This window comes from Podarcis cretensis, assembly GCF_951804945.1.
Source record: "Podarcis cretensis genome assembly, chromosome: 7".
Classification (NCBI taxonomy): Eukaryota; Metazoa; Chordata; class Lepidosauria; order Squamata; family Lacertidae; genus Podarcis; species Podarcis cretensis.
Genome location: NC_137176.1, coordinates 24,034,089 through 24,277,881, shown reverse-complemented (window position 1 = coordinate 24,277,881; position 243,793 = coordinate 24,034,089). Strand labels below are relative to the sequence as shown.

General features: G+C 43.6%; 1 protein-coding gene and 2 long non-coding RNA genes across 6 annotated transcripts; 2 read left to right on the top strand and 1 right to left on the bottom strand.

Moving 5' to 3' along the window:
- Window positions 1-767: 767 nt before the first annotated feature.
- On the top strand, window positions 768-92,000 carry LOC307220960. 2 transcript variants are annotated; one of them, XR_013841223.1, is made up of 6 exons: window positions 768-1,222; window positions 8,144-8,257; window positions 80,135-80,208; window positions 82,688-82,783; window positions 83,200-83,370; window positions 91,862-92,000. It is a non-coding gene; the product is annotated as an uncharacterized lncRNA (long non-coding RNA). The 2 variants fall into 2 exon arrangements; XR_013841224.1 differs by lacking the exons at window positions 768-1,222; window positions 82,688-82,783; window positions 83,200-83,370 and adding an exon at window positions 6,577-6,848 and having other exon boundaries at window positions 91,862-91,962.
- CDH20 (cadherin 20) lies at window positions 77,765-233,898 on the bottom strand. Of its 3 annotated transcripts, none has more exons than XM_079984945.1 (12): window positions 233,823-233,898; window positions 121,223-121,599; window positions 108,907-109,201; window positions 106,235-106,354; window positions 103,339-103,506; window positions 99,911-100,098; window positions 96,664-96,917; window positions 91,858-91,994; window positions 89,470-89,591; window positions 87,108-87,225; window positions 79,187-79,438; window positions 77,765-78,406 (listed from the first exon to the last, which is right to left on the bottom strand). In XM_079984945.1, the coding sequence occupies exons 2-12, from the start codon at window positions 121,475-121,477 to the stop codon at window positions 77,907-77,909; spliced, it is 2,409 nt and encodes an 802-aa protein (XP_079841071.1). In that variant the 5' UTR covers window positions 121,478-121,599; window positions 233,823-233,898; the 3' UTR covers window positions 77,765-77,906. The 3 variants fall into 3 exon arrangements, with proteins under 3 accessions (XP_079841071.1, XP_079841069.1, XP_079841070.1); XM_079984943.1 differs by lacking the exon at window positions 233,823-233,898 and adding an exon at window positions 231,853-232,117; XM_079984944.1 differs by lacking the exon at window positions 233,823-233,898 and adding an exon at window positions 231,529-231,661.
- Window positions 157,434-157,909, top strand: LOC307219891. The gene is made up of 2 exons (XR_013840645.1): window positions 157,434-157,623; window positions 157,783-157,909. It is a non-coding gene; the product is annotated as an uncharacterized lncRNA (long non-coding RNA).
- Window positions 233,899-243,793: the final 9,895 nt, after the last annotated feature.

Genomic DNA, 243,793 nt, shown 5'->3' with positions numbered 1-243,793 from the left:
GGGAAATCCCATCTGTGCTATAAAGTGGTATCATACCACTTTAAATAGCCACAGCTCCCCACAAAGAAACATAGAGTAGTTAGGGTGCTGAGAATTCTTGAGAGACACCATCTTCCCCTCTCAGAGCTGCAATTCCCAGAGTGGTTTCACAATCACTCCTTCTCCCAAGGGAACTCTGGGAATTGGAGCTCTGTGGGGGGAAGAGATGTCTCCAAACAACTCTCAGAATGCAAGGAGGCAATCTTTAGCTTTTATTTTTTTATTTTGACAAAGTAATAATAATGTTGTTGTTGTTTAGTCGGTTAGTCGTGTCTGACTCTTCGTGACCCCATGGACCAGAGCACGCCAGGCACTCCTGTCTTCCACTGCTTCCCGCAGTTTGGTCAAACTCATGTTGGTAGCTTCAAGGATACTGTCCAGCCATCTCGTCCTCTGTCGTCCCCTTCTCCTTGTGCCCTCCATCTTTCCCAACATCAGGGAAAGATAATAATAAATAATAATAATAATAGTAATAAAGACTAAAAATGTGCACCCACCCCCAAGACCATTCCATTGTACATGATAACTTATCATTAATAGCTGTATACCCCACAGCCTTTAGCTCTTGGCGAAGGCTTCTTTCTGGTGTACCTCGGCGCCATCTATTCAGAGAGTTTAGTGCAAAGTTTGCTGCCGCTCAACGATTTTGTCTACTGAAATAACCACGGGGTGAATCCTGCTGAAGTGAAGGCCTTCTAAGCGAAAGCGCATGGAGGTTATTTCTTTGGTTTGCTTTTTCCAGATTTAGCTCTATGTATGTGAAGCTCCTGTCTGTAGCTGGCTCTCTCTCTCTTCTTGATTAATGTGAGCTCCTCTCTTGCCGCAGTGCTCTTGGCCCTTCTCTCCTGAGCCTGTCCAAAAGACTGCTGCTTTAGTAATTTTCCTCTTCTACTCCCCTGACGGTCACTTCTCTTCTGGTGGCCTTCTTTTTTTTTTGTTTTTTATCCTTGAGACAATAAAGCTCCTCTTCCACCCGCTGTGCAAAACGTTTCCCTCACAGTGATGGATGCCCTTTCCTCGGAAAGATACTTGGTATATTTTCTCCATCTTAAGAGTCAAAAATAGCCCTTAACAGACACCTGACCAAGTCAAAGGAGCCTGATAACATCCCTCTCATGGATTCGGCCACACCTGCCAAATTGTTGCGTACATTTATGGACCCAACATAAATATAGGACCTGAGGTAAACCACAATCATTTTCCTCATGAGACATATATTCTCAAAAAAGAATGAGAACATTGTCCTGGGTAAAATCAGAGCATCTAAACCAGGCATGTCCAAAGTCCTTTTCAGTATACAGTTGTACCTCTGGTTACGAACTTAATTTGTTCCAGAGGTCCGTTCTTAACCTGAGGTGCCACTTTAGCTAATGGGGCCTCCCGCTGCTGCCACGCTGCAATTTCTGTTCTCATCCTGAGGTAAAGTTCTTAACCTGAGGTACTACTTCCGGGTTAGCAGAGTCTGTAACCCGAAGTGTATGTAACCTGAGGTACCATTGTATGTCTTGGGGTAAAATCCTAAGAAAAGCTCAACAACGTTGATCGGCCCTCATGCATGTTCACTTCATCAAATCTGGCCCTCTTTGAAAAAAGTTTGGGCACCCCTAATCTAAATCAAGGTTCTCCAGCTGTGGTCAGCAGGCCATGGGCGTTCTGTGAGCTTCATTCAGGTGGTCCATGGTTTTGTGCTTGAATATGAAGGTGGCACATCTGTGGGATTAAATGTTTATATATTTTTATAGCTATTGCCTCTTTTATTTTTCTGTATTGTAATTTGAATTCCAATTGTCATGCAATACGGAAGAAGAAAAAGAAGCATGAAAAATACAATTAAAAACCAAAAACATCTAGCACAGTGCATTACGGTTGCTATAGATGGCTGAAAAGCCATTGGGGGGGTCTTCCAAGACCCCCAGCATTCTCAAGTGGTCCATGGGGGAAGAAAAGTTGGGGGATCGCTGACCTGAATGAATTTTAGTAGGCTGTGCTTCCTGAATAAAATAGGGACCAGATGAAAGCTTCAGAATTGGGTATAGCTGAAGACTTAAATAAAATAGCCTCTCCTCACCCTGCCAAATGCAGCAAATCTCATGTGTTTAGTGTTTATTTCCTCTTCGGTTTGGGGTAGGTCTGAACTCGTCCTGCGATGTGCCCCTTGTAGAACAGCAAATACTCTGGGCCATTTTGCAGGTAGCACCCATAGAACAGAAGTGAGGAATTGTTGCTGACAGTGAATGACAAATGAATGTTAAAAAAAGGGGGAATGTAAATAAGATTTGTGAAATGATGCTTGTAGAGGCCACTTTGCTCATGTGGAAACCTTGGTGAACTACCACTTTGTCATTGTCATTAAGGAACTTTTGATCTCCGAAGCTGTTTCTGTTCTTATTGTCTTTTTAGGCTCAGCGCTTCTGTTCTGGGCTCCTGAAGCCCATCTCTCTGTTACAACCCTATGCTGGTTTCACTATTGTGGCTCCTTTCAAAGAAACCTTGGGATTTTACTTTTGTGATAGCAATGTACAAGCTTAGTCAGGCTCAGATTGCATTTTTGTTGTTGTTTAGTTGTTTAGTTGTGTCTGACTCTTCGTGACCCCATGGACCAGAGTACGCCAGGCTCTCCTGTCTTCCACTGCCTCCCGCAGTTTGGTCAAACTCATGCTGGTAGCTTCGAGAACACTGTCCAACCATCTCATCCTCTGTCGTCCCCTTCTCCTTGTGCCCTCCATCTTTCCCAGCATCAGGGTCTTTTCCAGGGAGTCTTCTCTTCTCTCTCTTTTTTTTAAAAAATAATATTTATTAACATTTTAAAGACTGCGAAAGAAAGACAAAGAATTAAACAAAACAATACAATACAATACAAAAACATAAACACCACACAACACCAACCCCCAAACATTAAATTAACAAAACCAAACAAACACAATTTAAAACACATCTAATAAGTTCAGTATCTTAACTTTCATTTACTTGTTTCAACGACCTCCTCACACCTCCCTTTTTGTATTCCACTTTAATTAAGAAGAAGAAGAAGAAGAAGAAGAGTTTGGGTTTGATATCCCGCTTTAACACTACCCAAAGGAGTCTCAAAGCAGCTAACATTCTCCTTTCCCTTCCTCCCCCACAACAAACACTCTGTGAGGTGAGTGGGGCTGAGAGACTTCAAAGAAGTGTGACTAGCCCAAGGTCACCCAGCAGCTGCATGTGGAGGAGCGGAGACGCGAACCCGGTTCACCAGATTACGAGTCTCCTGCTCTTAACCACTACACCACACTGGCTTCAGCACTGTTTCAGCAATTCCTTTCCATCTTCCTCTGTTTTCTGTCCTGTAATTTATCTTAACATATTCTAACTTTTTTCCCCCTTTAATATATAATTGTCTTAACATATTTTAACTTTATTTTCCCTTTAATACTCTAATAATCTATTTGTACTTAATTCCTTGTAACATTTCTACTAAAGCCATATAGCTCCTTTCCAACATTTTTCTAACACTCATTAATTTTACAATATTTTTATAAATAGTCTTTAAACTTTTTCCAATCTTCTTCCACCGACTCTTCTCCCTGGTCCCGGATTCTGCCAGTCATATTCGCCAATTTCCTATAGTCCATCAACCTGGTGATCTTCTGTCCGATGCTCTTAACTCTTTTCCAAGTCCCTTCTGCGAGTCTTCTTCATATTTATACATGAACTTTACTTTGTCTTCCACTGATCTTATTTTCATTTTCCTTCCTTTGAGGCTAAAGAGTAGATCTCGGGGGAACTCCCACCTAAAGATGATTTTATTCCTTCTCGACAGGGCAACCAAATCTCTGTAGTTAAATCTAAGATCCGAAAGGTATTTCAGGATGTCTTTCAAAATTTCCACTCTTGACTGTTGTTCTTCTAAGTTCCTCTGGTATTTCCAACAGTCTCTTATTTTGTTCTTCTCTTTTTTCCCTCCTCTTCCAAGTCCGAGAGCCCTCACAGTTTTAATCTCTTCTTGACCCAAGTCCCGGTCCCAAAAGTCATCAAATTCCTGTGTAAGGAAATCTATCAAACTTTCCTTCTCCAGTTCAGATAGGACTCTGATCCTCGAAATCTGATTTTCTTTAAATTCAATCATAGCAGGCATCAACTTTTGGTCATCAAATTGCATCTGTAAGGCTGGGACTCTCTCTCTCTCCAATTGTGTTACTTTAGGTTCAACAGCAATAACTTTCTCCCTAGCCTTCTCCGCAGTTTGCCATGTCAAAGTAGATTCCTGTGTCAGTTTCTGAATAGTTTCTATATTGGTGTTCACTTTTTGTCCCAAATTGTCAATTTTGGTGGTTACCACATCCACCTTTTTGTGAAGCTGTTCCAGTGAGTCACTTATCTTACATAATACAACCACTAAGGCCTCTTCTGTCAACATTCTTAACCGATTCAAGGTCCCCAGAATCTCACAGGTTTTTATCTTGCAGCTGGAAATTCCCCCAGCTCAACTCTTGTGACAGTTTCAAAAGTTTATTCTAGAGGGAAACAGTTCCTCTAGAGGAAAACAGTTTCTATTTGTATTAGTCCTTTTAAACTCAATTCAAACAATAAAGTTAGTTTCAATTTTCTGTTACTTTTACTCCTTTTTAAACACAGATAGAGACCATGGAAACAATGTATTCCTCTTATTTAACTGTCAGTGAACGCTCTAATCATGGTCAGTCCTGTTGGCAGCCCGTTTCCAGGATCGGAGCAGTGGTATATTAACTCTGTTCGCTCTCTCCTGCAGGTATACTCAGTCCAAAACTTTCTCCCTCTTCTCCTGCCACCAAGGGGGGTTTAGTATTTTTTACTGATGGAAATTTAGTCCTTTACAATAGGCTTTCCGAGACTTCAGCTTGCATCCTCATTGCTTCAATCTATTTACAAAAGGGGAAGGTGGACTTCCTGTTTTAGACCTCCCCGTTTCGGCACCAAATTAAGACGTTTAAAAATCCAATTCTCCGCTCTACTCACGGGTAGTTGCTTTAAGATCAAATTGTCCACAGGAAAAAGTCAGCGCTCTCCGGCAACAGCTATGCGGCTTCGCTCCATGGAAGAAGCAGTCAATTCAAAGCACCGTGCCGCTCACCCCACGTCGCTCCGGATCCCCGAAACCGGGTTTCCCCGCGAGTAGGGGAGGCGCAAAAGGTGCGAGCCGAATCCCACGTTCACAGGCTTCACCCGCCTGTGATTTCTAGTGGGCCTCCGCCTCAGGGAGTCTTCTCTTCTCATGAGGTGGCCAAAGTATTGGAGCCTCAGCTTCAGGATCTGTCCTTCCAGTGAGCACTTAGGGCTGCTTTCCTTAAGAATGGATAGGTTTGATCTTCTTGCAGTTCATGGGACTCTCAAGAATCTCCTCCAGCACCATAATTCAAAAGCATCAATTCTCTGGCAATCAGCCTTCTTTATGGTCCAGCTCTCACTTCCATACATCACTACTGGGCAGATTGCATTTAGTTTGCATTAAGTCAAACTATTTCCTAAAAAAGAAGAGAATGGGGGGGGGGGAAGATAAGAACCAGGAAATATATTGGCTTAATCTGAGCCGACCCTACCTATCCTACATTTGAAGTACTCTTATTCCACTTTAGAATCATAGAATTGTAGTGTTGGAAGGGATCCTAAGACACATCTAGTCCAACCCCCAGCAGTGCGGGAATAATAATTCCTCCCCCAAAAATCCTGAAGCTTGTAAAAGATACTGAGTTTGTAAAGGACACCGAGAACCTTAACAAACTACAGTTCCCATGATTCTTGGGGGACAGCCATAATGGTTAAAGGTAAAGGTAAAGGGACCCCTGACCGTTAGGTCCAGTCGTGGCCGATTCTGGGGTTGCGGCGCTCATCTCGCTTTACTGGCCAAGGGAGCCAGCGTACAGCTTCCGGGTCATGTGGCCAGCATGACTAAGCTGCTTCTGGCGAACCACAGCAGTGCATGGAAACACCTTTTCCCTTTCCACTGGAGTGGTACCTATTTATCTACTTGCACTTTGACGTGCTTTCAAACTGCTAGGTTGGCAGGAGCTGGGACCGAGCAATGGGAGCTCACCCAGTCGCAGGGATTCAAACCACTGACCTGATTACCAGCCCTCTGTGGTTTAGACCACAGCGCCACCCAGGTTAAAGGGTGGTTAAAGGGTGCTTTAAATGATTGGTGTGGGTGTTGCTCCATATCAATTTGGATTTCTTCCCATTTGATCCCATCCATCCTTCCTTCCTCCAAACCGTGGCCTTGCTATCCATGCATCCACTCAAGATCTTTTGAACCACTTTCATTCCCTCTCGCTCACTTTCCTTCCTGCCACCACTGCCTTGGCTGTTTCTCTTGCCCATTTCCTGGGACGTTGCTACACTCTTTGTACTTTTCAGATTAATTTTACTGGATCCAGCTGTCGTACTTTGACTCAGATCCCTTAGAAAAGCAAAGTGAGCTTTCATGTTTGTTTTGTCACTTTATGCCTGGGGATGGGAAGACAAGTGAACAAAGTACCGGTGACCCACGGCACTGACTCAGAACTCCAAATGTGCCCATGGAGCCGAAAAGGTTGCCAGCTCCTCTTCTGCATAATCACTGGCAACATAAATGCGAAGAAGACAAGCAGAAAACCGAACTATGAAGCATTCTGCTCTCTACAACTTTTGCTTGCTTTCCAGTGAGACTAAGAACAAAGCCCTTTGTCTGAATCTGACAGGAGTATCAAGATTTATTGATCTGAGAGAGAAATCTTTCTCAGAGATAATGTTTCACCTTGAGAAGTAATACAGTATAGCATTTCACCAACAGAAGAAGCTGTTGCATATACTGTTACGTAAGTTCAGGATTATATCCATTAGAGCAAATTAGGCTGGCACATTAGTTAATGGGAAACCAGGCTAGCTCTTAAAAACAATGTTCACAGGGGTTGTTTATGTGATCAGGGACTATTTGGAGGTTGTTTAAATAAATTTATGACCTTCCAAGTTGGCTAATAATTTGTTATCCTGTTGTGATTTCCTTGCGTGTGTTTTTTTGGAATTAGGTTTTCCAAATTGCTTATATTTTGGGATAAAGCAACGAAAGCAGTGCAGCACCAGAGAATGGAACTTTGTTGGAAATAAAATATGATGCTATACCATAATAGTTTAGAGTCAACAATAAATGTGTTACATACAGGAGGCTCGATGTGTTTGCATCGTTTTTAATGCATTTAATCAACAGTAATCAAAACTGTATGTAAAACTTTATAGGATTAATACTTTGCCATCAATACTGTCCAACTTTATTGCACCCTTCTAAGGTTGGTCATTATTAACGCCATTTTACATTTGATAAGAGAGGAAAGGTCCGGAGACACTTCCGGGTCACGTGGCCAGCGTGACATCGCTGCTCTGGCGAGCCAGAGCCGCACACGGAAACGCCGTTTACCTTCCCGCTGGTAAGCGGTCCCTATTTATCTACTTGCACCCGGAGGTGCTTTCGAACTGCTAGGTTGGCAGGCGCTGGGACCGAGCAGCGGGAGCGCACCCCGCCGCAGGGATTCGAACCGCCGACCTTTCGATCGGCAAGTCCTAGGCGCTGAGGCTTTAACCCACAGCGCCACCTGCGTCCCATTTCATTGAGGGGTAATCAACACAAATAACTTCTGGGAAATGTTCAGGTGCAGATCTCCAACAGGTGGACCCAATAGTGTGAGGTTGAACCCCAGAAATTTGTCTCTACATGCTTTGTCATGTTGCATGAATGAGACCGTCAAAAGTAAAATCTGTAAAATCTTGCTTATTGTGGTTGGCCCTCAGTGCTGATGTATTAAGGTATGTAGGGCCTTATAACCCAACTGTATGCACATTTACTCGGAAGGAAGCCCCACGTGTTTTATTGAGCCTTTGTCTCAAGTAAGTGTGTTTAGGATTACCGCCTGAGCTAGTTACAGCTTTAGAGGTTAACACTAAGACTGTGACAAATGTTTGCCTGTTTCAGTTTTCAGGTTGAAAAGAGCGCTTTGGGAGGGTGAGGATATTTTCTGACACCACCATTAATGCTAACTTTGTCTCCCAAAATGGTTCACTGTCCTTCCCCTACTCTTTGCACATAATTATTTGCTTCTTTCTGTTTTATTTCTATTAGGACTTCATCCAGTCACGGGATTTCACCCAATCACAGTCGTGGTTCATATTATGAACATGATGATGTCCATGATGCTAAGCAGCTAATCACACTGGGCTTGTGCTGATGTTGCAGGTAGAGAGATTCTTCCTGGACTAGTCATATGGGCAAACCTAGCCAACCAGGGTCAGGAAGGGCAACAAAGATCTATTTAGCTGGAGGGCAGTGCTTCGTGAGCAGCCAACCTCTCTCCTTTTCAGTGCTAATGAAAGCATTCCCCAAAATTGCCCTTTTGCCCAGCCATGCCCTTGCTAAAACCAACACCTTGAATTGCTGCCACTGCATTTTGGGAGAGCTGTAAAAAGGATGGCCCTTTGGCTGGTTCATGACCTTAAGTTTATGAAGGCATATATATGCAGGACCTAAAACTGTCCGCTATTCCCACTAGCAACAGTCCGAATCGTAAAACCCAGGAAGACGGATTTCAAGTATAGTTTATTTGCGCTGTCTGTAACTTCAGTAGCGATCATGTCAAACCAGTGAAATATTCTTCTTATAGGTGCGAATGGTGCCACAATGCCATCATCCCTGTCACATTGACACAAGCTGTATGTTTAGGAACGCTTAATGAATTGCATTCTTTCCCCCTCCTTCCCTGACTGACACATCTTATTGTCACTTACCATTTCAGGAAGTCCCATAACCTTGGGCCCTCTACTTGAAATGTCACTGTCTTATGATTAATGAACATAATGTGGCAATTTCTGTTATGGAATATGTTCTGCGAGAGCCAGCCCTTACTCCCATAACAGTGGAACAAAAGTGCGTCACTCAATACGTATCTATGAACTGTATTATGACTGATTTTAGTTACCAGCCAGGATTCTTAAATGGCAGTGATTTTTGAAGATTAGCATTTTAGGGTTGCCATCGTTGGTTTTACTAACACCGGATATCTGGGTATGGCTCAGGATCAGACCCAGTACAGACAAAAACAGCTGGGTCAGGGGCAGGGCCAAGGCAAAACCTTGTGGATAAGGGAAAGAGCCAGGGCAGGATTTTGGGTGTCAAGGTCAGAGAGCAGCAAAGTCAGAGAGCAAGTATTTTCAGAAGCAGAACCTGGATTATCCTATTTCTACACATCCCGGTAACAGTTAGATGACAGAAGATGGTTTTACAGATTAGACTAGCAAAATACTGGTTGGTTGACAATCCTTTTTTTTTTTTTTTTTTTTGCAAGTCATTCCCAATGGCTTCATTCCAAAACTGAAAAAGAATTACAAACATCAAATTCAAAATCCGTATTCGTTTTGTAACATAAGCCTATTACATAGTTGACTAGATTAAAATATAGACTTCCCTTTGCTATATATAAATGCAACACAATTAGAAATATTGTATTAGAAAATTTTATAATTCCCCTATACCCTCCACTCCCCTTCACCCATGTGTGATCTCAATATTTTTTTTTACTTCTTCCATCTTGTTGTGTTGTTGTAGTTTAATAATTATTCAAATGATTCTTTTATTATTTCCTTGCTTACCCCTGCATGTTTTACACATTATCTATCAATATTCCAGTTCCAGAACCATATTTTTGGTTGGTTAGCAATCCTATGAGCATGTTGCTTTAGCAAGGATGATCTATACAGATCTCTGTGAATGGCTTGGCTTGATGGATCGGGTCCTGCATTTGCAAAAGGGTGAACACACCCACATCCATCACTCTCAGTAGTGACTGAAGTCTGGTTGATGACTATGTCTATAGCCCATATAAATTGGGCATTGCCAAAATTGACCATGTGCCTAGGGATGGGCGCTGTATCAGGACCTCTTCCAACAGATGGTTTGTGCTGTCAGAGCTGGCTGCACTGCCAATATATTTAGCTGAACCATGTACGCTTGTGTGTGAGAGGATCTGTGGATCTTTTTCTTACTAAGTTATGGACTTCATTGCAGCAAACTGGTCACAACCGATGTTGGCATACATGACTTTGAAGGGGAATTAGGCAGCTACATGGAGAATAGGGCCACCATTGGCTATTGGGAGCACTAGAACCTCCAGATTCAGAGACATTACTAATTGGTGCTCAGGAGGAGCATCAAGAGCTGACTATTGTCTTCTAACCTCTAGGTTAGATTACTGCAATGCATTATACATAGGGCTGCCTCTGAAGATGGTTCAGAAACTTCAGCTGGTGCAGAATTAGGTAGCCAGGTTGCTCATCGACGCAAGATGGTTTGAGCACGTAATGCCAATACATTGGTTTCCAGGCCCAATTCAGAGTGCTGGTTTTTACCTATAAAGCCCAGTGGCGTAGCGTGGGTTGTCAGCACCCTGGGCAAGGCAAGTAATTTGTGCCCCCTAACCCGTGGATTTGCGCCCCCTAACCCTAACCCCCAGATGTTGTGCCCGGTGCGGCCGGCCCCCCTGCACCCCCCACGCTATGCCACTGATAAAACTTTAAATGGCTCAGGACTGCAGTATCTCAAGACCCGCCTCTCCTCATATGAACAGACCCTGACCTTACAATCATTATCTGAGGCGCTTCCTCGTGTTCCTGCTCCATGCAGGTGGCAACTCAAGAAGGGGCCTTTTCTGGAGTGGTTCCCCGTCTGTGGAATGCTTTCCCCAGAGAGGCCCATCTGGTACCTTCATTGCATATGTTTAGGCAGCAGGCAAAAAACATTCCTCTTCTTCCCAGGCCTTTGGCTAATTAAAAAACCGATAGCCGTTTAAACCGAGAGGGTATTGTTTTTGTTTGGTACTCTGTTAAGCAGTTTTGTATTTTTATATTGTGAACCACCCTGCGGTCCTTGGATGAGTATAGAAATTTAATAAACAAATGAAAAAGAAATAAATATCAAAATTCACACGCTGCTTGTGGATTTCCCAGAGCCACCTTGGGTGGCCATGGTTAGAAGCAAATTAAACATAACTTTCAGTAGATCCAGCAGAGCTCTTCTAATGTCCTTACGATCAATGCCGTAATGTTTTGCCCATTTAAAACAAACACTTTCTTTTTTACACCAACGGTGCTCCGTGATTGACGAGTGGCTATTTAGCTTCCTAGTGAAGCATTGAAATCTAAATGTGTGCCAAGTAACCAGCAACCCCCCCTCCCAAATCTCCTGCTACTCCTGAAAGAAGCAATTCTCACAGCATACAGACAATCTTGTTTTACAACGCTGGCCTGCTTGGCGTTAAATGGTTACGACCTTGAACAATTTTAATTGGGTTGTTTGGGGGTCAGTTCACATGGGAAGGAGAGGAATTCATGCAAAATTATTATGATGTAGTAAAACTTCTTCATTAAGACTGTAAGCAACATTCCAATGTAAACCTAACAATCACTTCTCCAGTTTTGATAAAAAAAGACCCTTTCTGTACAAAGTCCTCACTGGTATTCCACAAGTTGATTCTTCTTATGCCACAAATGTAAACAACACACAAAATTTGAAATTTGATTATAGTTTGGAGACTATCTGTTCCATTGACTTCTAGCTTGAATTTTGGAAGTTCTGTTCTTTCAAAAACATGGGGGGAAATGCATAGTCAGAATGATTATTCATTTCTTAGTGTAGGGGCACAATTCAGTTTTTATACTTATCACACTTAGTACCTGGCACAAAATAATGCAGTTTATTTTATTCGGCTCAGATCGGTGGCATGGTCGAAGGACCAATATTTATATATGTACACGCAAGTGAATGAGTGAGCTCTCTCACAATGCCAACTTATCCATTGCGCTTCACGGACATTATGCAGTAAATCCAACCCTGTCAACATATAAGGCCAATCAGAACACCAAACCCCTGCGCACTGAAATTTTTTGAAGTGAATAAACATTGTTCCAATTGCTACTAGTGCACTAGAAAGATTGCTGTGGGGGAAACCAGGGGTATGCTCACATTTGTGGCTTGAAACGTTGTGAGTTTGTTCCTTCATTTGCATTTTCAAGTTGCTTTTTCCTGCCAAATTTCATACTGAAACGGGGTCAGGAAAGTCGTCTTGGTTTGCCATATGCCCTCTTTTTCCCGGACACATCCTCTTTCTAAGGATTAAAATTTATTTGCGGGCAGATTTTTAAAATTTGACAAAATGTCCAGGTTTTTTTTGTTTGGTTTTTTTGTTTACAGTAACCCAAGAAACAAATTCTAGTGCATTAGACTCAGATCTAAGGCACCCAGCTAAGCTAGTATGCAACAGAGAATCACAACAGTGCAGCATCTTAAACTAGCTACATACTATAGAAATCCCTTCTGTGGCTGAACTAAAAGGACGCTGACTCGGCTACAAGATCTTGGAGAAGGAGTCTGGGAGGACAAGAGTTAACACTGCCCCCCCCCCCAGCAATGTGAACGTGAGCCCAAATGCTTTCATGTGGCAAGGGAGGGAGCAATATGCATTTTTATTATTTTGCTGTTGAAAGTTAAGAGCATTGCTGCTACCAATATATCACAGCTTTGATAGCCTACATATAGTAGGGGTATTTAAAATGAGTGTCATCACAGCGATCTGTAGTTAGAAGTAAAGTAAAGGTAAAGGGACCCCTGACCATTAGGTCCAGTCGTGACTGACTCTGGGGTTGTGGTGCTCATCTTGCTTTACTGGCTGAGGGAGCCGGCGTACAGCTTCCAGGTTATGTGGCCAGCATGACTAAGCCGCTTCTGGCGAACCAGAGCAGCACACAGAAACGCCGTTTACCTTCCTGCCGGAGTGGTACCTATTTATCTACTTGCACTTTGACGTGCTTTTGAACTGCTAGGTTGGCAGGAGCAGGGACCGAGCAATGGGAGCTCACCCATTCAAACCACTGACCTTCTGATCGGCAAGTCCCAGGTTCTGTGGTTTAACCCACAGTGCCACCTGCGTCCCTCAGTAGTGTTACCGGAAAAATCCGAGGGCTCCCTTGGACAAAACAAAGACACCAACCAGGATAACTTGGAGCAAAACAGCAGCCTGTAGGCTTGGCCTTTATTGAACTGTTGCAACAGGGTATTCCCCTCACGTGCAGGAGAGAGGAAAGACCCAGAAGAATAGTGTGCAAGGTCTTATAAAAACTTTTGAAATTCCCCTCCTCTAGGTCTAGCCCACCCCCAGAAACATCATGCATACATTACAGAAAGGAGGAGTTGAGGGAGGAGTTGGTGGTAACTTGAGTGTCTTGTCACCTGGCTGGTTCCTCCTTTCCCCCCTCCCCCTGGGTCACTTCCAGGAACTTCCAGGAGACAAAGGGGAGTTTGCAGTTTCCTGCCCCCTGAGGGAAGATCTGATCAGTGTCCTTTGTTTCAGTCCATGTTGAATCCACTCCCATATGCAAGTTCTTTGTGATCTTGATTGTCTTCTGTCTGGGATCATCAGGGTTGGCATGGGCAGGGCTCCTGTGTATGTGCTGAGACAGTGAAGGGATTATGGCTGACCAGGACTAAGTCACCCCCCTTTGTTAGTTCTTGTCATATGGAGTAAAAATAAAATGAAACAGTGCAAATCCGATGTATGATTGATTTTCTATTTTTCTATGAATTTATAACAGAAATGTGGCGTGTGTGTGTGTGTGTGAAGTTTATACAAACAGAATGATTGGGGTGGGGGGGTTCCTGCAACAGTTCCCCCCTTCGGAGATAAGATTGCAAAGGTGGCTACTTTGCAATCCTTTTCTCCGCACAATTTAAAGTGGTAAATATTAACCTGCTATTCTCCCTCCCAGATGCGTGTGTCCATGTGAACCTGAAAGGGACTTGGATGTCACATTTCTCAAGGATATTTGCATAGAAATGTAACATTGTAACAGTGCTCATAGTTAGACATAGGATATCACGTAAAATTAATATTTTGTTGCTCAGTTACTTGTGGTATTTTAGCACCTTGGAATAAATATTTTCTCAATAGTGGCGTATGCTTTACATTTAGCAGGAAGGTCCACCAATGACTGAAAAATGCAGTTTGCTTTGTCCCCCGCCATTTTTGTGTTCTCAGGTGTCAAAGTAGCTCTTCTGTGGTCTCACATCGGCATCGTGTCACAGTAGTAGCAATCCCTGGTGAATCCACTTAGGGCTTTCATATTAACCATGTTGCCTGGCACTCACCACAGCTGGCACAGGTTTGGACACGTCCTGAGAGAAATGTCTTTACCGTGGCCTTTCTATGGGGTTTTATTATTATAGGCTCTGGTCTTGCAGTCATGGGAAGTTGCTCACTTGCACATTAAGGACCAAAAAGCTAATTGCAGCCTGGATACACTTGCCCAATTCAAACTGAGTCCAATTTGAATTTATCTTGCCCCATGGTTCAACTTTTCAAACCAATCTGTTAAAAGAAACTCATTCTAAAAAGGGCACTTGTCCAAATAAGTCAATTTAACTCTATAAGGGATTATTCCGGCTAAACCAAAGCATACACACCTTCCTGAAGCTTCTCCTTGGTAAAGTGAGTTTTAGCACATTTTTAAAATGGGTAGGGAAGTTGGCAGAGTGCCAGGTGAAACAACTAAATGTGGTTATAAATTTATCTAATTCTAAACATTGGACTACATAATAGCCTGATCTGTAAAAAGCATAAAATGTATGAGAATCCTCCACTGGGGTGTAAGGAATAAGACATTAAACATAAAAACAATTACACACAAAAATAGCCACAAAAATAGCCCCAATTCCCCCCATTTGTGGAAATAACACACTGTCAGACACATTTCAACATTCCTACATAATAACACATAATACAAAACAAACTAATAGTATCAGTTGCATATCTTGAGACAATTGTGATATTTTTACGCATGTATCTTGAGGTTCAAAAGTGAGAAAATGTCCTTGCAATTCAACTCCTCCCCCCTTTGTCAGCCCCACTCCCCCGGCGGTCTATATCCTTTGAAAGAGATAGCTGTGGCCACTTTGAAAACTTTGGTGTCTGTTGCTGCAGGTGGTGGCGAAGCTTTTTTCATCATAGGTCTGTAGTAACACATCTGTAGAAGTGACATCCTGTAAGGGGCAGGGTTTTGGAGACTTAAAAAGATAGGAGTTAGTAAGGGGAAGGGGCAAAAGGGAAAAAGGATGTCCTTCAATTTACGTGGGAAGCTGCAAATAATAAAAATCTTAGCGGATTAAGCATTTCATTCATTCCAATATTATTATCACATTTCCATATAATTACTGTTATTATCTGCTAAGTTGGTTTGCTTTCCTTCACTTTGGAGAGAAAGAGGGGGGAACTGTAAAAAAATACAAGGTTAAAATAATAATAAAACACACACACGCACACACAATGACCTATGAGGAACAAAAATAAATAAATGCTAAGACACACAATTTCAAGAAATCTGAAGTAACAATGAAAATAAAAGAGTGTTTCTTGATGTGACAACATTGGCTAGAATGTTAATAGCAAAATACTGGGAAATGACTTAATACCAAGGAAAAAATGAATGGCAATTTAAAGTTGTGCAAGTACCTTGAACTAGCCAAAATGACAGAATTAATAAGAAATGCTCAGGCAAAAGGTAAACAAATACCATTCCACAAACAATGCTTGGTTGTGCTTCGATTAATTTCATGAAAAAACTGATTAAATAAATGAAAGGAGATTATTTGTAACTTTAAAAGTGTCAAAGCCACAAAGAGATGGAAGTCACTACTACAGCAGGGATTTCACAGAACAGAAAGAAAGTTGTTGTGGGAGGAAAAAGGGACAAACACTTTGTTATCGGGGTTCACATATCCTGTTAAAAGGGAAAAATTATTTCATGCGAGAGGCCTGTCAGGAAATGCTGTTCCTAAAATGCACACAAAGCCTGTTATAAAAGTTAAATCTCATTGGGGGGAGGACTATTCAAGAGTGGAACTCGCAGTGGGAGCGCTTTGATATTTACCTGTGAAAAGAATTTGTCATGTTAAGATTTGGAACCTGGAAGACTCTTGACTTTTGATGGGCTAGTTTTTTTTTTTTTTTTTTTTAATCCTTTTGTCTTACGAAGCCCCTGGAGGAAAGGACACATTAAGGGTGATTTCCCTCAGTGGCTCCAAGTTTTACATAAGGAAATTTGGATAAATTTCCCCCTTCAGCCCAAGCTCCTCTCACTCCCTACAGTTCCCCCTTCTTTGCTGATCTAGCCTCTGTGCATGTGCAGAGTTCATGTCTCTTTTATACTATTGAAAATGTTGAAACCTTTGGCTAAATTACCATTTGAATAAAGGGAATGAAGGGTAAGGAGTAGATTTTAAAAATAGGGTTAGATTTTAAAACAAAAAAGAGAAACTCAGCAATTTAAGTATTCACAAGAGCTAGCAATTGCAGCCCAAGCAAAAGGGATTGCTTCCTTTATGTACAGGAAAGGGCTAATATCCCTCTGGCAATTCGCGGAACAATGCCACGCCCTTATATATGGGAAAAAATGGCCAGAGAGTCAGAATTTATAGATTTTTTTTTTTTTTTTTTTAACATTCTCAGTCATTTCAGCCTTACCATTTGCAGACAAATTTTGCTGCCCTTTATTTACAGGATAAATGGTCAAGACTCATATGTATTTTATGTGCTTAAACTTTGAATTGACTTAGAAGTTTGATTTATTTATTTTTTAATAGTAGAGAAAATGATAAACACTGTAATCACTCAAATGCTTGAAATTACCAGTTCTGCTTCAAAACATCACGGATTTTTTTACCTCTCACCTTTTTTAAAGAAAAAACAAAGAGCAAAGTTGGGCTGAATTTCAACTCATCACATGCTTGCAGACACATGGCCCTCCACACAGCCACAAATTGGGAGAGCTGAAAGGGACCCTTGGGTCATCTAGTCCAACCCTAAATACAGTGTTCATAGCAAGATTTCAAAGCAAGATTTGCAGTACCAAAAGGACATATACATTTAAGTACAGATTTTTAACTGGGAAAGGAAACATCTATGCTCGTATCATGTACTAAGGAAGAGAAAAAGCAAAGTAGCCAACTTTACACAGAGCCGTTTTAGCAGATCTTGAGATAGTTTGAGTGAGTTTGCTTCCTTCAAGTTCCTAGAGAAATTATCTTTAAAGGAAGATTGAAGTGAACATTTTTCCTAAGAGGGAGAGGATCTCTTATAAAACATAGTTAAAACAGCCATAGATTTGATTTAAAAGGAATACAAAAGTGAGTTTTTCCTGAACTTGCATAGGAATAGTAAGCCTAATCTATGCCCCCCCCCCTTGCAGTTTCCTTTAAAGGAAGCTTACTTGGGAGTAAATTTACCTAGCACAGAAGTAAGAAGGAGAAGTGGGGGGGGAAAACATGAAAGAGACAGAATGAAACAAGGTGGGCATTTTCTAAGAAAAGAGGCCAGGAAGTCTTATAGAGACTGATATCAGGACTGGACTCAGATAGACAATTTTGCTGGCTATGGAAGCCTCTACATTTAAAACCAATTTTTAATACCAATTTTTTCTTAGAAAGAACACATTTTCATAGGCAGATGCTTAATGAAATACATACACTGCATTTTAGCTTGAGAGAGCAGTTGGCTCTACTAGGCTTTTGCAGCAGAAACATTAGTTTTTTTCACAGCACATTTCAAAATACTGGAAAGAAATACTGGAACACGGATATAAACTCATAAACTCAAACGTTGCAACATAACATTATCTACCATCAACTTAAAATCATACTCCTCACTCAAGCTACTCGGAGGAAGACTCCTTGGAGCCTCTCTCAAAGAACAAACATTTGCACACTTCATTCTAATGATTTATTTATTTATTTATTGGTCCTGTTTAAGACTGATGAGGCCCAACATGGCTTCCTTAGATTTAAAATTTCGAAGCATGCTTGCAATTTAAAAACTATGTGCATTTAAGAACAGTCTGTGGATGCCGGAGTCAATGTAAACACAAACCCTTTAAATATTTCCAAATCTTTGAGTACATCTCTTATCTTTTTTTTTTTTTTTTGAGAAACTAAGATCTCAAATGCATGGGCTCCCAGGCTGGGCTATTATATCTACTGCCTTCTGAGCACCATTAAATTTACGGTTTCATGTTCTAGCTTTAGGTTCTAGTTTAACAACCCAAATTTGATGTGTTCAGCTCTCCCTAAGGGTTCAAACCCTGATTTTGTTAAAGGATCCCTGGGGTGGCCACTGTGCCCTGGGTGGTGGGCCTAAGCCACCCACTAAAAGTTACAATGGTCTCGTACTTTGTACTTGGAGAGACCATTTTGCCCCTTTATTTTTTTTATTTTATTTTTCCCAATTGGAGATGACAAGCTGGAGGGGCATATTAGAATCCTCTCTGGGGCAAAAAGGCTTCAAGGAAGCTTTGTTGCCAGGAGGAGTCCAGTTAGGGTGTTTAGTGAGCTCCCATTCTCTCATATGTTATTATTAGGCTTTTTTCTTCTTTTTTTTTCGTTAACGAAGTACGCTAAAGACAGAAAGAGTGGACGCACACACACAAGGGAAGAGGGGCAATGGGAAAGAAAGGGGGGACAGATAAAAGATCCTTTCAGTACTCAAAGTACCCTTGACTAACACAATTCCTACTTATCTATAAACCACGAATTAATTTCTGGAAATCTCAAACCTGAACCTGAAACTCAAACCACGGGTCTCTCTCTGCCCGGAAACTCAAACCACGGGTCTCTGCCCGGAAACTAAACCACGGGTCTCTCTGCCCGGAATTCCTTACCTCAGCGCTGTTTACAAGACAATTTCCCCCTCTACCCTCCACGACAGCCTCCTGCCTAGCCTTTGAGACTAAGTTCGGAACCCCTACTGGACGCTTGCACAGTGCAATGCCAGATTAAGGCCCGAGAAAATGAAGGTTTGGAAAGGAAACAAACAACCTTGCGTTCTCACGTACCCGGGTCATCCCTAACAAAGGTCGCCAGGCAGGAGGGGCAGCTTTGTTTGCATAATTAGAGGAGAGAGAGAGAGAGAGAGAGAGAGAGAGAGAGAGAGTGCTTTGAAGGATGCCTCTGGACGACTCCGAGAGAGGGACATCAGAGAAAAACAGTAAAGAGCCACGCTTTCCCGGACTCAATTCCAAGACGGAAAACGGGGGAGAAAAGGGATAGAGAGATTAAGACGTTCCTGGACGACCCCGAGTGGGAACATCGGAAAACAGTAAAAGTACCACAATTTCCCCGGACACGTTCCGCGTAAGAAATTGGGGGGAGAGAAAGGGAAAGGTTTTGGCGTTCCTGGACGACCCCGAGAGGGAACGTCAGACAGTAAAGTTCCGCGACCTCCCTGGCCACTTTCCGAAAGGGGAGGATCGGGGGAGAAAAGGGGAGAGTTTAAGAGACGTTCCTGGACGACCCCGGGAGGGAACGTCAGAAATGAAAGAAAGGAAAGTCTGGCTGTCGTGGGGACGCTGCTTCTCCACCCCCCTCCCAATGTATTTACTTCAAACCATACTCACGTTTGAAGATGTCCCCCGCGGATCCCGGGATCCTTTCCCCTTAGCCGGCTTGACCTCGCCTTTGCTCCCCCCGGTTGGGCTTTTGGTGACGATTGATTACCGCCCGCAAAGAGGAGGCAGGGAGAGGAAGAAGGATCCCTGGGCTAAGGTTGCCCAGTGGCGCCCGATCCCCTCTATCTCCCCTCTCACCTTTGCAGGAGAACCAAGTGTCCCTGAGCATGGTCGCCAAACTGTTACCGGAAAAATCCGAGGGCTCCCTTGGACAAAACAAAGACACCAACCAGGATAACTTGGAGCAAAACAGCAGCCTGTAGGCTTGGCCTTTATTGAGCTGTTGCAACAGGGTATTCCCCTCACGTGCAGGAGAGAGGAAAGACCCAGAAGAATAGTGTGCAAGGTCTTATAAAAACTTTTGAAATTCCCCTCCTCTAGGTCTAGCCCACCCCCAGAAACATCATGCATACATTACAGAAAGGAGGAGTTGAGGGAGGAGTTGGTGGTAACTTGAGTGTCTTGTCACCTGGCTGGTTCCTCCTTTCCCCCCTCCCCCTGGGTCACTTCCAGGAACTTCCAGGAGACAAAGGGGAGTTTGCAGTTTCCTGCCCCCTGGGGGAAGATCTGATCAGTGTCCTTTGTTTCAGTCCATGTTGAATCCACTCCCATATGCAAGTTCTTTGTGATCTTGATTGTCTTCTGTCTGGGATCATCAGGGTTGGCATGGGCAGGGCTCCTGTGTATGTGCTGAGACAGTGAAGGGATTATGGCTGACCAGGACTAAGTCACCCCCCTTTGTTAGTTCTTGTCATATGGAGTAAAAATAAAATGAAACAGTGCAAATCCGATGTATGATTGATTTTCTATTTTTCTATGAATTTATAACAGAAATGTGGCGTGTGTGTGTGTGTGTGAAGTTTATACAAACAGAATGATTGGGGTGGGGGGGTTCCTGCAACAGTAGTAAAAGTAGAAGTCGGCAAATGTGTCCTCTTTTTTGCTCTTCAAAATATGGCGACCCTAAATTGTCTTCACTTGATGATTTCCTTCCCTGGGATGAACTCCATTTCTCTGCATGCCCCAAAGCTGCCTGACCTGTTCACCCCACAGTGTAACTGCAGCTTCTGTTTTGAATTTCCATGGAAACTGGTTTGATAGCAAGTACATTGAAGAGGGGTATTTCTCTAAAAGCTACAGGACTTTAATGCTCATCTGCCCCATTCAGTAGAAGGGTGATGAGCAGGGGCAGCAGCCCTGTGTGTGTCTATGTATTCAAAATGTTTTTACCAAGAAAAGCTGAGATGAAGGCAATCTTTCTAGAAGTGACTCATTTTTGTAAACGAATGTAAGTCTGCAGGGTATTAGCCGGAGAGTTTTCAAAGCAAAGAAAAAGGTTGGTTTTGCAGATACCAAGACCTAAATATTAATCGAAACTTAGCTGCGATTCTGCTGACACACATAATGAAGTTTTCCAGCTGTCACTCACTTTCGCTCCTGACAGTTCTAATGAAATGCTGCTGGCATAAAGGGTGCTCCTCAAGGGCCTGAAAAACTGAAACAGGTTTCTGGCCTTTAAAAAAAGATAAATTGCCGGCTATCTGCCCATTTTCTTCCCGTCTAGAAACTCCGAACGCTTTGTGCGTGCACTGGGCCAAGAAACAAAGATTGGAGGCTTTGTAATCCAAGATGAGTTTGAGAAACCACACATGCCTCCCTCGGTTTCTGCTCCTTCAGAAGTCCTTATGGAGGGCATCGGGAATAAACTTGACTGCGAGTGCGGTATTTAGGGCACAAGTCTAATTAAGGAAAGTCATTTTTGTTTCCTTTTTGAGAAGATGGAAATGTCACAGATAATAGCCATTAGTTAAACATTGGCAGCTGGTGGTAATAACACACCAGCCGCAAGGAAATATTGTCTGGGAAAAGGTTGCTCTGTAACCGAACTGCGTTAGGAGCAAAGCGTCGGTTGCCTTGAAACTCTTAGCAATGGGGTATAAAGAAGGGCAGGTACACATATAAGCAGCTGTGACAATCAATCCGGTCCTAGGATTGCACAGAACGAAGCAGCTGCTTTAGGAGGTGATTTTGGATTTCATGATCAGATTGCTGGATACTTAGTTTATTACTGTTGTGGTTTTACTACCAGGGAGTGGAGAAGAGGCATTTCTGGTGGTGGTTGAGGTGCGGAGGTTGTCTTATGACTTTCTTCTTCTTTGGCAATCACTCGTAGCCGGGTAAGATTGTCTTCTATAAACACAGTTTTAACCGTGGTTCTGTAAGTGACTGTGGAGGCCAATTCTGGATCCACACGTCCTTCCACAGTGGGGACATTGGTTTCCGGGCAGGAGTTGATCACGGTGAGGGATAGCCAAGCCAACTGTGCCTTCCTCTTAGCACGTTTCTCCTTTTTGCCCTGAGTTTGAGCGTCTTCAAAGCCCACGACACCTTTGGTAAAGGCTGTTCTCCAATTGGAGCGCTCGTAGGCCAGTGTTTCCGAACTGTCAGTGTTTATACTACATTTTTAAAGATTTGCCTTGAGAGAATCTTTGAACCTCTTTTGTTGACCACCAACATTACGCTTACCATTTTAAAGTTCAGAATAGAGTAGTTGCTTTGGAAGATGATCATCAGGCATCTGCACAACATGACCAGTCCAAAGAAGTTGATGTTGAAGAATCATTGCTTCGACACTGGTGATCTTTGGTTCTTCAAGTACACTGATACCCATGACTGAACTTGCAGTGGAGGCATCCTAGGGTGCTTCCAGACTGTCACTATTGTTGGGATTCAATCACATACTGGCAAATTCAGGTCATGCAGTTATAGATGATTGGGAGGCCTTGTGCCAGCAAACCTGCTTCCCCAAAAGTACGGGGTAACATTTGCTCTGATACAATGTCATCTAGTCTTCCGCTGCAAACAAATCAGAACGAAAGCTCATTCAATAGCAACATCGTCTAATTCTTTTGCAAGATCGATAAACAGATAATCTGGAAGCTCCCATATTCAGCATTTAATAGCTTTTAATGTTTGGTCTGACCAATAGCATCATCCCAGTAACTGTCCTGGACTGGTTGGATGCAGAGGAGTGCTAAGAGGAACCAGCTGGGGAGCCCCAATGGAAGAAGGGTCAGAGCCCATGGATTAGTGGTGGGACGATGGTGAGAGGGAGAAGACTGGGAGGAGGGAGTGTCGAAAGCTGAAATGGTGGCAGGCTTTAGTGAGCAGGAAGAGGCTGTGGCAGAGAGCAGTCCAGAACAAGAGGCAGAAGCAGAGGCTGGAGAAGATGGAGGCCAAGAGGCTGAGATGAGTAAGGCTGGTGAAAAAGCACAGGTATCTCCTGCTTCTACCACAACAAGCTCCCCTCCCGCTGGTCTCCTAAGACCAGGAGAGACATGAAGTGGGAGCAGCAAAGGCAGGCACACCTGCGTAGTCTGATTCCTTGGGGGAAACCCTGGAGAAGTGGAGACTTAGGCAGCTGAGGGAACGTTTAGTCTCTGCAACTGCCTTGTAAGGGGCAAGACGTACTGAGAAAAGTTGCTGTGCTCATTAGGCTTGGCACCCCTGAGCAGGCCTTGTTTCTTCTCAGAAAGTGTTAACTCCACCTACTCTGTGTGATTTACTGCGGGTTCGCTTCTGACAGCAGCAATCAATTAAGCTAGATTGTTATAACCTGACTTGTAGCATCACATCTGGGGTATCTGACATCACCTACAGCTGCATTACACACTGCGATTGCCGTGGCAAGCCTTTATGCATCAAATATGTAAAGGCTGAAGTTAAAAACACAGAGAAATGCACCCCCCCCCTCAACAGTCTGGGCCAATCAGCTTTCCCAGCCATGAGTACATGGGTGTTTAAAGATGTTCATACACAGGCTTTTACTAATACACTTGACATGTTTGTTGTCGAAAAACACCGGGGTCTGCAAATGGCTGCAACAATGATTAGAAACAAAATGAACGGTGCATTTGGAAGTTGAGCATAGCTTTTCCATTCTCAGCTGGAATATCTGGGCGGCACAGCCTCTCTTCTACAAAATGAAAAAGTTATTAATTTTTAAAGTGTATTAACATATAATGAAGTGCATACATAATTCAGCTCTGTAAGCTCTGCTGTCCATGCCTCTTAGTAGTTATAAAGTACCTATTTAAATATACTTGGTTTTACATTTGGAGGCTGAACACATTCCTGCAGATGTCACAGTTCTGTTTGTGTTGTTAAGGCTCATGCAGAACTGGAAATATTGGTAGATATAATGTGATTCCCAGGGTCCTGGTTCATTTGTTTATTCAGTAAAAATAAACACAGAGGTTCTGGTTTTTACAACGACCTTCATACATGGAATGTAAGTTCTCCCACCTCTTCTAATGTGGCTGTCATTCCTGCTCAAAGGTAGTAAACATCTAAGGGTGTCTAGGGAGTCTATTTCCTAGAGCAGGGGAAACCAATCAGATGTATTACAAATAGAGATATTGGAGAATTCCAACGGGAACAGAAACGGCTGTGGAAATTGCCAGAATTCCAATGATCATCCAAGGTGTGGAACACAAGCAAATACAGTTGTACCTTGGTTGTTGAACATGGTTCAGCTCCTGAACGTTTGAAAAGCAGAAGTGAGTGTTCCAGTTTTCGAATGATTTTCTGAAGCCGAACGTCTGCCTTGGTTTCCAAACAGTTCTGGGAGTCGAATGGACTCCCAGAACACATTCTGTTCGAGAACCAAGGTACGACTGTATGACTGATATTCGCTATCAGTTTTTATAATCCTTGAATGATACATAATTATGTTTTCTGCATTTTTTGACATTTCCCTTTCATTCAGATGCACTGAAGTTAATGACGTAATTAGTTACCTCATTAATTACATAGGTTTTGGGTAAGAGTGGATAGTGAGATGAATGATAAACGTTTTAGTGGAAGCTGAACTGCAGCAGAACAGGAACAGCACTGATTGCAAGGGACTCGGGAAGGGCTAGAAATCACTACCGCCTCACATTCCTAATTACAAGGCAATTGGCCAGATTGTATGCATTATGAGGTTTGCCTGACCCATGTCATCATAGTTAGAATTTAGGGAATTTAGTTAGAATTTAGTTAGAATTTAGGGAATTCTAACTCGCCAGACAAAAATAGCTGCTCTTTGCTGGCAAAGGAGTGTGTGTTTGTCAGGGATTGGATAGCTCAGTCAGTACAGCATGAGACTCTGAATCTCATGGGTTTGAGACCCTCATTGGACAAAAAGATTCCTGCATGGTAGGGGGTTGGACTAGATGACCCTTGTGGTCCCTTCCAACTCTGCGATTCCTGTCACGGCTAAAAATTGGCCACTGTTTCTTTAATGCTAAAAGAGCTAAGTCAGCATGAGTCAGCGACCTACAATGACTCATGAAACCTTTCACCAAATTGTACCTGTATATATAGAGTGGTCAATGTTCGTGTTGGGTGTGGGTTGGTTGGATGGTAGAAAGCCGGTTGCGTTTGGTGTGTGTAAAAGCTGTCGGTCGTGGTTGGAGAAGAAGACTTTTTAAGAACAAAAGCAGCAATACTCTGCAAGAATACTCTTTCTCAAAGACTCTTGTGTGCCAACTAAGGTCTGAGGACTAGGCAAAGGAGTAAAAAGGAGGTCGGAACCTTTTCTTTTTCAAACACTGACAATTCCAAAGCTATTTTTCTAGCACGAACGCCTCCCTTGTTCTTCTATGAGGGTAATGGTGCCTCCCTCAGAGGTGCCAGAACTGAGTTCCAGTGAGTTTTGGCTGAAAAAAAGCCCTGTGTGATTCTATATTTTGGATCCAATAGGAAAGGATGGATCCATTAAAGTCCAGTCTGTATCATTTCTGCATGGAGACTGGACTAAGTCCATCCTGTCCTGTTTACACACAGATTTTTAGCAGAACATCTAAAATCTGCAAGGAAACACATTTTTTAAAAGGCACTTGTGCTCTGAGGGCCTCTGCTCTTGTCAAATACATGTGCCATGCTCCTCACCCCCTCCCTTGGGAATATTTCCTGAGCTGAAAACTGGACCATAAAGAAGGCTGATCACCAAAGAATTGATGCTTTTGAATTGTGGTGCTGGAGGAGACTCTTGAGAGTCCCATGGACTGCAAGAAGATCAAACCTATCCATTCTGAAGGAAATCAGCCTTGAGTGCTCACTGGAAGGACAGATCCTGAAGCTGAGGCTCCAATACTTTGGCCACCTCACGAGAAGAGAAGACTCCCTGCAAAAGACCCTGATGTTGGGAAAGATGGAGGGCACAAGGAGAAGGGGATGACGGAGGACGAGATGGTTGGACAGTGTTCTCGAAGCTAAAAGCATGAGTTTGACCAAACTGCAGGAGGCAGTGGAAGACAGAAGTGCCTGGCGTGCTTTGGTCCATGGGGTCACGAAGAGTCGGACATGACTAGACGACTAAACTCAACAACAAAAAATATCATGGAGCTTGCATGCAGATGTTGCATAAAACATCCTTGGATCTAGATGACCCTCAGGGTCCCTTCCAACTCTACATTTCTACAGTTCTATGACCCCCACCCCATTTTAGCGGCAGCTGAGGCCTGCCGCATTTGTGTTCCATTTCTAACTGCATTCCAGAAGAAAGTTTCTCCTGCCCAACTTGAGTGAGGTGCTTGTCTAGTTTAGCCTCGTTTAGTACGGCTCCATTTGCATTATTTTGTAGCAATCGTCACGATAAGGAAGGAAAATGGAAAATATAATACAGCACTGGCTTTTTTTCTAATTACTCTGCTCTAACATTTGTTTTGCCATGGGCTATTTCCAGCTGTACCGAAGTTCGGCAGCGCACTATCGCATTATCTAAATTTAGAATTCTGCTAAGATAACAGAGTGCTTAAGCACTTTTAATTGGACATATGTCTCCCTGTGTCTACTTGTACTGATAGCACACTCTGAAATTTCCCTTTTTGCAAGGAATCAGAGGAAAGTGGTATGACCTGCCTTGCTGCTTTCAATTTAATGAACAACTTCTTTAGGAAAAAAAAAAGGGGGGAGAGAGATTTTTGTGTCATTTCAGTAATGTTTAAATCATATTTCATCTAGGCCAATAAATGAAGAATCCTCGGGTCAAACACAAAGGGAGTAATTCGTTGCAAGATTATTGCATTGCATGGTAATGTAATATAATGTAATGTAATGTAATATAAACCACAGATGATGATGTTCCTTTCTATTAAGAAATAGTAATTATGTCAGAATTTCCCTAACTACATATAATATATGTGGTCCTTTGAAATAATATATGTAGAAGCTTTGAAATAGGCCAGACAGGAGCTGACATTGCCTGCATATACAAGTTTGACAGCAGTTTGAATCCCCTCAACAGGGTGGGATCCCATTGCTCTGTCCCAGCTCCTGCCAACCTTGCAGTTCAAAAGCACACCAGTGTAAGTAAATACAGTGGCGGGAGCGTAAATAGTGTTTCTGTGAGCTCTAGTTTCTGTCATGATTGTCCCAGAAGTGGTTTAGTCATGCTGGTCACATGACCCGGAAAAGCTGTCTGCGGACAAACGCTGGCTCCCTTGACCTGAAAGTGGAGATGATCGCTGCACCCCATAGTCAAATTTGACTGGACTTAATCGTCCAGGGGTCCTTTACCCCTTTCCCTTTAAAAGTTTGTGTAGAAGTAAGTCCTATTTGGGACGTGGGTGGCGCTGTGGTCTAAACCACAGAGCTTAGGGCTTGCTGATCAGAAGGTTGGCGGTTCGAATCCCTATGACGGGGTGAGCTTCCGGTGTTCTATCCCAGCACCTGCCCACCTAGCAGTTCGAAAGCACGTCAAAGTGCAAGTAGATAAATAGGTACCGCTCCGGCGGGAAGGTAAACAGCGTTTCCGTGCACTGCTCTGGTTCGCCAGAAGCAGCTTAGTCATGCTGACCGCATGACCCGGAAGCTGTCTGCGGACAAACGCCAGCTCCCTCGGTCTATAGAGCGAGATGAGTGCCGCAATGGCCTTTTTCTAAGGTGAGTGGTTTTGCTCTGTAGGTGGCTTGACTGTGTCCACCCAATGAGTTCATGTCTCTGTTGAGATTTAAATCAAGTTTGTTCAGGACTTGTTATCTTAATGATAATGTTACACTATGGCACTAAACCACAATTAGCTCAGCACCATTTGTTTACAAATCTACTTCAACCCATGGCTTGCAATTCTGGTTTGCTGGCTGATCATGAGCTATGGTAACTTTAGCCAGTTCAGGCACCACCCCTCTCTTCCTTGTTCAGCATGTTGTCTCAGATAAGCCACAGTCTTGCAAGGTGCTCTGATTTTGAATTAGTAATTTGTTCTTCTGAATTTTCTCTATTCACTTGTAGATGTGCAGGTTTTTTTTTTAATTGAGAAAAACAAGTGACAGAGAAAATGAAAAAGCACTGAGTTACCACACTGGCCTCAATATTGTTGATCACTCAAGGGCAAAGCTGGTTAGTATGTGCTTAACTCCAGGCTGGATAGTGAGATAATTAAAAGCACTGAATTAATTCATGTAAGTGAAAAAGAAGGTTTCAAAAAAGAGCCTTGGACAATACATTTTATGTTCTGTGACTTATTGCGGTTATGTTTTTTTGTTTTTTTTTTACACCAGTAGTAGATTTGAGCAAGGGAAGAAAGAGAAAGAAAAGAAAATATTTTTGGATGGTTCTTTCTGCTTTGTCCTGGTTCTGCCATGTGCAACAAAACAAACTCATTTGTTACTCTCACAGCAAGGGATGTATTTGTAAGGCGTGACACCGAGAGTACATTGCTGCTGCTCCCTTCTAGTCCAGCAGTTTGGTGTTCTTCCATCTCTCTCCAGAAAGCAAAGGCAGCCTGGGTAAAATTAATAGAAGAAAACAAACCTATTAGGGTTTTGCTTGTGTCCTTCTGAAGGGCGGAAAACAGAACTCAATGGCCTTGTTGACATTAACCTCAAAGGCTTGGCTGGCTTTTGTTCAATTCACGCTTCAATCAGTTCAAAAGGAGGGTCAGTCTCCTGCTAGGGTAAAACCATGCACATCTCCTGCTAGGGTAAAACCATGCAAGACCCTTGTCTGGGCTTTGCTTGGGAAATTAGAAAGACAAACAAGTCTTGAGAAACTGTCTTGAAATTTTGCTTCTCCTAAAAGCTAATGAGCACACAGTGTTGACTGGCATGGCAAGTTTATTAGTTTAGAGACAGTACGTGGCTTCAAAATTCAGCAGCACTGATGAATAATATTAAGCAAGGCATTTCATCACCAGCTGATGACATGGCTCCCCAAATCTCTTTTCTGATGAGAGCAGCTTTTGCATCTCATTTGGAAACCAAGGACCCAGAGTCTGGAGGAGGAATAGGGAGGCACACAATGCCAGATGCTTGAAGTCCAGTGTGAAGTTTCCACAGTCTGTGTTGATTTGGGGAGCCATGTCATCAGCTGGTGTTGGTCCACTGTGCTTCATTAAGTCCAGGGTCAACACAGCCATCTACCAGGAGATTTTGGAGCACTTCATGCTTCCTTCCTCAGACGAGCTTTTTTGGGATGCTGACTTCATTTTCCAGCAGGACCTGGCACCTGCCCACACTGCCAAAAGTACCAAAACCTGGTCAATGCCCATGGGATTACTGTGCTTGATTGGCCAGCAAACTCGCCTGACCTGAACCCCATAGAAAATCTGTGGGGCATTGCCAAGAGAAAGATGAGAGACATGAGATCGAGCAATGCAGAAGAGCTGAAGGCTGCTATTGAAGCATTCTGGTCTTCCATAACAACTCAGCAGTGCCACAGGCTGATATCATCCATGCCACGTCGCATTGAGGCAGTAATTGATGCAAAAGGGGCCCAAACCAAGTACTGAGTACATATGCATGCTTCTACTTCTCAGAAGTCCAATATTGCTCTATTTGCAATCCTTGTTTTGCTGATTTCATTTAATATTCTAATTTTCTGAGATTGTTAATTTGGTGTTTTCATCAGCTGTACGCCATAATCATCACAATTATAACAAATAAAGGCTTGACATATCTTGCTTTGCATGTCATGAGTCTATCTCATATATTAGTTTCACCTTTTCAGTTGAATTACTGAAATAAATGAGCTTTTCCATGATATTCTAATTTTCCAAGTTTCACCTGTATATTTCTACAACAGATAGTTTGTTCTTCCCACAGTTCCTGTTTCCACTGGCTCAGTCTTTCCTACACTGGCTTCCTACAAAGGTGAAATGACCACATTTCACTGGATATCAGAATTAGACACCCACTCAACCCTTCTGGTCTGAACAGAGGAGAGGTGTAAAACACTCCTCTCCATGAGCAAGTGTGGTAGGTATTTATCTAGGTACCTTTGGCTATATACACACTAACCCATATGTAGCACAAAAAAATGCACCATATACAGTGGTACCTAGGTTTAAGTACAGGCCTGTTTACAAACGATTTGGTTTATGAACTCAGCAAAACCGGAAGTAGTGTTCTGGTTTGCAAACTTAACCTTCGTCTACTATGGAAGGGCACCGGTGGCGGGAGGCCTCATTAGGGAAAGTGCGCCTCAGTTTAAGAATGGATTCGGCTTAAGGATGGACTTCAGGAATGAATTAAGTTCGTAAACCGAGGTACCACTGTACTTCAAATAGCAGCTGTTCTCCATAGTCTCTGGTGAATGAGCACCCCCATCCCCACTTCCACGCATCTTTTAAACAGGAAATCCTAAGGACTGAGTTATCTTCAGCATGCAAAATAAGTTCTCTGTCCAGTGAGATACCAACCCTCCCCCTGAAAACTGAAATGCTTTATTGTCACTTGTACAACTTTTATACAGTGAGATTACACGAGCACCCCCCGCTCAGCTCTCTTAGTCTTAATTTCCCTCGTTTACTGACACACACACCCCAAACCCGAAAGTCAGTTGCCCTGTTGTTATCTTTTCATTCAGCAGCCTAACAGCCCACGGATAGAAGCTGTTCTTTACCCTGTTGGTGCGACTAATCATGCTTCTATACCTTCTGCCTAAAGGCAGGAGATCAAGAAAGTGCCACCCAGGGTGTGAATCATCCCTGAGAATTTTCCTCACTCTCCTGAGGCAACGTTCTTCCACTATTTCATTCAGCGGATTCATGGGACAGCCCATAATATCTTGTGCTGTATTCACCACCCTCTGTAGGCACTTCCTATCAGATGATGTCAAACCAGCATACCACACCGCGATGCAGTATGAAAGGACACTTTTTATTGTTGACCGGTAGAAGGAGACCATCAAATGTTGATTGACATCATTCTTCCACAATACTCTGAGGAGATGGAGTCTCTGTTGGGCTTTCTTAACCACCTGGGTTGTATTTATTTTCCAAGTAAGGTTTTCACTGAGATAAACTCCTAGGAATTTAAAGGAAGAGACTCTCTCCACACAGCCCTCCCCGATGTACAGCAGGGCTAGTTCTCCTCTCTTCCTCCGAAAGTCCAACACCATCTCCTTTGTCTTGCTGATATTAAGGTGCAAGTTGTTCCCTAGGCAACATGTAGATATTTTTTGGGCCTCCCCTCTATATGCCGATTCGTCTCCACCTGTTATTAAACCCATTATGGTGGTGTCATCTGCAAATTTAATAATTGCAGTAGACGGGTCAGATGATACACAATTGTATGTATACAATGAATACAGGTAGGGACTTAGCATACATCCCTGTACTGTGCCAGTGCTGATTTTTAAGGAATTAGATGTTACATGTCCAGTCCTCACTGTTTGAACATACCTGCTCAAAATTCTTCCATCTGGATATAATTCCTCAAAGGAGGCCAAAGCTCCATCTCCAGATCAGCTAGCTTTCTTTGGTTCTACCCTTCCTGGTGTGAGTGACACTCCTGGTATGCAGGCTTCCATGTCTGATGCAGTTTGCCAAAGGATGTCCCAGAACATCTTTGGAAGCATCGCAGGTTGTATTTGTTTGAGCTGGCTTAGGTAGGTCAGGGTCCAGCCTGCAGAGAGCTAAGGGCTTTTGATGGTATTGTAATTTGATTGGATCTTTTTCTGCTAGAGTAGGATTTTAGTATTTAAAAAAATGATCTGCCCTCAACCTTCAGGCTGGGAGCGAATGATAGCTTTCAGAAAATCAACATTTTAAAAAGTAACACTTGAAGTTGATGTAATTGCTGCCCTAAGCCTTATCTGGGCCATCTTTGTGTGCTCAGCTAAGGCTTTTTTTTTTTTTTTTGCACATTCTCATCTAGCAGATCATTGCCTTGATTGCTGCAATATGAAATTGCATCCCTTGAATCTCAGTTGACTCCCCACACCTGCCTTCAATGAAGACTAAAAATCCCGGAAAAATGACAGTGGTTGCGTCAGGATTTGGGGAGCCCTTGGGCAATATTTTCCCCAATGGCTTGCCTTCCCTGGATGGGACTGTTATTCTAAAGCAGCAATGCTGCAGCAAGCAAAGGCTCCAGCAGCTCAGTCAGCTGCTTGTGGCTGCAAAGCCAGACAGGATGTTTGTGACTGTTGCCATGGAAACAAAGGGGCAGTCCATTCTGTACTGAGCACCGGATGTTAGCTCAGTGTGTGTGTCATATGACCTGTACAGGATGTACATGGGTGGAGTTTGGAGTTTCTCTCTGTTTGTTGAAGAGAGCGGACATCTTTCACTGTATGACTGCTAAAGACAGGAATAAAAGCATGTAAGATACATTTCTGTCTGAGTCTGATTCCCCTCCCTGGGGATATGCAGGGAACAGGGAGGAGGAGAAGCAGTTGGTGTGTTTTTCTCACAGCCTGAGGAAAATCGCCGGAACGGACCTCGTGTGTTTTTCCTGCCGGGAGTCGCCGGAGGGAGGTCAAAAGAATTCAGCCGGTGCCTGGAGAGATAGGCACATACCTCTGACCGAGCCTGAATTCTAACACTCTTTGCCATGCCTGCCATTGCCCAACTTGCCATCACCTTTGAGGAGATGGAGAATACTGTTCCAGGCAAACTCAAGATCACTGGATGGAACAGTGTGACGCGGCAGCTAAAAAAGCCAATGCAATTCTGGGCTGCATCAATAGGAATATAGCATCTAGATCAAGGGAAGTAATAGTGCCACTGTATTCTGCTCTGGTCAGACCTCACCTGGAGTACTGTGTCCAGTTCTGGGCACCACAGTTCAAGAAGGACACTAACAAACTGGAACGTGTCCAGAGGAGGGCAACCAAAATGGTCAAAGGCCTGGAAACGATGCCTTATGAGGAACGGCTAAGGGAGTTGAGCATGTTTAGCCTGGAGAAGAGGAGGTTAAGGGGTGATATGATAGCCATGTTCAAATATATAAAAGGATGTCACATAGAGGAGGGAGAAAGGTTGTTTTCTGCTGCTCCAGAGAAGCGGACACGGAGCAATGGTTCCAAACTACAAGAAAGAAGATTCCACCTAAACATTAGGAAGAACTTCCTGACAGTAAGAGCTGTTTGACAGTGGAATTTGCTGCCAAGGAGTGTGGTGGAGTCTCCTTCGTTGGAGGTCTTTAAGCAGAGGCTTGACAACCATATGTCAGGAGTGCTCTGATGGTGTTTCCTGCCTGGCAGGGGGTTGGACTCGATGGCCCTTGTGGTTTCTTCCAACTCTATGCTTCTATGATTCTATATGTTTAACTGTAGCTGCTATAGATGTTTTTAACTGTATATATTTGTTTGGAAGCATTTTAATCTTTTTTTTGAATTCTTTTTGGTTTTGCTTTTAAGTCGTATATCTGTTTGCCGCCCCGAGCTCTTTGCCTCTTCCAGGAGTCAGCAAAACAGCCCTTTAAGTGGGAGACAATATTTAACGCAGGTTTTATACCATATACAATCATAAATAACTTTTCAAGCCTTTTAGGCTCCAGTCTTCATGGAAACAGATATACAGATACAGATGAGAAGAGATCTGTAGCAAGAAGCTTGTAAGCATTAGCTTGGTACCATTAATCAATAATACCATATATTGAGGGTATGTTTAGATTAAATCATTTTGGAAAGCGTAATATTAAAGTGGGGCTGAAGCCGTAGACGGAGAGGAAGGGAGTGGGGGGGGGGAGATAAAGTTAATCTTACAGGCATGGAAGCCCTTTAATGGAAAAACCTCACTCTAGTAGGGTGAGATTGTCCTGAAATAACCACCAGGGACTGGAATACAAGAAGGCTAGGTTAGAGACATTGAAAGCTGTAAATAACAAAAAGACTAGAGTCCTAAGCCAGGGAAAATAATGAAAAGGGTTTCACATTCTCTTCAAATATTTCATTCCACAGAGATATAAAAATAGCCAATTTTTCTATGAAGTTATTGCGTGGCCAGGCTGTGACAGCCCCAGCCCCCAGGGATCATAAGGAAGGAATAAAGACTCTGACAACGTTATATGGAATTAAAATTAGGCCACAACTTTATTAAACTTCCGAATGTAGGAAGACCTTGGCTTAGGCATGTATCCCTCCCAGCCCCCCAGCTGGGGGGAACTGGGGCTCTCAGGGTAAATGGGATTTGGGGGTCATCTGTGAGACATAAGTGTAGCAGGCAGCCAAGCCCATATCCCCGCACGCAGGGTAGTTCACTGACGACCTTTCAGTGTATGGTCAGTGACACCCATATATATAACCCCTTTAAGAGGGGGACCCTGGAATTGCTGCCGCAGGGGGGTGAGTCACCACTTCATGCGCCCCCCCCCAATAGGGAAGAAAAGACTAAAGGATTCCACCCAAGGCCATAACCGCCAAAGTTGTGACAAATTGCTACGGGGAAGACAAAACCTGCCAATGCAGGAAAATTTCTTCCCGGTCCTTCAACAGCAACCAGTCAAAGAACATAGCAGCACCCGCTAAGCAGGAAGAAAAAGTGAACCTGCAAACAAGAAACATTAAACAAAGGGAGCGTAGGGAGGGTGAATCTCCAGAGCCAATTTCCTGGCTATTGTCAGCTCCACCCCCTATTTATAAATGTGGCTGGCCCCATCTCCCAGCAAGAAACTTGATTACTGAGGCTGGGCGTGAACCTCCAAAAATTAACACTGAGAGGCAAGCCAGCCCCTGTTTGCCAGTAACCTCCCTGGGAACTGTAGCACCAGACGCAATCCTGCAAAAGGCACCCACAATGTAAAGTGTGAGTACTCACTCTCATATATTGCATGGAAATACAGTGGTACCTTGGGTTAAGTACTTAATTCATTCCGGAGGTCTGTTCTTAACCTGAAACTGTTCTTAACCTGAAGCACCACTCTAAAGTGGTGGTGTATGGGTGCTGAAGTGTATGTAACCTGAAGCGTATGTAACCTGAGGTACCACTGTAATAAGCAAATTTATACAAATGGGTGTATGGGTGCTGAAGTGTATGTAACCTGAAGCGTATGTAACCTGAGTTACCACTGTAATAAGCAAATTTATACAAAACTGCAGCGATAGTAATTCTACTCTCCCCCCCCCCCATACTTAGCTATTGTCATTTTTTGCTGAGATAAAGAGAACAAAAAGCATTTCATAGCCACAGTTTTGACATATCCTTCCAAATAATTTAAAAGTATATTTATCGGATCTACGGGTAATTCATAATTTGTCCCCACTCAGTCATGAAGTTCTCCTTGGGTCAATCGCTGTGTCTCAGCCTGACCTTACCTCACAGGGATTTGAACCCTGGTTCTATATTGTAGTGGCTCTCAAAATGGAATATTAAGGAAATGACAGATTATGAATTTCATCCATGCCAGTGTGCTCAGTGTGACACAACAGTGAACGTCAGTGGACACCTCGCCGCCATTTATGCATGCCTCTGTCCCCCCCCATAAATCCCCTATGAAAACGGTAGGGAAATTGAGTCCTGGTGCTGAAATCCACTCTGAATGTCAAGCAGGTATGGTTTGAGATTTTAGACTGATAGCTGCACGGTAGCTCAGTCAACGTACAATCAATCTTTAGTACAACCAGGAGGTTGGTAGGTTAAACCGACGTTCTGATTGTTGAGACTATTATGAATTGCTGTGTCAAGTGTTTATTGAATGACATTCTCATAGAGGAATCTGAAATGCAAATTATAGTTCCAAGCTGTTCATATTTACACCCTGCTGGTGGGCTTTCGCTCAATTAGTGCTGTGGATTTCTCTCAGTGTAGTGTGTTTCGGAGAGGACAGTGGCCTTTCTTTGCTGCTTGGGACAGATAAACAAGCCTCCTCCGCCAAGGAGAGCAGTGTTTATTACATAGAAATGCCCCTCTTAGAAGCCTGTTTTGCACCAACGTGAGTGTAAGCTTCATAATTCACTGAAGTCTTGTGTGCGTTTGGCTTGACGCAGCCTTAGCTGAGAAGATGCATCTCTGAAAAACACCCAGAGCAGTTTGCTAAATCATTGAGGCCCATTCTGCTGAAGCCTTCAGTTATGCCTGGCCTTTTCAGTTATGCTACCCTTGGTATTTAATTAGCATGGTACACGAATGGCCTGGATTCTATTGTGTCTTTGCTGAGTTGGAACCTTGTTGCCTGCTCATCCTCTGCAAAACACCCCAAACCTGGAAATACGTGTCCCAGTGCCAGAAAGTGAGTGGCACCACAGTCATTGTAATATTGCTAAATTGTGGTAGTCCTTTATTGTCTTGATATGTGACCTCTTTGGTGTGTGAACATGGTAGTGACCAGGAAGTGTCAAGAACTCAAGATCAATCCCTGGTTTTGACCAATTTTGATATAAGGTCTAGCCACCTTGATGGGTAGAGTACTGCACCAAGGAAGCTAACTGTCATACGTCAAGGATTTTCCTGGACATTACTGGGATTTCCAAAGTGGAAGTGATGTCCGGGGAGAATTTCTGAAAGGTAGCAGTTTGTCCTGGATCTTTTGCAAGTGAACTGAGAAATCAACTCAGCAACTTTAGGGTTTTCCTATAGAAAGCTCAACAAGTTTGGGGGTGTCCTGGTTTCGACTTTCTGAAATATGGGAATCCTACGTGTGGCGACACATGATATTCTGTGGAACAAATGCAATTCAGGCAGGACTACAAAGTTTGAGGGTGTGTGAGGTGATTCAAACCTTCCAAGCACTGGCGCCAAATATAGGGGACCCTGGGGGCCCGGGCATCCACCCAAAAAATTGTCGCTGCTCGGCCCCCCTACCGCAGGGCCTCCAATGTGACTTCCAAGGCCTTGGATGTGATTTCCGGGGCTTCCAGGTGCCGCTGCGGCCCCTGCAGCATAACATGACACATTATGTCACCCGTGCCCCTGCTTCCAAGACCTACTGTTATGACTGTTGAGATTTCCATTCCACCTTAAGGAGCAGACATGTGGAACTGTTGCGTATCACATGTCTGTTTACATTCCAGCACAGCTTGCTGGGAACTTCCGTAGTGTGTATAGCTTTTGCTTTTCTCTGTCTCTCTGAGAAGACGAAGAGAGAGAGACGACATGTTTCTTTGTCCTGATTTATGATGAATAAATCTGTAGTTGCAGTATGCTTTCACAAGCCTCATGCCTATTCTGTGCACACAGTTCGATCTGCTGATAGTGTGCCCTGGCTTTGAAGCCTGGGTTGCTGATTTACGTCGGAGCAGAGGCCGATGGGTCTTTGCAGCGGGACGGCTGGAAGGAGACGGCCCAGCTGGGGCTAGCCAGCTGGCCTTGCGGCCCTCTGCATATCGACAATGACAGCGCATCCCTCTCTCTGTGTGTGTATGTAATATTATTGCACTTAGTTTACCTTTCTATGCCTCACTAGGCTGGAGATGAAAATGTACATTAGAGGGTTTTTTTTAAAAAAAAAATGAATGGCTTCCCCCCGCCCCATTGCTTTCTCTCTTGAATTAAGGCAAAGAGTTGGTTCACACGACTCGGTAATTCAAATTATCACTAGATGATGACTTAGTGAGACTGCACCAATGTGTGGGCTGTAGGAGAGAAACTCACAGCCGCTTTGCCCCTCTCCATTCCTTTTTCGCTGAGCTGAGCCAAGCCAAGCCAAGTCAAGGTTTGGCTTAGTGTGCCATCTGAACTCTCACGGTTGATCTCTCTTCTCACTAACCATGGGCTGTAGCCAAAACTCAAACCTTGGTTTAGCACAGGGTAGTGTGGGAGGAAACAAAAAGGACCAGAGAGGAACAAAGTAGTTGTGTTGCAGCCTTGGTGAGCCAGAGTTTGGGGTACTGTTTCATTTGAATCAGGTCTGTAAGCAACACACATATATGATTAGCATCACTTTTAAAAAGTATGCCTTATATCCGGGGCTTTTTTCCCCAGCCAGAACTCGCTGGAACTCAGTCAAGGGCATAATTTCCATTATAAGAGAATGAGGGAGATGTTTGTGGTGAGTTCTGGCACCTCTTTTTCTAGAAAAATAACACTGCTTATATCGACAAATTCCTTAGCCTTAGAAGACACCTAAAAGAAGCCCCCCCAATTGTCTTTGTTTTCTGGAGGAATAGTCACAGAAGGGATGTTTCCTTTCAGCCTCTGGAGGGTCCTTCCGTAGCGCTTTTGTATAGTGCTCCTCCATCCCAATTTGCAGTGGAGATGAATGAGGAACTGACTCACGTTGTGTGCTTGTCCTTCTGTTGCTGGCTAAGCCTTCACATTTCCCCTGCAATTCCAAGGGATCCTTCTGTCTCCAAGTAGCAATTACTCCTGGACAGCAGGCAAAAGCACAGCGTGTGCCACCCATGTATGCCATGTATGCATCTTGCTTCCGTGACCTATTTACGGCACTAACCACATGCCATATGTTTTCCTTAGGATAGATTAGGAGAAGGGGACATATTAAAGAGTCAGGAAGGCCATAGTGTATCTTAGATGCCTTTTTTCCTGCCACAATCCACCTTCTCTTTGTGTACTGAGCAATGCTTAATGAAAAATTTCTGCTTTGTAAATACACTATAGTTATATTTATTTTATTTATTGCACAGGGAAGATAAAGGAGTGGTTCAGACACAACTGTGAGCCTTCTTTTTTTGGGGGGTGGATTACGGACACACACACACACACACACACACACACACGCGCACACTTACTTCCTGCCATACGGACATGTGCAGTACATGTCTACGTTCATTTAGTTATTATTTGCCCTCACAAGACAGTTTACAAAACAAAATACTAAAAAATAATACTGTATTGTTGATATTGTTAAATAATGCTGTTATCCATGAAAGTGCACCAGATTATTTTTTTTAATAGTGAACCAGACACAGAACCTTCCTTCCTTCTTTCCTTCCTTATTTTTAAAAAGGCTTGATGGGAGGAAAGAAAGTTTCCAGGATCCATCTAAAAACTGCCAAACAGAGGGCTAAACAAACTTCTCAGAGGAAGAATTCCAGAGATCGAGGGGCCACCACTGAAAAGGCCTTGCCTCTGATATTTCCTTAATGGCAGGCAGGGATGTTGGAGAATTCTGATGGAACTGGGAGCAGAAAATGTTGACGTTTGCTTATTCACCCCATGTCTCAATTGTACTTCAAAGGGGAATGTGTAATATGCCTACTTTCATGGCAAGGCCATAAACCCCTCAAACTGCTGTAGCTGCACATAACCTATCTTGATCTGCACCAGTGTGAAAGTAAGGACATGGGGCTTCTTCTGATGGTGAAAAGCTATCCCTCAAAGTGTTGTACCAGCAGATGACTCTCTCCCAGAAAGTGACAAAGTCACAGCAACTATGGGTTAGTGTTCATGCAAGGAACATCCTGCCCCCCCCCAAACACCTGCTTTTTCTCTGCTGGGACTAAGTGGTGCTGGAGAACAGGAACAGCTCAGTCAGGCCCCTCAAGCACAGCAATACCCTTGTGGAAATGGGGTTTGGGCAGGAGAGGTTTAGTGGAGCCAGACGTATGGCTAGAGAGAGACACCCTTAACAGAAGTTGCCGGGCAAGTTTGTCTGTTAAGAGAAATTACACGTAAGTGGCTTGGGAAGGCTAAGAGATGGTTGAGGAAGATAACTCATCCTTACCATTCCCACTCTTACCAGATAGAGGGAAGCAGCGAGTTAGGAGTGTGAGCATCTGTCAAAGGAAACAAAGAGAGACAGAGTGCAGAGTTGGGTGGTGGGCTCTGTAAGTTAACATTGCCAGGGGGTGCCACTCTATGGACATCTGATATGGGGCAATGGGCTCTTCACTGGAGTTTTAAAATTGGCTGTCGTCATCTACGCTCAGTCTTTTTGTTTGCAAATGAATTCAGAGGGAGGAACTCAGTGCCGCAGCAGCACAAGTATTTTTGCTGAACTCTCTCTGCTGTCCTCCCCCAGCACTGTTCTCCAAATTCCCAGAGCCAATTTGAGAGGTGGGGAGCACAAAAATTATAGTAAAGGCAATGATTACTATAATCATTGCGTATTCTAATTTTTCTGAAGAAACAGCAAGTCTAATGTCATGTTAAACTTTCTGTGCACCAAGGCATTTATGGATCTGCAGAGACACAAAATCGGCTTCCAATGACACACTTGGCTGACAGGCATGGACCAGGAAGTGTGTCAAGTGTGCTAAGAGTGTAAAAAAAGAAAGAACAAGGGAGATACAATTAGAAAGTTATGGACTTCTGTCCGTATGCTATAGCTAACCAGTGTAAGCTAGAAAATGCAAACTCAGACCATTGTTGATTATACTGTACAGTATTTGTTTTCCTGTTTACATATTTGAGGTTTTCCCCTTACTTCTCCTCCTCTCTTGTTGTTTAGTTGTTTAGTCATGTCCGACTCTTCTTGACCCCATGGACCAGAGCATACCAGGCACTCTTGTCTTCCACTGCCTCCCACAATTTGGTCAAACTCATGCTGGTAGCTTCGAGAACACTGCCCAACCATCTCATCCTCCATCGTCCCCTTCTCCTTGTGCCCTCCATCTTTCCCAACATCAGGGTCTTTTCCAGGGAGTCTTCTCTTCTCATGAGGTGGCCAAAGTCTTGGAGCCTCAGCTTCCGGATCTGTCCTTCCAGTGAGCACTCAGGGCTGATTTCCTTCAGAATGGAGAGGTTTGATCTTCTTGCAGTCCATGGGACTCTCAAGAGTCTCCTCCAGCACCATAATTCAAAAGCATCAATTCTTCGGCGATCAGCCTCCTTTATAGTCCAGCTCTAGTCTTCTCCTCTCTTGACAGCCTTAATCACACTGTGATTCCCAGTTCAAAGACTTTCTATAATGCCACCTGCAGCCGAGGGGACTTGGAGTATTGCTTCCTGGGAAATTAAGTTGATCCAACTCAGAAATGCCAGGCATTTTTGTTGATTCTGAAACTCGTTGGTAATCCCACTGCTGTATGGGAATTCTGAGAACAGCTCCCCTTCCCTCCCGGCGGCATTTGCTACAGAAGCACAAGTTGCTGTTGGTAATCAGTATGTAACTACGCCATCATTTGTACTTAGGAGCAATTGTTTTACACAGCTACATAATGGCTATTGGGAGAAGCAAAGCATGCAATTGGCCTTTAAATGAGAGAGATATGCTTGGCTGGTTTTTTTTAACATGTTGCCTTTGCTTGTAGTAAATTCAAGGTACGGGTAAAGAAAGAGACAGATCCTAGCTTGTGGTCTGGATAATCCAGGCAAAATCTCATTTGGCAATGCCTTATTTCTCATATGAAACCTATTCATCAACAGGTAAATCTTGTCTTTTGAGAGTCCTTCATTGATTTTGGCACTGTATATTTTCCACGGAAAACAGGAAGTAACTCAGGAAGTTGGGTGCTCGTTCCCATATTACCAAACCATGGTGTTATAAGAAAATATTGCTTCTTTTCCCTTATGGGGTATCCAAGAGCCCGTATAGAGTCCTTAAGTAGGTCCCCTATTGGAAGGAGAAAATAACAGAGGCCAACCAGAGAATATTGAGAAGCAAAGCAGCTAGTAAGCCTGATCTCTTGCAACATGGTCCTCACTCATCACATGCAGGAGGGAGGAGGAACCCAGAACAATGGTGCGCAATATAACCCACCCTGTAGCTCAAGACCACCCCCCAAAACATCATACATACATCACAGAAGGAGGCGGGCTACAGCAGAAATATATCACAGGGGGCAGTCTACAACAAAAATCCTGTCTGGCAGGATACTGATAATGTTCGCTTGATTGCTTTACCTGGGCAGTCTGGCCATTCCTTTTGAGATGTTAAATACTTAGTTCCTGAATCCAGGTCCCAGGCTCACCCTACTCATACACAAATATGCCCTAAAGACAGGACTGCCCTAAAGACAGTGGGAAGGCTTTCCTCATTTCCTTCCTTACTGCAGAGGAATATTTGAGGTCACTGGGGGAGTCAAAATGGTTCAGGATTGCTCTCCTGTACTATTTCAGACACAGGGTTTATATACTTATGTATGTGTTTGCCTTGTAAATTTATGATATATATGAATGAGGGACCTTAGAATTCCTATAACAATGGTTCAGTGTTGAATTTAAATTGTCAACAACCAAGCAGTTTTTATGTGTTCTCTTAGGATCTGTTTCCTGTTTAGATTGGAAGATGAAATGTAGGGGCATGCTATAAAAAAAAAAATTCTAATTGGCGTGTTTCACCCTGCCCAGTATGTAAAAATTTTCATGGACGAGTGAGTGTTCATCTCTTTCTCTTACTTAGAACAGTGTAAGTTAATGTTTAAGATTATTAAATGTTCATTAAACAATCAACAGCTTCCTGGAATGGCTGTTTGTGGATGGAAGGTGCCCCCAGTGGTTGGAGCAACCCAGTCAGATGGGTGGGGTACAAATATAATAATAATAATAATAATAATAATAATAATAATAATAATAATAATTAATACAGTTGTACCTTGGATCTCGAATGCTTTGGCTCCCGAACAAATTGGCTCCCAAATGATAGAAATCTGGAAGTGAGTTTCGAACAATTTTCAGAAGCCGAACGTCTGTCACAGCTTCTGATTGACTGCAGGACACTCCTGCAGCTAATCAGAAGCTGCGCTTTGGTTTCTGAATGTTTTGGAAGTAGAACAGACTTCTGCAATGGATTCCGTTTGACTTCCAAGATATGACTGTAACAATACTGTAACAACAACAATAATATAATAGCCTTCCAGAAGACCATCTTCAGAGCACTGAAGAACTCAGTTTGATATTTTTTTTTTAAACAGAGCAGCATAATATTTTATTAAAAATTAAATGAAGCTTTTCACTAAAAAAAAATTAAAAAAATTAATCCAAATAAATACAGTGGTGCCTCGCAAGACGAAAAGAATCCGTTCTGCGATTCTTCGTCTAGCGGTTTTTTCGTCTTGCGAAGCAAGCCCATTGACGGTTTAGCGGATTAGCGCTATTAGCGGCTTAGCGGCTTTTAGCGGCTTTTAGTGGCTTATCGGCTTAGCGGATAAGCGGATAAGCGGTTTAGCGGCTTAGAAAAAGGGGGGGGGGAAAGGAAAAAAAAAAACCACAGGAACTCGCAAGACATTTTCGTCTTGCGAAGCAAGCCCATAGGAAATTCGTTTTGCGAAGCACCTCCAAAACGGAAAACTCTTTCGTCTAGCGAGTTTTCCGTCTTGCGAGGCGTTCATCTTGCGGGGCACCACTGTAAATAAATCCTGGTTACCCAGAAGGTTACCCATGTGAAAATGTTGTCCTTGGGCTGATAAAGCATCCCTTTCTATAGAAAATAAGTGAGTTTAGACTGCCATCTCAAGACATGATCCAAATAGCTCCAGCCCTCCAGGGCCTTCATATTGTCTCCTGCCCAAAGAAATGCACCGTCTGTTCCAGAAGATAAGTGCAGAAACAAAAGAAGCTGGCCTATATCAAGACAGAGCCTTGATCTGCCTAGCTCAGTGTTCTCTACTCTCTGGGGTTCCAGCTCTCTGGGGTTCCAGCTCCCTGGAGATGCCCAGGGATTGCACCCGAGTCCTTCTGCATGCCAAGCACCTTCTCTGCCTTCCCCAGCACAGTCCTCTGCTCACAGAATCTATGCCTGCCTTAAGCTCATCCTCTCCCAACATTTCTCTGGCGAAAATAGGGACGTCCCAAAAGCTTTCAGTGGTGTATTAGACAGCTGAATCACGGCATTAAGCTGTGATAGAGTGGGCGGAAGATTAAGAGTCTTTAAATATTTGAATTAAGTTTTCAAATACTGCTCTATGGCGAGCGATAGATACACATGGCAGACAATGACAACACATTCTTGCAGATCGTTCTGACGCAGGGAGAAAAGCTGCTCCCGGATTCACAAAGAGAGTTCCCATGCTTTTTTTGTTTAGCTTGTCTTCATCTTAGTCATGCTACAGGTTTATCAGGACTCGATAATATTTCTGCGGTCTTTTTTTTTTACTATCTTTGTAATTACTATGTAAATTACAGACTACGCTTGAATGTTTGAAGGGAGGCATTACAGATAATTTCTGGGATGCAGGTCCAGTTTCTATGGCAATCTGAATAATTATGAATTAATTGCTGGCTGCTGTCACGGCGCTTGGCGGTAATTCCAAGTTGATAATATTGTTAACCTACAAGGTTATGCTTTATTCATGTCTTCGGTACCTGTCAGCATGCTCTCTAGGATTCTTCGGGAATCTTTTAAGACTCCTAACTGGGATGTTTAAAATAAGATAGTGAAATTATCCCAAAAAAGCAACAAGCTGCCATGTTGTTTTCTCTAGGCCAGATGTAAGTTTGCTGAAGGCATGTGAAGCCTTTCTGGAGTAACAGAGGCTACATTCACACATTTAAAAACCCTCCAAATGTCCCTATTTTCGAGGGACAGTCCCGGATTTCCAAAAGCAGCCCCGGTTTTTCATTTGTACCTGGAATGTCCTGCTTTTTTCCTTAGGGAGGTCCCTATTTTCATTGGAGAAATGTATGGAGTTATGCGACCCCCGAGCCAAGGAGATCAGTAACTATGCAACTTTTATAAGACATCTGAACAGTGGCGTAGCGTGGGGGGTGCAGGGGGGGCCGGCCGCACCGGGTGCAACATCTGGGGGTTAGGGAAATCCACGGGTTAGGGGGCGCAAATCCATGGGTTAGGGGGCGCAAATCCATGCGTTAGGGGGCGCAAATTACTTGCCTTGCCCCGGGTGCTGATAACCCACGCTACGCCACTGGATCTGAAGGCAGCCCTGTATAAGGAAGTTTTTCAATGTTTAATGTTTTATTATGTTTTTATATACAGTGGTACCTCGGGTTAAGAACTTAATTTGTTCCAGAAGTCCGTTCGTAACCTGAAACAGTTCTTAACCTGAGGCGAGCTTTTGCTAATGGGGCCTCCTGTTGCTGCTGCGCTGCTGGCATGTGATTTCCGTTCTTATCCTGGGGCAAAGTTCTTAACCTGGAGCAACCACTTCCTGGTTAGTGGAGTTTGTAACCTGAAGCATCCGTAACCTGAGGTACCACTGTACGCTGGAAGTCACCCAGAGTGGCTGGGGCAACCCAGTCATATGGCAAGGGTATAAATAATACAATCATCATTATAATAGTTATAATTATGTAATAAAGGTAAAGGACCCCTGGGGACACGGGTGGCGCTGTGGGTTAAACCACAGAGCCTAGGACTTGCCGATCAGAAGGTCGGCGGTTTGAATCCCCGCAACAGGGTGAGCTCCCGTTGGCTTGGTCCTTGCTCCTGCCAACCTAGCAGTTCAAAAGCAGTTTCCGTGCGCTGCTCTTGTTCGCCAGAAGCGGCTTAGTCATACTGGCCACATGACCCGGAAGCTGTACGCCAGCTCCCTCGGCCAATAAAGCGAGATGAGCACCGCAGAGACCTCTGGGAAGAGCCATTGCTCTTGAGATTGATACAGACATAGACTTTTAGGGGTGTGCAGATAATTGACTTTTAGGGGTGATATTTTAGAATTGGTGGAGTTGTTCCTTCCCACTCTGCAACAGCAAATCCACAAGGGACCCCCTGTCATGATCTAGAATCCTTTCATGAAGCGAACCTCCTAGGAAAATTTATGGTCCAGACGTGCATCTTAATCCAGGAGAGACATAATAGAAAATATTACTATCCATAATTGACAGAGCATTTAGCATGCAATGTGTGTTTGTTCTTATCTTCACAGGATTCCTATGTGACAGGTTACCGTAATTTCTCCCTCTATTGTACAAATAAGGAACTGGGGCTGTGAGCTCAGGCCTTAAGCCTGTAGTTTAGCTGGAATCTGAACTCAGATTTTGGAGATTAAAACTGTCTGTTTACATGCAGCAGGCTCATATGGCGCAGGTTTTCTTACCATTCAGAATGCAGATGATTGTGGTTCCCTCCCCCCCATATTTAAATATTTCTCTTGACACCTACCGTATTTTTAGCACCATAACACTCACTTTTTTCCTCCTAGAAAGTAAGGGGAAATGTCTGTGCGTGTTATGGAGCGAATGCCTATGGGTGGCGGGGGGGGGGGGGGATCTGCTGCAATCGTGAGCAGAGGATCCATGGTTCCCCTTCCTTCCCTCCTCCGCGGCTCGCTTTGAAAAAGCGGGAGAAGAGCCGCTGAGTGGGGAGGAGAGAGGGACAGAGAGCCTGCTTGCTTTAAAGGAGCAAAGTGGGAGAGGAGAGGAGCCGCTTACAGCATCCTTCTCCACACACCCCACGCGTGCTTCTTCTCCCCTTAAACCCCTCTCCTGCATTATTAGCAGCATCCTTCTTCACACACCCCATGCGTGCTCCTTGTCCCTTGTTTGCTTTTCCTTCCCTCTCCACTTAAAACGTGGTTACAAAGCACGGATCCACATGTATCCTCAGGATTTTTGCACTGGGTCACCCCAAATTCACCATCAGATCACATAGCATGTCCATGGCTACATCTTGCACCCAAAAAATCACGCACCCACTGTTGCCTGGGGCCGCAGTGGTGCAAAAAAGTGGTTACAAAGCATGGATCCACATGGATCCTCAGGATTTTTGCATTGAGCTACTCCAAACTCACTGTCAGATCACATGTCTGTGGCCACAGCATGAACCACAAAAATCATACATCCACTGTTTCATTTAGAATATTTTTTTTCTTGTTTTCCTCCTCTAAAAACTACGTATGTGTTATGGTCTGGTGCGTGTTATAGAGCGAAAAATACGGTATCTCTGCATACGGAAAATGAATTCACCCGAGAGGTTAAGCTAGAGTCTACACAAAGGGTATTTGGGGGGAAAGGGTTTTTTTTAAAAAAAGATGGGGTCTCCCTTGTGATTTTGGTTTTTGTGTAGATTGCAGACTGCAATTGGCCCCTGTTGACTAGTCATGCCACTCTAAGAAACTGAAAATTAAATTTGGGTGCTTGTATTGGTCTTTCACAGGATCTTCTGAGCCTGCCATTTTTGGTTAGCCCAGAGTGGCTTTTCCTTGCACTGCTGTGGGCTCATAATGTCATATTTTGGATTCACAGCTGTCCATGGAGGCGCAGGTTAATTCTGTGTCCAGGGCAGCTGTCTACCAGCTCCATCTGGTACTCAGGCTGAGACCCTACGTACCTGCAGACTGTCTCGCCAGAGTGGTGCATGCTCTAGTTATCTCCTGCTTAGACTACTGCAATGCGCTCTACTTGGGGCTACCTTTGAAGGTGACCTGGAAACTACAGCTAATCCGGAATGTGGCAGCTAGACTGGTGACTGGGACTGGCCGCCAAGACCATATAACACCGGTCCTGAAAGATCTTCATTGGCTCCCAGTACGTTTCCGAGCACAATTCAAAGTGTTGCTGCTGACCTTTAAAGCCCTAAACTGCCTCGGTCCTGTATACCTGAAGGAGCGTCTCCACCCCCATCATCCAGCCCGGATACTAAGGCCCAGCACTGAGGTCCTTCTGGCGGTTCCCTCCCTGTGAGAAGTGAGTTTACAGGGAACCAGGCAGACGGCCTTCTTGGTAGTGGTGCCTGCCCTGTGGAACGCCCTCCCAGCAGATGTCAAGGCAATAAACAACTATTTTACTTTTAAAAGACAACTGAATGCGGCCGTGTTTAGGGAACTTTTTAATGTCTGATACTATATTATTTTTAATATTCAGTTGGAAGCCGCCCAGAGTGGCTGGGGAAACCCAGCCAGATGGGCAGGGTATAAATAATATATTATTATTTGTTATTTGTTATTTGTTATTTGTTATTTGTTATTATATCTAAGAGACTACCTCCTTTTCAGGTGTTAAGATAAACAGAGGGGTCTGTCTCTTGGTAGTTCCACCCTCAGAAGTTTGTTTTTTGGGGGGTGGGGTGGGGAGAGGGTGCTGGCCCTGGAGAAGGGACTCTGTGGCAGCCCTTAAACTCTAGAATTCCCTCCTCTCAGAGATGTGTCTGGCTTCTTCGGTACAGTTACAGCTTTCTTCGAATGGAAACAAAAAATAGAATGGGAAGGGACCACAGGGGTCATCTAGTCCAACCCCCTGCAATGCCGGAGTCTTTTCCCCAATGTGGGACTTGAACTCACAACCCTGAGATTAAGGGTCTCATGCTCTATTGGCTGAACTATCCCAGAGTTCCCGAAGATGCAGCTCTTTACCTTGGACACCTGAGACATGTGTTTTCAGGACCAACCCTATCTCCGTGACTGTAATCTGTTTTAGCTGCTTTTAGTTCCGAGTGTTAAATCACAGTAAGCTGCCCCAGGGACATGCTGGTGAAAGGCGGGCGATAAATTACATACAACTCTTGTACCTAAGTGCTGTTTCTGGCTTTGCACTGAGCAGCTGCTTTTCTGAGTTCAAGAAATGTGGTTATTATTGATTCGACAGAGGTGTTTTTATGACTGTGGCAGTGCAGGGCGAAGTTAACCAAAAGTTAACCCAGCAGTACATTGGACAGCTCCCTGTTTGAAAGGTTGTTCTACCCAAGTCCACTTTATAGACAGAGGACCATAAGAAGACAAAGAAGACCCTTGAACTGACTATTAACACTTTGCACTTGAGCAGGAACACCAGACACCTGGTCACCAGGTCTTCCCTGCTACGAGAAGAAGGAGGATAATACTAATTTTATTATTTATGCCCCAGTCATCTGGCTGGGTTGCCCCAGCCACTCTCGGTGGCTTACAGTACATATAAAACATATTAAAACATCAGACATTAAAAACCTCCTGATACAGAGCTGCCTTCAGGTGTCAAGGGAGGGGAGGAAAAGGCCATCTGCTTCTATTCAGTTTGTGCTGTGTTAAAGTAGTAGTGCTGCTAATAATAATAATAATAATAATAATAATAATAAATTAGGAAGCTCTGCTCTTCTAGGTAACCTTTGTTGGGGTCTGTCTGTCTCTATTCAAATTACAGCTGCAATTTGGAGGTTTCTGTCACATTTTGGTCTGGCGTGCATAAAAGCAAGTTGCGAAACTTATCAAATGCCAAAAAGTTAACAAGTGTCATAATCTGAGGCCCCCTTTGAGCCTGAGGCATTATTACTGCTTCTGGCAGTAATAATAATTAAATAATTAAATAATTAAATAAATAATTTGTATACACCCCTATACCCACAGGTCTCAGGGCGGTTCACAACATAAAATCACAATATAAAAACACAAAATACATAATATAAACATGTCAATCAGCCCAAGGCTTGGTTAAAGAGGAATGTTTTTGCCTGGCGCCTAACGGTGTATTATATTTAGGTAATTTGCATCTTGCATATCCAATCCTGGTTCTTTTATGCCTCATTCTTAGGTTTTTTTTTATTATTTTGTATTGATATTATTGTTTTGCTATGGCTGATGTGATGGCCAAACAGTTTCTTAGTTAAATTTTAAAATTCTCTCTGTGCTCTGAGGTAAAAAGCGTCAGGCAGACCAACATAAGTTTCCAAATAAAAGCAGTCATGATTACTGGGTATGGCAGCCATTCTCTCTCCTTCTATTCAGCGATTATATTCTATGTGTTGTAAGTTTTCTCTTCCTTTCTGTTGGAATTGCTATATAGATACCACCCCCATTTCATTTTTATTAAAGGTTGTTGTTGCCTTTTTAATGGCAAATGGGGGCACAGCTGGGTGCTGCTGCCCTACTTGCCAAGTATAGGATAGTACTTTAGCTGCTGTAGCACAAAACACACACACTGATTTTGCTTGTTTGTTTGCTACAGCAGTACAAATTGATAAATAGCATGAGGTTGTTAGTGGATATTTATTTCTCTTTCACTCTTGCCATTAGAAATGAGTTTATTGTATAAAAACATTGCAGAGCTTGGAAAGTTCATTCTGAAAAGGAACTAGTTCTAGTTCAACTTCGACACATCCCAAAAGGAACTAAACCAAGTTCAGATTTGTCCCTTTGCAAAATGAACTAGTTTGCTTCAGGTTCAGCTCACAGTTCATTTCAAGTTCATCCAAAGGATCCTGGGTTCAATTTCCTTCACAGGATTTAGAATATTACCAGCAGCTGTGCTGAAGTATAAAACATACTTGATAAGACTAAGAAAACACACTGTGGGGTGTGAATTGTTTAATTTGTTTTCCGCAACCTTTATGATATTTAAGCTTAAAGACCCTTATTGTTTAAAGCCTTGAAATGTAACATGTAAGAAAATAGCCCTGAAGAATAGCTAGAAGTTGTTCAAATTTCTACAGCAAAACCAGCTTGATTCATGTTCAGTTCAATTATGGGAACTTCTTTCCGGTGTAGTTCAGAGATTTTTGAACTTCTTCAGTGAACTTTGTTTGAACCAAGCTAGTTCTTTCCAAGCACTGAGGGAATTGACATTATTCTACCTTTTAGGTGGCTTTGTGCCACATCCTTTATTAGAATTTGCATGATGAAAAAGAATGTCTGAAAGGTTGTAGCAACGTGTCCCCCCCCCCCAAAAAAAAGCCAATGTGAAGAGGCCTAAAGAGAAGAACACATTTGTTTGCTTTTTTTGGTCACTGTTGTGTACCTTTTAACACCCTTCTTCTCACACTGCATGCTATGTTAAATACATATAAGTCACACACAAGGTGTGGGAAACTCATTTGATTTTGAAGGAACAGCAACTCGAACTAGATCAGGCTCCTAATGCCAATTTCTTGCTGAAAATAGCTTTCCCCTCCATTGCCTGGCTTCTGTTTACCCCAAACAGCCTTTTTTTCTTGCAAACAGCATTTTTGAGGGCAAAATAAATAACAAGAGGCAGGCCAGGGGAAGGTTTCTTGACAGAAAACCTGGTCTAGAAGGAGAAAGAGACACAGAGGCCTCAACTGCCTTCTCTCCACTAATGAATAATGCTTTCTACAGCCATAGCACCCTCTGCCACATGCTACTTTTATTGGGCCTCCTCGCTAGGGCTGGGTGATATATTGATTTATCGTCCAAAACCGGTTTGAAATCAATATCATGATATTGGTTGCATAAATTTTGACCTGGCAATATATCACAAATCATAGTGTGTATGTGTGCTATGCAAAAATCACAACGTGGAGAAAAATCGTGAAGCTAGCCCTAACCCATCCTTATTTCAGACATCGTGATATGTCGGAATATCGCGATTTTTAGCTGGTCATCTATATTGCAACGTTGAAAACCAGATATCGCCCAGCCCTGCTGCTCGCCTCTACATAGCTCCATCTTTACTTCAGACGTTGTAATACATCAATGTATCACGATATTAAGCTTGTGATGTTGTAAAATCTTCAATCTAAGGCTCCCTCCAGTTTGGTTTTTATTGTTAGAGGTGTATTCTGCAACATATCATTGACTCAAAAATAATGCATTGGTGGGGGACACATTCTGCTTTAATTGTTGTTATGCACTACTTCCCCTGCATAACTGCATTCTTGTTGTTGGTCTCAGGGTGCTTCACAACATAAAATCACAATATAAAAACACAAAATACATAATATAAACATGTGAGTCAGCCCAAGGCCTGGTTAACCCACACCCACCCACAGTGTGGAACATTTGTGGTATGAAATTTTCAACTGGGAACAAAGCAAATCTGTCCAGTTTTGCAGGCGGAAACAGTATCGAAAGCATGATCATGTATAACTGCCCTGAGATCACGAGGAGCACAAATCATGATAAAGGCACAATAAAACGAATGTCCGGAGGGACCCTAAAACCACTTCCGTAGCTACACGACCAACCCACCTGCCAAGTAACACTGATCAAGAACAAAAAGGGACCCTTAAGGCTACTGGAGGGGTGGTCTTGCCAGAAGCCATCACAATTTCCAAGTTAGCATTGCTGTTAAGCCCTTGGCCCAAGGAAACTGACGCAAGCTGATGTAAGCAGGAGACAGCTAGCAGGAAATTGCTGTGTCAAACCTGGTCCCCTCTAGGAGGCCAGACTCCCGTGGAGAAGGAAGCACAGGTGTAAGGCAGGCAAGCAGCAGATGGCCCAGCATGCACTGGGCAGGTGGTCTGACGGTCTCCATCTCTGACTTGAGCGTGTGTGTTCTGGATACTCTCTTACTCCATTCAAAGCCTCTTCGCTCAGAATTCATTTGGAGTACTGCCTGCCTGCGTGTGCATGTGTGTAAATACATACAATATATAAAGCAATAGTATTCTCCTCTCTCATCTCCAAGGGATACAGGCATTAGTGAGAATGGGAATCAGCTGGACAAGACACTAAATTAAGTCAGACTTTTCTTTTTTTAATAAAATAATAATAGATATCAGGGGTTGTGCTTAACCCTTCCCACTCCAGCCTTAGTCTTGACACCTAATGCTGCTATTACCATATTGGCCGGAATATGAGCCGCACTTTTTCCCCCCTTCCAAATTCTAACTGTGAAAAGTTAAAGTGCAGTTTAAACTCGTGACCTTACAAAAATGGGGTTTTACGATATCGCTGCTGAAACAGACATACGGTAAAACAGAACGGGTGTGAGTGCCTGTGGAATTTTAAGGGAGCGGCTTATATTTGGGTATCGGCATTCCCCCCCCCCCTTGAATTTTAAAGGTGCGGCTTATATTTGGGCCAATACGATAGCTTTAAGTGGGCGAGGGGGGGGGACTACCATCAAAGCCAGTGGAACCACTTTTCCTAATTCCTAATTCCATTATTCACACGATTTTCATAAAGATCAGCATTGTGAATAGAAAGGATAACTTTCCCCCTTCCCAGTTGTTGAAAATCAACCACCTTTATCTCCCTGGTTTATTTTCTAATGTTGCATATAGTGTCAAATGCATAGCTGTCAACGTTTCCCCTTTTTAAAGGGAAATTCCCCTATTCTGAATAGGATTCCTTGCAAGAAAAGGGAAAAGTTGACAGCTGTGGTCAGATGGTGTTTAGCCCCTGGGACAGAGGCAGACTTTGGTCTTTCAAATTTCAGGGACGCCCTGTGCGAGCCCAAAATTTGGCACCCCTCCCTCTCATTTTCCATTCTGCTCAGTTCACTATATCTTCATTGCAACATCCTGTGACACCCCCTAGGCTTGGTGCCCAGTGTGGCAGAACCAGTTGCGCTGCCCTAAATCTGCCTCTGCCTGGGACATTAGGCATTTTCTTCCCTTTTATTATTTGCATTCAATTGAACTTCATACGAAAGGTCAGACTCTTGCTGCTTTAATCTGAAAGGAAGAGATTGATATAGAAGATTGAATTGTACCTCTAATTTGACCTGTGATCTTTCAAGCTAAATGCTTTCTTTGAAGAGCTTTATCCACAAATGAAGTTACGGTGTAAAACAGAAACATTGAAAAGAATGTGGATGGTGATTAACAATCTTAGAAAGATAAATTGATGCGCCAATTAACCGGCAGAGAATCTGAGAGTGTTTACTGTCTGGCATGTTTTCTGGGAGCTTTCGTAATGTCAGGGGAAAACCAGATATGGTGACTTAGGGATAGATTTAACTTCTCTTTATTCAAACAGATTACCTCGCATAATGAGATTCTAGTGTTTACGGACTGCAGCGCACCACTATAGTTGAACTCTAACCTCTATCACTGAAACAATCCATGACTGATATTGAGGCAACCCTTTTGGAGTGTTTGCCAAGATTTTGAAAGGATTGAGATCAAAATTGTATATTATAGTTAGGGGAAAGAATTTCTGAACCTTCAAAGCCACACATCCCATTTGGGTTTGTGAGTGAGCAAAATCCCTCACCCTCATTTGGGGAAGTAGAGGGTTAGAACAGTATACTCTCCCCCCCCCCAATAATATTTATTCAACTTTTAAAAGATTACATAAAAGAACACAGTATACAAAAACAAAACATTATCCAAGATAAAAAAGAGAAAAAAAAAATAGAAAAATAGAAATAGTTCAGACCCCTGGCTCTCACTTGTGGGGTGCCTCAGGGTTCTGCCCTCTCCCCCATGCTTTTCAACATTTACATGCAGCCGCTGGGAGAGATCATCAGGGGGTTTGGGCTGGGTGTTCATCAGTATGCGGATGATACCCAGCTCTACCTCTCTTTCAAATCAGAACCAGTGAAGGCGGTGAAGGTCCTGTGTGAGTGTCTGGAGGCGGTTGGAGGATGGATGGCGGCTAACAGATTGAGATTGAATCCTGACAAGACAGAAGTACTGTTTCTGGGGGACAGGAGGCGGGCAGGTGTGGAGGACTCCCTGGTCCTGAATGGGGTAACTGTGCCCCTGAAGGACCAGGTGCGCAGCCTGGGAGTCATTTTGGACTCACAGCTGTCCATGGAGGCTAAATCCGTGTCCAGGGCAGCTGTGTACCAGCTCCATCTGGTACGCAGGCTGAGACCCTATCTGCCTGTGGACTGCCTCGCCAGAGTGGTGCATGCTCTGGTTATCTCCCGCTTGGATTACTGCAATGCACTCTACGTGGGGCTACCTTTGAAGGTGACCCGGAAACTACAACTAATCCAGAACGCAGCAGCCAGACTGGTGACAGGGAGCGGCCACCGAGACCATATAACACCGGTCTTGAAAGACCTACATTGGCTCCCAGTACGTTTCCGAGCACAATTCAAAGTGTTGGTGCTGACCTTTAAAGCCCTAAACGGCCTCGGTCCAGTATACCTGAAGGAGCGTCTCCACCCCCATCGTTCTACCCGGACACTGAGGTCCAGCACCAAGGGCCTTCTGGCGGTTCCCTCACTGCGAGAAGCCAAGTTACAGGGAACCAGGCAGAGGGCCTTTTCGGTAGTGGCGCCCTCCTTGTGGAATGCCCTCCCACCAAATGTCAAAGAGAACAACAACTACCAGACTTTTAGAAGACATCTGAAGGCAGCCCTGTTCAGGGATGCTTTTAATGTTTGATGTATCATAGTATTTTAATATTCTTTTGGAAGCCGCCCAGAGTGGCTGGGGAGGCCCAGCCAGATGGGCGGGGTATAAATAATAAATTATTATTATTATTATTATTATTATTATTATTATTATTGCAAAAGCAAAAACAGCTAAAAAAGAAAAAAAATACAATCCAAAAGAAAAATCAAGAGAACAAGTTAAACCTTAATAAAACTCCCTTTCTTAACTTATCTCCTTGACCTCCTCACACCTCCCCTCTTTGTATTCTAATTCATATGGATATTTCAGCAAACCCTTCATCTTATTTTTATCCTAATATCTTATCTTAATATACTGTAATTTTCCATTCTTTCTTTCACCAATTAACCATCCACTTTTACTTTATTTAATCTTATTTCGCATTAAAACTTATATATCTGAACTTATTCTTAAGACGTTTCCCCTAGGGTCAAAAAAAGATTCCATTCCACGATTTTCCCATCTCTCATTAAAAGAAAAAAAACAAAACAAATTATATTATATACACTTTAAATTCCCAATTTTCTTTCACCAGCTCCCCTCCCCGGTTTTGGCCCCTAGGAATAGTTCCAACAATCTCAGAAAACCATCAACCCGGAGATCTTAAGTCCGAGGCTCTTAAGTCTCTTTCATGTCTCCTCTGCTGGTCTTTTTGGTAGTCTTTGGTATTAAAAACCAAATCTCGGGGATGCTCCAACCCAGCAGTAATCATATTCCTTCCTGCCAAACTTCCAGAGTTAAAAGTAGGGCCTATAGGATATTCCAAATCTTGTTTCACACTCCTTTCAAATCCAGAGGCCCCCAAAGCTCCAACCTCCACCTGGCTCAGATTTGTATCCCAAAGGTCATTTGATCTCCACATAGGGTGATCTCTCCATCTTTCATTTCCCAAACCAAGCCAGGCTTCCATCTCCAAAAATTTGCTTCTCCTAGTTGCCATCATGTAAGGCCTCAAGTTGTAGTCCACCATTTGCCTCTGTAGGGTTACGGCTCCCCCTTTCATCACTTTAATCAGAACAAGTTTCTCCTTCTCAAATTCTTCAATTTGTTCAATTTGTTCAGTTGGAAGAGGTTCCTGTGCTGAGTTCTTGTCAGCTTCTTTACTAATGCCCACTTTTGTTCCCAGGATTACAACATTAGTAGCCATAACATTTATCTGGTCGTGCAGCTTTCCCAACAGATAAAAAGTCCTGTTCAATTCACACTCAACTTCCTTCCCGACCACCATTCTTAAACAATCCAAGGTCAAAAACTAGTTTCTCAGAGCAATTTCCCAGCTGCGTCCTTACGACAATATCCCAAAGCTCCCTCTAGAGGGATTCAAGTTCCTTTTCACTCCTTCCAGCACAGTCCCAAAGGTCCCATACGTTAAATTGTAACAGTTCCTTCCTTCTTTTTAAACGTAAGGTTGTAACAGAAACGGACAGTAGAAACAAAGTCCTTCTTTTGTATCTTGACTCGGTTTACGAACTTAGTCTGTTCTGGAAGTCCGTTCTTAGACCAAAGCGTTCTTAAACCGAGGCACACTTTCCCTAACGAGGCCTCCCGCCACCGATGCCCTTCCACTGTTCAGCTTTGAGGAGTTCGCTAACCGGAAAACCTACTCCTGGTTTTGTGGAGTTTGTTGCCTGAATAGTTCGTTAACAGGACTGTTCGTAGGCTGAGGTACCACTGTACTATTTATTTATTTATTTTATTATTATACCCCACCCATCTGATTAGGTTGCCTCAGCCACTCTGGGCAGCTTCCAGCATATGTAAAAATGTAATGAAATGTTTGAAAACTTCCCTACACAGGGCTTGCCTTCAGATGTCTTTGAAAGGTTGTATAGTGGTACCTTGGGTTAAGTACTTAATTCGTTCCGGAGGTCCGTTCTTAACCTGAAACTGTTCTTAACCTGAAACACTACTTTAGCTAATGAGGCCTCCTGCTGCCGCCGCGCCGCCGGAGCACGATTTCTGTTCTCATCCTGAAGCAAAGTTCTTAACCCGAGGTAATATGTCTGGGTTAGCGGAATGTGTAACCTGAAACATATGTAACCTGAAGCATATGTAACCTGAGGTACCACTGTATAGTTACTTATCTCCTTGGCTCAGGGTTGCATAACTCCATTTCTCCAGTGAAAACAGGGACATCCTAAGGAAAAGTGGGACATTCTGGGATCAAATCAGAAACTGGAATGGCTTCCGTAAATCCAGGACTATCACTGGAAAATAGGGACACTGGAGGGTTTGCTTGCTCAACCTGTTGGACAACAAACTTCCATTAGCATAGCTGTTGCACTGAATTTTATTTTGAGCAATGCGATTCTTACCCGTACAACTAATGTAACAGACCTTGCTAGTCAAGAGAACACCGAATCTGGACTCAGGGGCTTACATTAAACCACTTATGGGCATGCACCTACAAAGTGAAGTGATTTCGGGCCTCCCAGTCTGCCAATGACCTTAAAGATGCACATACAGAATCTCACTTTACAGTCTAAGCAGAAGAACAACTTATTGGTGGGTGAGGGTACATCTGACTTGTACATCTGAGCAAGACAAATTTCTGTACTGTATCGGGTAATTACGAGCTGCAGCAACATTGGTACATGTAATTAGAAGAGCAGTAATGGAGGCATCTGAGCTCCACTCCAACAGGTACCGTCGGAGGGGCCCTGTTTTCTAACTCAGTAAGCACTAGGTTCTTGAAATGTGGAGTGGGCCCCATTAGTGTGGAGCACAGGATGTCACGGTGGGGTGGGATTTTGAGGGTTGGAGAGGATCCTGAGGCAGGAAGAAGTGGCGTAGCAAGGTTAGATGGTACCTGGTGCGGAAAATTTCTTGTCATTCCCCCCCCCCCCCGTTGAATTTTTTTTTCTTTGCCTGCAAAACTTGTTTGACTTTATTTCAATATTTTCTCACAAAGGAATGTGGATTCTGGGCCTCTGATAACAAGTAGGTGACTGTGGATAGATACTTAAATCTACCTCAGGTTACATACACTTCAGGTTACATACACTTCAGGTTACAGACTCCGCTAACCCAGAAATAGTGCTTCAGGTTAAGAACTTTGCTTCAGGATGAGAACAGAAATCATGCTCCGGTGGCACGGCAGCAGCGGGAGGCCCCATTAGCTAAAGTGGTGCTTCAGGTTAAGAACAGTTTCAGGTTAAGAACGGACCTCCAGAACGAATTAAGTACTTAACCCGAGGTACCACTGTACAGGATGTTTTGGCTTGTGTTATTTTATTTATAGCAGGCATGTCCCAAGAGACTGCGATCTACTCCCACTATAAAAAAAACTGGCAGTGATCAACCCACTGGATTCACCAAAGTTGTTGAGCTTTTTCGGGGGAGATTGTGTGCCTTGCGGTGAGGAGTCTGCCTGCCGCCCTACAGCTGAGGGGGACCATTTTGGCAGCGGGAATCCTGCGTGTGCCAAACCCACAGCGTTTTACAGATGTTGAGTGCCGCACAGCATTTTGTCACCCCCCCCCCGGGGTGACACCCAGAGAGAACCACCCCCACTGCCCCCAAGTTCCCCTGGCAGGAAGAATAAAAAGGTAAAGGGACCCCTGACCATTAGGTCCAGTCGTGACCGACTCTGGGGTTGCGGCGCTCATCTCACTTTATTGGCCGAGGGAGCCAGCGTACAGCTTCCGGGTCATGTGGCCAGCATGACTAAGCCGCTTCTGGCGAACCAAACAGCACACGGAAACGCCGTTTACCTTCCTGCCGGAGCAGTGCCTATTTGTCTACTTGCACTTTGATGTGCTTTTGAACTGCTAGGTTGGCAGGAGCAGGGACCGAGCAACGGGAGCTCATCCCATCACGGGGATTCGAACCACTGACCTTCTGATTGGCAAGTCCTAGGCTCTGTGGTTTAACCCACAGCGCCACCCGTGTCCCTCTAAATATTTGCTTTAAATATGGCACATTGATTCAGAATAAATAAAGCCTAATTGGGGAGCAGAGGACGGATATACTTGGTATACTTACTGGATCATTTATTTTTTGCATTAGAGCAGGATGCTATGTGGCAGCCTCTTTCATGTAGACATTGACCGCACCCGTAATCCTTCAGATTACAACAATGTGGTGCAGCCATCGAAAAGAACAGGAATTTTGCATCAGTCCTATTGCCCTGGTATGTACCTGCAATGTTCTGAAGTACTACCATCTAGTGGCAGCACTGAGCTTCTTGGTTTGGAACATTATCAAACTGAGAATCACATGCCCAGATTTCATTCCTATTTTTATCATCTTCAGCATTGTTACGCAAAAAATTATAAGGGAATCAGAGAATTATGTATCAGTACTGAACGTGTAAAGGTAAAGGTAAAGGTACCCCTGCCCGTACGGGCCAGTCTTGACAGACTCTGGGGTTGTGCGCCCATCTCACTTAAGAGGCCAGGGGCCAGCGCTGTCCGGAGACACTTCCGGGTCACGTGGCCAGTGTGACATCGCTGCTCTGGCCAGAGCCAGAGCCAGAGCCGCACACGGAAACGCCGTTTACCTTCCCGCTGGTAAAGGTAAAGGTAAAGGTACCCCTGCCCATACGGGCCAGTCTTGACAGACTCTGGGGTTGTGCGCCCATCTCACTTAAGAGGCCAGGGGCCAGCGCTGTCCGGAGACACTTCCGGGTCACATGGCCAGCGTGACATCGCTGCTCTGGCGAGCCAGAGCCGCACACGGAAACGCCGTTTACCTTCCCGCTGGTAAGCGGTCCCTATTTATCTACTTGCACCCGGAGGTGCTTTCGAACTGCTAGGTTGGCAGGCGCTGGGACCGAGCAGCGGGAGCGCACCCCGCCGCAGGGATTCGAACCGCCGACCTTTCGATCGGCAAGCCCTAGGCGCTGAGGCTTTAACCCACAGCGCCACCTGCGTCCCTATACTGAACGTGTAGAGTGATTTAATTCTGCTATGTATTAATTGTTTTTTTAGAGCAACTGAGTTCAGAGAAGATTAGTCTCTGAAGATTTCTAGAATCAGGTTCACACTCCCTTTTAAAAACACCAGGGGACACCCCTGCCCATGTTAATGTTTATTATTTTCTTTGTTGAGCATATCACACAATTTCCAATTTACTATGTAAGAGGCCCAGTTTGCCTAACAAAGTACAGAAGGTGATAACTGTTTGTAGGTTATTAAGGGATGCTGGGAATTTGTAACTCTGTGAGGGATAAACGACAGCACCTAGAGTTCTTTGAGGGACAGAAGGTGCTTCAAATGAGCTTTGAAGTGCGTGCACAGCCAAAGTTGGATATTACTCTGTAATATGGAACTATTAATTTACATGAAAATGAATACAAAATTAGTCAAAACCTCACCGCATCAAAAACAAACCAAGATGCATTGGGAAATGTTTTCTTTGTTATGTTGCATACAGAAATGAGTGTCATAGGATAAAATACATGCCAAAAGTGATTATTTTATGTTAAAACATGTACAAGAACTTGTGAGTTTTTTGCATGCAATTCAAATAAATTCACAGATGGATGCAGAAACTTGGTAGGCAATGGACATAAGAATGAAACAGAAATAAATGTACTAGAATGAGCACATGCAAAACTGATGGGGACCAGAACAGTGATGAAAGGACAGTAAATAGTAAAGTATTTATTATTTGTTTTATGTTGCCAAGGAGGGGAGATTTTCTGTCTCAAGTGCCAAAATAACTTGGCCAGTTTTGGGTGATATGCACTTTGATTTGTGGGTTGCGGGGTCGTTAGATGCTCCACCCCAGGCAGCAAAATGTCCCAGGCCAGCCCTCGCAAGAACTTCATTTACTTCAGCTGAGCGGGCAGCTCAGTGTTCAGAAAGGGATTCACGTGAGGAGCTGCCCCTCTACTGAAGTGAATGGGGACACTGATGCACAGAATGGGAGAGATCATCAAGGGGTTTGGGCTGGGTGTCCATCAATATGTGGATGATATCCAGCTCTAACTCTCTTTTAAATCAGAGGCAGTGAAGGTAGTGAAGGTCCTGTGTGAGTGCCTGGAGGCGGTTGGAGGCTGGATGGCAGCTAATGGAATGAGGCTGAATCCTGACAAGACAGAAGTACTATTCTTGGGGGATAGGGGGTGGGCTGGTGTGGAGGACTCCCTGGTCCTGAATGGGGTAACTGCCCCTGAAGTACCAGGTGCACGCTTGGCAAACCCTCACTCCCGCCTGGAAATCTATGTCCCCACTGTGGAAGGACTTGTGGATCCAGAACTGGCCTCCACAGTCACTTATGGACTCACTGCTAAGACTGTGTTCATGGAAGACCATCTTACTCGGCCACGAGTGATCACCAAAGAGAGAAGAAGAGTAGTAAAAGGCATAGAGCTGAGCCAGATTCAAAGTCAGAATCAAGGTTAGAGATTGGGATTCTCTGCCATGAAGTAATGTTACTGTGCAGATCGTAGAAAGGGGAAAGAGTCACTCACAGTTTTCCTGAGATTTTCAGGCAATCCTTTTTCATTTGTCTGACAGTGACACCCGTGTCATTGCTCAAAATTTTGACGGCAAAGCTTGGCACAGGAACAAAATGACGTATTGGATTCTCCCACACCACCGAAAAAAAGAGATCGCTCCGTCAACCCACTTAGCACCTTATTAACCTTTACCTTCAAGCTGTCCATATGCTGCACACATTTTGCCATATGGTGCATGTGAAATGAACATTTCTCAACTGTAAATTATATATATGCCAAAATACTCTCCTGCTCTGGAGGGTAGGATTCAAACCAATGGATTCAAGCTACAAGAAAGGAGATTCCGACTAAGCATCAGATAAATAGGTACCGCTCTGGTGGGAAGGTAAATCAGTCAGAGCTGTTTGACAGTGGAACGGTCTCCCTTGTGAGATTGTGGACCTCTCCTTCCTTGGAAATTTTTTTAAGCAGAGGTTGGGTGGCGACCTGTCCTGGATGCTTTAGCTGAGATTCCTGCATTGCAGGGGTTGGACTAGATGACCCTCAGGGTCCCTTCCAACTCTACAGTTCTTTGGTTCTACTTTTTAGAATCATACGGCTGTACAGCAAATTCCCCCTTTGCCAATGAGGAATGGAGAATGAGAGGCACATTTATTCACAGCATTTCAGTGAATGCATGGCTGAGTCCAACAGGGAGCCTGGGGGACATGGGTACTCTACATCTACTTATGCACACCTGGACATGCAGCTCAGTCTAAAATAAATATAATAATAATAATAATAATAATAATAATAATAATAATAATAATAATTTATTTGTACCCCACCCATCTGGCTGGGTTTCCCCAGCCACTCTGGGCAGCTTCCAACAAAAGATTAAAAACACATTAAAATGTCAGACATTAAAAACTTCCCTAGAACTGCTAGAAGGCCATCGGAGCTGGACCTCAGTGTCTGGGCTGAATGATGGGGGGGGGGGGAGATGCTCCTTCAGGTACCCTCAAGTGCCCTTCCCAGGAATAAATGTATAAAAATCGTAAAATAAAATAAAAAAATAAAATAAACATGTATTTTGAGAGAGTACGTCCAGAAAAGTGTATTTTGAGTAAAAATAATTACAATTTTGAGTTTAGACAGATAACACGTTTATCTAGATGTTAATAATAATAATAATTTTTTTAAAAAAATATCCCGCCCTCCCCAGCAGAAGCCGGGCTCAGGGTGGCTAACAATAATAAAATAAGACATTTTAAAATCATTTCATTAAAAAATTACTTCAAATCAAATTGAACCCTTTCATGCACACATGTGTGAGTCAGTAACTGTATATTACAACACTCTGTTCACTATCAAGACTGTATGGGCGGTTGGGGAATGTGCTTTCATGCTCTTCCACATGTGCAATTTACACTAAGAAATTACTCAGCTTAGGGAGTGTAAATGGAGTGTGTTATAATTTGTATATGCATGAATGAAGGTATGCAGGAATGTCTATATGAGCGTTGGCGCCACTTATATTCCCAAGCCAGATGCGCATACATATGCCATTTTATTTCTACCTACATTTAAATGCTCTTTCTTCTTTTAATCCTTTGTATGAGATAATCCGTTGTATCCCCTGGGCACTTATTCATCAAAGCAACTTTAAACTTCTTCTTCAAGATCAAATGGGCTCTTTAATCCATCTGCCCACAGCTCAGTGTGCTATAGAAATTAATCAAAAGTATCAGTTAACATCTGCAGCATGCTTCTTCCTCTGAAGCACTGTAACATTGTTGTCGTCAGTAATTCTACAAAGTATAGGGAAAAGAAGAAGAAAAGGGGTGGGTGGGTAAGGCTTCTGATGCCTTTGGCGACCTTTAGCATAATTGGTCAACTCCTTCTGAACTATTTATAGCTAGCTAATTCTTGATGTTTACTTCTCTTTTGAGTAGGGGAATCAATTGAGTGGGTTGTGTGTGAAAGAATCAGTTGACTGTTGAAATATTAAATCAAATGTTGGCTCCTAAACTACTTCCAGATTTGTGTAGATTTTACTCCTTAGGCTTTTCTTGTCCTGAAGGTGCCCCACAAGGCAGCGGGTAAAAATGTTTATTAGTGTAGATATAAATCAGATAATTGCACCCTCTGTGCAAAAAGCAATGAAAATTGAAATAAAATTAAACACCTCCTTTGATTTAGTTTGCTCGGATGATGTCAGATAATAGCCAGGTATTGAAAGCGTTATTTATTGGAACAATATAAGCACCAGAGATAATTTTTCTAACTGCAGTAGCTGTAGCCTTCTAGAAGCTAGAGCAGGGGTCAGCAAACTTACTGCGCCTTGGGCTGGTGTTTCCAGCGCCGATTGCATGGCGGTCCGGAGGGTAGGGGAGCGCGTGCCCATACGTGTGCACACACGCTATTTCTGGCACACTTCCAGTTCAGAGGAGCACTGGAAATAGCTTGTGCGCATGTTGCACAGGCCTCCTCCGACCTGGATGTGCACCAGAAATAACGCTTGCACATGCGCACAAGCTATTTCCGGTGCTTCTCTGACCCGGAAGTGGGCAGCCGTGCAGCACAGCGCTGGTAAGAGCAGGTGGGGGCAGCAGGTGGCGGCAGTTCTGCAGGCTGGATAATGAGTCCCTTGGGCCCTATCCGGCCCACGGACCTTAGTTTGGGGACCCCTGATCTAGAGGATCCAGTCCCATTCAGAAGATGTACAAAGCCACATGGGACTCTTCTCCCCACACAGCTACAATGGGCTGAATGGTAGTCTTGGCATTCTGAGCATGTGCAACCTGTGGCATGCCACATTTTGTTTACAAACTTTCTGGCCCCATGAAAGAGTGTCAGGACATAAGGGTGAAATGTACATGCAGAGTATTTATGTCCCTTTGTGACGGTGATGTTTTTCTTGCGTTTATCGTGATCTGGTGTCCTGTGCTCTTGTAGAAGCTACACTCCTTCAGAGGTGGGCTGGAAGGAGATTGTTGCCACAACCGTCACTGACCCTGCCGTACACTCTCCCCAAGTGCTTTTGCCTTGATGGACTGTGCCCTTGAATTATGATCATGCTTATCGTTTGTCTGGATGGAGGATGAAGTAATGTGAAGCAGAGTGGGACGTTCGTGTGTAGAAAACTTGTGACTTTTATGAGGCTAGAACGTAGCCTGTCTGTACAAAGGGAGGAGTCACAACTGTTGCTCCTCCCACTTGGCTTTCTGGCCCCTCCCACTATTGGGAATAAGCCTCCAGATACTTGTCCACAAAGGGATATGGGCTTTGGTGTCAAAAAGGGTCCCCCACCCCTGATTTATCATCTTGGAGGCACACCCATGTGTTGTTCTTCCCATTCGCAGCTGTTCACCTTAATCAAGCTGCCACCAGCTTAACCGAATGGTTAGACTTGATTTAAAGCAACACCCAGCGATGCTGCAACTGCAGCTTTTAGATGGAACATAATGAGAACGAGCCATAATGAGCAAATATTTATGTCAATCATGTGGCGCCTCAAAACAATTTCACAATATCCACTTCACTTCCAATTACTTATACAGCCGAGATGTAACGACAATTGAGTAGGTTCTTGTTATAGGGTAATGATCTGCCGATGTCAAAATAGCATTCGCGGAAATTACTTGTGTTGCGCCAAGTGATTAATGAGATAGGCATAGCCCGTTTCCTCCACTGAATGTTAATGGGTGCATGAGAATTTTCCCACAGTGCCGTTATTGGAAAGCTGGATTCTGATGGGCTTTTGTGTACGGGTCATTTTGCATCACAGCCAATCCGATGCCAAGTCTGTTCATTAGGACACTGTAGCCGTCTGCTGCTTAAGTTTTCTTTCCTCAGCCTGCAAAGACATAAAGTCTGGATAAAATGCTTCTTAAACCTTGTGTCCGCCAATAAGTCATTCGGCACAATCAGGCTGTGTTTTGCAGAAGTGCTGATCCAAGACTGGCGAAGTCAAGATAAGAGAATGCGACCCAGAATGAGAAATAAGCAAGCAAGTTAATGACACCTGCTAAACAGTCCCAGGTGTTCCTTAAAGCAATGCTAGTAAAAGTGCTTTTGAAAGGTTCATGCCATTATTATTATTATTATTATTATTATTATTATTATTATTAATTGTGCCCCACCCATCTGACTGGGTTGCCCCAGCCACTCTGGGTGGCTTCCAACATATATAAAACATAATAAAAGGTTACACATTAAGAAAGAGGAGAGTGCAAAATATGGTCTGAAGCTCAACATCAAAAAACTGAAGATCATGGCCACTGGTCCCACCACCTCCTGGCAAATAAAGGGAAAGAAAGAATGGAGGCAGTGAGAGATTTTACTTTCTTGGGCTCCATGATCACTGCAGATGGTGACAGCAGTCATGAAATTAAAAGATGCCTGCTTCTTGGGAGGAAAGCAATGACAAACCTAGACAGCATCTTAAAAAGCAGAGACATCACCTTGCCAACAAAGGTCCGTATAGTTAAAGCTATGATTTTCCCAGTAGTGATGTATGGAAGTGAGAGCAGGACCATAAAGAAGGCTGATCACTGAAGAATCAATGCTTTTGAATTATGGTGCTGGAGGAGACTCTTGAGAGTCCCATGGATTGCAAGAAGATCAAACCTATCCATTCTGAAGGAAATCAGCCCTGAGTGCTCACTGGAAGGACAGATCGTGAAGCTGAGGCTCCAATACTTTGGCCACCTCATGAGATTAGAAGACTCCCTGGAAAAGACCCTGATGTTGGGAAAGATGGAGGGGACAAGGAGAAGGGGACAACAGCGGAAGAGATGGTTGGATAGTGTTCTCGAAGCTTGACCAAACTGTGGGAGGCAGTAGAAGACAGGAGTGCCTGGCGTGCTCTGGTCCATGGAGTCACGAAGAGTCAGACACGACTAAATGACTAAACAACAACAAATAATACAGGGCTGCCTTCAGATGTCTTCTAAAGGTTGTTACTCATCTCCTTGACATCTGATGGGTGGGCATTCCACAGGGCGGGTGCCACTACCGAGAAGGCCCTCTGCCTGATTTCTTGTAGCTTCACTTCTTCTTTGGAGCTGGATCTGTGTCCGGGCTGAATGATGGGGGTGGAGGCGCTCCTTCCAGTGGATTTACTCTGAGTAGGACTAACATTGGGTATGACCCATGGCCACTGATCCTTTAGTCCAAGCAGGATTTGGATGTGCCAGGCATTCAGAGGTTGTTGTAAGGGCCCTAGCTGGTTAGGGGCATATGCTGGCCCATGTATGCCCTCAACTCTTTCCCCAGTGAAGGGGAATTCTAACTACATTCAGTTGGATGTGGTTGGAATCCTCCAGGTGATCAGGAGTTCTACACAATCAGCGCCCTTGACTTGGGGGGGTGGGAGGAGGATCCTAACTGCACTGAACTGAATCTTCCACCAGACCTTTGCAACAATGGAGGAAGGTTGAGAATGGAGGGGCTGGAGCTTTTGGCGGGTGGGCACATGCCCCATACAAAGAATCTCACTCCAGCAATGCTTCTTCCCCCTTAAATGCATGAAATTAGCCCAGAAAAACACACAAAGGGTCCATGCATTTGCTTTACGCCTAAGAGAGGCAAGAAGCAAAAGTCTACCGAGAGTTAGTAGTTGAGATGGCTTTGTGGAACCTCCAGGCTGAGAGGTTCATCATCATAATGTCCCACCATGAAGCAAAGATGGGAGAAGGCTGGTGCCTTCTCGACCTCCTTCTTGGCTTCCCATCGGTCTCTAATTCACCACTTTGGAGAACAGAATGGTGAACTAGATGGACCTTCAACATAACCCAACAGGACTCTGAGGACGTCTGAGGCATCAGACTTTCTTGAATAATCAGCAAATCAATTCAACACCAATCCTAAATGTCCTCAGTTGCTATGTATCATAGCTGCTGTGAAACCTGCTTGAATGTGTCACAGCCCTTACCTGCTGCTAATAAACATAGAAATACAGTGGTACCTCGGGTTAAGTACTTAATTCGTTCCGGAGGTCCGTTCTTAACCTGAAACTGTTCTTAACCTGAAGCACCACTTTAGCTAATGGGGGCTGCTGCTGTGGTGGCACCGGCACCAGAGCACGATTTCTGTTCTCATCATGAAGCAAAATTCTTATCCCGAGGTACTCTTTCTGGGTTAGCGGAGTCTGTAACCTGAAGCGTATGTAACCCGAGGTACCACTGTAATGCTAATTCAATGACAAGATTCTCATTTGTGGCTTTGTTGAGTTACGTTGTATGTAGTCCCAGTGTTGTTTTCAGATCTCCGAAAAGTTTTTCAATGTTTGTCCACAAAGTTGAGGCTTCATTGTGTGAATTCCAGACAACCTGTTCCTGTTTTATTTGTGGGGAGACCAGATGATGTTGACCGCTTATGGAGCATTCTGATTGGTTTGTGGGGGAGGTTAGATGACATTTCATCAAAGCAAGAGTTGCCTTGTGTTTCCCAGCACATTTCCCCATCACTTTCCTTACTGCAAAAAGTCTGATCTCTTTAGGAGGCGGGTTTGTTTTTCAGGACCTCCCAATCAACTATAGTTGTGCAACCTGAATTTGCTGGTGTGTGATCAAATCCCATCTGAAAAATAATGACAGTCTGTAAGCACCCAGTCTCTCTGCATTTACTTTACCTCCCAGAGTAGCATGAAAATGTGTTACTGAATCAGACCCAAAAGTTCATCTGCTTCAGCATTCTGACTGTGGCCAGCCAGATGGTCACTGAAACCAGATGAAGTATTTTTTGTGAGCTTGTTGTTCCCGTACCCAGTTCTGTTACTACTCAGCTTATATATACGCTTAACTTCTTTAAATGAACTTTTCCCCTTCATGGGTTGAGAGGCACATTATACAGCTGTGTCTCTTTTAATTACAAATGCCATTTTTTTAAATAAAAAAATAAATCTGCAGTACCCTAGCAAGCAGGAAAACAGCAGGTGAAGCCACATTTGCTGCGACTGCATGACTCAAATTAGTCTTTTGGGGTAAATGGGTATAAAGCAATTAAGGTTGTGGCTGTAGCAGCAATACAAGTGTGCCAAGAAAACTCTTTGTGAAACAGATACTGATGAGGACAAAAAGGTGTAAGGTTTGCAGATACTCTGGCCATTATTCCATCTAGCTCAATATTGTGGCTCTCTAGGATTTCAGAAAGGAGTCTTTGCTCTCTGTGGTTGGAGATGCCAGAGATTGAGACTTCCTAGGTGTAAGGCTCAGTGCGAGAGCATCTACCTTGCATGTGGAAGGGGCAAAGTTCAATTCCTGGCATCTTCAATCTGTCCCAGTCTGAAACCTTAGAGCAGGGGTCAGCAAACTTTTCCAGCAGGGGGCCGGTCCACTGTCCCTCGGACTATATTTTGAAAAAACATACGAACAAATTTCTATGTCCCACAAATAACCCAGAGATGCATTTTAAATTAAAGGACACATTCTACTCATGTGAAAACACGCTGATTCCTGGACTGTCCGCAGGCCAGATTTAGAAGGCGATTGGGCCGGATCCGACCCCCAGGCCTTAGTTTGCCTACCCATGCCTTAGGCAGCGGTTCTCAACCTGTGGGTCCCCAGATGTTGTTGGACTACAACTCCCATCATCCCTGAGCTCTGGCCTTGCTAGCTAGGGGTGATGGGAGTTGTAGTTCAACAACATCTGGGGACCCACAGGTTAGAGAGATGCTGTCAGTCACTGATGGGCCAATGTTTCTGCCAGTGAATGGTTCCATTGTCTCCTTGTGTTTATGCAGTACGTATTTGTTGATTTAAAGGAATGGCTAGCGATAGTGGTTGGTGATTGGTTGGGAGATATTGTAAGAAGAAGAAGAGTTTGGATTTTATATCCTGCTTTATCACTACCCTAAGGAGTCTCAAAGCAGCTAACAACTTCCTTTCCCTTCCTCCCCCACAACGAATACTCTGTGAGGTGAGTGAGGCTGAGAGTCTTCAAAGAAGTGTGACTGGCCCAAGGTCACCCAGCAGCTGCATATGGAGGAGCGGGGAAGCGAACCCAGCTCACCAGATTACGAGTCCACTGCTCTTAACCACTACACCACGCTGGCGATCAAGTGGGTGGTGTGTTTGTGGTGGAAGTGTGGGAATAGAATGGGATGTGTGCTATTGAATGATAGCCTGGATAGCTCAGTCGGTTAGAGCGTGGTGCTGATGACTCAAAGGTTGCTTGTTCGGTCCCTGTATGGACCAGCTGGATATACCTGCATTGCAGGGGGCTGGACTTTGATGATCCTCAGGGTCCCTTCCAACTCTATGATTCTACAATTCTATGAGTTGCAGGTACAGTCATACCTTAGTTCTTGAATGGAATCTGTTCCGGAAGTCAGTTCGACTTCCAAAAACATTTGAAAACCAAGGTGCAGCTTCCGATTGGCTGCAGGAGCTTCCTGCACTCAGTCAGAAGCTGCAGAAGCCGCGTCAGACATTCGGCTTCCAAAAAACATTCGCAAACCGGAACATTCACTTCCAGGTTTGTGGTGTTCGGTAGCCAAAACGTTTGAGTCGCAAGGCGTTTGAGATCCAAGGTACGACTATATTGTATTGTGCAGATATAAGGCGGCATTTGGATGCGACGTGTGTATTAGTTAGTGGGCCAAGTGGGGCATTTTGTGGGCTGGATGTGGAATCGCTGGCCCTAAACATGTTTCACAATGTGCTGCTATGTTTTCGTTTTGGGAGATTGTGTTGCATTGCATTGCAGTTTCACAGTTCCGTTATTGTATTTGTTTTTCATTGTTGTATTTGTTTGTTTTTGGTGAACTGCTTCGAGACTATATTAAGTATTACGCAGAATATATGAATATATTAAATAAGCAAACATCCTATGCATATTTACTCAGAGGTCGGTCCCACTGTGTCCAAAGGCTTTTACTCCCTAGTAAGCTCGCTTAAGAATGCAGTCTTAGGCTGTAACCCGATGCATGCTTCCCTGGATGTAAGTCCCATTAAACTCAGTGAAATATTTCTAAGTATGCATGCAGCATGCATGAGCTTGAGCTGCATATCGTTTCCTAAACCTTCTCCTGCCCATGATGCAAAAGAAGCGTTTTAGATTCTTCTTGCTTTTACTATCTGTTGTTTTATTAAATTGTGGCTTGGGAAATCTATTTTGGTGAGGAGTTTCACTTTTTGTGTACTTTCAGATCTGCCTTGCATGCTTTTGCATGTTAATGCTTTGGATAGGCTACGCTTGAATTCTACACACATCTCAAAAAGAAAGTATTCACAATATGGAAAGTCTGCAATTGCACCGCTGGGTGGCACTGTGGCTCAGCAAAAAAACCTGACGTTGAAGTTCACCAAGGCAGCGTTTTGAAACAGACTGAAATACACCTTGAATGTTGTGAGACTAATCTACTTGTACTTTATATGAACCACCCGCTTCAGTTCTGTACTCATGTGGGGTTGCCAAAGGGGAAGTGGTGGCAGGGAACAGATGTGTGTGGAGTTAGGTCCAGATGAAAAGGAGCAAGGGAAATATGGGCACTTCAGCCCCTTAGATTTTGGATGATGGATTCAGCATCATCAAAGAGTTTTCTTATGTAGCCTAAAAGTGCTGTTCAGTATCCCGAGTGACTGTAGCTGCTGAAAATAGTCTGTTAGTGGCTCAGTTCTTATGTAATGTTGGGATGCAGGTGGCGCTGTAGTCTAAACCACTGAGCCTCTTGGGCTTGCCGATCAGAAGGTTGACGGTTCAAATCCACATGACGGGGTGAGCTCCCATTGCTCTGTCTCAGCTCCTGCCAACGTAGCAGTTCAAAAGCACACCAGTGCAAGTAGATAAACAGGTACAGCTGCAGCAGAAGATAAATTGTAGAGTTGGAAGGGACAGTGTGGACCGTCTAGTTCAGCCCCCTGCAATGCAGGGATCTTTTGCCCAATGTGGGGACTTGAACCCACAACCTTGAGATCAAGAGTTTAAGTTAGGAATGTGATGTCCAATAAGGCCAAGCATTTATTTCATCGAAATCACTTAAACACACACATCCTCTGGTGTGAAGTGGATAATTTTCCTTGCCCATTTCCCACCCACAATGCAGGCCTGAATCCATGGATCCAGAAATGCAGTCTGCAGTTGGTTCCGCCGCAATCAGTTTCTGCAGGAAGGCAGTGTTTATGACGGGGCAATAGCTGTTGCTTTTTCAGTTGCGGCTGCAGTGCTCCCTCCTAATGCAAGGAAGCATTTGCAGTTCCCTGGAAACACCTGATCAACCTTCCCTGGCTCAATTTCACCAGCTGTGATGGCTGGGATCAAGAGGCCAGGGTTGTCGATGAAACGCTCATTGGTGTCTGTACACCTGCCAATGCCTGCTTTGGTCCCACAGAGGCCTTCCTCCTGTTCATTATACCTCTAGAAATGTGAATTTCAGCTCTTTGTATAGCTCATACTCAGCTTTGACTGGACACCAGGAATATTAGGTATCAATTGTAATTGGATGCCACCCTTTTCTTCTGTTATACTCGCCACACAGACTGCACAAGGAGAGGAGAGGGACCTTAGTCTTCGCTGAGCAAGTGGTGGTAGATCGAGAATGTGAAGGATTTGGGGCTGGGTGGGGCATGAGAGAGAAATCTGGAAATGGAGCCCCCCCCCCCCCCGCAGCCAGCCCACCTGGTGCCCTCATCTGTGGCAGCAGACATGTCTTTCAGCGACCTTTTGAATCAGCTTGAAGTGGGCTTTTTAAAAAAATTGGAAGAGGGGGGGGTGATGAGGGACTGATGGGAGAGATTCACCGCCCCCCCCCAGTCCAGCTGCCTTTGCAGAAGCCACTTCTCTTCGCTGAGAATGAACAGTTAACTCTTCCTGCCTGTTTTGAGGACAGGGGCTTATAGCAGAATGCATAGCCCACTCCTTTTGAAGCACCCATCACCACTTTCTCTATTTGTGTCTGTCTGTCATCTAATGGCTTCACAGTAAAAATGATGCCAACTTTTCTTCTTCTTCTAATCTATTTATGAGGTCCTTTGTTTATTTGAGGATGCCTCTGGGAGGAGCTGTTCTCCTGATTTTTTTGGATCCTCTGATGGTACCGCTACTATCTGGAGCAGTTTTGGAATAACAAAATACGTTCCCAGTAGTTAAATTATGATGCAACCAGGTTTGTGAGGGTAGCATGCTGTAGTTATTATACAATAAAAGCAGCCGGCTAATTCCCCCTCTATATTAATATATTTGTGAATATTTTGTTGCATGGATTCCATGCATATGTTCCCAGAATTCTACTGGAGGAATTGCGGAACGTTTCTCATAAACAGTAGGATAAATTGCAGTAGCTTGGAACCAGAATGGGCTACGGAGAAACAAGAGGAAGGTGTTAGCGATACTGGGGGAACTCCAGGGTTTTTAAAAGTGTGAAGTACAACCCAAGGGGAAACCTCTCAAAAAAACTTGATTGAGGATTAGCAGGTTCAATAGCCACATAATAGCATGTCTGTTGGAAATTTGGGGGGTGGGACACACACAGAACTGTTTGGGGGTGATAGCTGAATGGACAGTGTTGGAGGAAATCAAGGCTAGCTGGAACCCTGAGCAAGAGCTTCCTCTGCTAGGTGGTGAGCATATGCTGCAACATTTTGTTGCAGACCTAGTCATGGGATTTCAATGGGAGCATGCTGGAATGTTTGGAAATGTTTTTGGCTTGGGGACACCCAAGAGTGAAAAGAATTTATGAAGCCCTTGCACGCTCAATGGACAGGGGCTAGGGGAGTTCTGACAGTACAGTGGTACCTCGGGTTACATACGCTTCAGGTTACAGACTCCGCCAACCCAGAAATAGTACCTCGGGTTAAGAACTTTGCTTCAGGATGAGAACAGAAATCGTGCTCCGGCGGCACGGTGGCAGCGGGAGGCCCCATTAGCTAAAGTGGTGCTTCAGGTTAAGAACAGTTTCAGGTTAAGAACAGACCTCCAGAACGAATTAAGTTCTTAACCCGAAGTACCACTGTAGTGTCTTTGCATGTGGATCAGAGTTAGAGGCTGGATCTAGACACACACACAAAAAAGTTTCAGGAAAACACATTGTAAACCTCATAATGGGAAATTACAAACTCCACAGCGCCATCTGGTGACACGGTGTTATAACACATTTAAAATGCTTTTTTTTCTGATGTAGCTGACTCCATAGTCCAAATCATAGTTATGGTTACATGATCAGAGGTTCAGGAGGGGAAACCCCACCCCTACCATTGCTAATCATGGTGGAGTAATCACAGTAGCTTATTTAGGAGAAGGAAAATTCTGATCCTAAACCTCCGCTGCCTTGTGGGATATATTTGGGAGAAGAAAAGTCTAAGGAGTAAACCCTACACCAGGCATCCCCAAACTCGGCCCTCCAGATGTTTTGGGACTACAATTCCCATCATCCCTGACCACTGGTCCTGTTAGCTAGGGGTGATGGGAGTTGTAGTCCCAAAACATCTGTAGGGCCGAGTTTGGGGGTGCCTGCCCTACACAAATCTGGAGTGGAGTCCCTAAGACAGTTGGACACCTTGAACACCTCCTTATGGCAACTCCTACAGCCCAGCTGGTGACAAACGTATTGCTCTGATTTACTTTGGACCACATCAGTGAGGCCGAGAGAAGGGTCTCCATACACATTGCCAGGGCTTGTGCCCTGGGGATATCACTCTGGTGCTGCTAACACAGCCATTTGACCTCACCCCCAGAGGCACACTCCATTGTCTCTTGAGACAGATGGGTGCCAAAAACAACAAGCAGTATCAGCTAGCAGTTAGACGAGTCAGAGCTATCACACTTTGCAACCCCTTCCAACCAGAAGTACCCCCAAACAAAAAAAAGAGTTATTTTGAGTTGCATTTCTTTTACCATCCCTGATTAGAACAACATCTGTGAGTGCCTTAAGAAGAGGAGCTTAGGAAACAGAAGTATCAGACAGCGAATAGAGAATTTGCAGCGCCAGGAGTCTTGAAGCAATTAAGAATATACAACTGCCGCTTTAGCTCCCACTTGGAATATTTTATAATAGCTGTGTTTTCTTCCGCCCCTCTCCCCAATTTCGAGTTGCACAGGAAATGGCAGTGTGCAAAATACTGCAAATTGCTACGCTTCTGTACTCAAACATAGTTTCTAGCAGAGGGGAAAATCCTTGTCTGACCTTTGTGTGGTTGCGATTCATTTCCTTAGGGCAAACAGCTGTTTGGTAGCAGTTGCTGCCTTTGAATATACTGATGCGACAGTGTTCTAAAAAACAACAACAAAAAAAACCCACACACAAAATAAATGGCACACTCATCGTTGCAGTAACTGCAATAACTGAGTCTAGTGAGCCAGAATCTTGGATAGTATAAAAACAGGCATATTGTCATTATTGTGTGACATCAAATGGTTGTTCCTCCTTTTGTAGAGGGATAGGGCAGAGGCAACGGTCTTCCCTCAAGGCAGCATAAAACTTTTGACAGATCTCATGATGACAAGCGGAGGGGCAGATTGCAACGGCCTTTGGAGTTTCTCTCCCTCTGTAATATTAGCCCCATTCAGGCCTTTAGCCTGATCCTTTGGGGTCTGGGAATGTATATACTGCCCCCATCTTACTTCCTGCCATGCACAACCTCCATGTGTTTCTTATTAAGCTGCAAAAGGAGCTTCTATGCATGCTTACCTGGGTGTGTAACATTACTGCAGTCAAACCAGTAATTCATGTTTTGCCAGATAGGCACACGGAGGGGCTGAGGCTCACAGAGCCTTCCTGTAAATTTCCTAGAAAGAACTTTGTGAGATCACTTCCTTTGTCTTCCTTGGCCGGAAGCTGTGACACTACATAATTCCTGCCAGCCTGGGAATCCTCCCCTTCCTTCATCATGCTTCCAAGGTGATCACATGTGCATCTCTGAGCCCTGCAGCTCAGACACCTTTTTTGAACTTTCTGTTACTTAAAGGTAAAGGGACCCCTGACCATTAGGTCCAGTCGTGGCCGACTCTGGGGTTGCGGCGCTCATCTCGCTTTATTGGCTGAGAGAGCCAGCGTACATCTTCTGGGTCATGTGGCCAGCATGACTAAGCTGCTTCTGGCGAACCAGAGCAGTGCATGGAAACGCCGTTTACCTTCCCGCCGGAGTGGTACCTATTTATCTACTTGCACTTTGACGTGCTTTCAAACTGCTAGGTTGGCAGGAGCAGAGACCGAGCAACGGGAGCTCACCCCGTCGCGGGGATTCGAACTGCCGACCTTCTGATCGGCAAGTCCTAGGCTCTGTGGTTTAACCCACAGCGCCACCCGCGTCCCTTTTGTGACTTAGGTAGTCGTGTTAAACCCGCCTTCATTTTGCTACTGTAACTGCTGCTTCAAGACCCTAGATTATGCAAGGAAGCACTAAATTTGTTTCTTCGTAAAACGACACGTGGGTGATCATTGTTTTTAAGTGGGGGGAAAGGAGTAATACTAGGAAAATCCAGTCTGCCTTAAAGCATCCTGGATTATTGTTTGAAGGCTAAATCAACTTTGTCTCCGCTTCTGAATTTAAGCTGCCAAGGATGGTACTCACAAACATGACTGAGGAAGGAGAATGACGAAACGATATATCCTCTCCTAGTGCCTAAATCCATTCCTACAATGGGGATATTGAAAGTGAGGCTTGTAGTTGTCGCCTGCACCTCTGGACTCTTTTAACCATTGTGTGTTCAGGCTAATGCCCCAAGACAGCTTCTGACTTGAGCAAAATAGGCCAGAGGAAGTGTGAAGCAGCTGTTCTTCCTATTCCCTACCCACCTTTGCAGTGGTATGGTTCAGACACCAGCTTATCACCACCGTAAGAGGAGGCTGTGGAGCTTCCTTTGTAGCAGAAGTAGCAGCTTTGATGAGAGAGTTTTTGTTGGAAGACATTTGCTAGGAGAGAAAGAGTTGTACTTGCCCTCGGTGACCCCGAGGCCTCTCAGCCTTCCGGTCAGCTGCTATTTGACATGTCAAAAAACTGTCATGTTAACTGTGTCCTCCTCCTTCTTCTTTGGCGATCACTTGTAGCTGAGTAAGATTGTCTTCCATAAACACTGTTCTAAAAATGAGTCCGTAAGTGACTGTGGAGGCCAGTTCTGGATCCAAACGTCCTTCCACAGTGGGGACATTGTTTTCCGGGCGGGAGATGATCACGGTGTGGATTTGCCAAGCGTGCCTTCTGATTCTTTAACACCCGAGGCTGGCCCTTTCGTTAGACAAACGGAGGTAATTGCTTTAGGTGGTCGGGGCTCTGATGCCATCCCTGCTTAGCTCTTGTAGGGCTTTCTAGGCAGGTGTTTATTGTGGCATTGGTGCTCCACATGAATTCCAGGTGGGTTTTTTTTTTAATCATCCCCATGATGTCACTGCCATCAAAATGCCAGCCTGCACTTTAATCCAGATTTACCCTTTCTGGGGGAAAGATTTTTTTATTAAATACAAAACCTGCTGCCAACAATCCATTTGCAATTCCTCCCTCCCTCCCCACAACAATCTTTTTATAGAATTAAGTCCCTCACCTGGAAGTACCCATGGGTGCAGAGAAACTGCTTTTGGATGCAGTTTCCCAGTGTATTTCACATCTACATGCAGTGATTTGCATGCATGGGGGAAGTTTGCAAAACCCAGTGGCCCTTAATCCTCTTGAAATCTGTGGAATTTAAAGTGTTTCACTGCTTCTTTAAATTCCATTGATTTTAGAGGGGCCTGGGTTTTCTGACCAAATATAGGCCATTGTTTGGAGGAAGCACGTGGAACTGTAGGGAAGTGCTGTTTTAGACCTGTGTTTCACACATGGCATTCACCTATGCCACCTTGTGAAAGTGTGGATTGTGTAAGCGTTTTGTGACATTGCGTACGGGAAGGAATACGCAGGGTGTGTTGGAGGGGGCTGAGCCTTGAAGCTCTTTGGGTCTCACACATGGTTGATAAAACATCCAAAACACCATCTTCATATATTTTTTTCTTTCAGTTTAACTTTTATTAAAAGAGGTTCTAAGGTACTGTACTGTATCCAGCACATTATATTTATTACCAAAATTATTAACAAATATACAAAACTTATATATGGAATATTTATTACATCCATTTATTCCTCTATAATACTGCATTTGTTCAAGTAGGTTACCTACAGTGTAAACTTCCCTCAGTTTGATCTCACATAGTTTGGGAAAGCCCCTCTTAATCCCATATGGTTATTATATAATTTTCTTTTCTTTATTTGGCTTTTACTGGTTGTATCTGATTTTCACATTTGGCACATGGAAGAAACATCGACAGTGCAAAAAGAGGCATCTCCCCCTCCCCCGGTTTAATTCTGAGTCACAGTTTTTAAAAGCCGAGGAGACTCAAAATACATTAATTTGATATTAGTATTAATGCATATGACACACAGGTCAGTTGTTATTCAAGTTGAGTGCATTCAACTGCTTCCCACATCCCATCGCTCAGACTCTTCTGCTGTGCAAGATTGCAAAAGCCAGGCCCCTTTTTAGGGAGCTGAAGGGCTCTTGCTGGTGACAGAAACCCCCAGTTTCATGTTTTTTGCTCTATTGTCTTGTGCCTTTCTTGAATTTGCCAGCGAGCGACCACTTTGTAAACCGAGTTAGGAAAGGAGGGCATCTTCCACTGGGGAAGGCTTTCTGCAGACAATTTCCTCAAGAACTGAAAATTACGGGTCTTTGCACCCAGATGCAAAGAACATAATAAGCTGTCATGGGTTTTTTAAAAAAAAAATCTGCAAAAGAGAATAGTGTCATTCTATTTCAGGAGTGCAGCTTTCAAGTGTAGCCATTAAAATAAAGAACCACCCAGGAAATGCTCCCACCCCACCCCTTTTCTTTTCTGTTTCTCGTCGTTTACAAATGTAGCTTAATGTAACTGAGTAAAGCTGATCCAGAGAGAGCTCTTATTTGTTCCCCACTCCTCTTCTGCATTCTCCCTCAAGCACCATATTGCTATTTGTAGGAGGCCACCGTGCCCGTGTCCTCAATATCTGATTGAGTACAAATTCGGATGGCTGCGCCGAGTACCCGAGTAGTACTCTGCCTTCGCCTCTTGGTTACCAAAGGGCCCCGTTCCCTTCTGTGGCGCCGTACATTTCGGCCAGCTTTTTGAAGCGGGGCCCCCAGTCCGTCAGATAGTCGTAGCTCTGCTCTGAGTCCGTGGACGCAGACTGCAAGGAACTGAGCGACTCGGCCACAGAGCCGTTGCCCTCAAACATGTACGTCTGGAGAGAGTCAAAGGGAGGGGCCCAGAGGTCCATGTCTGCTTCGTAGAGCTTGGCCAACACGTAGCTATGAACGCTGCTGTCCACCGTGCAGGCTTGAGGAACGTATCTGGAGAGGCTTTCGATTTCCGGCATCATGTCCTGCCTGCTCTTCAGCACCACTTGAGCCTCCCTCGGGTTCCACAGGGCCGCGATGTCAAAGGCCTCCGTGTCTTCCTCTCCACCCCCCTCGTCGTCGTACCGCACAATGTTCTCGTGGATGTTCTCGTCTTCGTCGATGATATACGGCTGCTTCCTGTGCCTTCTCATGGACAAGATCAGCAGTACCAGCACTAGAGGGAGGAAGACAGAACGCAAGACTTTTAGAGCACCGTCAGCCTCCAGAACAGATGCTACCCACCCTTTCCCACCGACCATTCTTGCCCTTGATGTAGCAGCAACATCCATGGTGGCAAAGGACAAAGCAAAACACAAACAGCATGTAAGTGGCAGGACCGGGCAATATTTTAGGAGGGATGCACAGCATTAGACTTAAAGCAAGCAGTATTGAGGGATGCAGATTTTACCCTGGGGGTATCTGCTACCTCATTCTGTGCTAAATGCTAAGGGAGCGCTTGCTGCATTTACCTTCTCAGTTCTATCTAGTTCATGGAAAGGTCAGTTGAGTTTTGCAGATCGCTTCTAGTTCCAAGCAGGCATTTTTTTGGAAGGTCTCATTAACACTGTGAACATAACCCAGTTTTCATGAAAAGGGAAATGTCAATTGCAGCTTGAAAAACAGGATGCCCAAAATGCCCATGGCCACTTTCAAGGCCAAACAAGTCACTTGCCACCCCATACAACGGTGAATTATCGTAGCTATTGCCTAGGGTTACGGTAGCAAAACTGTACCTGCAAGTGGCTGGAACGTGCCCTAAATCAAATACAAGTCAAATCAACTAAGAACAGTACTTTACACAAAACGTTAATGAGAAAGCCTTTTCGAAAGCTTGCCTATTTTTAGAACATTGCTTTTATTGGCACTGCATTCTAGTAAGCATGGTAGCCGCCTCTATTGTGCCTGAAGAACAGATGGTGTTACTCTTATTTTAAGAAACGATACGTATATTTACCTAGCAAGACAAAGATGCAGGCTAGAATGGCAATAAGAGCTCCTCTACTCAGGCTGACAGGGAGCACATAGGCCTCTGCATTGCAGGACATCACAAGACCCTTGTCGTCGCAGCTGCAAACGTGAATGGTTACCGTCCCAGTGCTACTCAGCATGGGGCGTCCATTATCAACTATCAGGATAGGAAGGTAAAAGATATTCTGCTCATGCTGCCGGAAGCCTGATCTCCTGGTTAAAATCCAAGCTGTGTTGTCTAGAAGGTGGGGGAAAATAAAAGATGTCAGTATTGATTTGCAATGTAAAAAAATCAAAAATCAATTGGAGGTAGATGCTATTAAACTATTTTGCTTTGGATCCATATATTTAGAATACTATATTTACTTTGGCCTGCTGCTGCTGTGCTTACCTTGTGTGAATGTGAATGTGGGCAGAGGTGACAAAATGCGAGAGAAACACACAGCTCTAGGATACTAGGATTTGTACACTGACATGCACCCTAAATTCAGACCCTTTTCTCTCTTTACTATCAAACTTGTGATTCCACTTTCTCAGACGTTGGAGGGTGTACATTTGACCGAAGTAGAGGGCTTGGGGTTGAGCAGGAGTTTAGCTAGATTTATTGTCAAAGTCTCCTGATGGCTAAGCAGGATGAAAAGCAAACCAAGGTGGTTTCTTAGAGGTTAGCGGCATTTATCCCTTTCCATCCCTTTTATTTATTTTTTTGACAAGCTTAATGTCAGGGCAGGCATCTGGTGCACCGACCGCTATGGAAATTTCCAGGCTTGTTGACAGATTGACAATTCAAGTGCAATGCATTTGTGCCAAACCTTGTTTGCACACGATAAGATGCCACAGTGATTTGATGCCATAAGTATTGTTTGCAAGTAACATGATGGGATAAGACATGGATGTCAGAAATCTAAAGCCCTCTCTCTTTTTTATGTTTCAGCACTGGATAGCGGCCATTGCAGTATTCTATTACTTAAGAGAGACAGACATTCCCCTACCGAATTGGCATGAAAAGTAGGTATCTCTAAATACTGTATATACTGAAATCTACTCTGTTGGAAAACGTTTACTTGTGCCAATTCTCTACCCATACATACACTGCCAAGACTGCTAGCAAAACAACCTGCTTTGGCATGGCCAGGTAATAACAGACGCGAGTGCTGATCATAGAAGTCTTGTCCAGAGAGCATAAAGTTACATCCCTTGCCAAGAGTGGTCAATAGTGGTGGTAGCAACCATATAATATGGGTGGTCAGCGCTTGCATACACTGCTGCAGTGACACGGATCCTGACCGAAGGGAACTAGCAGTTTGGTGGCAGACGCATCACAGTGGTAATTGCATGACCTGGGCGGGCAAATATACAAATGTTTTTGTGAGCTAGAATGGTCGTTTTATGCATTTGAAAATTGATTTTTTTGTTTCTGCAAAGTCAACCCTGGCACTATTGGTGAGGGCCAATCAGTGTATAGGCCTACTTTATAGTGATAGTCATTGAAGAGTATTTGCATTGTACAGTGCAGGGTGCAATCCTACAGGGCCTGGGAGTTCTTGAGTTCATAGCATATTTTGGACCTCTCTCAATGTGGGCAGAGCGGGAGGTCCTGATACCAGAGGTCTGCTGTGATTAGCAGCAAAGGTTTCCACTGCCTGCCTGTCCGGGGGCTGAAAATGGGGTGGCTTGGTGACAGGGCTGAAGACCAGTCTGGGGCTAGCAAGAATCTCTAGGATCCTAAATTCCCTTGTTAAACCTGACATGCCCCCAAACACAACCAGAAACTATATCAGCCTCAGAGATGGAGGACTTATTTCCCTCCCAGAGGGGGAGAGAATGTAGAAAGGGGGGGAGGAGGCACAACCCACCAAGACTTAAGATAATAATAATAATAATAATAATAATAATAATAATAATAATAATATTTTATTTATACCCCGCCCTCCCCAGCCAAGGCCGGGCTCAGAGCGGCTTACAAGCAATACTAAAAACAAGATGAATGATTACAACTTAAAAACAAAAATAAAAATACAACATTAAAATAATGGAACATTAAAATATTAAAATGTAACCTCATCGCAGGAGGAGAAGGAAAAGAAAAAAGAAAGAGAGGGAGGGAATCAAATTGGCTCCAAGCCAAAGGCCAGGCAGAACAACTCTGTCTTACAGGCCCTGCAGAAAGAAATCAGATCCTGCAGGGCCCTGGTCTCATGAGGCAGAGCGTTCCACCAGGCCGGAGCCAGAGCTGAAAAGGCCCTGGCTCTGGTTGAAGCCAATCTAACTTCCTTAGGGCCTGGGACCACTAGGGTGTTGTTATTTATTGACCTTGAGGCTCTCCGTGGGGCATACCAGGAGAGGCGGTCCCATAGGTACGAGGGTCCTAGGCCGTGAAGGGCTTTAAAGGTCAAAAGCAGCACCTTAAATCTGACCCTGTACTCCACCGGGAGCCAGTGCAGCTTGAAAAGCACTGGGTGAATATGTTCGCATGGCAGAGACCCCGTGAGGAGCCTCGCTGCAGCATTCTATACCCGCTGGAGTTTCTGGGACAGCTTCAAGGGCAGCTCCGCGTAGAGCGAATTACAGTAGTCAAGCCTGGAGATGACCGTCGCATGGATCACTGTGGCCAGGTCGGGGCGGGAAAGGTAAGGGACCAACTGCTTGATGCGGCGAAGGTGGAAAAATGTCGCCTTGGCTGTTGCTGTAACTTGCGCCTCCATGGAAAGGGAGGCGTCAAGGATTACACCCAAACTCTTAACGGAAGGCAATGGCACTAATTGGGCCCCCGCAAGAGAAGGGAGTTGGTCCCTCATCCCCATGCCATCCCGACCTAGCCATAGGACCTCTGTCTTCGAAGGATTTAGTTTCAATCGGCTCCCATGAAACCATCCAGCCGCAGCTTCCAAGCATCTGCTCAGTGTGTTCGGGGTCGAGTTGGTGTGGCCATCCATCAGCAGATAGAGCTGAGTGTCATCAGCATATTGGTGACAGCCCAGCCCAAAGCTCTGGATAATCTGGGCAAGGGGGCGCATAAAGATGTTAAAAAGCATCGGGGAGAGAATTGCGCCCTGTGGCAATTAGTGGGCGTTCTACCACAAACTCTCCTGCCCCATTTTATTTAATTTTTAATTTTTTTATTTTAATTGCTCTACTGATTATGAAGTAATAAACACCAAAGTTTCTATTTTATTCTGACACCTAGCATTTCTAAAACCAAACATTTTCCAATTCACTGTTCTGAGATCCCCCCCCCCCATTTAAAAGATGACAAGGGTTCAATGTTTAAATGAACATTTAAGTGCCACAGGTCAGGACCAATATCTGCTCTTGTGACTGATACAATGGCTGTGCTTAAAAACTGGTCTTCAAAACAAAACAAAACACAAGGAACAGCAATTCACTCATTGCTGTCACTCCAAATTACACCACTTGTTTGCTTGGTGGCGGTAGGAAGTACATCTGATGCTGAGAATTCTCCCCAAATTTCTCTCTCTCAACACAGTGCCTCAAGGATGAAGTGAGCCTGGATCACCCAATGCTGTAGTGATGGTTTCTTTCAACCTCATCAGCAACGCATGTTCAAAAAAAGGAAGACAAGGTCACAGTGTGTTCTAGTAAGGCAATGCCCTGGAAACTCTGGCAGCTGTTTCAATATAACTGATATAGGCAGCTTAGTGCTAGAACATGCTGATGAAAGAAGACACCTCTTACTTACTGAAGTAGATTTTCATTTTGTCATCTAAGGAGAGAAGATCTGCTAATATTTAGAATTTTTCAAAACATTTAATACGCAGATTTCTCTGAATAATTAGATTATTCCTTTGTCTGAGGCAGAGAAGCAAGTGGTACCTTGGGTGTAGTGTACAAGGCTGGCCAAGTTGTTTTGGCACCTGAGGCAGAAAATACCAGAAATGCTTCTAAAACTCTCTAGCAGTTAAAACAAAAAACAAAACAGCCGCCCCCTAAATTATTTGATTAATAATTTTGTTGCCCTTTCTTGACTTCCAGAAACAGCTGCCTGAGGAAGCCAACTTACTTTGCTTCATGGTAGTGCCGACCCTGCTTAGAGGAACCCCAAATAGAGGACCAGCTATGCTGGGGAGGGACTGGGTGAAAAGGAAGTAGAGGATCATCAGTGTACAGCATTCACAGTGACATGCTGATCAGCCTTTCAGATGATGTACGGTATATAATAGAATCACTTTATTGCAATGGGCAAATGCTAAACGAAATAGCGCTCTAACCATCCAAAGAAAAACATCTATGTGAAAATTACATATCTGCTCTTGTGAAGAAAATATCCTGAACATTTTATGTCACTTTTCAGCAAGGTAAACTGTGATTTGATGTACATGGAAATAACTGGAGGTTTCATAAACCTCTACTCCCCCTGCTTCCCCTAATGTTATGAAGATTGTTTTCACCACTAGCTGATGCTAAAAAAAGGTAAAGGTAAAGGACCCCTGATAGTTAAGTCTGGTTGTGGATGACTCTGGGGTTGCGGCGCTCATCTCACTTTACTGGCCAAGGGAGCTGACATTTGACAGTTTTTCTGGGTCATGTGGCCAGCATGACTAAGCAGCTTCTGGCAAAACCAGAGCAGCGCACAGAAACATCATTTACCTTCCCGCCGCAGCAGTACCTATTTATCTACTTGCATTTTGACGTGCTTTCGAACTGCTAGGTTGGCAGGAGCTGGGACTGAGCAACGGGAGCTCACTCCGTCATGGGGATTCGAACCGCTGACCTTCCGATTGGCAAGTCCTAGGCTCAGTGGTTTAGACCACAGCGCCACCCGTGAAATAACCGGAGGCTTCATAAATCTCTACTCCTCCTGCTTTTCCTAATGTTATGAAGATTGTTTTTACCACTAGGTGATGCTACAGTGCTGTTTATTTCTATGCCACCTCATTCCATACCATGCTAACAGCAAATGCAATTCTCGGAGTGCCAGTCCTCTTTTAATAATGATCTATCAGGTGCTTCAGTTTTTGTACCAAGTTCCCTTTTGTTGTGTTTTAATGGTTTTCACTAGGGTTTGGTGCTGGTTTTAGTTTGTTTTGCTAGGCTTCTGTGATTTTATTTCGGGCTATGTATGAATTAGCAGTTTAAAATGCAAGTGAGGCAGTTTTCCCCTGCTGAGTTTCAAGTCGCATCTGCACATGGTTGCATGCACTAAAGAGGGGGTGTGGATGTCCTCACCTGGTGCACATTACCTGTTGGGTTTCCCTGTACCTGCAGCCCCCCCAACTCTTATTCATGAAGTTGTCTTCTCTGTGTGTGCTGTCACCTGCACATAACACAATGACTGTCTCAAACGTACGCTCCTCAGCTTAACTGTGCAGGGAGTGTGTTGCTTACTTTTTCAAATCAGATGGAACTGAGGAAAAATGCACCCAACAGCAGTATGTCTCAAGAAACTACAAGGTAGATATGAACTGTGGCTAATGTTATGTGTTGCATGGCAGCAGTGGAAGCCGGTGTAAACAGAGATGTGTGTACACGGCCTTAAGTGTTCTATTGTAGATTTTATTTTAAGGTTTATGCAAACTGCTCAGAGAACTTGGCTGGGTGTGCGATATAAAAGCATAAGAAATAAGCAGGAGCAAAGTATCAAATTATACTTGAAATTATTAATAATATATATTGTAAAAAAAAAGGAGGCAAAACACTCTCAAAACAGGCCACTGATCATTCTGGTTGACTTGGACTGGGTGGGGTAAAATGGAATGCAGTATCTTGGAACAGGACACTCCTAAGGCATATTATACAGAGGTCCTCTTGCATTCTACTTCCCATTCCAACTGTATGCTTCTCTCTACACATGCAGTTGGAAGAACAGTGGATGCTCGGGTTGTGAACATGATCTGTGCAGGAGGCACGTTCGCAACCCATGTGTCTGCACACGCGCGGGTTGCGATTCGGTGCTTCTGCACATAGCACGATTTAGCACTTCTGCGCATGCACAAGCGCCGAAACCCGGAAGTAACCTGTTCTGGTACTTCCGGGTTCAGCGCGGTGTACAACCCGAAATCACGCAACCTGAAGTGTCTGTAACCCGAGGTATGACTGTATCTGCTCACTGGGTCTGGTGGTGGGCGAGGTTTGTGGCCCGCCATCCAGCCCCGCTGTCCTCTGGCAGCCACGCTGCTGCACCCCACCCCCTTGATGGCCAGAGAGTTTTTCTGGGCTCCTGCCAAGAACCCCTTTTCAAATTGGTCTCTCTGTGGGACGAGCGGACCGGGACTGAGCAGGTTTCACTCCAGTCCGCTCCTAGAGAATAAAAGGGGCCTTGCGCTGACACCTGCAGCACAGTCAGCCCCCAGAGTGTCATCCACCCAGCCCTTTCTCCAATACAGTGGTGCCTCGCAAGACGAAATTAATCCGTTCCGTGAGGCTCTTCGTATAGCGGTTTTTACGTCTTGCGAAGCAAGCCCATTGACAGCTTAGCAGATTAGCGCTATTAGCGGTTTAGCGGCTTTTAGCGGATCAGCTGATAAGCGGCTTAGGGCTTAGGAAAAGGGGGGGAAAAGGGGGGGGGAAACCCGCAGGAACTCGCAAGACATTTTCGTCTTGCGAAGCAAGCCCATAGGGAAATTCGTTTTGCGAAGCGCCTCCAAAACGGAAAACCCTTTTGTCTAGCGGGTTTTCTGTCTTGCGAGGCATTCGTCTTGCGGGGCACCACTGTATTATCTTTTTCCCCAGGCTGACCTTTTTCCTTTCCAGGTCCAGGGGCGTTGCTACGGTCGGATTGCTGTTTTTCAGAGCCGGGAAGGAATTTCCCCTGCTCTGTAGGTTTTGTGTTCCCCGTAGCAATTGTCACAAATTTGGCGGTTTTAGGCCTTGGGTGGAATCCTTTAGTTCAACAACCGAGGAAAGGGTGCCGTGCCTTCTTTGTGGCAGCAATATCAGGGTTCCTCGTTATAGGGGTCCTGAGGGGACTCTCTGACCACAAGCACACAGCAGTGGGCCACTGAGCTCCCCTCAGCAATGTGGGAGGGGGCCAGCTGTGTAAACGCAAGTTTTGCAGTGTCCCCAGTGCCGGATTTACGAATAAGCCATGGCTCTCTTGGGGCCCCCAAAAAAATTTAAAGGAAAAAAAACACCTGGATGTACATTTCCAAAATATAATATAAAAAACAAATAAAATAAAACCTACATACAGCAACAGTGTTTTGTGTTGTGTATGGACCTATTAGGTCCATAAATTACCATATAGCACGTATTCAACACAAAAACCAAACAAAGGCCAGCTGGACATATAAAGCGCCCCATTACCTTCAGTAGCTTAGGGCCTCATCAAACCTAAATCCGGTCCTGGATTGACCCTGTCTTGCCTCAGACCCATCTGGGGGCTGAGAGGGATATACACCCAATGCCTAAGCTATCTGAAATTTAATAAAGTTGAGGCCATTTTAATCCCAAATATGTTGTCATGTGTTTTCCTTGAACTGAGATCTGGCTCCCAGAGTGAGGTGGGGGACAGCATCTGGGCAGGCAAACTCCTCGCTTCTTCTGAAGTACCTAGGAAATGCTGTTTTCTGTGCTCTGGGTGGGTGTGGGGAAAAAGCCAAATAATAACCCCCTAGATTTCCCCTGCAATTCCAGTTATAAGCCTGACCTTTAAAGCATTTTGAGCAGGGTAACATTCAGAGAAGGTGCCCACGAGCATGTCAACAAGGCTTGAATTTGCATGACATTGGCACATTTCCTCAAAATAAGAGAACCTGTCACTGAGAAATATGTAGACAGGGGGAAATTTCTGGATTAACTGTTCAAAGTGTAAAATAATATGTCATTTTATTGCTGCCCTTAAGGAGCAGGTGTCACTTGGCATCATTTGCAATGGCAGTCTCGTGACGCAGTGCTAAGTCCAAGCCTCCTGTTAGTTAGCGAAACAAATGGGTGTCCGCTCCAATTACCTTGATTGTCCCTTAGAGTAAAGTTGGGGTTGTTAGCTGCCTCGGGAGCCAAGCTATAGTAGAAGTGCTGTCCCTCTTGTGGGTCGTCCTGGTCAATCGCGCTCACTGTCTGAATCAGCTGTAGGAGGGGAGAGCAAAACAAAGGGTCTGATGAGAGCTCCAGCAGGAGAAAGCTGTGATTGCAATGAAAAGCCAAGCCAAGCCCAGATTCACCTTCTTGAGGGAGCAGGGATCTATGAAGGCAATCAATATGTTGCCAGAATCAATGGTGAGTGAAATGATTAAAAACAGAATGGGCGAACCTAAGCTGGCTAAAATATGAGAAGGGTAAATTAACATTTGGATGCCCCATAGACAGGAGACGGAGCGTATGCTTTGTGTGTAGGAGGTCACAGGTTCAGTCCCTGGTATGCCTGTGAACCTTCCCCAGCACGCCCCCTTTCTGATAGCTCAACCTCAGGGTCATGGGTTTGAGGCCCATGTTGGACAAAAGATTCCTGCATTCCTTGTGGTCCCTTCCAACTCTGCGATTCTGAGTCTATGGCACTGGAGCTTTGACCTTGATAAGGCAAGAGCTGCTGAGGTTATGGAGTGGGAGGCTTTCAAAATCTGTCTCCATCTCCCAGGGAGGGAGATCTGAAATAGCCTGTGGCCCTGAGGACACCCACCAGGATCATAGGACTAAAGAAACTTCGCATGTAACTCTAGGAGACATTATACCTCCTAGACACAACTTCTGCTTCAAGAAGAGCCATGCAAATCCAGAGGATTGTACCCAATGGCTGTGTGAGCATGAAGGCACCTCGCGCAACTGAACTTTCTCTCCCCCCCCCCTGCCCTGTGTCTCACTACAAACCTTGTTCTGAGGGTCCAAGGGGGGCTGAATGGTGAGGGCTGCCCTATAATGTAGCTGCAGTGTGAGAGGGGAACGGGCTGGAATTAAGCAGAGAGATCTTGCTCCAGCTCTGCTGCCATGAGAGCTCTCTGTCTGGTTTCGTGCAACCCCCTTCTATTGCTGTTCTGCACAACCAATGTTTATTCTCCAGCTTTCCGGAGTTGGGGTTTCAGGCTGCAGGAGGCCAGGATGAGGGGAAGAGAAAGACTAGTTGGACGAGCTGCCTTGGGTTAGTGCATCCGCTGGATGCAACTCAAATACTTGCATGCTGCCAAAAATTGTAAGAGAAAGAGGGAGGTAAATCACTCATTCTGTATTTTCATGTGAAGGATGCTTGCATGGTCAGATTTGTATTTAATTGTATTTTGGGCTGGAAAAGGAGAAAAGAAAAAGTGCTGTTTCAACTTGTATCTAAATATAAAACAGGACCATGTGGGGACACCTTCACAGTAAACATTAACCACAGAGAATGTCAGAGAAAGGTTAATATATGTGATTTCTTGCAGATGTAGCTGTGAATGAAATATGCAGAACTGCACTGGGTAGTGAGAAATGAGCTAAAATGGAGTCAAAACAAATTCTCAATAGTTCTTTGGACTCAGGAACACAGGTAGCTGTTAAACAAACTCCATGCCCTGGCTGTACCTGCACCCCAAAGCCTGCATAATAACCCTGGAAGTGAAAAGGGCACAATGATTTAGCTGATCCAAGTTAAAGGGTCTTCTCTGGCATCCTGCTAGTTCACCTACCATTATTCCTCAACTCACTGGTGCTCTGAAGCAGCAATATTAAGAGTCACTACCATGCTGGCATGGGACGCGGGTGGCGCTGTGGTCTAAACCACTGAGCCTTGGGCTTGCCGATCATAATGTCAGTGGTTTGAATCCCCGTGATGGGGTGAGCTCCCGTTGCTCGGTCCTAGCTCCTGCCAACCTAGCAGTTCAAAAGCACACCAAAAAGTACAAGTAGATTAAGAGGTACCACTCCGGCGGGAAGGTAATGGCGTTTCCATGCACTGCTCTGGTTTCGGTGTTCCATTGTGCCAGAAGCGGCTTAGTCATGCTGGCCACATGACCTGGAAAAACTGTCTGCGGAGCGGACAAACGCTGGCTCCCTTGGCCTGTAAAGCGAGATGAGTGCCACAACCCCAGAGTCATTCGCGACTGGACTTAACTGTCAGGGGTCCCTTTACCTCTTACTATGCTGCCATTGCACAAAACATTAATTCATGGGTCTGCACAGTGCTAGTTTTTTAGAAAAAGAGTTGCCAGAACTCACCATGAATGCCACCCTCTTTCTCTTAGAATGGCAATCGCATCCACCTAAGTTCTGGTGAGTTCCCCCTGGGGAAAAAAGCCCTGGCTCCACAGGTAGTATCCTTAAATCCCTCTAATTTTGTAAGCTCAGGCTATACACACAGAAGATGGTGCCAGCCTCATATATACAGTTTTTCTTAGCTTCTCTCACCTGTCCGGCTTTGGCATTTTCACATACAAAAGCCTCGTAGAACCTGGAGAATTCTGGAGCGTTGTCATTCACATCCAGCACTCTTATTGTGACAGAAACACTGCCAACCTGCGAGGGGTTGTCTGAAAGAAGATAGAAGCAAAAAAAAAAATCAGAGTGGCTTGGTCCTGATGTAAATTAATCTTGGTGCCGTGCATTACATTTGAGAGTTGCGGTTGCCCAAGAAGAGCAGGCAGACCTGCAGTGCGTTACAGCACATGCTGAGCTCTTGAGGCTCTGGTTACATTACTTGATGTGTCTAGAAGGTTCGAGCCCACCAGGGATGGACCAGATGACCCTCAAGGCCCCTTCCAACTCTGCAATTCTGTGATTCTATAAAACCTTTCTAGTGTGTTCAGAAGAGTATCTAGGCTCCTTTGCACCCTTGGTAAGGAGCTATATCAGTTTCCCCTAGCAAGGAGCTGTGTCAGCAACCCCCCTCCCTTAAACCCTTGGCAAGGAGAAATATTGGTGCCCTCCCCCAAACAGCGGAGGAGCAAACTGGAGAACGTTTGGAAGGCTGGGCAGGCTCCTAGCCACTCCAAGCCAGAGTGGAGAGGCATGATTTTTGCGTACACACACACAAGCCTGCGCCCTTGGTGAGAGCCAACCTGCCCAGTCCCTAAGAATGCTCCTGAGTCTCTTACACAAAAGTGCTTGTTGCATTTACGTATGAAAATTTGAAGAGGCAAACGTCTTCACAATTTCTGACTCAGACTGATAGAAAAGTGTTTCCACAGCACGATGATTAGTGTTTCTGAGAGTGCGAATTACGTAGGTTCATTTTAAAATGCAAACCAAACTAATTTCCTCCCCCATCGGATGAGAATGTGACACAGATAACTTTTTTTAAATTTTTTATAAATGACCCTTGTCTGCTGTAATGTCTATTTCCAGCCAGTGTTTCATACACTGAAACTCTAAATATGTATGGGGGCAGAAGGTTTCTCAGAAATGCCACAGTAGTTCTCAAGCAACAGTGACCCCTACGTTTCGGTACATATCTGAGACCCTAGTAAGCAGCTTTCCCTGCCCTAAACACGGGTTTATTACAAAATTATTTCTAGAGGCCACTAAAAAAAGCAAGCAAGCAGATGGTGATAACAGTCGCTTGCTACTGGCTCAAGGAGGTTTTGAACCAGTGACCTAGAAGTGAAAGGCTCTGAGCTCATTAGCAAATCCCTGAGCCATTCAATCCTTCCTGATAATGCTGCTTTCTACTCTGATAAGCCCTGTAATATTCAGAGCATCTGTTTTTGCTACTAATAGTTCTTGGGGCGAGAGTGCGTGTGCTAGCTCTTGTCTGAACTGCATTTTTTTTTTTTAAAAAAAAAGCAAGAAAGAGAAATTAAACAACAATTCCCTTGAATGCTAATGGTTTGAGTAAACATTTCATTTGCAGACCTCCCTAGGAGCGTAAAAATTAAATGCTACTTTCATTCCCTCAATCAGATGCAAAGCGTGGCTTCCACTGCAGTGCATATAAATATGCATGTCATACGGCTTGTGTAGGCTGAACTCAGGCTGTTTCTTAACTGCAGTGAAGTTATCGAGGAAGCAGTCCTATGCACACGAGGCTGGCGTAGAGAGAGCCAGTGTAAAGTTGCACCACATCCAAACCGCATCCTAAGCCTGGCAGAAGGAGAGCAAGCCTTCAAAATAAGTGTCCTATGCCAGGTTGCCAAGTCACACGACTGAGTTGAATGGGATTATGATCCAGCCCATGTCTCCTCTCTCTGGTCCCACCCCAGAATATGCCCCCTTTTGGGCCTCAGCTTAGCAAACTTTGGCTGAGCTGAACAAGTTATGCTAGCTTTGGCTGAGCCGGGGTTAGGGTCCGAACCAGGAATTAGCCAGCTGAGCCAGAAATCCACAGTGGATCTTGCCATAGGATCGGAACACCCCAAGAGTCTGCCAGAGTTGGCTTTAAATGCTGGTTAAATTGGAACCCCAGTAAAATACATTTGGAGATAACTGGAGTGGTACCTCGGGTTACGTACGCTTCAGGTTACAGATGCTTCAGGTTACAGACTCTGCTAACCCAGAAATATTACCTTGGATTAAGAACTTTGCTTCAGGATGAGAATAGAAATTGTGCAGCGGCGGCACGGCAGCAGCGGGAGGCCCCATTAGCTAAAGTGGTGCTTCAGGTTAAGAACAGTTTGAGGTTAAGAACGGACCTTCCAGAACGAATTAAGTACGTAACCAGAGGTACCACTGTATTGAACTCTTGTGTTTCCATGTTAACAAACAATAAAACCTAATTGAAAGGAGGATAAGATGGAGATAAATGTGCAGCAACCCCAAATGTTGAAACAAACATATTTGCATGGTTTTTGTTCTCCTTACTCAGCTCCACGGCCAGGACGGTGATATTGTGCCATGAAATGTCTTCCCGATCCAGAGGTCTTGCAGTCATCAGAGCACCTGTTGCAATGTCGACATAAAAGAAGCGTCCGGGATCACTGCTTCGATCAATGGAATACCTGTAAAAAAGTATACATTTAGAAGGCATCATATGCAAGGAATAAATCATTCCTAACCAAGGCTCCATTCAGGTTCATTAGTAACTTTTAAGTCTCTGGTTTGCTTCTAGTTCAGACACTAAATTTAAAGCATGGCTTGATAATTTGTTTGATTGCTTTTATCCTATAATAGTTTTTTTAAAATAAAAACAACAACAACTAGAATAGCAAGAATAGTTGAAAACAGTTATAACTAATTTTGAAGGTATTTTTTTGGTCTCTCCTGACAGTGAATAATAAATACAATGCTCTGTTGTTCTATTACACTACTGTATAATAGTTATTTTCACCTGATCTGAAAATGAATATAAGAACTGAAAAAGCTGCAGAAGTGAAAATGAATAAGGATATGTTGCAACTTCATGTGAGAAAAGGCAAGAGAGTATGAGACTTTCTTTAGTTTAGGAAAATAAATGACAACTAAGATGGACAAGGACTTGCGGGTGGCGCTGTGGGTTAAACCACAGAGCCTAGGACCTGCCAATCAGAAGGTTGGCATTTCGGATCCCCGCGATGGTGTGAGCTCCTGTTGATCGGTCCCTGCTCCTGCCAACCTAGCAGTTCGAAAGCACGTCAAAGTACAAGTAGATAAATAGGTACCGCTCCGGCAGGAAGGTAAACGGCATTTCTGTGTGCTGCTCTGGTTAACCAGAAGCGGCTCAGTCATGCTGGCCACATGACCCAGAAGCTGTACGCTGGCTCCCTCGGCCAATAAAGCGAGATGAGCGCCACAACCCCAGAGTCGGCCACGACTGGACCTAACGGTCAGGAGTCCCTTTACCTTTACCTAAGATGGACAAGAGTCACGTTTACCCAATTATGAATGGTTAGAGAGCAGATAGGACATTTTTTCCTACCCCAGGCCCAAATAAGCCAATTGGCACAGCAGGTTGAGGACAGACAAAAATAAATACAGTCATGTGGCATCATACGTGAAGATTCAGTTCTAAGGGTCACACATATGAAAAATTCCATATAACCAAAATTACGGGGGTCTCTTCTGTGTGCTGTCTCACTCCTCCACGTGGAAAGCAAGAAGAGGGAAATGAGCAGAAAGAGACAAAGGCAGAATGGATCATTCAAAAGTATTAAATGAAATGGGGTCTGCTGTACTGGGGTTCATCTATGTTAAAATGTATATCACAGCTTGATTGACTGATTATTTTATTGCAAATCCATTTGACTGCCTGAGTCAGTCTCCCTAACTAGCAATATGGGAATCATAAAACTGGCCTACCCTCTGGTGTTGTTATAAGGATTGACCCACTGTTGCATCTGGTAGAGGGGGACAGATGCAAGTATGTTGACAACATTATATATCTTTAGGTGCCAGGCAAAAACTTTCCTCTATAACCAGGCCTTTGGCCCTGAACTATCCGTGGTCTTTTAGCAGTGGGTGGGAAGATTTTCATGCAACCACTACCCCCAGCTCGGTTTCAATTTATCTGCGTGGGGTGTGTTTGTAAGTTGCTTTGGGTTGCCTTGGTCAAAAGAAAGTGACCAACACATTTAAATAACAGTAAGTAGAGAGTGCTATACGAACAGTGAGCTGCAATTTGTGGCCAGTGCTGCTGCATAAGTGGAGTTCTGCTCACACAATGGGATTCCTCTTTGCTCCTGTTCCTTGCATGACCCCAAAATCTGCCCCATAGAGTCTCCCAACTCTTCGGAGAAGATTTTGTAGGTTTACAGAGAGCTTGGGGAGGGCAGGGTAAAGTCCCATTAAGGAAGTGGAAGTATGTTGTGCAAGCAGAACAACTGTGTGGGACGCAACCCAACGTGTGATAATTGTGCAAGGGAAGCACGCAACAAAGGAAACGCAAGGCACACAACGTTGTTGGACTGCTTTCAAAGAAAGAAGCAGCTTTGTTTAGTCAAAGAATAAGAAGAAGGGAGGAAAAATCATTGTGAATGCTCTCTCTCACTTTAAAAATAAAGATGTATCCCCCAGTCTGCTAGATTTATTAAGGAAAGCCACACAAAAGCTTTAGATTGTGAAATAATGATCTGTCTTGCAAACACCCATTAAAAAAAATTCTCCTCTGACAGTTTAGGGCTAACTTGTATCTGAAATTGAATATGGCCTTGTGATTAGTGGTGCAACATTAATCACTGGTGTCATGCAGCACAGGTGGAGTTTTTGTACTGCATTCTTTGCACATGTTTGCCTATTATTAATAATTGGTTCTCAGCACTCGAGTCCATTGAACTGTTTACATAATCTCCCTTAGTCATTCTGAATTAATCAGGCCATGCCTTCAGCAATCAGAATCTCCCAATGTGGGCAATCCAGATGTCAAGAAAGGCAGGGATAAGAGGATTTGGGAGTTTCTGGTGGGTTCGGTGAGCATTCTGGTAATACGGCCCGCCTTTCTGAAATTCCGTTGACAAACATAGCATTGCCCTTATTTACTGAAATAACCACTGGAATCCCCGAACATTTTCCGGTGGAATTGTGCTTATGGGACGCCCGCAAAACCAAATTATATCAGTTATAATTCACCTGTGTACTACTGGCATATCATGGGGTAAGACTAAGATCTGTTCATTAAACCATCTATAATACTAAAATTGTAAGTAGCCACATTGGTCTATGGGGGGGGGGGGGAGAATCTAATAGGGCAGACTAAAATATCAGAGTGGGATGCGGGTGGCACTGTGGGTTAAACCACAGAGCCTAGGACTTGACGATCAGAAGGTCGGCAGTTCGAATCCTCACGACGGGGTGAGCTCCCGTTGCTTGGTCCCTGCTCCTGCCAACCTAGCAGTTCAAAAGCATGCCAAAAAGTGCAAGTAGATAAACTCTGGCGGGAAGGTAAACGGCGTTTCCGTGCGCTGCTCTGGTTCGCCAGACGTGGCTTAGTCATGCTGGCCACATGACCCGGAAGCTGTACGCCAGCTCCCTTGGCCAATAAAGCGAGATGAGCTCCACAACCCCAGAGTCGGCCACGACTGGACCTAATGGTCAGGGGTCCCTTTACCTTTACTAAAATATCAGAAAGTTGTGAGCAGGCTTTCAAGTTCTTCAGAACTCTTGTTCACACTTTCTGTATTTAATAAAACATCCTGTGAAGGCTGTTGGATGCTCCAGACTTTGAGGATTTTACAGGGTAGAGCACAATATTTAGCATGTAGAAAGCCCCAGGGGCATGTGTGGTGGTGGTGGTGAGAGACACAAGTGTTTGTTATTTTGAAGACACAGAAACAGAGACAGCAAGGGGTTGCCAGAATGTGAAGTGCCTTGGTGTGCAAAGTCTGTCTGGGCATCTGATACAGCTTTGCTACCTTGTAGAAGTTCCCCTTTTTTCCTCCCTGTGCTATCTGTGCTATATATTTATAAACGAAGCAAAAATGTCCTAGGCCCTCAGTGCCCTGTCACTCAAAGGAAACGAAAGCCCCTGGAATGTGCCACACACACCCCTTGGGCAGCTGGAGAGTGCATAACAATAGATCACTCTGCTCACCAGACTTTCAAGAAAGAGATTCCCTTTATTTCCACATCTATATGAAGACCCACCTATCCCAAATCTTCTTTTCTATCTATAGCCCATGAAGCTTTAGAGAAACTATAGCAAGGGGTGCATATTTGCACACATCCCCTTGGCCAAAGTCTCCTGCTTCGAGAGGAAGATGAGACATTACGGGTAAGATTGAGAGACCTGAAAAAAGGAGAGCACGTTCCCCCTCTTTTCGCATAATAAATTATCACGCAATCATTACTCAGTTGCTCTGGACAGTTCCAGATGTCTTTCCTCAGGCAAAATTTCCGTGACAAGGAAGCTTCTGTTTCCTGAAATTTGTGGGAGGCCTAGACTGGGCCACATGTTACACTGGTCATGTAAATACATTCTGATGAACATTTACTGTTCCCAACACTAATCCTGTGGAAAGCCATCTAATTAGATTTTAATTTGATCCTGACTTGTTTTTAGGAGGTAATTTAATTATTGTTTGATTTTATACCAATGTTATGTATTTGATGCTAGCCGCCCTGAGCCCAGTCTTGGCTGGGGAGGGCGGGATACAAATAAAAGATGATGATGATGATGATGATGATGATGATTATTATTATTATCAGAGTGTAACAGTGTAGAATGGGATTATTTTGAGCAGGGATGACATAAACCATCCTTTTGTTGCCTGAATAGTAAGCTGCAGCCTCCTCACTGACAGAGACTCAATACCATCTGTCCTAAATTGATAATGGTTAATTAACTCTGGATGCACCGGAGAGAGCCAGTTCTTAAATCTTGCCTCTGATTCAGAGAGGACAAGTAAATGGTGATTTTGCCTGCACAAAATAATGTATAGCCTTGCTAGCATCTAAGGTTAAGCATTTATTTGAAACTGGCAGATTAATATTCTTCAGCCTTTTATATGTGTCTGTGGGAAGGGAGGGTGTTATTGTTTCGTTTTAATTATTTACTTGCTCTAATTCTGTATTTCATTCTGTGAACTTGCCCTGAGATCTTATGATGAAGGGTGGCATATAAATCCTATTAAATAAAGAATAATAAATTTCTGAATCTGCATTACCTCCCCTAAAGCAACAAGAACAATCCTAGGAGTTAACATAGTGGATATTTAGGATGATGGGGGGGGGGATAGAGAAACAAGGAAAGAAAGGAACCTGATGGAGTTGTTGGTCACATCCGGGTCCTTGGCATAAATCATTTGTATGGTGGTCCCAATGTCCACATCTTCAGGGACTTCCACAAAATAAAAGCTAGGCTCAAAGAGTGGGGGCTCTTCCACATCCTCAACGGTGATGTGTACAGTTGCCGTGTCACGGAAGGGGCCCAGGTTCAGGAAGCGCATTTCCAAGTGGGGATTGGCACCCTCCACCTTTAAAGTGTAGCTCTTCTTACTCTCAAAGTTCAAGGGCTGAAGATGAAGAAGAAATAAAGCATTAGAAGACCTCCTCTGAGACTGGACAGAACGTCTTGAGCCATACCACCCAATTCCTTTAAAATAAAACACTTCCCTTTTAAACTCGTATCACTTACATTGTATATAACTGGCTGGATGAACACGATAGCCCCACAACTTTGCTGTTTTCATTTTAACAAAATGCACCCCAGATATTATTGTAATAATCGGGTGAGGGTTGTCCAAGCAGTCACAGAGGATAGCGAGGTCTAGCATGTGATCTTGTACCCCAGTCCAGCTCCAGCAGTAGCCAGGATTGGGCACCAGTATGTGTCCACCACACACACACCCCAAATCCAAATAGGAAGAGCAAAAAGAAGACTTTGCTCTTTCGAACTCAGTTCTTTTCTTTTTCTTTTCTTTCTTTTTTTGCAAATTAGGTCATTCCAAAGATGTGGAGCTGCTACAGAGAAGGCCCATTCACGTGCCACCACTTCTTGAATTCCCTTATGGTGGAATTACCAATAGGGTATCCTCTGTAGAACTTAATTCATGGACAGGTTGATACGGAAGGAGTCAGTCTTTCAGATATTTGAGTCCCAAGCCACTTGTCAGCATAAGCACCATGAACTGGGCTCAGAAAATGGCTCACAACCAGTGCATCATTTTTTTTTAACACTGGCGTTGCACAAGTTCAACCAGCTATTCCCATCCGCTCTCTGGACACTGCATTCTGCACTTTTTGCAGCTTCCAGACAGTCTTCAAGGGCAGCCCCATGTAGAGTCTGTTGCAAAAGTCCAGCCTGGAATTTGCCAGAACATGGGCTACAGTGGTCAGGTTTTTTCCTATTCAGGAATGGCCATCGCTGGTGAAGCAGCCATACCTGAGAGGAGATACTCCCTGACATTGGAGCCACCTGGGCTTCAGGTGACAAAACCGGATCAAGGAGCACTCACTCCCCCCAACCCCCCCATATACCTGCTCCTTCAAGGGGGTGCAACCCCATCAAGGACAGGCTTTCTGCCCACTTCCTGGATATGGGAGCCCATAGTCCACAGCACCTGAGTCTTACCAGGATTCAGTTTAATACTCCAAACCTAGCTATGTGTGTTATGTGTGTTAAGCACTTTGAGCATGTAACAAAAATGTTGTACATAATGCATTTAATTATATTTTAATTGCTATAATTCAGTCAGGGTGAAGCACCATTAATTTTATTTATTTCAATGTGGGAGAGTTAAGCACATGGCTTAGCTATTCCATGGAAATTAGCGACATTCAAATGTATTCCGTTTTGGCTGTTCTTCTAAGTCCTTTATTATTATTGCCTAAACGTTAGAGGGAGGGCTTTATCACAAAGCGAATCCGGTATTGAAAGACAACCGTGCTAACGTCTTCCTTTTGCAGAAGACATTTTTTTTTCCCCATGCTGGTTTTTCATGCCCTTTCTTGATACAGTTTTACATGAGAAGGAAATTGATGCCGATAATTGTACTGCAGTGATACTTAGCGTGCACTTTTTATGTATAACAATAAAATGATAATTGAAAAGAATCTTCGCGGCAACAGCAAAGCGAAGCCTAGGAATGTCCAAAGAACCTTCATAAAAGTGGATCTAGAAATGGTTGCAAGGGTCTTTTAGAGCATTATGAGGCCTCCTGCTGATAATTTAATTTCCAAGAATACAATGGTTATACGCTCTTTACTTTTACATAATGGGTAGTTTAATGCTGAATATTAGCAAAATGGAATCCTTGTAACTGGCACAGATTTTGATCAAAACAAAATGTGTGCTTCTAAAGCTGTCAACTTGGTTTTAGAGGCAAACACCATCTTGGAAGAAGTTCAAATCTGTTTTCTGCACTGGGATTTTTTTTTTTTTAGCACAAATTGATAGTTTATATTTACTTTAATTTTGGGGATTTGTATCTTCTTGAGGAAGGCATATGCTGAATGGAGGAATGCATTAATTAACACAGTCAGCAACAGCAAATCCCAGTTTGCTAGCAAACACTCAGCAGGGAACTATGCCAGTCTAGGAACATCCCTCAAGAACAATACATGATACATGTGTTTGCCGATAGATAGATGATAGATAGATGTATATGTGTGTGTATTACATTTTTGGTATTATGCATCAAATATCTTACATGTCCAAGTGAAAATGTAATGGCCCACTGAAGCCAATGGAAGAGAATTCATTCCAATGGGACTTCACCTGGAACAGTCCGAATGAGTGAACAAGAGATTTTTTTTCAGACTTTAGAAATAATTAAAATTTTAAATGAGCAGACAAAACTGAGTAATGGCACAACTGAGACAGTCAGAAGGATGGCTCGCATGCTAGTTTCTTTGGGCGCAAACTATTTGCTACATTGCAACCACATGCAATGAATTCCTGCTGGCACGTTTCACTTGCAACGTGTCCTCCAGAAGGGGCCATTAACCTTTCCCCCTACAGCTTCCCCCTAAAACCCCTAGCTTCTTTTAACTTGATGTTCTTTTAACTCTGCCTATGCCAGCCTCTCCCAGAATGCGAAAGATGCGAGAATGCTTTTAATTTGTACAACTGATTGCTTCCCCCCTTCTTTAAAAAACCCATTTTAAACTGATTTAAGTTAGAATCCTATACTATATTCCCCAAGTTGAAAATCCAGACAAAGTTGTTGAGCTTTCTCCCCCCCCCCAAAAAAAATAATATCTAAGTTTTTGGCCTTTATTTGAATTCTATAAATTTTCCCCAGACATTTTGCCAATTTCCTGCCCAATTCCCAGATGTATGGCAGCCCTATCCTAAACTCAAGAGTAGGTCCCATTGAACTCAAGAGAGGTTACTTTTGAGTAGACATGAATAGGATCGCACTATCAGTGGACTTAGCTGTATTAGTTGTAGAAGTGGTATGCAAAGTAGTAATAAAAGTACGGTAATTACAATAACAATATTTTATCGCAATGGAAATTGCATTTACAGCAATGGTTGCACATTGCTGAGGAATGAATGTGTTACCTTTCTCACTGTGATGACACCAACTTGGCGATTAGGCTCGGTGGTAATATCAAAGACATCCAGTCCATCCCCATCTACAAAGCTGTATTTCATTTCAGCATTAATGCCTTCATCCAAATCTTTAGCAAGGACACGGCCCACAGTAGAGCTAACTGGAGCAGACTCCAGAACACTCATCTGATAATGTTCTGGGGGGGAAAAATGTTCATCGTGAAATAAAATAAACAAGTTCAATAATATTTAAAAAGAGAACAATGCCGTCAAAATTAAGCCTTTGCAAGCTCCATGCTGATTTCAGTGGAAATCAAATCATATCAAATCATTTAAAATCAAAAGGCCTGAAAAATGCCTAACTGGCTGAATTCTTTATGCCCTAAATACATTACAAGACTTACAGAAATGAAATGAAGTAGCCACTGTGAATAAGTCTATGACAGCACCATCCTAACTATTTCTATTCAGTAGTGAATCCTATTTAATTCAATGGGGATTACTTCCAAGTAAGCAGAGTTAGGATTGCAACCTTAAACTCTGAAGTTCCTTACGCTGGGCTGTGGAAGCACATGGTCAACTCCAGTGTAGAAAAATCCAAACAAATTTAAATCCCCCTTGCTGAGTTTCAATAGCTCTCTTGACATATCGGGGGCATATTTAAATTGTTCGTATCAAACCATCCGTTCTTCCTGTGGCAAAGCTGATCTGAGAGCAAAACTTATGCATAACCAACAAATCTACAGAGTAAAAGGTTCCCCTTTGCTCCTTTGAATACACAGTAGCTTCGATTAATTCCTTCCTCTTGCAGCAGTATTTATTAACTCAAGAGTTGCACTTCAGACTAGCGCAGCAGGAGGAAATGGCAGTGTGTAATTCTTTGACTGAAAAGTAAAGTTGGTAGGGACATGAACAATGGAAGGCAACACCCACCCCCCTCAAATGCAAGTGCTTAATTAATTGATGAGCAGTGTGATATTTTAAATTTTAAAATGAGAGGGAATTTAGAAAGTAGGCATGGAGCTTTCTAGGGTACCACAGGAGTGTTCATTTTGTTCACCATCACCAGTGAAACACGTCAAACATTTCACAAGATAAAAGATGGAAGTAGACTCCAGTCCTCAAGAGCTGATGACACAGTAAAAGCACAAACCTATGACAACAACTCAGAAGTAAGGCCCATGGAATTTAATGAGATTTACTCCCAGCTTTTAAGATGAAACATGATTCTTTGCTGTTGCTACAATGACTATCGTAGGTACCAAACCAGTCTGCAAGTTATCAGTCCTGATGAGTAGGGATGGGGAACTCGCAGGTGCTGTTGGACTACAACTTCCATTTTCTCTGACCACTGGTCATATTAGTTGGGGATGAAAGGAGTTGGGAGTCGAACAACAGCGCCACAAGTTCCCCAACTCTGATACGGAAGGAAGTTTAGGTAGGAAGTGAAAGTCATTCTGTTGACTCATACAAGACTCATTCTAAGATCACCTTCATGAGAAATCTGCTGGAACAGAATCTGAGAGTCCAAATCTGTTGTTGTTGTTTATTAATTATAGCAATACACTTGCAGGTTGAAAGGTTTTATGAGAATCAGTGAATCTTCATAGGAATGTAGCCAGTATCTAGGGTCACACTGAAATTTACCCAGTATTTAGGCTGTTGACTATTTCTTAAAACTCTGAACTGAAGCTGAACCTCTGTAGCAGCTGTGAAAATTTGATGCCTCCTGAAATGGTTTATTTGAGCAATTTAAGGTTATATTCTAATAACAGGTCTGCATCTTTTGGGCCACATTTTGTGCTGCTATGGTTTTCCCAGCAGTGATGTATTGAAGTGAGAGCTGGACCATAAAGAAGGCTGATCGCCGAAGAATTGATGCTTTTGAATTATGGTGCTGGAGGAGACTCTTGAGAGTCCCATGAACTGCAAGAAGATCAAACCTATCCATTCTGAAGGAAATCAGCCCTGAGTGCTCACTGAAAGGACAGATCCTGAAGCTGAGGCTCCAATACTTTGGCCACCTCATGAGAAGAGAAGACTTCCTGAAAAAGACCCTGATGTTGGGAAAGATGGAGGGCACAAGGAGAAGGGGACGACAGAGGACGAGATGGTTGGACAGTGTTCTCGAAGCTACCAGCATGAGTTTGACCAAACTGCAGGAGGCAGTGGAAGACAGGAGTGCCTGGCGTGCTCTGGTTCATGGGGTCACGAAGAGTCGGATATGACTAAACGACTAAACAACAACAACAACAAAGCTAAAGAGCACAAAAACTATTTTATGTTATCAGAAATGAATTTAGTTTGATACCCTTCATTTAAACATGCAAAGGAATACACCCAAGTAAAGAGACAAAGAAGAAGAGGAAAGACCATTTAAAAAAAAAGTTCAACACTTTTTAAGGAATTCTCAGCATCCCTTCTTTGCCTTTGAAGTCTTACTAAGGCTAGCAGCCACTAATGCTTCCTGGTATCCACTTAAAGCTTCATTCAGTACTAATACTGGAACTATCCATTCCTGATTTCTTCCCCACCATTCGTCTTCCATTCTGCTCTCCTATACCTCCATCAAACCTCTCCTTCCCCTTCACCTTATCACACATGGGAAGCTGCCTACCCCTTTGCCTTCATGCCAACATTTCCTTTTGTTCCTCCTCCTGTTGTTCCATCATGGTCCCCTCAAGTCCATCCAGAACACTGTTGCCAAAACCATTCAACTCTCTGATCGCTCTGAAAAGCTCCAGATGTTTATCCTTAATCTCCAATACCCTTCGCAGGGTTCTCACTCCCTTATTGCCCTGGTGTAGTAGCTCTATATTCCTCTGCCTGTATATATGCGTGCTCCTCTACCCCCACAAACACCACCATCCTCTGCTGTGTGAAGATCTCCTGTTCCCTCAAATGACTGACCTGTCTCCCTTGCTGTTTCCTTTGCCCAGAACTGCCTCTCCAGATCTGCACTGTTTCCAAAGCCTTCCTCAGAACCCACCTTTTCTGTGAAGTCTATGTGAGCTCTTTAGTTCTTATCCCCTACGGCAACTAATCCTAAGTACTGATAAGTGCAGAATCTTGCCCTGTTTGCCCCTGCCTCCATTTTCTTCGTGTCTCTCTTCCACTTCACGTCAGATGTTAGACTGCAAGCTTCTTGGGGTGGCAATCTGTCTTCTTGATTCTTCAAACCATTGTTGTTGTTGTTGTTGTTGATGATGATGATGATAACTAGTAAAGCACATATTTACTGTGCAAATATTTTGTCACATCTTTTTATTTGGGCAACGTGCCAGAGATCTGCATATTGTGATGGACACTTATTGTGTGGAAATCTGGGTAGGGACAAAACAGTGCACTAGGGGAAGAATACCCTGGAATTAAGAAACGTCCATGGAGAAGCTCCGCCCCCCGCCCCCAAATGCTGAGACACCGTGGCTGAGACTTACTCTGTGGAAATCTGGGTGGGTTGTCATTGACATCAGACAGGGAGATATTGACTGTGGTCGTCCCAGCTAATCCTCCCAGCTGTCCGCCCATATCTTTGGCCTGGATAATCACTTCATAATATTCTTTTGCTTCTCTATCCATGTTCATTAGTGCTGTCCTAATTAAGCCTATGAAAACGGCAGGGGAAAATAAAGACACACACAAAAAGGCATTTAATTGAATAATGCACACAAAGTAACAAATTTACTAACCTGAGTATTCATTGGGAAATGCTTCCTTTTCAAGACGAGAAACAAAGTTTATTGGGAGCCACGCAGAAAGGCATGCCTCTTTGCAGAATCAGAATGGGCTATACTCTCAAGATACCAGGAACCAGATGCAACGCTGGTCCGCAGCCATGTCGGTGGAGTAATTTGTCATTCACGGAAGGAATTGCCATGAACAGATCACTCGGGAGTTAGTGAAAGAAGGGCTAGAGCCTAGTTCTTCCTTTTGCTTCATACAGAGATTACAGTAGGAAACAAGTACATCTTGTCTTCTTATATATTCTAAATTTGAGTAATTTAAATTAGCGAAAATACACATTTTAGGTTGAGAGATAAGGGCATGCCTGTTTATTTTTTCAGGGCTATTTTAATTCTGCAACAGAGAATACAAAATAAAATGTTAAAAACAACCTTTCCTCCTAACATTGACAGCTAGCTGCTACTTCTGCCTTTCTTTCTTTTTTTAGTTATTTCAAATTTCCTTCAGTATTTTTTTTTTAAAAGGGCACCCTGTTGGTAATGAAAATTAATCAGTTATTCATTTGAAAGGCAATTGATTAATCAGTTAGAATCCTTTGAATGGTGTGAAGTTCAAATAATTACTCTTCTGTGGTCATGCTATCATTAGGCGCATATCTGATTTTGTGCTCTTGGTATTAGAATGCATATTTGCTGTTGCAAACAGGTTATAGCAGTGACTGAAGCTCTAATGTAATTAAACCAATTGTGCATGGCATGCAAAACAATGGTTCAGAACTTCATTATGCTTCTTCAAGAGATGCCTGTGCTTTTGAATGTGGAACATGATGTGTAATTAAGCTAAATGCAATTAGGGATATGCATGCAATGCATGACAGTGAATCAGAGCTACACTGCAAAAGTTGCACACGGAAACAGAGGCAGGATTCACTACCCCATAGTTAACATCCAGGGTTGTTGCAGCTAGTTTCCCTTCCTGAGAGTTTTACTGAAATAGAACATGAGGTGGCAGCAAGGTTTCTCTGATAAACCCTGCCAAAAACGTCCGAGTTCAGTTGCTACCTTTGCTGAATACTATTGCTCATGGTTGTAGAAGAATGGACCCCTAGGGCTAAACATCTCTGGACTTTTAGGGTAATATTTTATTATCTTGCTTTTTGTCTTTTCCTCAAAGGACCCTGGTGGAATAGTCGATCTCTTTATTTTTATTCTCAACTTAGCATCTGACTTCTTTCTCTCTGGATTTCAGATTCCCTTCTTTAAGAAACAAAGACTATAACAACAAAACAAAAGCACTGTGTTTGGCTTTTAGTGGACACAACACTTGTGGTAGTGACAAAACAACTATTATCATACAAGGCACGGTAATCTTACATGCTGGTAAATTTTTATAATCATATATAATGCAGTTCGTTTTGTCTACAGTAACTATCATATCTACAGTCTTTATAATTCCAGTCCTTTGATGCTTCAGCTTAACCTTTGCACTTCACTGCATTAAAAGCAGATGCATGTACTGGATTTCCATGCCCAGCCACAGAGTCCCCCATTCCAGCACGCCTAAGTGCTGAGTGATAAAATGAATGGACTCTGCTTAGTGATCTGGCCAGGCTAAGTAGATGGCCATGCCCCGCCCCCCTCCCAGGCCACTGCGGATTGGCTCATTTGAAGGATGGGTTTGGCGGGAACCCGTGAGCCTCCATGGAGGCCGAAGGGGTTGGGGAAACATTCTAAAATGGCGTTGTGGATCTGGGCGAGAGAGGAGATGCCATGTCGGGCCGCAACCGCTGCTCACTGGCAAGACGAAAAGCGGCCATCGCTTGCTGTTTGATTGTTAACACTTATTAAGTCTGTGAACAATCATTTATCCAAGGAATTTACAGGGTTTTGTTTATTAAGCATCACATCAACACACAAGGTAGCTTAGCCTAAAGGACAGTGAATAATCACAGATCACCCTGGCAGCTGACCTGGATTTGAGTCTGGCTTCTCTCTCCCAATACTCAACATTGTGGCTATATGGGGCATCCTCACACACTCATAAGAGTGAAAAGTTGCTACGCAGCTTCATTCGCATCTGGCTGACATCAGGTTCACATTAAGTTTTCCAGGCCCTGTTCTCAGTTTAACCCACAGTATGGTGCTGAAACTGTAGTTTTTGGTTTGGCTGGGGATCTTCACCTAGAGATTGATGAGGTCAATTTTTTATCATGTTCTTTCTATTTTACTTTTCTACAGACTTTGATAACATTTACCCTGAGGGACCGCTAATACAGGTCACAAGATTGTTCTCTGAAGCCCGTATACAACTGTTAACTTTGCTGATTTCCCCCAACATTCATTCAATTTTATCTATTTTGCGTATTTCTTCATTTTATTTATGTCATTTCCCACACTTAGGATCCAATGCAATGTCCACCGAAGCTAATAGTTCTTTTCCTCTCCATCGCACCAGCCTACAATTGCTGCTAGACTCGACACATCATTTCTCATTCATGTTTTTAACACTTCTTGGTGCTTTATTGAGAAACAATGGGTTGCATAGTCTTTGATGACTTGCATTTTGAAGATGAAGCCTAAGGTGAATACTGAATGAAAGTTAATGGAAAATGTCACATTCTTGGCTGATTTTTCTCTTGAATGAAATTACCTGTTCTGGAGTCCACAGAGAAATATGGCTGTCCTTGGAGAATGCTGTAGACTACCCTGGCACTGTTCCCATAGGTAGGATCATCAGCATCTGTTGCTGTCACTTGGATAACAGAGGTGCCTGACAAAAACAGTGTAGAACCTTGTTAGATTTGTAGCTGTGGAGAGAGGACACAGATCTAACTATGTTCAGTGAATTATAAATGTCCTGCTCTACAGAGTATTTATTTAGGAGCCTGTTCTCTTTCTAATGCTTGAGGCATTTACACACATAGCTCTTAGCACTAATGGGGGTTACAAGCACAAATCCCACCAGACATCATTGGATCAGTAAATAATCTATAGGCTAACAGCACTTGTTGGTGAACTGTTAAGACCCACAGGGTGCTAAACTTATCACCTTCTTTCTATTCTATAAGTCCTTCAGCTTTAAAATAAAACTTTAAATCATACTCGGTACTCTGCTACTGAAAAAAAGGATTATATGACGCAGAAGAGGAGAACAATATCATAGGAAAAATGAGAAAGTCCCTTTAACAAACTGCGTTCCAGAAACATCAACGAAATATCTTATGAAATCTGAACAAAGAATCACGACTACTGTAGCAACCAAATTACATCTGGGCAATTAAATTGCATTCATCTAAGTAATGTCATTCCCAAAAGGTGAAAATGGATTGTATTTGCCAAAAAGCTTAATATTTGGGTGCAGAATTCTGAGAGTTGAAAATCTTAATTGGAAGTGCGGTTATTTGTCTCATTGTTCTTGAAACCTGATGGCCCTGGTACAGGCTTCCTCAACCTCGGCCCTCCAGATGTTTTTGGTCTACAACTCCCACAATCCCTAGCTAGCAGGACCAGTGGTCAGGGATGATGGGAACTGTAGTCTCAAAACATCTGGAGGGCTGAGGTTGAGGAAGCCTGCCCTGGTAGTTTTTATGCATGAATACTAATATAACATCCATGGAATGCTACAAATACCATAGGGCATAATCTGGCCAATATTAAGCAGTTTTGAGTCTCACTAGTTAATGGCAGGGTTGGGCATGTTTTAATATGTTTCTTTTCAATTCAACAGGCCTTAAAAATATTTAGCTGTGGCTGTGTGAAGTGGGAGTGTGTATCATTAGTGTATTTCTTAGCATACTTCCCCCCACATTTATCTTTGCAGTCCTGGGGATTAGATTGTTTAAAAAGATACTGTTATATATACAAAACAAGAAACTTGTCTGGTGTATAATACAGCTATCACACATTCACCATTCCAAAGAACTTGTAGGTTTATGTGGAGGGAAAAAAGCAAATAAAAAGATGGAAAAGAGAAATGACACATTGTAATAGAATTCAAGAGCAAATGCATATATGCTTGGACAATGTTATTGGGAACAGAAGGATGGTGAGAAAAGTAAGAACCGTTAATGAGGATCTATTAAATATATTTCAGATCTGGCTCTTTATATGATATGATATATTCAATGTGAACGATATTTGTGGCTAGGATTTGAATATTGTTTAATAAACTGCAAAGAGTCAGGAGGTTACATTTTGTGCTATACTTGCTCCTGCAAAAAGACCAATGGATTTCTTATCTCATAAACCTTTCCAAGTTTAAGGTGCTTTAAAACCAGCTTTGCCTTTCTCTGATCTATGGGCAGTCAAAGTCCTTTTTAGCTCCAGGTGTAAAACTGGCCAGTGCTCATGACTGATCTAATTTACACAGGCTGATGATGGGCCCCTGGGGACCACAGCACAGCTTGGAAATCAATGAAGCACAAGGCTTGTTGCCACAGGTCTTCATGGCTCTGTGCTTATGGCTCTTTCTTTGCTCTTTGTAGTGGGCATATGAATGACAGGTAGCATGCAGCACACCTTGGTGTAGCAGCAGAGGACTCCCCTAGCACCGCTTTTACAGCCACAGTCTACTGCAGGTCTGCACAACTTCTGAGCTACATATGCATGGTGGCCCACTGATCTTCCTATTGCCATCTGTTGGGTACTGTAGGATAAATATCTGGCTGTAGTCCTGTTGCTATTAAGGGAGTGCAAAAGGGGCAACTGGATGAAACGAAATCAAAACCGGTAAACAGTAAACTAGGGAGGAAGGAATTGACCCTGGCACAAGATGCTGCGAGAACAAAGGGGCTCAAATGAAAATTTAATCCATGGGCCTTTCAGAGCAGCCTGCTCAGGAAGCCACCAATATGTGGCTGTTGGGTTGTGTTCACCTTGGTAGGGTACAAGCCTCAACTACAGAATCTGCTGGCAAACAGAGCAATTGTGCCAGAGCTTCTACCTCTGGAGTGGTTTTCCACTTCAGCAATAAACAGTACAAAGAAGCAAACTGCGCAGCCAATGGGAGGGAAGTTTCACGAGAAGTTTAAGGGTCATACATTTCCTGGTTTCTTCCCTAGACAGCTAGGAAAAACAGAATATAGGCTGAGGGGAAAACTAGACAGATCAAAGAAGGTTCCCTGCCACCTAGGAATCACTATTTTATAACTATCCTACGCTCCACATAGGCTGAAATTAAAATCTAAACTGTAAACCCAGTTCCCGCCCTTCCTTTTGCAATCTTTCGGCTAGGGAGCTGGAATAAAGGCCAAATATTTCTTTAGCATTCTTACTGGCTTGTTTTCTATATATTGAAAGCATGTTCTCAAAAGTCCCACTTACCTACTGGTGACATTTCTGGTACTGAAGCAACATATGGTCCATCCAGGAACTTGGGTTCATTGTCATTGATATCTTGGATTTTGATGATAAATTCAGATTCCGGCTCCATCGGCCTGCCAGTCAGTCTATCCAAGGCTTGAGCCCTCAGAGTATACTGGGATCTCTCTTCTCGGTCCAGCCTCTGAATGGCATGGATATCTCCAGTTGCGTCATCAATGGTGAACACAATGCCTGCTCCTTCTCCCGACAGTATGTATTTGATGGATCCATCTCCTCTGTCCATATCAGAATGCAACTGCAAAGAGTAACCATATGTAGTTGGAACTTAGCTCACAGTATATATGTGAAGAGCTATTTAATGCATTTGGTTGAGGACATTTTGATTTTGTGGTAGAGAAAGGCAAACAACTTCTGGTTATCATCCCTGCCACCAACCATCACCATCATCATTAGTGCGCCATATGTTTTAGTTGAACAAGCTGCTTCTTCCTGCCTTGGTTCTGTGGGACAAAGTAAACAGGTTGCAGACTTGGAGTTTAGTTGAGGCAAAACTCACTAGGAAGAGTAAGCAAGTTTGACGAAGGTCTGTCATTCACTTCTATGGGGGGAAATGAAGCACTGCACTTAGGAACAACTTTGTGGTTGGGGCAAAACATGCCCAATACCCTTGTCAGTGTTATGTGTGTCAAAGAGCGAGCTGACAGTAAATCACACCAATCAAAGTTGGAGTTAACTCTTTATTAGCAAAAACACAATCTTCACAGACTTGGCTGAGTGTCAGGCTTAATGAACACAGCAGCCCATCCCTGGTAGGCTTTACCCCATGAATCAGTTGCTGAGACTGAAACTCCCCACCCCAGCACCGCCATTTTAGTCCCCTCCTCTCCATAACTTTTTCCAAGCAATTGGAGACTGCAACTGCATGAAGCCCTCTTCTGGTTGACAGAGGATGGGAGCTTTCATAACAGAAGGGGGAGACATCTGTGACTCTCCACCAGCCTGACTAATCTCTTCCACTTGGCCTCCTTCCTTCCTCATCTCCTGCTTCAGCTTCTTCCTCTGATTCTAGACTTCTCTCTGCCACAAACAGAGGACAGTACTCTGCAAAGTAGGGCATATAGCCACTCTAAAAAGGACTGTGACTCTACATCCCACCCACCCCACTCTATTTCCCCATGCCACAAAACTTGAAAGGCCGTTAGCTAGTGAACTCTCATACTACACAACACATTTCTTTTTTAATGTCTAGGAAAGAAATAAGACCGTTAGTTGGCCTGCATTTTTCATACAAAAAGCAACTGCTTCTTTGCATATTTTATGATGGCCCCACACCCCAAATTAATATTTCATTATTAACCTAAGATTAAATTAAAGCAGGAAAGGAGCCTTATGGCAGTGAATTGATTTCATAGAGATTCATGGTGATTGCAGGAGGAAAAAAGACACAGCTGAACTATTAGGAAATGAAAAAGTTGTAACACAGCTACTGTAAAAGAATAGGGCAAGGTAAGCAGCTTGGAACATCTGAATCATACACTCTAGCACAGCTGGTGCAGATGATAATGCACCCTAGAATATTAGAGGGAATTAGCGAATTAACACACTGCATGGCGGCTAATTAGTTCTGAGTAGGCATTGATAATTTGGGAAGCAACAGAACATAGACAAGCAAAATGCAGTATCAATTATCTTTTACAAAAGGCAAGAAGAATGATTCAATTAGTTACAAGTCTGCTAAACACCTTTGCCTTGTGAAATAATTGAAAAATATTGAGAGCAAAATCACCCGAGGCTTAATCAAATGGCTTATGGGACCGCGACTGGCAACAGTAAGAAAAAGCTTGGGAAGATTCCTTGCCTACCAAAACCTGCCTGCTTCTTTTGTTTAACCTCCTGTATGGGAATAGGAAGAAAATAGCCAGGAAACTAGTTGAGCAGGAAAGTCTCACACCCCAATACTTACGATGTGGACTCAGATGTAAATTCTACCAAGGTCTATGGGAGTTGTGTTTTTCAAAGATTGCAGCAGCTACAACAAAACGCCAGTAACCACTTAGAGCACTTCAGTGCTTCAATGCAACATTTGTCCTTCCTGGAAAAGATCTGGACAATGTGTAATGGAACTGTTAGAGTACTGAATTAGGATAAGAGAAACCCAGTTTCCAATCCCTGCTCAGCCATGATGTTTTGCTGATTGACCTTGGGCCATTCACCGTCAGCCTAAGCTACTTCAGAAGGTGATTCTGAGGGTTAAGTGAAGAGAGAGGAAAGCCAGGAAGTCCTTTTGAGGAAAATCACAATATAAAATGCAATTATTGTGGGTGGAGCATACCCAGTGATTTGGGAAAACACACACCGTTGGCTACTCCTACATGACCTTGTGTCTTCTGACATAGTGGCTCAGAAAAGGTGTCAAGCACATCCGTATCCCACCCTTTCTCGAAAGAGCTTGGAACAAAGGAGTTATTCAATTGTTTTTATTATCGCAACAAAGTAGATTAACCCACACTCTGTGAACCACATGCTCCAGTGGCTCCCATGTCATTAAGGCAGCATCAGCAGGGGCCCTGACAGTGAAATCAGGTGACCATTCAAGCATGATGATCGCTTAAGAACAGACATGAAGGCAGCCTCCTGCCACTCAGTGAGCCAACTGTTGCCATGCTAGGAAATGTCAGGAAGCCAGAGATACGGTAATGCTTATCATGCTGTTTGGTTGGAGGCTGCAAATGTCCGGCTCTCTGTGTTCTTAGAACTGTTGCGTTCGGTCAGGTTTTTAGCGACAGGTTCCGACATTATCTCATTGCTTTAGGAGAGTTGCCGGCTTCAGCACAGTTCCTTTCCATGATGCTTTGGTAGGCTTGAAGTCACCTAGGGGGAATTGATGACATAGCTGCTTCCTATGCCAGCATTGCCTCACCTCCTGGAAAGTGCAGTTTCCCTCTTAGTAGCACACAGCAGAGGAAGCTGTGAGATCTGAGTATCAGTAAAACACATCACTTGGGAAGACAGGAGAACTAATGCTAGTGTACTAGAAGAAGCAAAGATCACCAGTGTCAAAGCAATGATTCTTCAACATCAACTTTGTTGGACTGGTCATGTTGTTCAGATGCCTGATTATCGTCTTCCAAAGCAACTACTCTATTCCAAACTTTAAAATTGTAAGCGTAATGTTGGTGGTCAACAAAAGAGGGTCAAAGATTCTCTCAAGGCAAATCTAAAAAAATGTAGTATAAACACAGACAACTGGGAAACACTGGCCTGTGAGCGCTCCAATTGGAGAACAGCCTTTACCAAATGTGTCATGGGTGTTGAAGATGCTCAAATAGGATGAAAGGGAGAAATGTGCTAAGAGGAAGGCATGCTTGGCAAACCCTCATCATGATCAACTCCTGCCCAGAAACCAATGTCCCCACTGTGGAAGGACGTGTTGATCCAGAATTGGCCTCCACCATCACTTACGGACTCGCTTTTGAAAACTGTGTTTATGGAAGACAATCTTACTCAGCTACAAGTGATTGCCAAAGAAGAAAAGAAGACTTCTAGGCTGATGCTAGCCTGGACCAACCCTCAGGACTACCTTGCAGAGTCTCATGGATGCATGTGAGCCATTTGATGGAGTTCTACAAATGCACAGAAATTTTCCATAACTGAGGAAGTCATGCTCATGTACAATGGAAGTGCTTCACTGAAGAACCTAGAAGAGTAAAATGGCTGGTATAAAATGTAACTCAAACCGTCTCACCTCCCAGTCTTAGCAGAAAAGCAAACACAGATTTGTGTGGCCTGTCTAAGAGAAATGACTAATCTGCAGCAGAAATTCCCCTTCCCAACCAGGATGTGGTTCCCTACAACAAGTAGGAACTTGTTGGGAATTTTAATTTTGCCTGGTTAGCTGCTATGCTGAGTGGCTGTCCAGTTGTTCATAAATATATATTATAGCACACCTGATGAGGTTCTGCTGACCCCTGCTGCATCCAGGTCTTAGGGCAGGCCTACTGCAAGGTACCTTCACACAGTAAGTACTATTCCCCAAACCCATGGGATATCACAAGCTTGTTAGGCCTATTGCTAGTGCCCATTATTTTAGCTAGGATGCCCCTTAAAAACCTACTATGTATTGGAAAACAAACAAATGAACAACTCCACTATCTGAGTGGTATTATAGGATCCAGAATAGCTGTAATCTATAAATTAACATGTGCAAATTGAATGTAAATTCATTAGGAAACTGGTCTCTAGTGTCCACCAGTCTAATCAATCTTGATGGTGGACTTTTGAGCTGATATTAAGGCCTGGGAAGGTTCATTTGGGTTGCTAGTTTGATTGTCTAGATGCTGGCACCAGTCCAACTTGTGTGTGCATATGTATGGAAGTATGCTGGAAGTAAAGGCAGAATGGATGCTCAGTCCTTTGCATCTCATCTAATAATAAGGTACCATATGACAGCTTTCTACGTATTCTTAGAAGAGCACACTGCCCAGTATACATGAAATATAGAAAAGGAAGTGAGAGGTAAATCCATACCAGTTGTACATTATGGAAACACAGCATACCAAAGAGATGTTGAAAAACACACACCAAGCAATGTGAAAGAAAATAATTTTGTACAGTCTTATTTCTATATTGCTAGAATAGAATAGTGCTAAAAGTGCTGGATAATTTTCCTGATTCAAAAAACAATAATGGACTGCACCACGCCTCTTTTCTGATCAGCCTGTTCTGTGTCAGTGGGGCTTTAATGAATGCAAGAGGTGAATGCAAAGTTTCACCAAGCAGAATGACTCAGTGAATCTTTGGGGAATGTTGTTCTTCCTAACCTGTCAACGTCCTGATTTTGGCCTACATAAAACCTGCTCCTGCTTTTATTGAATTCAGAAGATGTTGTGTAGGTCACAGTCTGAATCAGCAATACTGCAGCTGTGATTGAGGAAACATATTAGAAAACTCCATATATTTCTGTTTAGCTAAGGAATCTGTTCTAAGCTCATTGCCACTGCAATGGATGGATCAAGATGACTAAAATGTCGAAATAAGAAAGGAGAATCAGCATTTTGCTCTCAGGGTTGAAGCGTAATATGAGGTCTGTGTTCCAAACAAGAAAGTTTGGTTGAGTTCAGACAGAATGAGAGTAGGTGCTTAAAAAACACCACCACCTTTGGCTTGCACCTTTCCTTACCGGATATGCTGCATATGAAAATCGAAGGTGGATTAGGAAGTTGCCTTATACTGTGTCAGATCATTGATCTGTGTTAACTCAGCTAGCAACAGCATTCCAAGGTTTCAGACAGAGATGAAATCTTAAACTAAGAATCTTCTGTGTACAGTATCTGTGCTTTACCATCAAGCTACTTCTCTTTCTACCACACTTCATGTTTGCTGTTGTATGAATTTAATCTGCAAATGGAACCACTGAGCATTGTGTTTGGCCTTCAGTAAGTGCACAGCTTTGTTCATGGGGGAGAAAAGCAACGGATATATTCAGAACTATAAGTTCAGCCAAGCAGAACTGGCTCTAAAGTTCAAATCTTAATCATGAACATCTGGGCTACAGTATCAAGTAAAAAAAAAGGAGCAGGTGCAAGGCACAGATGGAGATCTGTATTCCATTCCTAGATTTAGATTTGCCATCCTCTTCCATAACAGAATCGGTGGCAACTTTGGACCTGACAGCGAGGAAAATGGCTGTCCCCAAACCACATCCACCCCCATGTTTTTATGATGATGTCTTATGTTTATGTTAAGCACTCCTCTCTACCTTCTATGAAAATAGGGAGAGGGTAACATTGACTGCAATGATGTCACATCATGCATCTTTTGAACCAAGCATTACCAGCATGATGTGGGTTGGTGGCAGCAACCGTGAGTCAAAATGCCAAGTGGGATGCAGTCTACATCTGAATACTAGATCCTAGGGCTAACAAAAGGGAAAGGCCACCATGTCTTGCTTAGGAGTGCTGTATCATTGCTGTTGGAGACAAAATAGTAGATTAGATGGGCTCAAGTCTCATTCATCAAGGCAATTATTATATTAAGGAATATTTTGATAAAATGAAACCAGGGCTGTCTTGAGCATATCCAGCGCCATGGTGCGAAGATCCCTCCGGCATTCCCCCCTTTCCAGAGTTGCCGACCTTTTTTTAGGGAGGACAGCACTGCTGGCAGGGAAGAGGCGGAGGCTGGATGTGGTGGCTCCTGGCTCAGCTGGTCACTTCGTGCCATGGTGGCCATGGCAGGGGGAGGCTCTGGGCATGGCGCTGCTTTGGCACAGAATGGCAGAGGCGGGCGAGGGCGGTGAGCTGATGCCGGGAGGTACTGCGTCCAGCCTCCGCCTCTTCCCTGGTGCCCTCCAGAACTTGGCGCCCTGGTGCCCTGCGCCACTAGGCTCTATGGGTAAGACGCCCCTGAATGAAACTCAAGGGAGAAATGCGCAAACTTTGTCTTTCTCTCTGTCTTTCTCACCTTCAGTTGTAACTATCAAGTGTGCTCCTGCGCCCTTGGAAGTGCCATAAACATGACTATGGGGATGGGAGAATGTCATTATTATTAACAGAGATGAGACAGGACTGGTTTTTTCCAAGTGCCTAAATACACTACCCTACATCCTGGTCCACTAAAACTACTGCAAAACATATTACAAAGGGTGCTGGAAATTACAGCCAGGGAGACCTGTGCTCACAGTTGTTTATCTCCTCATTGCAAATTCATCCCATTTTGAACCAGCAAACTAAACTGCAGTAAATTAGCTGGCGGCATAGATGCAGGTTGTGAATCTGTGGTGCTATATAGCAACACAAGATACATTAGAATACAAACTGCCCTGTGTGTAGGATACAGTGCCTTACAATTAGCGATGACTTTGCAGTTTGGAACTGGAGAGCTTGCAATGGTGAACTTGTGAATTTGTCCCTGTACTAATTAAGCTCAAACTTCAAGAAAGTTCAGGCTTGGCTCCTAATAAGCGCACGCTGTTGCCATAACTCTCTCACATCACAGCTATCTGATCTCTTTGCCACAAATGTGGCAGGCATCACCTGCAGTGACCAGGAGAGCTTCATTACTTCCTGTCATCTGAAACTGAAATTGCAGCATCCTTGGCTCATGAATCCATGGTCCATTTTCCAGGGTGCTTCAGAATTTAGAAAGGGCACCAAGGCACCCTGGAACCTGCATGCCCCAGCAATTTTTCTTGGTACCATTTTCCCTCTTCTCCTTTGCCCAAACTGTTGTTTAAAATGATTGACTGTGGAAACCCACGTGACTTCATGAGTATTTATGACAGTATCATGTCAGATTTAACTTCATGGTATTATTGACAAAATTATATGTGTCACCACCACAGCCAGTATCATTGTGGGTAAATTGAGGCCAAAGGCTGAGAGGCAAAGGAGGCGGCGGCAATGAAGAACACTGAACAGCAGCACTGAAACAATAAGAAAGTGTTTTAGCAAAAAGTGGGTGTGCTTTTTGAGTATGATATATGATAAGCGGCTTTGTATCAACTGTATTTTAGAAGTATTGAAGCTTTTAGGGTTAAATTCTTTAGTGCTGAATGAAAATGCTGGCAAAATAAAAAATTGGATGAGCTTCTTTACCAGTATTAGCAAATGATCTTTATTTGCATGCACAGGTATTGCTACAAAATGGCAAGAAAAGCTATGTTTGCAAAAAATAAATTCATGCATGCTTATCTACAAAATTGCTTGTTAGAGCAATTCTGATTCCATAGTAGAGTCCATCTGTCAGTATGACACACCACACACCCACCCCCTAGAAAATACTTGAACTTTACATATATAGTAGTTTAGAAGGTTTAGATGCTGCATCTTAATAACTAAAGCAAATAGACACTGCTGATTTGCCCCAGAACAGAATTTAAAATCAATGAGACCACTTGGGAAGTAATCTGAGGAGAGCATACGATGCATTAAGAAATATGGTCAGATTTGTCTTCTTGTACTGAGAAACTTTAAAAGCACTGTATGTTCATTTTAACCAAGCCAGCCATTGACACTACTGAATGCATCCAGATAAATTAAGAGTTTTGCAAGTTCAGAGACAGCTCTTTCTCCTGCCACCTGAATTACTTTTAATTGGAGTCACTAAGGTTGGGACTTGGGATTGATGTGTAAGTATGAAGCCACTGTACTGAGTGAGGCCATCAGCTCATCTAATCCCACCCGCCCCCCAGCCATGCAACCTGAAATCCTTGTAAGTGGAGGAGCCAAGATTGAAACTGGGGTCTTACATAATGTCATTGAGCTATGGCAACTCCAATATATTATGCATGCAAAGCATATCACTGAGGAACTCTGGGAGTTCTCATAGGGTGCATAGAGTTCTCTCTCTCATGTACAAAGACACACAGTTCTCCGAGTGGAGAACAAGAAAAGCATTCTGGTATATCCTCACATAACTTCACTAAATATAATTTTTCTTTGGGGGCGGCACCAGTAAAGGATGACTTCCAGTCTGAATGATTTTGCAGGCTCCAAAAAAACAATTCCACATAGGCAAATCCCACTTGGCTTTCCCAGACCCAAGCCCATGCTTAAAGTAGCTCTTTGTATCTCATCCCTTGCATACTGATAGTATATAAATAGAGAAACTATCATTTTAGTTCATATTCTGATCCCAGGATGTGCAGATAATAAGAGTGCAATGTTTATTAGATTATTGTTCTGGCAAACGTCAAACAAGAATGGACAATCAACGATGTAGGTTCTAGGGGCATAGTTGTTATAAGAATAGAATGATGGGAAAATGTAATTAAGCATGCCAGTGTTCTACGAGACAAGAATGGAAGCTGGTAGACTTTGATGTCAAGAAGGTACAAACTGAAGCTGTCTGGCAAAAAAAACCTCCAAATGCATACCCTGGCTTTCCTTTGACCAAAACGTCTTCTAAGTAATATAGGAAACACAGCTAAGTGTGTTTTCTCCAGGTCTCAAACAAAGTTAAGGTGGAAAATTATTCTCAACTTTGCATGTAGCCAAGAAAAGCAATATTGTTAAGTAATATAACTGACTTTACTTTGCTGTCATAAGAACGCAGACATTCATGAAAGACAAAGGCAGACTAGTGATTCAGGCTATCATATATTGTGTTTATTTTTCACTGCCTGCTAGCCATTTGAGAATTCCCCCCACTGCCTGCTTTTATATAATGTGCCACTGAAATTACATTTTGAGTGTGTTTATACTGCTGTTCTAAGTCGGAACTTAATCCACAACATCCAAACGCAAGCCAACTTGAATCAAAAGAGCCATCACAGATGGAAAACAAGAACAAAAAGGTGAAAGCTTGAGTTATAGGCATGAAGAAGTCATTCTAAGGAGACACTCACTGCCAAAAGCCCCTTTCAGGCATTATAAGCTTTCCTATCTGCAGAAATTCATGCTGTACCTGTTAAAAAAGTCACTTAAATAATGCAGACTCCAGAGAGAAAAGCCCTGATAACACCAAGGAAAACTGAACAAAAACAGTGTACAATTGAAAAAGAAATGAACAGAGAGGTTTTTACTTTCTTACATTAGGCCTTGTACATTCAACCAAAATACAGGGGCAAAGTTCCCTCAGAAATACATAGCAAATCAGGATATTTACCTTGGTGAATATCATGTGGTCCTGCTAAGCCACACCTGCAGTAGTCCCCCTCTTGGCTAGCTGACTTCAACATTAACCAAATTAACCCTTCAACCACAGAATGAGCCTCTCTTCTGCATCTCCAACAGTACCTACCTACTGAATCCATGGGCAGGGGGCTATTCAGCAAGTGCAATGTCAGGGGGTGGGGCTCTTTGTGGGGGGGCACTCTCTTCTCCTGTTCTGCTCCATGTGGAAGCTATTCCTGTCTGCATGCTCTGTAACATCTAGGACAGGCACGTTCAGCTTCCAAGAGACTGCGATCTACTCCAGCTGTAAATAAACTGGCAGTGATCTACCCATTGGATTGACCAGAGTTGTTGAATTTTTTGGGGAGGAGGCTTCACCAATGATGTTGAGCTTTTTTTGGGGGGGGGGAGGAGGATCCCGCAATCGACCATGATCGACCACAGACACATCACGATTGACCGGTTGGACATAATAATATAATAATTATTTATTATTTATAGCCTGCCCATCTGGCTGGGTTTCTCCAGCCACTCTGGGTGGCTTTCAACCGAATATTAAAAACACAATTCAGCATTAACTGTATAATTACAGTAAAAACACAATACAGCATAACATCCCTGATCTAGGACAACTTGCCCAAATTGGGATGTCAATACATTATGAGTTTCCCCACTTTTGCTGTACATGGTTGCCTGTCCCTGCAAAAGACAGGGAAATGCAAACTGCAGTGACATGAGGACAGTGATGAGCTATCCCCAAATATGTTGTCTTCTGTCGCAACTGCACATTTAATATAACATGCCCACTTGTACTGTTGCAACTTCTTTTTCCCTCCCTCCCTCCCTCTCCTAAACCAATCCCTTCTGTATCAATATAACCTGCCTATGTTCTGAACCCGGAGCTCATCCTATAAAGACAGCCAGAGAGTTTGTAAGGGTGACATCAATTACACCGGATAATTGTTAGTGCTGATCTTTTGGAAAAAGGCAAATCATCGATAGCCTTTCAAAACAGACATTATTCACAGCTCAAGGTGACACCCGTCGGAAGCTCTTAGGAACTGAAATAAATTAGGTGTCCACTGATACACCGCTTGAAGGAGAACAGCCTGGAAAACCTGTGTGGTGCCAGATCTCCTCTTCTTCCAAATTCCTCCTCAAAAACCACCTCTTGGGTGGAGACTTTGGCTTAGCCGCTTAGTCCTACCGCAGAGCCAAAGCTAAGTGCATTTGTGCATACCCATCTTTTTACCCTCATCAGTTCCAGCAATCAAAATTTAGATTGGAAGATCCTCAGAAGTGTGTGTGTGTGTGTGTGTGTGTGTGTGTGTGTGTGTCCTATTATATATTTGCCTAAGGCAGCAGTTTGGCACTGCAGACTACAGTGGCACCATCACAGCAGCAATGGAGGGCTGCAGTGGCAGACGGCCCAGGCGAGCCACAGGGTAGCTCCTCAGCAAACATCCTGCTCTGCCACCCACTGCCATCGCCACTGCCCACCTCACCAATGACAGTGTTTCAGCCTCAGCAGAAGGGGGAATGTGGAGGGAGAGCTGCCTTGGCCTGTTGCAACTGTCTCACCTGGGCTGCCGGCTGCCACCCATCTCCACCTGATATGTAAGTCTAAAGGAAGTGGTGTGGGTGGGTTTGTTTGGTTTTTGGCAAAATCTAATGGGAGCAGGTGGGAGACTTGGCAAGATCTACATGGATTTGGAGGCTGAGGAGGTCTAGGGGGCACTTGAAATGTTGGGGAAGGATTGGGGTGGTAGGTAGAGTTCACACTCCTTTGTACCCCTGACATCGAAGGTGGAAAGGAAAAGCAGGGGGAGGGTCGCCAAAGATTGTAAGGGTCAGGGCAGGCTATGCAACCCTTCCCGTTTTCAATCTCCAATGGGAGTTGGGCACGGCAATGTGACAATGATGTGATGTGATTGACATGTGGTTTGTTCTGCCCACCTGTCAAAGTTGGCCCATTGGGTACGAAACAAAAATGTTCCCCATCCCTGGTCCAACGAGATAGTGGTGTGGGATTTGATGAAAGTTGGGTGGTCTGCTAGCAGGTAAGGCTGTAGGTAAGGCTGCTGAGCATCCTGTCTCCGTGACTTCCCACACTGTGGAATGGAAACATACACCATCATGTGATAGACAACAATCTCATGACTGAAAACACGGAGCAGGAATCTTAACAGGCATAGCCCTGTGTGTGTGTGTGTGTGTGTGTGTGTGTGTGTATGTATCTATATCTATATCTGAAAGGAAGCAGGGATAATACCTGAAGGAGCATTATCACACTCAACATTTAGCCTGGACACTGAGATCTAACTCCTAGGGCCTTCTGGTGGTTCCCTCACTGCGAGAAGTGAAGGTACAGGGAACCAGGCACAGAACTTCCTCAGTAGTGGCACCCACCCTGTGGAACACCATCCCATCAGATGTCAAGGAGATGATACCTTTAGGAGACATTTGAAGGTAGCCCTGTATAGGGCAGCCTTTTAACGTGCAATGTTTCATTATGTTTTTATATATGTTGGAAGCCACCCAGAGTGGCTGGGGCAACCCAGTTAGATGCTGATAATTAGCAACTACTGCTAATAATAGTGATGGTGATGATAATAATAATAATAATAATAATAATAATAATTACTACATACACATTTTTGTTTAATATAGTGACACCTTGATCCCCCCCGCATGCCACTTACCTTTCCCACATACAAAGGATCCGTTCCAGTGTATTCTTCCAAAACGAAGAATTGGTTCCACACCCAGCTCCTCTTCATTCGCAGATGCAGAAGCAAGTTGTCAGAGAGGCTGCCTTCTTGGCCTTTGCTGGGTGGCCTGCTGCTCCCAGATAACACAGCCGTAACGAGGTTCATCATTAAGCAACAACTTAAAGATATACTGAGTCCGAGCCACTTCCTCGCTCTGTCCATTTTACACGAAGTTCGCGTTGCCATACCAGGGTTGTTTCCAAAAGTTGGAGCTGGGTCCTTTAAAGCATTCAACAGAAAGGCCCCTGAAATTCCCAAGGGCAGTCTTTCAGTGATATGAAGCCAGCCAAGTTAAGGACAGTAGTTTCCTGTGAAGTAAGAAAACAAACACCAATCCTACTGTTCAAGTTTCCATCAAGGAATTTTGAGAGCATAGTTTCTTTCTTTTTTTAAAGAAAAAAGGGTGGGGGTGGAGAAAGAAATATGTTTCATGCAGTATTTAATCCCTCTCATAAAACTGTGATAACAAGTTAATCCTCTTCCAAAAAAAGAAGGCTCTTTGCTTATAGCATGCATACTACACTCCCAAATGAAGGTAATGTTTGATTAGCTAGAAAGGAAGACTCTGGCGGTATGCTAAGGTAGGTGCCAGATCTCACTATATAATTGATTGGCTTGAGTGAACAGAACATTTTTGAGAGAAATATTTATGACCAGACAGCACCGGCAGTATTTCGAAGGAGGATTCACTTCATAAAAGTTATAATATATACCGATTTGACTCTCTTTTTTTCCTCCCACCCAGCATCCTTCTGCAAAATTCTGCATGTCACCTCACATGTATATGCATGCACACAAATATTACAGACACACTGCAATGCTTTGATTCAATTTTAGCAGCTGCAAATTATTTCTCACTTTATTCTTTTAGCACCCAACCTTCCTCTGCTTCAAGCCAGGCTTCACACTCTGCTGCCTGCTCTCTGAGGAGTTGGCCACCGCAGCTAATGTGACATTTCTAGAATTCTGAATAGCCAGTTAATCATTATATCTGTCACAAAAGGTCTCAGGATGCTGATAGCCACATGCTACCGTAGCATATGCCTCAGTGAGTCAAGCAAACAACTTTTTCCCCCCTTCCACCTTGAGCCTGAAAGACTCATTTAGACCAAGGAATGTTGACCTCCATCAGAGGAGACTTTCTCATCAGTCAAAGATCTTTTGTTGTCATGAAGTTAGATTAGCTGGTGACCTCACTCAGGCCATGTTTTGTAGCAGTCTTTTCTTCCCCTGTTTTGCTAAGTTTAATGAGGTGGCACTGCACTTCGCTACTCTTGACAGTGCAGTTAGCAAACATCCTCTGTGTGTTTCAGATGTTCATTTTCGGGAGGGGAGGGCCCTTTGTGTCCTCTGAGGGCAAGTGAATTCTTTACAAAGCCTAATATTGATCTTTTTAAAAAAAAGTCTTTAAAGTCTATTACGATTTCACTCTACTCTCTGTTGTGAAATTAGGTTTCTGTTTTGACAGACCGCTTAATGTTTTTATCTAGAGATGATGGTTTTTTTAGAATTAAAAAAACCCCCAAACACCCCACATACGCAGCAGGAGGTGCAGCCAGGCTCATCAAACTCATAACAGAAGCAAGGGCTATTATGAAATGATTATGATGTGCAAAAAATATGTAAATATTAGTGGAAACTTATGAACATCCACAGATCTAAGCTGCTCCCCACAGCCTCTCTGTATCCATTTCCCTCACCTCCCAGACACACAACTCTTCTTTTCAAAAACAGATTGGTATCTACAGCAGGAGCCAGGAATCTTGAGGGTGTACTCAATGCTAATGTGAAAGTAGTAGAGGGGACATGTTTTGTTTGTGAGCACCCAGAAGCACCTATGTGACTGGCCGTTGTTTAATGCAGAACTGGAAAGGTCCGTAGGCTAGTTGGACAATAAAGTTGGTATATTTTCTCTCACACATCCCCGATCACACTCAAGTGCATATGCTCATCACTCATCCTATTGTCCCTAGGCATTATACTGCTTTTTACCACAGCATTCCATGTAGGGTTCTCTGACAGCTTCTATAAGCTATTAGGTGTCAGGAGAGAGACACGCAGGGAGTCCAGATGTTGCCTTGTCTCCTCAAGTGACAGCCAAGTCCAATGTCTAGAGAGGAGTTGATTGCAAACAATATTGAGCATGGCTGAATTTGTTTTGTGAAGTAATTCTGGAACAACTAGCTTGCATTCCTGGATGCCACCTGGAATTCTTCTCCTCTCCTGCTTCATGGGTGATTGATGAAGATCTTACAATACAACATTCTGTCTGTGACTCAGGGTGAGAGTTCTGTATGGTGGCATGCGGCAGAATTTGTGTCCTGGATTTTGAGGGAGAAAGGTAGAAATGTCCAATCTACAGACTTTTTGAGTAAGCAAGGTATGTTGAGCCATGCGTGCATGAAGTTTCAGCTTTCTATCTGTTGTGAAAGCGCCTTAAGAATTTTGATATTCCAGTCAGCGATGTGAGTCAGTGAGTTTCACAGGTTCCCTTACTGACAGCACTATCAAAATTCTTAAGTATGATGATACTGAAACAGCTATGGATATCTAGGCTGCTGTATTTCATCTCCTGTGGAAATCTATGTCAAAACTTCCATCAGTTTTGATGGACCCGGACTGTTCTCTTTGTGTTCCCAACAGACACTTGTTCAAAGGTTTGCAATCAACCCTCCTACTGATCCCCATGGCAAAATGATCTTTGAATATGAGTCACCAGAGGTTCTGCTTAAAGTCATCTTGCAAGCAGTCTTGTTTACTGAACATCTGTGATCGTCAGCAAAGCTTAGGATAATAAAGAAAACAAATGATCAAGCATTAAACTCATTCTCACTGGAAACAGTTTGCTCATGCCAGTAAAGTTAATTGTAAGATCATTCTCTGTGCATGAATCCTTATGCAGCCAGAACAGCACCATCCCTGCACAAGAGGAGCGAATCAGCACGGTTTTCAAAAGTACAATACTGTATCTCTCTCTCTCTCTCTCTCTCTATCTATCTATCTATCTGGGGACACAAACAACAACAGAGCTCAGTGAGGATTGAGCATGCTTTGTGGGTGTGGAATGCTAAATACCTGTTGCGGGAAAAGATGGAAAAGTAGGGGAGAGGGGGAATGAAATCCAGGATAAGGGCATGACTGGTTGGCTGGCATCCTAAAGAGCAGCTGCCAGCTTCTGACATCTCCTCCTAGTCTGCTTCCTCTGACCACTCATTGTTGTCCCACCACCAATCCCCTGGCTGTGAGCCTTCTTTCCTTGGGGGTTCCATGGGGGTCCCCCATCTGGTGCCTCCCACCACTCCTCGGCATCCAGCCAGTCCTGCTATTTGCTGGAGCACTTGTGCAGTCCAGGGCCTGGCCCCAGCACCGCCCACCAATGAGGGTAAGTGGATTTCTCTAGTGAATTAATTTATGTACCATTACAGTATAAGCTGGGGATGCGGGTGGCGCTGTGGTCTAAACCACTGAGACTAGGGCTTGCCGATCAGAAGGTCAGTGGTTTGAATCCCTGTGACGGGGTGAGCTCCCGTTGCTCGGTCCCTGCTCCTGCCAACCTAGCAGTTCAAAAGCACGTCAAAGTGCAAGTAGATAAACAGGTAGCACTCCAGTGGGAAGGTAAATGGCATTTCCGTGCGCTGCTCTGGTTCACTAGAAGTGGCTTAGTCATGCTGGCCACATGATCCAGAAGCTGTACCCTCAGCCAGTAAAGTGAGATGAGCGCCGCGACCCCAGAGTTGTCTGCGACTGGACTTAACTGTCAGGGGTCCTTTACCTTTACAGTATAAACTTGGAATATCGTGGAAACAGGGATTAACACTTTACTAATTTTTCTTTGTAAAACAAAGAAAATAAATGCATTTTACTAAATAGGATAAAAATAGCATATAACCTAGCCCCCATGACAGCTCTCCCAGCAGCAGCTGTTCTGCCATTCTAGAGATTGGGGAAGGATGTGAAAGGGTGGCAACGGTGGGGATGGGCTTTGCCATAAGGGAATTATTGGATTATGGGAGCCAAGGATCAGGAGTTATGGCTTTAGCCCTGTATGTTCGAGTCCATTAACAAAGTTGCTCCCCATGAAATCTAGTTGCTGACAAGGCCAATCCACCGAAAAGCGCCATAGAAACAGCAGCAGCACTTAACACCACCAATATTTCTCAGTAGGGAGAGGAAAGCCTTCAATTTTCCTGGAGGTCATCTAGATTAAGGCTGAAATCCTACGCACATTTACCTGTGAGAAGCCCCACAGTGGGACTTGCTTCCAAGTAAACATACATAGGTTTGCCCTATTAAAATAGAGTAAGATATACATTTTACCGTACATTAATAAAAAGTCTTACTGATTCCTTAAAAATAGAACCTGCTTTCATACAAAAACAACTGCATAATTTTTTTTGGCATTCATCAAGAGGAGATCTTATTGGAAAGGGCATAAGTACACATTGGTTTTGATTAACTGGATTACACAAGCCTTTTGAAAATCATCTGTCTCGTGTGTGTAGTATTTGCTTATTCCTGCCAAACACCCAGTAGTTTGTCCATTGCATGTTAATGCAGACTGGTGCAGTAACTTGGGGGAGAAGCTTTCAGTGCTTCGGTGTGGATTATATGCAGAGTACCCAACAGCCTTATAGGATCGTGCTCCTTCATCAGTATTATTACTATTTTTAGTTGTTTTGATTAATTAGCAGAGCAAAGGTAAGATGCACTCTGCATGCATGCATGATTAATATAGCCATTTAGTTAGGTAGTAAAAAGCAATTATAGGTCAATACATACACTCTTATAATCAGTTGTTTTTTTTTAAAAAATAAAGGCACTCTTTTGCATTTATGCTGTATGGTAGAGGATGAATTGGAGCTTTGATAAGGGAGGGTGTAAACACGTATGAGGGATGAGCAGCATCAGTTCCTGCAGTATTTCCAATTTGCCCATTTTCAGCAGATCATTAACACATATCTTTTGGACTGGGAGGTCTGTCATTATATAGAACTGAATTTAACCATTAATGATAATCCATGCCTGATTTGGTATGGGGGGGAAAGGCATATGCTTTTCTTTTCCCCCCTTTTTTTGCAGTTAGCAACGTGGTAATTTTTTGGTGCACTTCGTAACTGGAGTAATTTTGCTCAGCTGTACTGTTGATATCCTGTCTCTCAGTCCTGCCACCCTCACAGGAATGCTTGGTGGGTAGAGGCGGTTCTAGGGGGCTGTGACCAGTGTGGTTGCATCAGACCCAGAGCAGACTTCACCACTATTACTCCAATGGAAGGCAAGAGATTTTGAGTGCAGTTCTGTGTATGAAAGCTATTTGCAGGAGGGAATCAGGAGTGCCATATTGGAAGAATCATTTCAGTTCAAATACTCTTTTAAGCAGCTTCGGGGTTTTTTTGTCACAGCCCCATCCTCCTCAAATAAATGCATACATTTCATATATTTAGGGTTGACATTATACAAATACAGGGTGATTTATAATGAAGTATACAGTATGCTTCATTATGAATCACCCTGTATATCTAGGAGCAAGTCCCATTGAACCCTATAGGGATGACAACTGAGTAGACATACATAGGATTGTGATGGAACACCCCATTCAAATGTCAACAGAACCCAACAGTTGCACTGGTTATATATTTCTCTCCCCCCCCAAGTGCCTGCACTTGCATTTCAACAGAACTCCCCAAAATTACCTCTACATCCAAGTCTTTCTACCCCCGCCACATCAACACTCATGCATTCTGGCAAAAGTGGGTGGTATTCTATGGTAGTCCTTAGACTAGATCCATAGAAGTTAACAGTCACGATTTACTTAGGTTCATTAATTTCAGTGGGTTTTCTCTGAGAAGGACTTAGCTGAACACAAAGTTAAATACTCCAAACATAAAAAGCATTGGGGGAGGGGGAGTGGCAAAGAAAACTGTGTAGGATAGCAGAAAAGATGTATAGAACCCACTTAGTCACTGGAAATGTATTGATATTATCATTGGGGACTGGACAAAGCTGGACCATCCCTTTGGAGGGTTTTTTTTTGGGGGGGGGTATTGAGAAGCTTGGCAGGGTGTCAGGGAACTGACATCGGAGCCAGAGGTGGAGGCAAGGCTCTCAAGCGATGCTGGAGAGGGGCCCAGCAGGGAGAGAGGGAGCTCATCGGCTGGGGGAGGAAATCAGCGTAACACCAGGGATAGAGGAGGGCAGATGGGAGAATCGGCGAGGGGGCTCCAAGACTCTTCACTGGAGACCAGCGGGGAGAGCACGGGTCCTCCGCTACCCACACCCACCCTGCGCAGAAGACTTCCGCGCAGGGAAAGTAGGCGTAGACTTGGCGTCAAAGAACTTCTTTGCTGGAAGAAGTTCAAGAAACGCCCACTGACGGATTCTGCTAGCGACTGAACAGCCACGAAGTGAAGGGCTGTCCAGACAGAACAGGTTTAACCAGGCTACCTAGCCAGGAGTGGCGGTAACTTACGCATGAGCAACCCCTTATAACCATTACACAGGGCTATGACCCTTTTTGCCTGTAAGAAAGAGGGGCATCCCTTAAATGCTCCTTTGCCCCCAGTAACCAGTGTCCCTGTGGTCTCTTCAGTACAAGGATGACATATATAACAACAACAACAACAACAACAACAACAACAACAACAACAACAATTCTGCTCTGGAGGGTAGAACACAAACCAATGGCTTCAGGTTACAAGAAAGGAGATTCCGACTAAACATCAGGAATAACTTTATGACAGTCAGAGCTGTTTGACAGTGGAACAGTCTCTCTCGGGAGGTGGTGAACTCTCCTTCCTTGGAGGTTTTTAAGCAGAGGTTGGACGGCCATCTGTCATGGATGCTTCAGTTTAGATCCCTGTATTGCAGGGGGTTGGACCAGTAGACAATCGGGGTGGTCACCTTCCAACTGTATGATTCTATGGTTCTTTGATTCTATGAACCTGCCCTTCACCCTAAGGACCCAGGGTGGGTTGCAACACTAAGACACAACATGAAAGACAGTATAAAACAATTTACAATCACAGAGTGATTCGATCTAGATAGGTCTCCAGTTGCACAAGTGCTGGACATCCTTTAATTATATGAATAACCACTTTGATATTTGGGGAAAGTTTGAATGTTAAAACTATCTCAGCTCTATTTTAGTGATACAGGGGGTGGAGAGGAGCAGTTATTGGTTTGTTTTTGTTCTATTTTTTATTATGTACTTTGTGTGTTTTTTATCTTGTATGTTCGTGTTGTGAACTGCCTTGAGATCCATGGATGAAGGGCAGTGTACTAGCTAGCTAGCTAGCTAACTGAATAACAAACAAACAAACAAATGTGAATGCTTTTAGAAATGCAGATAGCAGTTGCAGAAGGGCCTGATCAGGTTGGGGCTGTGTTGTGTGGCGGTGGTAGGGAAGATGGAACAGGAGTTGTTCAAACTTCCCAATGAAACAGTCTTCCCAACAGTCCCGCCTAAAGCTGCTCCTCCAAAGCTGCTGATTGTATCGAGAGGGAATCTCCAATTGCTACCAGTACTTGAATACTTCCCCTGGATCTGTGTGCAGAACATTATGGGCTTTGGGGTGGCTTTGCGAGAAAAAGCAAGAGGGAAGGAGAAGGGGTTATGTGCTCAGCTGAGTCAAGGAGGAGAAAGAGGGATGCAATCAAATTTATAAAATTGCATATGTATGTATCTATACTTAGATTTGATTTTTATATATATTTACATAGCAAGCAGTTTCTAGCTGCGCATTCCCTGTTGCAGGAATACATTAGTGGAGATTGACTTCCGTGTGTAATGACTTCTTTTAAAAAGATTTTCCTCTCCCATCCTTATCCTGCCTTAAAGAAAGCAAACAGCTTGGTAATGAACACAGTAGGAAGAAATTAAAGCAGAGTGCAGAGTATGCTTCAAGTGAGCTGTTTATTTTGCCTTTTAATTTGTTGTGATATTTAAAACTGAGAGCAGGGGGTAAGTACTTTTCTTCATTAAAGGGCTTAATTTTCATGCTTTCTTTACTTCTGCAGTTGTCCTACTTACTCTTCAATGCTCACACCATTGCCCTGTAATTCTAACCTGGAAGCAGCCCCCCCCCCCACAAGAGCTCTGGATGGGTAAAGGAATCTATTGCAATGTTCCATGCTTTTGAATGTTACCAGTCCAATCCATCCAATCAGGATGGTTCTGAAACTGTGTATTATGTCTCATCCAGAAGAATAAGGAGTTTGTATACACTGCCTTATGCCACTGTGCTATGCCATAGGAAAAGCTGGTACTCCTCACACCAAATTCCAGGTAAATTCACAGATCACTGCCACTTTCTAGGTTCGGTTTGCGAAAATGAGCTCACCAGTAGCTGTTGGAAAATTGGGGGCTGGGGAAGTTTTGCCAGATATATTTTACAGTACTTGTCATCTCCAACTCCTTGAAAGATTCCATCAACGGTATCTCTGAAAAAATTTACACATGACTTGGGAAGACAGGCGAACTAATACCAGTGTACTGGAAGAAGCAAAGATCACCAGTGTTGAAGCAATGATTTTTCAGCATCAACTTTGTTGGACTGGTCATGTTGTACAGATGCCTGGTTATTATCTTCCAAAGCAACTACTCTATTCCGAACTTTAAAATGGTAAGCGTAATGCTGGTGGTCAACAAAAGAGGTTTAAAGACTGTCTCAAGGCAAATCTTTAAAAATGTAGTATAAACACCGACAACTGGGAAACACTGGCTGGTGAGTGCTCCAATTGGAGAACAGCCTTTCATAAAGGTGTCATGGGCTTTGAAGATGCTCAAACAGGACGAAAGGGAGACATGTGCTAAGAGGAAGACAAGCTTGGCAAACCCTCACCATGATCAACCCCTGCCCAGAAACCTATGTCCCCACTGTGGAAGGATGTGTGGATCCAGAATTGGCTTCCACAGTCAATTACGGACTCATTGTTAAAACCGTGTTTATGGAAGACAATCTTACTCGGCTACGAGTGATCGCCAAAGAAGAAGAAGATTCATGAGTAAAGGAAGCTTTCATGCTAACCTGAAAGTCCCATTGAACTGACTGCAATCCTGTGCATAATTGCTCAGAACCCCTATCTTAACTAAGGGCTCGTACACACTCCTACTTGTCCAATGCATAGAAAGCGCAGGTCAGAGAGGTTTCCTGCTTGTCCTGTGCTTTCTTTCTAGGCAGTGAGTCCAAGTGGTTTTTGTTTGCCCTGCCACTTGCTGTTTACCACTGAATCAGAGCAAACGTCAATCTGCAGAAAAGAACCGATTGACTCCCCCCTCCCCCCCGACTAAACAATAAACAGAAAGTTTTCCCAGGGAAAGCAGCAGGCCAAAGCAGGACAAGATTTGGCAGGTGGAAACTGGACAAGAAGAGGTGGTGTTTGCCCTTCTCACACCAAAAACAACTACCTGGCAATTACAGATGGCACAGTAGAGCAGAGGGCACTTACCTGACCTCCTGGCAGGTGGGTCCCTGCTGGTTACTGGGAAGGAAAGGTCAGTGCAGCGGAAATTCTCCTGTCAGTGTCCTTGCTCGGACAGCCCCTCCCCACTGCCTCACTCCTCTTGGTAAGCAGCAGCGACTCACCTGCTTGGAGGTCAGGCAAGCACCTTCACCCCACCCATGCCAATTGCTCTTGCTGCCTGGTGTTCTCATATCATCGGATACGGGAACCAGCGTGGTGTAGTGGTTAAGAGCGGTAGTCTCATAATCTGGTGAACCGGGTTCGCGTCTCCGCTCCTCCACATGCAGCTGCTGGGTGACCTTGAGCTAGTCACACTTCTCTGAAGTCTCTCAGCCTCACTCACCTCACAGAGTGTTTGTTGTGGGGGGGGGGGAGGGAAAGGAGAATGTTAGCCGCTTTGAGACTCCTTTGGGTAGTGATAAAGCAGGATATCAAATCCAAAACCCTTCTCTTCTCCTTCTAAATGTCTTGGCTGGATGGATGCTTTACATTTGTGTGAGTTTCTTTTTAAAAAATGTGTCCTGGGGCATTTGTTTTCATTATTGAAAGAGACTGGGTTTTAGGTTTTTAACTTTTATATATATATATTAAGATCCTGGAAAAATACAATGAAACTTGACAATGCACCATATGGTGCATAAACATTAACTCAGAATACAATCCAGTGTCACAAAGTTATAACCACAGATCAGTCAGCAGGCTCTCTTGGGACACATCAGCAACTCATTTCACTCAACATTCAAAGCATTTCATCTTTCTTTTTCTTTTTTTACGGGGGTGGGGGGAGTGAGGAAGAACACCTCTTACAGAATAACAGAAAAGCTCTGTCCTATAAATCCCAGAGGAATACTGACAGGACCATATGCAGATTATTGTTTCTCTCTTCTTAAAGGTGACTTGTACAAAGCCATGCCAGCAACTTTCATAAGGTGAGAATCTTCCTGCAAACTTTCTCTAAAAGGGCACTAGATGGGAAATATATACCGCACTTCTTGTTTAGTCGTTTAGTCGTGTCTGACTCTTCGTGACCCCATGGACCAGAGCACGCCAGGCACTCCTGTCTTCCACTGCCTCCCACAGTTTAGTCAAACTCATGGTAGTAGCTTCAAGAACACTATCCAACCATCCCGTCCTCTGTCGTCCCCTTCTCCTTGTGCCCTCCATCTTTCCCAACATCAGGGTCTTTTCCAGGGAGTCTTCTCTTCTCATGAGGTTGCCAAAGTATTGGAGCCTCAGCTTCAGCCTCACTTCCAGTGAGCACTCAGGGCTGATTTCCTTCAGAATGGATAGGTTTGATCTTCTTGCAGTCCATGGGACTCTCAGGAGTCTCCTCCAGCACCATAATTCAAAAGCATCAATTCTTTGGCGATCAGCCTTCTTTATGGTCCAGCTCTCACTGCCATACATCACTACTGGGAAAACCATAGCTTTAACTATACGGGCCTTTGTTGGCAAGGTGATGTCTCTGCTTTTTATACCACACTACAATGAACCAAATTTGCAATTCATTTGGCTTATTCCCACCACCGAAGTGAATTCAAAAGCATACACTTGCAAAACCCAGCATTCACATAGCACCCTAAAGCCTCATTTAAAACCTCCACATGCATTAACTTGTAATCCTCAAAACAGTTCTGTTAAGGTAGAAAGCTCTCCCTTTCCCAACCTGGTTCCCTTTAGAAAGTTTTAACTACAATTCCCACCAGCCCCAGCCAGGATAGTTAACAGTCACGGACAATGAGAAATAGTCCAACAACTGTTTTATCTTGTGCAAACGTATTTGATGCTTTTTACAATCATGTAGTATGTAAATTTTATGAAATAAAACAAACAAACAAACAGTTTCCAGGCAGGATTTGTTTTGTCAACTGGTTTGCTTTTCATTGCTGGTTGTTAATGTACTGCACACAACTAAGACAGGTAAATGTGTGTAAGGAGGTTATCAGCCTTGTAGACTTATCTGAAAGGCTGAACCAGAATGCTGGTTTTCCTGCAGTAATGCAACACTATTTCTTCCCGGAAATCATGCTTTGCAAATCAGGGACCAGAGGTGGGGATGTCTGCTTCATCTCCTTCCCCCCCTCTGAGAATGCCCCCCTCCCTTTCTGCATTGGCATTGACTATGTCTTAGATTTTCATTCTGTGCAGTGACACTAACAGAACTTGAAGTCATGGTTTCAAGTGGCTTTACGAAGGATGGTTATGAAAGAACCTGGTTATTGTTCACCATTTACATCTTGCCTTTCTGACCTAAAAAGGGGGCCTGAAGGTAGCTTATATTTAAAAACAGAGCAGCATCTATTATTAATTGCCCAGTTACATGACAAGAGCAGAAAGCATTAAAAACAACAGTGTAACAGAACTAACCAGCAGAAGGGAAGAACTCAAGTCCAAACACCAGACAAGACTTTTTAAAAATGTCTCCACCACTTGCCTGATGAGCCATGATTAGGATTGGGGCATATGCAATCTAGGCTGGGGTAGGCAACATGATGCTCTCCAGATCTTGTTGGACTACAACTCCTGTCAGTTCCAGCCAGCATAGCTAATAGTCATGGATGATAGGAGTTGTAGTCCAGCAACATCAGAGGGTACCATGTCATTGGCTGCTACCTGGGCTTGTTATTGGATATTGGGGTGGTTATATGCCTGACACTCAGAGGAGAAATAAAGACCTCATTACATGAGCCCGAATGCTTTTGTGAAATTTACATTACTTTTGGCTACCTTACATTAATGCCCAGAAAAACCAGTCCAATGGAATACAACACAACATCTTAAACTTTGGGCTACATGGGTTTACATGTGGCAACCCAATGAATCATATATGCAGCAAGAACCTCTCCCACCATTGGCTGCCGGTCTCTCCACCCAGGCCAGCAGGAAGGAAATGTGGGCAGAGTTTACAATGGGGCATGAGTGTGACAGAAGAAGCTATTGCTGCATCTTCCCTCACAATTTCACAGCTGCTAAAGTAGGGTTACCAGACATCCCCGGTTCCCAGGGACAGTCCCCGGATTTGCAAATCTGTCCCCAGGAAACATGGCAGCAGCAGCCTCAGCAGCCTGGAGCCAGCCTGTTAGCACAGTTGGCTCTGGCTAACTTCTGGAGCTGCTTGCTGCTTGCTGCCATGGTGCCTACAATTTTTTCTGCGCCTCGGCAGCGAGCAGCTCCTGAAGCCAGCCAAAGCCAACTGCACTACCAGGCTGGCCCCTCCTGGGCAACGTCTGCCCACCCGTGACTCCCGAGCCTCCCCTGATCTGTCAAAACAAAGGGGGAAGGAGATCGGGGAAGTCTTGGGAATCATGGGTGCGCGCTGCGCCATTGCCCAGTTTCTTTTAAAAAAACTTTGCGCATTTATGTTTCACAGGGTGCAAAAGAAGGGCTTTGCACCTTTATACAATATGCATGTGTGCTTGGGCCCAGGGTCTTTTGCCTCACCATCCCCACTACTGACTACCTGTTGCTACTAAGCTTCAAAAAAATAAAAAAGTGTCCCTGGATTCATTGAAAAAAATCTGGTAACCATATGCTAAAGAGAAAGAAAGGTTCTCTAGGTGGCAGTCCTGGTCTCAGATCTGCTAACTACCTAACGTTTCTGGGAGGGGAAAGAGTGTGTAAGAGATTACTTTTATTTCTGAAACTGTAAACCTGCCAACAGTTATCCCCAGCTCATAACCTCCAGGTACAAGCCAGCCTTCAAGTTGTGCAAATGTATTGACTTTTTATTTTATGCATTTACATTTATATGTAGGGCAGGTGCAGGGAACGCAACGTGAGGTTTCATGCCAGTTCATCCTGTAATGCTTGCAATATGTGGTAACCCAAGAGCTAATATATCTCTTCTTGGTACTGACATTTATAACGGCTAGCTAGAAGTGACATCTATACTATCCGGTCCTGACCTTGCTGATTGCCTCAACTCCATGAAGGAATACTATTAGCTAGCAAGATAAAGAACATTTTCGGCTGTCTGTGAAATCAAACCAGGAAAGGAAATAAGAGTCTTTCGGTGTATGTATAACTATTTGAGGTGCTACTGAACTGTCTACCTTGTTCTTATAACCAGGCTTCAAAGGACCTCTGGGAATATGAAATATGAGTCCATGGCCTTCACAGCAGTCGTTCTGGCTAAAAGAATAAAGGAAAAGGAAATAAAGACACCTCCACACCTTTTGTCCCACAACGGTCCAAAACGCTACAAAAATGATGTTCTCGGAGCTTCAAATGCCACCTCAAAATCTATGCATGTTGCTCCTTCAGCTCAATGGTGGCCCCACTCTAGAAGAAAACTGTGAGGTACCATACAACTGACCAAGTCAAGGCTGCAAACTATAAGAACTAACAATGTACTTCAGTGTGAATATGCCACAATCCAGGCTTATTTTTATTGCCAAAGATAAGTACTGTACAGCCTTCTTGTCTTTTCCCCAAGGCCACTCAATATATATATATATATATATATACATATGCCATCTGTGTGGATTCGTTGTTGTTACAGCACAAGTGTTTTAAGCTGGGACTGCATGACATTTGCTCACAATAAATGGGTGTTCTCAATAGAAGAGTTTCCCAATATACTGTATTTTTCCGTGTATAAGACGCCCCCATGTATAAGACGTGGTTGGTGGGTGCTGCAAGGTCCGCTGGCTATTGGCTGCTGCAGCAATTGGGCAGGCGTTTGGTATTTGCTTTCAGGACTCCAAATAAAGAGAATGGGGATAGATTGCCCACAGTTGCTGAGATTTTTTCGGGGGAGAGGGGGGTTGCCCAGACTTCTTGAAAATCACTCACCCGCAGGAACGTGACAGCCAATTGCACTCACATCAGCAAAGCCACCAACTGTCTGCACGCTTGCCGAAAGCAAACACCAATTGCCCACCCAACTGCCACAGCAGCCAATAGCCAGTGGACCTTGCAGCACCCACCATTCCACCCGCAAAAGCGCCCCAGACAATATCCTGCTCATGGCAGCCACCAATCGCCTGTCCCACCTCTCCGCTATCTGTGTAGAAGACAATCCCAAGTTTCTAGCATAATATTTTAATAAAATAACCTAGTCTTATACACAGAAAAATACGGTATAATGTAAACAAGGTATTGATGTACATACTAGTTGCATGAGAACATGGAACATCAAAGCAATACTGTGTGGATCATTGCATTCTTTCTTTTCTAAAAAAAAAAAAGGCATTTACTGTAATTGCATTTTCTTCCAAACACAAATCCAAAGAAGACCACATAGTCACGTTCTTAAGCTCCTTTCAGGTGACTGGCTGTTTGATGAATGGGCTTGGGTGACACTGCACTGCACACCACAGTTACACACTTCATTGCATGTCTGCAACTTGCATAGACGTGTTGGAATTTAAGGCACATCTGTATCTGCAGGTGTGTGATAGAAGGTGTTTATGGCGGTGGGATAGAGCCTGCCATCACCCCACCATACAAACATTCATTCAGTAGGCCTAAACATCTGCACAGATCTATGCTCTGAAAAGTATGTGAAGGCTAGCCACATTAACTGGGGGTGACTGAGCTCAGGATTATTAATTATTTTAGAATTTAATTTGGACTGCAGAATTAGTCACCCACTTTATACTCAGAACTGCCCTGTGAGTTAGCTTATACTGAGAGACCATGCCTGGCCCTGGGTCACTCGATGAGCTTCATAGCATAGCAAAAATTTGAAAACAGCTCGTTCCCTCACCTGTTTAAAACTCTTCATTCTCCGTAGACAATACTGAGTCAGATGAAGCAACGTTTGACTTAGTATAAGGCACTTTCCTACTTATAAACCCATCAAACAGTTTAGTTGCCCCGACACTAAACTGGGGGACGCGGGTGGCGTTGTGGGTTAAACCACAGAGCCTAGGACTTGCCAATCAGAAGGTCGGCGGTTCGAATCCCTGTGAGCTCCCGTTGCTCAGTCCCTGCTCCTGCCAATCCAGCAGTTCGAAAGCACATCAAAGTGCAAGTAGATAAATAGGTACCGCTCCGGCGGGAAGGTAAACGGCGTTTCCGTGCACTGCTCTGGTTCGCCAGAAGCAGCTTAGTCATGCTGGCCACATGACCCGGCCAATAAAGCGAGATGAGCACTGCAACCCCAGAGTTGGCCATGACTGGACCAAATGGTCAGGGATCCCTTTACCTTACACTAAACTGGGTTCCAACAACAAAGAATCTGAAGTGTAGTGATTGTTGTCTAATAGTTAATGGGATTTCACAGAGCTAAACAAAATTTGCTGGAGAAATGAAACATGCACACACTAAATGAAAAGCTGTCAAAAAAGAATGTGAGAATAATTCTTGCACAGTAGTCTACTTACCTGAGATTTTCACTATTATCGTTCTCTATTTGTACACTTCATCATCATTTATACACTTTATGCAACTATTTTTTTAACGTTTCATATTTGAAGATTTAATAGAGTAACCCTCTGCATGCTTACGCAGAAATAAACCCAGCTGTGTTAAAATGGAGTTTATTTGTGGGCAAGTGGCTATAGAATTGTACCTGTAATGGTACTTACATTTTTCTACTATAGCATTCACTAGAAATATAACTGGATAGTAAATTAGCTAACTATGAAAGTGGCCAAGAGATGGCGCGTGCATTAAACCAATCTATGTACTGAATAAAATGGTACTACTGAAGACACAGATGGATTTCACAGTGGCAAGCTGGATTGCCACAAGAAACAAGGGCACAAATAATGTGTTTTTGAGAGTTGGAAGGCAGAATGACAAAATGATAACACCATCATTACCTCTGATGTACACACTCATTTATTTTGTCCCATTGTTACCTCCAGTCAAAGAGGGTTTACAAGTATCTGAAGCATTAGTACAACATATAAAGCCTGATTGATTAGAGATAACAGCTCGGTGGGTAGGCATGGCATGGGCAATAATGACCTCACACATTCTATCTTCAACTCTCTACAGCCCCAGTGTCTTCACAAAAACAATGTAAGGATGTAATAGAAATAGCTATGCCATTAAGGAGTAGTTTATTTGATCACGTATAAACACCATATTTTTCGCTCTATAGGACGCACTGGACCATAGGAGGGGGAGAACCGGGAAAAAAAATTCTCCCCCTCTCTGCTCAGCGCCCCTTCAGCGAAGCGGCAGGAGAAACAGAGCCCGTTCCATTTCTCCTCCCGCTTCGCTAAAGGGGCCCTGCGCAGCTCTCCCTCTCTGCTGAAGCCAGGAAAGTCTTGCTCTCTCGGCTTCAGCAAAAGGAACCCGAAGCCTTCAGAACACAACGCAAGTTCCTGCTGTGCTCCAAAGGCTTCAGGCGGCTATCCCTGAAGCCTGGAGAGCGAGAGGGGTTGTGCACACCAACCCCTCTCACTCTCCAGGCTTCAGTGAAAGCAACGCGAAGCCTCCGGAGCACGGAGGGAGCGCTCCCTCTGCGCTTCGGAGGCTTCGCGTTGCTATCGCTGAAGCCAAGGAGCCTGCATTCGCTCCATAGGGCGCATACACATTTCCCCTTAATTTTTGGAGGGGAAAAAGTGTATCCTATATAGAGTGAAAAATACGGTATATCAGTGGTACTGAGGATAAGAAGACAACAGATTCAAGTTTGAAACCAGGGACTAAGATTAATACAGAATATTCTCATTTTCTTTTAACAAACCATTTTCCATCAGACTCAACAGCTACAACTTCTTTTGTTTCTTTCCCCAAGGGTGCAACATATTCCTTCACCTGTGTTTTAAAATGTGGATTAAGGGGGAAAGCAACAAACACCTCCTGTTCCATTGTGACTGCTGCGAGCTTCTTTTATTCGGATGGAAGGATAATACATAGACAGGCCTCTTAATAATTGCCCTAATCTTCCCTAATGTATTGCCAGTAGAAATGAATAGAAAAAGTCTATAGTGGACATTGTATCAAGACTTCTTTGTTTGCAAGGTAAAATGCCCTGATTTCTGAAATCTTTAATTGAATGGCATGGGGTTTTTGGGGGGTTTTTTGCCTATAATTAATTACAGCTATGGTGCCTTTAATGCCCCTTTCAGAAAACATTAGTTCCTTGTTTGTCACCTAGTGGCTTGCTTTATTTCTAACAATTATCATTGTGTTGTGTGGAATGCACTCTGGACATGTAATTGTAATGTCTGGATCATTGTAAGCTGCCTTAATGGAGTATTACAGTAATCCTCAGTGTGATCATCTTTATTAGACAGTTGTAGCATTTATTCAGAAAAGATTCCTTCCTTTTCCAAGGGCTGGCTGAGATCTCTGTGAAAGATGAGCTGAAAACTCCTAAACACAATCTCTTCCTCACAGCAGTATGAAAGTATGCATTATGAAAGCACTGAGTTTTTAAAAAAACATACACATGTATTTTATTGAATGTTTGACATCCCACCCACCTCCTCTTAAGTAATATGAACTAAAAGCAAGCAATTTCACAACATAACCTCTAACCTAAGTATCAGAGAAGGTTAGGCTAGTTTTGGAAAAGCTAAGTCCCATTGAGTTCAATGGGGCATTATTCTACTCAGGAGATTCATGGGATTGCAATCTCTTTGCTATGATCTCATACTTGCACCTTCTTTGGTGCTAAATTTTGGGAATGTCTATGAAACAGTGTTAGGATTAAAGTGCAATCTCCATTTGCACATGCTTCCAACAGCCTGTAACATCTGAATTGGGCCTCTTCTTTAAGAAATAAAAGTAAAGGTAAAGGACCCCTGACGGTTAAGTCCAGTCGCAGATGACTCTGGGGTTGAGGTGCTCATCTTGCTTTACAAGCCGATGGAGCCGGCATTTGTCCGCAGACAGTTTTTCCAGGTCATGTGGCCAGCATGACTAGGTCGTTTCTGGTGCAACGGAACACCGAAACCAGAGCAGCGCATGGAAATGCCATTTACCTTCCCGCCAGAGTGGTACCTATTTATCTACTTGCACTGGTGTGCTTTCGAACTGCTAGGTTGGCAGGAGCTGGGACCAAGCAACGGGAGCTCACCCTGTCATGGGGATTTGAACTGCCAACCTTCTGATCGGCAAGCCCAAGAGGCTCAGTAGTTTAGACCACAGAGCCACCTGCATCCCTACTCTTTAAGAAATGCTATGTCCCTAATTATGAAATATAGCTCTTGCTCTGACTAGCAAATTGTTCAGATGAGCAAAGGCAAAGAGGGGCAAAAGCTGCAGAAAGATAGAACAAATTCATTCTATCTCTTCAGGACATTTAGAAATCATGGGGATTTGATTAATTTATATGCCAGTAATGATGTTCAAGTAATAGTAGACTGACCTTGATTGGATATCGTAGGCCTCATAAAAAGAACTTCCATAAGGGTATGTAAAGCATTACAAGAAAACAAGAGTTGTATCTTCAAAACAACAACACTTGTGTAAAATCACTGGCAATAGTCTTATCCTTATTTCAGTTAAGGCCTGCAATGCAAGGGCTCAGATTAGAGTTGTGCTTCAACAAAACTGCTTGAAATCAAGAGGACAAAATATCAGGCTTCCTTTCGCAAACTTGCTATGTTTCTACACGTAGATAGTTTCTTGTGTGAAAGTATCAAAATATATAGCACCTTGCCTACACTAGCTTCAAATAGTAAAATCAAGACAAAGTTGTACTTGCTAATTCTGCTGATTATACTAATTTGCTGAATGAGGTGCAGTCTTACGTGCCAGTGTATTCACAAGATCACTAACCTTTCTCTCCCACAGTTAATCAGTCAATTGTAACCTTACTGTGTGAAAATGGGTCTAGACAGCAGCACTGGTATTATCTAGAATGTACTTATCTCAGTATTTGACTAGAAGTGAATCAATATATATTTCTGTACACTTCTGTCTCTCAGATATGAAAGAGCCTCCTTTTCTTCTCAATCTCTCATGGAAGTTGGCACTGTCAAAATATGAAGGATGGGCCGCAAATCACACGTAGTACTTAACTATGTTCATTTACTTGATGATTTTTAGCGGATGTCTACAATTTGTTACTGTCAATAGTCTCTCTAAGTTCAAGTTATTATAAACCACTCTGAGAGTGCAGTGATAGGGTGGTATATAAATACTTCAAATATATGAAAAACAATGTGTTATACAGGACTTTACAAACTTCTGGTATACTTCACAATGCATCCACGTGTGTCATTTATAAATGGCTGTGTGTGTGAGAGAGAGATAGAAGCCATCACACACAACAGCACCTCAGGTTGGACTTTCGCATCATGCCTCAGGGACCATCTTATCCAATGGAGTCCATTCACATATTCAGCTGCCATATTCATGATCCTCACAATTTCTCACCATTTGGTTGCTGACTGTGTGAATCAACTCCATTAACACACACGTGTGTCTGAAATGATTTGAAAGTTCTGTCTCCATTGCATGATCTGGCTCGGCTCAATCATACATGCAAGGCATCATCATTAGTCAACTGTTTATACATACAAGCTGCTACTGGATTCCTTTCTTAAGCTCCCTTCCTGCATTGTAAGCCTGCATGCATGTCTCAGTTTAATCCACACCTGCGTCTTTAAGTGCATAATCCAAATATTGAGTGGTCAGAAACCCAAGTGGCATGTATATATATGTGTGTGTGAATGACTGCCTTCTCAGGCTCTGTGCCCCTCTAGTTTTATAGTCAAATGAGAATGGTCCCTTGATTGGATCTTCTGTTTAAAAATTAGGAACTGGCAGGGCACATCCAACGACCTTACTGGTGAGCTCCTCCTAATTCTGCAATTATGTCATACCCAAAGCCTGGCCCTAAATATCTCCCAAAACCAAGACTAATCTAATTGCAAGTTACATTTTTATGTTTTGACCAGGTTTTAAAATTTCTGTTCGTTACCATGAGCTAAATGGGAAAGTGTAGGAACGAACACAAAAATAACACATTGAGATCTAAAACATAAGTTATAGGAAAGTAAAACATTTCTCTGAACTGTTTTATATTTATTTCGGTATGTCAGGACCAGACGAGTGTCTAACATTTAATTAGCATAGCAGGGCTCCATTCAGTCATTGTAATTTGTCTCTCTCTTCAAAGAAATACATACATTGTTATAGATCCCTCTTTTCTTTTGCTATGAGGCATATATCAAAAGAGCAAGCACACTTCCATATGCAATACCATATCAGTCTGATTATATCCTACATAACAAGACATGCCCCAAGATAAAATAACACTCAGATATTTATTTGGAAGGACTACTTTGATGTTAAGTGAGCTAAATAATTCTTTAAACTCAAAAGGCAAGATGGAGAATTTTTTGTGTCCTTGCAATCAATCTAAATCTACAGTAGAAGGCAGCGCTCTTTTACAAGTTCAGCCGTAACAACGTAATCCAGTTGGGATCTTCTTTTGTCCAGTCCCCGTTTTCTAAAGTGCAACCTGTTCTGAAATTGCTATGCACACTTCTAGGAGGTTTCAAAAGCATCCTGAGTGAATTGGTGGCAGTGGAAAACTGAAGAAGTACGGATACTTAACCTGTGCTCGTACAGTGAGACTGAAGGAACCCAGAATCCCTGAGAGTGGTAAAGAAGCAATATTTTCCCACCACCATGCATCCTCCCAGACTACCCTGTGGATATTTTCTGGTTGGTTTGGGGCCTTTTGTATGAGGTGAGGCTGATATACCAACTGCTGCCCCTCCTGGGAAGAAAGAAACTAGCCACAGTAACCCATGCCCTGAGGTTTGGAACAGCACAGAATGTGGTTTATGTAGTGAAACAGGAAGGGGGATTGAACAAAACGAGAACCTTTGTTTCATGAGTGGGAGTGCCTTTCTACTTGCACAAGGAATACTGGATCAAAGCTTTTTGGCTTATCTAATTTGATTCCTATATATAGCCCCTTAGCACACCAAAGCAGAAAGACTTTGTCCCAACCACTGACTGCTAACTTGCCTCAAATTCCTCCATCTGAATTGCAAACGGAACTGTGGAATACATACAAGTATGGAGGAACCTCCATTTAATTAATTAAGCTCCAATTAATTCATGTTTTAAATTTCAGAACTTAAAGTGGTCATAACACAAGAGTTTCAATTCAGGTATTCTTTAGATTAAAAAAGGAAAATTAACTCACACTTAACTTTTCAAACTGTAGCAGGAACTTAGGCATATTGGTTTAGGCACAGCTAACTTTGGATGAACATTTTTTGTGTATTCTGTTGAAATAAAGTTTTGTAGCTCTGAATTCTGTATAAAGCAGAATACTGTATATTATCACTTCCCTTTGCATATTAAATATTATTTCTGAAGCCAAAGGATATTACCATGTGATAACAGATAGAAATATTATCTGTTTTAGTGGACTATTTCCTCTCCAAGAAAAATTTGAATTAAAAGAAATGACGTGTTGAAAAGTTCCAGAAGTTGTACAGTTTTATTCTTAAAGCTTTTAGAACATTTAAGGCTGCAGTTATCTGCACACACTTACTTGGGCACAAGACTGATGGTGGAACTTACATTTGAACAAATATACACAATGGGACGCAGGTGGCGCTGTGGGTTAAAGCCTCAGCGCCTAGGACTTGCCGATCGAAAGGTCGGCGGTTCGAATCCCTGCGGCGGGGTGCGCTCCCGCTGCTCGGTCCCAGCGCCTGCCAACCTAGCAGTTCGAAAGCACCTCCGGGTGCAAGTAGATAAATAGGGACTGCTTACCAGCGGGAAGGTAAACGGCGTTTCCGTGTGCGGCTCTGGCTCGCCAGATGCAGCTTTGTCACGCTGGCCACGTGACCCGGAAGTGTCTCCGGACAGCGCTGGCCCCTGGCCTCTTGAGTGAGATGGGCGCACAACCCCAGAGTCTGTCAAGACTGGCCCGTACAGGCAGGGGTACCTTTACCTTTACCTTTACACAAACTCAGCTTCCATGAAAGTTAAAAAAAAAAGGAAAACTGTACCTGCAGCTTCTTTTGGATTTTATATCCAAAGTCATTTATTTCTGGACAGCTGGCAGAATTTCAGCCAGTTGCCTTCTGGAAAAAGGGGGGGATTCAGAGCACATCATGCCATACAAAAATAGCATTGTATCATACCTTCCTTTTTCTTTTACTCATGTCACTGTGTTGGCCTTTCCTCTGAGCTCCTGTCACTTACTGCTGCAGCTTAGGTTATAGGTAGATACTTCATTCAACAGCTTCTCTGGCAAGAGCCTCTGCAATTCTCTCCTTTTATCATCACACTGTAGCTTTAACCCATAGAATATATATATATATATATATATATATATATATATGAGAGAAAAGATCGAAAAAGAGTGTTTCATTTGTAATTTAAGATTCCGCCTTCTCTCAGGCAGGAAATATAATCTTGAACCTACAAGAGAATTTTTATTCTGATTTTTTTTTTTTTTTTTGCCTCTTTTTCTGCTTGAAGCACTAGATGCTGAATACAGCAAGGCCACACAAGGCAAGGTATACAGAAGCCATTCACAAGGAAGATGCTGATGGTACACAAGCCACTCGGATGAGAACAATAGGACACCGTTTTATGACAAGATGGTCCGGAATGAATAATGCATGGATGAGGATAACGGCTACCCGCCTTGACTTGAAAAAAAAAAAGAATGAACTGTGGGGCATCCCAAGAATTCCTGATGCAAGCCCGTGAGCCAAGTTGAAAATAGCTTACACCACTCTGCATTTCGCTCATGATGAGACAGCAGTAGCAAACTGTTGGACTGAAAACTGCCCAGTAGTTAGTTCTGCAGTCAGTATAACAGAAAAGCCCTCTTGCAGTATAGGAGACTAGATGCAGCGGAGGCAGGTCGCCTCTGCCACTAACAATTGTGCAAAAAGGGGAAAGTCAACGCATGCAACTTTTAACACCCTTCCTGAGAAGATGTGCATGCAAGGATTCTGCCTTTCCCGCATCTATTGTAGCATTTCAGCTGAACTGTCTTTCAAAGTGTTGTTAATTAAGTAAGGCTCCCTGAGAAATCTCTCATTAACAGCAATGTGGACTGAAATGGTTTGCTCCCCTCCAGGCTCTTGGAAGCTTTAACAAACCAGCTACTAACATCAGCATCAAACTTTATTTCATCCAGGCTTTTTCTTGGGTAACTGCTTCATAAATTCTTTCCCCAGCCAGAATCATTGCTGTTTGCACAACTTGACCAAGGGATAAGTCAGATGGTCGAGTCACTAGTGGTTTCCCATTGAAATAGTTTGTTTATAGGAAGAGCGAGGCTGTACTAAGTTACAATGGCACGAAGCACTGTACTGTTTTAGAATAGTACAAACTCCCCACCCCCCGGAAAGGGTACAGTTCCAATGCTTATCCTTCTAAACAAGGTGCCTGATTGAAGTTTCACTTGTCACTTCAGAAGCCTTTGGAAGAGGTCACTTTCCTGGTGAGGTATATTTTGTTTGTTAGTTTTCAGTTCACATCACTGATTTTCCTTTGAAATGTATGTTATTAGCACAGTGGGGGCCTGTTATTTGTATGTCATGAACCTAACTTTGACATTTCTCCCTAACAACTGCTTTTGGGATGTCATATGGCTAGAACCAATTGTCAAACTTGCTAAACACAGAAAAAGTAAGGAAAATTCAAGCAGAAACAGAACTAACTAAGAATTTTAAGTGATTTCACTGGCAAAACCCTTTCCCCCGCTCTTTTACTTAAGAGCTGAGAAGAAGAAGAAGAAGAAGAAGTGGGGGGGGGGGGAGCTCTAAAGGAAAAACCTACCCTTGTCATCACACTTTTTAACAGCGCTCGCATGCCAATTTAAAAAGAACTGCAGCCTCAGCGATTTCTTAAATAACCTGTTCCTTTCTTCATAATCATCCAATATATTTGCTTCACCTTTTGACTATTTCAAGGCTTTTTAATAAAGTAAAATACTTGGATTTTGCCAGAATTATATTTTAGAAAGCTCAGAAATATATTATCCTTACATGCGCTTTTAAAAAGATTGAATTAATGTGGAATTCTGATTTGTTGAAAGAAAAAAAATTGGAAGAAGCCAACTTGTAGCCTGCCTTCCAAACAGACTTTTCTTCTATTCACATTCTCAAATTAATCTTACAGTAACCTTTATCAGTAATAATAGAATAATTCATTTATCTATAAATAACACACAAAAGCATTACAGTAATCTACGGAGGTAAATACACAAAACGGATCCTACCCTCATCGCACCAGCTCACAATTTGTGCTCATCTCTCCAATTTTGGCTCTCACTTGATAGCTTTTATTCTTTTCTTTTTAAGGTTCTCCTCTCTCTTTCCTTCTCTCTCTCTCCCTCCCTCCCTCTCTCTCTTTTCCCCATTAGGATTCGAATGGGCTGGTTCTTTAGCCAATATGTCGATACATGCCTGAATACACTTGTAGAAAAGCAGCTTCTCCTTTTGTTTGGGTCCTGTATGGGTGAGCGTCCTTCCACACCAATAGGCAATGGCTTCCCTCACAGTAGGAACTTTCCAATAATTGCCAGAACAAATTAAAATGAAGCTTATCTGTTCCCTTCCCCTTTCAATTGGAAAATGGGGGAAACTGAAGAACAAGCCCAATTTTAACTGGCAACAATATAGCGTAGAAATAGATTGGATACAGCTAGGGCAGTCATGTTGTGGACATGCTGGTTTTTTTCCATGGGTGAAATGGTATTGCATCATGAGCAAATCAAATCAACAGTCTCTGCAATCTAATGAAGAATATCAAAGTGTCCTCGTAGGTTAACTAAGAATCCACCCATTCAAAACTGTCTAAGGCACCCACAAAGGGTTTACTATTATTTCATGTAACATGTGACTGCAAACAGTGTACTTGAGGCCTTGACATATTTTACTATGGGAAAATAACAGTGTGAAGGCCACAAAGGGACAGATTTTGATACTGTAATTATGCTAATTTTAGAACTGGGGCCCTAGTCATGAAAAATGTTAGCCATTCAAATAGGCATTTGGGTGTAGCAGGCAAAAGCAACACTACTATATTCCCAGGAGCAAAAGGCATTGGGTATTTCTGTAGCTGTGTTATTGATGAGTTCTTTATTCTTGTTTTCTGTTTACATGCATGTTAATGCACAAATACATAAACTGTTCCTCCCCAAAGAGAACCAATTACCTCATTTACATGCTACTGTAAACCATAGTTACAAAAGAATTACAGCTTACCATGAACGAGGAACACACTGGTTCACCTTATTTAAATAACTTCTGCACCACGTCTACTTTGGGCAAGTGGGAAGGATACAGACACCCATGCTTGCCTAGCAGTACTTGTGAACTAGTGGTCATGGGTTGTTTCCTTTACAGATAAACCATGACAGAAAAAGCCAAGGTTTTGTTCTTGGCTTCCTCTTGTGAACTGTTTCGAGTGAAACAAACAATGAGTGCTGGACACAATTTAAGCAGCATAAGCAAGCACTCTGGGGGTGTATGGGGTGTTAGGGGAGGAGTAATTTTATCAAACAACACACATACAAAAAGAAATTAAAACTTCTCCAGAACAAAAGAGATGCTCACTCTCCCCATAAATTAGTGCCTAGATATTGCAGACATGATGGAGTGCATGTGGTGTTAGGCGAGGGGTAGGACATCTGGTGGGGGACATGTTGTGCTCCTTCTGGAGTAGTTTTTCCAGCTTTGGTCCTCACCCTGCACTCCGCTCCCACTTGTGGCTCCTAGAAGCTGGTAGCTTGTGGCACTAGCCACACCCTGGGAATGGCTAGCTAAACCAGGTTGGGATAGGTCGCAAACCCTCAGTGAATTGGGAGCTTGTTTATCCCCTGCATGTGAAGACAGGCTCTGGCAGATTAAGCAGACGAGATCAACGGTGGGTCCAAAGGTCAGGAAGGCAGTTACTGCATGTGCTGTTGAGGGAAATGAGGAGAAGATGGGGCTCATTGACCTGGGAAGGTAGCCCATCTAGGAGAAAGAAAACTCTGAGCTTAAACCTCTGCTGCCTTGCAGCTATACCCATTCATGAGAAAGACTCCATATCCACTGCCTTACGGGACAAATTTGGGAGAAGAAAAGGGCACCTTGCATGCCTCCTTCCAGCAGCTCCTGCGGTTGCCAAATGTATTGCTTTCCTTTCCTTTGGAACAAATCAGTGAGACTGAGAGAAGGGTCTTGTTGTCTGGGCAGCCCAGGATTTCCGTATACACTGCCAAGGCTTGTGCCCTGGAGAAGTCACTTCGGTGCTGCAAATGCAGCAAAAAAATGAGGGAGGCAGCAGTTATGAGTTATAAGCTCAACCTGATTGGCAGAAGGTACGAGACCTAAAGGCTGCCTTTGTCGGTGGGAGAGATCATTGTGTGTCACTGGTCAGTTACTGCCTTCCTTAAACCAGGCAGCCTCTGGTCAATAAAGTGCCAACCTGCTACTAGGCTTGTTGGCAGACCAAGATGTCTGCAAACTTGACATGAAGGCTGGCAATATGAACCCTGTTGTGTGGGATTCCCTTGCAGATGATAGCAGGGCCCGGAGACAGACAATCATGTCTGGTATCCAGAGCAGTGACCAGAGGAGGAATTAGTGCAGAGAGAAGAAAAGCCATGGTGCACGTGTAGCTGCAAAACCAGACGCCTTCATCTGTCCCACCTGCAATTAAAATATGTACCTCCCACATTGGACTCCAAAGCCACAGCAGGCACTGCAACCTTCCAACAGTTTGACTTCCCTGCCAAAGGCGCACTCTTCCATTGTCTCCTGAGACAGACAGATGCTACCAGCAACAAACAAGCGCTTGCCTTGATCATGCTAAGCCATATGGCTCACTGTTACATGAAGATGGGGCTAGTGACATCATGTGGAAGTTATGTCAATGAGTTCTCCCCTGGTGTCTGTTTTTCTATCATTCCATCCCAGCCAAGAAGCATTTACTTCTTCCTTGATTATGGCACTTCCTGATCTTGTGAGTTTAAGCACTCTATTGGCAGTACAAACAATGCCATGACTGCATATTTTTCCTCCTTCAATGACATTCAGTTCTACATTACCACCCTCTCGTAGTAGGCCATACCTTTGCCCAATTTTCCTTAGATGCTAGAAGACAGTTCTGAGATAGGTAAGGTTACTTTGGGAAGTGATAAAGAGTTGCTTAAAGGTAAAGGTAAAGGGACCCCTGACCATTAGGTCCAGTTGTGACCAACTCTGGGGTTGTGGTGCTCATCTCGCTTCACTGGCCGAGGGAGCCGGCATACAGCTTCCGGGTCATGTGGCCAGCATGACTAAGCCACTTCTTGCAAACCAAAGCAGCACACGGAAATGTTGTTTACCTTCCCGCCAGAGCGGTACCTATTTATCTACTTGCACTTTGATGTGCTTTCGAACTGCTAGGTTGGCAGGAGCAGGGACCGATCAACAGGAGCTCACCCCGTCGCGGGGATTCGAACCACCGACCTTCTGATTGGTAAGTCCTAGGCTCTGTGATTTAACCCACAGCGCAACCCGTGTCCCTTTAAAGAGTTGCTTACAATTTGCAAAATAAGTAGTTCAGGACATGGCAAATATATGCCCCTTTAGGGTAGGTATCATATCATCTTTATACTGATGTTGGTGTGGCCACATTTGGGATATTGCATACTTTTCTTGTTTATCATAATGCTGGGAAATTATATCAAAAAGAGGCAGCCGAAATGATACAAGGGGTTGGAGTAGCTCCTCTAGGAGGAACTCCAAAAACATTTCAGCTTTCTAGGTTAGGAAATAAGAAACTGCTTTATACCAGGTGTGTGTGTGTGTGTGTGCGCGCGCGCGCGCGTGTGTGTGTGTGTTCGTGCGTGTGTGTGGCATTCGGAAAACTTGTATATAATTATATTATTACAACATAATCATATGCATTGTTAAGTAAATATTATTACAGCACAACTGCACTCATTGTGAACTACTGCAAATATTTATAGCCTGCTTTTCTGTTGAAACAACATCCAAAGTGGCTTATGAACAAGTCTATAAAATGGCAGCAAAAAGGGCAATAAGTACACAAAAACCCAAACGGAAAAGAAGTTCAAATGGAATCAAAATCAGCACAATAATAGAAATTATAAAAAGGCAGGCAAGCAAGCAAACAAACACACACACAAACACAAAACACTAAAGGTCTTGGTGAACAGAAAGGGCACTACAGTAGATGTATTTCCTAAAAGACAGAAGAGTTGGAATTCCTTTTACTTCTCATGGAAGCTCAATACTCAAATGAAGTCTCACCTCCAAAAAGCCATTCATACAGTTGCTACTCACTTAACCTCAGTTTATAGGAGTAACTGAAGGCAGAACTCTAATGCAGGTCTTAAGTTTTAGGCAGGTTCATATGGGAGAAGATGGTCTATTAAGTATCCTTGCCTCAAGTAAATTAGGGGTTTAAAGGTTAAACTAGCACATTGAATTGAGTCTGGAAGTGCAGTAGAGGCAAGATCACATTTTTAAAGATGGGTGCTGTTTGGTTAGATCTATCTAGGAGAGACTGTAACTGGAAAACCAGCCTAAGCCAATGGATGGCCATCCATGCCACAGATACCATCTGCGCATTCAAATTAAGGGCCAGATCTAGTAGCACTCTTAAATAAGAAGCTTATTCCTTAAGGAGAAGTGCAACCCTGGGCAGAATTAGTAATACCACCTCCTGAAACTACTGAACTGTTAAATAGCAGATCTCTGTTTTGCATGGAAAGATTTTTTTGTATTATTAGCCCTCTTCCAGTCCAGGTACATGTTCAATGCAATAGTATCCCACCTGATTCTGAAGTAAAGGTTGCTGCTTGTTACAGCTGCTTGTTATCAACATAGACACTTCAGCCGAGAACTCTGGGCACCTTCTCTCATCTCCCATTTCATACAGATATTGGATAGCAGAGGCAACAGCACGGAACCTGCTGAACACAATAGCAAAATCCAAACTAACGTCTGCCAGCCCACCTTCTTGTTGTTGTTTAGTCATTTAGTCGTGTCCGACTCTTCGTGACCCCATGGACCAGAGCACGCCAGGCACTCCTGTCTTCCACTGCCTCCCGCAGTTTGGTCAAACTCATGCTGGTAGCTTCGAGAACACTGTCCAACCATCTCGTCCTCTGCCGTCCCCTTCTCCTTGCGCCCTCCATCTTTCCCAACATCAGGGTCTTTTCCAGGGAGTCTTCTCTTCTCATGAGGTGGCCAAAGTATTGGAGCCTCAGCTTCAGGATCTGTCCTTCCAGTGAGCACTCAGGGCTGATTTCCTTCAGAATGGAGAGGTTTGATCTTCTTGCAGTCCATGGGACTCTCAAGAGTCTCCTCCAGCACCATAATTCAAAAGCATCATTTTTTTTGGCGATCAGCCTTCTTTATGGTCCAGCTCTCACTTCCATACATCACTACTGGGAAAACTATAGCTTTAACTATACGGGCCTTTGTTGGCAAGGTGATGTCTCTGCTTTTTAAGATGCTGTCTAGGTTTGTCATTGCTTTTCTTCCAAGAAGCAGGCGTCTTTTCTACCACCTATCAATCAGGTAGGGATGGCACTACCATAAAACTGTACCCTCTACCCCCTTCCTGGACAGGTGATCCAGAAGGGTACCATGGCCAAACAGAATTTAAAACTACTGACAGAGCCAAGACCACCAACATCACTTCCTGATGTTCTCCCTTCTCAGGCGATTCACTGAGACAATACAAGCAGACAATAAAACCAGATTGAAATGGGTCCAGATAATCAGTTTCATGCAGAAGCTATGGAGTTGTGTAGCAACCATTCAAATACGCTGTCCAATTTGAGATAGGTTGTTAGCTTTTATAATCATCTAGGTTCAAATCAGGCTCTATAAGGAGTATGGACACGACCCTCCTTATAAATGATGGTGTTTTCACTGCGAAATAACTTCAATATGTTTTATGGGGAGCACTTCACAAATGGAATCAAAATAAATAAATAAATGATCATAATGAGGCAATAATTACCTCTTAAACACAGCTGGTTATCTCTCCTCAATTAAATGAGATCAATTAAGGAGGAAAAAGTTATGTGGACAAGTGGTAGACTGAATCCCAGGGATGTAGCAGTAAATTCTGAAGCGCAAGCATGCCAATCCCTGCAGCAATGCCCCTTTCTATCAACATACAACAAAAATGCATTTTGACCAATGCATACCTTGTGGCTTCATTACCAAGCTATCTTTTTCTCACACCCCTCCTCTTGCTTTGCTTTAACATCCAGCCTGATGAAAAAACCCAGCAAAAACAACATGGGAGGCAGCACCTATGAGTTACCAGTCTCTGCGGCCACAGCAGGTGCTGTGATTCTCCAGCGGCTTGATTTCACCCCTGGAGGAGCACTCTATTCTCTCTCATGACAGATGGGTGTCAACTACCGCTACATACTTTGTTGTCTCAAGCTGCCCAATATACCAGGAGGCAAAATGGGCTATATTTAGCAGGAAGAGCGCACTTTAAAGTGATTGGGTCAATCACCCAAGTCATCTGCTCTTTCCACAGATCAATGTGTGCTTTGACAGAAAAACTAGTCATGTCATCAGGGAGCTCCCTGAGGACTTGAGAGACCAACTTGATTGGTGCATATCAGCTGAGAGACAAATCCCTGATAAACAACGAGAACAACTTTTAAAACCCAGTGACAACTTTTGCTTAAACTAAGCTTCTTGGCACACTTTATGTCAGTGGTTTTCAACCAGTGTGTCGTGGCACCCTGGGGTGCCTTGAATGATGGTCGGGCTGCTGCGAGCAACACTGGCCTCTGTCCTTCTTTCCTTCCCTCCTTCCTCTGATGCCCTCTCACGTTTCTGCCTCCCAAAGGCTTGCACAGCTATTTGTTGCAGCAGCCCTGGCTACAAGCTCCCCAGGCGAATGGTGCCTCTGGGGCTGGCCAGGGGGTGTTTCCCAGGCCTCTGTGGGGCAATGTGAGGAGGCACCTGTATTTGGGATGGGGGAGCAGCTCAGATACCTGGGGCAGCAGCTGCAGCTGCCCAGAGAACTCCCAAGGAGAGGGGAGAGGAGAGGAGGCTGAGGGAACACTTCACAAGGGAGAGTGTTAAAAAAAGGGGTAAGGGGCTGCCGGTTCTGCAGGCAAGGGCTTTTGAGCCCCTAAGGGATGTCGCAGAAAGAATGCAGTTGGTCAAGGGAGAGGTGGACTCAAAAAAGTTGAAAACCTCTGCTTTCAGCAACTGAATGAGGTGATCAAAATGGACTGTACCACTTCAAACAGGATGTGGGGAGATACCACTTTTGCATACTTCTCCTTGCACAAAACTCTTAGTGAACAGGAAAACAGAATATCAGGGAGAAAGATTCCAGCCCTTCCATTTGCCTTCTGTGCTCTGTTTGCAGATATTTTAATATAAGGTAGGTTCCAAACACATGATCCTTCCCTCTAATACTGTATCTCTGCAGTTTATCAGCTTACACTTCTGCATGGGTATACCACAATCATAATGTGTAGAAGGCAGCGATGCTGGAAAGGCTTCTGTTGACAATAGTCAGTGTAATCACTAATACAGTGGTACCTCTGGTTGTGAACGGGATCTGTTCCGGAGGCCCGTTCGCAACATGAAAAGCCGGCAACCTGAAGTGCCATATCTGTGCAAGTGCGCGGCATGATCTGGCGCTTGTGCGCATGCATGAAGTGTGATTTAGCGCTTCTGCGCATGCGTGAGTGGTGAAACCCGGAAGTAACCCTTTCCAGTACTTCCGGGTCACTGTGGGATGCAACCTGAAAAAACGTATCATGAAGCAAACATAACATGAGGTATGACTGTACTTGGTAACAGCACTCGACAAATTTCACCAGGAAATATGGCCTGTTTGGTAGATCACATAAATTGTCTTTGTTCTTTCTTCACCAAGCCATACAATAAGGTTGGTTTGGGAGGCAGCCCCTCCTTCATCCAAGCACTCTGCAATACAGAGACATACAAGGACCAAGTCTTCCTTTTCACTATCATTTGCAATTCCACAAGGACACTTAGTTTGACATTTCTATCAAATCTATTTGCATACTGGATGGGAAATAATGAAATGAAACTCAAACAGCTATGAGGAAAATAATCTGAAGAGAGAAATAGATCACATTAATTAAGCTATTAAAATTTGATCCTAGCCACATTCTCTTTTATGTCAACACACATAAAATTTAGGCACACTCTTAAGGTGCTTTAATATGACACTTGGATATTAAGCGCTATTATAAAATTACGTGCTTTTTATCTGGCTATAAATCTACACTGTTGCCTTAATTTATGGTTACAAAATATACAATATATGTATTGTATAATCTATTAGGAGAATTCTTTTTCCAGGCAGGGAAGTTTTTGGTGTTTTTTTTTAAAAAAAGGTAGTTAAAAATGGCCATTGGTTTAAGCCAGTGTTTCCCAACCTTGGGTCTCCAGCTGTTTTTGGACTACAACTCCCATCATCCCTTGCTAGCAAGACCAATGGTCAGGGATGATGGGAATTGTAGTCCAACAGCAGCTGGAGACCCAAGGTTGGGAAACACTGGTTTAAGCTAATAACAGAGAAGTCCTATGGATATCTAGTCAGACATGTCCCAATGAATTCAGTGAGTCTTACTCTCAGTTAATTGTGTATAGGGCTGCAGCCTAAAGTACGTTAAAAGAAGGATTTTCCCTCTAATAAGGGTGAAATCCTTTGGCCACTTACCTAGGACTAAGGTTGTAAACCTACACAGCATTACCTGGGAATAAGTCTCATGAAACTAACTGAGACTTGTGGGATAACCAGCCTCATATAACCAACATAGGTAAAGGTAAAGGTACCCCTGCCCATACGGGCCAGTCTTGACAGACTCTGGGGTTGTGCGCCCATCTCACTTAAGAGGCCAAGGGCCAGTGCTGTCCGGAGACACTTCCGGGTCACGTGGCCAGCGTGACATCGCTGCTCTGGCGAGCCAGAGCCGCACACGGAAACGCCGTTTACCTTCCCGCTGGTAAGCGGTCCCTATTTATCTACTTGCACCCGGAGGTGCTTTCGAACTGCTAGGTTGGCAGGCGCTGGGACCAAGCAGCGGGAGCGCACCCCGCCGCAGGGATTCGAACCGCCGACCTTTCGATCGGCAAGTCCTAGGCGCTGAGGCTTTAACCCACAGCGCCACCTGCGTCCCAATAACCAACATGCCTAAGTCTAATTAATGCATGAAGAGGTTAATACCACAGAGTAAGCTGTCTAGCCAGGCTTAGCTATGTCCACTTCAGTTCACTTGGGAGGAACTAAGTAATCAAGCCTTTGTTCTTAGTGTATCTGAGAAGCTCAGCATGTAAAAAGGTTTGAGCTGGTTGCTTCAGCTCAACTGCACGGCTCTCACAAGCCAATATTGTGTTCCTTTAAGTATAATATTGAAACTGTCACCACTTTGTAACTAAGTTAAGTTTTACTGCCTGTGCAACTTTTCTGAAGCACATGAACCTGACCTTTGAGGAGTTTGTAAGGAAACCATTTTTTAACTTACCAAATGTGTGGTCTTTTTCCTATGTAGGGGGAAGAGGGAAACTTTGGAAAGTAACTTTTTAAGGGACATTGCATTATAACTGAGAAAAGAATTGTCCAGTATGATCATCATCTATTGCTTCATTACTTCCAAGGAGGATTGGAACTTTCTCAGGAAAACTAAATTATGGCTAGGGTAATTAATTTAACCAGCTTTTACTGTTTTCTACCAAAAAAAAGAGGATAATAAAAATTGTTCTAATAGACTAATGAGAATAAATGACCAAACCTTATTATGAAATTTGGCAATTCCTTTTCTCTTGGAATGCTATTCCAGCCACTAACAGCACCTCAGTTGCTAAATGCATGTCTTGGCCTTGACCACTTCAAATCCACATGATGGAATGTTATCATTATGAAAAAAGAAAGAATTGCAATACACAATAAAGCTAGCACGTCAGGAAGATGGCTAGGCTAGAATCCTTCTTCCCGATATCCAGTTTTCGCTGTCCATGATTTACTTTTGTTTTTTAATTCAGAGACAGTGTTCATTCATGTGAACCCACACTGGTAGTCTGAACTGGTACAGTTCAGACACAGATTTATGACCTCATATGCTATTTGTGAGAACAAGGCCTCAGAGAGGATAATGAATCAAATCAAAAGTTTTTTTTTCTCAGGGCTCCAATTGGAGGTCACGAGCTCCCAGATCATGCACGTACTGAGAAAGTTCATGTGCTTGGCAAAGTGTCCAAGGGCTATGTGCCACTTTGTAGTGGATTGTTGGCGCTCAACTATATAATACACACAAAACTGGCATACGTCAGATAACTGAGGTATATGTATGTAAAATCTCTGGCACTCCATTAATTCCCCCCCCCCCCCGTTGGATGAAAAGGTCTCTTGCCTTAGGTGTTAATTTTTTATTATTTTAAACCCTTTTCCAGTTGTTTTGTACTTTTTTTAAAAAAAACCTTTTAGCTGGTTTTATGATATGACTAGCTATCACCTTCAAACATATGTGTAAAAGGAGATTCATAATTAATAATACGAGCAGACAGAGAATTTTGTTGCACACATGTTAAAGGGGGGGATTTCTGCCGATCAAATCTGATGTGATATGCACTTTGTGCTTGTTTACTGACCAACAAGTGTACACACACACACACACACACACACACAAAATACTTGGAGTACAAGAATGGAAGATGCAGAAGTTAAATACACAGATGTAAAAAGAAGAAAAAGGAAGTTTGAAAGCAAACTGTGAAGAAAAAAAATTGTACTGAAAAGAACAGAGACACTGGGAACACTGGTGTCTTGTTGGGGCAACTAAAATCAAACTTTGAAGACAGCAGACAGGAATATACAAAGCTGCTTTATGCTGATCCAGATGTTTGCTGAGCTAGATGCAGCATAGCCTACACTGGTGGGAAGCAGGACTTTGGGGTTTCAGGTGGAGGCTTACCTGGAGATGCTGAGAGCTTTTGCATGCAGTGTATGTGGCTTCATCACTGAGACATGTACCTTCCCTGGGCAGATGTAGATAAACTGCTTTGATTTTGATTTTTTACATTCAAGTGGTATATATTTTTAATGAAATAAATAGAAATAGAAAGCTGTGGTATTACTTGGAAAAGTTCCAACCAATTCCTTACCGTAAACCAGGCATGGCAAAACCTGGCCATCTAGCTGTTTTGGGACTACAACTCCCATCATCCCTAGCTAACAGGACCAGTGGTCAGGGACAAGGGGAACTGTAGTCCCAAAACAGCTGGAGGACCAAGTTTGGCCCTGCCTGCTGTAAACTGTCTTCAAACCACTATTGCATCAAATGCAAAGTATTTTGGGTGCCAAAGAGAATCAACCTGGAATGTGCAATAATGTGTTCATTGTTTTAATATCTCCATGCGTAGGCAGAAACCAGATGATGGCACTTACAAAGCCAAAGATGCTCATGAGGGAAAACACATATGGAATACTTAACAACTACACTATAATCTTTCTGTCACCAGGTTACGCAATTTTCATTTTGCCAGGGATTGTGTGGCTGTCCTCTGTCCTACTTCAACAGTTTTGCATTATTTTTGTTTGAAGGATTGGACACTGTACTGGGCATCACAAGAAGAAGGGTGGTCTAGAGTTCTTTTAGGTAAATAAAAATAAAGATCCACTGAAAGCTATGCAAAACTACTATTAAGAAGACCACTGCTGAGCAAGGTTGCAAAGTAACAGTAACATAGCTTTCATTGTCACACATCATCCAGCTGGGTGACTTGCCACAAGTCTGGTGAGAGCAAGTCTTTGAGGGGAGTTCGAAGACAGAGGAAGCAGAGGGAGGGAGACAGAGAGTCAGGGAGTTATTGCATTAAAGAGTTACTGCATAACAGAGTTATATCATTAGTTAGAGTGTCATTTTATTAGCTAGAGACTTATAGTTAGAGAGCTGTACTGATTAATAAGAGAGGAAAGGAAAGTGTACAGAAAATCATTGTACCTTTTAAAAAGTAAGTAGAATATCTTAGTGGTTTCTGAATTTTCTATCATTATCCAGGAAGGTTCAGAATCACAGGGGACAATCCCTCCCCAGGCTGGATTATTTTCAAAACATTGTTGTCAGGCCAGTTTAAATGCTTCAGGTGATATGGCTTGCCTTTTCATTTCAGGGGCACATTCAGAATGAGGACATATCCAAGTTCTGGAGGATGTTTTGACAAGATGTTATCAGTTCCTCCAGCTCCTTTGCTGCACTCTCTGCAAGTTGCTCATGACAATAAATTCATGTCAAGCCTGGAGGTGTCAGCTGCCTTGAGTACAGTGCAGTGATACAGAGCATGGAGACATTACAGTCACAGTTTCTCAACTTTTCACTCCGTTGGGTTGCAAAAGCTTTGGGAACTCTTAACAAAGAGGCATGCCAATGATGAGTCATTTAAAGCATGGAGGATGTGTTTCTTAAGCAAAAAGGAGCTTTGCAGAGATGGAGGAGGAGGCAACCAATGTCAGGCATTGCTGCCAAAAGTGTAAAGTCCATCCCCTGGCCTGGAAGAATGAGCCTCAAATTCATTTCATTTTTGAGCAGCCCAGTGCCCTGGAGATGGATAGGGCTGGCTCTGAATTTTCAGGTGAGGAATTCTCATCTGCGCTGATGGTGAAATGCTGTGAGGCCAGTGAGAATCTGGCTAATTGGATAAGAAGGAGGCGTATCTCTGATTCAATAAGGTTTCAGGGGCGGGCAATGGCATTCTGTTTGAAGAAATGAGATAGTAATGTCTCTTCACTTCTGTCCTTCCCTGTTGTTTCACGAGCAAGGTCATTTGATTCATCCATTCATTTGCCACTGGAGGTCATGGGCGTAGTTGGTTGGTGTGTGTGTGCACACCAGGTGGTCAGCAGCCCCCCCTAAATCAAGTAAATAAAAAAAAATACTTAACTAAAAGTAGAAATAATCAGAATGTTTGAAATTGAAATGCTCACTGATGTCACTTGGATGATGTTGTGGACATTCTAGTTTCGCAACTGGCAACCCAACTGAGCGATAGACATATCTTCCATGAACTGACCAATCGTTTCACAGGTAGCTCAGTTCTAGATGCTTCTAATAGCTTCTGGCGTTTTCTACTTGAGAGCGTGCACCTGCAGGGACTATCTAGGAATGACTGAAAGTTTCCTACAGGCTATTTATACTGCAGAAAGCCCATGGAATTCAGTCAATGATATAGTTCAGCTTATTCAGTTTATTTGCAAAATACAGTCGTACCTTGGAAGTCAAACAGAATCCATTCCGGAAGTCCGTTTGACTTTCAAAACATTCGGAAACCGAAGCGCGGCTTCAGATTGGCTGCAGGAAGCTCCTGCAGCCAGTCGGAAGCCACTGAAGCCGCATCAGACATCCGGCTTCCGAAAATCGTTTAGAAACTGGAACATTCGCTTACAGGTTTTGATCATTTGGGAGCCGATTGGTTCAGGAGCCAAGGCGTTTGAGATCCAAGGTACGACTGTATACTTGTTAACCACATGAAAGGTACTCCCTGATGTTAATTTTTTAAAAAAAACATTCTAGTTTTCAAGTGACTGAAGATTTTGACAGATTTTTCTGAGCATTTGGGGTCAAAAGAAAGTAATTCAAAACATTTCATTCTGAATCGTGACAGGGGGTGTCCCCCCCCCCCATTTCACTAATATCTTCATTTTTATGTATACTTTCCCCTAATATATGCATTTTTGTAAACATTGTTTGGATTGAGAACTGCACCAAAAATTCAGATAAGTGTGATTTTCAAAGGTTAGCTGTGTTTCACTTCACATAGTTTCTGAAAGTGTGAAATTGACAGCTCAGGCTTTAAATGCACACTGAACTGAATTTCTTCCCCATTCCCTACGTATGACTAATATCATGCACACACTTGTCACAACATAAACCTTGTCAAAAGAAGAGAATGAAGATGAGATTGTTTATTACACTACCTTAATACACATAAATGGAAATGAAATTGTTGTTTTCCTTGTTGTCCTAGTCATTTACCATGAGATCTAACAATTTTTATTTTTATTTTTTTCCTAAAGAGGTTTTAGAAGCCCTTTTGGTTTTTAAAGCACTGGAACCAGATATCTCAAAGTGCCCAAAGATTACAGAGTGCCACTGTCTGTTTTGGGTGTAAAGGGCATATGAAAACAATCAAGGCATGCTTGGTGCACTAAAATTCTAGGTTGGCTCAAAATACAACATTTGGTACCTGGACTAAAGCACAAACCCCTGTCAAGCCTCCTGACTCCTCCCAGAATGGCCAGAAAGTGGAGAAACAGGACCAATTGCTATTTTTCTTGATGAGGTGTTGGAGTAGCTGACTCCACTTCTGAAACATTAATTCTGCAGTCATGTACAAACTGAAATTGCCACTGAACTCAGTGGGACTTACTTCTGAGTAGACATGCAAAAGATTCCCCTGTAAGTCTAATTGGTGGTATGCTAACAGCCAACTCCGTATGTGTGTGTGTGTGTGTGTGTGTGTGTTTTTCTAATGTAAGTAATTTAGCTACTGCATAAAAAGATATGACCACCCCACAGGTGACTTTGTTTCATGGTTGTGACTCCTGCTCTCTGCCCTGCAGGTCTTTTTCCAACCGGCCTGGGAGGGCAGAGTCCTGATTGACTCCAGCTACGAAAGCTATGGCTGCTGAACAGACTCTTTGGCTGGGGTAATGTTGTGGGGAGAGAAGGGTTGTTGCTGTTATTGCTATTCCTTTTTGTGTCTTAGTTTTAGATAAGATTTATGTGGAAAGTGCTCAATCTGGACATGTTTTATTTATTGTTTATGACTACAGTGGTACCTCGGGTTACATACGCTTCAGGTTACATATGCTTCAGGTTACAGACTCCGCTAACCCAGAAATAGTACCTCGGGTTAAGAACTTTGCTTCAGGATGAGAACAGAAATCGTGCTCCAGCGGTGCGGCAGCAGCGGGAGGCCCCATTAGCTAAAGTGGTGCTTCAGCTTAAGAACAGTTTCAGGTTAAGAACGGACCTTTGGAACAGATTAAGTTCTTAACCCGAGGTACCACTGTACTTTTGTTATGTTGTAATTGTGTATTTTTTATGTTGTGAGCCACCTTGAGCATGGTTTGAAGTATGGAAAAGCAGCACAGAAAAATAAATAAAAGAAAAGAAAAGTTTCTCCCGATGAAGCTTATCGTGCTTAGGTTACTGGGATTCAAGGCAGAGGAAAGGGGGCAACAGTATAGCAATGCCAATCTTTGTTGTACTGGACATGTTGTGCAGATGCCTGATGATCATCTTCCAAAGCAACTACTCTATTCCGAACTTAAAAAATAGAAAGCGTAATGCTGGTGGTCAACAAAAGAGGTTTAAAGACTGTCGCAAGGCAAATCTAAAAAAATGTAGTATAAACACTGACAACTGGGAAACACTGGCCTGCGATCACTCCAGTTGGAGAACAGCCTTTACCAAAGGTGTCATGGGCTTTGAAGACACTCAAACTCAGGACGAAAGGGAGACATGTGCTAAGAGGAAGGCATGCTTGGCAAACCCTCACCATGATCAACTCCTGCCCAGAAACCTATGTCCCCACTGTGGAAGGACACGTGGATCCAGAATTGGCCTCCACAGTCACTTACGGGCTCATTGTTAAACCGTGTTTATGGAAGACAATCTTACTCGGCTATGAGTGATCGCCAAAGAAGAAGAAGAAGAAGCCAATCTATGGTTGATTGCCATAGTTGATGTGGCCTCCTTCATGCATGAGGCTTGGGATAATTTTCCTCATCCCCCAAAAGGTTATGCCCCAGACTACTTCCCCACACTCAACACTGGCTCTCAAGTCCACACTTCAGAACAGTTTCATCAGAACAGAATGAATTACTACATTTCCGATTTCTTTAGACATTGTATTCCGTTTAGTTACTCAAACAATCAATCTCAAGTATGGAGGAATTTTTCTTTTTCTAACCATACTCATTCTAGCACCCTCCCCCTTCAAAACAATGGTTGCATCTGGGGGAATTCTCTCCTGTCTCTCACACAGACTGCAAACAAAAAAGTGGAAACGTGTGATCACATCTTATGCTTGCCACCACTTGAATGAAACCCTTTGACCTTGGAAAAAAATATCTGTTGTGACTTGTGAATTTCACACAAAAAATGATTGTGTTTGTAAAGCAGTCTGGAAAGAAGCTAATTGCCCAAATGAGGCCTATGGTTTTAGATTATTTTTTTAAACGTCTCTGGAGAAAGGCAAAACTCAAATTCAAATCATTTTCATTACCACATGATGAAAGCGTAATGAATTTTGAAAAGTTATAAAAGATTAGTTCAACGCAAGTCCTGAAAGCTGGATGCGAAGTTTTGTTCAAAAACATGGTGATGATGTGCTAAAAACCACAAAGACCAATCCCAGTTTGCAAAACAGATTTTGTGACAGTCAGAAACACAGCTTTTTTTTAAAAAAAAAAAAAAAAACCAACCCCCCCCCAAAAAAAACCCCCCATACTATGGAGTTTCCAGCTGCATGGTCAATTTTGAATCATCTTCTATGTAAAGAATGGAAAGCTCAACTAATAGTTGATTAGGAAATGTGTGATGGCTTTTTATAAGTAATTTATTCTTCAATCCAGATTTGGATTGCAATGAAGGTAAAGGGTTAGGATGGAAGTCAACACTGTGCTAATATGTTCATTCTGTTAGCACAAGTCTTTCTGCTTGCTAGATGGAATGATCTCCTTTCCCCCATGCACTGTTCTGAGGGTTCCCCTCACCTATCCAAGCTGATTTCAGGGCATAGAGGAGGGTGAAGGCCCCAGTGAACTAGCAGGACTCATTGCGTGGATGCCAGTTAGCACAACTATTTAGTTCGATCCAGTCCTTAGAGACCCAGTACCTTGCCACACACAAGGATTCCAATCCTGATCAGGTAAGATAATAAAATAGACCATTCCTAGTAGAGTGTTTCAAGCTGCCTGATATCATCAGCTGAGGTGACTTTTCTGACTTCCCCTGTTGTTCATATCATGGTTTGGGGAAACCAATTAAAAATCACAGGCTAGCAAATGACATGGCTATAAATCAAGGTTGAGGAATCTGTGGCCCTCTGCTAGACTGTATCTTCTAGACAATGACTCCCATCATTCCTGACCACTGGCCATTCTAACTGGGGCTGAAAGAAGTTGAGTCCACAAACATCTGAAAGTTCTGCATTCCTGGTATAAATGTACTGTATATCTTCAAACATGGCTTTCCCCCCCCAGAATAGCACATTTGTTATCATGAAAGCTCAGTAGCAAAGTGCTTTTGCAGATTGTGCCACACAAGTATCTTCAAGGAATACTTCCAGCTTGACTAAATTCCCACTAGCTTTCCAGTGACATATGTTTTTCTAATGATATTTCCTGCTGCAAGCTATGCATGTTTGTTTTCATGTGAAACTCATCAATAATTCTCTTATTCCAAATGTGATTGGAATTAACTGTTGAACAAGGCAGTCTTCTTAGATCTACCCTGGGAGATTTTAAGCATGAGTGGTTGCATCAATGGCAGATACAAGTTTACCACGAATCAGTGCTGTTATTGCAAGATTAAGTTGTCTTCTTTGGTCTGTACAAATCTCACTAATATGCAACTTCATTAAAAAAAAATTCTCCCATTTTACTTTTAACAGGAAGGAGTGAACTTTACAACTCAGAATCAAACTAGGAGGCTATTTTTGGTACAAAATTCTTCACTACTCTATAATGAATTAAGAGATGAAAGATACAGATCAAACCAATAGTGCTTTGAGAGGCTTCTGAATGAGATTAACCAAAACAGTTAGAAGTCAACCAATATAAAGGTAAGTTAAATGACCCTTGGATGGCTACGTCCAGTCTAAGGCAACTATGGGGTGTGGCACTCATCTTGTTTCAAGCCGAGGGAGCCAGCATTTGTCCACAGACAGCTTTCCGGGTCAGGTGGCCAGCATGACTAAACCGCTAATTGCGCACAGAGGACCATGATGAGTGCCAGAGCACCGTTTACTTTCCCACCACAGCAGTACCTATTTATCTACTTGCACTGGTATGCTTTCAAACTGCTAGGCTGGCAGGAACTGGGACAGAGCAACGGAGCTCACCCGTTTGCGTGGTCTCAAACTGCCAACCTTCCAATCATCAAGCCCAAGAGGCTCAGTGGTTTAGACCACAGCACCACCCGTGTCCCTAATATATGAGTGGAAAATGGATGTTGGATTCTGTACATGTTAACTGAACACTCATGGTTATTACAACGCCTGTCAGGGCTGATTAGCTATTAGCAATAGTTAAATCACTTATTTCTGAAGTTTAAATAAGTGTCTTGTTTCAAATTCCCAAATCTCAGCAGAACTACCCAGCATTATCAAGTACTCACATAGATATTTGATGGATCTGTTCCAGGAAGCTGTGCATTTGCAAGTCCGTATATTTTTAAAAGTGCATTTACAATTTTTCAAAAAATAAATAAATTGCTTAGTGTCACGGAACACAGTGAAACCAGTGATCTATATCCTTGGTGAAGCAGCAGCAAATTGCTACAAATAATAGCCATGATTTTACACACTATTATCAAGCAAAAATACTGTTTTTAAATAATTTTAATTTTTAAAAGTGAGTACCGCTTGCTAGCATATTATTAAAAAGGAATGAACTGAAATTCTGGAGACAAATTTCTGTTGTGATGTTGGCTTTTTCTTAAGGTAAGCCACTGTGTTAAATGTGCCCTATGCTTTCAAGCAATCAAAAAGTGATGACCACTGTGGTCATCACCCAAAGCCTAAAAGACGTCCGTGAGAATGAGCAGAGCTACTCTGCCCTCTTTCTCCCAACATGCATTAATCACCAGAATGATCCAAGTCAGTTTTTGTGCCAAAATCAGGCCTAGAACTAGGCTGAAATGGATCTAAATAACCAGTCATTTGAGAGTGTCTTGAAGCAACTCTTCCAACTTGCCCAAAAGGGAATATCTGTGATCAGTTGTTTTAATCCTCAGGATCCCATGAGGGTTAAAAATAATACTAATAAAGATTTTCTTGGTTTACAAAAGTACATGTCTTGTCTCTTTTTTCAATGAGGGCCTTTAAAGTGCAGACTCACAATTGCCTCTTTCAAGGTAGTAGGGGCCATCTTCTCTTGCAAGGAGGCGTATGTTACCTCCTGGAGCCATTCCCTTCTGCTAAACATTATCAGCCAGGAAGGCCAAAGCAGAATGTGGACAAGCCACACTCCTGCAAGCAACTTGTCCATGCTGGTAGCCTTATCCTGCAGTATCCTTAAACCCTGGGCTTCTTGCAGTTCAGCAGTTCAGGCAAGAGATGTGCAGGCAACAGCAGCATGATGTGTGGAACTGCAGAGGCAGCCTCTGAGCACCTCAGTCACTGCCACTTACTTGGAAGGTGTGGGGTGTGTGGCAGGGTAGCAGCAAAGCTGGGGCTGAGTGGTTGCACTAGCACAGCTAATCTGTAGCCCCTGCTGGTGCACCTCTGCAGCCCAGACCTCATCACCACTCTGCCCCCACAACATCCAGATAAGAAGCAGCAACACTGGTGACATGAGAGCAGCTCCACAGCACCACCTCGCTATGCCACCTTACTTAAAGGTAAAGGTAAAGGGACCCCTGACCATTAGGTCCAGTCGCGGACAACTCTGGGGTTGCGGCGCTCATCTCGCTTTATTGGCCGAGGGAGCCGGTGTACAGCTTCCAGGTCATGTGGCCAGCATGACTAAGCCGCTTCTGATGAACCAGAGCAGCGCACGGAACGCCGTTTACCTTCCCGCCGGAGCGGTACCTATTTATCTACTTGCACTTTGACGTGCTTTCAAACTGCTAGGTTGGCAGGAGCAGGGACCGAGCAACGGGAGCTCACCCCATCACGGGGATTCGAACCGCCAACTTTCTGATTGGCAAGCCCTAGGCTCTGTGGTTTAACCCACAGCGCCACCTTACTTAAGATTCCTTAAATGAACTGCAGAACTGCTGCAAGTCCTGGATAAGGTTTGCCACTTTGCTTAAGAGTTGAGCAACTCATGAAAAGCATTAGCAGAGAGGAAGTGCGATTGTATCACAATATGCCCACTTATTCCCGCACCATATAGGAGTAGGGGGCTGGAGTTCATCTAAGTGGGGTCCATGGAACGGCTCTTAAACTTCTTGAGGAACATTTAGGCAACGAAAAGTCCAGTCTGATCGAGAAGAGAACAGCTTTATTTTTCTATATTTTTTTAAAGTAAAACTAGAATTTTACCTTTTTCACCTTCAATCCCCTTCACATTTATCATCTATCACAGCAAAAATAGGGACCTGCAGCCTGAAGGGGACTTCTCTGTGCAGCTGTAATAGGTGGAAGTAAATAATACATAATAAGCAGCAGTTCTCATACAGAGGCATATAAGCTATGCTACCATTTCTCTTTATTTATAACTTCAGCAAGCCAGATATCCCTGTATGGTTTCTGGTTATGACCTTTTCGTGGTGACAGCTCTAAAAGACATTTTGAATAATTACCCATGAGGAAAGATCTTTTTATATGATTTTATAGGCATCCTACAGTGAGATGATCTTTCACAGAATCTTCATTCCCATTCTAAAAAAACCCCAAAAAGCAATTAATGATTCTCTTTAAGTTTGGGCTGAAAAATAATGTACAACTTTAAATTCATGCCAACCATTTCTTTTTGGGGTGCTGGGCTCCTATTCCAACTCTCAAATTATTTCAGCATTGGGAGTGATGAGAGTCCTTGAAGGATGTTAAGTGCAACAGGATAACTTTTCAAAAGATGCAGGAAAGGTCAGATTAAATAAGCCACAATCAAACCAGCTAAAAAAAAGAGCCCTTATTAAATTGTGTGACTTGTGGTAACAGCTCTACACTGTTATCCTATGAATGCCAAAGACTAAACATGAATGTGATACATTCATGTGGGTAGCTGATGTACCAGATCATCATGTGACTCAGCCAGGTTATGTTAAGGGGAATGTGAGTTGATCAGTTAATGTGCATAAAAGTAGCCATTGTGTACACTTCAACAGGCCTCATGAAGAAGGTGCCACATATTCCTTCCATGAAGATGGAGCCGTACACATTTCCTGGTCAGTATACATAATTTCCAGCAGGCCTTGGGGAATGTGTTAAATATATAAGAGCATAAAATGCAATGTTTGTACGCACTGTGTTTGAAAACATTTTGTAAAGAGAAGTTTGCATTAGGCACAAGAGGTTTCATTGTGGCAAAAGCAGCAGCAAACGTTGGATGCTTCAGTTTCAATCTTTCGGCTAATTCATGACTCATCCTGGCATCAGCAATGGACCCGCTGCAACAGCAGTAGTGGATAAGTTCCATGATGGTGAACAAGAAAGTTGGGACCAGAAAGAGAGAAAAACGCTTATTGAACTGAATAAAGGATTTAAAGAAGACTGGACCTTGTTGCTTGTTTGTTTAAGAGCAATGTATTACTTTGTATTTTGCAATGTTTTAAACTGTTCTGCAGTAAAGCTTTCAAACTCATTCTTGTGGTGGAGAGCAAATTCTTTTCTACTCTACGCAAGGTTCCATTGCAGCAACTCCTCCAGAATGTATTGAATTTTGTACACTCTCTCAATGTTATGCATAATCTCCAACAGGCTTTGTGGAATACAGATATGTAGACTGCATTTTGTACAATCTGTGGGCAGTATGCACATTCTCTGATCAGTATGCATAGCCTCCAATTTTAAAAACATATTTATTGTTCAGACGTGCGAACTGCATGCCTTGGGCTACATCCTGGCACACTGCCTAATCTTACACAGCCCACAAAATACCTTCCACTCCCAATTTATCAAACAAACAGCAGGAAGGGAGTGGGCTCCAGATAAATATTATTTATTATTTATTCAATCTATATCCCACCCTTCCTCCAAAGAAGCCCTTTTATTCTGCAGCCCTTTTAACTACTCTCAGTTGTTCCCCAGTCAGGTGAGCATAATCTAGGAACAAATTTGTAAACAAACAAGGCTGCAATTCTATATGCAGTTACCTGCAATAATTTCCATTGAATTCAATGGGGATTGTTTTTGAGTACAGTAGTTGAAAAGGATTGCAGTGTAAATGTTCATCTCAGCTGCACCTCAGCCAAAGTCTGTTACTTTCCCCTTTCTTTCTTTCTTTCTTTCTTTCTTTCTTTCTTTCTCTCCTCCCTTTTTTTAAACCCAGCTTCTGCTGCACTCCTTCTGATTGGTTGCTACTTGCCTATCTTGTGCCCAATAAACTCTTTACTTGCACTTACCCTCTTTGCCTTTTTGTTAGACATTTCCTGTCTCTTATAAAGAAAGGTTCTCTTTACTTCCTTTGCCTGTTATCCCTCTTGAACAGAACATACACACACACACCCAGACATAACTGGGAAACGTGTTTCAAAAAAACATTTCTGTTCAATACTTCAGGAAAAACGTGCCCCCCTAGACAGCTCTTTAGGGCTGCCCTGTGTTAAGGGTGATGCCACATATTCCAACTGGCTGTTTGAAAAGTTTGTATGTGTGTAAACCTAACAAAATGTCCTCTCCACCCTCCAAATAGCAATAGCATGCATGTTTAGCTCTAGTTATGCTTTTGTGAGAAGCCACTGAGGTGATGGACTACTCATAATTCATTTCATGAATTTGGCATTATTGCCTTTCTGGATTAAGGTCAAGCCTAGGTGGATGTAAACCCTTTTAATCCACAAGAGAAATCCCAGATCAATATGCCTTCTTCATTTCCCTGCACTTTCAGAATGACAGACAGAACAGAGAATAGGACAGAGGAAAAGCAATTTATCCATAATACCCACTACTGACAAAGACACCTATATTCATGAATAGAAATCTGCATGAGGCAGGTTGTATTCAATTATTATTATTATTATTATTAAAAAAATACTTTGATCATTGAATCCCTAGTATAGTGATTCTAACACCAACACACACATTTCCAGAAGAATGTTACCCTGAAACATTAGAGAAGCAACTCTGTGAAATTCAAATAAAATACTAGTCTTTAAAACTTAAAGAGCTTCAAACCCTAGTCACACAACCTTTACCATAACTGATCAGATGTATTAATGACTTCAGCAATTTATTGGACCATATTAAAGAAGATCATGAATGAAAGCTGATGGTGGTGTTGTGCAGTGGTTAGTAATGTGAGCTCAGATGTCACCAGTTCAAATTTCACATTCCATGGCTTTACATTACAGCCCCCTCTCTCAGTTACTGTTCTCCTCCTTACTCGAAATATTATGGCTTTTGTACAAAGCAGCACAAACATTAGTGCTGTCTAACACTATTAATGCAATGCTACGATTGCGTGTGTTAAATGCTATAGAGACAAAGTCACCATGTAGTAATTGTAATAGCATATTTATATTTTGTTTAAAAATTGCTCCAAGAACCCATGGTGGGTAGCAATCGATAAAAGACCACAAAATGCAACAGCAAGAATGAACCTACATGGTCACAAAAGAACAAGAATTACATAATAAATATCTAAACCAATCAGCTGAATGAAACTGGTGGAAAGCAAGCACCAAGCGCTGACCCATAGCAACTCATAACAACTCAGCACAAATGCTTTACAAAAAGCTGGGTTTTAGCTTATCACTGGAAGCTATATAAAGTTGGGGCCTGATGGGAGGGCATTCCACAATGTTGGTGCCACAACTGAAAAGGCCGTGCTCCTACTGGGTCTCTGTCCATCAGGCAGAGGCATACAGGGCAAGTTCTCAGATGGTAACCAGAATGCATTGGGCAGCACACAAGGGAGAGGGCAGTTTCTCGGGCCCCAAGCTTGTCTTGAACCTGCATGGTGAAAAAACAGCACCTTAAATTGAGCCCATGTATGAACAATGCACATCCACAAGCAGAACTGACCTGCTCTGAAATTATTGGATTATCTTGGCTGAAAGGATTAAGTAAACAGCAGCTATATTGTCTTCTTGTTGTTGTTTAGTCATGTCCGACTCTTCATGACCCCATGGACCAGAGCACGCCAGGCACTTCTGTCTTCCACTGCCTCCCGCAGTTTGGTCAAACTCATGCTGGTAGCTTCGAGGACACTATCCAACCATCTCGTCCTCTGCTGTCCCCTTCTCCTTGTGCCCTCCATCTTTCCCAACATCAGAGTCTTTTCCAGGGAGTCTTCTCTTCTCATGAGGTGGCCAAAGTATTGGAGTCTCAGATTCAGGATCTGTCCTTCCAGTGAGCACTCAGGGCTGATTTCCTTAAGAATGGATTGGTTTGATCTTCTTGCAGTCCATGGGACTCTCAAGAGTCTCTTCCAGCACCATAATTCAAAAGCATCAATTCTTCGGCGATCAGCCTTCTTTATGGTCCAGCTCTCATTTCCATACATCACTACTGGGAAAACCATAGCTTTAACTATATATTATTTTGTCTATATACACATAAAATGTATGCCTCTACCTAAATTCAAAGCACCAGCTTTGTGTATGCATCATTTTGGCTGCTCCAGTGAAGTTAATGGAGCACAGGAGTTAACTTGTAGGGGCCAAGGGGTCTTTGGCTCCCCCAATAAAATATTTGAGAGGGCTGCATCTCCCCAAAGTTGATGGGTACTTACCAGCCTCCCCCAATATTTTGTTCAAGTTGACACCCCTGAAATAGACACAACTGTACATAAGTTTCACATGTGTGTTAGAAAGCACACAGAGCTCTGGAACAGCCACTTGAATCTGATATGTTCACCTCTAGTCAGTGCTTCCCTCCCAGCTGAGCAGACTTCGTAAGACCCCAAGTTCCCTTTAATTAAGATACTGACAGGTATGCTTTGCCTGAATTTATGCCAAACGATTTATTTAATCTCCTCCTTTTATGCTTTTCCATACCAGAGAAAGGGGGGGGGGGGAGAGAGACCTAAATCCTCCCATGACAGGAATTCCCTGACTTGCTTCATAATGATATTGGAGACCATTTTTTAAAAATGGGAAAAAATGGGAAAATGGGGAAATATAAAATAAAAGCAGTATTTTAAAACACAGAATCATAGAGTTGGAAGGGACCCTGAGGATCATTTAGTCCAACCCCTGCAATGCAGGAACATGCAGCTGTCACTTACGGGGATCAAACCTGCAACCTTGGCATTATCTGCACCATGCTCTAACCAACTGAGCTATCCAGCTACTAAAATCACATGCCTAGGTAGGCTTTGCTGGAACAAGGAAGTTTTTAGCAGGTGTTTTCTGAAACAATGTGAGGACCAGAACTGAGTCCAGAGTTCAGAGAAGTCCACATTTTTCTGAATTGTGGTATAGCTCTCCAGCCATGTATTGTGAAGAAAATATACAACAACGAAGTATGATTAAAATGGATATATTAGTGACAATCATATAATGCATTATATTAGTGGAGATTGCATACAAAAATGTGTGCGTTAGGGCAAATGTGCAAAATAAGGGCTGATGAGGGTTGGGGGGGTTTTTTTTAGAATTCAAAGAACTGAATTTAAGAATGGGGAAATGAAAAATTGAAATTGACAAATTTGGCCATATCTAATGGGCAGAGAGCTCCAGAGCATAGCTGACTCCAGACTAAAAGATCAACTTATTTTAGGTGTGGAATGAATATTATATGGCACTTGTAAAAGTACCAGTTCTGCAGTTTTAAGCCATCCAGTTGGCACATGTGGCCGCACAGGTAAACTGGTCCCATGCTCTTGAGAGCGTTGAAGTACATTGAATCAGAAATGGACTGCACATACCTTGATTTGCCCTGAACACCCTGTGTGAACATAATATTGCACTTATTTACCCAACCACTTGTAGCATTATAACACTGTGGTACCTGCAAGTGCCCATGTGGCCTACGGCACCCACTTCTTCCATTGCAATTAGGCTTGAAAAAAGCCCCGTTGTAGCCAGTAGAAGGGGGTTTTTCCAGACTAATTGTAGCCCAGGGGATCTTTTTGGGTGGAGTGTCAATGCTGGTGGTGGGCAAATAGTTCTCTCCCCATCTGTGACACCACCACCCTATCAAAAATACCTCCTACATCAGAATTAGGCTTGAATAGTACCTACGATAGTGAATACTCTACTCTCTAAAAAATCTGTATGGCACAGTCATTGCAATTATCAACATAAAAACAGCAAGATCTCAGTTCATTGTGAGTAGACACAGCTTTCTGAAAAGTAGCAGAAGGTCTCAAAGTGTACACATTATTTTCTGTTTCTGAATACAGTATATGGGGCATCTCCCTATAAGTTTCATTTTTTTCTGTCTCATTTTTTAGTTAAATCAAAACTGTGAGCAGTCATTTTTCTCCCTTTCATTTCTATCATCTTTGAGGGTTTTTTTTAAACAAACAAACAAACAAACAAACAAACAAACAAACAAACTTTCTCCTTTGTCTGTTTAATAATGTACTCATTAGCTCACCTTATTACCTCACTGTATTCCAAACTGTGTTCCTTCAGGCAGAAATAGCTAAAGAATGCCTGATACAGGTTAGAAAATAGTCAGCTTTCAGGCAGCAGGCCTGTTTTCTCATCCTGCTGTCTCATCAGTACTGAAAAACCTACTTTTGTTAAGAATTCTGGTTGTGCTTTGCTTGAATTAAGTCCAATAGCAACATGTCTTGAGTCAGATGGCTTGTCTTTAAGACTCTAAAGGCACAAATATAGAGCATTATCCCATTCTTTACATGAAAATAAGGCTTCAGCATGAGCTAATTAAAAATAAAACTAGGAAAAATTCAGTGCGGTTAAACATGGCAGGATAATGCCAGGAATCAATGGTTTTACCATTTACCATCTCATTGTACATGTTTCTTAACTTGCTTTAATCGTATTCCTTAACAATCTTACTTCACCAATAAAATATGAAACAGAAACACTGACTTAAAGGTCATAATAAATAACAAGATGAAAGATGAAAAAAATCTTTTTTAATAATTCCAGTGGCACCTTTAAGATCAATTAATAGCCGTCTTATTGCAAAAGAATTTTAGAGAAGTTGCTGAATTACAACTCATTACCAAACTAAAAACTATGGAGAGACCTGGTCTGAATAGAGATATTGGATTCATGTCGCATTACACATACTAAAGCTAATTTTGGTCATCTATCCCTTTAAAAATCCCTTGCCCTTCCCTGTGGAACCAACTGCCCTAACAGTCATCAACATTTATAAGGTTGAAGCGACAAAGTATCTGACAAAGTGTGTATTACACATGAAAGCTCATACAGTACCTTGAAAGCTTATATTTAGTCTATGACAGATCAACACGGCTATCTACCTGAAACTGACTTAAAGGAATAGTTTGCATGATTTATAGTACCATCAATCCAGCTGCTTCTTTTACCAACATGTTATCTGCACTGGGTGCAACATAATACTGAATATAGACATGCACCTGAGTGCATGGTATAGTAGTGCGAAGAAATAAAGATAAAAGTTCAAATGTGCATGGTGTAATGCATGAATTTTCAGCTCAGTCCTGTAATATCTTCTCAAAAGTAGGTCCTGTGAAGTTCAATAGGACCTAATACCAGGCAAGCATGTATGGAATTGCAGCCTCAGTCACTCAAACCAAATGCTCCTGGCTTTTTTAACTTGATAAAAACTAGCAGTTGCATCTCTCTTTCTCACACACACACCCTACAATTTTTGCTCCCTCCCAAAACAAAACCCACATTCCAATTGTTACACGACTTTTGGGGAGCAGAAGGGGGAGGCAAAGTCATTTTCGTGGCATAAAATGAGCTTCATTTTTAAGAAAAGGTTAACATAGGAACAGAGGAAGCTGCCATGTCTAATACGGAAGGTCGGAACATATTCTAAAATGTTGAATCTCCAAGATTTATGGGTTTCAAAGTGTTTCAAGGTCGATATAAATCCAGAAGGTTAAAAACTACAGTGGTACCTCGGGTTAAGAACTTAATTCATTCTGGAGGTCTGTTCTTAACCTGAAACTGTTCTTAACCTGAGGTACCACTTTAGCTAATGGGGCCTCCCACTGCCGCCGCCACACAATTTCTGTTCTCATCCTGAAGCAAAGTTTTTAACCCAAGGTACCATTTCTGGGTTAGCGGAGTCTGTAACCTGAAGCGTCTGTAACCTGAGGTACCACTGTATTCCATAGCACATAGCACACTGGCTATTAACCCAGATCCTGGTGAGTTAACTGACATCAAGCCAGAATTCCGTGCTTTTGGACATAATAGGAACATGGCAAGCTGCCTTATACAGATTCAGACCACTGGTCCATCAACAGCAACACCTCTCCAGAGTTTCAGATGGGGTATCTCTCAGGCCTTCCTATGATTCTGGTGATTCATTCTAGGACTTTCTCTATGCAGAGCAAATGCTGTGAGCTGCATCCCTTCCCCAGAAATTTAAATCTAACAATGTATGCATTTCGTTTGTCCATTGGCTCTAAACATTTGAAACTCTCATGCACTTTTCTATGTCACTATTCATACTCCCCCCCCCCTTTTTTTTTTTGCAGAAGACTGGATTCATCTGTAAGGGACAGGATGCAAGGACTAATCTCATGGAATAAGTAAATTAAATGCAACGTTAGATGTCAAACAAGTGTGCAGCGGGAGAATACATATAAGCAGAAAGACAAACAGTCTCACAGACTGAGCTGGATTTACATTTTGTTTTTGTTCTGAAATTGAAAAGGGAGGGAGAACACCTCTCTAGACATAAAATTGACAGGTGCCTGGGCAGCCACGGCTGATCACAGGTATCTGGTGCAGGTCTTCACGTGCATCTACCTTTCAAAATTAAGTGATTATGACACTGAATGCTGAAGTATCTGAACTGCACAGTAGAGTGGAAAGCACTTATTAGCTGTAAATATGAATATCTGCTTGCCATCAATTTATGCAGCCCTGTTTAGGGATGCTTTTAATGTTTGATGTATCATAGTATTTTAATATTCTTTTGGAAGCCGCCCAGAGTGGCTGGGGAGGCCCAGCCAGATGGGCGGGGTATAAATAATAAATTATTATTATTATTATTATTATTATTATTATTATTATTATGCTAAATGCTTAGGTATTCAGAAATATTTCTATGTCTGGGCCTCCTCTTGGAGCAATAATAATGAACTTTAACTTTCTTCTACCAGTCAGATCAAATTGGTAAACAGGGGATCTCAGAGAGGCATTGTTTATTTTGGAGCAAAATGCTAGAAAGTGAGATTTCTCTAATCAGCAGAGATATGCTTTCCTTTGCAGGGGGAAATAGGTGAGGGGGTTACTACTTTGGAGCAAGGCGAGCTTGACTGATCCCTAAGGTTTGAAAAAGGTTAAGGCCAAACAGATTTTAAGATCTACAAGTTATTATACTCTATTTTGTCACGCATTTAAAAAAACTTCTGCTTCAGAGTCTATCATGAAATATAAATGAGAATTTTCATTTATTGTTTCAAGGGCCAGTAATTTCTTTTCATTATGATTTTTTCTTTAATGTAAAAAACTCTGCCCATGATTGGATGAACACAGGCGCTTAATGAGTCAGTGTGTTTCTATATCTGTGCCTCCTCTGAGAGCAATAATCATCAACTTCTGCTTTCTTCTAATCAGTCAGATCACAAAGGCAAACAGTGGATCCCAGAGGGCCACTGCTTATTTTGGAGAAAAATATTAAAAAGTGGGATTCCACCCCACCCACCCCCAGTTCAGGCTACCTTAGAAAGCTGCACATCACATAATGGCAATATAATATACACCCCGCCTGACTTCATCACAGCACATAATTTAATATGCAATAAATTAGTAATGCAAGTGCTTAACAATACACACCACTTATCACACAAATTAGCAAACCACATTAGCTGATCCACTGCGTTATAAAATAAAAACTTGCCTGTTAATTCAATAAATGCATGCGCTCACCAAAGGCACTTTTACATACAGGAAACAGGTAGAAGTACTCCAGGACGCCATTCCCATTCTTATGTTTTTGGATCGGATGGTGAACCTAACTCTGTGCGGGAACAAAATGGACTTGAGAGGAGCAAAGCAGTTGTGAGCTGCTCTCTAGCAGCCTACATATTTGTACAGTCCTGGGAAGCGACAGTTTGGCTCATAGGAGCCAACTCCTAGGGGCTGAGGGGTCTTCAGTCCCCACCCCAATAAAATACTTGAGGGGGTTAAGCCTTCCCCATAGTGGATGGGCATTGGCATTCAAACAGTGTGAATGCACCATGTCATGTGATCAATTTACCTAAAGGTAAAGGGACCCCTGACCATTAGGTCCAGTCGTGGCCAACTCTGGGATTACGGCGCTCATCTTGCTTTATTGGCCGAGGGAGCCGGTTACAGCTTCCGGGTCATGTGGTCAGCATGACAAAGCTGCTTCTGGCGAACCAGAGCAGTGCACGGAAACGCCGTTTACCTTCCCGCTGGAGCAGTACCTATTTATCTACTTGCACTTTGACGTGCTTTCGAACTGCTTGGTTGGCAGGAGCAGGGATCGAGCAACGGGAGCTCACCCCGTCACAGGGATTCGAACTGCTGACCTTCTGATTGGCAAGTCCTAGGCTCTGTGGTTTAAACCACAGCGCCACCCATGTCCCTAGGGCTTACCTACCCCCCCAATATTTTATTCAAGTTGGCACCCCTTGGTTTAGCCTACTGTGTTGTGCAAACTAGGCTCTGCATAGAAGATTCAGGACAGATGGTTCAACTATGGAACTTGCTCCCATGGAGGAAATGATGGCCACCAACTCGGAAGGCTTTAAAAGAGGATTAGACAAATTCCCAGAGGATAAGGCTGTCAATGGTTACTAGCTGTAATGGTTCTAAGGGGGTTGCTCGTGCGTAAGTTGCCGCCACTCCTGGCTAGGTTGCCTGGTTGAACCCTTTCTCTCTGGACAGCCTTGCACGCGTGGCTGTCTCAGTCGCTGGCAGAATCCGTCAGTGGGCGCTTCTTAAACTTCTTCCAGCAAAGAAGTTCTTTGACGCCAAGTCTCCTCCTACTCTCCCTGCGCGGAAGTCTTCTGCGCAGGGAGGGTGTGGGCAGTGGAGTACCCGTGCTCTCCCCACTGGTCTCCAGTGAAGAGTCCTGGAGCCTTCTCTCCGATTCCCCCATCTGCCCCCCTTCTCCACTGGTGTTACGCTGATTTCCTTCCCCAGCCGATGGGCTGCCTCTCTCCCTGCTGGGACCCTCTCCGGCATCGCTCTGGAGCCCTCCCTCCGCCTCTGGCTCTGATGGCAGTTCCCTGACACTAGTCATGATGATTATGCTCTGCCTCTGTGGTTGGAGGCAGCAATGCTTCCAAATACCACTTCCTGGAATCCACAGGAGGGGAAAGTGCTCTTGGGTCTAGCTTGTGGGTTTCCCCATACGCATCTGGTTAGCCACTGTGAGAACAGGATGCTGGACTAGACGGGTCATTGGCCTGATGCAGCACTTCTTATGTTCCTATCAATATAGGTTGGGCTTTTGGTCACAAATTTGAGGGTACCTGTCTATTTCAGATGCACTGCTCCTTTTTGCAGTCTCTGCAAAATAATAATAACCATAAATAATTTTTTATTTATACCCCGCCCTTCCCGGTTCAGAAAACCAGGCTCAGGGCAGCTAACAACAAATTTAAAACACTTAATTGATGCAGCAAAAAAGAGCATAAAATACAGTATTTAAAAACACACACGTGAATAACAATAAATTCAGAATTTAAAAATCAATTTAGGGGGGAAATCCATCCAATAAACAGATCATCACCAGGGCTACCTGGCTAAATTAGTCCTATTTGGGCCAGTGAGGAGACCAGGGGAGAATTAGCTGTGGGATCCCAGAGCGGGTAATCTTTATGAAAAGGGGAGGGGGAGGGAAGGAAGGAAGGGGAATAAAAGATCAGGCTAAGATCAAATTGAAAGCCAGGTAGAATAGCTCTGTCTTACAGGCCCTGAAAAAGGAAGTTAAATCCTGTAGGGCCTGGTCTCATGAGAAAGCATTCCACCAGGTCAGAGTCATCACTGAAAAGGCCCTGGCCCTGGTGGAGGATAATCTGACTTCCTTAGGGCCCGGGACCTCTAAACTATGATTATTCATGGACCTTAAGGTCCTCTGTGGGACATACCAGGAGAGGCAGTCCCGTAAATACAAGGGCCCTAAGCCACAAAGGGCTTTAAAAGTCAAAACCAGCACCTTAAACCTGACCTGATACTCTACCGGGAGCCAGTGCAACTGGTAAAGCACTGGGTGAATATGCTCTCATGGCAGGGACCCCATGAGGAGCCTCGCTGGAGCATTCTGCACCCACTGGAGTTTCTCATCTTACCACTCAACTCTTAAAAGTGGATGGAATCTTTCTGAATGCAGGGCATGCTACACCATAATGGACTTGTGAGTGATGTGCTCCTAACAAAGGCAGGGACATAGGGTAGTAGTGGTAACAGCATCACAAGACCCAAAATGTTGAGTTCAGCATGGGCCAAAGAGTTCAGCTGGTACTAGCTGCCATTCAGGGCTTGCTCTGAAAGCCACAAGCACCATAGTACAGTAAACTACATGATGTCATCAGCAAGGGACAGCTCTGTAATTAAAGCACTTGAACAAGTCAGGTCTGCCTCAGCTCTCTTAATAGGATGGGTGCAAGAATAGTGAAGTAAGAACAAAGAACTCAAGAAAACTTTTGAAAAACAAATGCCACACAGTATTTAAGCAAATTGACTGAATGCTTAAACCTGTTTAATTTTTGAATCATCTCATTTCGTATAATCTACAAGTTGAAACAGCTGAAGCATAAAATGTGTTTGAAATTGAACAAGTTTAAATATTGAGTCAATTTTGTCACAAATGTGTTTGCATATTAAGGCATTAAAATGAATTCCAGCTCCAATACTGAGCTGATGAAGAAAGAGCTGGACCAGGGGAGTGGGGAAAAAATGATTAAGGGCAGCCAATAAAATTACCAAACATCAAATGCCAGAAAACCCCAGAGTTTATTTAATCTTAGCAAGGCTGCCCAAGCAAATGAATAAGAGGAAACTCAGTAAGGCAGCATATAAGCAGAAGCTGACAGTAGATTTGATATCATGAAATACTGAACACTCAGCTCAGGAAGCTGGATGCATTTCTCAAAGGATTCAATGTTTAGTCTTCCAGCAGAGCATCAAGCTGGGAAAGGTAGCAGGAAAGTCCAAAATTCTTCCAAGCTTCAGAAAGTAGACTTGATGGAGGCTTCTATTTCCATTTGAATAGTAAAATACATTACGGGAAGGGCCATAATTTGCTGGTTTGGCATGTATTTTGCATACACCAAGTCCCAATTCAACCCTATTAGGGCTGGCAAAGATTCCCCCCACCCCCCCAAGAATCTATCTGTACACAAGCACATGTGCTTGACTGAAGGAGTTTTGGATTACAACCACTAGTCCAATGTGCAACAAACTTACTAGGAACTTATTACACAGTCACAGTTAGGAATTGACAAAATCTGTCTCTCCCCACCCCCTCAGTTTCTTAGGGTTTTTTCCATCTTAAGTTTAGTTTTCATTTTTTTTTAATGGTCCTCTTGCCTGAGACATTAGTGTGCATTTTTCTACAATGGCTCTTTGGTCAAGAGCTGTCCAAAGGTCATGGAGAATGAGCTGGATCACACTCCTTCCCCCACCTCTGTCCTGGCAAATGTCATCAGCCAGAGCAACCAACGTTCCTTCAGGGCCAAGACTGGTCCTGAAATAAGACCGAAATGAATTCAGATGTTCAGTTTCCTCCAAACATGCCTGAAAGTGGGCTGCCACCACCTTTGCCAAAAAGTCACCAACAGGAAATAGTTGTTAAGCACTTCTGGTTCTAAAAAAAAAAGGCTCCCTTAAGAAGGGAACACACACCACTTTCTTCAAGGCAGATGGAACCTATTCCAATGAAACATTAATCTCTCAAAGCAAGCATGAATATATGCATTTTTATGCACACTTTCCCTAATACATGCATTTCTGCACACATTATTTGGTTGGACTATTGCACTGCAAAATTCAGGGAAGTGAATTTTTTTTGACATAGCTGCATTTTAGTCGGTATATTATTTAAGAAATGTGAATTGGATAGGTTTGTATAAAACTGTGAACTGGCCCAAATTTCTCCCTCCATCTTTAGAGGCAGGAGAGGACTATTTGGGCAGCTGATGTGGAAGCATGTCCTAGTGCTCATGTCCTAGTCCTAGTCTTCATAGATGCCCTTTTAGAAGATGATGCACATGCCCACCCAGAGCTACCAGCCAACCACACAAAACAAAATGAACCATATTAGTTCAGGTTCAGCATCTCTCTCTGATTTCTCATATCACATATTCCCTTTAGAGAATGTATCCTGCACTTCCAGAAGAGTATTGGTTTCTTTTTCTGGTGGACAAACTTGTACTATAGTCTGGAAAAAAATCTCAACACATGCAATCATGGTTTAATAAATATAATAGATATAAATATTGATATGAGCATTTTTCCTTGCATTTCCATCACACATAAAGTAACATGCACATGTATGTTTCAGATAACTGAAGTGTCTTCTGTTTAAAGATTGGGGGACACTATGTTACCATTCATGCTTTCTTGACTTGAATAGGATAAATTGCCATGGTTACCTCTTCCACATTGTTAAGACTTTGAAATACCATATGTTTTGCTCTTTAAGACTCGACTCACTTTTTCCCTCCTAAAAAGTAAGGGGAAATGTGTGTGCGTCTTATGGAGTGAATGCAGGCTGCGCAGCTATTCCAGAAGCCAGAACAGCAAGAGGGATCGCTGCTTTCACTGCGCAGTGATCCCTCTTGCTGTTCTGGCTTCTGAGATTCAGAATATTTTTTTTCTTGTTTTCCTCCTCTGAAAACTTGTGGTCTGGTGCATCTTATAGAGCGAAAAATATGGTACATCTCTAGTTCACTTCACTTTTCCAAGTGCAAAGCTTAAACTCTTAACAAATTTAGGAAGACTTTTCATAAGGATACTAATGTGTCTCCCCCACACACAAAACGAAGAAGCTCTTTTGAATTTTCTTAATGCCTCCAGCTTCCTTCTATGCCTGCCTAAACCAACAGTTGCAGCAAACCTCCAAATCAACAGCCTTGTCAGAAGGAATAATCTAAAATTAATGTGTGCTTGTCGACACGTATTACCACTCCTGACAAGGATATTTTGCCTGCACTGGCTACAAACCGACAATCTTTCAGAAGCTGTTTGCTCATTGCCAAGGTCTAACAGCTGATAGAGAGCAGAGATAAAGCAGGGAGTCTGATTTCAAATGATAAGCACAATGGTTCCTGACACGTAAGACTCTAAGTGAATTTTCAGAAGCTTTTCAAACTGCTTACTCTCCCCCCCCCCTCCTATCATTGTTTGCCTTATTCTCACTGGTGATTGTTATCTCATTTATACAATCCACTCAGAAGAACCATCCTGATCAGTTTTCAACATCTTTGTTCAACACCGTTAAAATGTAACTTGCCGGGATTTAACATGAATAATCCAAAATATGGTAAGTCTCAGACTGCACAGTCTGAATTGTTAACTTTATGCGTTAGCTTTATACTTTATGTTTTAGCTCTGTTTAGAATTCAAAATAAATATTTGCTGGGCCATCAACTGGAAGCTGAACCACATCGGTGCCACACTGCAAAGCCATTGATGCAAACTGAATTTCAACTACAGTTATGAAGGGTACAAAAATAATACATTATACTGATAAATGGGTCAAAATGTTCACATTACAACATGTTTAAAAATAGGGAAATGGGTGTATGTGAGAAAATAGCATGTTCATGAAAGCAAAAGATTAGTTCATCTGAAATTAAATCATAAAGCTAAAAAAAAAAAGTCCCCAGGCTTTTATATGTTAACACATAAAATGATGATATTCTCATAATACTCATTAAAAGCGAAGAATATCTTAGTTCATTCTTTGTTAGAACAAAGCACAACAATCACTAGGACTATTTATTAAATAAATAATTTGTAAATAATTGCATGTTGCTTTAGGAAAGAGGTAGGAACACAGTTTCTCATATATGCAATTTACAATTCACATCATCATGTGAGATAAATATCAGCCTCATAGTATATGCTTAGCAGTCTAGTTAGTACATGAAGGGGTTAAGACCATAAAGTAAGCAGTCCTGCCAGACTAGGTCATGCCTCTTCACTTTGGGAAGAAGGATAACCAAAGCCTTTGTTCATTCTCTTCCACCATTTGAATCTGACCAGAAAGGACGTCTGAGTTAGATAGAATATCATCATCATCATCATCATCATCATCATTTTTATACCCCAGTCACTCTGGGAGGCGTAACAGCATATATAAAAAATTGTAAAACATCAGACATTAAAAATTTCCCAATACATAGCTGCCTTCAGATGTCTTCTAAAAGTCAGTTGTTTATTTCCTTGACATCTGATGGGAGGGCATGCCACAGGGCGGGCGTCACTACCGAGAAGGCCATACAAGATTAGATTGTATGGCTTTAGCAAGCCATTTTTGTGTTTCTATACAAATAATTTAGAAACTCATACCTTTTCGAAACTAAGTTGAACTCCCTGTCTTTTCTTGCTGCTGTATGGGAAAGCACCTTAAAAGACTTTGTAAGTAAACTATTTTTAACTTGCCAAACATGTGGTCTCTTTCCATGCTAAGGGAAGTAAGGGGAACTTTGGAAGAAACTTAAAAGGTGATATTTCCATGCTTTACTTTGCTTCATGTTTTGTGATTTTAAATCTCTCCTGGGGCTCTCTCACCAAGAAAATATTTGCCCCAAACCTGGATATAGGCATCCAGGGAATTTTCATTCTATTATTCTACACCAATTACAAAGCATTACAAACCAACACATGAGAGGCTATATCTATGCTACAGAAATAATTATACCGAAATAGAGCATTCAAACCACTTCACACATATTACTCATACACTGCATACGGTGGTGCTGAAAAAGAATTAACTCAGGCCCACAAGACAGCCAAGTTTCAAACTAGGAATTTCCTAATTCTTGGCTCAGTGACTTAGCCACCACAGATTTACCATTCCCTCTAATAGTGTACTCAGGTGGTTGAGCACTGACACTACTGGCGCCAAAGTTTGGCAACTCAGAGGTAAAACCCCCAAAGTATATAGAAGTGCACATTTCTCTACACACTACACATTTTTCTTAAAATAACAAATAAACCCAGACCAATGAGAACTGAGGATGTGCAGTAGCCTTCAATAACCATAAAATATTGTGTGTCGGTTGCAAAACACACACACATACAGAAAAGTGTGTGTGTGTGTGGTGCGGGTGTGTGAATGTGCCTGCCCAAGTCTTTACCAGCTTTGCGACATTTGTTGGAGTGTTACCTGGATTTATTTGATAGCAATTCCTTCATTATAAGGAATCCTGCCTAGTTCCATGAGATGGGCTAAGACTAGTATAGTGGATGCTCGGGTTGCGAAAGTGATCCATGCGGGAGGCACATTTGCAACCCACAGCGCTGCGTCTGGGCACACATGGGTCACGACTCGGCGCTTCTGCGCATGCGCAATTTAGCGCTTCTGTGCATGCGTGAGCACCGAAACCCAGAAGTAACCCGTTCTGGTACTTCTGGGTTTGGCACAACCCAAAAACGCGCAACCTGAAGTGTCTGTAACCCGAGGTATAGTACAGTGGTACCTTGGTTCCCAAACTCAATCCATTCTGGAAGTCCATTCGACTTCCAAAACATTTGCAAACCAATGCATGGCTTCTGATTGGCTGACTGGCCCTGGAAACGATGCTGGCAGCTGAAATAAACGTTCACCTTCCAAAACCAGAACACCTACTTCCGGGTTTGCAACGTTCGGGAGCTGATTTTTTCGGGAACCAAGGTACCACTGTATCCCTAATGAAATTGTCGGCATACTCACCAGATGACAATTCCCAAGTTCCCCGGAGTGGCAGCCTTGATAGTTAAATGGATATAAACCTGATATGAATTTGCAGTACTGTATGCTTGGAATGCGTTTTCTACCTGGTGATGGGTTGATGTGCCGGAGGGAAGTGAGGATGCAGGGAGTTCCATTCACTCTGCACTAACTACACAAGAAATTGCCGCTGGCATCTCTGTGCACAACACAGCCTTATGCTCAACACGAGCCATCACTGGGTGGTTTTCAAGTGTTTGTAAAACACCGTCTGCTCTCCATTGATTTGTGCCAGATGGAAAGAACATACTATGCCTGGGAAAGGAGGAAGCGAGGTAAGTGGCGCTAAATCCTTATGCTTTATTTCCTACGTAACAGAGAGATGGATGCCTCTTTTCCCCAACCCAGCAGGAAATATCTGCCAGTAGCGACTCCCAGCAGATCCAGAAATAGTTCCAAGGTTTTCAAAATGTCTCCCAGAGAAATGCTGCATGTCTTTACCAATACTATGAATATGTGTCAGGCTTCCTGCCCATGTTTGCTGCTTCCCGCCAGCAAAAAGCTAAAAGCCTAGCCTCCCAGTATCTTTCTCTTTGCTGAAGCACCAGGCAAAACAGCTCTAGTAGCTGATGCAAGCAAGGCAATGGATTTTTTTCTACTAGTTGCCTGCAGTCACAAGGGACTGCTGAATAACCATGAAAAGAACAGTCCAAGTGAGGGAGTGTTTGGGACCTTTTCCACACAGTCTATTCAATCAGTTTTGGTTTAATTCATGTGGAAGAAAAGAAATAAAAACAGAGCTGGTTGAACACAACTGCTACGAGTAGGAACTGGGAAGTCTCCACTTCAAATATCCCTCTAGGATTAAACTCACTAGGTAGCCTTAAACAGGCCACCATTTCTCAGCCTCGGTCCCTGATATGTAATATGGGGACAATCCTGCTCTGACCAACCTGCTCCGACTTTCAGGATTGCTGTAAATATTGCTGAGATTATGTGCAATTCAATGAACAAGCAATGTATAAATCATGTGAATAGTAATAATGCTATTGGCATTCCTCTGTCTCAAGAGACAATGGAGTGCACCTCTGGGGGTGAATAATAACAATACTATTATCATCGTAACAGCACGATGTAAAATACCCAACGATACAGGCTGGAATCCACAGAAGTCCTGCATGAGTAGAAGCACACTTCTGTTTGTAGGAGGAAGCCAAGCCAAATTCTTTGGATTTTCCTGTTCCACTGCAGACCCCCCTGATCTAAATAAATAAAGATAACAATGAGTACTGCTGTGCCAGAAATGGCACTATTTTAGGAAATGCATATATGTTTAAATTTATTGTACAGCATCAGTTGAAACATCTAACATCAACTACAGGATTCATAAGAGAGGAGCATGGCATGGCACATGTATCAGAAGAACCTGCCAACTGGTAAACATCCACATTAATTTTGCAAAAACTAGTAGTTAGCTGTCCACATGTCACCCATAATTTAATACTGCACACAAACTGGATTACAGAGTCTGACATGACAAGAAGCTAACAGCACCAGCAGACCTTTTAAATAAACAAAGAGCATCTGCAGGAAGAGTTGTGGTGTTGATACAAGAGACTCGCTCATAGTAACATGTACATCTAATTAGAGAAGGAGAACACCACTGCTTTGAGATTTTATTTCTCTTGAAAACATAAAGTGGTATAGAAATGAAAGGGAGAACAACAATAACAATCAGGATCCCGCTTTAAGGCTCCCATTTGTGCACTGATAGCCACATCTCTACCTGCCGCACACCTGATGTCACGTATTTCAGCTATGGGAGAAGTTGATGTGGTTCGGGGGAACCAATTTCATTTTAACCCCTGGTGGAGCAAGTCTGGCTCACAGACCCGAGGTTTCCCACCTCTGGGTATGTTTGCTGAGGCTATTAGTAATTGCTACTTAGTATGTTATTTATTATTTGTTGTGTATTAATAAGGACAGTGTTGTTTTTATGAATTCCTTTTTATCATATTGATGTTGGGCTGTACGGTGGTGCCCCGTAAGACAAATGCCTCGCAAGACGAAAAACCCGCTAGACGAAAGGGTTTTCCGTTTTTCGAGGCGCTTCGCAAGACGAATTTCCCTATGGGCTTGCTTCGCAAGACGAAAACATCTTGCGAGTCTTGCAAGTTTTTCCCCTCCCCCCTTTTTCTAAGCCACCAAGCCGCTAATAGCTGCTTAGCCGCTAATAGCCGCTAAGCCGCTAATAGCGCTAATCCACTAAGCCGCTAATAGGGATGCTTCGCAAGACGAAAAAACCGCTAGACGAAGAGACTCGCGGAACGGATTATTTTCGTCTTGCGAGGCACCACTGTATCTAATAAGAGCATTGTGCTTGTGCAATGGAAATTCCCCCCCCCCTTCAAATCTGCTCTGGGAGCAAATTTAGGTGGGCATGGGAGGAGGGGGAATTCTGTTGCATGGGTAGAAGTCTTTGTGTGACCGTAATGACTTTGTTGGAACCAGCCCTATTCTGTAAACTGCCTTGTGGCTTGTGCAAAGGGCAGCATCTAAACAACATAAAATCAACAGATAAATAAATCAAAATTCAGGGCAGGGGAAGAAGACACCAAGTGTTTCAAGTACAGGATTTTGAGACTTCTATCAAGTGGTATGGTGAAATGTGTCCAGTCGGTGAAGATGCAGACTTTAAATGTTCAAGTAAGTCAAAGCCTAAAGCAAAAGAACAAGGCGAAACCTGAAATCTGAAAAAGATGAAAGAGCAAATGCCCAGTCCTGCAGTTACAGGAAAGAAGGCCAAGCCCGGAAGTAGAAGGTAATAATAGCACCATGCCTACAGCTGCAAGGAAGAAATGGAAGAAGCCAAGCTGAAAGCTAAACCCTTAAAGCTAATGATTAGCAAAGGGGAAGCCTCAAGACACGGAATCAAGCACAGTATATCAGAGAGGACTGCCTGAAGATGACATTGCAAAGCTATTTCAGAAAGTCCAGAGGTTTCAACAGCCTGTAAATCACAGTGTGTGTCATCTCTATACCTAAATCTGTATTTGTATCCGTTTCTATCACTCCGGCATGCCGCACAAATCAAATGGAAAGGTGATGAAGTATTTTGTACTTTAGGAAGGAGAGGGAAAACAAGAGTTGCATGATGCAACCAACACGGCTCCCAAGTATTTGCAAGAAACCGGAAGCCGGATCATAGAAGTGATTACATCTGTCCGAGGTACGGAGAGCTAGAATTCATTTGGTAAGTTTGGTTAATTGCCTACATCAGAGGAAGAGATGGTACAGTGGGGCCTTCTCTATCAGCTCAGCTAAAAGACCAGCTGCCTTTTTGCCCCATCTCTACTCCCTGAACTCTTTCCATGCAAGCTGATCATTATTTATACACATCGAGCTGTGTAACTTTTAAGAATTGTTCCATGAGTTTGCTTGTTTCCTCTTTCCTTCCCATCTCCTTTGTCTTTTATGTTGCTCCTTTTAGATTGTGGGCCTGAAGGGCAGAGAATAAATTTCATGGAGCAGAATTATTGACTTGTTTTTTTAAAAAAAGGAATAATTCAGTTAGTAGCTATGGATACTGCAGGGAACTAGGGATGCCATATCACATACAATTTTTTGTTCATTTAAAGGGGTAGGGCCAAGAGGGAGGGGTGGGGGTTGAGGTGGAAGGGGACAGGGGCCAGGGGCCAGGGGCCCCACTAATAGCCCATGCCCAAGGATCTCCAGAGACCTGGAGCTAGCCCTGTTCACCTGGCATCTACATATAACACTTCATTTGAATAGCCCACAGTAGTATGAAAGAACACCCCTTAAAGCTGTTTTTGACCAGGTTGTTCAGCACCTTGGAGACCTGTTGGGTGTATCCTAACATTAAGTGTACATTGTTCTCCAACTTGCCAGAATTAATCTAATTCCCCATTCAAAGCTGGCTTTGCATGACTGCCAATGTACATCACTCATAAGAGAGAGAGAGAAACAAATTCACAAAAAGGAACACAAAGCTACAGTAAAAGCAGATTGGGAATGCTAGGCAACACACACGAGGTCATTCTCAACTCCCAGAGATGGCAAGGGGATGTCTTCACCTGATGCATAGAACCTGATTTCTTTCCCCACACCTCCAACACCCTATAGCTCCTATACCATAAAGCTGTCGTCTGTGCATATGCAACGAACATCGCAAAAGTGCATACCTCAGCTTGACCGGCTGATTTTTACAACTTAGATGGAAGCTGGTTTGAGGGAAAATACACTGAACAGGAGTATTTCTCAAGAAACTACAGGATACATAAGGATAATGGCTAATGTAGTATGTGCTCGGCTTCAAACGCCTGGTGCAGGAATGCACTGGAGCAATGTGTAAAAGGTAAAGGTAAAGGTACCCCTGCCCGTACGGGCCAGTCTTGACAGACTCTGGGGTTGTGCGCCCATCTCACTTAAGAGGCCAGGGGCCAGCGCTGTCCGGAGACACTTCCGGGTCACGTGGCCAGCGTGACATCGCTGCTCTGGCGAGCCAGAGCCGCACACGGAAACGCCGTTTACCTTCCCGCTGGTTAGCGGTCCCTATTTATCTACTTGCACCCGGAGGTGCTTTCGAACTGCTAGGTTGGCAGGCGCTGGGGCCGAGCAGCGGGAGCGCACCCCGCCGCAGGGATTCGAACCGCCGACCTTTCGATCGGCAAGTCCTAGGCGCTGAGGCTTTAACCCACAGCGCCACCTGAGTCCTAAATTATTATTATTACCCAGCCCTAAATTATTTCTGGGAAATCTCCGCATAAAATCATGATACAGAGTACAGTGTGGGGCAGAACCAAGTCATGGGAACAGGAAAAAACCCAATAAATTAGTACCTGCACCTCAGGCCAGTCAGCCATCTTGTTGGCTTCTCTGACTTGTCTCCCATACTTCTCAGTGACTCCTGGTCACAGTTCATCCTCATACTAGGTCTAGTCCAGGCCTTCAGAAATTTAAACTCATCATACCAAAAGCATACCAGGGTCTTATCAGCTTCCTGCATTTCACAGTCCCAAGCATGCAGCAAAAACAGGGGCTTTATAGCAAGCCTCTGGTGGGCTGCCATAAATAGCTAGAGGATTGCCTTCAGAATGTAGGTCATAAATTGTGCACACCTAATAGGTTCTGCTGCCCACTATATCTTGCTAATACTAGGGTCTGTTTCTCATTTCTTCCTTGCATTTCTGCAATACCCAGTCCTTCCAGCTTCATTCTCCTTAGGCAATTTCTGAATAGAAGCATCACATGCACCCAAAAGTGCTACTAAAGGGCCAAATGCTTATCTGAATCTGGTAGGAAAGAAACAGACCATTGACTATGCTCTAGTTCCCTCACTTCTGAAGCATAAATGCTGGTTGTATCACTTAGATGTTCAGCTGGTCTGTACTTGAGATAAGAAGTATAAGCTCTTTAGCAGCACTTTTTGGTGCATGTGATGCTTCTATGTCAAAATCTGAACACTAACCTTGCCTTGAACTAACCTAACCAAACCAAACATGCAACTCCCTCCCACCCATACCACTCATGTTTCTATTGGAATTTATGTGGAAGTCACTAATAATTCAATTAGATGGTTTACAGGAATCAAGATTCTTAGGAGTTGTCAATCCCAATTCAAGGTTGTTGTTTTTTTGCAGCAGGACATCTTGTGGACTGCACAGAGCAGGTGGAGTAATGAGGTAGTGAGTGGGGAAAGCAGAAGCAATTGTCAATTAAGTCCTCTCCCCACTTATATGGCTATAACCATATCCTCAGAGCCAATAGCAACCAACCTATACATGGTATCTGAAAGGTTCAAGGTAAGCTGTTATTAAAGTTCCTTCCTATAAACATGAAATGTAATAAACTAGCAGCATTATACAGTGGTACCTCAGTTTACAGACGCTTCAGGTTGCAGACCACAGCTGTCAACCTTCCCTTTTTTTGACGGGAAATTCCCTTATTCCAGAGCAGTTTCCCACTGCTTCCTGCTGCTATCCCAGATTGTTAGATATCCCGTAGACTGTCCCTGGGACAGGTGAGGCTGCTGTTCCCTTATTTTCATGGCTGCTGATCCCTTATTTTCAAATCTGAAAGTTGACAGCTATGTTACAGATGCTTCAGGTTACAGACTCTGCTAACCCAGAAATAGTAAAGTGGTGCCTCGCAAGACGAAAAGAATCCGTTCCGCGAGTCTCTTCGTCTAGCGGTTTTTTCGTCTTGCGAAGCAACCCTATTAGTGGCTTAGCGGATTAGCGCTATTAGTGGCTTAGCGGCTATTAGCGGCTAAGCGGCTATTAGCAGCTTAGCGGCTTAGAAAAAGGGGGGGGAGCGAAAAAAATTGCAAGACTCGCAAGAAGCAAGCCCATAGGGAAATTCGTCTTGCGAAGCGCCTCGAAAAACGGAAAACCCTTTCGTCTAGCGGGTTTTTCGTCTTGCGAGGCATTCGTCTTGCGGGGCACCACTGTACCTCGGGTTAAGAACTTTGCTTCAGGGTGAGAACAGAAATCGCACGGTTGCGGCGTGGCAGCAGGGGGAGACCCCATTAGCTAAAGGTACTACTGTATAATCTTACTGCCTCAGATGGGTGCAAGCTCCCCCCAAGTCACTAAGATCAGCTTATACTTCTCATCTCAAGTGTATACCAGCTGAACAGCCAAGTGATACAACCAGCATTTATGCCTCAGAAGTGAGGGATGATCTTCTGGTTGAATGCATGCAGACAAAGGCTTTCCTGTGCCCCCTGATTTTCTGGAATAGAATGAAAAAACAAAGGTGGCCGTTCTAGGTCTAGTTGGCCAGCTGGTGCGTGTCTAAGGTATGAATATTATCCATTTTGCTATCTGGGTACTTTAAGCGGCTCATAAGAAACATGGGTCTCATTTTGTTCCCAGGGAACCCTTATTGTTTTAGAATTAACTCCTACACTGAGTGTTGCTGCAGCCAAAAAAGCAGAGGTACTTCCCCAGAAGCTATCCTATTAAGCACTAAAGCTATATATTTCTATTGGTTTGTAAAGCTAATGTATTTATTATGGTAACTTGTGCCTTCCAAATACCCCTTAGTCCTTTGAATAGGTTTTTCTGTCTAGGAGGAATGACCAGGGAATTTCCACAACACAAGAGTAAGAATTTTAAAAAGGCGACAGTTGTGTGTAGTGAGCAAACTTAAAATATGTAGCAACTCTTTGGCACAAGTGATCCTGGAGGGGTAGATTTGTTCCCGAAGTTTGTCTCAAAAGGTTTTTTTTTTTTTTGCATATGTTAAGAGTTGCCTTAGGTCAATTTTAACTGAAGTATGCTGAATTTGCTCACTTTTTGAAAGGGAATTCATGCAAAAAGTTCAGCTGTACTTTAGGCAGTGTTTTTGCTATACCTGAACTAATTTTTGTGTGTGCCAAGAAGCACTTCTTCTGAGGTGAATATCTCCAACCAAATGTAACAGGTGAAACCTCCAGGGTACACATCACTGGGTTTAATATGAGAAGAAGACAGGAACCATTTTCCCCCCAATTAAAAAGCACAAAGCCCTCTTATTATTCTCAGTCACCTCTCACATGGAAATCATTTGACATAAATCTCAAATGATTTCCCACCCCCACCCCGTATGATAGCAAAGCTCTTAAATTTTAAAAATTAGGAACTGATTTTACTTGCATTTTTATGAATCTCATCTGTAAATCCAAATGTAGTCTGTTGTGTTTTAACATTATATGACAAGATGAGACACAAGAACACAAGGAGAGCCTTGCTGGGTCAGGCAAAAGGCCAACTTAGTCAAACATCCTGTTCTCACAATGGCCAACAAAACACCTATGGGGATACAGCAAGCATCCTCCCCACTTCTGATTCCAAGTAAATGGTAGTCAAAATCTTACTGCCTCTGGCAAGTGGAAGTAGAACAAAGCCACCACAACTAGTCTCCATGAATTTGTCTAACCCTATCTTAGTAAAGGTAAAGGGACCCCTGACCATTAAGTCCAGTCGTGGCCGACTCTGGGGTTGTAGCACTCATCTTGCTTTATTGGCCAAGGGAGCTGGCGTACAGCTTCCAGGTCATGTGGCCAGCATGACTAAGCCGCTTCTGGTGAACCAGAGCAGCGCACTGAAACGCCGTTTACCTTCCCGCTGAAGCGGTACCTATTTATCTACTTGTACTTTGACGTGCTTTCGAACTGCTAGGTTGGGCAGGAGCAGGGACCGAGCAACGGGAGCTCACCTTGTCGCGGGGATTCAAACCGCCGACTTTCTGATCAGCAAGTCCTAGGCTCTGTGGTCTAACCTTCTCTTAACCTTCTCTAACCTTCTCTTAAGCCCATCCAATTTGGTAACCATCACTACAACTTGGGGGAGCAAATGGTAAAGTTTAACTATTATCTCCAGCCTGAATCTTCCAACATTCCTCTTCACTGCATGGGACCAGGTTTCAGCGCTACGAGAGAGGCAGAAAAATGGATAATCTTACAGACTTCTATCCTGTCTCTCACCGTTTTTTCCTAAAAGACCCTCAATGCTGCAACCTTTCCCCACAGGGGAGTTGCTCCAACCATTTGATCATTTTGGCTGTACTTCTTTGAACGTTTTCCAGCTCTACAATATGCATTTTTGAGGTGAAGCAATCAGAGCTGCACATAGCGTTCCACATGCACAGATTTGTATGTCAGCATTGTGATATCGGGCAGTTTTATTTTCAATCCATTTCTTAGCTTGATACTTATCATGGAATTCACCTTTTTTCCCCAGCAGCTGCCACATACTGGGTAGACAGCTTTATCTAGCTATCCACTATGACCCCAAGGTCTTATTCCTAGTCCGCCACTGCCAGTTCAAACCCACAATGTCTCCAAATGCTTTTGGCATATGCACATTACCCTGTGGTGTTTTGGCCTCTCTGAACTGCAGTCATGTGCCCCTGCTTGCTTCTACCTCTCTCCCCTGTTTGAATAATCACACACTTTTTCCACACAAAAGGTGGTAAACATATACCATCAGTCCTGGAAGTGTTCCAAGCTAAACCCCTAGCACAGTTATTATATGGGGCTCAGATTTGGACAGGCACTCACCTTGGATCAGTGGAAGCTATCAAATCAACGTTCTTAAGGCAAATTTTCTTGTACCACCCTGTGTCCCAAACGCATCAGTGCGCCTAGAGGCTAATCTTCCCTTGGTAGAATTACGGATCTGGCATAGGACACTGAACTATTGGCTTTGCCTAAACTCAAATCACCCTGGTCTAATATCCCTAGTGCTGCAAGATTGTTACAGAAGTGCCAAGACTAAAATTGTCTATCAAAAACTTCACTCTTGTGGCTCATCACCACAACAGCTACTCACTTTGGGTTTTAGTAAAGCAAACAGTCTAATTTGTCAGTGCCTAAATGATATCGAGCATCAGAACAACTTGGCCACAGTAAGGAAATTTTGCCCATGGTATGACTATTTTCCACCTTCCCATTTCGACTCTCTAGCACCCTATCTGCATAACCTAGCAATTCTAAAATATAGACACGCTTCTACTCTCACAATATTGAATGTATTGCCCTCGGCTGTACTTGAGGGACGATTCCAACAGATTCCACAAGAAAAACGCCTATGTCCCTGTGGAGATGACAGTACCGAATCGGTGGCGCTTGCCCGTCTGGCTTGCACTCTTTATAAAGACTTGAGGAATGAGATTATCACCCCTCTTTTAGTGTCCATTCCAGGTCGCCCAACCACTGCCACAGTGTCCTTTCTCTTGGCACATCAAGATGAGCAGGTGACAGCAAAGGTTGCAAGGTTTTTAGCTGGGGCAATCAGAATAAGATCCACTATTTGACTATTGATTCAAAACCCTAAAATGTATTTTATATCATTGACTTTTTATTTCTATTTGTTGTATATCATATTGTTGTTTTATTGCTATGGCTGATGCAAATAAAGATTCATCTATTCATTCAATAATCACAAACATTCTCCTCCTCAGCTTTCATTGATGATTTGCTCCAAACCAGATATTCCACTGTTCCTATCCATTTTTGTGGTTTTTTTAAGTGCCAAAAGTCAGGTTCCGTCCTGGTTCAAATGGAGCCTTTCTCTTTTGTATAGCCCTGGCTTGACCCAGAACTTACCCAATGCCTAACAAACCCAATTCCCTCCTCCAAACACCACTGCCTCACCCACACATTGATGCTGCACAGCTGTGCCTGTGTCCTGTGCGTGGAACTTGTGACATTTAGAGGAGGCTACCTTGAAGGCCCTGGCTTCCACCCTCTTACCTAAATTTTGCTTCCAGCATCTCCCCCATATCATTGGTTCTGGCATGTACCATGAACAACTCCTCAGCACTAGCTATAATAATAATAATAATAATAATTTATTATTTGTACCCCGCCCATCTGGCTGGGTTTCCCCAGCCACAGCTAAATGACTATGCATGACATGCAACCCTTGGCACCAGGCAAGCAAGTTATGCAGTCTGCTGGTCCATCACACACTCAGCCATCTATGCCCCTAATGACTGGATTGCTTTACCAGGACTGCCTTCACCCCTGTCAGGAGAGTATCCTTGGCATGGAAGCCTAACTGCTTATCCCCAAAGGAATGGGGATCATTTCCCTCTTCCTCAGAGTGACATCCTCCTTCTCTGAGAACTGCAAATGCATGACAGCAGAAGAGCTATGCAGCTATCATGACATGACCCTGAAGGTTTCATACACCAACCTCTCTGGCCTCTTTCAGCTTCTTCAGGTCAGTCACTCCACAAAGGAATGTACTAATTCCCTGAGGGTCAGGAGCTCATTGCATTGAGCACACACTCATAATTTGGTGAGGGAAGTGTAGAACCCTTTCTTCCCCAAGCAGTGCAAGCCAATGCAACTTACTAAGATGTAAGCCTGATTTAGTTCAATGGTACTTACTCCCATGAGCAGGATTTAAGTTTTAGCTAGTCTTATTGTAATTCTTTCTTGCTTCCCTTATAATCTATGCATGTTGAATCCCAGCAAGGACCTCCAAATTTCACTTTAGGCAAACCTGGGTGGCACTGTATCTGCCAGGTACAATTTCCTGATTTCTTTTTCTGTTAGTGCTAGAAATTGAACCAGCCATATGAATTATTCAAGCTACTCTTCTAGCAGTGTGAAATCAGGAAGACAATCCGCCTACTGTTGCAATTGTTTATTTTGAGGCATTTGAGATTATTCAACAAGAAGGGGGAATCAGGCTGGAATTTAGTTACAAATTTTTGCTAAACCCATGGCAGCAATTGCCAGACCAGACCTTGGCACAGATCTGGAAGGTTTCATTGATACAAGAGACATGCTTGATTGCACCATCACAGCATGCTGGTGTAGTAAGTGCATCCAATGGCATGGCTTCCTACAGGGATAGAGAACCAGTGGCCATCCAGTTGTTGTTGTTTAGTCATGTCTGATTCTTCGTGACCCCATGGACCAGAGCACACCAAGCACTCCTATCCTCCACTGCCTCCCGCAGTTTGGTCAAACTCATGCTGGTAGCTTCGAGAACACTGTCCAACCATCTCGTCCTCTGCTGTCCCCTTCTCCTTGTGCCCTCCATCTTTCCCAACATCAGGGTCTTTTCCAGGGAGTCTTCTCTTCTCATGAGGTCACCAAAGTATTGTAGCCTCAGCTTCAGGATCTGCCCTTCCAGTGAGCACTCAGGGCTGATTTCCTTCAGAATGGATAGGTTTGATCTTCTTGCAGTCCATGGGACTCTCAAGAGTCTCCTTCAGCACCATAATTCCATACATCACATGGCCAATGGGCAGGAATGATGGAAGCTGTAGTACAGCAACCTAAGGACAGCCAAAGGTGCCTCAACCCTGCCTGGCTGAACACTGAGGAGTGGTGGCAGGATACTGATGAGAGGGCAACAGGAGAAGTGGGGTTAGAGATTGGCTTGGAAGAAGGGATCGGTGATCTGGGGGAGACTATAACAGCCAAGATATGGGAGACAGAGGCAGGAGAAGCTGTAGGATTGGAGACAGAATAACAGGTACAAGTGGAGGAAAAGATAGGTCAGGCTAATGTAGAGTCAAGGCCTTCCACACCTCCTCCTCCTCCTCTTCCTGCTACTGTTCCCACCTCTCCTACTCCACTGCCTCCCAGGACTAGGAAATTATTGAATTGGGAGGAGCAGAAACAGGTCTTAGGTTCCATCCCCAGCATCCCCAGGCTGGTAAATATTACCTGTCTGCAACCCCAGAGACCCACTGCCAGTCAATGTGGGCAATGCAGAACAAGAGAGACCAATGATCTGATTCAGTATGTATAAGGCGACTTCCTATGTTCCTATGATGGCTTGAGAAGGTTCAGTAGCTACAAAATACTGCCTGGTAGAGAATGAAAATCAGGAGTAAGGGGGAATGGAATGCCTGGCATCCTGAAAAAGAGGACTTCAACATTTTGTTGCAGGTCCCACTTGAATAGGTAAAGGTAAAAGGACCCCTGACCATTAAGTCCAGTCGTGACCGACTCTGGGGTTGCGACGCTCATCTCGCTTTACTGGCCAAGGGAGCCGGCGTACAGCTTCCGGGTCATGTGGCCAGCATGACTAAGCCGCTTCTGGCGAACCAGAGCAGCGCACGGAAACGCCGTTTACCTTCCCGCTGGAGCGGTACCTATTTATCTACTTGCACTTTGACGTGCTTTCGAACTGCTAGGTTGGCAGGAGCAGGGACCGAGCAACGGGAGCTCACCCTGTCGCGGGGATTCAAACCGCCGACCTTTTGATCAGAAAGTCCTAGGCTCTGTGGTTTAACCCACAGCACCACCCGCGTCCCACTTGAATATAATAGCACAAAAGGAGCAACGCATCACACAAAACCCTTTAGTATTTCATGCTAACTTATCATATTAGCTGGTCCAAGAAGACACTTCAATATCTTAAGTAAAAACAGATGAATAAATCCACTCTAAGTGTAAATGTTAAGGTTTTCAAGGCAATCTTAGGTATAAAATGTCGATGTATAACATTTAAAGATGCATGTTTCTGGTCACAGTGGCCAGCAAATAAAACGGCATGATAGAATCCTACTGTTTATCTATTTACTTCCTCCATGAAATAATGCAACCATTTTGCTCTCCTCCCATTCCAGGAAAGAGAGTCCAGTTTGTCTTCTACTGATATTGTCAAGTGTTATAAAACAGCACAGTCCACCTAATCTATTACAATTTATAAGGCAGATGGAATGACTGTGAGGGACCATTTTATATAGGACATGACACAGTAGAAAGACATACTCTTTACTGTGTAAACTACAGACTTCTTTCTACTCAATAAAGTATCTTTATTAGCGGGGATGTTCTCTGTGGCGGGTAGAAAAAATACGCCCAGCTTGCTTCAAGAAAGGTTGAATAAAACTTTATAGACCTTTCTTATAAATGAAATCAACAATCTACACCAAGCCATCACTCACAGATTAGGACACAGTATTGATTCCAGAATGAAAAGGTGTATTTCTTTTAACTTAGGTCAGAGCTGGAAGTGTGCTATGGCTGTTTGGCAAACAGGACTAAGAAAAGTTATGGTTTCATATCTGAAAAGTCACCATTTTCTAATTTGTTTCTCTGCCTAAAAGCTCCTTTGTCTCCTGTTTCTTCATTGCTCTTTCATACTAACCAGGTCAATACTTCCCACCCACCAAGCCTCTTAGCACCACGTTGTGTATTACAGTTTAACATTTTGAGTGATTCTGGAAGTGGGTTCATTGTGAGAGGCCAGCTTACTCTAAATAACACATGGTTAACTGCAGGGCGGCCCTGGAAATTTCCTAAAGCTAGTGCATCTCCCCAAAATAGTACAGGGAACTTGAAATGAAAATCCTAGTATTTTCCTTGCACATAGTTAGGCTGCTGGTAAACACAGAACTCATCACCCACAACGGAGAGACTAGCAGTATCTGCACAGACAATAACTTATCACAATAATGAGATGCCAAGAGTAACAAGAAAATAATCAAGAGTTTTAGTGCATGGGGTTCAAAAAATTATTCCAGTCATTCAATTAATGATACCTCACCTATTTATTAATCTACACTCCATCTTTCTTCTGTAAGATGAATGATATTATACACCACAGATATTTTCCCAGCCACTTATTGACCAGACTCTTGATGGCAGGAAATGGGGGAAGAAGAGCAGGTGAGAGACTATACTTGTGTCTCCACCCCTCACTGCACATTGCATGCTTAATTAAGATTTAAATCCAGATTAAACAAATGGTCACTCAACCACCATGCCTTTTGATCAGTCCAGATGGACTTGACCTGGAGCTGCCTCAGTCCACTCTGGGAAAATTCCTAGATCAACCCAAATCAACCAGATTCAATTTGGGACCTGGGGTTTCTCAAAAGCTAGCGCACAGCCATAGCTTTTGCAAGATTTCTACATCCGGGGTTGCCATATTTTAAAAAGTGAAATCCGGACGCAAAAGTGGTTGATTTCTGAAAATTCTGCCTGGGTGTTATTTTTGGTGGATGAATCCCAGATATGTCCAGGAAATTCTGGAGGTATGGCAGCACTACTACATCACATGCCCTAGACTATGCTCTGTGACCTAGTCATGTAACGACTCTCTAGACCTTTATAAGTATAATGGTCTATCAAAAGAGAGAATTTTGAGCACGGCAGCTGGCTACTGCCTAGAAACTGAACAAACCATTCTATTATTAGGTGATTTACTATATAGTCAGTGAAAATGAAAATGTCATGTATTTTTAAAACCTAGGGTCAAAGTGAGGAGTTCAATAAGTAAGAGCACATTTGTATGGTAATTATTGCCACTGGAAGCAAGAAAGGATGTGAAAGATCTATGGAAGAATGGAAAGAAGAAGGGTCGAGATCACTGCAATGCACAGTGTTCTTGCTACTTCAATATGTAGGCAGGGCTTTTGTGCTTATCACAAAGACCCTCTTTCAGTGAATTGCATAGGTGTGATTTGGATAGCATGCAAAAGAACTACTGCAAACCAAATGGAAAGCTGGGAATTCCCTTTATCTGTATAGAAGTCCCTAGTAATGTCTCATAATCCATTCTTCAGCTCAGGGATGGAGAAACTCTCCCCTATTAAACTCATAGGAACCCCACATTCTCCTTACACTGACAGTATGAGGAAGCCTCAATTTCTATAATAAAAATACAGAAACATAACTTGATTGCACCAGTAGGCAATAAACATCATTACGCAATTATGTAATAAAACCATTTGGCCACTTGTGGAGAGATAAATTACCTGCACTGGGTATCAAATCTTCAATGAAATAATTTAGCATCGAATAAAACTTCACACTTCCATGAAGCTGGCACATACATCATTAAAAAACCCCTGTAAATTCCAATTGTGGTATACATTTCCCTACAAAGTCTAGGGCACACAAGCCTCCTTCAGACAATATGACTACACACATGTGATTGCCACAAATTCATAATACTGTAAAGTCTGAAAAGAGTAACCTGCCTCCAAGTATCACTTGCATATTTAAGACAGCCAGGGTGCCTGCAGACAGTTGTAGGCGGTGATGTGGGCTTTTTTCAGACCTTACTCCCAGTACGTTTCTGAGCACAATTCAAACTGTTGGTGCTGAACTTTAAAGCCCTGAACGGCCTTGGCCCTGTATACCTGAAGGAGTGCCTCCATCCTCATTGTTCAGCCTGGACACACTGCAAGTGCTTTCTGGTGATTCCCTCACTGTGAGAAGTGAAGCTACAGGGAACCAGGCAGAGGGCCTTCTCAGCAGTGGCACCCACCCTGTGGAACACCCTCCCACCAGATGTCAAGGAGGTAAATAATCTTTTAGAAGACATCTGAAGGCAGCCCTGTAAAGGGAAGTTTTTAACCTTTTATTACGTTTTTGTATATGCTCTGGAAGCAACCTAGAATGGCTGGGGCAACCCAGACAGGTGGGCGGGGTACAAATAAAATAACAATAAATGCATAAAGTTCAGTGCATGCAATCCCATTTTCACCCTCCAAACATTCCTTTAACACCTAAATGTAGGTGCATTTCTACATTCAAAGGTCACAAACACCTGTGGTTTCTAGTTTGTGATGCTTGTGATGTCCACCAGCATAATAAAGCTTTATTATTTTGGAACAACTGATTGATTCTCAGAGAGTGTGCCACTGTTTTCCACACTCTCTCTGCATACAGAAAACACTAGAGAAGACTAATGGAGACTCCACAAGTACAATTAGATTAGGAAGTTGATTTCAACTGATTAGTTTTTTTAATGTGGATTTTGCTTCATTGACTATATATTACATCACCATAAGGAATGATTAGTTAGTTAGTAGGTGGTCACCAGCTGCTATGTTGAACGGGTGGTAGAAAGTTGTAAGGGTCCAGGGTAGGGCAAGAAAAGCAAGCGGTCTTCCCAAAGTTATTGTACTCCCATAGTCCTTGACCATTTGACCATGCTGACTGGGCCTGATGGGGCTTGTAGTCCAACAACATTTGTAGGGCTCTGGATTCTTCATGATTGGACCAGTGACAGGTGATGTGACTACAGCCCTCAGCATGGTCTAAAGCAAAGGAGGTAAACTCATTGCCTTACAGATATTTTTGGACTACAACTCTCATCTTCCCTAACCATTGATTATGCTGGCTGGGACAGGCAGTTTAACTACTTCTGATATAAAGGTACATGGTTAAGCTACCTTTGAAGGTGACCCCGGAAACTTCAACTAATCCAGAATGTGGCAGCAAGACTAGTGACCGGGAGTGGCCGCCGAGACCACATAACACCAGTCTTGACAGACCTACATTGGCTCCCAGCACGTTTCCGAGCACAATTCAAAGTGTTGGTGCTGAACTTTAAAGCCCTAAATGGCCTCGGTACAGTATACCTGAAGGAGCATCTCCACCCCCATCGTTCTGCCCAGACACTGAGGTCCAGCTCTGAGGGCCTTCTGGCGGTTCCCTCACTGCAAGAAGTGAGGTTACAGGGAACCAGGCAGAGGGCCTTCTCGGTAGTGGTGCCCGCCCATCAGATGTCAAAGAAATAAACAACTATCTGACATTTGGAAGACATCTGAAGGCAGCCATGTTTAGGGAAGTTTTTAATGACTGATGTTTTAATGTATTTTTAACCTTCTGTTGGAAACCGCCCAGAACGGCTGGGGAAACCCAGCCAGATGGGTGGGGTAGAAATAATAAATTATTATTATTACCCCATTCCCTTTAATATTGTATTTTTGAATTTTGATATATCTGGGGATGGAAAGAGAGTGACATATTATTTTGTGTTAACTGGAATTGTGCTTTCACTGCCCAGAGGAAGAGTCCCATATTTCTTGAAAGATACACTTTCCCCTTTAGAGGCTCAATTTTTGCAGTTTTGGGGATAACCTTGTCTGGCCCCTGAATTTACAAATATTGCTTTTAAAAGCCCAATGCCAGCCTTACCATAGGATCATCTTGGAGCAAAAGTAATTCAAGGTAGGGCTCCAAATATCAAGCGCTGATTTCTTTTGCATAGCCTTCTGATCTTTATTTCCACATTGCTGCATAAACATCCACAAAGCCTCCTAGCCATTACATAATTCAGGTATAATCCATTTCGGTCTCTGTGGAGAAAGTAACTTAAGTCTCTGCGACATGTTACAAAATATATTACTTTGAATGCAAGCAATAGATGAAACAAGGAAAGACAAACTAAGGTCAGTGTCTGTAGTTGGGGTTTTAAAGATTTGTTGACACTTCTGCATATCATATCTGACAACATAAATGGTTGGTGTTGCAATTTTTTTTTTTTTAATGTGCACATTGTTTGAAGAAGATTTGACCAATAAAAGCAGCATTTCCCCAGTAATCTGCCAAAAGGAAAAGAAATAAATCAAAAGCCAAAAATTGAAATTACGCACAACCCAAAGCATCCCGGGCAGCCATCAGCTGGATTTCACTGATAGAATTAAAGAGAGAATTTGGTCTTTTGTGCTAGGAAACAAAGCCCTCTCCAGTTGGTTAGACGCAGAGATGCAGATCCCCATCTGACATGGATTTCGAAGACCATATGCATGTTTTGGCTTGAACTTCTCCCTAAGGAATCCAAGGCCAAACAACGCTTGTTTTACAAGCCACCCAAACGCAACGGGGATATTTAAGCAGAAACTGTAAATCATACAAGATGGTATTGAAACTCTAAAAGAGAATTGCACAACTGATGGTTTTGTTTAGGCTGCTCCCAGTTTGGATTTCTTCATATTGCAGCACTGACTAATTTCCGCTTGATTTGTGATATTTTAATTGTGTTTTATAATATACTTTTATTTGATATATAGGAAACTACTTTGTGGCCGTTGTGTGATAAAGAGAATGAAGGGCAGAAGCAGATCAGTCTTATTATTTGTGGTCATTTAGCTTAGGGTAGTCATAAAGATAAATTAGGATTAATTTGTTAAATGTATTAAGCATCGCTACTTATAAGTCAGTAACTGAAAATAACTGGGTATGATCCAAAATTTAAGTGTGCGTGTTACTCAGTTAAGTTTTACTAAGAGTAGGGCCACTGAAATTAATGAACATCACTAAGCTACCTCCATTGATTTCAATGAGTCTACTCTTGAGTAAAATTTAGTTGAGTATCATACTGTGAAGTCCCATTGGTTTCTGTAGGACAGAATTAAGCATATGTTTTAAACTGCAAACCTATACATACATATGTACTTTCCTGGAAATAAGTCCCATTGAAAAAAGTGGGTCATACTTCTAAGTAGGGCATGCATAGGATTGAACTGTGAATGCAACCCACTGAAATTAATGAGTTTTCAAAGTTCTTAATTTTGATGGGATCATTCCCATATTTTGGAGGGAGTCGTTTACTGTTCTCAAACTTAAAGTTACCCAACAGTGTAAAATAATAAAAACACATACAAAATGAAATGAAGATCTGTAAGGCACCCTTCCAGATGAAGCCATTAACACAGAGGTTGGCAGGAAATTTGTCGCAGTCCATCAGTGTGCCACACGCCATTTTTGGTGGGTTGTTTCCCACAGCCATGGCTGATCCCCTGAAACTACACAACCCCAGCAGCAAGACACAGAGAGTATCAGTGCCTTCTTTGTAGAACCCCAAACCATGAGTACATCAGGTGCTTTCATTTATGACAGGTTTTGGCTTCATGGACTTTGATGGAACTAGCTGCATCAAATTCTTCTCTTCCGGCACCAGTGAGGTGTGAATCATGCTGAAACCTCCTTGGTTATTAAAGGTCAAGAACAGGAGTGTCATTCCTATTCCCCCTATACCTAAGCCTATCAACGGGGGTGGGGGCAGGGAGGAAAAATAATAAAATTGACAAATCACAAAACTGCAAAACCGGGGGTGGGGGTGGGAAGAAGCATGGCCAAGTCTGAGATAATTACTGCAGGCTCTAAAAACTTTCCTCTCTTTTATTATTGTAAATCACAAACTCTTTTTTATTGATGCATATTTTATCACAGCACTCTTGCCATATGTGATCTGAAGATTCAGAGCTTGTCCCTGGGGACAGCAGTCCTGATAAAGATAATGAAGAATTCCTTTCATGCTCCCCTCTCAACATAGGCAGAGCTCCGATTGAAATTAACATCTCCTTACAATGAAACACCAATTTGCTGCCACAACCAGAAACGGCAGCTGTAGAGTTTATCCAGTTACTCCCTTTAATGCTCACTCCCCCATTATGGCTTGCGAAGATGTGTGCGCTGTAATAAAAGGGTGGGAAATGGTCGCCCCGAATGGGCAAGAGGAACAGAAAAACGTGCATACACACAAACATTTATCCGCTGAAGAAACTGTACTGTTCAAAATATAAATGCAATGCCGTTTTTACAGGGTTAAAATCAGAAGCGGGCTCCAAAGCAGCCTTGAAAATATGCTCTCAAAATTTACCAGTTCATAAATAAATAAATGCTTAGCCTGCAGCAGTCCAATGCATTTTTATGCTGGAGGATAGTGGTACGGAGCCTGCTCATTTGCCTGTGTGCAGTTCCATATAACGCTGTGCCAAATCCCATTAACCAACTTCAAAAAACCAGTTCCACCCTAACCACACACCCCCAATAAAAGAGGCAGTCACTTTTCTGCTGCTTGGGGCAGCAGGGGTGCGGAGTTTGGTGAAATATTATGAGAGGGGTTGGGTCGGCACTTTCCTTAATCATTGCTACAAAGTTGCTAGAAGTGGTCTTCCTTTTAATGCTTTTAAAAACCAAAACCCTCACACTAATCTCCCAGCACTCTGCAGGCAGTCTCTCCTGGAATACCAAGGCGAGTGTTAGGTGTGAGGATTCTCTCTATATAAAATAAATAAAAGGAAAACCAGCCTTCCAGGGCTGGTCCAGGGCATTTTGGCACCTGAGATGAACCATAAGATAGTGCTACTTTCCCCTCCCACTAGGGAGTGATCTACATTGGGATCAAGGGGCGGGAATGAAATCAACCTTACCCAACAGTTGAAGTGGTGGTTGCTTCACCTTGCCTCATGTGTGGGCAGGACCTGCAGCCTTCAGACAGCTTGCAATGTTCATTATTTGGGTAAGTGCTACCGCCTCCAACCCTTGCAGCCAAATTTAGTAGAATTCTCCCACCTCTTACCAAGTTTGGGAAGCAATCTATTTTTGCACTTCCTCCTGCAATTTGCCAAAGAAACCTATCAGCTCAGCACTACTAGTTCCATGCAGTCACTGGAACCCCTGCACTCATTCCATGAACTTGCAAATTCCTTGTCACCTAGAGGCGCTCCAAAAAGGATTGAAAACAAATGTTTCATTCTCCCCGCTTTCATAGGTGGTAGCAGGGCAGCTTCCTTGTGAGGAGGAAGCACTGCAAACTTGTTATGGCACCCTATGTAGTATAGGTAAAACAAGCCAGTGATAGTCGGAACTACCGTAATATCTACACATGCTCACAAGAGTTTCCAAAATAGCATTCAGTGATGGACAAGCTGCTCATCCCTGCTTGTCATGTTTATGCTTCCATACTGCCTCTCCAGGATGATAGGTTTTCATACACAGTCGTGCCTCGGAAGTCGAACGGAATCCATTCTGGAAATCCGTTTGACTTCCAAAACATTCAGAAACCTAGGCACGGCTTCCGATTGGCTGCAGGAAGCTCCTGCAGCCAATCAGAACCCACGGAACCTGCATCGGATGTTCAGGTTCCAAAAGAACATTTGTGAACCAGAACACGCACTTCCGGATTTGCAGCGTTCGGGAGCCAAAACGTTCAACTCGCAAGGCGTTCAACTTCCGAGGTATGGCTGTACAGTGGTACTTCTGGTTGCGAATGGGATCCGTTCCAGAGGCCCATTTGCAACATGAGCAGAACACAACCCGCGTCTGCGCGTGTTGCGATTCACTGCTTCTGCGCATGCACGTGATGTCATTTTGTGCGTTTGTGCATGCGCGAGCAGCGAAACCCAGAAGTAACCCTTTCCAGTACTTCCGGGTCACCGCGGGACGCAACCTGAAAACACTCAACCTGAAGCAAACGTAACATGAGGTATGACTGTATATGCCCTCCTCCACATTTACTAACTTACAAGTAACAAACACAATAATTTATTTTTCTTTAAAAGTTATATTTTCTGCTTCCTTTCCTTTTCATGAACATAGACTTGGACCTCTTCACACCACTTGGCTTATGCTTCCCCAACCCTACTTTTTATAATGCTTCTATAGCAAATTAGTTAGAATATTGTTAATGGCCAGGTCAGCAGAGGATACAAAATTTGAGAATGTAGGTTTGCTCTTTTCTGACCACATTATGTGGACATAGCTGAGTTGGCAATGCCGCTTTTTCTACCCATGCTGTCCAACATGTGCTGTAACAGCTTGAGTCATTGTGTGACACATTGCAAAACACATTAGGAACCAGGCGAAGAATAGATGCAATCAGAAATGACAAACTAAGGTCAGGTTTGCAGGAGGTCTGGGACAGGATCCAGGGTCAGGAAACCAGTGCATATTAGGTTTTGGTCTTAGCAAAAGAAGCTGGTAACTGGGCTGCAGCCAGGAAACATGAAGCTGGGTTCAGCCTAAAGCACAAATATACCTACCAAGCTAAGCTGTGAAGAGCAAGCACCATCTGGCACCCACTGAGGTCTTACAAGGGAGGCAGTGAGAAGACTACAGGGAACGAGAAAACTGGAACCAATGAGAACAGCCACAAAGTGGGGTTTTATTATTTTTATTTGTGCCCACCAGGGGATTTGCATGCTAAGTATAGAAGACCTGGAAATGAGCACGGATCTGTGTATGGCTGAAAGGCCAGACCAAATGCCAGGAAAGAGAGGTCCCCATGTCATAAATGTAGCCACTTTTTTGGTCAAGAGTAATAAGCCATATGGTGAAATGCTAAGAATGTAAAGAGAGAGGATTCCCCCCCCCCCTACAGTTACCAGGATCCTTTACGGGAAGCCATGATTGTTAAAGTGGTATAGTAGCGCTTTAAATATGTGGTGCAGATGTAGCCTCACATGCAAGCAGCAGTGACTGGCACCATTTTGTTAATCTTTCAGCTACCATAGTGCAGATGGACCAACCAGCCCAGATCAAATTGTGAGCTTTTCCCCTTTCAAGTCAAGGGACTGGTTTCTTCTTTGTTAGCAGGCTTAGGCTTGAATGATTGTGTAGGCCTTGCCTTACTGCTTCTGTTCTTAAGCAGCTTTGTCTCATGACACAAGGTGGCACTATTAGCCCCTACCAAAAATAAGAAATTTGGGGCAGGAGTAAATAGGAAAGAGGCGACTTTGTTAACTTTTTTTTAAAAAAAGTAGTGGTGCAGCAGTAAATATCAGTAGCACAGTTGCAAAGCTAAGCAAGGTCCGGTATGGTTTCAAATTGGATGGGGGAATCGCTTTGCATTCCAGGGGGTTGTACTAGAATACCCTCAGGATACCTTACAATGCTATAATTCTTTGGTTCTCTTTATCTTTTACCACTTCATAATGGTTTTATGCTCCCCCCCCCCCCCCCCCGTGCGAGGTCTTTTCCTATTTTGGTCGTATTTCTTTTCTATTGATTTTAAATTTTGGAACCACCCAGAGGACGCAATCAATTCAGTAGCATATAAATGCCACAACTAAGTAAATAAAGAAATAAATAATCAACCAGTCCATGTGGCAATTGAGTGGGATATGGAGAGAAAACCTGTGTAACATACCAACACTTGGAATCAGAGGCATGAGGTGTCGCACAGCGGTAAATTAATCAATGCAGAGTCATCTTCATAAACCGAATAAAACTTTTACTTGAAGAAAATAAACTTGTTCAGAAACAGTATAGTTAAAGAGCATATACAGTGTGCTTACAGCAGCTATCTGACTCTTCACAGAGGCATAGTCTTAGTTACTGATTTACCAGAGTCCTGGAACCACACTGTCTGCTTTAACTTTACATAGCAAGAACATTATTCCACATATAACTCCATACACAATCCATACAGCTCTCTCACTGAGGCCCATAGAGAGAATGGCTACTTTTTATAGGGAGAATGAGTCAACACCCTAGATGAGTCACAAGTCACAGGGACTTTGCAGTTTGCTGTTAACAGCAGTTAGGATGCTTAGGCTAGAATGATTTTGTAGGCTTTGCCTTACTGCTTCTGCTCTTAAGAAACTTTGTCTCATGACACAAGGCGGCCGTCTCCTGCCTTCCTTCAAGGGTTAGGAAGCAGAGTAGCGAGGAGGAAAGGAGAGGCTTTTGTAGTTTTATAATTTACAGCATTATCTGATTTATTGCACCTGCACTTCAACTTGCAGATTTTACTTCTATTGTGAAATACAGCTTCTATTCTGCAGGAAGCTAAGGACCATTTCTGTCTTATTCCTATGGCGGGGTCCAATGCTTGTGTTAAGTGTATTATTTCCTATTGACTTCAGAGTTAATCACTCTTGCAACAAAAAGCAACATTGCACAGAAGTCACATAAATACATACCATGTAATACAGTCAATATTGTCTAGTAGTACTTTATTCTTGAAAGAATATCCTTTGCCTCATAGAATGTTCTTAAAATGTTATCTGAACAGAGATATAGCAGCATGTATAGTTGGGACGCAGGTGGGACGCAGGTGGCGCTGTGGGTTAAAGCCTCAGCGCCTAGGACTTGCCGATCGAAAGGTCGGCGGTTCGAATCCCTGCGGCGGGGTGCGCTCCCGCTGCTCGGTCTCAGCGCCTGCCAACCTAGCAGTTCAAAAGCACCTCCGGGTGCAAGTAGATAAATAGGGACCGCTTACCAGCGGGAAGGTAAACGGCGTTTCCGTGTGCGGCTCTGGCTCGCCAGAGCAGCGATGTCACGCTGGCCACGTGACCCGGAAGTGTCTCCAGACAGCGCTGGCCCCTGGCCTCTTAAGTGAGATGGGCGCACAACCCCAGAGTCTGTCAAGACTGGCCCGTATGGGCAGGGGTACCTTTACCTATAGTTGTTTAGAAAAGCTTTTTTCTGATGGAGGGGGAAAAAGACCAGACAGCACTTTTTTGTTACTCCAAAGCTTGTAAGGCAAGCCTTATGAATCAGGGCAGATGTAATGCTGGAATAAAGGAGGAAGTGAAATGCTAACAGAGCATCTTGTTGTACAGCACAGCTTATCTCAATGTCTGGAAAGTTACTTCCTCAGTTCTCAGGGGAAATGTATAGGTCAGCAAAGGCTCAGTCTACAGATATCTAAAAAATAGTCTAACATGGGTTATACTTGTTTTGATGATAGGCATTTTTTTCACACACAAAAAAGCTTTTGTATGAGCTTGTCTGAGACACTGTTTTTGAGTTGATGTTTTTTCCAAATCCATCTCATATTTGGGTGAACACAGATGACTATTTACCAAGTAGTAATTTACTACACTAATAGGTAATTTATTGCCGTCTGCTTTTAATAATTACTTGGTAAACCAGTCATCTGGAGAGGGCTACTTGGGTAATCTATAGAAGCTGCTCTGCCATTCTCCTTCAAAGTTTCAAGGAGAATCTCACAACTTCCCTAAGTATCTGATGGAGTGCAAAAGCGCAGAAAGAGTTTTCTTGCAACTTTGCAGGATATCAAGAGCCAATGCAGATGACCATTTTACTACACATCTGCACCTGATGGGTGGCAGGAGACAGGGACACCCTGTCCAGTTTCACCACCTGAGGCAAAATGGGAATTGCTACCTCCTGCACCATCAGGACATATGGCAAGCATTTCCACCTCCTCTCCTCCATTTTCTTCTTCCCTGGTCCCTTTCTGACTAAGGATAAAGTCCAAGCTGAAGGCAGCTTCATGCAACAACCACTTCTCTCTGTGTGTTAAAATGTGGGGTGAGAAACCACAGGAACACCCACCCACCCCTGAATAGCACAGTTTGAGTTTTTTCATCCACTGGGATCACAGCAGCATGAATATGGGATTGTACCTCCACACACCAAAAACCAACTGCAATCATTTCCCCACCAGGAATAGCTGTGTGAATCTGCTGTATGTCTCTGGGGGGGCAAAGCAATGAGGACAAGAATTGCTGTTCAAGTTTCAGCTGCGCTGTTTAAACACATAAGCATAATTTATTTTTTTTAAGGATCAGAGTTGGCAGTTTGCTAATTAAACTGTACTTAATCTGAGTATGTGATATTATGTAAACGGGGTCAACTCAGTTTTCAGCTTTCAAGAGAGGTTCCACTAAATACAATAGGACAGATATGTGTTTCTTCTCTTAGTAGCCTTCTTCGGCGATCACTTGTAGCTGAGTAAGGTTGTCTTCCATGAACACAGTCTTAACAGTAAGTGACTGTGGAGGCCAATTATGGATCCACACGTCCTTCCACAGTGGGGACATAGGTTTCTGGGCAGGAATTGAGCATGGTGAGGATTTACCAAATGTGCTTTCCTCTTAGCTTGCTTCTCCCTTTCGTCCTGAGTTCGAGTGTCTTCAAAGTCCATGGCACTTTTGGTAAAGGCTGTTCTTCAACTGGAGGCACTCAGAGGCCAGTGTTTCCCAATTGTTGGGTGTTTATACTACATTTTTTTAGATTTGCCTTTAGAGAATCTTTAAACCTCTTTTATTGACCAACAACATTTCCATTTTTAAGTTTGGAATAGAGTAGTTGCTTTGACAGATGATATTCAGGCATCCGAACAACATGACCAGTCCAACAAAGTTGACACTGAAAATCATTGCTTCGACACTGGTGATCTTTGCTTCTTCCAGTACACTGGCGTTAGTTCGCCTGTCTTCCCAAGCCATGTGTAAAATTTGTCAGAGACACCATTGATGGAATCTTTCAAGGAGTTGGAGATGGCGTTTATAAGTGTCCATGTTTCACAAGCATACAGTAAGGTTAGTAGTACCATAGCTTTGTAAACATTTGGTTTCCCTGAGAATGTCCCAGTCCTCAAACACTTTGCACTTCAATTGTGAGAGAGCTGCACTCTAAAAGCTCAGGCAGTGCTGGATTTCGGCATCAATGCCAGCCTTTGTGGAAAGGTAACTGCCCAGTCAGCAGAAGCGATTGACATTTTCCAGCATTATGCCACTGAGTTGGATTTGTGGTGCTGCAGAGGGGTTGCTTTGTGCTTGTTGGTGCAGCACTCTGGTTTTTTGTAAGCTTCTGCAAAGATATTTAGGATGGTTTGGAGGTCATCATCTGAGTGTGCACAGACTATGTTGACATCAGCATAATGAAGCTCTATGATGGAAGTTATGGCAACCTTACTCTTACTTTCTTTACTCTCTTAGTAGCCTACTTGGTCTTGGGCTATGTACACATTAATGGTTTAAAACACAGCAGGGTCATTTTCCACCTGCCCTGCTTCATTTCAAGCTGCGTTTTTACATTGCTGTACACACCTGATGGGGAGCATCTTTTACACCAATACGCATTCCCCAATTTGCTTCCTTATTCCTGCAGGCCCCCACAACTCCCATGCAATAAACTTGTCATCTGCGCATGTACAATGGGTGCCTCAAATGTAGACGCAAATATTCAGGGCTGGGAAGCTGAAGTTCAGAATACTTAGCAGATGGTTTGAAGTGAATTCATTATTATTTTCTCAGTTTTACGAACAAACCAAGAAGGGGAGGGGGGTTAATGTGCTGACCTAAACAAAATAAATATTTACTAGTGTATCACTGCATCAATACAAAGAAATGAATAGAAAACAAAACCTTGTTGCTTCTTTTCAGCAATTGATGCTCACAAAAATAGCACTCACCAATGCACATTCAAAGGTTACAGGTTTTAATCATTTTTCCTCTACTGCTTAATAATATCATTTGATTACTTTGTGCTCGTCATGGATCAGGTTTTGTTTCGCAACAAAATGTAAATGTATGTACTAGAAATAACTAGGCATTGCCTAAAAAAACAAAAAAACAAAGAAAAAGTGAAATTGTGTTTGGTTTAATTAGTTTTAGTCTCAGACCATCAAGTGCCAAGCCACTGAGAAGCATTTTGCAGGGATCTTACAATGCAAGTCTTGAAGAGATAAAGTATTCTACAGATCATGAACGCTCGTGTCAATATTAAGACAATTCAATAATAAACTTCTCTGGATAAATGCTTAAAATGCGTTATTTTCATTTGTTTGCTATTGTAAGTCCAGATTTGCTAAGAAGCATCAGACAATGGCCGCTTGAGAAATAGTATGATCTGTTTCCCAGAGACCCCATCTCTTAAATGCATTTTCTAAAGTTCTTCAGATAGTCATAGACTCTGGGTTAGAAAAGAAATCCTATTTCTTTATCTTATTTTTCCCCCTTGTCAGTTTTTGTCAGTCTTTTAGAAATGCTAGGAGAGGTAGATTAGTGGGGAACTAACAGGAAATACATGATCCTCCAAAATTAAAGGGGCCCCTTTCCCACATCTCTTTCCACGATTTTCGATTTCCTGCCTACCCTTTGTGCAGTGCAATCCTATGCGTGTCTATTCAAAAGTAATAATTGCAGACTTATCCATTAAATTTTAAAGGAGTGCGATATTTTTTAGATGCTAAAATAGATTGAACAGCGAGCATAGAAGGGCAGTTGTTTGAATTTTAAAAGGAATTGCTGGTGGAGTCTTCATCTTAAAGTGATACACCTTAATTTCTTCCATCTGTTCTTATAATGAGAGGGGAATTCAATCTCTGTTGAAGCCTTAGTTCACACCATTAAATTTTCTATCAGTTCTTTTCCCACTACTTCATGAACCATCCATCCACTTGAATTAATTTCTCTGAGGATAGCTACTTGGAAGCCTGTGAATAAATGGCCACATAAAGTTAAAGTGTTCACTCGTGGACTTGTTGATATTTCTGCTTTTTATGTCAGATTGGTGAATTTTCATTATTTTTCTTAAACAGGAACTGCTCTGCCTGAAACTGCTGCTAGACATCCTTGATAGGGCATCGTCCCACTTCACACGGCTAAGCTTTAAGACAGGCTTCCTCAACCTCAGCCCTCCAGATGTTCTGAGACTACAATTCCCAGAATCCCTGAACACTAGGGATCATGGGAGTTGTAGGTGAAAAACATCTGGAGGGCCGAGATTGAGGAAGCCTGCATTAAGAGGATAAGCCACCATGAACCTTTTGCTTACAAGTTCCCACACCTCCAACACTGTTGGGAGGAGACGGGGGCTTCCATTTTTACTTCCATTTTGTAAGTTTCTAAAGCAACTTACAAAATGGTTGCAAGCCCAGAAGACATAGCATATAAAATATTGTATTTCAATAAAAGGTTTTGAACAAACCCAGCGGAAAAACAACACAAAACTCTAAGCAGGAAGACTCTTTCCCTCTATATGCCATCAGCAAGCCTGACATAATCCACCAAATGCCTGGGAGAAAGGATAGGTTTTTAAATGGTGCATAAGGGATGCTGATGATGGTTGGCAGGTTGGGACCTTACTGGCAAAAGCATTCCACAGACAGGGATTCACAGCCCAGAAGGCCTTGTTGCCACCCTCCAAATCTCTTTCCAAGGGCTCCCAGAGACAAAAACCAAATGGTCTGGGTAGGTTTATATACCATGAGAGGTGCTCTGAATGTGCACCATACAATTAAAGCACTCTTATTCCACTTCAGGACATGGGAGAAACCTGGGAACTGCAGTTTATTAATGGTGCTGGAAATTGTAGCTCTGTGAGGTCAGCACCCTTAAACTACAGCTCCCAGGATTCTTTGGGGATCCACCTCTTGAGGTGGTATTAAAGGTAAAGGGTAAAGGGACCCCTGACCATTAGGTCCAGTTGTGACCGACTCTGGGGTTGCAGCGCTCATCTCGCTTTATTGGCCGAGGGAGCCAGCGTACAGCTTCCGGGTCATGTGGCCAGCATGACTAAGCTGCTGCTGCCGTTTACCTTCCTGCTGGAGCGGTACCTATTTATCTACTTGCACTTTGACGTGCTTTTGAACTGCTAGGTTGGCAGGAGCAGGGACCGAGCAACGGGGGCTCACCCCATTGCAGGGATTCGAACCGCTGACCTTCTGATCAGCAAGTCCTAGGCTCTGTGGTTTAACCCACAGCGCCACCCGTGTCCCTGAGGGGGTATTAGAGTGCTTTAAATGCATGGAGTGGATGAGGCCTCAGAAATGTGCAGGAAAACAAAGTGCTGCTCTGCCAAGGTCAGCAACTTGCCTCAAGTCTGTCCACGACTGCATGACTGCATTCTTCGTTCTGAACTGCCCTGCAATCTTATGATGAAGGGTAGTATATAAATCTTAATAATGATAACAATAATGCACTAGCTTTTTCAATAAGGCAAAACCATTTTCAATTGCAGTAATTCCATTGCAGTAATCTAATCTAACCTTTAAATTGTCAGAACGTAGATTACTGCAGCCAGGCTACCCTGGCATCTTGCTGAGCCCTGAAACAGTGTTCTCAGCATTTAAAAGGGCATGGCTGTTACTTTGGTTCACCACAGGGTCTTGTGATTTGAGGTAGATGCAGGATAATAGAATTCCATGACCATTTAGTAAGGAATGTGATCTGACAGCCGCTTTCATTCATCAGAAGAGTAGATGAATCAATTGGGCCAGGGTGGCCCTCCCAGCAACTTGAGGAAGGTTTGCTAGTTGCAAGTGGTCACAGAATCTTACCATTTTGTCTCTACTATTGACAATATGTCCCCGCCGTCATCTGATTGCCAGTCAGGACTAATTTCAAGTTGGGTGGCTGCCTGTAGCCTGTCATGGATCTACCATCTACTGCTTCTCAGTTGTCATCACTTTCAAGGCTAGGCTGCATGTATTGACGATTCACTTCAGTGCCTTCACCTTCAAGATATATGTAACAAAGGGGGTCCTGTTTTCTTATGTGGGTTGTTTTTGTAGAAGGCATTCCAGAGCTGTTCTGGACTAGCAGCTGCGAGTGTACATTACCTATCTGAATTCTTCCAAATGTTAGGAATAAAAATTGTCAAAATATTATTACGATTTATTACCCTCCCTTAACCCTAAGTGCCATCGTGGCTTTAATTAAAACACAGTGCGGTTTGCATCTGAACATGCCATTCTTTCATTAGCAGACTGTAAGAGAATGGATGTCGTGATGCATTGCAGCTAATAGCTTGAGGCGTAAGGGTAGATAGGGTTTCCTGTATAAGTTGGTCTGCATTGCTTGTGTGACGTAACTATGGGATCCAGAAAGTTGATGTGAATGCCTTATATGGAAGGCAGTATGCTTCTGAATACCAGTTGCTGGAAACCGCAGGAGGAGAGTGTGCTCTTGTCCTTGCGCATTTCCCACAGGCATCTGGTTGGTCATTCTGAGAAGAGGATGCTGAGAACAGGAAGATGGGCCATTGGCCTGATCCAGCAGGCTCTTCCTATGTTCTTATGGTGGCAGGGTGGGTGACACAGGCAGGGGAAGCAGCAGTAGGGCCAGGCAGCACTTCTGTAGAGATGAATCTGTGTGATGGGTGCACATGATGCATGCCAGTAGGTTTAAATCTAACCAAAAATGTTGTTCAGGATTGGAAAGTACTGCTCCAAGATCAGCTATTAAGGTGTTAGAAGACCACAGTGCAAAGCACTGCAGAAGACATGACAGGCTTAGTGCCACTTGATGGGAGAGAATGGAAAACACAGATTCTAAATTATTATCTTGCTGGATTCTTAACCCATTTTGAGCAATATCATTTTCATATTTATAACAAGACCCTCTTTAAAATGCCCCTCTAATGCAATGTTTTGCCAGTGCTCTGTTAATTTAATACTATATGACGATGATTGCACCTATTCAAATAGGGCTTGGCTCATTATTCGCCATTATATATCAACAAGATTTGCTCTTCTATGTGCTGATATGTACAAGAATGTACGCTCATCTCGCTTTACTGACCGAGGGAGCCGGCGTTTGTCCACAGACAGCTTCCGGGTCATGTGGCCAGCATGACTAAGCTGCTTCTGGTGAACAAGAGCAGTGCACGGAAATGCCTTTTATCTTCCTGCTGGAGCAGTACCTATTTATCTACTTGCACTTGGCGTGCTTTCGAACTGCTAGGTTAGCAGGAGCAGGGACTGAGCAAGAGGAGCTCACCCCGTCGTGGGGATTCAAACAGCCGACCTTCTGATTGGCAAGCCCTAGGCTCTGTGGTTTAGACCACAGTGCCACCAGCGTTCCACAGCACCACTCGTGTTTAGTATTCTCTGTGAATGAGGGCATTAGTTCAGCCACAATTCAGCAATGTTTAACTCCCAACTTAAGTTTCTTTGAAGCAAAAGTATTATCATACTGCTGACTTGGGCCTCATTAGAATGTAGTCTCACTTGTTAGATAGTTGTGCAATTGCTCACTGATGTTTTCTGGGTGGTTTGAACAATTTGTTTGGAAGGACCACATTTATACAAGAAAGTACTCAAAATATGCTACTCAAAATGTGCCCTCTGATGGCCCTAACACAAGCTCCAGTTTTCAGATATGTCCATGGATGATGTCCAAGATCCAAAATGGTGAGAAAAACAAAACTTTTTATATCAATTTAGAAAATATAAACATGAAAACGTTAAGGCAGAGCTTAAAACTATATACTCAACTTTTAATAGTAGTTACAACCTGTTTTCTGGGGTTACGTATGATCATGTTTGAAAAGTGAATTTCTGCATCTATTCTGTATTTCTAATGCTATGAAGCCACTCTGAGTGCACTAGGAACAGAAGAGTGGGGTGTAAATAACTTACAGAGTTTAACTTCTATATGTAAGCATCGCCCAAGAAGCATCCATGACTGACTGATATTTGGCACTTAATTTTTATGATTGTGCTAAGCTACACAAGAGCTTAGCTTTGTTTCAGAAATGCTTCAGTGCCATTTTACACCGCTAGGAGGCAGGTTAATTTGTCCTATTATTGAGGTGTCATCGCAATGCTTTTTCGTTGAAACATGTCAACTCACTTGCTCCCTCCCACCGCAAAAATTAAAAAAATGTTCTTCATTCTATCACAATTCTTCACAATTTATACAAGATGTAAATGCATTCTGGTCTGTATGTTTGGGATTACAAACATTCATCTTTTGTGTGTGTGCTTGGAAGCCCCATGGAGAGTGCTTGCTTATTTAAATAACTGAAAGTAAATAACCCACCAAAGAGTAATGCAGGGATTCTAAGCCTAAATACACATCTGACTGCATAGCCTGATCTCACATTTTTGAAGTTACTAGGTTTTTGTGTTTGTATTACAGCATAAAAGGTAAATCTGAACATAACTGTTATTGGAATTGTGTGAAAAGTTTGTTTCATCTGCAGAGCCTTGAAATGAGAAAAAAATATTGCCTTTTCTCCAGTATTATTCATGTCAATATGTACCTAGTGATCTTTATCAGTGGATTAACAAACTGAAACCCTCTTGTGGCATTTAGCCAAGTTGGTAAAGTTTTTGGATAAATTTTTAAAGTCATAAATGAAAGTTCTTCATCCAACACAACTTTTGTACGGTGTTGTTACAAGTTTGCATTGTAACAACCAACTGAAAGTTTTATTTTAAAAAGTCAAAATATCAAACGGCTTCAGCAGTACTTCTCTCTATCTTTGAGGGTGAATACAGATCAACATTTACCTGGAATTAATTTCCCATAGTCTGTTGCTCGATCCATATAGCTACAGTCTTTTCCCAGATTGCTTTTCATAGCTTTGTCTCTAGAGGGCATCAGTAGAAAGGAGGAGGTTGGGGGAGACAAGAAATGGTGGGAAAGGAGACAGAACTATAAGCTTCAAGAGGTGAAACAGATGATTTGCATCCCAGCAGCTGACTAGCTCTTTCAGTGATGGTTTTTAGGTGGGCTGTCAATACATTTTTATTTTTTTTAATTTCACCTGGTTTTAAATAGGTTTTAACTGTATCTTAGCTTTACTGGGTGTTCTTTTTCTTTGTTACATTTTAATACTAGTTTTATTGTGCTTAGCTTTTATTGTATCCAGTTTGTATCTTTATTGTTGCAAAACGACCTTGAGGGGTTCTTATAAAGGGCCAAAAGGCAATTTATAAATGTTTCTATAAACAAACAAAAGAGCCCTGTTCCTGTCACACCTTTCTTACCAAAAACAAGATATGAAACAAATAAGCAATGTGTCTTTTTGACCTTATTTTGGACTTCGTATCTTGGGTCCTCTCACCCTTGTGATAAGACTGCCTGTCTCATACTCATCCTAGGTAAAGGTAAAGGTACCCCTGCCCGTACGGGCCAGTCTTGACAGACTCTGGGGTTGTGCGCCCATCTCACTTAAGAGGCCAGGGGCCAGCGCTGTCCGGAGACACTTCCGGGTCACGTGGCCAGCGTGACAAAGCTGCATCTGGCGAGCCAGAGCCGCACACGGAAACGCCGTTTACCTTCCCGCTGGTAAGCGGTCCCTATTTATCTACTTGCACCCGGAGGTGCTTTCGAACTGCTAGGTTGGCAGGCGCTGGGACCGAGCAGCGGGAGCGCACCCCGCCGCAGGGATTCGAACCGCCGACCTTTCGATCGGCAAGCCCTAGGCGCTGAGGCTTTAACCCACAGCGCCACCTGCGTCCCCATACTCATCCTAGTAAGGAGGATTTCAGCACACACCACATACAGATGTGTGCAAAAATTGCTGATTGTACCTCCTCAGTAAAAACAACCATTCCCTAGGGGAGCAATTGTGTGCACAAAAAGCCGGTATAATGCAAGCCAGTGTAAATTAAGCCAATTTAAAGCTACACCAGATCCAAACTATGTTCAGCAGTGGGGCTGCTGCTGCTGCTGCTGCTGCTGCTCTGCTCTTCCCTGGCAGAGGGAAAACAAGCCTTCAAAATAATGGCAACTACAGTGTTGCCAGGCCACATGGTTGAGCTGAACAGGCTCAGGATCTAGCCTAAGTCCCCTCTCTCTGGTCCTGCCCCCCAAAATGCCCCTCCTCTGGGGGACCTACCTACACCAGCTTCTGCTCAGCCAATTGCATCCTGGCTTAGCTCCAGGATCAGCTAGGATGAGCAAATTACACTGGCCTATCTGTGGCTGAGTCAGAGTTGGGGACTTAATGCCAACTGAGCTGGCTATCGGCCGGTTGAGCCACAGATTCACAACATCCTAAGCTGCTCATTCCATTGGATCTCACCATGTGATAGGTCCCTAAGTGGTGATTTGCATACAGATGAAACCAATAATAGAATAATGGAGCTGGAAAGGACCTTGAGAAGCATTTAGTTCAGCAATTCTCAACCTGTGGGTCCCCAGATGTTGTTGGACTACAACTCCCATCATCCCTGATCTCTGGCCTTGCTAGCTAGGGGTGATGGGAGTTGTAGTTCAACATCATCTGGGGACCCACAGGTTGAGAAAGGCTGATCCAGTCCAACACTCTGCAACGCAGGAACATGCAGCCATCCCATATGGGGATCAAACCTGCAACCTTGGTATTATCAGCACCAAGCTCTAACCAACTGAGTTATCCATCTGTAGTACCAGATCACATGATGGAGAATTTCACGATGACCTCATTTCCCTCCATTCCCATTCAGTAGTGAACTGGAGACTAACATTCCCCATGATGTTGGCAGATCAGCTGGCCATGTGCTTTTTTTGATGATTTTGTATCTTGTTCCTGGTAAGGAGGACACAGACTTGGAATCAAGCAATCAAGGCAAAGATGGTAATTGCTTGTCATCCAGAGCACCCAATATATGAGCTAGAGAATCTGCTATGAATGGTGCATATATCTGCATTGCTTTTCTCTGCAGTATAAATGAAAGTGGCAATCAGAAAAACTCCAGCCCTTACTTTGCATATTGTAGAGGAAAGTGACAATTCACAACTGAAACAATGCAAATGCATTTTGTATTCAGTTATCTACACCCAAGTACAAAGAGTAAATTGTGAATCAGCCCTCAAAATCTTATGGGTTAATGGCCAATACTGTTCCCAGATGTTCTGCACAACTGCTGCAATCATAATTTGTCGTGTTTGACCATTCAGCCATCTGCCCAGTGTATTCTACTGTGACAATCAGATGTAGACGCTGCCATGGAATAAAATTATCGTTTTATTAATTACCCTTTAATTAGTTGACACAGGCAGTATTTTAGCCATAATTGGCCTGAGATGCAATACATACAGGGATGGAATGTGATTGTGAGACTGCTTGTCATGAATAACAATGATGCCTTTGACAAAGCAATCTCATTATGAAGATGTACTGAACATTTCAGCCCCTTCTTTGCACAAGATACTTTTGAACTAAAAGCTGCAATTTATTGGCATAGGTAAATGCAGATACACCTCGCATGTGCACTGTATATATAATTCATGGTGGAACGTGATTTTGCAAGGATTATCACTGCTTTTAAGCATGTCACTTCCATCATTACTATTTATAGGTACTAAGTTGTAGCTATTTCAGAAACAAGTATTAAAACTCTTTCCAAAACAACTCCTCATTGCTCAGAGCTATAAGCCACTACAAATCAGTACATATAGAAATACAAAATACACAGAATCAAAGAATTCTAGAGTTGGAAGTTGGAATACAAATCAGCTTAACATATTTCATCAAACACCACACATACAAAAGGAACAAAAGTAATTAAATTAAAATTTATCCAGAACAAAAGTGACTAACTCTCCCCATAAATTAGTGCCTAGATACTGCAGACATGATAGGGTGTGTGGGGAGGGGTAGTATCACGTCATGCTCTTTCTAGGGTAGTTTGTCCGCCTTTGGTGCCCTATCCTGCACTCAGCTTTTGCTTGTGGCTCCTTGAAGCATGTGGCAGCGGCCACGACCCATGAACAGCCTTGACTGTACTGCTAAACCAGGTGAGGCTGGCTGATAGGTCTCAAACCCTTGGTGAGTTCGGGACTTTCCTTGCATGCAAAAACAGGCTCTGGTGGACTGAGCGGATGATACCAACAGTGGGTCCAATGGACAAGAAGGTGGTTTCTATAGGGAAGTGAGGGGCAGATGGGGCTCGTCAACCTGGAAAGGTAGCCCATCTAGGAGAAGGAAAACTCTGAGCCTAAACCTCAACGGCCTTGCAGGATATTTTCAGGAAAAGAAAAGGCTAAGGAGTAAACCCTACACAAATCTGGAGTGGACTTACACAAATCTAAGATGGTTGGGTGGCACCTTGTAGGCCTCCTTCCAGCAACTCCTGCAGCCAAGCTGATGCCAAACATTTTGCTTAACACGGATAAATATGTAAGTTCTAGCTACATTCTCTTCCCTCAGCGTAGGTAGGTAGGAAGAGAAGGTAGGTAGAACTTCCATATTAATCCCCAAAATGTGCAGAGTAGCCCAAATTTACCCAAGAGCTTTTTGCCTCAAGTTTGCAGTTGCACTAGAAAGAATTATTTGGGCTGCCAGAAATCTTTCAACTCAGCCAGTACAAGTCAATATGTTGGCTTTTTGCTTATTTTCTGCCCTTAACAAGAGGCATGGGTGTACCTTTGAAGGACAGCTAACAGGAATTTCAGGGCAGAATTCTGTACTGCCTAAATAGAAACATTCATATCTCTGCACCGTAGATTAGGTGTGAAAGTTTCTTCTTCAGAGATACCTCAGGAAAAACCCACATACATTAACCAGTCTTTAGTGCTGCTTCTTGTATTGGGTGACAAAAAAAGACTCAAGTTGTGGTATTAATTTAAGTAAGGAAGAATGCTAGAGACTGAGCCCAATATACCAAAAGGACCACCTCCTTTCCTGTGCCACATCACATTGCCTTCTTAATAACCCCATCCCCACTGTCTCCCAGCAAGCCCCATGGTTCAGTCTCTCAGTGCCAGCCCCAGCAGCCCCCACCAGGCTGGGGGGCCTCGTCCTGGACTGCATTCTCTTGGCTCTGACCTCCATCCACAATTCCAGTGACCTTCTGGTGGGAAGCAGTGTACCCCCCAGTATTTTATTCAGGTTGACACCACTGCTACAGCCACAGCAGGCACCGTAACTCTCCAACAGTTAGACTTTGCTCCCTACAACACACTCTTCCACCGTCTCTCAAAACAGATGCATGTCAACAACAATTATTTCTATCTCACTCTGCTACTCAAAAGGCATTCAGAACCATTTCTCAAAACAAGAAATACAAACAAAAAACAACGGGAATGAAAGAGAAGCAAGAAACATTAAAAATGCACCAGTAATGAAATTAAACTAAAAACATTGATCATCTATGAGAGGTGGGGAACAGGCTAGAATCAGTTCCAACAGGAGATGAACTCTGTCAGTGTTCCTAGCATCCAATGTGTGATTGGCGATATAGGAGAACCACTCATAAACTGAAGATTTCTCATCACGGCATCCTTCTGAGCACATGGCACAACACTCAGCCTTTCAGCAGATCCTTTTGTCTGGCACGCTAAGCATCATGAGCAGCCCGGTCATATTAACTGAAGGTAACTATAGCAAAGCAAGCAGTACCTTATTCAGATACAGTATTCCGTTCTTGTCAAATTACGCAAGTACTTTGGCCTAGAAAACTGAAAAGCCCGCCCTGTGCCAAAGAAAGCCACTGCTACCAAGTTCTTTAATAGGAAACGTTTATTTAAGACTTTCCTTTTAATCATAGAGATTCAAGCATCCTAGCACATTTCAAACGGGGTCGATATAAGGATGCCAGCCTGTGCTAGCTTCCCACAGGTTTTCAGTATCGCACTATATCACCAGCTAAACATTGTGATATACCACAATGTCTGAAATAAGGATGGAGGTATGTAGGCATTGGCTAGCTTCACAGTTTTTCCAGCATCGTGATTCTTGCTGGCTCTTGGGATTTGCTTCCCCCTGCATGAGCCAGGGGAGAGCTGAGCCGGCAGAGCTGACAGAGGCTGCAGGGAATTGAGAGAAGCATTGGCTGGCTTCATGGTTCCCCCAGCCCATTGTGATTATTGCACAGTACACACGCACATGATTTGTGATATATTGCCCGGTCAAAAATTATGAAACCAATATCACAATATGGACTTCGAACCAGTTTGGATGGTATATCGCCCAGCCCTATCAGATGCATTCCCACATACGGGAAACCTCAGTTTACCTTTCGGTGGAACCTTCTGAAAGGCATTTTCATTTAGGCAACTCCACCACCCATCTCGGAATGTTAACCTCATATTTCAGGATTAACCTCCTCTGTTATTTTTCAGCCATCGACAGCAAGTTAGGGACTCCTGCCCTCTTCCTCAGTTGAGAGGAGACATGATATATTATAGAATATAATTTCATTTTTATCATTTAAGATTAAATATATTTTTTCTTAGAGATGCATACCTTTGTTAATATTTTGGTGACGGGGTCATGCCCTATCTATCAAATCAAAAGGAGAGAAAGAGATAGAAATACCCACTGGAAACATAGTTCCATAGCTGATAGACATGCACATTGTCCAAGGTTAAAACACATACAGACTTGGGATACCAATCCTAAGAAGGGGCTGAGAGGCACATAGCAGCAGGTTCGCCGCCCTGTGTGCAGTTCCAACCAGAGGTCGAGGGGAAGGGGAAGGGGGACACATCTATTTTTTACTGCCCCAGCTCTTCTCCAGAAAAAAGAGAGAGCTGGATTTGATTCTATGACCTTGTTCACATCATTTTGTTATGGGACCTTAATGGCAACCACCACTGGTTGGGAGGCTGCACTTTCAACAGGCATGGTGGGAGCCTCTGCAACACAAACTCATCTCCCAGCCCAGGTGGAATGGGAATGAACTTGGTAGCAATAATAATAATAATAATAATAATAATAATTTATTTATACCCCACCCACTCTGGGCAGTTTCCAACAAAATATTAAAATACAACCGTCTATTAAACATTAAACGCTTCCCTAAACAGGGCTGCCTTCCGATGTCTTCTAAAAGTCTGGTAGTTGTTTTTCTCTTTGACATCTGGTGGGAGGGCGTTCCACAGGGCGGGTGCCACTACCAAGAAGGCCCTCTGCTTGGTTCCCTGTAACTTTGCTTCTCGCAGCGAGGGAACTGCCAGAAGGCCCTCAGCACTGGAGCTCAGTGTCCAGGCAGAACGATGGGGGTGGAGACGCTTCTTCAGGTATACTGGACCTTAACCCTCTCCAGCCTTGTTGAACAGGGGGCTGGGAGTGCAGCCTAAGGCATGCACTGTACTTTATGTTTACACCCCCCCCAAAAAAAGAGAGATTACTTGGCTTTTTCTGGTAGAGAACACAGAACTGAAGACTGCCTTGAAAAAGTTTGCACTTGTCAGGGGCTCAGGAGCAGAAGCACAGGGAAGAGGGGAGATGGAGAGCAAAGGGGAAGATTCTGAGGGCAGCGTAGGAGAAGATGACAGTGGCCCGAGAGATTCCATGAGCCTCTCCAGCGAATCGGAAGATTCACAGAAGGGGGCGCCGGTGGCCAGGGCAAGGGGGGTCCCAAGGGGGACACTCCAGAAGCAAGGGGCCAGCGGGGACTCCCAGAGCAGCAGTTGGAGATCAGGACCAGCTTCCCCACCTGAGCATAGTGGGGGGGGGGGAAGAGTCCCAGGTATCGGGGGTAGCGTCTCCCCCAGCAGGGAGAGAAGAGGAGTCAGGGCTGACCACGCCTCCATCGGAGAGTCAGGCAACGGAGGGGAGGTCAGGTCCAGCTAGCATCCCGGAAGAAGGAAGCAGTGACAGAAGCAGTGCAACGGTCAGGAGGAAGGTCACTGGGTTGGCGCGAGAGCCAAGTTCAAAAGTACAGGCGCGCGGGGCAGCAGAGAACGAGGATTGGGAACCGGGTCCTAAAGCCCGCCGGAGGCAGGGGGAGGAGTCAGGGGACTCAGCGTCAGAAGAGTCCAGAAAGGGGAATGCCCCAGCGGACAGGAGGACCCAGAGGAGAAGAGAGCAGAGGAAGAGGTGGAGCAGGGCGAGAATCTTAAACTGGTGTCAGGGGGGAGGAGATTCAGACGGAACTTCGGCGGTCTAAGGTTTAAGACGTAGAGCTGCGCGCTACGGCTTTGGAATGGAAACTGAACTTCAATAAAGACTTTTGTATATAACGACGACCTGGCGTTGGTCCTCTGTGAGCTGGGACCTTGGGCAGCTCTGACAGCACTTAACAAAATGAATAAGCAAGAAAGAAACCCAATGAAGTTTCCTCTCCAAATATGGTGTGTACACACACAGAGAGAGTTAATTTTGTCCCTTATCACAGTTCTACCCCTCTTACCCATTTGAACATAGCAGTTCAGATAAATGGCAGTGTGGTTCTTTTTCCAAAGGGCTTATCTCTTCTCTACATGCTTCATATCCCTTCTCATAATCAGGCAACCCATTGTTTTGTAAAAACTTAGCAAGCTTTGTGGAATTCTGAATATACAGGTCACACTGCGTGCATTGTTGCTTTCGTTGCTTCGGGCCAAGAGCCTGAAGGAAACACTGGAGTTATCCCCAAGACAATTTGTGGCTTTCCCAATTCTCTAGCATACTGAACAGTGTCAAAGTTCAGTTGTGCTAAAAACAACAATAAAACTAATTTTCCAGCTGCAAGGTGGATGTGTGCCTGCAGGCTTTCTTATTTCTTTCCCTTACTGGTGACTTCTTCCCAGTTTTCTAATGCATGGAAGTGACAGGTATGACAACTCTTGCTGTAAGAGAGATATACAGATCTAGATCTAGATCTAGAGGTGAGATGATATACTGTAGATATAGATATATAGATATGCTCTCTGAATTTGCACTGAAAGCCAAATTAATCCCTGGCATAAAATCTTGCTGCTCACTTGAGTCATACTACAGATTAATTGGCCTATATTTGGCATCCAGTTTGAAACAATCCCATTTATTTATTTGTTTTTTAAAAAAACTTTGTTTACAAGATATTCTGTGATCATCCATTTCTCACATCAACCTTGCTTTGTACATACCTAATAAAAATGTAAAGGTAAAGGTACCCCTGCCTGTACGGGCCAGTCGTGTCCGACTCTAGGGTTGTGCGCCCATCTCACTTAAGAGGTCGGGGGCCAGCGCTGTCCGGAGACACTTCCGGGTCACGTGGCCAGCGTGACGAAGCTGCTCTGGTGAGCCAGCACCAGCGCAGCACACAGAAACACCATTTACCTTCCCGCTATAAAGCGGTACCTATTTATCTACTTGCACTTAAGGGTGCTTTCGAACTGCTAGGTGGGCAGGAGCTGGGACCCAACGACAGGAGCTCACCCCGCCGTGGGGATTCGAACCGCCGACCATGCGATCGGCAAGTCCTAGGCACTGAGGTTTTACCCACAGTGCCACCCACGTCCCTACATACCTAATAGAAACTAACAAATGGTTCTGTTAGTACAGCTGCCATTTTATTTCCATTCTCCCATGCTATACTGTACATTAAAAAAAGAAAATATTGTTAAGGTTGCAACCCACCTTTCAATCAAATTATCAGGGCAGGTTGTCCTTGATCTCACACCTATTTTCCTCTTCTCTTTTTCATCTAACATTACATTTAGTAATGTAAATGGGAGGATAGTTTGTCAGTACAGTGGTACGGTACCTCAGTTTACAAACTTAATCCGTTCCAGAAGTCCATTCTTAAACCGAAACCATTCTTAAACCGAGGTGCGCTTTCCCTAATGAGGCCTCCCACCGCCAGTGCCCTTCCACTGTTCAGATTCCGTTCTCAAACAGAGGTAATGTTCGCAACCTGGGACACTACTTCTGGTTTTGCGGAGTTCGTAAACCAAACTGTTTGTAAACAGGACTGTTCTTAAACTGAGGTACCACTGTACCAAGTTCTGGAGGAGGCTAGGGACTCTGTTTGCCATGATTTGTTGGATGCCTTCCAACATGTTGGCCTCTAGAATGTGGATTCTTTGAGATCTGTGACTGATAACTTATGTCCTTGGAGCCTTACTCATCCTGATTGGTGAAATCATCATAGTCCACACATTGGCTAGTGAAGTAGTAAATGCTTCCAACAAGGGAAGGTTTCATAAAAAATATAAATCACATGTTTTGTCTATTTGAATAACTATTGCCCAGTGTCAGGTGCAAGCTCTGTGAGTAGGTTGTGGTGGTACAACTCCAAGGACTTTTGAATGAAATTGATTAGATCCCTTCCAGAGTCTGGCTTTTGGTTTGGTTTTGGCATGGAAGCTGCTTCGGCTGCCTCTGGTGGGGTGGTTTACATTGGAAAATGGGCTGGGAGACTACAGCTGAATCCTTCAGCAACATTTGATACCACTGTTCGTCATATGCTTATGGGCTGCCTTCAGTAGGCATTAGGGGCAATGTATCTAACTGGCTCCACTCAGTTCTGAGAGAAAGGAGCAGGGAGGTGATGCTGGCAGACTGTTTTCATCCTCTTGGCCAATAGGCTCCATTTTCCCCACCCTGTGCTGTTAAAAGAAACTGGGTGTATGTCACCCAGATATATGGGTTCCAGGCTCATCAGTATTCTGGTAACACCCAACATCCTAATTTCCATCAGATCCCAGGGAGGCAGGTGAAAGATTGAACTGTAGTTTGTTAATGGCAAAGGATGGGGTGGAACATGCTGACTCCAGACAAAACGGAAGTATTGCTGTTAGGTAGACCATATGATTCAGGTTTGGGTTTACAATGTATCCTGGATGAGGCTGCATTTGCCCTGAAATGTCAGGTTTGTAGCTTGACTCAGCACTCTTCTTAGATGGGCAAGTAGTGTCACTGGTGAGGGGTGCCTTCTTTCAGCTTTGGCTGGTTCACCAGCTACAGCCCTTCTTAACAAAGCTAGACTTCTTTCACAGCAATTCATGCCTTAAAGGTAAAGGAGCCCTGACCATTAGGTCCAGTCATGACCGACTCTGGGGTTGTGTCCTCATCTCGCTCTATAGGCCGAGGAAGCCGGCGTTTGTCCATAGACAGCTTCCGGGTCATGTGGCCAGCATGACTAAGCCGCTTCTGGCGAACCAGAGCAGCACATGGAAACGCCGTTTGCCTTCCTGCTGGAGTGGTACCTATTTATCTACTTGCACTTTGAGTGCTTTCGAACTGCTAGGTTGGCAGGAGCAGGGACCGAGCAACGGGACCTCACCCCATCGCAGGGATTCGAACTGTCAATCTTCTGATTGGCAAGCCCTAGGCTCTGTGGTTTAACCTACAGCACCACCTGCGTTCATGCCTTAGTAACCTTCAAATTAGAGGGTGCTCTTGCAAAGCGAAAAGCTGCAATTGGGATTCTGATAGCTGGCTTGTTTCCAGGCTCAATTCAAGGTGCTATTGTTGGCCTTCTAAAGCCCTTAATGGTTTGTCACCTGTATGCCCTAAGGAATTCCTCCTTCCACATAAGCCTGCCTGTATGCTCCAGTTATCCTCTGTAGCCCTGCTCCAGTAACCTCACCACCGTGAGGAACACTTGGCAATGACAAAGGATAGGACCTTCTCTGTAGTAGCACCATCCCTGTGGAATGTGAGTTGTGTGCCAGCCCATTCACAGTACTGTTTTAGAAAGCTAATGAAGACATGGCTGTTTAAAAACACCTTTGGCTGAATAGTTATTCCCTCCCCTTTGGTATTTTGATCTTTTAATTGTGATGGGTGTTTTGCAAACTTTTCTTGCGGTCTTGTTTTAAATGCTAATATTTTGATTTATTTCACATGCCAGCATTTTGACTTATCTGTTTGAACTGCAAATTGGTTTATATTTTATTCCTGTTGTCTTTTTTTTGGCCTTGAAATCCTTCTGAAAAACAGGTGGGATATACTTTTTGTATCCAACATAAACATGCTCTCCATGAAAGGAGATTTGGTTTTATATTAAGAAGGGGGGTAATTAAGCTTGCAAAAGGCATGACTTGCCTGCAGGCTATGGACTTTTGAATGACACGTTCTTTCTGCAAATTGGTCAAGTGGTTCCAGAGCCTTGTACTGCCATGTTGATGCCCACAGGCAGATGACAGTTATTGCTTATGAGGTAGATCAGGCTACCATAACACTGTTGGGTTGTTTTTTCCCCTTCAGTGAATGTCAGGATTCTATATGAAGTGCAAGTTATCGCTTCCTTGAAATCCTTCCTTAAAGCACACCTTTTACAAAAGCAAAAAGCCCTTGCTTATTCACCCCCTAAAGGTCACCATCTCCAATCACACCTAAAGCTGTGGTCTTAAACATACTGTACTCAACTGGGGAGTGAGGCTGCAGTCCTAACCCCCAGTCTGCACATCTGGATAGGATCACACAAGCAAGGGGCTCTGCAAGTTGAAGAAACCACAGCAGAGGCAGCGTGCTACCACCAGTGGTCCCTCCCCCCCCCCAACAGTAGTAACGGATGGGGCATTAGGATATTTCAGGATGGAGCTAGACCCTTTGGATACTAACATCTGGCTCCAGCTTGGGGCTGGTGCAACAAAAAAGGGTGGCTACAACTGCCTCCACCTTCTGCCCTGGCTGGTGCAAGTGACAAGGATGCAGTAGTGACACCACAACTCAATTCTGTCCTTCTCTTTCCTGGTCATAGAATCTCATAGAGTTGGAAAGGACTCTGAGGAGCATCTAGTCCAACCAATATGCACCCATCCCTTATGGGGATCGAACCTGCAGCCTTGGCGTTGTCAGCACCACGCCTTTACCCACTGTGCTATTCTGTGGGCCAGAGTAAGGACTGCTCTGCTCACCTCACTGAATACAGGGAGACCTACTTCTGCACATAGGAAGGCACTGCAGTTATGGGTTAACCGATTTTTCTTACATCCATCCTTCATGATCTTTTCTTCTCACCTCCCTTTGGTTCTTCTCCACTATCTAATTTTACATTTCCTCAGGGTTGGGACTAGTTGTTTTTTTTTAAAAAAAAAAACAACACCTTACGCTATAAAACACTATGCACATTGATGGTGCTATGTAAGTATTCATAATTTCCACGATTTAAAGTCTTCCCGAGGCGCCAGCAACCATTTCACACTCCGCATAAAGTCACATAGGATAGCTAATACTATAAAAACTTTTTATAATGCCAGTTGAGCATTTGATAGAGCAATGGGTTGGGGTTTTTTTTTTTTTGTTTTTTTTTTGGTAATGTAACTTGCTCCAGACACAATAATTACAGTGTAAAAAAATCCCACAGTTTACAGCTCCACTCTAGCAAGCCTGCTTGAAGAGTGTCAGAGCAGCACAAAAGCTGGCACAATTAGCTTTCATCCCTGCTGAGTTGGCAATAAAGTGAGCACAGAAGAATATATTAATTGGTATTAGTCAATCCATTTAAGATGTTCATTCTATAGTCACCTTTGCATTTTTTTTTCCATTAAAGAGAGAGAGAGAGAGAAACAACTGTCACATCAAACTGAAAGGGAGTAGATGCAAGATTTTTTTTTAATCCAATTGCATTCCAAGATTTACCTTTGAAAGAAATAAAAAACCCCACCAAGTTCAGTTTTCTGGGTTCTATAACAGATGGTAAATATGACAATATGTGATAAATATTGCAAGTTACTGACTTGCCTTTCTTTCACTTGTTGCTATTTTTTAAAAAAAACAAACTATGTATTGCTGATTACTGCACCTTTGAATCAGAATGAACAATTAGCTGGCTAATTATTCTAGTCACACCAACCCACAATGAAATCTTTATTCAGTGTTTACAGCAATCTTTGGCAAAGAATGCCTTGCTGTTTTTAAACTAAGAAGAACTGCACCCTTTGGCTCCTCTCAGCATCAGCTGCCTTGGTTTCAGTGTTGGATGCCAATAATCAGTCGTCTTCTTTTTCTTTCTTCTAAAGTGGGCACTTTTTATAAAAAAAATATATAAAGGAGTGAAAAGAACTATTCTCATCAATGCACCATATATTCTGCCTGATTTATGTCCCAGTCACTGGATCTCTTCCTTCCGTATCTTTTTAACATTTATTTTCTCTACCTCAACTCCAGCCTCTCCACCTCTTTCTCTCCTTCATATATACTAGGAACAAAAATGGGCAGATTCCTGAATCTGAAGTGCCATATGAAAGGGATATCCATGACCAGCCAAATGTGACCAATTCAGCTGGTCAGAAAAGAACACAAACCTCTTCTGGGAAGAAGGAAGAGAATCAGTCACTTTGTTTTAGAGCACACAAAACAAAAACTAAATTTTACCTATTTACAGTGAAACTGAGGTTTTGGGATACTTTCTGCCCTGCTGATGCTTCTCAACCTGCTTTCAGTGCTCCCACAATTCACTTCCTCTACAGACCGCCTCTCCAATTAAAAGTGATGTTCTGCTACAGATCACTGCATATTTATCCATACAGTCACTTACGGAGGTTAAGGACATGGCATGGTAAAAGATCCCCAATCTCTTTAGAGTCTCTCTGAACAGAACTCACAACTTCTGCGAAAGCTCTCTGTATGTAGAGGACTCTTTGCTTTATTCTGCCTTGTGCAACACTCTTTAAAACCTATCAGGCTCCTGTTTTTAGATCCTTAAATGCATACAGCTCCTACTATCCCCTGTTTGGTCTCCATCTTTATAAAGCTTCCCTGTGCTCCACCACCCCCTCACAGAGGTATTTCTGTAGCAAATGTCTCCACTGACCATGGAAGGGCTGCCCTCTTCCCAGACACCCCAAATAGGCCGCTCACACTTGCACAAGTACCACTTTTTCCCCACTGATGCAGAACTCAGCTCCCATTTTCTCAAAACAGCTGCACCACTGAGTTACGTCAAACTTCCAAAGCTCTGTTAGAAAATTCCAGATCTGAATTGCCACTATAGCCACACCAGAGGGTCTCCTCCTTCCTTCTGTGATCTAGACATGTGCTTATAGAATCTTAGAGGGACCCCAAGGGTCATCTAGCCCAACCCCCGGCAATGCAGGAATCTCAACTAAAGCATCCATGACAGATGGCCACCCAACCTCTGCTTTAAAAACCGCCAAAGGAGGAGAGCCAGCCACCTCTGGTGGGAGTCCACCCCACTACCGAACAGCTCTTGCTGTCAAAGTTTCCCCCCCCGAATGTTTGGCTGGAATCTCCTTTCTCGCAACTTGAAGCCATGGGTTCGAGTCCAGCCTCCTCTCTATTTCTGCTCCTCCGCGCGTCACCCATAATTCTCCTTTTTAGTCCTGCAGCAAACTTGTAGGGGGGCGGCCCCTGCTTTGAACACTATGCTCATAGCAGTGGCGTAGCGTGGGGGGTGCAGGGGGGGCCAGCCGCACCGGGCGCAACATCTGGGGGTTAGGGTTAGGGGGCGCAAATCCACGGGTTAGGGGGCGCAAATCCATGGGTTAAAAGGTAAAGGTAAAGGTACCCCTGCCCATACGGGCCAGTCTTGACAGACTCTGGGGTTGTGCGCCCATCTCACTTAAGAGGCCAGGGGCCAGCGCTGTCCGGAGACACTTCCGGGTCACGTGGCCAGCGTGGCAAAGCCGCATCTGGCGAGCCAGAGCCGCACACGGAAACGCCGTTTACCTTCCCGCTGGTAAGCGGTCCCTATTTATCTACTTGCACCCGGAGGTGCTTTCGAACTGCTAGGTTGGCAGGCGCTGGGACCGAGCAGCGGGAGCGCACCCCGCCGCAGGGATTCGAACCGCCGACCTTTCGATCGGCAAGCCCTAGGCGCTGAGGCTTTAACCCACAGCGCCACCTGCGTCCTAATCCATGGGATAGGGGGAGCAAATTACTTTCCTTGCCCTGGGTGCTGACAACCCACGCTACGCCACTGGCTCAAAGGGTGGCAACCCCGAACCCCCAAGCCTTGGTACCTGGATGCGTCCACTGAACCTTCCACCTTGGGTCAGATCCAAGATGACAGCTTCTTTCTTAACCCGGAGTAAGCCGCCGCCCTAACTACTCCGACTCCCTAGCTTGGGATCCAGCGTCCTGTAACTCGGCGGGAACTTCCAGCCAGAGGGAACCAGACTGAAAGGGATCTCGGTGCCTGGGCGCTCCTTTCCCCCTCAAAACACGCTCGGATCCCTCCCTGGCGCAGGAGGAAGCGCCATCCGCAGCCACGTGAAAAACCAGGCACGATCGCGCGGACCTTTCCTGAATAGGCGTCCCTTTGAGAGTCGCCGGGCGTCACTTACCCTTCGAGGTGCTGCTGCTGCTGCTGCTGCTTCCTCTCGTCCAGGGATAAGTTGGCGGGAGACGATAAAGCGAGTCTCTCTCTCTCTCTCTCTCTCTCTCTCTCTCTCGCTTCCCTTCCAGGAGCCGGCGAGTGGCCTCCCCGCCGTCGCAAGGGCGCCCCGCTCTCCTTCACCTCCTCTGCTCGCAAGGTCCCGACACCAACTCCAGCTCGCCACCGCAGCCTCCAGCAGCTCCCGCCGCGAAGCTCGGCTCCCCGCTGCCGCCGCCGCCTGCCCACCGGCGTCGCTGTGACCAACGCCAGCGCGTCCTCTCCCCCCCCCTTTTTCCCTCTAGCGGCTCGTCCGGAGTTTCCTTCGGGCTTCCCCTCCCCAGACCTGCGCGCTGACTCAAAAGAAAGAACAGCTTTCTCCGGCCGGGAGAAAAATAAAATGAGAATTAAAAAAATGAAAAGCGGGGGGGGGGGGGGGGAGTCGCGCGGCGTCTCTGGCGCTCGCTTTCCCTCAGAGGTTTTCCGCCCCTGAGGTGAATGTCTCACTGTTTCGCCTCAGGTCAGTGGCGGGAGAAAAAGCGAGGCTCATTCCGCACCAGCGAGTTGGGGACAAGAGACTGGAGGGAAGCTGGTGTGGACATTATTATTATTATTATTATCGAGGGAAGTGGTGTTTCTTTGCTGCTCTTTTCGCGCCGCCTGCTCGCTCCTGTTCGGAGCGGCCGCCGGGTGCCCGAGTCGCCGCCGCCGCCGCCGCCGCCGCCGCCGGTGCTCCTTCCTCTGCTCATGAATATTCTGACGGGAGCGAACGCCGCGGAGGTAAATGGAATTAGCTGATTGGTGCCAGGAATGTGCTCCCCTTCCTCCGGGTGGGGCTGCCTGGAACCCCACCAGCTGAAAGTCATTAATGGCCGGTTGGCACCTTGAGGAGCAGACAGAGGAGGCGGCGGCGGCGGCGGCAGCAGCTCTCAATAGCAAGAAATACCTTCCCGTCCCAAGGATTATCCAGGACTAGGATACTCCGCTTCTTAAAGCGAGCGCTTTTTTTCTTTCTTTCTCCAAAAGTCGGCTCTTCAAGGCCTGATTTATATCCCCCCCCCGTTTCATTTCTCTGTCTCAACTCCACCCTCTCCGCTGGTGTAAATCAGAAGCACAGCATGTGACCCCCATCAGGTTGATGGATCCGGAGTGAACTACCACGCATCCTAGTTCCGGAACGCAGTGCCTACTACGGAGTTAGGAGTCGCCACCATAGGAGCCAATAAAATACAGTGATACCTCGGGTTAAGTACTTAATTCGTTCCGGAGATCCGTACTTAACCTGAAACTGTTCTTAACCTGAAGCACCACTTTAGCTAATGGGGCCTCCCGCTGCTGCTGGAGCACGATTTCTGTTCTCATCCTGAAGCAAAGTTCTTAACCCGAGGTACTATTTCTGGGTTAGCGAAGTCTGTAACCTGAAGCGTATGTAAACCGGGGTACCACTGTATTTGAGCCCCCCCCCCAAAAAAAAGTTGATGGCCATTGCCATTCAAATAGTCACGTGATAGACTGGGTGGGGCGGGGCTTAAGCGCCCCCTCCCCCGCATAGTTCATTCGACTTGGCACCCCCGATCCTCGCAAATCAGCTTGCGATTAAACGAAAAGCGAAGTCCACCTGCGCGCTTTCAGAAGAAACACTCCATTTAAGAGGGAGGACAAGGGGCGTCGAAGCGGACCGATTTACCCTGCAAGGCCCCTGCGCGCTCCTTTAGGACCGCGTTTTTTTTTTAACTCTGGGACTTTCGACGAAAGAGACCAGGAGCCCCCAGTGAGACGGAGATCCCGCCATCTCAACCCGCCGCCCCCCCCCCCACCGCGCACCTTCCCGGCTCCATTCACAGCTTCACGTCGAGGACTCCCACGCGCGGGAGAAAACTCCTTATCCAATAGCGAGCCGGCCCGCACATTCCATTTCGAACCCTTTGGCGCGCGGCTTACCGGACGTGGGGGCGCCTCCTCCTCTTCTTGCCCCGCGATCGGTCCCTGGAGGAAGCAAAGCGAGTCTCTCTCTCTCTCGCACGCGCCTCCTTTGCTCCTTCCCTTCCCATAGACGCCGCAGCTTCGCGCTCATTCACTCAGCCGCGCCGAGAGGAGCCTTTCTGGCGCCGTTTCCCGCGCGTGCGCACCTTCTCGCAAAGTCCCGGCGCCAAACTCGGCCGCGAGCCTCGCCTCTCCAGAAGCGCCCGCGCCCAAGCCAAGGCAGGTGGCTTGTCCAAGAGATCAGATCAGAAGAGTCTTCATTTGCATCAGCCATAGCAATAAAATAAAATGTACTGAAGATAGAGGTTAAAAACTCAACTATACCAAATACATTCTGGAGCTTTACATTAATAAACAAATAATAGATCATATAATAATAATAATAATAATAATAATAATAATAATTTATTAATTGTACCCCGCCCATCTGGCTGGGTTTCCCTAGCCACTCTGGGCAGCTTCCATAGAAACCAAAAATACACTAAAATATCACACATTAAAAACTTCCCTGAACAGGGCTGCCTTAAGATGTCTTCTGAATGTCAGGTAGTTATTTATCGCTTTGACATCTGATGGGAGGGCGTTCCACAGGGCGGGTGCCACTACCAAGAAGGCCCTCTGCCTGGTTCCCTGTAGCTTTGCTTCTCGCAATGAGGGAACCGCCAGAAGGCCCTCGGCGCTGGACCTCAGCGTCCGGGCAGAACGATGGGAGTGGAGATGCTCCTTCAGGTATTCTAATTGCCCTCGCTCAAAACCTTGCAGTCCAATACTTGTTCAAGAGTTTTGGGCCATACAGTGGTACCTCGGGTTACATACGCTTCAGGTTACATACGCTTCAGGTTACAGACTCCGCTAACCCAGAAATAGTGCTTCAGGTTAAGAACTTTGCTTCAGGATAAGAACAGAAATTGGGCTCTGGCGGCATGGCAGCAACAGGAGGCCCCATTAGCTAAAGTGGTGCTTCAGGTTAAGAACAGTTTCAGGTTAAGTACGGACCTCCGGAACAAATTAAGTACTTAACCTGAGGTACCACTGTATTTGTATCCATAATCCTGCCTTCATCTCACCCGCATTTTGGTTGCCATGCAGTTCATTCAGTTTCCGCTTTGTATTCTTGTTATATATATATAAAAAGCGTGCCTAGACATTCTGTGGCTGCACCCCTAACCTCGGTTTAGGGTACCATTTAGCTCCTAGCTTTCATATCTCAGCTTCTAACACTGAGCAGCAGCCCCACTGTTGAACTCAGCTTGGATTTGGCGCAAATTTATGCTGGCTTAATTTACACTGGCTAGCTTTCTTCTGGATAGGATTTATCCCTGAGATTCTTCTCCCAGTTCTGTTGCCTTCTGAAAATGTACTCCTTGGGTCAATGTCTGGAGCATAGGGGAGGCTCCTTCCACTCCAGCTAGATTGTTTGTAATGGAAACTATGGGGAAGCACTTATAAGTGTTATTCTTAAAAAGTTAGTATTTATGCTGTCCTCTTTTCTCTCTCCCACTCCCTCTGCCTGCTTGCCCATGTTCTAAGTAGCTGCTGCCTGCCTCAGCCTCTGGTGCTCATTCCGCTGCTCATGAATATTCCGACAGAAGCGAGGTCTGCTGAAGTAAATTGAATTAGCCAATTGGTGCCAGGAATATGTGCCCCTTTTTATGGTAGTAGGAGCGAACTGGAAGCCCACCAGTGGAACGTAATTAATGGCCAGTTGGTGTCCTGATGAGCTGATAGAGGTGGCAGTGGCAGCAGCTCAGTTGACTCGTCTGCAATAGACAATCCCACCACAAGGATTGTCCTAGGATTTGGAGCTGTGAATGGTCTACCACTCAGGTTCCAGAGTGGTAGAGGAATACCACAATAAGTTCAGGGGCTGCTGTATATACGCAGAATATTATCTGGGCAGTTCTATTTGAGAGGTGCTTACTGTACTGATGGATAAAAGTTCAGATTCCAACGTGTGTGTTTTTTAAAAAAGCATGGGTCCACCTTTTTATTGTTGTTACTGACTTTTGCAGACTTTTAAAAAATGAAGTTATCCAGGGCCTTGCCCCTTTGCTTGCCACTGAACCTGTGCTGCGTGAGGTCAGAGGCAATTTCTTGTTCCAGGTATGGAGTAGGAAATAGTGGTGGGGCCTTCCTAGTTTGCCAAAGCATTCTGGCCTGTGTGTCCTAGCAATGCAACAGCCAAAGAAAGTATAGCCGCCTGGTCAACCTCTGGAACCAGAAAGAAGTTATTGGCTCCGCTGCTGCATGACCAATGTGCTCTCCTAATCTCAGCAACTCAATGGCCAAGGAAACCACTGGCCAGTTCCAGAGCTGAAAAGGATGCTGGGGGCTCACTGGTTTGGCCAATGAAGGTCTGAGGTCCTCTAGGTACCTTGGCAATGTAGTGGCCAGACAAATTTAAGCCTTCCTCTCAGCCTTGGAACTGAGGAGGGGACAGATGTTGACAAACAACTGCTGTGTGGATGCTTGGCCACCTCTGCAACTCCAAAGCTGGGAGGAAAGTTGGGGGCTCGTCACGTGTACCAGAGTCGACTTATTGTGATGAGCAGGGCAAATGAAAATGGGGAAGCCTGAAAAACTTATGGGGAATGATATATAATGAGATGAAAAAAATGTTGAAATACAGTGGTGCCCCGCAAGACGAACGCCTCGCAAGACGAAAAACCCGCTAGACGAAAGTGTTTTCCGTTTTGGAGGCGCTTCGCAAAATGAATTTCTCTATGGGCTTGCTTCGCAAGACAAAATGTCTTGCGAGTTTTTCCGACTTTCCCCCCTTCCCCCCCTTTTTCTAAGCCACTAAGCCGCTTATCAGCTGATCCGCTAAGCTGATAAGCCGCTAAAAGCCGCTAAGCCGCTAATAGCGCTAATCCGCTAAGCCGTCAATGGGCTTGCTTCGCAAGACGAAAAAACCATTAGACGAAGAGAATCGCGGAACGGATTCTTTTCGTCTTGCGAGGCACCACTGTATACATTTACTAAGAAGCCTGAAGCATTTTTACTTGGCATTGTAGGAGATGATATAAATAGAAAGGATTGTAAATTCTTTTTATATGCAATGACGGCAGCAAGAATATTACTGGCACAAAATTGGAAGCAAGAAGAAATACGACAAAAGAAGAATGGAGGATGAAATTGATGGACTATACAGAATTAGACAAACTAACAGGAAGAATTTGAAACCGGCGGGACCAGAGATTCACAGAAGAGTGGTGTAAATTTACAGACTATTTGAAAAGTAATTGTGACGATCAGATTACGTTTGTAGGTTTGCAAGAAGTTTTGTGAGGTGAATTATTTGAATTGGTAAAGAGGAGAATTGTTAGTTAAGATAATTAAAGGCAATATGAATTTAAGAAACGCAGAAGAAGTGATAAGAATGGTGGATCATCAGAGGTGCTGATGGAAGTCCAAAAAGATTGTATAAGATGTGAAGTTTTGTTGTATGTATGATAATTAATATGTTAAAATATATATATAATGTGGAAGCCTGGACAAACTGATCTCCAGAGCCATACTCAAAGAGGAGACTTGTGGCAATGTCTTTGTCGTGCAGCCAGAGTCGTTTAAGCTTTGTGAGTTTCAAAAATGGTTTTGGATGTGTTCTCAGTAGGGACAGTCCTTTTGAGCAGATAACAGAGCTTATACCTAAAGCAGAGCCTTTTCATAGGCTTCTTGTGAACAAGCACAAGCCCTTCATCTAAAGGGTACTTCATCTAAAGATCTTTGGGCACAAATGCTTAGGAATCCAAACAGACATTGACATGATGATATAATTTTATTTTATTTTATTTTTTAAAAAGATCTGCCGTAATTTACAGATATAAACATGCCATAGAAAGTTTGGGGTTCAATTTCTTTATTAGCATCCAGTATCAATTTTTAAAACTTTTTGTTTCAGTACAAACCGACTCAAATGGAATCAAGGACTCTTTTCAAGCTATAGTGGAGTTTTGATTTTCTTTTATCTGACACTGCTCATTGCAAATGAGTTACGGCCGTGGCAAATGCACCCTTTGGTTTATTGGCAGATAATACTATTTCAGAACAGCATTCCACTGCTGCAAATTTGTTTCTTGTGGAAGATGGGTAGTTCTACTACAGTGTTGCTTTTTTATTTTGCTGCTATTGGTATCCTAGTTAAAATGTTGCAAGCGTGGCTTACCCGTAATGGCAATTTGGCGAAAGAGAAAGTGACCCACCAACAGCAGCCAGTTCCCTCAACCCCACCAGTCCCAGAACCCAACCAAACCCAACCAACCCCAGAACAACTTCTTACCTTCCCCTCTGTTATAACCCCCCCCTCCATCTGCCTTCCGACTTGGAGTTGGCATTGCTGTGACCTTCCCCTTACCCCATCACATTCTGGAAAGAGAGAGAGAGAGAATCATTGAGTTGGAAGTGAGCCTGAGGATCATCTAGACCAACTCCCTGTGATGCAGGACTATTCAGCTGCCCCATACGGGGTTCAAACCTGCAACCTTGGTGTTATTAGCATCATGCTCTAACCAGCTGAGCTATCCATCGAGAGAAAAAGAGGGAAAACAACTTCCCTTCCCAAGCAATTTCCCATAGAAAATTCATGTTCAGGCAGGACCACAAGACAATTCAATCTTCCAGATATCACTGTTTCCTTGAGACTGGAAACAGCTGATCAAATGGGAAATAGATATTTGTTGCAATTTTCATAAAGTGGTTCATTCCCAACGCCTACAACCAATCCGTAGAAAGCACTTCAGCATGTTCCTTTGCAGCTTTACACTCTCTCTCTCTGAAAATAAATAAATAAATAAATAAGAAAGACATAAAATTATTTGAGTCCCTGGACTGATTAGAATTCATCCAGAGGAACATAGGAAGCCTCTGCCTACTGTATGGAATCATACCATCAAGCCATCTAGTTTAGCACTGTCTACACCTGTGTTTCCCAAACTTGGGTCTCCAGCTACATTTGGACTACAATTCCCATCATCCCTGACCACTGGTCTTGCTCGCTAGGGATGCTGGAAGTTGTAGTCCAAAAGCAGCTGGAGACCCAAGTTTGGGAAACATTGGCCAGCCTATCCTTAGATCCAGCTGCTGTTAGACACCCAGATGTGTTCTTCACTCCATTAGCCTCAGCAGGCAGCAGCCACTAGCGTAATGCTGATAGAGACTGAGGAAGCCCAAGTTCAGATCTTCATTCACCCATGAAGTTCACTACCTTGAGCCGATCATCGTCTCTCAGTTTAGATAACATGGGGGGGGGGCAGCCATTCTATTGCATTGAGCAATCTGGAGGAAAGCTTGGATATAAATGCAGTCAACACAGCATACCATTTCACTGTTCTTTAAATGTTATATTCTAATGGAATATAGGCACTCTCTCGCCCTAGATGCAGTGATCTGTAAATCATACGAACTGCTCTGCAAGAGAAGATTCTAAAACAAACCTGCAAGATTTACAATTAGTTTTATGTGTTCTGTTAATATAGCTGTAAGGAGAACAAAATGCTATCCATACAATTAGGCTCTTCCTTTCCAATGCTGGATTTTGATGTGTGTGTTTGAAGCTTTGGTGGTGGAATAGAGTGATCACCCGCATTTATGCAGATGATGGAAGCACCGTCATCAGAGGAAGTTCACAATGGTTAGAGCATGTGTTTTTTCTGAATGTTTGAGAGCAGAGGCCCAGTGTGGGCAGTCAGTTTAAACCTTTGAGCCCTGGACTTACATGCCAAGTAATTTTAGTGAGACACTGTGGGTTAAACCACAGAGCCTAGGACTTGCCGATCAGAAGGTCGGCGGTTCGAATCCCCACGACGGGGTGAGCTCCCGTTGCTCGGTCCCTGCTCCTGCCAACCTAGCAGTTCGAAAGCACGTCAAAGTGCAAGTAGATAAATAGGTACCACTCCGGTGGGAAGGTAAACGGCGTTTCCATGCGCTGCTCTGGTTCGCCAGAAGCGGCTTAGTCATGCTGGCCACATGACCCAGAAGCTGTACGCCGGCTTCCTCGGCCTATAGAGCGAGATGAGCACGCAACCCCAGAGTCAGTCATGACTGGACCTAATAGTCAGGGGTCCCTTTACCTTTACTAATTTTGTAGTCATATTTTACTTGGTTTTGAAAATGTTGCTTTCTAACTTGACACCATGGGATAGCACAAAATACTCTACAAAACATCACAGCAAGGTTTACTGCAGTGGTTTTGAATTTTGAACCAGTGTGCCATGGCACCCAGGGGTGCCTTGAAGGGAGGGGTGTCATGGGCGACACTGGCATCTCTTCCTCTTCCTTCCTTCCTTCCCTCCTCTGATGCCCTCTCATGTCTCTGCCTCGCAAAGGCTTGCACAGCTGTTTGTTGCAGCAGCCCCAGCTACAAGCTCTCCAGGCAAATGGCGTCTCTGGGGCTGGCCAGGGGGTGCTTCCCAGGCCCATGTGGGGCAGTGTGAGGAGGCACCTCTCTTTGGGGCAGGGGGGCTGCCCTGAGGACTCGCAAGGAGATGGGAGAGGAGGCTGAAGGAACACTCCACAAGGGAGGGTGTTCGAAAAAGGGTGAGTGGCTGCCAGCTCTGTAGGCAAGGGGTCACACAACTGGACTCCTGAGCCCCACAGGGGTGCCACAGAAAGAAGGTAGTTGGTCAAGGGAGCCATGGACTCAAAAAGATTGAAAACCTCTGGTTTACTGTAACCATTAAAGCAAATAAGATCCTGCATTAGTAATATTATAAGGAGCTATATTATTGAATAATGAATATAAAATATTTATATCAGTTAGCATCATGACTTAACAGGCTTCTATCTACCATGTATGTTGGAAGATGGTTTTTCCGTTTCTTTGTTATAGATTTAACCCCCTCTTGAGATATCATTGGCAAACTTGACGCGAGGTCTTCCAAAATGGGGGCAATGATCTTTACTGATGCTTGGATGCCAGCTACCATTTTAAATCAAGATGGTGGACCCAAACATAACTTTGGTGTGACTTTGCTCATTTTTTTACTTTTTTATTTGCCATAGCTTTGACTGCCTCTCGAGATATCTTCACCAAATTTAGCCTGAGGGTTCCTGATGTCGGGCTGACAGTCTTTGTTGATGTTTGGATGCTGGGAACCATTTCCAATCAAGATGGTGGACCAATTTTTGGTGTGACTGATCTATGTATCCATTCATGGCAAAAATTGCTCACAGTGCTAAAAGTCCCTTTCTATGTATCAGTCTTTGTTCCTATTATGTACAGAGTTGAATAGGATCCAAAATGCAGCAGTCTGATTGGTCCTAGAACAATAGGATTCAGAATGCAGCAGTCTGATTGGCCCTAGAACAATAGGATTCAGAATGCAGCAGTCTAATTGGTCCACAGGAGCCACCCAATCCAACTCCAGGTGGAAGTGAATCTGCGACCTGATTGGCCTACAGGTGAATCCCAGAATTAGCCAATCACGTGGGGCCCATTGTGTAAATAATGTATATAAAGCAGACATTCTGGGGGAACTTCCATTCCTCCTCACCACTATGAGCTGAATAAAAAGCATGAAATCCACTCTCGACTCCGAGTATATTTCAGTTCCCATTCAAATATGCAGCTCCCATATACAGTCATACCTTGGATCCCAAACGCCCTGGAATTTGGAAGTTTGGCTCCCAAATGCTGCAAACCTGGAAGCAATTGTTCTGGTTTGTGAACGTTCTTTTGGAACCCGAATGTCTGACGGGGTTTTTTGCGGCTTCTGGTTGGCTGCAGGAACTTCCTGCAGCCAATCAGAAGCCGCGATTTGGTTTTCAAACATTTTGGAAGTTGAATGGGCTTCCGTAACAGATTCCGTACGACTGCCCAAGATGTTATAGAAAGAATAATTAGGCAGCTCACATTCTTTAAGGCTATTATGGGAAAGAGATTTGGGATGCCAATTAGATGAGGATATGTGGAATAAGATTTGGATATGGCCACCTTTTAAAACTGTTTCCTCAAAGATCCAAGGAGCTTCACTAAATACTCTCATGAGTATAACTAAACAGCTTCTCCTTTGGGCTGGTGGAACTGTGTGGGGCTAGGTACAACCATTTTGGTCATGGGATTTTGCATTACTGCCTGAAATTATAGTTCGGCGTCTTCTGTCTGACCCTCCGCTGCCAGCATTCTTGTTAGCAGATAGCCTAGGACATATGTATGAAGGATAAAAGCCAGGAGACACAGAGTTGTACTGCTTGAGTGCACATGCACACACACATCAGGCCCCTGCAATATACAGGCCCTCTTTTGCCCACTCACACCCTATTATAACGACAGGTATTTCACTAGTAAATTAATAAAAGCCACATTACTGTCAAAATCTCTGAATCTCTCTCTCTCTCTGAAAAAAAATTACATTGTAGCAAGAGTGGAGGTAGTGAGCCAGAATAAAATATATATGACAGCTTTAATAGAGTTGAGGCTGCCATGAATATACGTACGTTGATTATTCCTCACACCACAACACAGTGAAAATAAAATGCAGATACTGTCTAGTGCTCTAGGTTATAATTTAGGATAATGTACAGCATATAAAGCTATGCTTATATATACAACACAGACCACCCTAGAGGATTCTGTAATATATGGCACGATAATTTCTTTAAAAACCACACAAGTTTCTAACTTTTATGTTAGCATATAGTGTGTGTGTGTGTATACACACACATATACACACACGGGATGTGAGTGCGTGTTGCTGTTTTTTTTTTAAAAAAAATGTTTAGGCATATAGCAATTTGGAGTTTAGTTTCTGACTGTATTGTCCCGTCCCCCCCAGCAACAGCAGATAGTAATGTACTTCTGATAGCTTTTCTAAAGTAATGTTGTTTTATGCATGCGGGGGAAAGGAAGCCCAAATAAAGATTTCAGAAGCAGATTGCAAGTGGGGTTGAGTTAGATAGTGCTGTGTGTTCTAGGTGCCACTGGCATTGCAAGTTACTGATGGGCACTTATATCTATAACTAGGGAGCGGGTGGCACTGTGGTCTAAACCACTGAGCCTCTTGGGCTTGTCAATCAGAAGGTTGGTGGTTCGAATCCCTGTGACAGGGTGAGCTCCTGTTGCTCTGCCCCAGCTCCTGCCAACCTAGCAGTTCGAAAGCACGCCGGTGGAAGTAGATAAGTAGGTACCACTGTGGTGGGAAGGTAAATAGTGTTTCTGTGCATTCTGGCTTCCGTCATGGTGGTCTGGTGCACCTGAAGCAGTTTAGTCATGCTGGCCACAGGACTCAGAAAGCTGTGGACAAACTCCCTCTGCCTGAAAGCTAGATAAGCGCCGCAACCCCATAGTCACTTTTGACATAGTCCTTTCCCTTACCTTTTACCTTTATATCTATATCTAATAAAATAATTAAGCAGATGCCTCTTTTTCTCTTTTTATAAGTGGCTCAATCCAGCGGCACTATGCTTGGAATGCGTTCTTTGCTTCTACAGCAATCCCACAGCTGTCTGTTTGTAGTGCACTCAACAAAGACACAGAATGAGCTGGTGAAGATTCTGGATGAAATGGACCCAACTCATAAAAAGGAGAAAGAATCCCACAGCTGCTAACTTTGTTGGGATGGTATCAGTTTATTAGACCAGCCTGTTGATGTAAAGGGAAAATAAATTTCAATCCTAACTATTTATTTGATGGTAAATCCTACTGAATTCAGTGGGGCTTATTTTCAGGAAAGCCGGTTGCGGCCTAAGAGTGCAATCCTATACATGGGTACTGAGAACTTTCTTCCTGGTGTAAGTGTGTTAATGCTTATGGCCCAAAAGCTGATTTGGGTCACATGTTGGGCATAGCAAAGAAAAACACAGATGCTGCAGTACCAGCACAGCTGGTCTTTCAGGTACATCATTAAAGCCCTTCACTAGTTCAACCTAAAGTGAATTATAGCAGAATCTGACAGGACCCTGACGCTGACACCACCATCTATCTTAACTAGAAA

What these genes read in the sequence shown, in the direction of transcription:
- CDH20 (XM_079984945.1), bottom strand. Translation starts at nt 121,477, where the DNA reads ATGGCAACGCGAACTTCGTGTAAAATGGACAGAGCGAGGAAGTGGCTC. An exon ending in GTGACCAACAACTCCATCAG is followed by an intron (nt 91,995 to 96,663) that starts GTTCCTTTCTTT and finishes ACTTTTTTACAG; the next exon opens with GTATTCCATTGATCGAAGCA. An exon ending in TACTCTAAGGGACAATCAAG is followed by an intron (nt 79,439 to 87,107) that starts GTAATTGGAGCG and finishes CCCACCTTCTAG; the next exon opens with ACAACACAGCTTGGATTTTA.